Here is a 288,358-nt window from a genome sequence, read left to right on the forward strand (position 1 = left end):
ATACACACACACTAGAATGGGACAAGCTAAGTTCTACTAAAAAGTTTTAAATAAAATATATCACTTTCAAATAAATCAAAGCTAGTGGTGTTCTCCATAGCAGTTACCAGCAGGAGGCCACACATTCAATCTAAGGAATTGAAGTCCAGAACCCAGATCATACTCCAGCTGGGCTACCCTTGTACCTTCTCTCAGGCCAACCACCAACTGAAGCCAGGAATAACAGGCTTTAGCAACAGGAAATGCAGTCAGTGGGAACCAAAGCTACAGGGATGGGGAAAATAGAGCAGAGGAAAACATTGTTTTAGAAACGGATTATGCAAAGTAGAGGAAAAAACTAGAAAAGTAGCCAAAGATGTTACCTTTTTTTCTCCCTCAATGTCCTGAAGACGTTCCAGAAGAGTAGAGAGGGTGAACTCCTCAAAATTGCTTTGTTATTTACTATCTAAAAAACCTATTTACCATACTCAAACTGAATGTCTGGCTCCATTCTGACCAGCAAATCTAAATCCATATTATTCTCGGATAAATTTCCTCTCTTCTCTGGTCAGAGTTCTCTTGGATGTTCTCAAAACGTACACAAAAAGCTGCAGTATGGTAAAAACTTGGGTAAAAATGTGATGCATGTTGCTTTGTCTACAATGGAACCCCTCTAAACAAGTTTTATCCAGAAAAATCAACTTCACATGGGGTTCTAATTGTTATTGTCAGAGCCGTTTGAACAGAGCAACTCCATCTTGAACAGGGGCTGGGTAAGATGAGACTGAGACCTATGGACTGCATTCCCAGGAGGTTAGGCATTCTAAGTCACAGGATAAAACAGGAGGTCAGCACAAGACACACATCATAAAGACCTTGCTAATAAAACAGGTTGCAGTAAAGAAGCTGGCTAAAACCCACCAAAACCAAGATGGCGAGGAGAGTGAACTCTGGCCGTCCTCACGCCTCATTATACGATGGTTATAATACATTAGCATGCTAAAAGACACTCCCACCAACACCATGACAATATACATATACCATGGCAACATCAGGAAGTTATCCAATACAGTCTAAAAAGGGGATGAAGCCTCAGTTCTAGGAACTGCCCACCCCATTCCTGGCAAACTCAGGAATCATCCATCCCTTGTTTAGCATATAATCAGGAAATGACCATTAAAGGGGACCATGAAAGCCCCTTGGAGATGTTCTGCCTATAGAGTAGCTATTCTTTATTCCTTTACTTTCTTAATAAATTTGCTTTCACTTTACTCTATGGACTCACCCCATTCTTTTCCTGCATGGGACCCAGGACCCCTTTCCAGTAACATTTTCACACATGCTGTTCTAGATGTCTAAAATGGCCTCCTTTCTCACCTTTCACATCCAGCTTGTTTCACTTCCTTGATTCCTTCCTTAAATCCATCTACATTTACATGAATCTACCTTAATTAAAAGAAATACGGTTGATTTAGGCATGCGTTGAAGGCAGTCTGAAAGTTAACTGGCCAACAGTGTTACTGGAATAAACCCATGGCCCTCCCAGAAAATTGAAATACTTAGACTGGCCAGTCTACCATAAACCAAAAGAGAGGGTGTGGCAAGCGTAGTTGATCCTACCTGCAAATTCACCTACTCACTAAAATGTATTTGTAATCCCCAAATCAATACATGTAGTGCCTTTGTGGTCATTCATGGACACACACAGAGCGGCGAAAAACTTAAGTTGTCCAATGTGCGTGTTCCAGTTGAGGTCCCACACAGTGCCCTGCTTTCTGGTTTCAGCCCTTGTATTGTAAAGTGCCTTTCCAATGGTCTGTCTAGTGCCACACTTGTTGAATTCTTGTGCTTTTTGCTGGTGATTTCACTACTTAAAATGGTCACCAAGTGTAGTGCTTAAGTGTGGTCCCATGTTCCTAAGCACAAGAAGGCTTTACAGGGAAAATTCCTGCTAACTTCATTTAGGAATGAGTTACAGTATTCACTAAGTCAGTATTCAAAGTGACTTTACAGAACCTAACCAGGCTGAATAACCAGAATCAACTGTATATGCGTATACATAAAAGAATGCTTTCTGATACCTTGGATTTTAAGAGATGTGAGATTTGTTTTTGTGCTCAGAGAGCTTATATATACTCTGTGCCTTTACATATACCCTATCTGTTCAAAGGAGAAATTGAAGTTATCTCAGTTTAAACTATAGGACAATCCAACTTTGTTCTGTACTTATCTTCCTTTGATTTTTCATAGTAGGTAGCTGAAAAATGAGAAAATGGTCACAAGTATTTGGTTTACTTGGTAGTTTTATAGATCATCGTAAATTCACAAGTTGGCATTTAAATATTTATCATTCTTTGAGTTTGAAGAGAATATGCCAGAAGTTTGCCAAGTATCCCATAAACCTAGATGAGTCCAGCACCAAAGTCTTAGATTATAAAAGAGAAAAGGCAGTGGAACTAGGCAAGCAACAGAGGGATAATCACTGAGGCTCAGATGAAACAGTCTTCAGCAGTGCCCTTTCAAACCAAATACAAGAGGGAGGCTCCACAAAACTCTTCTCCAGATGGCTGGGAAATCTTTGCCCTAGGGTATAACAAACAGGCTGATTTCAGCAGCTTGTGATAAAATAAATACAATTCAAGCAAATATTTCTGCTAAGGGAGGTTAAGAAGGTGGTAGGGGGGAGCCGGGGCGGGAGCGTCTCTGCCAGACTTGGTCAGGAGGGTTGATTTCCTCCCAATTATGCAAGTAACAACATTAGACAGTCAAGGGGTTAAGAGATTTTTTAAAGCCTCTAAGCTAAGGAATCAATGGGATAGCCTGGGGGTAAGATGAGAGAGTTAATAAATTAAAAGCAAGAATGTTTGAATCTATTTGCATTACAAGTAGAATGGAATGTAGCTAAATGTTTCTCAAAAAGGTGGGAATTTGAACTGGCCTTGGATGGAGTAAGTGAAGCATAAAACTCCCTCTGGTTCTTTTTTTGGGAACTAGGATTAAAAAAAGCCTCTCCCACAAGTCTGTAGCTAGGCCCACTAAGAGGAAAGCAGCATTTAAATATTAGCAAGTTTAAGGCAGGGATTCTTTCATTTCTACCTCTGCCTAGTGACTACAACCATACTTAGGCCTTGCTTTTTGAATGACAGGTACAGAAGACAACTACATTTTTCCCTTTGAAAAACGGGTAGTCTTTGAAGAGCAGCATGATCCACAGATATTGCTCATGCTTAAACGAGCTGTTCTTTACAAATCTTTGGATATTCACTGAGTCTATAAAAGTTGAAGGTAGAAACCAATTTCTCAATAAGTAAGATCAAATACAGCTGAATATCTTACCTTGAGAACAAAGGCTGAAGCGGTGAATCAAAAAGGAGAGACTCAGACAATTTTAGAACAAAACAGGTATATTTCTATTAGACTACCTGATACAGAAGATAGTGTGGTACGGATGGACAGTATGAATGACAAATAATACAAATATATTTTATTTGAAATAAAAATGCATACACAGCTCAATGGGTCACTTAGAAACAAACTGTTACTTGACTATATTACTGAGCAAAAACAAAACTGAAGCACAAACACCTTTCTTTTTTGACATGTATCTGGAGATAGGTAGGAAGACACTACTTGATTTTTAAAAAAACTGACCTTCCCTTAAGGCCTGGTCATAGAAGTGTAAACAATGTAAATGAATCCACCATTACCAGTTGTCATATCATATCTATGTCACCTGTGTATTCTGAGATTACACACATGCCTGCCAATATACCTGGGAAAGGTTATTTTATCACAGTTACACTTGAGTTCTTGGCAGGCAGGACAGAGGAGGAGTAATTTGAATTAAGTTTTACATCCTATTTAGAAGAAATCACTAGTATTTCCTTAAATAACAGGTTACAATAGAAAGATACTGCCTGGAAGTTATCCTTTTCACTTTGGTTCATTTTTAGTTTTTGTTTGTGATTTACACAGCTGTTTAATTCATTTGCTTATAGTACAATCCTGCCATAAAGTATTAAAGCACAAGATACCTATTATTCCTTCAACATCTGCATTTTTCAAGTTTTATACTCTATATCCACAGTATGTCAGCAGTTCTTGAATGTTTAAAAAAAATAAATGGGTAAAACACTTCTAAAAATGCAGATGCCTATAACTACAATGGTACTAAAATGGGAAGGAGACAATGAGAGAAGGGATAAAAGCAAACACGTTCTGTGCAGGGAATGTGGTTCAAGTCTTTGGATTTAAAAACAAGTTCCCCAGAGAAGCTGGCACTTCCTTTGCCCTCCAGAAAGGACCTGAAAAGTCCCAATCCGAACTTTGGAAAATTACAGTTATGAGATGCAATAAATGATCATCAAAGCAGTCAGAGGGAGAAGGATGAATGTGTCTTCCATTTAGCTATAGATTGTAGCATAGTCTTTTTAGGTGTTGGTGGATCAGTAAAAACCACTGAAGTACCAGAAGTGCTTGGAGCTTGGAAGGATAGGGTAGAAAGTAATGACCATAATACCTTATCTAAATCAGTAGCAGGGCTTCATGGCTAGGAAACTTTTTTAAACAGTAAAATGTCTCTAGGATAGATCTTTCTCTCTCCAACATTAAATGTGGCAGAATTAACCAAAAAAACAAAAAAACAAAAAAACAAAAAAAACATTTACACGTAGATATAGCAATAACAGAAAATTACAAGGCAGAGAACACAAAAGAATCAAGACAATGCTATAGGTTCAACAGTATTCCATGAGGGTAGAAAACTGGTTAACTTTGAAAGCCCTAGCAAAATATCACTCTTGTTTATAAATCACGTATTTATCATATGACCACACGTTGAATCCTTGTCTTTCCACATACTGGAGAATTCTACATTCAGCCTTTAAGCATTCTGCATTTCTTTGCCAATCTTGTAGCTGAGTATCTTGTTCCAGTCGATTTTGGTGCGGGTAACTGGAAGCTGCCGGCGCAAGGCCTTGAATGTGGTATCTGACATTGTTTGATAGTTTTCACTAATTGCTGTCTGCAATAGATAATTGAAGATGAGTTGCTTGAACAGAAATGACGCTGGTTGTGAATAGGAAAGTAACGCTATAGTCAAAGGATATGCTTGAGTCCCCTATGAAGGATAGACAGGATATATTATTTTCAGTGAGCTCCTCTCCAACCTCTGAAGTAGGTCAAGAAGTTCACCTATATTATTTCTAAAACTAGAGCTACAGTCCCAAGCAATCCTGAAACCCTGATTGTAAGCAGAATGCCAAATTGGAAGGTCTGCAAAGTCTCCGCATTTAGTAAAACTGAAGAGCATGTATCTTTACATTAAAGGACACAGACAGGCCTAACAAAATATGTTAACAGCAAAATAATAAGATAGTAGATCTAGAAAAATTAGCTCCAAATCTTCTTACCTGATACTCGTTTTCTGCATTCTCTATGATTTTAATAAACTCCTTGGCAGTTTGGGCTTCATTCTAATGGAGGAAGGAAGAGGGGAAAAATCAGATTTTTAAAAATGTGTAAGCAGTAAGATCCTGAAAAGTAACTCCATCTTGACTAACATTTGTATAACAATTTCTAGTTTACCAAGTGTTTCCATGCCCACTACCTCCTTTGATTCTCACGACAACTCTATGGAAGAGACTACGTTATAATCATAACCTATTTTGCAGATGAGAAAACAGAACCGTCTGTTTTCTTCACCAGAATTACACAGTTTTTGAATGATAAAGATGCAATCTGAAATTAGGTCTTCACCAAAAAAACTCATGCTCTTTCTACTCTACCACAGTATACCCAAAAGACATCATCAAGTCTTGAAAAGTTGACGCCTTGAAAATATTTCTGGTTTAAAATGATATGAACACCAGGTGCGGTGGCTCAAGCCTGTAATCCCAGCACTTTGGGAGGCCGAGGCAGGTGGATCACGAGGTCAAGAGATCGAGACCATCCTGGTCAACATGGTGAAACCCCGTCTCTACTAAAAATACAAAAAATTAGCTGGGCATCGTGGTGCGTGCCTGTAATCCCAGCTACTCAGGAGGCTGAGGCAGGAGAATTGCCTGAACTCAGGATGCGGAGGTTGCAGTAAGCCGAGATCGTGCCATTGCACTCCAGCCTGGGTAACAAGAGCGAACGAAACTCCGTCTCAAAAAAAAAAGAAAAAAAAAAAATTATATGAACAATGAATGCCCTCAGACACATCAGTCATATACCATAAGCTTTTATCTCACATATGCCTTTGCCACTTAAGATGTTAAACTAGCCAATCCCATTTTGTATTACGTGGCTCAAGTATAAAATGAAATGAATCTCTCTCTTCCTGTTACCATTAAGTACAACATATTTTTTTTAAGTTTTTTTTTTTTTAATAAGATGGGGTTTCCCCATGTTGGTTAGGCTGGTCTTGAACTCCCAACCTCAGGTGATTTGCCTGCCTTGGCCTCCAAAGTGCTTGGATTACAGGCGTGAGCCACCACGTCTAGCCAGATTTTTTTTTTTTTAAGGGAAGAGGGTAGGATTTAATGTCTACAGCAGTGGTCCTAAGAGAGACTATGAGGTCAAAACTATTTTCTACTTTTTTTTTGAGACAGAGTCTAGCTCTGTCTCACAGGCTGGAGTGCAGTGGCACAATCTCGGCTCACTGCAATTCGCCTCCCCAACTCAAGCGATTCTCCTGCCTCAGCCTCCCAAGTAGCTGGGATTATAGGAGCCTGCGACCATGTGCAACTAATTTTTGAAATTTTAGTAGAAACAAGTTTCACTGTGTTGGCCAGGCTGGTCTCGAACTCCTGACTTCGTGATCCACCTGCCTTGGCCTCCCAAAGTACTGAGATGACAAGTGTGAGCCACCACACCTGGCCTTTACTTTCATAATAATACTAAGACAAGGTTATTTGACTGTTTTGCTCTCACTCTGTAATGTGTATATAATGTAATTTCCTAGAAACTACATGATGTATGATGACTTTATCACTTTGAGGGCTAATGAAATGTATGAAGCAGAGGCCAGGTGCAATGGCTCACATCTGCAATCCCAGCACTTTGGGAGGCTGAAGTGGGTGAGATCAGGAGTTTGCGACCAGCCTGGCCAACACAGTGAAACCCTGTCTCTACTAAAAATACAAAAATCAGCCAGACATGGTGGCACACGCCTGTATTCCCAGCTACTCGGGAAGTTGAGGTAGGAGAGTCACTTGAAACTGGGAGGTGGAGGTTGCAATAAGCTGAGATAGTGCCTGAGCAAGGGCAACAAGAATGAAACTTCATCTTAAAAAAACAAACAAACAAAAAACAACTAATATCACAATGTTGGTTGTTTTTTGTTTTTTGAGATGAAGTTTCAGCAACCTTTTAATATCAGCCATCTTTTAATAAGCCAGACATTACAAAATTTGTGAAGACACAGACTAATGTCATTCTTCTATTTTTTCCTTTGGATTTTGAAAATGTATTTACAAAGATGTTACTTATTAACATATATGCATTTATCATTATTTTTAATCAGTGAATATTTTTAACACTTCTTAGTTTTATTTATTTATTTGTTTTTGAGACAGGGTTTCACTCTGTCCCCCTGGCTGGAGTGCAGTAGCACGATCTTGGCTCACTGTAGCCTCAACCTTCCTAGGCTCAGGTGATCCTCCCACCACAGCCTCCCAAGTAGCTGGGACTACAGGCACTCAGCTGATTCTTCGATTTTTTTTTGTAGAGATGGGGTTTCACCATGTTTCTCAGGCTGGTCTTTAACTCCTGGGCTTAAGCTTTCACCTGCCTTGGGCTCCCAAAGTGCTGGGATTACAGGAGTGAGCCAACTACACCCGGTCAACACTTCTTAGCTTTAATTTTTCGTGAGGTAAATATTCATAGATATGATGCATAAACAAAAATTCTTTGGGGGTATTCAATAACTTCTAAGAACATAAAGAAGTAATGAGACTACAGAAGAAATATAAGAACAAATCATGTCTTGGGCCAGGTGTGGTGGCTCACGCCTGTAATCCCAGCACTCTGGGAGGCTGAGGTGGGTCAGGAGTTCAAGACGAGCCTGGCCAAGATGGTGAAACCCTGTCTCTACTAAAAAAAAAAAAAAAAGAAAGAAAGAAGAAAAAATTAGCCGGGTGTGGTGCCTGTAATCCCAGCTACTTGGGAGGTTGAGGCGGAAAAGTACTTAAACCTCGGAGGCGGAGGTTGCAGTCAGCCGAGATCGCATCACTGCACTCCAGCCTGGGTGACCGAGCGAGACTCCATCTAAACAAAAGAAAAAAAAAAAAAAAGAACAAATCATGTCTCTTCTTTCAAGGTACAGAACATAATATTGGCCAGGCATGGTGGCTCGCACCTGTGATCCCAGTACTTTGGGAGGCTGAGGCAGGAGGATCACTTCAGTCTAGGAGTTTGAGACCAGCCTGGGCAACACAGAGAGACCTCATCTCTCCCAAATATAAAAAAATGAGGTAGGCATGGAGGCATGTGCCTGTTGTCCCAGCTACTTGGGAGGCTGAGGTGGGAGGATCACTTGAGCCTGGAAGCTTGCAGCTGCAGTGAACTGTGATCATGTCCTTCCTTGCACTCCAGTCTGGGCACAGCGAGTCCCTGTCTCAAATAAAATGACAACAACAAACCATAAAACATTCTAATTGAATACTCCTAAAAATGTTGTTTCTCTAATGATATAAATGCAGCCCTATAGCATGCAATTTGGTAAACTTTCCTTGCTCTTGGTATTTATTGATTGAAGGTACTGCTTTCCTTGAGTAACTCTTACAATTGAGAGAGAGCGACTAAGAAAGACATTTGTCTAAAGCCATAATCAATATTTTGAGTCAAAAACTGTGAACTAATATATGCCAGGTGTTGGTAAGAGGTACTAACAGAAGTGGCCAAAATCAAATCATTAAAAGCAAACTGAATTTCTACTGGCAGAATCAGGATTGAGGATCAAAACCAATTTTTTAAAGAAAAATGAGACATTTGTAAGCCAGACACTATTCCATACTCACCGAAACAGTTAGCGAATCCTGTACATCTTTATGACTAACCAACTGAACATTGCCATCTTCATAATAGTGAACCTGTGTGAGACAATGTTTGAGCCTTTTTAGGGGAAGTTCATAGAGAAACCTGTTACTTAGGACAGAAATCCATGCTTTATCTTTAAGATGATGAGCCATTTTATCAATGCTGAACAAATAATTAATATAACTAACGGTAATTCACAATGATGGTTAATTAATCCACAGAATGCTTTTTCCTTAGCAGGGAACACTGATTATTAAGTTTGACAAACATTTGTTATGTGCTTTTCACATTCTAAGCACTGTGCTAGGCATTGCAAATACAAAGGTAAGTAAGATCCCACTCTTAGCAATATTAAAATAATTAAAGTCATTAAACATTAGCTTTTCTCTGTGAAAACCAAGGAGTTTTAATGGATCCTAATACCTAATATCTAGCACATTTCTCCATTTTGGTAAGCAGATCTGACTAGATAGGGGAAAAGTCTAATTGAGGGTTAAAGATGGACAGAAAACAAGTATTTTATTGGTAAAGCAGATATTTTTAAAAAGATAAAAGTAGTTCTGAATAAAGTGAAGAGCTATAATTATGAAAACAATTAGCAAAAAGGAGGAGACAGACTAACAAATCAATGACATTTTAGGTTCAGCAACTTAAAAGATAGGTTTAGTCACCTTGACAAGGCTACTAACCAGTCAGACAGAATAGGATAAGGCAGGCGTCCCCAAACTACGGCCCACAGGCCGCATGCGGCCCCCTGAGGCCATTTATCCGGCCCCCTGCCGCACTTCAGGAAGGGGCACCTCTTTCATTGGTGGTCAGTGAGAGGAGCACAGTATGTGGCGGCCCTCCAATGGTCTGAGGGACAGTGAACTGGCCCCCTGTGTAAAAAGTTTGGGGACGCCTGGGATAAGGGTACCCTTTTGTTCATTTGAATAGGATCTTGAAAGAAGCAGCTGTTACCTAAGTGGACAAGGTAGAGAAGGACATCTACCAAGGAGATTACAAAAAAACGTATAACAGAATGGAGTGTAATTGGTTTAGTTCAAAGAAGAACAAAGAACTCACTGCATATGAATACGTATAAAAAAGGAGTGTGGCAGGAGACACTGCTATGAAGTTGGACACATAGACTGTGAAGAACAAAACACTTTATAAACCATGTTAAGAATTCAGACTACACAGGAGGCTAGGATGGGAGGATCACTTGAGGCCAGAAGTTTAAGACCAGCCTGGGCAATATAGCAAGACCCCGATCTTAGGGAAAAAAAGAATTCAGATATCCTATTATAGGTGACACATAGGAAAAGGAATGTTTTAGAAAGATTACGCTTGTGCCATGAAGAAAATAAAATGGAAGTAGCTGATATTAGAGCCATAATGCTAGAACAATATTCCAGGTAATGCCATTTATCTAGTGCTATGATCTGAATGTTGGTGCCTTCCCAAAATTCTTATGTTGGAATCTAATACCCAATGTGACAGTATTAAGAGGAGGGGCCTTTGGGAAGTGATTAGGTCATGAGGGTGAAGCCTTCATGGGATTAGTGCCCTTCTAAAAGAGGTTCAGTCAAGCTCCCTTGCCACTCTTGTACCTCATGAGGACACAGTGTTTACCCCTTCTGTTATGTGAGAATGCATAAGGTGTCACCTATGAGAAACAGAACTCACCAGACACTGAATCTAACAGCACCTTGATCTTCAACTTCTTACTCTCCAGAAGTGTGAGAAATAAATTTCTGCTGTTTATAAATTACCCAGTCCAAGGTATTGTTATAATAGCTCAAACAAGGCCAGGCACAGTGGCTCATGCCTGTAATCATAGCCAAGGCAGATGGATCACTTGAGGTCAGGAATTCAAAAACAGTCTGGCCAACATGGTGAAACCCCATCTCTACTAAAAATACAAAAAAAAAATTAGCCAGGTGTAGTGGCAGGTGCTTGAAATCCCAGCTCCTCAGGAGGCTGAGGCAGGAGAACTGCTTGAACCTGGGAGGCAGAGGTTGCAGTGAGCTGAGATTGTGCCATGGCACTCCAGCCTGGGTAAGAGAGAGACTGTCTCAAAAAAAATTTAAGAGCCCAAACAAACTAAGACATCTGGTCTATGCTACCAGGAGATACCTGAACAAAACAGAATGTTTTGAGGGATAAAGCAGAAAAGGGAAAGAGAAGAACAGTAATCTTCACTTACTTCATTTCACTTACTTAGTAATCTTAGCTGTAGTAGCTATTAGTTATTAAGCCTTACTATGTGTTAGACACTGTGCAAACACTTCACCATTACTGATATTCCCTCATTTAATCATTACATAAACTATGAGATGAGGATTACTACTAACCCTATTTTACAGCTGAGGAAACAGACTTGCTTTGAGGCAGTTATTAAACAATAACTTATCCATGTTCACATACCGAGTAAGAGGAGGAGCCAGGATTTGAATTAGGTCAAATTCCAGAGCTATCCAACATGTGTAACACCTCCCAATGCTATGCTTTGTCAAAAAGTTAGGAATTCCTTGATCTGGGTAGAAATAAAGTGTCTCAACAGGGGCTAACTCGGTGGGTATCATTAGAAGGCCATAACAGCCAAGCTCCATCTACCTATTTGCAATAAAAAGACTTCCCTGGACAACATGAACCTCCTACATATCTTTAAAGGACAAAAATAAGTATCTTTTTTAATGGGGACAAACAGCTGGCTCTATCCAGATGGGCAGAAGAAGCTAGACTTTCCATACCCTCTCTAAACCTTCAAGTTTTACCTTTTGGCTTTTTAAGAGGTTAAAGAAGAAAAGGCAATATAAGAATCCACTGAGAACAGGCACAGTGGCTCACACCTTTAATCCCAGCTCTTTGGGAGGCCAAGGCGCACAGATCATTGAGGTCAGGAGTTCAAGACCAGCCTGACCAACATGGCAAAACCCCGTCTCTACTAAAAATACAAAAAAAATTAGGCGGGTGTGGTGGTAGGTGCCTGTAATCCCAGCTACTTGGAAGGCTGAGGCAGGAGAATCACCTGAACTCAGGAGATGAAGGTTGCAGTGAGATGAAATTGCGCCACTACATTCCAGCCTGGGCAACAGAGCGAGACCAGAATGCACTGGAGATGAAATGAAAATCCATTGGAAAAGAAGGGCGATAATAAGAACCACTAATACTTACATGTAAAATCAGAACAGCAAAGATGTGGGCAAAAAAGACTAGGCTAAATGATGATGACATAAAAAGGTTAAAATCCCAATAGATAAGAATATTTAAAATATAGGTAGGTCATACTCAAATATCAGCTTTGTTTGTTTTTTTTCATTAAAAAACTAGATCGTTCTTTCATTAAAAAGAACATTTGGTAGGAGAATGAGTACAAATAGGATGGGAGATATTTAAAAAAAAAAACTCAAGAGAGCTGGCTATAGAAGAAACAACATCTTCTGTATTTCTCAGAACTCATCTGAAGAGAGGAGGTAATGCAGAGCACATTCGTTTTGTTCAAAAATAAAGACTATGCAATTAGTTTGAACTTCTGTTATGTTTCTGAATTAGGACAAGGAAAAGAATATACAATAAGGTCAATAAGCCTCACTGTTTATGATCTCAATAAAAAATTCCAAAATCTATTAATTTCATTACCTAATACACTAATGATATTATGTTTAGAAATTAACCCAGCCTGGACAACCCAGTGAGACCCCGACTCTAAAAAAAATAAAAAAATAAAAAATAGCAAGGTACAGTGGTGTGTGTTTCTAGTACCAGGTACTTGGGAGGCTGAGGTGGGAGGACCATTCAGTTGAGGAGTTCGAGGTTGCAGTGAGCTATGAAAGCACCACAGCACTCCAGCCTAGGTGACAGAGTGAGACACATCATTTTAAGAAATATATTACGCTCAAATTATATGTGTTCTAAGACCTTTTCTAGGTCTCATCTGCTAATATGAAAATGGTTCAATTAACTAATACAAATTTCAACATGACTGCCATCAACATAAATCCTCAGAAATTGTTGCCTTCTCAGAATGTTTTTGCCTATAGACTAGCCTGAAAGGCTAAATATCTTAATGACTTCTGCAAGTAATTCTCACTCCAAAATTTAAAAGATATGTAAATAAATTAAGCCTTCCCCGAAAGTTGTGATCAATCTGTGCTTAAAAAAGGTTTAAATGTTGATCTGTACACTACTTACCAGAAATTATCACCCTTTGTGATGTGTGCTCATTTCACAGGTTTGCACTGGCTAAAATACAAATGGCTGTTTCTATCCAGAAACAAAATAAAACTTACTTACATAAAATTGACAGTAAGCTTCTTTACTATAATGCTGATACCACAGTTACAGGAAGTTAATGCTGATGCCATAGTTACAAAAGGTCCAGAGTGTTAGGCTACTAACATATTTGGTTAACAGAAACAGAACAATACGCTGTTTTATGTTGCACCTTCCCAGAAGCTGACCCTAAGACAAAGACTAGAGCAAAAGTAATTTATTCGGGAGCAAATCCCACAGAGCTAAAACAGGGACAGAAGAAGTGAAACACATAAGGGGAGGAAGCCTTACAGGTACATTTATGAGCAGGTTACAGTTGTGGGCATTAAGCTCTGGAAAACTAAATAGAACATGCTTCAGAGTTGTCCTACTTGAGGAAGCTGCCATATTTACCAACTCTTACATATCACTGAGAGCTGCTCCAAGAGCTATGAACTCAACACCAGCCTGTCTCACCTGAGTAGGGCATGCTCCTATGGCCAGGAGCTACTTGTTGCAGGAAGCTATAGGTATATATGAAAAGAGCAGATTTATTTTTACAGAATTTATTACCTATACACTTCATTAAATTAGAGCATTAAAAAAGACAACTTTTGGCAGGGTGCGATGGCTCACCTGAGGTCAGGAGTTCAAGATCAGCCTGGCCAACATGGTGAAATCCATGTTTACTAAAAATACAAAAATTAGCTGGGCATGGTGGTGCACACCTGTAACCCTAGCTACTTGGGAGGCTGAGGCAGGAGAACTGCTTGAACCCAGGGAGGCAGAGGTTGCAGTGAGCCAAGATCCCACCACTGCACTCCAACCTGGGAGATAGAGCGAGACTCTGCATTTAAAAAAAAAAAAAAAGACAACTCTTGGTAATTGTTGTTAAAGCACAGCTTAACACAATATAATACAGGTACAATTAGGTACTGATCTTCTCAGTTATCTGTATCTACTCTGACCTTAGAGCTACTGAGGCTTAAAAATTAAACCACCCTAAATTTAGAAAGTCAAACCTCTGCTAGCATATTAAATTTCAATCCACATACGCATCAAATGAGTTAAAAGTTATCTTATTCAGCTGCCTGTCTACCCTGACATCAGCATTAGAAATCTACTTCTGGGCTGGGCGCAGTGGCTCACACTTGTAATCTTAGCACTTTGGGAGGCTGAGGCAGGTGCATCACCTGAGGTCAAGAGTTCAAGAACAGCCTGACCAACACGGAGAAACCCCATCTCTCCTAAAATTACAAAATTAGCTGGGTGTGGTGCGCATGCCTGTAATCCCAGCAACTCGGGAGACTGAGATAGGAGAATCACTTGAATCCGAGAGGCGGAGGTTGCGGTGAGCTGAGATTGTGCCATTGCACTCCAGCTTGGGCAACAAGAACAAAACTCTAAGAAATCTACTTCTGCTTGGCTATTTATATTCCAAAACACCAACCATTCTCTCTCTGGGCTGGGAGGCAGAGGTTGCAGTTAGCTGAGATAATGTCACTGCACTTCAGTCTGGGATAGAGTGAGACTCTATCTCAAAAAATAATTATTATTATTATTTATTTTAATTCTTTCCTAAAACTGCTGTTTGATAATTCCTAGAAATATCTTATGTTACCTTTAAAGGAAAAATAACAGTAACTATGTTGCCATATACTCTCCATACTATCCTTTAACAACTCAGAATAGCTTTGTTTACCTCCCCAAGAAGGAAGCTTCTATTTCTATTCACTGTCAGCAATCTCCCTTTGCATCTACATATACTTGGTCCTTATTTAATACCAGAGCAACATGTACATGTTTTAAAGATGTGAAGTTTTAAGTCTATAAAAACATGTTGGAATCTCACCTGAATCTTAAGCACTCCAACCACCTGGGCTGTAGGTGGTGTGATGGTGAACTTCCACTCTGATCTCCAACGACCATTCCTATTAAAACACACATTTAACATTGCAGAATTAGCAATAAGCACAAGAAAGAGGTGATTCACCACTGAGGTACAGCAGTTGGGAAAGAGGGGTGCAAAAAAAGGAGAAAAAAAAAAAAAGCGTTATTTCCAGTTTGACAAAGCTCTGTCTACTCAAATATAAGTTTGGATCTAAGTGGCCTGACCATAAGCCTTTTCTAAGTGATTTTGACTTCCATTTTTCCTTTTTTCCCTTGAAATGGAAAACCATGCCTATTCTGCTCATGGGAGGCTCTTCCAAAATCAGATGAATAGGCTGCCGAGTTATACAATTAACTCAAGTAGCATTAACCCTCACCCAAGTAAAACTCAGATTTTCAACTGGGCATGTTACTAATCACTTGTTGTCACTCAAAATAAGAGTAACTTTTAAAGGAAAATATAATTATAAAACCTTAGAACTGTAAGAAATCTAAATAATGTCTAAATCTTTCATTTATACATGGGAAACTGAAGTCTGTGAGTTAAATAATTATTGCAAGCAAGCTAGATTAAAAACCAAGTCTCAATTGCTGGCTTCCTTCCTATATAAATGAGATACAAATATAAGAGAATATCTATTTCTTACCAGAAGTTTTTAGGCTGAAACTGGTGGCTTTCAATACATGCAATAATAGTCTGTTGCCCATCAATAGTTTTAGCATAAACCTATTGTTCAGAAAAAAAAAAGTTAAGACTTCAAACACATATTTAATTTAAACAACACGCACTGTACAAAAGCAGTGTGTTAAATCCTTGCGGGAGACAAAGAATCAGATAAAATGAGCTTACAACACAATAGTGTTCATGGGATATAAAAACAAAGCAGAACATACTAGGTTCTACCAGAGACAGTGATACAATGAAAACAGAGGGAAATACTACTCCTGGTTTGGGGTACAAGGCAGGTGCCATTTAGGCTGGGTCTTACAAGACAGATGAGATTCTGATAAGCAGAGACTGAGAATAAATGTGAGGCAGGAAACTGAGGGCTTGTTCAGAGAAATCGCTGATAATTCCATCAGGTTTAAAGGGTTTGTGGTGAAGTGGACTAATAAAAGACAAAACCGTGTAATAGTAGATGTAAAGTCATAAGTTTAAGACTTTATTCTACAGGCACTGGAGAGACAGCAAAACATGACTAGAACTAAGAAAAATCAATACTGGTATACAAGATAAAACAGAAGAAAAACTGAAGCTTGGTTAGGATGACACAGGATTAATCTGGGCAACAAGCCAGAGTTGTATTAATGGGAATGGAAAGGAAGAGCTGCATACAGAATGTAGAAATACAATCAAAGTCTAGCAGTACATGGCAAATGAAGGGCAAAGGAAAGAAGGAACTTAAAGGGTGACTAAAAAGATGGTAGTGTCATTAACAAACCGGGAACTACAGATGGAGATGTCTAGTTAGTAGTTAGAAACACTAACTCTTCCTTAGTGTGGGAGAGGTGAATGGAAATGCTATCACCAAGGGAAAGAAAAAAAAACAGTGCTTTATGGTCCACAAAATGTTTCTACATATATTTTCTTTCACCTACAATAAATCTGATAAAATATATTGTTATCAGCCGGGCGTGGTGGCTCAAGCCTGTAATCCCAGCACTTTGGGAGGCTGAGGTGGGCGGATCACGAGGTCAAGAGATCGAGATCATCCCGGTCATCATGGTGAAACCCCGTCTCTACTAAAAATACAAAAAATTAGCTGGGCATGGTGGCGCGTGCCTGTAATTCCAGCTACTCAGGAGGCTGAGGCAGGAGAATTGCCTGAACCCAGGAGGCGGAGGTTGCGGTGAGCCAAGATCACGCCCTGGGTAACAAGAGCGAAACTCCGTCTCTCAAAAAAAAAAAAAAAAAAAAAAAATATATATATATATAGTTATCATCTACAGATGAGAAAGTTAAGTTCACAAAGCTTTTTGCCTAAGGTCACTCAGAAAGTGGTAAAGGCAGAATCCAAACCCACTGTTTTTGTGACGCCGAAGTCTATGTTACTTTACCTGCATTCAATGACTAGGAACTTTGGGGAATGCCTATATTTACAAAGGTAGGCGGAAAAAAATGCAGTACAAACAGAGTAACAATAATTACGCCAGGCGCGGTGGCTCATGAGGTCAGGAGATGGAGTCCATCCCGGCCAATATGATGAAACCCTGTCTCTACTAAAACACAAAAAATTAGCCAGGTGTGGTGGTGGGCATCTGTAGTCCCAGCTACTTGGGAGACTGAGGCAGAAGAATTGCTTGAACTCGGGAGGTGGAGGTTGTGGTGAGCTGAGATTGTACCACTGCACTCCAGCCTGGCAAAAGGGTGAGACTCTGTCTCAAAAAAAAAAAAAAAAAAGAATAATTAGGGGCTGGGCACAGTGGCTCATGCCTGTAATCCCAGCACTTTGAGAGGTCACGGCAGGGGATCTTCTCAGGTCAGAGGTTCAAGACCAGCCTGGCCAACATGGTGAAACCTCATCTCTACTAAAAATACAAAAATTAGCCAGGTGTGGTAGTCGGTGCCTGTAATCCCAGCTACTCAGGAAGGCTGAGACAGGAAAATTGCTTGAACCTGGGAGACAGAGGTTGCAGTGAGCTGAGATTGTGCCACTGCACTCCAGCTCGGACAACAAGAGCAAAACTCCATCTCAAAAAATATATATAATAAAGAAAGAAAGAAAATAATAATAATTGGGGTTTGCTGATATAGCAGCCTAAGTAAAAGATAATTTCTAGAAGTAGCTGACTGGCTTCAGTGTGAAAGGCCATAGGGAGGGCAAGGATGAGGAAAAGGAAACCGAACCAGGTAACTCAGGAACCGTTAGTAATCTCAGAGAGCAGTTTCTGTAGAATGGGGACTAAAGTAAAAAATTCAGAAGTACACAGAGGAAACGGCACTAGCCAGGGAAGAATGGGCACTGATTTGGTGATGATGCAGAGAGAGACGAGAGAAGGGAAAAAGTGGAGAAGAGGAAGAAAGAGCAAGTAAAGAAGGAGAAATAGGCTGGGCATGGTGGCTCATGTCCTGTAGTCCCAGCACCTTCGGAGGTGGAGGCAGGTGGATCACTTGAGCCTAGGAGTCTGAGATCAGCCTGGGCAACATGGTGAAACCCCATCTACACACACACACACACACGCACACGCACACACACTCCACACACAGAGAGAAGGAGTGGGGGGGAGAGAGAGAGAGAGAGACAGAGAGACAGAGACAGAGAGAGAGAAATTAGCCAGGTGTGGTGGCGTGCACCTGTGTGGTCCTAGCTACTTGGGAGGCTGAGGTGGGAGGATCCCTTGAGCCCAGAGGTAGAGGCTGCAGGCTGCAGTGAGCCTGGGCAACACAGCAAGACCTGCCTCAAAAAAAAAAAAAAAGAGAGAGAAATAACTCACAGGAATTATGATTGAGGAAAGATTTTTATTCCCTTTAAGGACAGGAGAAATAAATATTTTCTTAGGTAAAGAGAAATATATCAGAAGATAAAACAAAGTCCCAAGAAGATGTCTTGAAGTACACAGGATAGTGTGAAATCAAGAATAAGGACCCTTCTTCCTCAGATTCGAGTAGGGAAGACTTCTGAATATGGACAAAAGAGATATAAAAAGATTTTCTGTCAGTGTCGATCCTTACAAAACATGGGAGATTAAATGCCTGCCAGAGGACAATGAGAAATGTTTGGAACTATGTAGAAAATGTGATAGGGAATAATGAGATGAAATTACAGACTACCGAGCAGGTCAGCTGAAGATATAGGACACTGATGTACAGCAGATACCATCAGAACAACTGCATAACTTTCTGTAGCTTATTTGATATCTAGTAAGGTTATCTGATGCTGGAGGTCTCCAAATTAAGAATGGGTATAGTCACAAACTTTGATTGGGTAACAATAAAATCAAAGTATATTTAGGATTAAAAAGTCAATTTCTAAATGGGAGTCTGTCATGTCTCCACTTTGCAATACTGGTTTCCAAACAGGAATTCTGTACTTGTCTAGTCCACCATAATGGGTATTCTCCATTATTTAAAAAACAAAAACAAAAACAAACAAACAAAAAAACATAATGACACCTAGCCTAACATTTATCTAACATTTATTAGAGCTTACTTTGTGCCAGGCATTGTTCCAGGCATATATTACATATATTATTAATTCACTAAATCTTCACAACAATCCTATGAGGTAAAAACAATTATTTCCATTTGACAGTCATAGAATTGAGGCACAGAGATGTTAAGTAATTTACCTAAGGTCATACAACTAATTAATTGGCAGGGCCAGAATTCAAACCAGTTAGTAAGCCTTCAAAGTAAGTGCTCCCAACTGTATTCTAGACTGCCATGTAACTCATCTTCATTGAATATTTAAAATATTCTAGTGAAAATTGCTGAGATATTTTCTTACAACAACAACAAAAAATCAGTATGTGTAGTAATCCATGTTATTAGCTCAATATAGCCATCCCGCAATGTATATGTGTTTCAAAACATCATGTTGTACATACCATATTTTTGTCAATTTAAAAATAAATGCAAAAATAAAAAACATATTAATGAATAATTTTATAAAGGAAAAATCATGATAAAGCCAAATTTATCTATTTTTATACTCAAGAGGTAGTAAAAGGAAATCAGGCTGGGCACAGTGGCTCACACCTGTAATCCCAGCACTTTGGGAAGCTGAGGCAGGTGGATCACCTGACGACAGGAGTTTGTGACCAGCCTGGCCAACATGGCGAAAACTCATCTCTACTAAAAATATAAAAATTAGCCAGGCGCCTATAATCCCAGCTATTTCGGAGGCTGAGGCAGGAGAATTGCTTGAACCTAGAAGACGGAAGTTGTGGTGAGCTGACACAGCACCTCTGCACTCCAGCCTGGGCGACAGAGTGAGACTCTGTCTCAAAAGAAAAGAAAATCAAACTACTCTTGATTAAAAAAGAAAAAAATTCTTTTTTTTTTTTTGAGATAGAGTCCCACTGTGTTGCCCAGGCTGTAGTGCAATGGTGTGGTCTCAGTTCACTGCAACCTTCACCTCCCTGGTTCAAGTGATTCTGTGCCTCAGCTTCCTGGGTAGTTCAGACTACAGTTGGATACCACCACATTTGGGTACTTTTTGTATTTTTTAAGTAGAGACAAGGTTTCATGCTGTTGACTAGGCTGGCCTCGAACTCCTGGCCTCAAGTGATCAGCCAACCTTGGCCTCCCAAAGTGCTGGGATTACAGGCATGAGACACCATGCCCAGCCAATTGTTTAGTTCTAATAGTTTTGATTACCTAATATAAACTTCTAAACTATATAGAAGTAGCTTTATGTAAAAAAATGCCTATATCAAAAACCCATTAAATATGAGCAATAGCTCGATCAACAATCTTAGTATACATCTTTTTCCTCGTGTCCAAACCAAAGACCTTTTAGATCTGGGTAAAAATACAAACAAAAAAAGAATTAGTTAAAAAGATTAATTTAAAGAAAGAAAGAAAAAAACCAAAGACCTTCTTCTGACAGGTGTAAGGCACTTCTCAAAAGTAAATTAAGTCATATGTGAAAACAGAATACACTGGGATCTAAAAAGACATTGTGCACTGGGATTTTAAAAAGACATTTTCCATATAAAAATTTCTATTTTTAGCTGGGCACAGTGGTTCACGCCTGTAATCCCAGCATTTTGAGAGGCCGAGGCAGGTGGACCACGAGGTCAAGAGATCGAAACCATCCTGGTCAACATGGTGAAACCCCGTCTGTACTAAAAATACAGAAAACTAGTTGGGCATGGTGGTGCATGCCTGTAATCCCAGCTACTCAGGAGGCTGAGGCAGGAGAATTGCCTGAACCCAGGAGGTGGAGGCTGCGGTGAGCCAAGAACACGCCATTGCACTCCAGCCTGGGTAACAAGAGAGAAACAACTCCGTCTCAAAAAAGAAAAAAACAAAAAAACAAAACAAAACAAAACAAAACCTCTATTTTTTTCTAAACCCTTAGAAAGAAGAAAATAAAAAAAAAACAAAAAAGAATTGCCATTTATTTATTCCCCTTTCCAAAATGATTTAGGGAATAAAATGCAGAGAAGAGAGCATAACTAAGAAGAAAGAAGTGATGTTTGGCAGGCCAAAGCCTCCAAAGGATAAGGTAAATATAAGAAAATATTCTCTGATAACAAAGCAGTCAGATACTTAACAGTACAGAAGCCGTTGGAATAATGGTCTTTCACATAGGCTCTTAAAGCACTGTCACAGGATTCTCTCCAAGACTTCAGACCTCCATCAACTTCTTCTGGCTGGGGGTCACTTGCTTCTTTCCGTAGGTGATCAAATTTAAATGAAATTTTGTTTCTTGGATCTAAAAATCTGCTATTACCCAGGTCACCATGCTCTGTAATTAAGACCTTCCAAAGAATAATTAAAAATATGAGTAACTTTGTAAAAAAGACAATTCTTATTGCTTTTTGTGAAACAAATCAATAAAAATTCTGAGGCAGTTAATTTATCATTTAGTCAGATTTCTCTTTCATATTAATTTTTCAACCAAGTCCCATGCTATTAAGAATACTGTATTTATGAATAAGTCAACTTATACTACAAAATATCCCAAATATTAATACTATACTTCATTTCTTGGTTTCGAATATCTATATATGTACTTTATACATAGCTGTATTAATTTTTATGTACACTTTTGTATGTTTTTTCACATATTTTCCCAGAGATATTATGAAACTTTAGGGTCATTACACTTAGCATTTAAAATAGGTAGTACATTCATATGCTTCAAAAATAAAAAAAATACATAAAGTGAAGTGTTTTCTCATCCCATCTCCCAACCACCAAAATCCTCAAGTAGTAAGTAGTCTAAATTAAGGAGGAATGCCTCTGTTTTTCCATTAAATATAATGTCTGCTGTTATTCTTATCAAGGAGAATTAAAGATAGCTGGAAAATCTGTAAGACTCAAATCCTTCCATTTTCACTTTTCTTGTTGCTCTCCTTTCTTGTCAAAGAAACCGATAGTATTATCAGAGAGAGGAAGAATATCCTAACATGTAGAATATTTACAAAACTATAAAAACTAAGATAGATTTATTCTGCACCTGGTTCAGACATCTGCTTTGGTTTCTATTAATAGGATCTCTACTATCTGCCAGGCATAGCCTATCTAAAAGGCAATTATTACCTGATCTTCATATCCTTCTATCTTCACAGGCGTGAACTGATCCATGTTATACTGGGCAAATGCACTGTTATTTAAAAAGTTTTTTTTAAAAAAAAAAAGGAGGAAGAGAGAAAAGAATTATGTGTATAAATAAACACAAAAGGTAGTTTACAGAATAGTGAAAAGAAATATGAAAATACTACCCAGTACTTTTCCCCATTCTCCCCAGACATCCAGTGTTAACATAATGCCTTCCAGCTTTCTGAAGGGACTCCTCTCCACAGGGATTTTAGAAGCTCCTCAAGCTCTGAAACTATCTTTTCCTCTCTGCTTTAAGCTCCAAAAGACCTTCTACTTTAACAACTCCAAGGTTGTTTTTTTTTGAGATAGGGTCTCACTAGGTTGCCAGGAGGCTGGCCTCAAACTCTTGGGCTCAAGAGATCTTCCCATCTCAGTTTCCTGGTAGCTGAGACTACAGGTTTGTACCACCACACTTGGCTAATTCCAAAGTTTGAAGCAATCTGATTATTGTGAACTGCCAATAATTTTAATCTTTTAGGCAGAAGCTTTCAGTAATTCAAAAGAATCTTCCACTGAAAAATGATTTTTTTTCCTCAGCTATCAGAGTCATGAGAAACTATAATTAAATGTCAGAAGGCATCTGACACTAGAAGAAGGTGAGGTAAAGTTGAGCATGAGTCAAGTATCAAAGCAGAGCCTCAGGGAGGTATGCATAAATAATCAAAGTACATGCCTAGTATTACTGTTTGTCCAAAGCTAGATTTATTACATTCTGCATTTTTAGTGGCTCTCTAATACACTTAACAAAGCTAAAGCAAAAGACAAGGTAAAAGAAAGAAGAGCTACACTTATATTCTTGAAAAGTATCAGTCTTCTCACAGAATTCCCAATTTTAACCTACTAAAATAGACTGCTAGGATTTTTTTCCCCCATGACAGACAGGTAATGTGCCAACATAACAAGGTCTGAGGAAGGCACATCTCACACATGCATGTGAAAACTCAAACATCACACTTATAAACTACAAAAGGATGGAGTTTTAAACAGTGTTAAACTTTCCCTAGGCTTTTCAAGACAAAGTAAAGTAACAAATATTTAAACTTCTTAAAACAGTTAAAGCCAATTTTCAATCTTACTTTGTTAAAGTTATTATTGTATTATTTGTTTTTTTTTTTGAAACGGAGTCTTGCTCTGTCGTCCAGGCTGGAGTGCAGTGGTGGATCTTGGCTCACTGCAACCTCTGCCTCCCGGATTCAAGCAATTCTCCTGCCTCAGCCTCCCAAATAGCTGGGATTACAGATGCGCGCCACCACATCCAGCTAATTTTTGTATTTTTAGTAGAGATGGGGTTTCCACATGTTGGCCAGGCTGGTCTCGAACTCCTGACCTTAGGTGATCCACCCACCTCAGCCTCGCAAAGTGCTAGGATTACAGGCATGAGCCACTGCACCCAGCCAAAAGTTATTACTGTGTTTTAAAATGAATCATCTCCTTAAAACACATCCCCATGTAGCAAAATTAATACTAAAAACACTGGCTCCGCAGAAAGGATATAAATTGTTCATAAAAAGTAGAATAGTTTAAAAAAATGAGTAGGAAATAAATAAATATCCTATTCTAGCATATGTTCTAAGACCATAGATTACAAACACCAACACCAAAATGTGCTTACCTTTAATTGCATCTCAAGTAAATAGGATCTCCATTCTACTAGCTGCCTAAGCCAAAAAACTTGGGGTGATATTTGATTTTTCTCTTTCTCTCACACTTCACATCCAATCCATCAGTAAATCTTACAGGCTCTACTTAAGTATATATTCAGAATCTGACTCCTTCCTACCACCCACACTGCTACCACTCTACTCCAACCATTAGCATCTATCCCTGAACTATTCTAATAGTCCTGCAATTACTTATTACTTCAGCTTTTGCCCCTCTACACAGCAGCTATTGATTATTCATATTAAAGTCTCATTATGTCATTCTCTGCTCAAAACAGTCTCACTTCCAATCTCTGTCAGAATGAAATTCACTCTTTAACATGACTTGTAATACTCTACTTATTCCAGAAGTACTGGAATTATCTGGGGATGGTCCTGGTGGTCAGAAATCCAAGAAAGATGGCAAATCGTAGCTATTTCAGGTCATTCATTTTATATAGACTGAAGGCAGTAATTATAATAATGATTATGAAAACATTAATTGAGCACTTACTATGAGGACTATGGCAAAGGGACTAAAATGCCTTTTTTTCCCCCCCAAGACAAAGTCTTGCTCTGTCACCCAGGCTGGAGTGCAATGGCATGATCTCAGTTCACTGCAACCTCCACCTCCTGGGTTCAAGTGATTCTATTGCCTCGGCCTCCCAAGTAGCTGGGATTACAGACACATGCCACCACACCTAGCTAATCTTTGTATTTTTAGTAGAGACGGGGTTTCACCAGGTTGGCCAGGCTGGTCTCGAAATCCTGATGTTGTGATCCACCTGCCTTGGCCTCCCAAAGTGCTGGGATTACAGGCATGAGCCACCATGCCTGGCCTGAAATGCTTTAATACAGAAATAAAACCGAATTTTTCTTCTCTATGGAAAATCAAATATTTGGGTCCAGGAAAATTCTCTTAACAAAAAGGTTCCCCAAGATCCTATAGTCTGTAAGAACCAGAATATTTATAAATACAAAGCTTTAGTGTCAGTGCAATTAAAGCAAATGAAATATCTGAACTACGTACCAACTTCTCTTGATCTTAGCCAAAAGCTGAGAAGCTACATACCAACATCTCTTTGGTTCTAATCGGAAACAGGACGACAGGCTTAGGTTGCAATCACACTTGGGTGATATTCAACACCCACCCCTTTCAGCTTCTCAAGTGATGTACAGAGCAGATTTATTGTGGGTAGCTCTCAAGGATAAAACTGGGACCAATATGGCAGGCAAATTGAAGAACTTGCCTTGTGAGACTGTGAATTCCTTATTACTAGAAGCATTCAGAGTAGATAACTGTCTGTTGACAGATGTTGACGAGATTCTTTCAGTAGAAAGGAGTTAAACTAGCAAATCATGAATGTCCTTTTCTATGGCAGATTCTATGAATCTAAGAGAAACCATCATTAGAGTGTATCTCTGATGTGAGCCTAGCTTCCTTAAAATAATGTATACTGTAATTAGGGTATCATTCATGTTAATTCCAGTGACTTAATGATAATTATTTGTTGCTCTGCATCAATTTGTCCTTGTCCTCTTTCCCTACCCCTACCCACCCTAGCCATTATTCAATTCTTTACAAAGAATTTGGTTAATAAGCATTATTCCACTCTTTACAAAGGAACTCTGGGCCAGCTGGGTAGACAGCAACTGAAACAGAACTTTTTCCTTTTTAGAGATGGGGTTTCACCACGTTGGTCAGGCTGGTCTTGAACTCCCGACCTCAGGTGATCTGCCCACCTTGGCCTCCAAAGTGCTTGGATTACAGGCGTGAGCCACTGCGCCCGGCCAAAACAGAACTTTGTGTTGAAGAGTATAGTAGTAATAAAGCCAGACAATAGGGAGCCTTGAAAGCTATAGCAAGTTTAAATTTTAATATAGAATATATATATATATATATATATATATATATATATATGTAAAGCACCATCATAATGTTTTTGAAGGCAAGGACAAAATGAAAATATTTTAGAAAGATTAATTAGCTTCAGAGTGATGAGTCAATCACTAGATAACCTAATCATGCTTTCATCCTATGGTTAATTCTATTAAGATACTTTACCAGTATCTGCTATTCTTTTTATTTTGAGACAGAGTTTCACTCTTGTTGCCCCAGCTGGAGTGCGATGGCACAATCTTGGTTCACTGCAACCTCTGCCTCCCAGGTTCAAGCAGTTCTCCTGCCTTAGCCTCTTGAGTAGCTGGGATTACAGGCGCCTGCCATCACGTCCTGCTAATTTTTTTGTATTTTTAGTAGAGATGGGCTTTCATCATGTTGGGCAGGTTGGTCTCGAACTCCTGACTTCAGGTGATCCACCTGCCTTGGCTTCCCAAAGTGCTAGGATTATAGGCATGAGCCACCTTGCCCAGCCAATATCTGCTATTCTTAAACATTATTGTTCCTCATTGGCAGATCATTCCTATCTATAACTAGCCATTTAAAAACATTCAATATGAAGTAGAACAAATATAAAGGAAAACCTAACAGCAACATTAAACTCTGCTTTAATGGGGCTAATGTTGGCAGAAATAAAAATAGGTTCATATATTACAATAAGCTTTGAGGAAGTAAACAACATTTAGGGGGAACATGTTTTCTCCAAGAAAGAAAAAAAAAAACTAAAATTGCTAAAACCACTTGCTTTATTTTGAAGTATTTTAAACTTCATTTTTAGGGTACTAGTTTACTGTCAACATAGTTTATCCAATGTCAGAATAACACTGTAAGTGGATTTGAAAAGGTACTTACTGTGCTGCCCCTTCCCTGAGGAGATTGTCATTATTAAGTAGTAGCCGAACATCTGAGGAGGAAAAAAATGTTATAATTTTCAGTGGAGGATAAATTTGAGAAATTTTAGCAGATTTCCAGGTTGAATTTTTAAAATTCAGGTTTTGTAACATTAGTCTTCAGGTGTACTATATGAGTAGAAATTCTAAACATGCAAATGAAAAGATGCTAATGTTAACAGATTTGTGTACAATTATCATGTGCTATATAGTCTCAAAGAACTTCACAGCAAATGAAAAACATGGTTTATAGAAAGCTACAGTTAAGTGTTAATTTTGTATCTAAATAAATCCTTTAATATGAGCATAGATCAGCAAAATTCTTAAACACATTTTTGGTTGGAGAATCTGATGTGGGGGGTCTACAACCTTTTTAAAAAGCTGTGTGTCAGATGTCTAGTCACTTTTCTTTCGGAAGGAGACAGTCTTTTGCTACTAGAAACTACCAAGTATTAACTACAAGAGGGAGGCTGATTACAAGGCAAAGGCCACTGACTTTCAGTGCTTCTGGAAGGCCTGGTAGTGGCCAATGTGTGCCAACAAAAACCAGCCCTCATGCCATGAGTAGCTTACCAGTTCCTAACTTAATGCTTTGGTATCAGTTATTTTCATGTTATTCCCGTCAAGTATATTTGGTTGTCAGAATAAAACAAGGGACTTTTAACTACAAAGGACATTAATTTTGTCAGCCAATTTTTTTTTTTTTTTGGGACAAAGTCTCACTCTGTCACCCAGGCTGGAGTACAGTGGCACAATCTTGGCTCACTGCAACCTCTGCCTCTTGAGTTCAAGTGATTCTCTTGCCTAAGACTCTCAAGTGGCTGGGATTACAGGCACATGCCAACACACCTGGCTAATTTTTGTATTTTTAGTAGAGATGAGGTTTTATTATGTTGACTAGGCTGGTCTCGAACTCTTGAGCTCAGGTGATCCACCTGCTTTAGCCTCCCGAAGTGCTGGGATTACAGGTATGAGCCACCATTCCCAGCCAGCTAGTCAAGAATTTATCTGAGCTAAAGTTCAAGAAGAATTGTCTATTGAAAACTGAAAATTTCTTTTTTTTTTTTTTTTTTTTTGAGACGGAGTTTTTGCTCTTGTTACCTAGGCTGGAGTACAATGACGCAATCTCGGCTCACCGCAGCCTCCGCCTCCTGGGTTCAGGCAATTCTCCTGCCTCAGCCTCCTGAGTAGCTGGGATTACAGGCACACACCACCATGCCCAGCTAATTTTTAGTATTTTTAGTAGAGACGGGGTTTCACCATGTTGACCAGGATGGTCTCGATCTCTCGACCTCGTGATCCGCCCGCCTCGGCCTCCCAAAGTGCTGGGATTACAAGCTTGAGCCACCGCGCCCGGCCGAAAACTGAAAATTTCAACAGAAAAAATTATTTTTCTAAATGTTACTAAGAATTTACATTTAGTCGCCGGGCGTGGTGGCTCAAGCCTGTAATCCCAGCACTTTGGGAGGCCGAGGTGGGGGGATCACGAGGTCGAGAGATCGAGACCATCCTGGTCAACATGGTGAAACCCCGTCTCTACTAAAAATACAAAAAATTAGCTGGGCATGGTGGCGCGTGCCTGTAATCCGAGCTACTCAGGAAGCTGAGGCAGGAGAATTGCCTGAACCCAGGAGGCGGAGGTTGCGGTGAGCCGAGATCGCGCCATTGCACTCCAGCCTGGGTAACAAGAGCGAAACTCCGTCTCAAAAAAAAAAAAAAAAAAAAAAGAATTTACATTTAGTCAATGTAAAAGAAAGACTAGAAAAAGGCTGCATTTGTTTCCTTTGCTGTTAGTGCTCAAAATCCATAAACAATTTTAAAAAAATATCTTGATTTATTTCTATTATATCCTATACCCCTTAAAGCAAATATTTATGTTTCTCCCAGTTACTTTTACCAATTTTATCGATAAAGGTTATTATTGACCGTTCTACCATCGGAGCTGGCTACAGAGGAGTATCATACAGTTCCTCTCAAGCAGCTAACTTTCTAATATAAAATTAGAATCTCAAAATTAATGTTTGCTAACTGAACCAAGATGCACAACAATCATTATTTTACTTAGGAAATCTTTAAGATGTATTTAATAACTTAAGATGGGATTATAATGATTCAATTCATCAAATTTAAGATGCTCCATCACATTTTTCAGTTTGTAAAATGTATTACGACAGCAGATAGTATGGAAAGTTGTAAATAATTGTGGTTCCCAAACCTGCTGCGATTCACAATCACCTGGTAAAGAACTTGATGAAGTACAGATTAATCAGTTCCATCTTAGACCTAATGAACGTGAATCTTGAGGGAAGATAAAGCTGAATCTGCGTATTTGAGAAGCTTCTAAGTTTGGCCCCACTCAAAGTGTTCCATATCATGTGACTTCCTAAGTGAAAACACTGAAGAAAATTAAACTATGACCTATAATGATAAAAATAAAACTATGAAAATAATTTAGTATTGCTTCTATATTTATTAATACGAATCCACCTTAAATCTTTTCTCACAAAGGACAGGCATACTAATTTATGGGTTAGGAGCTTTATTTTGACTCAGACCTGTGTTTGAATTCTTGCTTTGACATTTACTAACTGGGGGACCTTGGACAAGTTATTTTAATTTCTTTCAATCTTGATTTATTTAGTTATAGCTACAACAAGGCATAAGAATTAAAACAGATAGCAAGTACTCGATAAATAATGATGATTAAGGAGGGATTAAAATAACTAAATACTAATCTTTACTCACCATTAAATACTTCATTAAATTCCCCTGGGGGTGCATGAGTGATGAACTTAGCAGCTATGCGTACCTAAAGAGAAACAAAATTTACATTAAGATAATTACGAAGAGTAACATATAAAAGGAGAAACAATTAACAAATTACAAAATTTTCATCACATCCCTTGAAAAAAATGTCCTGTTTAAACCTTTACTGTTTAGGAGCCTTCAATTTTCTTTTCATAAAGCACCCCCAAAGCTGTTACTATCAGTATAGGTACATTCTGATTTGGGAATATATGTATTTTGATAATTCTGAATTTGTCTTTCAAAAATAGGATAACAGTTTTTGACCAAATATATTATATTCAAAAAAAGAGAAAGCTATGATCTTGATTCTGAACGTTTAAGCAAAACTAAATAAAATATTAGCAAATTACGGGGTATACCAGTACCAATCATCCCAATGCAAGGATGGTTCAATATAATAAGTTAATGTAACTTACAAATTAAAAAAGCAAAACCATGTGATCATCTCAATTCATGCTGAAAAAAAATAAAACTTAACACCTATTACAGTATCGTAAAAAAAAACTTTTAGTTTTTGGTAGATATAAAATAAACATCTTTAACTTAAAAAAGGGTTATCTACTAAATTCTATAGCAACCTTAATAATGAAGCACAAGCAATGTCACTAACTATATTAATCAATTTATTTATTTTGAGATAAGGTCTTAGCTGTTGTCTAGGCTGGAGTGCAGTGGTATGATCAAGGCTTACTGCAGCCTCAACCTCCTGGGCTCAAGCATCTTCTTGCCTCAGACTCCTGAGTAGCTGGGGCCACACGCACATGCCATCACACCTAATTCTGTAATTTTTATTTTTGTAGAAGCAGGTCTCACAATGCCCAAGCTGGTCTGAAACTCTAGGTTCAAGTGATCTGGCCTTGGCCTCTCAAAGTGTTGGTATTATAGGTGTCAGCCGCTGTTCCTGCCCTGACTCATCAACTTTTTTTTTTTTTTTTTTGGTCTAAAATAAATTCTTTTAATTGCACATTTGTGCCTTGGGTTAACTGTGGGGTGAGAAACCTCCTCCTCACTTGCAATCCCAGCTATCTGCATACAATCTAGTGCTGTGGTCTCGCTGTTGAAGAGGGGCAGAGGTAGATGCAGAGCTGGCTCCTGAGTGCACAACTTCAGGGCAGGGAGCTCAGTTCATGGCTGCACTTGCACTGCTTCAGGACCTCGCTGAAGCCCTCACACAGGGACAGGTCACTCTGAGTGGTGGAACAGTCTAGGAACTGCCTGATCTCCTAGGCCCAGGGCCCCATCTGCAGGGGCTGGGAGGCAGCATGGGTGGGGGCCTGCTGTGCGGCAGGCTGGGCCGGCTCTGAGCTCCCCCCCGCTGAAGGCTCCCGTCAGGGCGCTGCCCATGACATGTCCCACAGCCAACTCCAACTCCACCGCTACCCCTGCAGCTGTAGATGCCATCTGAGCCATGAGGCCCGGCTGGCCCGAAGGGGCAGGAGCCGGGGCTACTGTCGAGGGCGATGAGTGCGCGGGCGGGTGGGCAGAGGTCGTGGCGGGGCGGCTGACTGGCCGGGCGGCGGCGCTGCGGCTTCCCAGAGGCATGGTGACTGCGGTGGGACCCGGGAGATCTAGAGATGGCGGCGGCACGGTTCTGTCCCAGTCATCAACTTTAAAAGCAAGGCTAAGATGACTCCTATTGCCTCTGCTATTCAATACCATATTAGAGGTCGTAAAGAATGCTATGGAAAAACCTATTCTAGAGGTTATTAAACTTAACCTCTGCCCTTTGCCCCCTGTTGCCATTCTCCCTTTCTGGATATACTATTATAAATGGATGATAAAATGTTAGGTTCTAATCTGCTTATCTCATTGGTTTCCTCTATATTTTATCTTTTTTGTCATTTTATGCTTTGCTTGGAGAAAATTCTCAACTCCAATCCACTAATGTATTCTTCATCTGTGCCCATTTTCCTGATCACACAATTTTTTTTTAAGAGACAGGGTCTCGATATGTTGCCCAGGCTGGAGTACACTGATGTGATCACAGCTCACTGCAGCCTCCAACTCCCAGCGCCTCAGGAATCTGCCCACCTCAGCCTCCTGAGTAGCTGGACTTCAGGTTCTTGTCACCACGCCCAGTGTAACAATTATTTTGACTGTTCGATATTTAATTTCCAATATTTTTGGTAATTGCTTTTGTCCTTTTTTTTTTTTTTTTGCATTGGCAAGTACGTACAGCAAAGCATTCTTTTAGTGTGAATGTAATCATCTCTATTACTTAATTTTTTTAGTTGTTTATTCTTAGCGACAGTATCTCACTTCATCTTCCAGGCTAGAGTGCAGCAGTGTGATCATAGTTCATTATAATCTCAAACTCCTGGGCTCAAGTGATTCTCCTGCCCCAAGCTCTCAACTATAGGTGTGCCTTACCATGCCTGGCTAATTTTTAAAAAATTTTAATTTCCTGCAGAGAGAGGGTCTCACTTTGTTATCCAGGTTGGTCTTGATATCTTGGCCCCAAGTCATCCTCCCACCTCAGCTTCTTTTTTTTTTTTTTTTTTTTTGAGACAGAGTTTCGCTCTCGTTACCCAGGCTGGAGTGCAATGGCGCAATCTCGGCTCACCGCAACCTCTGCCTCCTGGGTTCAGGCAAGTCTCCTGCCTCAGCCTCCTGAGTAGCTTGGATTACAGGCATGTGCCACCATGCCCAGCTACTTTTTTGTATTTTTAGTAGAGATGGGGTTTCACCATGTTGACCAGGATGGTCTCGATCTCTCGACCTCGTGATCCACCCGCCTCGGCCTCCCAAAGTGCTGGGATTACAGGCTTGAGCCACCGCGCCCGGCCTATCCCATTTATAAATCAAAAAATAGGTTCAGGGAGTGTAAATGTCTTGCCTAAGATCACATGCTTATAATAAGTGGGTGGAGCTGGAATTATAACTTAGACATTCAACTATATCATGTAGTATTAAATGGAAGTAAAATTCTAGAAGATAACCTTTAGTGTGTCACGTGAATTTGGCTTGGTCCTTTTAGACTATTTTAACCAAGAATTGAGTCAAAGCTATGCTTATGAAAGATGTAGTTGTCACGAAGTTGGGAGCAATAGATAAAACGATAAATAATAAGTTTAAAAGTCAACATTTTATCCAACTTCAAAACTGAGTCAAAGCTAGGATGAAATTAATAGAGCAAAAGGGGAGACGGAAATGGCTAAGCAGTTAGTGATTGAAAAAACATTTTTGCTACAATACAGACGAGGGATGACATTTTTATTAATAGTGATTTAGTTAATCATTCTCAAGGGTGGGACAGGGAAAGAAAGGAGAAGGCAGGTATCTCCCATAAAGGGGAGGTATGCCAGCTCCCCTAACTTGAGAATCACTAATATGAAGGTTTTAGGTGAACAAAAACTAAATTGCTGCTGAAAAAAAAAAAAAAGCCTTTTAAAAAACTGTCCCTATGGCCGGGCGCGGTGGCTCAAGCCTGTAATCCCAGCACTTTGGGAGGTCGAGGCGGGTGGATCACAAGGTCAAAAGATCGAGACCATCCTGGTCAACATGGTGAAACCCCGTCTCTACTAAAAATACAAAAAATTAGCTGGGCATGGTGGCGCATGCCTGTAATCCCAGCTACTCAGGAGGCTGAGGCAGGAGAATTGCCTGAACCCAGGCGGCAGAGGTTGCGGTGAGCCGAGATCGCGCCATTGCACTCCAGCCTGGGTAACAAGAGCAAAAACTCCGTCTCAAAAAAAAAAAAAAAAAAAAAAAAAAAAAAAAAACTGTCCCTATTTCATAAAGTAACAGTTTCACTATACACTGTACATATCAGATAGTATCTACACTGAAGGGTGTAACTCCTTGAATATTTTAAAGGGAGAATATCAAGGCTTATACACAATCCCCTCTTTCATATATTTAAATATTACAATACTGTTACTAGTATAAAATTCACTATAATTTGTTTCTAACTCTAAAAAGGGGGGATTTAAAATATATAAATATAATCAACAAAAGGTAAGATTTCCTGTTAGGCATGGTGGCTCACGCCTGTAATCCCAGCACTTTGGGAGGCTGAGTTGGGCAGATCACCCGAGGTCAGGAGTTTGAGACCTGCCTAACATTGAGAAATCCTGTTTCTACTAAAAACACAAAAATTAGCCAGGTGTAGTGGTGCGTGCCTGTGATCCTAGCTACTTGAGTTGCTGAGGCGGAAGAATTGCTTGAACCCAGGAGGCAAAAGTTGCAGTGAGCTGAAGTCACGCAACTGTACTCCAGCCTGGGCAACAAGAGCAAGACTTCGTCTCAATAAATAAATAAATAAATAAAATAAAATAAATAAAAAGATGTCCTAAATTTCAGTTTCTTCCCATTCTTCTTATCCTGTTATCTCTAAAAAGGGGAATAATAATAAACCAATCCTTGCAAGATTCAAAATTTCACTTTCACATTACTAGTATCTGTACTGAAAGTTTAAAAAAGTCGTTTTACTGTCCCTAGAAATGGCTTAATTTTCTTAGATTTTCATATACCATATTTTAGCAAGAATCTTAAGAAAATATACTAAGGAATTTATAAAACTGTGGCTTATTAAATAATCTTTTAATAATAGACCCCATACATTTCATCAACACTGCACCTATTCATAACTAGCTTTTATTTTTTATTTTGAGACCGAGTCTTGCTCTGTCACCCAGGCTGAAGTGTGGTAGTATGATCTTGGCTCACTGCAACTTCTGCCTCCTGAGTTCAAGAAATTCTCCTGGCCTAGCCTCCTGAGTAGCTGGGATTACAGGCGTCTGTCATGTGCCTGGGTAATTTTTTTATTTTTAGTAGAGATGGGCAAAAAAAAAAAAAAAGAAAGAAAGAAAGAAAAGGGCCGGGCGCGGTGGCTCAAGCCTGTAATCCCAGCACTATGGGAGGCCGAGGCGGGTGGATCACAAGGTCAAGAGATCGAGACCATCCTGGTCAACATGGTGAAACCCCGTCTCTACTAAAAATACAAAAAATTAGCTGGGCATGGTGGCGTGTGCCTGTAATCCCAGCTACTCAGGAGGCTGGGGAAGGAGAATTGCCTGAACCCAGGAGGCGGAGGTTGCGGTGAGCCGAGATCGCGTCATTGCACTCCAGCCTGGGCAACAAGAGCGAAACTCCATCTCAAAAAAAAAAAAAAAAAAAAAGAGATGGGGTTTCACCATGTTGGCCAGGCTGGTCTCAAACTCCTGGCCTGCCTTGGCCTTCTAAACTGTTGGGATTACCGGCATGAGCCACCACATGGGCCCAGCCATTCAGTACTAACTGAAATTGGTACTAGTTTTTAAAATTATTTCCTTGGGCCAGGCACAGTGGCTCATGCCTGTAATCCTAGCACTTTGGGAGGCCAAGGTGGGTTAGGAGTTTGAGACCAGCCTGGCCAACATGGCAAAACCCTGTCTCTCCTAAAAATGCAAAAATTAGCTGGTTGTGGTAATCCCAGCCTCTCCATCTCAAAAGAAAAAAAAACATTTTTCCTTGACAATTGCATACAAAAGAACTTCAAGTTAAATATTTACCAAATGCAACTCTTTGTGACACTGGTGAATAATTCTAGACAGAAAAGGGAGAATTCTTTAGATAGATAACATCCACATTCCACTTAACAGTAAGGCCTGGTCAGTTTATACCACCCCAATTGTGTATACTTTAGGAGCCAAATCTCTGCCAGCATGTCTCCCTGGTGAAAATTGTGCCTTTCTCCCCATCTTTGCCTGTCTAAATCCTTCCCATCTTTTAAAGGTTGGGTTCTTCCAACCCAACCCAACCTTAAAAAGTGTTCAAAGTGTAGCTGAACACTTATCATATCATCTAAAATATAAATGCTATTGATAATTAGTTCTATAGATACTAGTCTGCCTCCAAAGACTCAAGTTTTTTTTGGGAGGGAAACTGCCTTGCTTTCCTTTTCTATACATTACAGGGTCTAGCAAATTAGACTACACATAGGAGGCAATGTGTAAATGTTTACAAAATCCCTTTTGAATGAAATGATGCAAAGGAAATGTTCTCAGCTTTAAGGATTATGAGGTACTATGGCAAAATGGAAAGATACAGGCTCTGGATTGGACAAACCCGGTTTTGAATTTCAGACACTTAAAAATCTCTTTGAACGATGTCCTCTCCCTGAAGTGGGACAGTATGTACTCCCTAAAAATTGTTGTGAAGTGTTAAAGCTCTTTTAGAATTTGTGTAGCAGGTTTTCTGGTTTTCAGCAGAAACCTTTTAAATTTTTAAAAATTGTTGTGAAAATTAAATAATAATATACAGTCAAGTCTTTGGCAGAACACTTATAATAGGAGAGGCTCAATAAATGTCAGCTACTATTAACTGGTCACAGCAAGATAACTGCTACTTTAAATTATAAACTGAGCAAACCCTTCAAATTACTATCAAATTACTACTTCAGAAAAAATAATTCTCTTTTTCTAGAAATCCTTTGGGTCCTAGCCACTTTATATTCTCTATCCTTATCATCATAATAACCCCCATCAATAACTACAAAGGGCAGCAACTTCTTACTGACCAAAAAAGCTTTATGAAATGTCTGTTCCAATTTCTCCTTAAAGTAGTAACACATATTTCAAAGTTTTTTCAAGTTTCCTAAACAGGGTATGCTTTAAGAAAGCACAATAGTAGTAAACTGTGCCTCTGTAAATATTTACTTATTTTTACTCTAAACCATTTCAAAAGTATTCAAGAATAAATAGTTGCATTTATTTTCCTAAAAGATGTTATATATACACAGGACGTTGTTCTTATCCTGGTAAGAAAGTAAGTTCTCTTCGCATAAAATTCAATGCTATTTTCTAAGGGAATTTTTCCCATTTGAAGATATTTTGGCTGTTGCATCAAACTAAAATACTTCTGTATGGCAAGGAGAAAATTAACAGAATGAGAAGACAACCCACTGACTGGGAGGAAATATTTGCAAACCATACATCTGATAAAGGGCTAATACCGAAAATATATAAGGAACTCAAACCAACTCAATAGCAAAAAAACAAATAACCCAATTTTAAAATGGGCAAAAGGTCTGAACACATTTATCAAAAGAGATACAAATGGGCAACAGATATATGAAAAAATCCTCAACATCTCTAATCAGGGAAATGCAAATTAAAACCACAGTGAGATATCAACTCATGCCTGTTAGAAGGGCTGTTACCAAAAAGACAAATGATAAACAAGTCTTGGGCCAGGATGAGGAGAAAAAGGAACACTTTTATTTTGTTGGTGGGAATGTAAATTAGTACAGCCATTTTGGAAAATATTAATAGCATGGAAGTTCCACAAAATACTAAAATTACCATATGACTCAGAAATTTACTTCTGGATAGATAGCCAAAGGAACTGAAATTGGTACGTCAGAGAGATATCTGCATTCCCATGTTCATTTCAGCAGTATTCACAATAACCTAGATATGAAAGTATCAACCAATTCAACAGATGAATGGATAAAGAAAATGTGTTAATATACAAACAATGGAATACTCATTAAAAAGAAGGAAATTCTGTCTTTTGCAACAGCAAGGTTGGACCTGAAAGATATTATGCTAAGTGAAATAAGCCTGACACAGAAAGATGAATACTGTATCACCTCACTTAAGATACGTGAAATCTAAAACCAATCTCAGAGAAACAGAATAGAATGGTGGTTATCAGAGGCTGGGGGTTCAGGGAAGGGATGGGGAAAGGAAAAACATCAAAGAGAGCAATCGGAAGGTACAAAGTTACAGTTAGATTGGAAGAATAAGTTCTAGTGCTCTACAGCACTGTGTGGTGATCACAGTTAATAATGTATTGTATACAGTACTGGTTTCACTAAATAAAAGTTACTGTTCTCTATGTTTTTAAAAATTCCAAATAAGCTAAATATTATTTTCCCAGTTTAGAACTGGAGACACCTATGTGTCTTAGAAATAAAATATGCACTTAGAAATAAAATTGTAGATGTAATGGTTTATTTTGATTTATCAACAGCAAGAGTAAGACTTGAAAAGCATAAAGATATGTCTTAAAAGGATCAACGTTATAAAAAAATAGATGGTGGTACTTCCAAATAATTTGCTTTACATTCACTCTTTCAAAAGCCATTTTAATAGTCTTTAGAAATTGTTTTCTCTATTAGTAGCCAATTATGAGTTTTATTAGACACAAGTAGGTAGGGAAGCCAGGCAAGTTAGTTGTTTTTTTTTTTTTGAGACGGAGTTTCGCTCTTGTTGCCCAGGCTGGAGTGCAATGGCGCGATCTCGGCTCACCGCAACCTCCGCCTCCTGGGTTCAGGCAATTCTCCTGCCTCAGCCTCCTGAGTAGCTGGGATTACAGGCACACACCACCATGCCCAGCTAATTTTTTTGTATTTTTAGCAGAGACGAGGTTTCACCATGTTGACCAGGATGGTCTCGATCTCTTGACCTCGTGATCCACCCGCCTCGGCCTCCCAAAGTGCTGGGATTACAGGCTTGAGCCACCGCGCCCGGCCGCAAGTTAGTTTTAAGTAGAACAATTTCACTTTAAAACATTCTACAAACTTAAGGGAATAACTGCTTTTTTGGTTATGTCTTAAAACACTTGACTATTTACTAAAGCAATTATGTACATCACAGACACACATGGAGTGGCATACTTCAGGCTTCTCTCTAAGGCCTCTTTTGAACTAGGATTTGACACCCCGCCCCACCTCCCTTACCCACATCCCTGTGTATCTGGCCTGCCTAGCCAGATTCTTTAGCAAGAATCTGCCCACCTTTGATATCTGATCAAGTTCTTCAACCCTACCTTTGACATGTAAGTCTTTGACCTGCCTTCAGCAAGAATCCCCCTACCCTCATGTCTCTTCTTAATAATTTTCTCCCCCACTCTGCTTACTGGCTATATGTAAATAGCCAGCTGTTTTTACTGTATTAGGAGTTGAGCCTGATTTTTTTTGCCTTATTGTAATAGTTTTTCTTTTTTTTAGATTAAGTCTTGCTCTGTCACCCAGGATGGAGTGCAGTGGTGTGATCTCAGCTCACTGCAACCTGCACCTCCTGGGTCCAAGCAATTCTCCCGCCTCAGCGTCCAAAGTAGCTGGGATTATTACAGGCATCCACCACCATGCCCTGCTCATTTTTGTATTTTTTAGTCGAGATGGGGTTTCACCATGTTGGCCAGACTGGTCTTGAGTTCCTGACCCCAGGTGATCCGTCTGCCTTGGCTTTCCGAAGTGCTGGGATTACAGACATAACATACCCAGCCGTAACAGTCTTCTTTACTGTTTTAATAAGCATTAGAATTATTTTTACTTGAACTAGGAGTCATTGTATTTCATACCACTTAGTATGGTAGTTTAAAAATTTTTTAAATGACATACTTGGCGTTTAAAATGTTTAAAAATGACATACTTGGTGGGGGGCGGGGGTTAAAAAAAAGAAAAAAAATGACATACTTAAGCAGAAAACTTACAACATACAAGAATGTCAGATAGCAGCTCCTATTTTCTAGTTATCCCTTTCAACCACTCCCTTTTAATTTACAACTTCTCTATATCTCATGTTAGAAATCATTCCTTAAGTTCTCATTCTGGTCTCTCCTAATATAAGGTATCCAGAATGTTGGTAAAAGATAGACAAGCATTCATCTTCTGTGTTTATTTAGAAGTTCAAAGTGATAAGCCACAGTCATCAACTATTAAACAAACTAAAAATTTTAAAAGTATTGGCTCAATCTCAGCGAAGATTAAAAAGTTAAGTCTTATCCTAAATGCAAAATAGCACTGATATACATACATATGAAGGAAAGGACCCTATTTAGTTTAATTTGCAGATCTGCCTACATGTCTAGATCAAGAACTACAGAAATATAAAAATCTGAGGTAAAACGCCCAGACTAGGAAAAGAAGATTAAAATGCATGAAAATATCCCATTAGCAACTTGTTTAGGAGCTTCGACGTGCTTAAAAAAATGCCCACAAGGTTAAAAAAATTAGGGAAAAGCCTCTTTGAATCTATTCTGGTCTGAGAGTTGCCTGAAAATAAAATAAATTAGGGAAAAATGACCAAGAACTTTGAGATTCACATATTAGCCAGCAATGATGCAGATGTCAAGTTTGAAACGGTAAAATTCCTCAGTGAGAACAGATGATAGATGGCAAAAGCAGGAGTGGGAAACAAGAACGATTCCGTCTTTAAGATCTGGTAGGTATCTGGCATGTTACGACGTTCTAACTTAGAGTATCTTTTTACCAATTTTTTTTCCTCAAAATCACTGAGAGTCAGATATGGTTTCACATGCCAGCTTTACCGCTCAATTGCTTGGGTATTAGTTTCTCCATTTGTGATTATAAAATCTACTCATATCTAAGAGTGCTTTAAGAACCCAATGAGGTACCATGAGACGGACTCCCATATACCAGATACTTAATTTTTTTTCCCTAAGCAAATGCCTAAATGTCACTAGATTCTGAGTTATGTTATCTTTTAAAAAAGTTCAGCTCTTAGGCCGGGCGCGGTGGCTCAAGCCTGTAATCCCAGCACTTTGGGAGGCCGAGGCGGGTGGATCACGAGGTCGAGAGATCGAGACCATCCTGGTCAACATGGTGAAACCCCGTCTCTACTAAAAATACAAAAAATTAGCTGGGCATGGTGGCGCGTGCCTGTAATCCCAGTTACTCAGGAGGCTGAGGCAGGAGAATGGCCTGAACCCAGGAGGCGGAGGTTGCGGTGAGCCGAGATCGCACCATTGCACTCCAGCCTGGGTAACGAGAGCAAAAACTCCAACTCAAAAAAAAAAAAAAAAAAAAAGATAGGAAAAAGTTCAGCTCTTTGTGTTTAACAATTTGTTCATTTAAACCACAAAACAATTCATTTAGTCTCAGGCATTGAGGTGAATACTAAAGATAAAGACAAAGAGTAGAATTGTCAAAAAAGTAAGCCAACAGATTATCTTTTGCCTTAAATCAGTGGTTCTGGACCTTGTCTACACATTAGAATAGTCTGGGAAGATTTAAATATACTAATATATGGGTTCCACCTGCAGAAATTCTGATGTAATAGATCTGGGGCAGGGCTTGGGCATCAGTTTAAAAGCTTCCTGAGCCGGGCGCGGTGGCTCACGCCTGTAATCCCACCACTTTGGGAGGCCGAGGCAGGTGGATCACAAGGTCAAGATATCGAAACCATCCTGGTCAACATGGTGAAATCCCATCTCTACTAAAAATACAAAAAATTAACTGGGCATGGTGGCGCGTGCCTGTAATCCCAGCTACTCAGGAGGCTGAAGCAGGAGAATTGCCTGAACCCAGGAGGCGGAGGTTGCGGTGAGCCGAGGTTGCGGTGAGCCGAGATCGCGCCACTGCACTCCAGCCTGGCTGCCAAAGTTGAGAGTCACTATCTTCAGCTAATATAAAGTGCAAATCATGCTGGTGGATACAAACAACATAGAGGAATATAACATATAGTAAGAACCTTAGCTTTCCAATCTTTGTATACTTTACCACTGTTAACAAAACAATTTGTACAAATAATAGCCCTCAGTAAAGATGTGCCAACATTTAAAACTAACTATAATTCAGGTTGGACATGGTAGGCTCATGCTTATAATCCCAGCACTTTGGGAGGCCAAGGCAGGCAGATTGCTTGAGCCCAGCCTGGGCATACAGTGATACCTCATCTCAAAATATAAAAAATAAAATAATCAGCCGGGGCTGGGTGTAGTGGCTCATGCCTGTAATCCCAGGAGTTTGAGACCAGTCTGGGCAATATAGTGACACTGCCTCTATAAAAAAATTTTTTTTTTTTTTTTTAAGATAGAGTTTCACCATGTTGGCCAGGCTGGTCTCGAACTCCTGACCTCTAGTGATCCACCCACCTTGGCATCCCAAAGTGCTGGGATTATAGGCGTGAGCCACCACACCTGGCCAAAAAAAAATTGTTTTAATTAGCTGCATGCCTTTAGTCCCAGCTGCTCAGTAGGTAGGCTGAGGTGGGAGGATGGCTTAAGCCCAGGAGACAGAGGTTGCAGTGAGCCAAGATCCCACCACTGAACTCCAGCGTGGGTGTCAGAGTGAGATCTTGTCTCAAAAATAAAATTAAAAACTACTATAATTCAAATCAGCAAAATTGCCAAAGTAGAAGTACAGATTACACAAGGCTCAGAACTTAAGAGCAAGGAGATGGATATTGAGCTGGGTTGGTGAAAGACAACTACAAAGAAAAGGAGAAGCTGGGCTCTGCCAAGTGCTTTAGATGGGGTGGAAGGGAGGGCACAATGAGTGAGGGAATAAGAACAAAAAAGGTAGTGGGAAAACACCCTTTCGTTTGGTAAAACAGAGGAAATAATAAAAGAGAAGGATGAAGTAAGTCAGATAGCAGTAATGATGCTAATATCAAATCTGGTTTTATTCTGTACATCATAGGCAATGGTCACTTGCTGAAGCCTTCTGAGGACAAAGCTCCATTAATACAAATCTAGGCCGGGCGAGGTGGCTCAAGCCTGTAATCCCAGCACTTTGGGAGATGGAGGCAGGCGAATTAGAAGGTCAGGAGTTCAAGACCAGCCTGGCCAACATAGTGAAACCCCATCTCTACTAAAAATACAAAAATTAGCCGGGCATGGTGGCACATGCCTGTAGTCCCAGCTACTCAAGAGGCTGAGGCAAGAGAATCGCTTGAACCCAGGAGGCGGAGGTTGCAGTGAGCCAAGACTGCATCATTGAACTCTAGCTTGGGCAACAGAGACTTTGTCAAAATGAATGAATGAATAAATAAATAAAATCTATCAGTAATACAGAAGTACTGGAGTCTTCAATACGGCCTCACAAAATTTGGAAATCAGACTGTCCTATGAGAGTTGACAACGAAATCAAGAAAGATGCTATCAAAGCAAGATTCATTCACTCAACAAATATCAGAAGACCCACTACGTTTTAGGCAATGGTGACTCACTAGCATACTGTCTTCATGGAGTTTACATTGCAGTAGGTAAAGAAAACAGAGAAGATTAAGTCAGTAAAATACTAGCTAGCAAGTGATAAATGCTAAGTAGAAAAAAGGCAAAGAAAGGGACATGAAACGTTCGAATTTGCAATTGGACAGAATAACCAGAGAAGGCTTCATTAAGGAGGTGACTTCTGGTTAAGTATCTGAATTGAGGAATACAGAAGGAAGAGAACTCCAGAAAAAGAACAAATGCAAAGATTCTTCAGTGAGAATATGTGATTGGAACAGAGAAGACTAGGAGAAGAACAAGTAGGAGATAAAGTAAGAGATCTTCTCCTTGCAGCTTTTGAGTGGGAGGGAAAAAAAAAAAGTAAGAGATAAGTGGCAAAGAGGTAACATCCCAGAACATAGGGACTTGTCAGAAGAAGATGAGAAGCCATGAGAGGGCTTTGAGCAGAAAAGTCACATGTTCTGACCTACATTTTAACCAGATCACTCTGGATGCTTCACTGAGGATAGACTGTTGGGAAGAAGCAACAGCAGAAGCAGGGAAATCAGAAAAAATAGTATGGTAATAATCTAGAGGTCATAGTGGTTTCTTCCAGAGTGGTTGGAATAAGGGTGTGGTAAGAAATAGTCAAATTCTGGGTTTAAAGACAAATCCTACAGGATTTGCCAGTGGACTATATGTGGATTGTGAGAGAAATAGTGAGAGAAATAGGAGTCAAAGATAATGCTAATGTTTTTGACCTGAGCAACTAAAGAACGGAAGTGTCATTAACTAAGGAGGACAGACTGAAGAAGCTGTAGCATGCCAATTTTTGACACATAACCAGCCCTCCAAAGCTCTCCTGCTAGTAACGTGACAACAAATGAACCTATTTATCTAGAGAAAAAAATGTCCACTGCTGTTATACAAAGACCTGACTTGGTTTTGGTGTTGGGTATATATGCCTATTATGAAAGAAAATGCCATCAATATTTTAGACTATCTAGTTAACTTCCTTTCTTCTCATTCCATGCTCTATTAAAACATTCTAACTTGATTTCCCATGTTCCTGACCTATCTGAAAAAAAGAATCTATTCCTTCTATATGTATTGTTATTCCACTTTTATACATTAGTTTCATAAGCCTAGCTAAAATGAGTTTATCCCCAAGAGACCTGTCTTTAGTATCCTGATCAATCAGGCTTCTGAGCTAAAGCAAAGGACTAAGATTTGAACCACAGCAAGTTCACTAAGATAATGGTTCACAAGTATCCCAATAATTATTGAGAGGCTTATTATAATTATCTTCTGATCACTGGTTCCAAAAAATTCTGATTCAGTACACATAGGATAGAACTCAGAAATCTGCTTTTGAAAAAGATTCTACTGTAGGCAAGGATGTTCTAAGATACTGTCATACTGTAAAGTTTCTCCCTGACCTTTTCACGGGGACTTTAATGATCTTTAAATTTCTAGAGCCATGTTTTTCAACGTGTGTTTAATAACACAGCATAAATACTAGAATTCTGCATGGCATACTTAAGCTCAAAAGGGCACTAAGCAACTTCCTTTTGTTTTTGAGACAGAGTCTAACATTGTCACCCAGGCCAGGCTGGAGTTCAATGGGGTGATCTCGGCTCACTGCAACTTCCTACTATCAGATTCAAGTGATACACCCAAGTAGCTGGGACTACAGGTGTGTGCCACTATGCCTGGCTAATTTTTGTATTTTTTGCAGAAGTGGGGTTTCACTACGTTGTTCAGGCTGTCTTGAACTCCCAGGCTCAAGCAATCTGCCTGCCTTGGCTTCCCAAAGTGCTGGGATTACAGCCATGAACCACGGCACTGGGCCATTCAGCAACAATTATAATGCAGTCAGGACCAAAGAACACCAATGTTTCAGTGTCTATAAAAGCATCCAGGTTACTACATCATTAACTAGGTTGCTGTTTAGGACTACGTCATTATTTCATCAACACTGCTTACTATCTTACTGTATACTCAAAGGAATCAAAATGGATAGGAGCATAGGCTCTGACAGCAGACAACAGCATTGTATCCACTCTGCCATTTACTAGTTCTGGACACTTGGTCATATATTTTAACCTGAAATGTGCCTGTGCCTTAGTTAACTCTACTGTAAAATGGGTATAAGTATCTGTCCTATTAAGGATGTTGTGAGATAAATGCATGGTTAATAAATAAAGTAGCTAGCACAAAATAAGCACTTAAATGTCATCCAAATATAAAACAAAGAATCCACAAGGCAAAGTTCTCTCACCATCTTCCTTTGGTGCAGTCTGGCATTACGCTGTTTTCTTGTTTATACGGTATGTTATACCATGACCTATACTCAACAGAACATTCCATCAGTGTTCCATTTCACCAACACTGCCTTAAAAATCTGTATGTGCAGTTGTAGCAAAGATAAATTTTACACACTGCTCAAAATTTCATAATACATTGTAACTGTGAAGAATTTATAATAAACCAGGAAGGATGCAGAGAAAAAGAAGAGGCTTGAGGCAGAGATAATTAAAAATGCTGTTAAAAATAATTGAAGCAAGGCAGGGTGCAGTGGCTCATGCCTGTAATCCCAGCACTTTGGGAGGCAGAGGCAGGTGGATCACTTGAGGTCAGAAGTTCAAGACCAGACTGGTGAACATGGAGAAACCCTGTCTCTACTAAAAATTCAAAAAAATTAGCAGGGCCTTGTGGTGGTTGCCTATAATCCCAGCTTGAACCCAGGAGTTGGAGATTGCAATGAGTCAAGATGGTACCACTGCACTCCAGCCTGGGTGACAGAATGAAATTCCGTCTCAAAAAAACAAAAACAAAAAACAAGAATTCAAACATTAAAAAAAGGTCATGAATGAAAATAATGGTAGAAGGAATGTGGACAGGTTAGAGGTATTATTAAGTGAAAAGTGTATTTGTTTGTATATGCATAGAATTAGAAAAGATACTGGCAATCAGAAAGGAATTGGTAATATTAGCTGCTTGTCAGGGAAACTGGGTGGATAGAAAACGGGCAGGAGGCCTTTTCAACCATTTTAACTTAATTTTTGGGGGGAGACGGGTAGAGACTGGGATCTTGCTGTGTTGCCCAGGCTAGTCTCAAACTTCTGGGCACAAGTGATTGTCCCGCCTCAGTCTCCCAAAATACCGGATTACAGGCTGGCAGCCACCTTGGCTAGGGTTGGGCTCTCATCTGTCAAGAAGGTTCAGGTTCAATTCTACCCCTTTGAGAAGTGGAGTTGATAAGGACCTTCCTCTAGGTATAATGAGAAGGTCCACTCCACCAATCTCAACTGCTCAGCTATTGTGGACATGAGGTGCACATGCAGCACAATGACTCGGAGCCCTGTGTGGAAATGCTGTTCAGTGATACTGTGCGGATATCACCTCATTAAGTGCTGCACCCATCTTACCACTCTGGAATTGCTCACTGCCTTTGCCTCCCACATTGAGGCCAGAGATGGGGCAAGGAGCAAGAGTGTGCTAGTACTGAGCAATGACAGTGCCAAAAAGACCAACAAGCTGATTGTAGCCTGGACCAGAACACTTATCTAAAAAGAGCTTGATTTAATTATTCAAATCACTATATGGAGGGCCACAGTGTATGGCCTTCCAAATGCTTAGCAAGACCAAGATATCATAATTAGGAAGCTAACTTATGGGAGTGGGAGGCTGAAAGCCCTGTGACCACAATGTTTCTGGGTCAAGGCAAGATTGGGGAGGTGTCTGGGTGAAACTGAATTTATTTCACTTTCTTTTTTTTTTCTTTTTTTTTTTTCGAGATGGAGTTTCGCTCTTGTTACCCAGGCTGGAGTGCAATGGCGCCATCTCGGCTCACCGCAACCTCCGCCTCCTGGGTTCAGGCAATTCTCCTGCCTCAGCCTCCTGAGTAGGTGGGATTACAGGCACGTGCCACCATGCCCAGCTAATTTTTTGTATTTTTAGTAGAGACGGGGTTTCACTATGTTGACCGGGATGGTCTCGATCTCTTGACCTCGTGATCCACCCGCCTCGGCCTCCCAAAGTGCTGGGATTACAGGCTTGAGCCACCGCACCCAGCCTATTTCACTTTCTTATGTCAATCACTGCTTACCCCTTTCAATATGTCGTCTCCCACTGCTCACTCGAGGTACCTCTTACCCTTATTTACCAAATCCAGTTGGAAAGAATACTGTCAGTGAGTGCTGTTTTCTCCATCCTCATCTTTCTATCTCAGTAGCATCTGGTACTCTTTTAATTCATGCCTAGGAAACTTTTTCCCTCTTGGGTCCCTTTCCTTTAAAACACACACTTATGGCTGGGCGCGGTGGCTCAAGCCTGTAATCCTAGCACTTTGGGAGGCTGAGGCGGGTGGATCACGAGGTCAAGAGATCGAGACCATCCTGGTCCACATGGTGAAACCCCGTCTCTACTAAAATACAAAACATTAGCTGGGCATGGTGGCGCACGCCTGTAATCCCAGCTACTCAGGAGACTGAGGCAGGAGAATTGCCTGAACCCAGGAGGAGGGTGCGGTGAGCCGAGATCGTGCCATTGCACTCTAGCCTGGGTAACAAGAGCAAAACTCCGTCTCAAAAAAAAAAAACAAAACAAAAACAAAAACACACACACTTATTTTAATCTGATCACTTAAAGGAGAGTACTTCCAGCAGGTGAAGGAAATACTTTCATTACGGGCTTTGCAAGGTTCCAAGTATATATACATCATCATTTTGGTAAGCATAAGGCTTTGCAGTTTATGACAACTATTAGGAAGATGCTCCCAGTGGGGTCAAATATTCTCAACAGTGGCATGGCAGAGCACCAATGACGGTAGCAGATGCTTAGATAGAAGGAATGCACAGAGACACCCAAACTGTGGACATACTCTTGGAACACAAGAACCCAAAGACTAACAGAAATAATTGTGAGGGACGGGGTGTTTTATAGGAGATGGAGTGTGAACTGGGGCGATATGAGAATTAATGAAGTTGTGTTTTCTTTCATACCATTAGGCTGTGCCTACACTGTGTGCTTGGCACTATGCCAGGCATTAGATTTAAAAAACATGTTTCAGTTACCAAGGAACTCACAGTCTTGTTATCACGACAAATATAGGAAAGCAGACAATAACTAGAACCTCCTGGAACATTTTAGTGTTTCAATTTTTAAAATAGAGATTTTTCGCCGGGCGCGGTGGTTCACGCCTGTAATCCCAGCACTTTGGGAGGCCGAGGCGGCTGGATCACGAGGTCAAGAGATCGAGACCATCCTGGTCAACATGGTGAAACCCCATCTCTACTAAAAATACAAAAAAGTAGCTGGGCATGGTGGTGTGTGCCTGTAATCCCAGCTACTCAGGAGGCTGAGGCAGGAGAATTGCCTGAACCCAGTGGGCAGAGGTTGCGGTGAGGCGAGATCGCGCCATTGTGCTCCAGCCTGGGTAACAAGAGCGAAACTCCGTCTCAAAAAAAAAAAAAACAAAAAAAAAAAAAACAGATTTTTTCATTAGAGTTTGAAAAAGTTAATTAAGAAGTTTTCTTCGGCTGGTTTGATCTGATTACCCAGCTACCTCCCTATTTTAGATGGAAATTGAGGCTCACCCATAGAGGTTAAGTAATATTTCCAAAATCAGTCACAGGTGACTAGAAGCATGAAAGGAAAAGGCCAAATCTAACACTCAAAATTACTCTTTGTCATTACATCATAATAGCTCATTTATAAGCCACTAAATGAATGCCTCTACTCTGGTTTTTCATGCATAGCTGTATGGAAAAGAACAGTGCAGTGAAAAAAGCATGGCTACATAATCAGAGCAACCTGGTATCTTTCTGACAAATTTACACTACTTTGTTTAGCATTAAGCCTGGTTGTAATAAAACAGCTAAGTGTTCTGGAAGAAATTATGATAAATCAATGCTACTAACAAAAGACTGGACATGTGAGTTTGCACCTGCTTATTAGGCTTTATCCCTGTCCCAGGATTTGTTAACAGATTATATCAGAATCTCTCAGCAAAGCTAACTGAAAAGTGAAGACGGAAGAATGACAGTAGTAATACTAATTGATGTCTTGTTAGAAAACAGCCATACCAAACAACCTTTAGGTCTTACTTTATCCTACAAATGTAACTAGTAAATTAAGGAGGTAATACAAAATCAAGGAAATCCAGTTTTAAAGTATAAATATTTTTCATGTGCTCTAACAGAGCCCTCACATTTCATCTATTCACAACATTTTCTACAGCTCTGCTAAATAATTTTGATAAACCTGTTTCTCAAAAATGCCTTAAAACTGCTACCACTGTCTAAATTGAAAGCATACAGTTTTTCTTAATACTGAAAACTTTGTCTTATTATTGAGAGCATTGTCTAAACTGAAAGCCTAACTTCTCAATTACCGTATTTTTGAAATTGCACACAAATATTATACTAGTTAGGCTGAAGGGAAAAAATATGCCAATCACACTTTTTACAGCCCTAAAATTCTCTTTGCTTTTGTTTTCCAAATGTTGAATCATGAAATAAAGGAAACAGACAATGAAAGACAATGAAAAGAACCCAAAGAAGGAGTTCCTCTCATATTTCAGGCTTCCTAATTATGGTATCTTGGTCTTGTTAAGCATGTAACTAAAAAGCTCAAGTTCACTTTCAGAAACTGTGAACTCAAACATAGAACTAAAACGTTTATTTCTAAAAGTTATTACACGTTCAACTTCCTGCTTTATTTAGACAGCTCATCATGACCATTTCAGGTAACAAAACCCAACTTCCTCTTTATAAAGTGATTTAAAAAAAAAACTTCAGCAGTTAGTTATGAGAATGGATGATTTTACAAAAATATTTATATGGAAATTAGAGTTCATTCCTTATCACGAAATTTTCTAAAAGTTTACTGCCTTTAAAAAATGTAATAAAGATAAAATGCCATATTGACATATATTTGGCAACAAAAGGAGTATGCTAGAAGAGGAAACTGGTCACAGACCTGCTATTATCAAACCAAGACTGGACCTGCACCGTAGCTCACGTCTGTAATCCCAGCACTTTGGGAGGCTGAGGCGGGAGGATCATGAGGGCAGGAGTTTGAGATCAGCCTGGCCAACACAGTGAAATCCCGTCTCTACTAAAAATACAAAAATTAGCTGGACATGGTGGCAGGCACCTGTAATCCCGGCTACTCTGGAGACTGCGACAGGAGAATCGTTTGAACCCAGGAGGCAGAGGTAGCAAGGAGCTGAGACCACACCACTGCACTCCAGCCCGGGTGACAGTATGAGACTCTGTCTCAAAACAAAAACAACCCAAAACTATTAATGTTATTAATTAAAACACTGTCAGTATCTAAAGGCATCTTAATTGGCACTTTAAAAAATATATTTTCCCAAGTTTAATTAAAGGCATTCTAACCTGGTATCAAAGACAAAAATTCAACAACACTGGTCAATGTGTACCACGTAGGCACAATAAACTGAAAAGTTTATTATTCAAATTATTTGTGAAATTTTGGCTGGGTGCGGTGGCTTAAGCCTGCAATCCCAGCACTTTAGGTGGGTGAGGCAGATGGATCGCTTGAGCTGAAGAGCTGGAGACCAGCCTGGGCAACAAGACAAAACCCAGTCTCTACAAGAAATACAAAAATTAAATGGGCATGGTGGCACAAGCCTGTAATTCCAGCTCCTCGGGAGGCTGAGGCAGGAGAATCGCTTGAACCTGGGAGGCGGATGTTGCAGCAAGCCAAGATTGTGCTACTGCACTCCAACCTGGGCGACAGAGCAACACTTTGTGTCAAACAAAACAAAAACAAAAAAAAACTGTGAAATTTTATTCTAACAGCATTTTTGCTTACTTTTATTTGAATCGTTAACTATTTCCTTTAGAACAATTTATTATAGATTAATTTCCAGCATAAGCTCATATATAAATGTCTTTGTTTTTCTCCTAAATCTTAAACATTTATGAAGATCAGTTTCCAAATAAGAGAAAATCTAATGCTGCTGTTGTTCGATGGCTTGTCAAGCATTTCAAAATGGCATGCTATATGTAGCTACATCAAGTTATTCTGTACAGAGGTCTTATGGATCTTAACAGTACCCTCCCCATTCCAATTTCTTATTAAAAAAGACCCAGGTAGATTTACAGAGTACTCAAGGGGGCACATTTTCTAACAGCCACAGTGGGAGACAAATGTCATAATTCTTGTGCAATAAGTTGTCTTGTGAAATCCACTCTAAGTTCTATGTGCCCTAAAATCATGTACTTACTGAAAAGCCTGACAAACGGTTATGAAACTGTGCAACTGTCAGAAGAAAAGTTAGTCCACCTAACTTAGAATGTGCTCTTGTATTTAAGACAATTTTCAAGAAATAAGTATACAAATTGCACACTGACAAATTCAACTAATCAAAGACTCCACAGCGGAGCATCAAAGAAGGCAGGATGCTTTGTCCAGACTTGAATGTGTTAACAGGAGGTTTATTACGTGTTAACAGAAATCCATCAGCTATTCTAGATTTGTTAACAAGAAACAAAATTTTCAAAAAATTATCGTTAAAAGGATGTGTCTATAGGGAAAGGCTGGTGTTCAAATTCCGAAGCAAAGGCCCTGAGGCTCACAGATTACAGCGAATCAGTCAGGCGACAGTATGTGAGAAAAAAGTAGTGGATGTGTAGTGAGGTGGACATTTGGGACCTCTCTCTGTCGAGGAGTCGTGACAGCAAAATCACTTCCTGAGGAAGGAGGAGCAAAAGGGAAGTTAAGAGGCCATCCTGATCAGGAAGTGACTCGCCCTAAACTAACCCCACTTATATCTACAAATGGGGGGATGGGATGAGCCCCAACTGCTAAAGGCGGTAAAACAACTGCTTTTTGGTATGTCGCAACATAACCTTCACCCACTCCCAAAATTACAGAAAAAAGTCCACAGTCACCATCCAGTAAAGGAAATGTCCGTTCCCCTTGCAGGGAGACCCCTGGGCTGTGCCGTAGGCCCGGGAGGAAAGGACAGTCGAGGAACGAGGAACTGGGGCCACCGTGAGGCAGAGGAAAGCCCGGTAAGAGGGAAGCGTCCCGACTGCGGAGAGCGTATGTCAGTATGAGCCAAGAAGTTTCTTTTTCCTGGAGACACTGCCAGGCTCCCAACGCAGCCCGGCCGGGCCCCTGTTCCCTGTCGGGGGAGGAGGTAAGAGAAAGAGGCGGACACCCCTTACCTTCTCCTCATCCGACACACGATCATCGAAGTCGGCCATCTTGGGCTGTTCTGGCCCAGCCCGGCTGCGGGCGCGAGGCAGGCCGGGAAGGAAGCCGAGTGATGGAATCACCGCGGGGGCCGTCGGAAGGACCCGCCCGGAAACGCCGACCGCGAGGGCGCCATGTCAGTGATGCGCGGGGGTGACGTCTCCTAGTGCCAGCGCCCTAGGGAGTCGGCTTTTGCCCTCGGTGATTTGAAGTCTCATATCTTTCTCATTTCTCATCCATCTAATGGGCGCTGGCAGCGTGTTTCGGTTTTTCTTGGCTCCTGGCCTCCATCCAAGTAGCTATTGCTATCCTATAAGTTTTTCTGGGACCCGTTTATCTTCATGACAGCCGAGTCCAAAGCTCTAAGAGCTGCTCGGCCGCTGGAACGATCCGTGGCTTTTCCAACCCTGGTGGGGGCCGGGGTGTGAAAGGTGACGCTCATCTCGCTTGGAAGCAGTGACACTTCCCTTTGGGGTCACAGCTCAGTCCAGTCCTCCAGAACAGGCACTGCTGTCCGCCCCTTCCCTGCCCCACGAAGGAATAGGTAGCCCCAATCTTGGGACACGCTCCTCCCCCTTCGAAATCTTCTCGTCCCGATTCCCCAGGACCCAGCCTGCACAGACACCAACTTAAGGTCCGCCACTATCCCAGGATTCCCGACTCCCGGTTTCCTGTCCCTCTCCCCTCCCAGCTCCCGGCGCCTGCGGTAGCGGCAAGATGGCGGACCGTGGCTGTTTGGCGGAACCCGAGGCTGCCGGAGCGTCTCTTGCGCTTGTACTCGGCCTAAACCCGATTCTGGGCTTCAGGGAGCGACTGCGGGCCGGATTGGCGGGGACTGGGGCCTCGTTGTGGTTCGTGGCGGGACCGGGACTGCTTTACGCTCTGATCCCTTTGAGGCTGTGTGAGAATTTGGCAGCGGGTGAGAGGACCAGACCTTCTGGGGCAGAGCTGGGGGCCAGGAAGCGGGGTGTGGGCAGGAGCCAAAGGGCAGAGATGTCGGTAGTTCTGACTCTGAGGAGTCGGTGATGCGTGACCAAGTGCATTCTTTTTTTCTTCTGGGCCGCGACCTTGCAGTTGACTGTCAAACCTGCTGCCGCTACCGGCTCCTCCCTAGAACTCTTAAGGTCCGCCCTCTCTCTCCTGTCCTCGTTTTTTTCCGTGGAAAAGCCACCTGACAAACTATAAGCTTCAGCTCTGTGGACAGAAGAGTGCATGCTCAGCTTAGGATACATAATTTATGTACACCCCCACCACTGGTAGGATCCCTTAAAAGTCACTACTTTGAGTCTCCCACCGCCCAGCTGAGAGAACTCATACCCAGACAAGGAAAATGAGCACAAATGAGCACACCGGCAGTTTAAAGATTTCAAAGAAAGAAAATGGCATGATTTTAATTGACCGTTCTCTTGTCTGAAGATAGTTTTGTTAAGAAATGGTTTTCGTGATATTTGTGTCTGTCCTTTTAGGCTTATCTTGACTAATAAAATAGTACAGGAAATGAGACAGCACCACAAACAGCAGCGGGGTTTGCTAGTTCTTTCAACATCTGTAGAGCACTTGCTATGTAGTCTTTGCTGAAAATACAAAGACATGTAAGAAGTGGTGATCCTGATGGATTCATATATACTGTACTATTCTTTAGCTGTAGATAGGACGAAGTGTTGAGGGCCCAGGCCCTCTTACCATGTGATTATATTTCACTCAAGGTCAGAGCAGCAACCTCGGAACAAGATGGAAGTATTTCTGTTACATGATTCAGTACAGTGGTTGATTTTTCTGTAGCCAAAGGCAGCAAATGGCCCCTTTCCTGTTCCTGAGATGACATGAAAGACTGTGAGGTAATGTTCGGAAATATTTTGGCTGTTTTAGGGGATAGGTATGATTAAGTTCAGATATAACTTGCACACTAAAATAAGCTAAAGTGAGGTCGGGCGCGGTGGCTCACGCCTGTAATCCAAGCACTTTGGAGGCCAAGGCGGGTGAATCACCTGAGGTCGGGAGTTGAAGACCAGCCTGACCAACATGGTGAAAAAAGCTAAGCTGAAGTGCTAATTTGGCATCTCTGTAACAGGTGAAGTACATAACAGTGGTTAATATGCGCAGTGTTACTGATTGATTTGTCATTTATTTTTCTACATGTTAACCATTACAACATTTAATAAGAATAGTTGATTATAGATTTTTTTTTCTTTTCTTTCTCTTTTTTTTTTTTTTTTTTTCGGTAAGACAGTCTTCCTCTGTTACCCAGGCTGGAGTTCAGTGGCAAGATCACTGCAGCCTTGAACTCTTTGCTCAAGCGATCCTCCTGCCTCAGCTTCCCAAGTAGCTAAGAGTACAGACATGCACCACCATGGCTGGCTGAGTTTTATATTTTGTGTAGAGATTGGGTCTCTTTTATTTTCCCAGGCTGGTCTTGAACTCTTGACTACAAGCGAGCCACCTACCTTAGCCTCCCAAAACTCTGAGATTATGGGAGTGAGCCATCCTAGCTGGCCAGATTTTTCTTTCTTTCTAAAACCCACAGTATTTATGAGAGAATTATTTGAAGTGAAAAATCTGCTCCAGGATTTCAGTAAGTCAGGGAGATTTCTGTTTGTTGTTTTTCTCTTTGAGCCATTTTGCCTCTCTAGCTGACATATATACACTGTCACTCTAATTTGAGACTGTGGTTTTGTATCTTACCAAAATAATTATGGAGTAGTTTTGAACCTCCTTTGTAAAAGCATGTTTGTTTAGCTCAGGCGTCCCCAAACTTTTTACACAGGGGGCCAGTTCACTGTCCCTCAGACCGTTGGAAGGCTGCCACATACTGTGTGTGCTCCTCTCACTGACCACCAGTGAAAGAGGTGCCCCTTCCTGAAGTGTGGTGGTGGTGCGGGGTGGTGTGCGGGGCCGGATAAACTATGGGTCTGGGCCGTAGTTTGGGGACTACGGCCTGGTTTAGCTTCTTATTTTTACAGACTTGCGAAACTTCTTGTCTTTTTTTTTTTTTTTTTTTTTTTTTGAGACGGAGTTTCACTCTTGTTACCCAGGCTGGAGTGCAATGGCACGATCTCGGCTCACCGCAACCTCTGCCTCCTGGGTTCAGGCAATTCTCCTGTCTCAGCCTCCTGAGTAGCTGGGATTACAGGCACGCACCACCATGCCCAGCTAATTTTTTGTATTTTTAGTAGAGACGGGGTTTCACCTTGTTGACCAAGATGGTCTCGATCTCTTGACCTTGTGATCCACCCGCCTCGGCCTCCCAAAGTGCTGGGATTACAGGCTTGAGCCACCGCGCCCGGCTCAAAACTTCTTGTCTTAATTATGACTTTTAAGTGCTTTAGTTTTAGTCTCTCTTTTTTTTTTTTTTTTGAAATGGAGTTTCACTGTTTTTGCCCAGGCTGGAGTACAATGGCTTGATCTTGGCTTACGGCAACCTCCACTTCCCAATTTCAAGCAATTCTCCTGCCTCAGCCTCCTGAGTAGCTTGGATTACAGGCATGTGCCACCATGCCCAGCTAAATTTTTTTTGTATTTTAGTAGAGACGGGGTTTCTCCATGTTGGTCAGGCTGGCCTCGAACTCTCAACCTCAGGTAATCCACCTGCTTTGGCCTCCCAAAGTGTTGGGATTACAGGGGTGAGCCACTGCGCCCGGTCAGTTTTATTCTCAAAAGCAAGTTAAATTACCTCATTTGATTTGTTGCAAATATTACTAATATGTATAAGCCATTATGTATAATATATACAAATTAAAACTTTTTCAAGTGAATTTCACACTAGATATTAATAGTACTTAAGTCCCACCACTCATAAAGATACTTGCACATTTGTAACCTAAGTACTTGACATTTGCATTTTTAAAAACTTTAATTCTTGTTCTTTTGACAGTGACTGTACTTTTAAATTCACTGACACCCAAATTCTATGTGGCACTTACAGGGACATCTTCATTGATATCAGGATTAATATTTGTAAGTACTTTCTATTTCCTTCCTTCATGTTTTGGTATTTATCTAATGATCCTTTATATGGTTAAAATAATTATAAATTGTAATTACCTATTGATCAGCATTTCCAAAATGTATTCAGCATTTGAAAAGAGTTACCTATTCTGGCTGGGCACAGTGGCTCACGCCTGTAATCCCAGCACTTTGGGAGGCCGAGACGGGTGGATCACTAGGTCAAGAGATCGAGACCATCCTGGCCAACATGGTGAAACCCCGTCTCTACTAAAAATACGAACATTAGCCGTGCATGGTGGCGCGTGTCTGTAGTCCCAGCTACTCAGGAGGCTGAGGCAGGAGAATTGCTTGAACCCAGGAGGCCGAGGTTGCGGTGAGACAAGATTGCGCCATTGCACTCCAGCTTGGGTAACAAGAGCAAAAACTCCGTCTCAAAAAAAAAAAAAAGAAAAGAAAAGAGTTACCTATTCAAACAAGTCTGGGGAACACTGCATCTCCCAATCCACTTTTAGAGTTTGACAGTATTTATTTACATATTAAAGGCTTATTGTAAACTCTAGTCAGGGAGGGCTTGGGGTGTGTTGGAAATAAATGCCTGCAGAGCCCAGGTTGGTAACAAAAATGAGTGAGATTGACAGAGTTTAAGAATTAAATTCTTGTTTCCTTAAGGACTGGGTAACCTGAACAGTGCATGCCCCTTCTAAAAGAGGCTAAAGCTAATCATTGCCATGTAAACTTGCATCTAGTATTACCAGTTCTTTCAATTTTTCAGATGATTTAAAGAGAACCGGATAGGCTGGGTGCTGTGGTTCATGCTTATAATCCCAGCACTTTGGGAGCCCGAAGTAGGCCAGGAGTTCAAGAACAGCCTGGCCAAGATGGTGAAACCCTGTCTACTAAAATACAAAAATTAATTGGGGTTGGTGGCGGGTGTGTGTAGTCTCAGCTACTCAGGAGACTGAGGCACAAGAATCGCTTGAACTCGGGAGGCAGAGGTTACAGTGAGCCAAGATCATGCCACTGCACTTCAGACTGGGCGTCAGAGAGAAACCCTTTCTCAAAAATGAATGAATGAATAAATCAATAAATAGAACCCGGATATATAGTTTTGATATAAAATTTGCTCATTAAAAAAAATTGAGATGGAGTCTCACTATGTTGTCTAGGCTGGAGTGCAGTAGCTAGTCACAGGCACCATTATAGCACACTGTAGCCTTAACTCCTGGGCTCAAGCCATCCTCTCATCTCAGCCTCCTCAGTAGCTGGGATTACAGGTGTGTGCCACCATGTCTGACCACAGTATTTTAATATTGGCAACATTGGGCAGACTAAAATTTATGTGTTATGTGTTCAACCGATAGTTTTTCCAAGCGCCAGTTTCCTCATCTGTTAACTGAGGCTAATAACAGCATGAACTTTATAGGATTATGAAGACTAAACCAGATGTTATAAAAGTTTATAACATGGGGCCGGGTGCGGTGGCTCAACCTGTAATCCCAGCAATTTGGGAGGCCAAGGCGGTGGATCACGAGGTCAAGAGATCGAGACCATCCTGGTCAACATAGTGAAACCCCATCTCTACTAAAAATACAAAAAATTAGCTGGGCATGGTGGCGCGTGCCTGTAATCCCAGCTACTCAGGAGGCTGAGGCAGGAGAATTGCCTGAACCCAGGAGGTGGAGGTTGCAGTGAGCCGAGGTCGTGCCATTGCACTCCAGCCTGGGTAACAAGAGTGAAACTCCGTCTTAAAAAAATAAAATAAAAAAGTTTATAACATGGTAGCTGGTTCAGAGTGTGCACTCAGTGAATATTGGCTGCTATTATTCTGAGAATTCTCACAATTAAGAAACTTGTTTGACCTGACAGACTGGTTCATCCCTATAATCCTAGAACTTTCGGAGACCGAGGCGGACTAATGACCCAAGCTTAGGAGTTTGAGACCAGCCTGGGGAACGTGGCAAAACCCTGTCTCTACAAAAAAAATACAAAAATTTGCTGGTGCATGGCATGTACCTATAGTCTTAGCTACTGGAGAGGCTGAGGTGGGAGGATCACTTGAACCCTGAAGGGAGAGGTTGCAGTGAGCCAAGATGGCGCCACTGCACTAAAGAGCAAGACTATCTCAAAACAACAACAACAACCAAAAAAAACCAAAACTGTTTAACTTTTATTCAACTTTTCCTCTAAGAAGATATTTTTAATTAAAAAAAATTAAAGACCAGGTGCGGTGGCTCATGCCTGTAATCCCAGCACTTTGGGAGCTTGAGGCAGTCAGATCACCGGAGGTCGAGAGAGTTCAAAACCAGCCTGACCAAGATGGAGAAACCTCGTCTCTACTAAAAATACAAAAAAATTAACCGGGTATGGTGGCGCATTCCTGTAATCCCAGCTACTCAGGAGGCTGAGGCAAGAGAATCACTTTGAGCCGGGAAGGCAAAGGTTGCAGTGAGCCAAGATTGTGCCACTGTACTCCAGCTTAGACAACAAGAGCAAAACGCCATCTCAAAAATAAATTAAATAAAACATTTTTTGCCGGGCGCGGTGGCTCAAGCCTGTAATCCCAGCACTTTGGGAGGCCGAGGCGGGTGGATCACGAGGTCGAGAGATCGAGACCATCCTGGTCAACATGGTGAAACCCCGTCTCTACTAAAAGTGCAAAAAATTAGCTGGGCATGGTGGCACGTGCCTGTAATCCCAGCTACTCAGGAGGCTGAGGCAGGAGAATTGCCTGAGCCCAGGAGGTGGAGGTTGCGGTGAGCCGAGATCACGCCATTGCACTCCAGCCTGGGTAACGAATGAAACTCCGTGTCAAAAAAAAAAAACAAAAACAAACATTTTTTATAATCCATATTAATATCCCTAGGATGTAATGTTTCCTAATGTATACTTTGGAACAATACTGCTGCAGATAAACATCTTAAGAAGTTTCATGCCATGCATAGCCAATGGGTTTTCCTTTTCTTTTTACATTTTTATTTGTTTTTTGTAAAGACAAAGTCACTATGTTGTTCAAACACCTGGGCACAAGCAATCCACCCTCTTCGCTCTCCCAAAGTGCTAAGGTTACAGGCTTGTACCAACACACTCAGCCTGTTCCTTTTTTTTTTAATCTCTAGGTGGTGCTCTCCAGCTATAACAGAAATAGCATTTGTATTGGATCTATTTTTTTTAGTGACGGCTAATACAGACCATTTTGTTAAGTGAAATACCAAACAAGAACAAGATTTTTCTCTTGGCTTAAAAAATAGAAGCTATTGAGGAATTCAGGATTAAAACTACATGTTAATATAAGCTTCGTAATTTAACATGAGCACATTTTAGCATATTTAGTCAATAGCATACAAAAGTCAATTAGTAAAGACAATAAACTACCTTTTAGCCAGGCACGATGGCTCACACCTATAATCTCAACACTTTGGGAGGTTGGGGTGGGAGAATCCCTTAATGACAGAAGTTTGAGATGAGCCTGGGCAACAGTGAGACCCTGTTTCTATGTAATATAGTTTATTATTTTTATTTTTTAAGAAACTATCATTAAACAGCTGATGTGGAAAAAGCACTCGTTTGGGAACCAAAAGATAACATTTTGAATCTTGATTCTGCCACTTAACACTTACTAGCTGATAACTTAGGGCAAGCTACATAAACTCTCTAAACCATAATTTTCTCATTTATAAGAGGGGGATAGCTGACTTATATAAATGATGTCTAAAACCTGTTAAAAAATGTTTTGTGGCCAGGCATGGTGTCTCGTGCCCATAATACCAACACTTTGGGAGGCTGACGCAGGACAATTGCTTGTGGCCAGGAGTTCAAGACCAGCCTGGACAAATGAGCAAGATCTGGTCTCTGTACAGAATTTAAAAATTAGCACATTGTGTCAGTGCACTCCTGTAGTCCCAGCTACTTCAGAGACTGAGGTGGCAGAATTGCTTGAGCCCAGAAAATCGAGGCTTCAGTGAGCTGTGATCATGCCACTGCACTCTAACCTGGGCAACAGAGTGGATCCTTTCTCAAAAAGAACAACAACAACAACAACAAAAACCCAACAAAACATTTTGTTGCACCTTATAAAGCAGCATTTTAAATATACAAAAGTGCCGGGCGCGGTGGCTCAAGCCTGTAATCCCAGCACTTTGGGAGGCCGAGGCGGGTGGATCACGAGGTCAAGAGATCGAGACCATCCTGGTCAACATGGTGAAACCCCGTCTCTACTAAAAATACAATAAAACTAGCTGGGCATGGTGGCGCGTGCCTGTAATCCCGGATACTTAGGAGGCTGAGGCAGGAGAATTGCCTGAGACCAGGAGGCGGAGGTTGCGGTGAGCCGAGATCGTGCCATTGCACTCCAGCCTGGGTAACAAGAGCGAAACTCCGTCTCAAAAAAAATAAATAAATAAATAAATAAATATACAAAAGTTAGGAAATTCAAGTAACATTTTAAAGGTTAAACTGTATCATTACCCTTGCAGTATTTATGGGTTTTTATTAGCAAAGAGTGTTGTGTTTATAATTTCTTTTACCACCTGGATTTAACAAACTTGTATAGACATACAATCACATATACATATACAGTGAGATATATTTGTGAATCAGTTTAGTGTAACAGTTGGAAGCTCTGAAGTCAGGCAAACCTCCTAAGAATCCTAGCTCTGCCAGTTACCAGTGATGTGAACTAAAGCTAGGTATTTACATTTGGAATGTGTGTCATCATCTCTAAAATCAGTTTTTGTGAAAATTAAATGACATAATGCATGACGCATAGAAAGCTTTTGATAAGTATTTGCAGTTATTATTATCATTGTTCATTTGTGTTAAAAAGTTGACTTAAAAGTTGAAAAAGCCACTAATTTCATACTCGTTTAAAAACCCACTGTTGAAAAATCCACTGCGCTTTTTATAGTAAAGGTAAGTGTGTTATTGTTACCCTTGACAGTATTTATCTTTTTTTTTTTTTTTGAGACAGGGTTTTACTCTGTCACCCAGGTTAGAGTACAGTGGTACAATTATAGCTCCCTGAAACCTCAACCTGCTTAGCTCAAGTGATCTTCCCACCTTAGCCCTAGCTGGGACTACAGACACATATCCTCACATTTGGTTCATTTTTTTATGTTTTGTAGAGATGGGGTCTCACTATGTTGTCCAGGATAATCTTGAACTACTGGCCTCATATGATCCTCCCACCTCGGCCTCTCAAAGTGTTGGGATTATAGGCGTGAGCCACCATGCCTGGCCCTATCCAATTTTCTTAACCAAGATTTCAATATGAACCTTGTCTTTTCTGTCACATGAACAATTTCTGCTTGTGTAAAGAAGTTTGATCTCAGCTCTTAGTAAAACATATGGTAGAAGTCAAATCATGGCCTCATTTGCTGATAATTACTTCTTGCTAACTTAGTAAGCATGAGCAGAAAGAAGCCATTTTATATTGAGCATAAAACATTGGTGACATGATAGAAAAAAAATGCTACACCTTGATTTTCTCACACTTTCCTATAAATGTTGTGGTGTTTAGTCAGTGGACCACAATATGACTATACTTTTGGTACCTATATAGCATAATTGTTCTTTATTTACTGAAGCAAAAAATGTTCCTACAGATTTGAAAAAACTGATTTTTTGTGATTTTTTTTGTGAAGTAAAATAGTTTTCAAAAATATCAAAATCTGGCTGGTTGTGGTAGCTCACACCTATACTCCTACCACTTTGTGAGGCCGAGGAGGGCAGAGCCCTTGAGCCCAGGAGTTTGAGACCAGCCTGGGTTACATGGTGAAACCTTGTCTTGACAAAAAATATAAAAATTACCTGAGTGTATGGTTGTAGTTCTAGCTGCTAGGGAGGCTGAGGTGGGACGATCACCTGAGCCCAGGGAGGTCAAGGCTGCAGTGAGCTGTGATCATGCCACTGCATTCCAGCCTGGCAACAGAGTGAGATCCTACCTCAAAAATATGTAAATAAGAAACAAAAAGATTAAAATCTCTTAGTTGTGGATATGCTTTGTTTATTCGTTACATACACTAATTCTTTACTACGTTTGTCAGAAGACTAGTCTATCAGTTGACTTTTTTTTTTTTTTTGAGATGGAGATTCGCTATTGTTGCCCAGGCTGGAGTGCAATGGCGTGATCTCAGCTCACCGCAACCTCCGCCTCCCAGGTTCAAGCAATTCTCCTGCCTCAGCCTCCTGAGTAGCTGGGATTACAGGCATGTGCCACCACACCTGGCTAATTTTTATAGTTTAAGTAGAGATTGGGTTTCACCATGTTGGTCAGGCTGGTCTTGAACTTCTGACCTTGTGATCTGCCTGTCTTGGCATCCCAAAGTGCTGGGATTACAAGCGTGAGCCACCGTGTCATGCCTGATTTTTTTCTTTTTTCCTTTTTTTTTTTTTTTTTTGAGACGGAGTTTCGCTCGTTACCCAGGCTGGAGTGCAATGGCGCAATCTCGGCTCATCGCAACCTCCGCCTCCTGGGTTCAGGCAATTCTCCTGCCTCAGCCTCCTGAGTAGCTGGGATTACAGGCACGTGCCACCATGCCCAGCTAATTTTTTGTATTTTTAGTAGAGATGGGGTTTCACCATGTTGACCAGGATGGTCTCGATCTCTTGACCTTGTGATCCACCCGCCTCGGCCTCCCAAAGTGCTGGGATTACAGGCGTGAGCCACCGCACCCGGCCCCTTTTTTTTCTTTTTTTAAGACAGATTCTCAACTCTATTGCCCAGGCTGGAGTACAGTGGTGCAGTCACAGCTCATTGCAGCCTGGACCTCCCAGGCTCCAAAGATCCTCCCACTTCAACCTCCTGAGTAGCTGAAACTACAGTCTTGTACTACCTCACCCAGCTAATATCTTATTTTTATATATATATTTTTTATAGAGACGAGTTCTCACTATGTTGTCTAGTCTGGTCTAGAATTCCTGGGCTGAAGTGATCCTTCTTGAGGATTTCTCTTTTGGGTCTTGTCAGCCTCCCAAAGTGCTGGAATTACAGATGTGAACAACCATGCCTGGCCTGGTTTCTCTTTTTATAACAGTGATAAACTATGGAAACAAAAAGAAATGAATATCCTGATTTTTCAGTGGTTCAATATGGGAATCAACCTGACTCTTAAGCTATATTAGTAATTTTACCAAATACTGGAGTAGTACTTTTTGCCTTAGAAAGGACTTTCTTATAATTCTTGTTAACCACATTTAGCTGAGGCTCTGCTTTGAGATGTTGAGGTTAAGTGACTTGCCCACAGCACACAGCTAATAAATGGCTGATTTGGGAGTCAAACATGGGCATACTTATCCTACTCTAGTCCGTTCATCTGCTATGCTTATTATCTGAAAACTGTTTATGCTGCAGATAGAGTAAAATGACAATGTAACTTAACAGGGTTAAATTACTTATAGATTAAATGCTTCTTACTGTTTTTAAATGCTTTATTACATATGCCTAGTTTTGCTTAAGCTTGTCTAAATTTTATGACAAAACTATAAAAAAGATAATTTAGGCCGGGCGCGGTGGCTCACGCCTGTAATCCCAGCACTTTGGGAGGCCGAGGCGGGTGGATCACGAGGTCAACAGATCGAGACCATCCTGGTCAACATGGTGAAACCCCGTCTCTACTAAAAATACAAAAAATCAGCTGGGCATGGTGGCACGTGCCTGTAATCCCAGCTACTCAGGAGGCTGAGGCAGGAGAATTGCCTGAACCCAGGAGGCGGAGGTTGCGGTGAGCCGAGATCGCGCCATTGCACTCCAGTCTGGGTAACAAGAGCGAAACTCCGTCTCAAAAAAAAAAAAAAAAAAAAAAAAGATAATTTTACATGATATATGTTATTGGTGAATCTTGTATTTGTGTGTGTGTGTTTTTTTTTCTTTTTGGAAGGAGAGTGCATTTAACATGCTGAATTAAAGAGGACATCTGAAGAGAATGTTTTAATTTGAGCTCATATATCTGCTGATCAGTTCTAAGTGGAGGATATTTTCTGTTTGTCATAGATATTTGAATGGTGATACTTCCATAAGCATGGCCGATTTTTTATTGAGCAAGTATCTGTAAGCCATTTGCGACTACTGATGGGAGGAACAGAACACAGCATTTCAGAACCAGGTTCTCCTTCCAGGAACAGAGAAGGTAAAACCAGCAGACAGAATTTGTCAGGTGACTGCTTTCCTAATGTGTCTTCTGAGCTGTATATTTAAGATTGAGTTTGGCTCTGGGAGATAGAAAACTCAAAACAGCAGGGTGCTGTGGTGTGCATGTTTGTGTTTCCCCCCAAATTCTAATCGCCAATGTGATGTTATGAGGTAGGGTCTTTGGGAGGTGATCGGGTCATGAGGGCAGTACCCTCTTGGATGTTATTAATGCCCTTTTGAAGAGACCCCAGAGAGCTGCTTGCCACTTCTACCATGTGAGGACACCACGAGAAGGTGCCATCTATGAACCAGAAAGCAGATCCTCACTAGACACCAGATCTGTTGGTACCTTGGTCATAATAGACTTCCTAGCCTCCAGAACTGTGAAAAATAAATTTATGCTGTTTATAGTCTACCTAGTTGATGATATTTTGTTATAGCAGTCCACATGGGCTAAGACACAGAGAGAAATTTGTTTTTCATGTTAATATAGGTAGTCCATGGCTAGTATGGAAAACAATAATCATCAGATACTCAGACCCCTTCTATTTTGTTAGCCTGCCATCCAAAAATGCAGTTTTTACCTTGTAGTTTAAGACAGTTGCTCTTGCTTCAGCCATCATATCCACATTCCAATCAGTAGGAAAGAAAGAAATCCAAGGTAAGGTCACTCCTTCCCTCTACTTCACCACACAGAAGCCAAGGACTATTCTCAGAGATGTTACATACTGTTTCACCTTACTTCCTACTGGTCAGATCTGTTTCATGTGGCCACTACTCTCTATAAGGAAGGCTAGACATTGTCATCATTTTCTCAGTGTATATATGCCTAGCAAATCAGGGAATCTTATGACCAATAATGGAGAGAAGAGAAATAATCAGCCATCTCTACCAAGAGAGGAAAGTAGGAAAAAAAATTATTTTTTCAGTATGCTTAAAAAGACATCAAAGTCTTAGCTCTTCATATATGAATATTCCATTGTCATAACTGTTCCTCTATTTGTATCAAGTAATAGCAAATTTTTTTTTTAGATAAAGTGTCGCTCTGTAGCCGAGGCTAGAGTGCAGTGGCACAATCTTGGCTCACTGCAACCTCTGGGTTCAAGTGATTCTCCTGCCTCAGACTCCCTAGTAGCTGGAAGTACAGGCACACGCCACTGCACCCAGCTAATTTTTTGTATCTTTTTTTAGTAGAGACGGGGTTTGACTATGTTGGCCAGGCTACTTTGGAACTCCCAACCTCAGGTAATCTGCCTGCCTCAGCCTCCCAAAGTGCTGGGATTACAGGTGTGAGCCACCATGCACAGCCAGCTAGAAAGCAAATATTTTTAATGATACGTAACTAGGCAAGCAAAATTTTCAAAGCCAAATAAATTTTTTTTTTTCTTTTTTAATAGAGATGAGGTCTCACTATGTTGCCCAGGCTGGTCTTGAACTCCTGGGCTCAAGTGATCCTCCCACCTCAGCTTCCCAAAGTGTTGGGGTTATAAGTGTGAGCTGCTGTGCCTCGCCAAAATGAATACTTTTGGATTTTTGTTCCTTTCATTTGCTACAGGTAATAATCGTGGTAATAATACAAATGAATTAATTCCATAATATTCCCAATGTCTCATTTGTTCAATAGCTTAACCACTAGAGTTACGATAGTTCAGCAGAAAAATACTACTTAGGCCAGGCATGGTGGCTCATGCCTGTAATCCTAGCACTTTGGGAGGCCGAAGTAGGCGGATCACGAGGTCAGGAGATCGAGACTATCCTGGCCAACATGGTGAAACCCCGTCTCTACAATAAAAGTACAAAAAAATTAGCTGGGCGTGGTGGCACACGCCTGTAGTCCCAGCTACTCGGGAGGCTGAGGCAGGAGAATTGCTTGAACTCAGGAGTTGGAGATTGCAGTGAACCGAGAAAAGTGCCACTGCACTACAGCCTGGGTGACAGTGCGAGACTCTGTCTCAGAAAAAAAACAAAAAAATAGAAATATACTACTTGAGTGCAATTGGTGGTACTTTTTAGATGTGGTCATACAAAGTTCCCGAGAAAGCATCATTTAATTGGAGTTCTGAAGCATGACTAGGAATAGTTGGGTGGGGTTGGCAGCCATTCATGAGTATAAGAAGGAATAATAGTCAATTTCCCCTCTTCTCATTTCTCCTCTTTCATAAAATAATTACAGCACTCCTAAGAGCAAGACATATTAAATTGAATATGATATAGATCTGTCCTCATGAAGCTCAGACTTCAATATGTAAATAATTATAACAATAGCACATGATGTGATTTTCTTTTCTGTTGTAAGACTGAGTATGCCATTAATAATGAGAGTCAAGATACCCTTAACATTCCATTTTGATAGAGGATACAGATATAAATAAGTTGGCAGCAAAAGAGTATAGTAAGCTGCTTTTATAGAGTATCTTATATGTGATACTCTATAAAGATACATGATATCTTATACAAGATACTATGGTGACAGAAAAGAAAGAGTGGTCAGTTTTTGGAGGGAGGGCTGCAAAATATTTCACAGAGGAAATACTTTGAATTGGACCTCAAAGTAAGTTAAAAGCTGGGCACAGTGGCCCAAACCTATAATCCCAGTACTTTGGGAGGCTGAGGTAAGAGGATCACTTGAGACCAGGAGTTTAAGACCAGCCTGGGGGCAACATAGCAAGACCCTTGTCTCTACAAAAAAGTCAGTTGAGCATAGAAATATGAACCTGTAGTTCCAGCTAATTGGGAGGCTGAGCCAGGAGGATCACTTGAGCCTGGGAGTTTGAGGCTGCAGTGAGCTATGACTATGCCACTGCACTCCAGTCGGGGTGACAGCAGGACCCTATCTCTAAGGGGGGGAAAAGTTTTTTTTAAGTGAATTAAAGCATCCTTTTGTTCAATTTTTTTCTCCCTGGATAACTTCATCTTATTCAATAATATTAGCTACCATAGACATACATGCTGGGAGGAACCAATTTTAAATTTCTACCCCCAGGCTCTCTTTTAAACTCTAGACCTACATTTCTTTGCTAGACTCTTGCACCTTTAATGTCCCTAACCACCCTGAACTCATTCTGTCCGAAATGAAACTAATTGTCTTCTTCCATACTTCTTCCTCTATAATTCTAAAATCTTTGATGGCATCCAATTCTCATTTTAGAAATCTTTGGGGTTTTTTTTTTAGTTTATATCATTTATATTACCCGTTTTTTCTCCAGTCAACCCAAAATTGTAACAATTCCCCCTTAAAAAATTGTCTTGACTCCATTCTACCTTCTTTTTTTTTTTTTTTTTTTTTTTTTGAGGTGGAGTTTCTTTCTTTCTTTTTTTTCTTTCTCTGCTGACAAGAATATGAAGGAAGAGTTTCATCCTTGTTGCCCAGGCTGGAGCACAATGGCGTGATCTTGGCTCACTGCAACCTCCACCTCCCAGGTTCAAGCTGTTCTCCTCCCTCAACCTACCAAGTAGCTGGGATTACAGGCATCTGCCACCATGCCAGTCTAATTTCTGTATTTTTAGTAGAGATGGGGTTTCACCATGTTGGCCAGGCTGGTCTTGAACCCCTGACCTCAGGTGATCTGCCTGCCTTGGCCTCCCAAAGTGCTGAGATACAAGTGTGAGCCACCCAGCCCAGCCCACTCTACCTTCTTTTCTTTCAACATTCATAGCCCCATATCTAGGCACTTAAACATCTCCTCCCTGTGCTATTGCTATAGTATCTTAAGTGGTTTCCCTTCCTCTTATACTTCACCTTCTGGTACATTCTCTTTCCTTACTATGTAAAAAGAAAAAGTGGTTTTCAAACTTTTTAGACTCAGGAATCCTTTTCATTCTTTTTTTTTTTTTTTTTTTTGAGACGGAGTTTCACTCTTGTTACCCAGGCTGGAGTGCAATGGCACGATCTCGGCTCACTGCAACCTCCGCCTCCTGGGTTCAGGCAATTCTCCTGCCTCAGCCTCCCGAGTAGCTGGGATTACAGGCACGTGCCACCATGCCCAGCTAATTTTTTGTATTTTTAGTAGAGACGGGGTTTCACCATGTTGACCAGGATGATCTCGATCTCTCGACCTCGTGATCCACCCACCTTGGCCTCCCAAAGTGCTGGGATTACAGGCGTGAGCCACCGCGCCCAGCCACGATCCTTTTCATTCTTAAAAAATTATCCAGGACCTCAAAGAGCTTTTGTCTAAATGTAGATTATGTCCATCAATATTTAGCATCTTAGAAATTAAAGCAGGAAATTTTAAAATATTTTTTAATAGCAGTAAATCCATTACATGTTAACATGTTGTAGACTGAAATGTGTCCCCTAAAATTCCTATGTTGAAACTCTAACCTCTAATATAACTGTATTAGGAGCTGGGATTTTTAGGAGGTCATCAAGGTTATATGAGGGGATTCTAATCTGTTAGTATTGCTGGCTTTGTAAGAAGAGGAAGAGGATTGCTGTCTCTCTGCTATGCAAAGACACAGTGAGAAGACTGCTCTCTGAAAGCCAGGAGAGAGCCCTCACCAGAGCCCAGCCATTTTGGTACCCTGCTCTTGGACTTCCAGCCTTCAGATTGTGAGAAAATAAACTTCTGTTGTTTAAGCCACTCAGCATATGATATTTTGTTATGGCAACCCTAGCTAACAGATTTTGGTACCAAGAAGTGGGGTGCCACTGTAATAAACACCTTAATATGTGGAAGCAGCTTTGGTGCTGGGTAATGAGCTGAAGCTGCAAGAGTTTTGAGGTACATGCTAGAAATATGGAGAAGGACAGTTTGGCGAGGTCTCAAGTGGAAATAAGGAATGTGTGTTTGGGAACTGGAGGACAGGTGATCCCTGTATAAGCTGGTAAAGAGCTGGCTGAACTGTATTCTAGCATTTTGGGGAAGGTAGAACTTGAGAGCAGTGAAATTGAATATTTAGCTGAAGAAATTTCTAAGCAAAGTGGCACAACTTGGTTTCTTTTGACTGCTTATAATGAAATGTGAAAGGAAAGAGATGAATAGAAGAACTTGTTAAGTAAAAAGGAACCACAATTTGAAGACTTGGAAATTCTCAGCCTATCCATTTTATGAATACATGAGAAAACTTGTTCTGAAGAGAACAGTAGGGGGGTGTGGTTGAACAACTATTTGATAACATGTGTGTACTTCATAGACTTAGTCATCTTAGTAGAAGCCAGGGATAGAGTTGAGTTTATACCAGCAAACACACTGCCAGTTTGAACCAAAAAGGACAGGGAAGGTGGGGCAGAATGGAGGAAGGGTGTTAGACTTTTTGGATTCTATGGGACCAGACCATAGAGATACTCAACTGTGAACATGTACTAACTTAAAAGAAAAGGAAGAATGACCAAACCCAGGACTGCCACTCCCAATACAGGCCCAGTGGGCAAGGCTGTTTCCTCCTTGGTTTCAAAAGAGGAGGCTGCCTTTCCAGTTTCTGGGGCCAGGCCACCCTCACAGAGAACTGCATGGCTGGAGCTGTACCACAGAGCCATGGGGGAGACATTGCCACCCCAGTGGGCCTGGAGGGCAGAGTATCAAGCCAAAAAGAATTCTCAAGCTTTTTCTCTTTCTTTTCTTTTCTTCTCTTTCCTTCTTTGTTTTGTTTTGTTTTGTTTTGTGACAGAGTCTTGCTCTGTTGCCCAGACTGGAGTGCAGTGGTAGGATCTCTGCTCATTACAACCTCTTCCTCCTAGGTTCAAGTGAGTCTTCTGCCTTAGCCTCCCAAGTAGCTGGGATTACAGGTGTGCATCACCATGCCTGGCTAATTTTGTGTTTTTAATAGCGATGGGGTTTCTCCATGTTAGTCAGGCTGGTTTCAAACTCCTGACCTCAGGTAGTCCACCCGCCTCAGCCTCCTGAAGTGCTGAGAATTACAGGGGTGAGCCACTGCACCAAGCCTCTTTTTTTTTTTTTTTTTTTTTAAATAGAGACGAGACAAGGCCTCACTGTGTTGTCCAGGCTTGGGGTCTTGAGCTCCTGGGCTCAAGTGATCCTCCTGCCTCAGCCTCCTGAGTAGCTGGGATTACAGACAGGTGCCACTGTGCCTGGCATTCAAGCTTTAAGATCTAATGGAATTTGCCTTGCTAGATTTTGGACTTGCTTGGTAACCATTACCCCTTCCTTCCTTTTGATTTTTTCCATTTGAGAATGGAAATGTCTATCCTATGTCTGCCTACCATTGTACAGTATATTGGAAGCACATAACTTGTCTGGTTCCATAGGTTCACATCTGGAGAGGAATTGAGTCTAAGAATGAATTATACCTTCAGCCTCACCTTGTCTGATTCAGATATTTATTTTTATTTTTACTTATTTTATTTTATTTTATTATTATTTTTTGAAACAGAGTCTCGCTTTGTCGCCCAGGCTGGAGTGCAGTGGCGCACTCCTGGCTCACTGCAGCCATTGCCTCCTGGGTTCAAGCTATTCTCCTGCCTCAGCTTCCTGAGTAGCTGGGACTACAAGTGCCTGTCACCACACCTGGCTAATTTTTGTGTTTTTAGTAGAGACGGGGTTTCACCATGTTGGTCAGGCTAGTGTCAAACTGCTGACCTCGTGATCCGCCTGCCTCAGCCTCCCAAAGCACTGGGATTATAGGCCTGAGCCACTGCTCCCGGCGATTCAGATAATATTCAGATGAAACTTTCGCCTTTAGATTTTAGAATTGATGCCAGGATGTCTTAAGACTTTGGGGGTAGAATTAATGTATTTTTATTTATTTATGTATTTATGTATGTATTTATTTGTTTTTGAGTTGGAGTCTCACTCTGTCACCCAGGCTGGAGTGCAGTGGCACCATTTCTGCTCACTGCAACCTCCATCTCCCAATTTCAAGCAATTCTTATGCCTTAGCCTCCCAGGTAGCTGGGATTACAAGCATGCGCCACTATACCTGTCTAATTTTTTTGTATTTTTAGTAGAGACTGGATTTCACCGTGTTGGCTAGGCTGGTCTCAAACTCCTGATCTCAGGGTGGCCTTCCAAAGTGCTGAGATTACAGGTGTGAGCCACCGTGCCTGGTGGAATTAACATACTGTATATGAAAGAAAGACATAAGTTTTGGGGGGGGGGCCAGGGCCAGAATGCTGTAGACTGAACTGTGTTCCCCAAAATTCATATTTTGAATCCCTAATTCCCCATATGACTATTGAAAATAGGGCTTCAGAAGGTTATTAAGATAAAATATGAGTGGAAGCCTGATCTGATAGAGAGGAATGCCTTTTAATAAGAAGGGATACCAGAGCTCTCTCTTCCATGTGAGAATACAGCAAAAACTCAGCCTCATCAGAACTCAGTTGTGCTGGTACCCCGCAGGTACCCTGATCTCAGACTTCTAGTCTCCAGAATTGTGAGAAAATAAATTTCTTTCTTTTTTCTTTTTTTTTTTTTTTTTTGAGACGGAGTTTCACTCTTGTTACCCAGGCTGGAGTGCGATGGCGCAATCTCGGCTCACCACAACCTCCGCCTCCTGGGTTCAGGCAATTCTCCTGCCTCAGCCTCCTGAGTAGCTGGGATTACAGGCACGTGCCACCATGCCCAGCTAATTTTTTGTATTTTTTTTAGTAGATACGGGGTTTCACCGTGTTGACCAGGATGGTCTCGATCTCTTGACCTCATGATCCACCCACCTTGGCCTCCCAAAGTGCTGGGATTACAGGCTTGAGCCACCGCACCCAGCCAAGAAAATAAATTTCTGTTAAGCCACACAGTCAGTGGTATTTTGTTACGGCAGCCTGAACTAATTTTACTTGTGGGAAATATAATTATTTCTCACATCGTGAAACTTGTCTGATTCCATAGGTTCACATTGTGAAAAATAATTATATTTCTCACAACAAGTAAAAGTTCAGTTAATAGAAGACAGCGTATTCTCTGTTGTCTGTTGTGAAATGGTGTTCAATTGAAGTATATCAAGAAAATTTGGTTTTACTCAGATGTATAATTGGAAAGGGGAGGAGTATTTTAATAGCCTTCTCAGAAAATTTGTGGATATCTTTTTTTTTGAAACTACACTAAAACTTGCTATGAGTACTTTCTGCAAGTTTAGTTGCAGTGTGGAATCTGAACTTTGAATGCTCTGTTATGTGAAAATCTATTGGTATATCTTACATTTTGAATGGATCTCTTATGTATAATTTTACAATATACATTGGTTGTTTGGAAAAATACTTGTTCACTGAGTTATGCATATCATAAATGTTGATTGATTTTATTGCATAATATAAAAAAACTCATTTGTTACTATCATCACCATTCTCATAGAAAAGTCTTTCTTGTAAAATTTGCCAGGCTCACAGTAGCTGACACAAATTTTAAAAAATTTTAATATGTACTTGAAAGCTAAAATTTTATCACTGGCAGCAATACTTTCATTTTCTTTCTTAATTTTGACAGACTCAGTTCATTTTTAAGAAAATATCTGCCAGGTACCCATCTAAATAACCGTAAGTTTGTGTGTGGCTCTTTCAAGCAAAAGGGATGTTCCCTGACAAAAAGGGCCAGTTCTGCTCACAAACAATTTGTTTACTAGAGAAAACCATCATACCTGCTATAATGTTTAAAACAAATTTGCTGGCTGGGTGCAGTGGCTCATGCCTGTAATCCCAGCACTTTGGGAGGCTTAGGTGAGCGGATCGCCTGAGCTCAGGAGTTCATGACCAGTCTGGGCAACACAGTGAAACCCCATCTCTACTGAAATACAAAAAATTAGCTGGTCATAGCGGCCTGTACCTATAGTCCCAGCTACTTGGGAGGCTGAGGCAGGAGAATTGCTTGAACCTAGGAGGTGGAGGTTGCAGTGAGCCAAGATTGTGCCACTGCAATCCAGCCTGGGCAACAAGGTGAGACTCCATCTCAAAAAAAAAAAAAAGGAAGAAATTTGTCTTATTTTTACTGCAAGGATGTGGAAGTGAAGAATACAATGACTGCTAGTACAGTTTGGTGTCATTGTCTTGACTCATGCTAATGTGCCAGCAGTTTTACCCATCATTGACTTTTCATCACTAGTTCAATTTTGCAGAACAAGTAAGGCAAGTGAGGTAGGTGCCTAGGGTACCAAATTTAAGGACACCCTTACGCTCAGGGTCATGCAACCGACTTCAAGTGAGCACATTTTAAAAGGCAAATAATGTCTTAGAATTTATTTTGAAGAGTTGTTACTTTGCATTCCATGAATCATACTTTGAAAACGCTGATGTAAACAAAGGTCTAATATTTATTATTTTTCTGCTTATAAACCTTTGATGACCAAGGGTAATACCTAAACTCTTTACTGTAGTACATACGCTCCTTCATCAATTTCTTCCAGTCTATTTTTTTGTTTGTTTTCTTTTTTTTGAGACGGAGTTTCTCTCGTCGCCCAGTTTTGCTCGTGCAATGATGCCATCTCAGCTCACTGCAACCTCTGCCTCCCAGGTTTAAATGATTCTCCCATCTCAGCCTCCTGATTAGCTGAGATTACAGGCACACCATGCCCAGCTGATTTTGTATTTTTAGTAGAGATGGAGTTTCACCGTATTGGCCAGGCTGGTCTTGAACTAACCTCAGGTTATCTGAGATTATCCATTCAAAATGTAAGATATACCGGCCGGGCGCGGTGGCTCAAGCCTGTAATCCCAGCACTTTGGGAGGCCGAGGCGGGCGGATCACAAGGTCAAGAGATCGAGACCATCCTGGTCAACATGGTGAAACCCCGTCTCTACTAAAAATACAAAAAATTAGCTGGGCATGGTGGCACATGCCTGTAATCCCAGCTACTCGGGAGGCTGAGGCAGGAGAATTGCCTGAACCCAGGGGGCGGAGGTTGCGGTGAGCCGAGATTGCGCCATTGCACTCCAGCCTGGGTAACAAGAGCGAAACACCGTCTCAAAAAATAAAAATAAAAATAAAAAAGTAAGATATACCAATAGATTTTCACCTCGACCTCCCAAAGTGCTGGGGTTACAGGCGTGAGCCACTGTGCCCAGACTCTTCCAGTCTATTTTCCAACCCCATTTACAGTTCTCCCTCCCACTCCTTACCCTGTACTCCAGCCTAACCATGCTGTATGGTTTTATGATACTTGCTCTGCTTTGGATGTTCTTCATTTTGCAACCTTATTCTCATTTTTTATAGTGATTCAATGTCAGTTAAAATGTCACCTCCTTTCTAAAGCCTTCCCTGATTTCCCCAGAACAAATTTAATCACTTCTTTTTTTTCTCTTAGAACAAAACGTATCTGTACTATGGCACTTATCACACAGTTCAGTCTATTTACGTGACTACTCTCATACTATATTTAATTCAGTTAAGCAAGTCAGTTCCAGATGCTGTGCTTGGTTCCAGGAATATATAAATGAGCAAAGTTTTAAGACTTCATATTTTAAAGGGGAAACAAAACCAAGCAGATAATCACATTGTAATATGGCAAGTGCTATAATTGGATTATGAACCAAATGCTGTGGAGACAGAAGGAAACGACTAGATTTATGATTTAATTCTGTTTCTTGAGAGCATATTTTATTCATCTTTGTACTGTCTGTGGCTAGCACTGTGCTTAGCCTACAGTGGATAGACAACAGATATTGGTTAAATGAAGATTTTAAAGTGTCTCTTTTTCCCCCTTGTTTTTCAGAATGTAAGGTGTGGAGAAACCCTCTAAATCTTTTCGGAGGAGCAGAATATAGCTTACTGGTGGCCCCTACTGCACCTGGCTAATTTTTGTACTTTCAGGAGAGACAGGGTTTCATTATATTGGCCAGGCTGGTCTTAAACTCTTGACCTCAAGTGATCCTCTTGCCTCGGCTTCCCAAAGTGTCAGGGATTACAGGTGGTGAGCCACCATGCCCAGCCTAAGAGAAATTTCTTAGTATCAGAAATTCTTATGCTGCTTTTGAATGATTATTTTCTCTTAATATAAAAGTATTACTTTTTGGTGTATATTTCATATGTTAGCTCCATTCTAGGCTCCATTTTGTGTACCAGTTCCCAATCCTTAAGTTTTTTTTAACTAAGCCTTTTTTTTTTTTAAAGTTAAAAAATAGAGACAAGATCTCACTATATTGCTCAGACTGGTCTTGAGCTCTTTGCCTCAAGTGATCCTTCAGTTTCAGCCTCCCTAGTAGCTGGGATTATAGGTGCAAGCTACTGCACCCAGCCCAATTCAATTTTCAAAATCAATTGTTTATTGAATATTATTTTTCTATTTGGTATTTGATGTTTTGTTACCATACTCTAAGTAGATTGTGAGGTTATGTTTTGTTTTACTGATTATAAGATTTTAAAACATCCAAATGTGTAGCAGTATATTTTTGAATTTAAGTAGTGTCTGTTATAGCAGATAGATGCTTTCTCATGTCCAATTTAAATATTTTGTTGTGTTTTGGTAAAGATACACTTGGGTGACTGGTAAAGAGCCACTTACATACTATGACATGAACTTGTCAGCTCAGGACCTTCAGACCTTTTTCACCTGTGACACAGATTTTTTACGTCCTTCAGATACAGGTATGTGTCATATCTGCTCATAGTATAAACTGATCATGAAATTTTAAAAAAATTTTAAAGTTACTTATTATACAGCAGTATTTGGCTTGGAGTTGTTTATATTATTGATAAAACTCAGATTAAATTAAATTATAATTGTAAGCTAGGCTGATACACTGCTTTTCCTTATTAAAGAATTTAAAATATTTCATACTTCTTTTATTACTTAAAAAACCTTTCAGATCTAATATGGCAACTACTTTTCCAGAAAACAGTGTACCCTGTTTCAGTCTGGGAAATTTAACACCTGCAATTATACATCAAATAAAAGACTAGGACAATGTATAAACATTGGAGAATGGCATGTGAAGAAAACTGGAGTATATTTTGTTTTAGTTGTGAGTTAGAGATGCATATAAAGTGGTAGAAGATCATAGACGTTTCTGTGTTTAGTTTTCTCTAAGTGCTTATCTATAGAAGAGAGTATTGAGACTCTTAATTGTCTGGCTTAATGACAGGGCTCATTGATTGATTGATTGATTGAGTGATGGTTTCACTCAGTTTCCAGGCTGGAGTGTAGTGGTGCAATCATAGCTCCCTCAAACTCATTACAAAACATTAGAATTATATCCATGAGCCACAGTTTTTCTTCTACTTTGAATGCACTCACCCTCTTTATTTATCTGATGAGTATTAATGAAGGGGTTTCACCACGATGGCTAGGCTGGTCTTGAACTCCTGACCTCAGGTGATCCACCCACCTTGGCTTCCCAAAGTGCTGGGATTACAAGCGTGAGCCACCGCGCCCAACCCTGATGAGTTGCTTTTATCCTTCATTATCCAAATTAAAAGCCACATTTTCTAGAAAGCCTTCTCTGGGATTCCTTGCCACAGAGTTCAATACTTTGTTTTCTGCAATTCTATACTACTTAGTCTAAACCTCTATGAAGTAACTTCAGCTATTCAACCACAAACATTTACATGTTAGTGTTATCACATTGCTTTAATGTTTGTCTTTATTACTAGGGTATGAACTTTTGGAGAGCAGGGACTACATTCTCTTCATCTTTGAATTCCTATTATCCAGCACATTAGCCTGGCATAATGTAGATATTGATATTTATTCTTTGATGAAAGTATAAATGAATGAATGGCCTAGGTGTCACAGATGTCTTAAGCAGTTTCACTAATAATAGCTAAGGCTTGTCTAGGCTTACTATGTGCCAGGCATTGTTTTTAATCTTCCCAGTCACTTTATGAGATAGGTACCACTATCAGCCCTGTTTTAACAGTAATGAAACCAAAGCAAAGGGGGATCAAGTAATATGCCTTGAGTCGCACAGCTAATAATGATAAAACTGTGTTTTAAACTCAAGATTGGCTGTTAATCACTACACTATTACTGCTGCTACCCACCGTAAACTCACTGAAGGGTCTGAAAAATAGCCAGTTTCCTGCATTAAAAAGAGTTCATAGTGATTTATCTTTGCTAGATTAAATGTGTTAAGAGTGGTTGACAGGAGGAAAACCAAGGATCTTTGATATGGTTACATAAAATGGTTTAATTGCAAATAAAGGAGTAAAAAGAATAGACTTATGTTTATATACTTTATATTTATGGCAAAATGATAGGTGCTGGGGAAATAACAGCAGTACAATATCAGTATTGTATGGTAACTTTAAGGGTTGAGTGACTCTGGAAGTTAGGCCTCACCACCCTTTCTCTCACAGCCCCTCTCACAGAGTAACACTGAATTGAAAACATCAGCAGGTGTTTAAAATAGCAATCATGACTGTCTACTAAAGGTGTGGTATTAAAATACCATATTTTTATTTGAATAACTCCTAAAAGAATTTTGGAAAAGAGTATGTCCCTTCACACATTTTAAGTTCACCATTATAAGGTTAAATAATCATAGATAATGTAATTTTTGACAAACTGCAAAATACATTTAAAAATAATAGTATACCCTATATTTCAATGTGTGTTATGAAATGAAATGATTTAATGCCCACCACATCCATTGAAAAAGACATGAATAGGCCAAGGGCAGTGCCTCATGCCTGTAATCCAAGCACTTTGGGAGGCCAAGGTGGGAGCATCCTGTGAGTCCAGGAGTTCAAGATCAGCCTGGGCAACATACTGAGACATGATTTATATCAGTAGTTTTATGTTCAGAAATACAAATGTGTGTATTTGTGATGTGGCAAATTTCTCTTGACTTATTGTCATCAAAACTAATTAGTAGATTTTGTTCTTATTCTATTAATTATCTAGGACAGAGAACAAACATCTCCACAAGGGCCCAGCAATGGTTTTTTTTTTGGATTTTTTTCTTCAACATTTAAAAATCAGGAGAATTTACATTAAAATCTAAAGTTACACCTTTTGAAGGTTGAAAAATAGGGCAAAATTGAACCTGCGTTTACACTTGGAACTGAGTTGTGGCTCTCCCCTTTAGACAGGGAATGTGCTTTCACTTTACTCATTTATGTTTAATGCCTGGAATTTGTAGCATTTACATTTATGACCCCTGGCCTTATGATAACTGCTGATCTGTTTTGTGCTTGTTAGCGTATTACAATATTATTTAACTTTAAAAATACATAAGTTTTGTCTGGGTGGCTCATGCCTGTAATCCCAGCACTTTGTAAGGCCGAAGCAGGCAGATCACCTGAGGTTGGGGGTTTGAGACCAGCCTGACCAACATGGAGAAACCTCGTCTCTACTAAAAATACAAAAAATTAGCTGGGTGTGGTGGCGGCTGCCTGTAATCTCAGCTACTTGGGAGGCTGAGATAGGAGAATTGCTTGAACCCGGGAGGCAGAGGTTGCAGTGAACCGAGATGGCACCACTGCACTCTAGCCTGGATGACAGAGTGGAACTCAGTCTCAAAAAAACAAAAACAAAAACACACAAAAATACATAAATTTGAGTGAATTGCTCATTGCTTCTGTTAATTATGTATTCAGCATATCAAGAGTTCTTAGAACAGTTGAATACCAAATCAGCATTTTGTTTTAAATTACTCCTAAGCCTTATTTTAGGAAAAAATACATATTTTTTCCTGTCAACTTTATTTCTTCTTTTCCCTTAGGCTTAGCACTGCTTTGGTTGTGAAGAGTATTCTTGAAAAGCCCATAGAGTATTTGAAAACAAAAGAATAAGATAATATATTTAAAGGTGAATTAGATGACCGCACTAGAAATTTTAAAAATCACAAATGAAAATGAGATAAGTTTCAGATGTTAAATTAGCAAAGATTGATTATATTGTGTTAAAGTGTTAAATTAGCAAAGAATGATCATACTGTGTTACCCTGGCTGAAAAGGTGTAAGTTAATACAGCCTTACTGCAAGGAGTTTGGGTAATATGTATCCATAATCTTTTTTTTTTCTCCTGTTTCCCCAAACTTGTTACATATCCAGAATCTTTTAAAAGATACATTTTTTTTAGCCAGCTGTTCTACTTTTAGAAGGGAAATATTTGATTAGATATGAAAAGATACCTAGAGAAAGATTGTTATTACAATGTTTTTATATTAGCAAAAAATTTAGTATAACTTAATTGAGCATCAAAAGGAAATTGGTTAAATAAATTATGGCATGTATTTAATATACTAGAGTACCAAATAACAGTTTAAAATGTTATTAAAAATTCAGTGTCAAAATTTGAGTTGTAAATATCATATAACTCATAGAAGATAGCCTGTAATCAAAAATTACAAGTCTAATATTATGCATTATTTTAATGTAATATTTAGTGTTGCAGCAGAATGATGTTCTTTACCTGGCCAGGATCAGATGGGTGCTGACTTGCATCTATTTGTCAAGTTCAGGAAGCATTAGGTGTCAGCTAGCTGGTGACATGTTTCATATGAGAAATGTATTTTTGTTACACAAGTGGAATACATTGTCTCCTTTTCTAAGCCAAGACTAATGTTTTGTTTCCAAAGGAAAATTCAAACATTTTTCACATTATTCTTCCTGGACAGTTGTAGGTTTTATTCCAAAAGCAACACTTACATGTTCTCTATTTTTCTTATCAAACTTGAAATGGGCCAGGTAATCTTCTGAGTCTGAGTCTACTTTATTTGTTTGTTGATTATTAATTAAAGAAAACTTTACTTACTGTGAAGTCTTCATTTTGGCACAGTAAATCATAGCAAAATTAATATTCCAAAGAACTCCTAACTTAGGCCTTTGTTGAATCCTGATAGAGGCTGACGTTTTCAAGACGTACTATATTCTAAATTAATTTCCCTTTTTTTTTTTTTGAGTCAAAGTCTTATTCTTGTCACCCAGGCTGGAGTGCGATGGTGTGATCTTGGCTCATCCAACTTCCCCCTCCCGGGTTGAAGCAATTCTCCTGCCTCAGCCTACTGAGTAGCTGGATTACAGGCGCCTGCCAGCATGCCTGGCTAATTTTTGTATTTTTAGTAGAGACAAGGCTTTTATGTTGGTCAGGCTGGTCTCGAACTCTCAACCTCAGGTGATCCGCCCACCTCAGCTTCCCAAAGGGCAAGGATTACAGGCATGAGCCACTGTGCCTGGCCTTTTTTGCCGTTTTTGCACAAAATGCAAGTCCATAAAGTCTTCCTAGAGTAAATCAATCATTAGGCAAAGACTTCGTTTTTAAATTTTTGTGTATTTTTGTTTTTAGCAGCTCCATAGAACCTTTTCAGAGTGATAAAAGTACAACTGTAAGCCGGGCGCGGTGGCTCAAGCCTGTAATCCCAGCACTTTGGGAGGCCGAGGCAGGTGGATCACGAGGTCGAGAGATCGAGACCATCCTGGTCAACATGGTGAAACCCCGTCTCTACTAAAAACACAAAAAATTAGCTGGGCATGGTGGCTCGTGCCTGTAATCCCAGCTGCTCAGGAGGCTGAGGCAAGAGAATTGCCTGAACCCAGGAGGCGGAGGTTGCGGTGAGCCGAGATCGCGCCATTGCACTCCAGCCTGGGTAACAAGAGCGAAACTCTGTCTCAAAAAAAAAAAAAAAAAAAAAAAAAAAAAAAAAGTACAACTGTAGAGCCGGGCGCGGTGGCTTATGCCTGTAATCCCAGCACTTTGGGAGGCTGAGGCGGGTGGATCACGAGGTCAAGACATCGAGACCATCCTGGTCAACATGGTGAAACCCCGTCTCTACTAAAAATACAAAAAATTAGCTGGGCATGGTGGTGCGTGCCGTAATCCCAGCTACTCAGGAGGCTGAGGCAGGAGAATTGCGTGAACCCAGGAGGCGGAGGTTGCGGTGAGCCGAGATCGCGCCATTGCACTCCAGCCTGGGTAACAAGAGTGAAACTCCGTCTCAAAAAAAAAAAAAAAAAAAAGTACAACTGTAATATTTTATATTGACTATAATGTGATGTTCACTTATACATGAACATTTAGATATATAAATGTTCATGTATAATAGTGATATAATTAACTTGTTTAAGTACCCTATATGTTGTTGAAAGAAATCTGAGAAAGAATATATTTGTTTATATTTTATGTGAAGCTTCCAAATTTAATGTAAATTTCTCATATGGCTAATGTGAGCTAATAACCCAGTTTCTTGTTTCGTATGTTTAAGAATATATTATTTAAAGCTCTGTTTACTCCATTAGCTTATTCTTCAAACATTTTGCAGATTATTTGTTTACCATCTCATCTACTTTTTGAAACATTTTTTCTACAGTTATGCAGAAGGCATGGAGGGAAAGAAATCCTCCAGCTTGAATCAAAGCAGCCTATCAAGCTTTAGAATTAAACAATGAGTAAGTTTGAAATACATGAAAAATAAATTTATTTTGAAGGAAACCAAGACAAATGATTTTTTTGAGACACAGTGTTGCTCTGTCGCCAGGCTGGAGTACAGTGGTGTTATCTTGGCTAACTGCAACCTCCGCCTCCTGGGTTCAAGTGATTCTCTTGCGTCAACCTCTTGAGTAGCTGGGACTACAGGCACACGTGCCACCACACCCAGCTAATGTTTGTCTTTTTAGTAGAGACAGGATTTCACCATGTTGGCCAGAATGGTCTTGATCTCCTGACCTCACGAGATCAGGAGATTGGCCTGATCTCAGCCTCCCAAAGTGCTGGGATTACAGGCGTGAGCCACTGCACCTGGCCAAGCAAATGATTTTTATGTCTCCTTTTGTCTGTTCCTACAACACTTGGAGTCATTAGTGGTCCCATTTCCCTTTTGCATGTTATATTTAATAAAATTGTTTATATTTAATAAAATTTTCAACATTTGCCAACATCTGTATTTTGCTTCTGAAATTGTAAACCTATATATGCTTTTGAATAGAAATTATGCTAGAAATACTTTTCAAAGTGGGGAATGCTCATGGAGAATGGTGATAATACTTTTTTTTTTTTTTTTTTTTTTTTTTTGTGTGAGATGGAGTTTCGCTCTTGTTACCCAGGCTGGAGTGCAATGGCACGATCTCGGCTCACCGCAACCTCCTCCACCTGGGTTCAGGCCATTCTCCTGCCTCAGCCTCCTGAGTAGCTGGGATTACAGGCACGCGCCACCATGCCCAGCTAATTTTTTGTATTTTTAGTAGAGACGGGGTTTCACCATGTTGACCAGAATGGTCTCGATCTCTTGACCTTGTGATCCGCCCACCTCAGCCTCCCGGTGATAATACTTTATAGTTAAAAGGGTACTAAAATACTAATGTACTTATGCCACCTGTTGTAATTTTTTCATTTAAGTCATTAAAGCATTCATTCAATCTTGAGTATTTTAGTTGTTAGTGGACTTGAAGGCATGAGAAGGGGATTAAAAATAAGTAAAACAAAGCTCTGTCAAGTTTATTTTTTTCCACATTAGCAGCATTTTTTATAGTTCTTTGTATGAACTTTATATTTTGAAAAGGCAGAATGTGAAATCATAAGGCAAGTTAATATTTACAAGGAACAGATCAATAAACACTAATCTAATGCAGACTGAATAAATGCCAAGAGTGAAAATATGGTTCCAGTTGGGATTTATCAAGGAATGCTTCCTGAATAATGTAAATTTAGAGTTGTTCCCTGAACCTTCTCTCCCTAGTATATATATTAACCTCATTTTTTGTTTGTTTGTTTGTTTTATTTTGTTTCAAGATGAAGTTTTGCTCTTGTTGCCCAGGCTGGAGTGCAGTGGCGCAATCTTGGCTCACTGTAGCCTCCGCCTCCCAGGTTCAAGCGATTCTCTTGCCTCAGCCTCCCAGATAGCTGGGATTACTGGCGTCTGCCACCACACCTGGCTAATTTTTTGTATTTTTAGTAGAGACAGGTTTTTATCATGTTGGCCAGGCTGGTCTTGAACTTCTGACCTCAAGTGATCCACCCACCTTGGCCTCCCAAAGTGCAGGGATTACATGTATGAGCCACCATACCTTGGCCTAGTATATATGTTATTCTTACTACGAATACTTTCCCAAGGTGGAGCAAAAATGTCAGAGTAAAGAACTCCGAAATAGTAAACTGGCAGAAACTGTCAGCATCAACTTTGTTAAAACTCTGGAAACTAATCAAAAGTTTTCAGTAACCTAGTAAATGCTTAATCAAGGGGGAAAACACCTGAAATCTCTCTAAGAAAGCTTTGTAGTATTTTATTTACCCTTGCCCCATTCCTCACTCCTTAGCTCAGTGACAGTCTTGAAGACAACAGTGTACATGCCAGGTATAGGTTTCTAGTACCAGAGGACCTGGAATGGACCTTATTTTCAAAGAACTGTGGTTGTTTGTTTTGCCCTGTCTGGTGGCTCCCTGAAGGACTAGCTCAAAGGGCTTGCTTTATTTCAACTTACTGAAAGAAGAGAGTTTTCAATTTCAAAACTCTTGCAAAACTGACATAACTACACTTGGGTCATTTGCTGAAAACATTGAAAGGCAAATACATCAGCTGTTACTGCCTGGGGCGAGGGATAACAGGAAGGACAAGCAACGGACAAACCAGAAAACTTGTGAGCAAAGGCTGGGGAATTAGACACTTTTAGAAATAAAGGCTTTGAAAAACTCCCACATATTTCTGGGAATCTAAAGACCCTACACACAGCCAAAGCTGGGCACATGTTCAGAAGAGACTTGAGAAAGTCCTAAACTCTCAAGTCTGGCTAACCTTCATGTTCTGCACAAGTAGGAGGTGAAGGCTAAGGCAGAGTTGTAAACTGTTAGGCTGAATATTGAAGCTATGCCCTAGCACCCACACAGAGCCCATTTGCAAATACTTTTACTGTTTGTGTTTTGTTTGGTTTTGATCTCAGGCATTTAAGGAAATCTCTATCTAATCATCAAATGACCACGAGGCTACAATAGCACAGATGTCACTGGTCACACATGACAAATAATACAGATTTTATAAAACTGGTTCAGAAAAGTCACTAAACAACTGCAGAAGTAGCAACAACAAACTCTAGGGAGTAGAGAATATTATATTTCTAGAGTTGCTAAAATAAAATATTTAGAATTTCCCATTTTCAACAAAAAATTACAAGGCATGCAAAGAAACAAGAAAACATGCCCCATACATAGGAAAGAAAAGAAATTAGGCTGAGTCTGGTGGCTTATACCTGTAGTCCCAACACTTTGGGAGGCCAGGGCAGAAGGATTGCTTGAGCTCAGGAGTTTGAGACCAGCCTGGGAAACATAAAGAGACCATGTCTCAAAAAAGTAAATAAAAAGACAAGAAATTAATAGAAAAGAGTACCCCTGTGAAGCCTAGACTTTGGACTTAATAAACAAAAAGTTTAAATCAACTTATGTTAAATGTGCTCAAGGAGGTAAAGGAAACCATGATAATGATATCTCACCATTAGAGAATATCAGTAAAGAGGAAGAAATAATAAAAAGGACCCAAATAGAAATTTCAGAATTAAAAAAGTTAACTAAAATGAAAAATATACCATAGGTGTTCAGCAGCAAGCAGGTTTGAGCAGACAGAAGCAAGAACCAGTGAATTTCATTTAAGTCAATTGAGATTACCCAATTCAAGGAGCAGGAAAAAATTAAGGAATAAAGAAATATGACCTAAGAGAACTGTAGGATGCTATCAAGCATACCAATCTATGCATTATAGGAGTTCCAAAAAAGAAAGAAAAGGGCAGAAAGAATATTTGAAGAAATAATAGCTGAAAACAAAATAATAGCGCACCAGTTACAGCACCGTATTAAAAAACGTTATACACCTTGAACAAGTAGCATTTATTCCTGGATGCAAGAATGGTTAAACATTTGAAAATCAGTCAATGTAGCACACTATATGAACAGAATGAAGCAAGAAACCACATGATTATCTCAACTGATGTAGAAAAAGCATTTGACAAAATTCCCAATCTTGATAAATAAATGGAAATCAATTAATGTAATACTCCACATTAATAGACCAAAGGACAAGAGCTACATGATCATCTCAATTGATGAAAAAAAGATCTGATAAATTCCAACACCATTTTATGATGAAAATATTTAAAAACTAGGAATGGAAGGAAATTTCACAAGAACATCTGAAAAATGCATTCTAAATACATACTTACTGATGAAAGACTGAAAGGTTTCCCTCCACAGTCAGGAAGAAGGCAGGACATCTGTAGTTGCACTTCTGTGTTACATGGTGTACTGGAGGTTCTAGTCAGTGCAGTTAGGCAAGACAAATTTTTACATGGCATTTAAATTGGAAAGGAAAAAGTAAAATTATCTTCAAACACAAATGGCATGATTTTATTTGTAGAAAACCTTAATCCACAAAAAAAGAAAAAAATCTAGAGCTAATGAAAGAGTTGACAAAATTGTAAGAAACAAAATCAACATGTGAAAATCAGTTGGATATCTATATCCTAGCTGTGAACAATGAAAAGGAAATTAAGAAAAAAATTCCATTTACAAAGGCACCAGAAAGATTTAAATACTTAGGAATACATTTAATCAAGGAGGTCTAAGATTTGGATGCTAAAAACTATAAAGCATAAGTTAAATAAATGAAAAGACACCTTATGTTCATGGATTGGAAGACATTGTTAGAATAGCAGTACTCCCTAAATTGATCTACAGATTCAGTGCAATTCCTATAAAAATTCTAATTACTATTTCTGCAGAAATGGCCAAGGTGACCCTATAATTCATATAGAACTGCAAGAGGCCCTTAGTACCAAAACAATCTTGAAATAGAAGCACAGCATTGGAAGACTTACACTACCTGATTTTAAAACTTACTGCTAAGCTACAGTAGTTAAATCATAAGGATAGACACCTAGATCAATGGATTTAAATTGAGATTCCAGAAATAAACCCATATATCTATGGTCAGTTGATTTTTTTTTTTTTTTTTTTTTTTTTTTTTTTTTTTTTTTTGAGATGGAGTTGTGCTCTTTTTGCCCAGGCTGAAGTGCAATGGCACAATCTTGGCTCACTGCAACCTCCACTTTCTTGGTTTAGGTGATTCTCCTGCCTCAGCCTCCTGAGTAGCTGGGATTACAGGCATGTGCCACCATGCTCGGCTATTTTGTATTTTTAGTTGAGACAGGGTTTCTCTATGTTGGTCAGGCTGATCTTGAACTCCTGACCTCAGGTGATCACCCACCTTGCCCTCCCAAAGTGCTGGGATTACAGGCATATGCCACCATGCCTGGCCATGATCTTTGACAAGGGTGTCAAAACCATTCAGTGGAGGAAAGAATAGTCTGTTTAACAATGACGGTGGAACAACTGGATAGCCACATATATAAAAGCATAAAGGTAGTCTCTTACCTCATACCATATGTCCCAATTAATTTAAAAATCAATCAAGGACTAAACGGAAGGGTTCAAACTACAGAACTCGTAGAAGAAAGCATAGGGACAAATCATCACCTTGAATTACAAAGTGGTCTCATAGATTATAACACCAAAAGTACAAGCAGCAAAAGAAAAATTAGATAAATGGACTTTATCAAAATTAAAATATTTTGTGCATCAAAGGACACTGTTAAGAGGTAGAAGTAGATTTGAGATTGCCAGAGTTTGAAGAGGCAAGGGAGATAGGGAGTGACTACTTTATAGGTATGGGGTTTCTTGTGGGGAGGATGAAAATGTTCTGGAATTACATTGTGGTGATACATAACTTTGTGAATATATTAAAAATTATTGAATTGTATACTTTAAAATGCTTTAAACTGTAACCCTTATGTGAATTTTACCTCAATTTACAAAACCAACATTCTTCAAAGTAAGATTAATTAGGTATTCACATAATTAATCTCCTGAATTAATATCCATATAAAATACTTTTGAACAAATGCAAGAAAACTTTAAGGGGGAAAAAATCTTTTTACCATACAGCCATACAATCATTTTTTAAAAGTATGTTTTTTTCCCCTCATTTCATCCTGTATTTTAAAATAAATGTTTTCTTCATATAGATTTTTTTCTCCCTTGGGGGAAAAAAAACAAAAACAAGATAATTCAAATACAGTAAAAACAATGAACAATAATTCAGGATATTAGGTTCCAGGCAGTTCAAAAACAGTGAAATGGTTCTTTTTTTCCACCAGAATACACAATGGCAGAACTTAAGAATTACGATACTAAAATGGAGGGATAGTCCCAGCAGCTGCCCCTGGCCGGCTGGAACACACAGCACTACCCAGGCAGAGTCAGTGGGCATCCTCATGCCAGCCTGCCTATCGCTCTATTCCAGCTAGCCTCCTGGCACAGGGCTGGGCCCACATCCTGGCCTCTGCATCTTGATCTGGGCTGGGGCCGGTTGGCCTGGACACTCTGGCCATTGCTCATGCTGGAAATCCGTCACAGGCTAAGTCACCTCCTTCAAAGCCAGGCCTCTCTCTCCCAGATGCCAGTGAGGGAAAACAGATGCCCAGTCCACAAATCAGGAGTGTTAGACTACAAAACATTCAAACGTTCACAGGGCAGAACACGTAGACGTAATCTCTCTAATCTCTGCCACCTAATGACACATATGTGACACAGCAGCCACATCTGCAATGCCTCTAGGGGCATCAAAAAAAGTGTTTTTTATTCCATTTCATTTGGTTTTTGGAATGGCAGTCAGGAACCCTAGTGTTTTTGTTTTTGTTTTTGTTTTTGTTTTTGTTTAGGGACAGGGTCTTGCTCTGTTGCCCAGGCTGGAGTGCAGTGGTAAAATGATAGCTTCATTGTAACCTCAAACTCCTAGGCTTAAGCAGTCCTCTTGCTTTAGCCTCTGAAGTAGCTAGGACTACAGGTGCACACCACTACACCCAGTTAATTTTTAAATCTTTATTTTTCTTTTTGTAGAGGCAGGGTCTCATTTTGTTGCCCAGGCTAGTCTCAAACTACTGGCCTCAAGTGATTGTCCTGCCTTGGCCTCCCAAAGTGCTAAGATTATAGGCATGAACCACTGCGCCTAGGCAGGAAGGCCAGTGTTTAAAGCAGTAGTATATCTAATGCTTCACAAGGATCTAGTGTAATGAAATGGAGAAATCTTTGTTGATTAGTGAAATCATTATGTACTATAGGGTCTTCCTATTTGAAGGATGATGAAATGGTATGATTTGCATTTTCCATATCTGAAGAACATTTTTTGTCTCCACTCAATGATTTCTACCTGCTATCACTTTTGTTTAATGCTTAGTTTTCTATGTTTATCAATAATTTCTCTCCTCTTGCTTTAATCATTAGATAAGCATTAATTATTAGAAATAACATTGCAAGCCACATATGTAACTTTACATTTTCTAGTGTCCACATTTAAAAAGTAAAAAGAAATAGGTGAAATTAATCTGTATGTTTTATTTAGCTGTATTCAAAATATTGAAATACTTGATTTTTTTATTTTTTATTTTTATTTTTTGAGATGGAGTCTCACTCTGTCACCAGGCTGGAGTGCAGTTGTGCGATTTCGAGTCACTGCAGTCTCCACCTTTTGGGTTCAAGGGATTCTCCTGCCTCAGCCTCCTGAGTAGCTGGGACTACAGGCGTGCTGCCACACCCAGCTAATTTTTGTATTTTTAGTAGAGATGGGGTTTCAGCGTGTTGGCCAGGATGGTCTTGATCTCCTGATCTCGTGGTCCACCCACCTGGGCCTCCCAAAGTGCTGGGATTACAGGCGTGAACCATCGCGCCCGGCCTAAAATATTTTAACATATAAGTCAATACTTTTCTAAAATCTATTAACGAGAAACTTTACATTCTTCTAAGTCTTCAAAATTCATTGTGTGTTTTTATACTTGCATCACATCTCAATTCCAACTTGTCATATTTCAAGTTCTCAATAACTATATGTGGCTAATGCCTAGAATACTGGACAGTGCAGGCTTAGATAATTACAACTAGGACATTGTCTCTAGAAGAGATGGGTTTGTTATTTCTGGGAGTGGAATAAGATTTTGTTTCTCTTTGTGGCCCCAAAACAAGAATTTGTTTTTTAGCCAGCTGTTAACTTAAAAGATACAAAGGGCTGAGCATGGTAGCTCATGCCTGTAATCTCAGGACTTTGGGAGGCCAGGGTGGGCAGATCATGTGGTCAGAAGTTCGAGACCAGCCTGACCAACATGGTGAAACCCTATCTCTACTAAAGAAATACAAAAATTAGCTGGGCGTGGTGACGTGTGCCTGTAAGCCTACCTACTCAGGAGGCTGAGGCAGGAGAATCACTTGAATCCAAGAGGTGAAGCTTGCATTGAGCTGAGATTGTGACATTGCACTCTAGTCTCGGCAACAGAGTGAGACTCCATCTCAAAAAAAAAGAAAAAGAAAAAAAAAAGATACAAAGAATAGCCTCTGTGTTTTAGTGGGGTGAAGAAAAGAAAACTTAGCATAAGCATTGTTGTGAGGAATGAATGAGAGTAGGAGTATGGGAGGAAGGACTTGAATTTAGAACAAGGGAAATTATACTGCATAATATTGTGGGTAAGTCCATGGGAGGATGGGACAGAATGCAGAGAGGCGTGCTCAGATTTGGGGAAAATGTCTAGTCCTGGAATATGTTTCTGAGTTAGATGTTAAACGTGCCTAGTTGGCCAAAGGACTGTCTTCCCAACCTTCACCCTCCCTATACCTGCCCCGTGAAATGGATATCATAAAGTATATAATGACTAAATCAGGTGTGACCAGCCGGGCACAGTGGCTCACTCCTGTAATTCCAGCACTTTGGAAGATTGAGGCAGGTGGATCAAGTGAGGTCAGAAGTTTCAGACCAGCCTGGCCGGCATGGTGAAACCCCATCTCTACTAAAAATACGAAAAGTAGCTGGTCATGGTGGCACATGGCTGTAATCCCAGCTACTCAGGAACTGAGGCAGGAGAATTGCTTGAACCCTGGGAGACAGAGGTTGCAGTGAGCCAAGATCGGGCCATTGCACTCCAGCCTAGGCGACAAGAGTGAAACCCAGTCCAAAAAAAAGGCAGATATGACCACTAGAGGGTATAGTCTTCTGAGTGACAATTCAGATAATTCTTTATATATCTTTTTTTCTCCCCCCTTTCACAAAAAGAAAATGCAGGACAATGGGTTAGAGAATGAAACAGAATTTTTTTTTTAAAAGGACAAGATAAAGAGCAGAAGGGAAAGATAAGAGAGCAGAAAAATTGTGGAATCAGACAAAGAATATACCAATATGTCCCTATTAAAGTAAAATATTGAATGAAGTTTTTTTTTTTTTCTTCAAAAGGTGGGAAAAGTATAGGAAAGGAAATATGACATAGAGCAAAGGGACATAACCAAGATAAAATATTTGCTATATTATTTTATTTAAAATTGCCTTCCTGCTTTCTTCATAGCTGTGCCACTGCATACATTCTACTGGCTGAGGCAGAAGCAACAACTATTGTAGATGCTGAAAGGTTATTTAAACAGGCACTCGAGGCAGGAGAAACAATTTATAGGCGGCCACAGCAATGCCAGCACCAAAGTCCTCAGCATGAAGCTCAACTGAGTAAGCAAGTTTGAACTGCTTATTGCTGTCTTTTAGCTCCTCAGATTTGCTTGTGTCTTAACACAAAACAACAGTAATAAAAAAACGTAATACTTACAGGTTAGTTAATTTTCACTGGAAATAACTAATCTATTCGTGATACCTACAAGCCAGCAAGACAGAAATGCGTATTAGCCAGAGAAAGCTTACGGAAGGGCATAGGTCTGCTCAGGTTATTGAGAGAAGATGTGCTGCTCTGAGACTTAACAGTAATTTATTTCATGTGAGAATTGGGCCATTCATTGAAAAAACATAACTCAAAAACATTCAGCATTCAGGAGAGGCTTCTAGTGATAATAAGCAGCTCTTAATCTTTATCCTCACCCTTACTCTAAGCAAGTGTAAAGGTACATTATTTGGTTTGCTCTTCAGACTGTGTATCTGCATATAGTGCTAGGGAGTGGCTCCTTTCACACCATCTGATTCTTAGCCCTAAATCCAGCCTCATACTTGGCACTGATTCTTTCTTTGGTTGGTTTTCTCCATGATGTGCTTGGGATCAGATGAATCATAGCAACAGAAGTCTTTTCGATTCTTAGATATGCTTTACCAATTATGATTGAGATTTTTTTTTACCAAAGATGTTACAATCATCAATGATGCTGCTTCCTGCTACTTTTATGGCCAGTGGGTTTTGGTTTCATGATTTTGGCAAATAGTGAAGTGGGAAATAAATTGAAATATGTTTATATAATGTATTATCTACTAGCAGTTAAGTTCTAAATATTTTTTTGTTTGTAAATTAAAATTCGGAGAATGTTTTTCTCCCTAAGCTAAATACTGATATGTATGGTATGTTTCATTGATGCACATTTTTATAACACACATTTGTGGGAATATATAATTTTGTAGCCTGAACTAATGAAACTACATCTGTAAAAAAGTCATGCCATTTGTCTTTGTATAATCTCAAATATGGTTATGAGATAGTTACAGAAATATTTGTTAGCTCTTTCTAGAAGTAGTTTTTTGTTTTTTGTTTTTTTTTTTTGAGACGGAGTTTTGCTCTTGTTACCCAGGCTGGAGTGCAATGGCGCGATCTCGGCTCACCGCAACCTCCGCCTCCTGGGTTCAAGCAATTCTCCTGCCTCAGCCTCCTGAGTAGCTGGGATTACAGGCACGCGCCACCATGCCCAGTTATTTTTTGTATTTTTAGTAGAGACGGGGTTTCACCATGTTGACCAGGATGGTCTCGATCTCTTGACCTCGTGATCCACCCGCCTCGGCCTCCCAAAGTGCTGGGATTACAGGCGTGAGCCCCCACGCCCGGCCTAGAAGTAGTTTTATAGTTTGTCAATTACTCACTGTTAAGAAAAGTTTACATTAGCCATGGAAACTTTATTTTGGACTTTTTTGTTTTTCAATTAAAACAATAGAGAATATCAGAATAATAGATCATTTACGCACAAACTTAAAATACTAGGTTAATGTTATATCTTTCTTTTAATGTATGTATGTATTTTCCTTTTATGTTGAAATAAACTTATCAATCATACACCAATTATATATGCTATACTTAGGTTACTATGAGAGGCAAAAATAATTAAATGTGTATTTTAAGTTTTAATACAGAAAACTTAAAACATGCACAAAAATAGAGAACATTCCTGTTCAATATTCATCATCCAAATGTAGCCATAATTAATTAGTATTCTTCCATTCTGACACAATTTAATTTTAATTGAATCTTCCAAGGGAAGCAAATAACATAAGTGGATATGTTAATGAAATAGCAGCCCACAATAGAAAGTGATAGTTGTATTTTTTTTATTCTAAATAGGGAGAGATACCAATGTACTGGTATATATTAAAAGAAGATTGGCAATGTGTGCAAGAAAATTAGGAAGAATAAGAGAAGCAGTAAAAATAATGAGAAATGTAAGTAAATTGATGGTGGGACTATTACATTTATCCTCCACAAACTAAACTATAGTTAAGTTGCTAGTTATTTTAATGCAGAGTCACTGTTTTTTAATTGGTAGTTTTTAGAACAAGGTGTTTATTTAATATATGTACCTTTCTTAAGGGTTAGGTCTTCATAGCTATGTTAAGAAACAAGAATTTCTACTTTAATGAATCTGGCTCAGCTCTATTGAGTTCCTTTGTTATGATTTTAATCTTTTTTTCCTTTTAATATACAGTTGATGAAAGAATTTCCTCCTCTTACCATGTTGAACATCCATGAAAATCTCTTAGAATCACTTTTAGAATTACAGGCCTATGCAGATGTTCAGGCAGTCCTAGCAAAATATGATGGTGAGTCGTATTCCCTTAGTTGATAGCATTGTTATTCTTTTCCGATGATGTAATTATAAATATGGTTATATTCTAGTATTTATCTAATTTTCTCTATTTTACCAGTCAATATTTAGCACACACTGAGTTTGCTGTTAAGTATCTTCTTTATCAGGACTTTTATTAGCAAAAGACTGCAAGGAAGAACTTTTCTTCTGTCAAGATTTACTTGTTTGTTGATGGAGTGCCTAATATCAGTGAGGCATTCAGAACATGATAGTGAACAAGACAACAATGGGAGGCTGGGAGTGATGACTCATACCTGTAATCCCAGCACTTTGGGAGGCTGAGGCGGGAGGATCACCTGAGCCCAGGAGTCGGAGACTGGCATGGGCAACATGGCAAGACTCTGTCTCTACAAAAAAAGTTAACTGGGCATAGTGTTGTGCACCTGTAGTTCCAGCCTCTTCGGAAGCTAAGGTGAGAGGATTACTTGAGCCTAGGAGGTTCAGGCTGTAGAGAGCTGTGATTGCACCACTATAGTCCAGCCTAGGCAACAGAGAGAGGAAGAAGACTGTCTCAAAAAAAAAAAAAAAAAGAAGAAGAAGGGAGGCCTCATAGGATTTACAGTTTAGTGGAACTGTAAACTGAGCTGTGATTGCACCACTGTAGACCAGCCTATGCAACAGAGGGAAGAGACTGTCTCAAAAAAAAGAAGAAGAAGAAGGGAAGCCCTCATAGGATTTATAGTTTAGTGGACAGTACAAACAAATGAGCAGCAATTACATTGAAGACTGAGTGTTTGGTGAGATAACTGGAAAAGTGTGGGTGTTATGCACATAGTGGGGGTACCTCATTTATTTTGGAGTGTCAAGCAAGGCTAACAGAGAAGTTGCTTAGTGGCATTTACTATAAGAGCAATTCAGAGTAACATTTTTACAATGCTTGTTAGTTACAAAATGCAATGATAATTTGATATTTATAATAGTCTTGTGATGTGGTAAGACAAGTATTTTTACTGTCTCCAATTACTAAATAAGGAAACTGGAGTTTAAGAAGGTTGAAGTATTGGGGTAAGTGCTCCCAGCCAGTAAAAGGCAAATCCAGGTGTTTAATTTCTTTGTTCACTTGTCTTCCCATGGTAACAATTCAATATATATTGGTTATTTTTGTTATTATGTTATAATAATAGCAGTTTACCACACATGAAGTTTGGAGAATTTTAAAGACAAAGCCTTTCTTCTTATCCTAAGAGAGGAATCGGCTTTTAATCTCGAGCTGAAAATTTGGCATTTCTATGCTTCTGGTCATATCTTTTTTTTTTTTTTTTTTTGACTTGGAGATTCACTCTTGTTGCCCAGGCTGAAGTACAGTGGCACAATTTTGGCTCACCACAACCTCCACCTCCTGAGTTCAAGCAATTCTCCTGCCTCAGCCTCCCGAGTAGCTGGGATTGTAGGCATGTACTACCACACCTGGCTAATTTTGTATTTTTAGTAGAGAGAGGGTTTCTGCATGTTGGTTGGGCTGGTCTCAAACTCCTGACCTCAGGTAATCTGCCCGCCTCGGCCCTCCCAAAGTGCTGGGATTACAGGCATAAGCCACTGCACCTGGCCTCTGGTCATATCTTTTACTTTAACAGAACCCATGTAAGTCACTTATTGGAGGCTGGGCACAGCAGCTCACACCTGTAATTCCAGCACTTTGGGAGGTCGAGGAGGGTGGATCTCTTGAGCTCAGAAGTTCAAGACTAGCTTGGGCAACACAGTGAAGCACCATTTCTACAAAAAATATTATTAAAAATTAGCTGGGCGTGGTGGCATGTACCTGTAGTCCCAGCTGCTCGGTAGGCTGAGGCAGAGGTTGCAGTGAGCCAAGATTACGCCACTGTACTCCAGCCTGGGTGATAGAGAGAGACCATATCTAAAAAAAAAAAAAAAAAAAAAAAAAAAAACACACGTCATTTATTCACATTTGTCCTGTTATAGGTTCCTACCCATTCGCTTGGGAATCCCCATGACTTGGGAAGTTTGAAATGTGTTATACTTGGAAAGAGAAGTTTATTTCTTTTAAACATCTGGAATTCTTAAGCAATGCTTCAGAATAGAGTAGGCTCATGGAGAAATTTGTGAGAAATTCTTTCCATATGTAATTTACTGGATACATGGCCTGCTTACAATACTTATGATGAACAAGCTTAGGGACTGAATACAAGAAATTAGAATAGAACCTGATTCATTAAAAATAAAATAAAATAAAACTAAAACTAATAAAGCATATCTAAGTTGATAGGTTTCTGTATTTTCATGAGTCCAGTTTTTACTATTCCAGAATCCTGAGGAAGTTGAAAGCAAATTTACTTTCTCAGTTCTCCATTTGCTAGTATGATTCTGGAATCAAAAATATCGAGAGAGTTCTTCAGTCTTACTCTTCTGAAAGTGTTATTTTGGACATTCTTTTAAAAATGATTTATATAATTAATTTACCTATAGTTCCAGATGAATTTTTTATTTTCTAAAAAATAGTAATTTAAGAAAATACAAAAATCTAGGAAGAAGAAAAAAAATCATCCTTGGTTGAATCAACCTGGATTTAACTACTGTTAAATATTTTAATTTTTTTTTCTAGTTTTTGTTTTTCTCTATGAATGGATGAAGGTTTTACATGTTTTAATTATACTATTCATTTTTCCCTGAACTTATTATAAGCAGGTTATTATAAACATTTGTTGAGCACATTTCACCCATTGTGCAGAGGGCTTTCATAGACATAATTTCATCTCAGTCAGAAAAGTATCATTATTTTGAGAAGAGAAAACTGAAGTCAAACAAGTTGCTAATAGCTCAAAGATGCTTAGCTAGTAAATATTAACATCAAGATTCAGACTCAGCTTTTTCAACTTCATATCTGGGTTTTTCCTACTGTAGTGTAAATATTTCAATTTAATGCCCAGGTTTTTCCTATATATCTATTGAAATTGCATTCTGAACTGTTCTTATTAAAAAATTATCTCAATACATTTTTTGTAATTCCTACCTATATTGAAAATTATCATTACAGATATAAGCCTTCCAAAGTCAGCAGCAATCTGTTACACAGCAGCACTGTTGAAGACAAGGACAGTTTCAGATAAGTAAGTGCTATAATACTACAATAATTTGGAAAGACTGCTAAACTCAATATTATGTTTGTCCTCTACTGACTTTAAACAATGCTGTTTTCCACTCTACTTCCTTCTGAATAGCCCTCCATCTTTTAGGGCTTATAGATTTCTTGTGGTGTGTAATGGAAAGAGCAAAGTTTTTAGAGCTAACCTGAGCTCAAATTCAAAGTCTACCACATACTAGCTGTAGAACTGCAGTCAGGTTGATCATTTTGAGTTTCTCCTCCATCCGTAAAATGAGAATAATACCACAGGAGGGTTGAGGAGGATTATGTGTGGTAAGTGCCAAAAGCAATATCTAGAAAGAAAGCACAGGCCGGGCGTGGTGGCTCAAGCCTGTAATCCCAGCACTTTGGGAGGCCGAGGCGGGTGGATCATGAGGTCAACAGATCGAGACCATTCTGGTCAACATGGTGAAACCCCGTCTCTACTAAAAATACAAAAAACTAGCTGGGTGTGGTGGCGCGTGCCTGTAATCCCAGCTACTTAGGAGGCTGAGGCAGGAGAATTGCCTGAACCCAGGAGGCGGAGGTTGCGGTGAGCCGAGATCGCGCCATTGCACTCCAGCCTGGGTAACAAGAACGAAACTCCGTCTCAAAAAAAATAATAATAAAAAATAAAAAATAAAAAATAAAACAAAAATAGAAAGCACATACAATAAATAGTAACTCTGAGGTTGATGATGAAGTATGTGGCAGGGAAATAGGCATATGTTATTTCTTCTTAGAGAATAATTCTGAGTTCTTCTGCTTTTCTTGTATTTTTGGCTACTTTTAATGAATTCTCTTTATTGTGCAGATAAGATACTCAGAAATCAACCAAATGGTGACTATTTTCTTTCACCTTAGATTTTTATGCTTTGAAATGAATTAGAATGGAATTTTCAGCTTGTTTCCTCTCAGATAAGAATTTGATAAGAATGTACTGCTATTTCGTGAGATTATTTGGATATCACTGTGTAGCATTTATTACTTGGCTACCTTTTCTAAAGTGTACCTTCAATGGACTTCTCCTGAAGGCCTTCTTTACCTAAGTTTGAAGATTTTCATTCCTTATGCTGCTTTGTTTTTTATATATTAAACCACAAGGCTTTATTTATTTATTTTGGTAGTCCTCTGGCTTTGTTTTTGGCCATCTCCAGAAACTCCTTTGATTCAAGGGGCTGTTTCAATTCAAGAGATTATTATCTAAATCCATACTTTCTCTCTTTTTTTTAAAGCATATTTATTTTTTCATTTTGTGGTTTTCTTGTAGATTCTCTCCAGAAACAGCCTCCAAAAGAGGGTTAAGCACAGCAGAAATTAATGCCGTGGAAGCAATTCATAGAGCTGTGGAATTTAATCCCCATGTTCCAAAAGTGAGATATTTTATTATGAAAATACTACCTTTGTTTAAGTTTATCAAATTGTTGACCATGTAGACCAAAGTCTGGGTCACCATTATTTGGTGTGGAATTGTTTTATTCTGCTGTATTTTGATGCTTATTATTCACCTTAAAGGGGATGTTGAAACATTTAGGCATTTAGAAAGGTGGAAAGGAGTAATAGCTATATGCTTTGTAATTACTGTCAAAATATAATTTGAACTGTGTTGCTTACTTAGCTGTTCTTTTAGTATAGTTACAGAGAAGAAATAACGGCTTGGTCTTAAAAGATTATTCATATTTCATATTACTAAATTAAATTTCCTGTTACTGTGAAAGCTTTTTCTACACAGATGCCTAGCTTTTGAACTAGAGTTGGGTAGACAAAAACTAAAGACAAACATTAAAATAATCAATGATAGGAAACAGATGTGGAAATTCCCAGACAAACTGGCTGATGCTTATTTAGTCCCAGATGAATCTATGTACTTGCTTTGTCTTTATATTGTATACCTTGCAGTCATACAAATTATTGCTTAATCTTTGTGTGTTATAACACAAAGTAAAATTTAGGATTTTGGGTGGACACAGTAGTTCATGCCTATAACCCCAAGACTTTGGAAGGCCAAGGTGGGAGGATTACCTGAGCCCAGGAGTTTGGGATTAGCCTGGGCAATGTGGTGAGACCTAATTTCTGCAAAAAACACAAAAATAGTCTGGGTGTGGTGATGCATCCTGTTGTCTCAGCTACTTGGGAGGCCAAGCGGGGAAGATCGCGTGAGTTCAGGAGGTCAAGACTGCAGTGAGCTGCAATCATGCCACTGTACTGAAGCCTAGATGACAGAGTCAAACCTCATCTCAAGAATTAAAAAAGAGGGCGATTTTACAAACAATGCCCCATGTTAGGAAGTATAGACTATTCAAGAATAGATGCCCTTACTACGAAATGTAATTATAGCTATTGATTCCAGTGTAAAGGGTGTTAATAGAGCTTGGAAGCTAGAATAAAGAGCTATAGTAAAGAGATTAATTGCTAAAAGATAATTTCCAAGAAAAGGATGTTGTAAGCTTGTTAGAGATATGGTTAAGAAAAGTACTTAAGTCCAAGAAAGAGAATGGTACAAATATTTATACCATTCTCTCATTAAGTGACACTGGTTCCATACATTTAAAGACGGAAGCTCACCCATATCCACAGTTTCACATTCCATGGTTTCAATTATCCATAATCAGCCTCTGTCTGAAGATATTAAATGGAATATTCCAGAAATAATTCATAAGTTTTAAGTTTCATGTTGTTCTGAGTAGCTTGATGAAATCGTACACCATCCTCCTCCATCCAACCTAGTACATGACTCATCCCCTTGTCCAGCATATCCACACTGTTTATGCTACCCACTCGTTAGTCACTCTTAGTAGCCAACTCAGTTGTCAGATTGACTGGCATGGTATCATAGTGCTTGTGTTCAAGTAACCTTTATTTTACTTAATAGTGACCCCCAAATGCAAGATTGGAATATTATTATAACTGTTGTATTTTATTATTGGTTGTTGGTTATTAGTCTCTTGCTGTGCCTAAATTATAAATTCTATCATGGGTATATATTTGGAGGAAAAATCATGGTGTATGTAGGGTTTTGTCCTGTTTGTGGTTTCAGATATCCACTGGGAGACTTTTTTTTTTTTTTTTTGAGACAGAGTCTCGCTGTCACCCAGGCTGGAGTGCAGTGGCACAGTCTCGGCTCACTGCAACCTCTGCCTCCCAAGTTCAAGCCATTCTCCTGCCTAATTCCTGAGTAGCTGGGATTACAGGTACAAGTCACCACGCCCGGCAAATTTTTGTATTTTTAGTAGAGACGGGGTTTCACTATGTTGATCAGACTGGTCTCAAACTCCTGACATTGTGATCCACCCGCCTTGGCCTCCCAAAATGCTGGGATTACAGGCATGAGCCACTGCATCCAGCCCCACTGGGAGTCTTAAATGTCCTAAGGATATGGGGCAAGTACTGTAAACTTTTTATTATGAATTCTTCTACACATACAAGAAGGTGTATAAAACAAAAATGTGCATCTTAATGATTTATTACCAAGTAAATGCTTGAAAACTAGAGGTCAAAAAACAGAACATTGTCAACTCATAGACACCTACCTGACTGCCCTTTCCCATTACAACCTCTTCCTTCTTATCTAAAGGTAACCACTATTCTTATTTATTAATTATGTTCATTTCTTCTCTCTCTTTATGTTTTTGATCTGTACCTTTCCTTTATTTCTGGATTTTTTTTCTTTTTAAGACAGAGTCTTCTGCTTTTCAGGAGGCTGGGGCAGGAGAATTGCTTGAATCCAGGAGGCAGAAGTTTCAGTGAGCTGAGATCAAGCTATTACACTCCAGCCGAGGCCACAGAGTGAGACTCTGTCTCATTAAAAAAAAAAAAAAAAAAAAAAGGCCGGGCGCGGTGGCTCAAGCCTGTAATCCTAGCACTTTGGGAGGCCGAGGCGGGTGGATCACGAGGTCGAGAGATCGAGACCATCCTGGTCAACATGGTGAAACCCCGTCTCTACTAAAAGTGCAAAAAATTAGCTGGGCATGGTGGCACGTGCCTGTAATCCCAGCTACTCAGGAGGCTGAGGCAGGAGAATTGCCTGAGCCCAGGAGGCGGAGGTTGCGGTGAGCCGAGATCGCGCCATTGCACTCCAGCCTGGGTAACAAGGGCGAAACTCCGTCCCAAAAAAAAAAAAAAAAAAAAAAAAAAAAAAAAAAGAAAAGAAAAAAACAAAGACAAGGTCTTTCTCTCATGCCCAGGCTGGAGTGCAATGGTTCGATCTTGGCCCGCTGCAGCCTCTGCCTCCTAGTCTCAAGTGATCTGTCTGCTTCAGCCTTCCAAAGTGCTGGGATTACAGATATAAGCAAACATGCGCCTTGCCCTGGATTTATAAATGAGTTAAAGAATGGTCCATGTTTATTTATTCTCTGGAATAATTTATATAAAATTAGAATTATTTCTGCCTTAAATTAGTAAAATTTGTTATTAAAGTCATATGATTCTTCAGTTTTCTTTGTGAGAAGACTTTGAGTTACAAATTTGTTTTCTTTAATAATTTAATTACAAATTCAGTTTTTCTTTCTTTTTTTAATTTTTTTTTTTAAAGACAGGGTTTCACCATGTTGGTCAGGCTGGTCTTGTACTCCTGACCCCAGGTGATCCGCCCGCCTTGGCCTCCAAAGTGCTTGGATTACAGGCGTGAGCCACCGTGCCTGGCCTACAAATTGTTTTTAAGTGTATTATAACTATTGAAATTTTTTGTTTCCTGACCAGGCGTGGTGGCTCACGCTTGTAATCCCAGCACTTTGGGAAGTTGAGGCAGGTGGATCATGAGGTCAGGAGATCGAGACCTTACTGGCTAACATGGTGAAATCCCATCTCTGCTAAAAATACAAAAAAAAAAAAAAGAAAGAAAGAAATTAACTGGGTGTGGTGGTACATGCCTGTATTCCCAGCTACTCTGGAGGTTGAGGCAGGAGAGTAGCTGGAACATGGGAGGCAAAGGTTGCAGTGGCCGAGATCTCACCACTGCACTCCAGCCTGGGCGACAGAGCAAGACTCCATCTCAAAAAAAGAAAACAAAGAAATTTTTTGTTTCTTCTTATGTTGGAAATTGGTAAGTTGTATTTTTTAAAAAATTTATATCATCAAAATTTTCAAATTTATTGACATAAAGTATTCATAAAATCCTTTTATTACCTCATTAATATTTGCAGAATTAATTGTAATATCCACTTTTTAATTCCTAACATTGGCTACTTTTTTTTTTTTCCTTGATCAAATTCCTTAGGGATTTGTCAATCTTACTAGTTTTTACCAAGAACTTAGCTCTGGCTTTGTTGATTTTTTTTTTTTCTACTATTTCTGATTCATTTCATTTCTGCTCTTTATTGCCTTCCTTTAACTTAATTTGAGTTTATTTTATTTTAATTTTCTGTGTCTTCTCGCATAGATGTAATTTTCATCTCTGTAATTTTCAGGCTTTCTTCTGATATACCCAGTTAAATCTAGAAACTTCTCTCAGCATCAGCACAATTTTAACTGCATACTATGGCCACATTTTTTTTATGTAATTTAGTTCAAAATATTTTCTTTCTTTTTTTTTTTTTTTTTTTGAGACAGAGTTTCGCCCTTGTTACCCAGGCTGGAGTGCAATGGCGCGATCTCGGCTCACCGCAACCTCCGCCTCCTGGGCTCAGGCAATTCTTCTGCCTCAGCCTCCTGAGTAGCTGGGATTACAGGCACGTGCCACCATGCCCAGCTAATTTTTTGCCCTTTTAGTAGAGACGGGGTTTCACCATGTTGACCAGGATGGTCTCGATCTCTCGACCTCGTGATCCACCCGCCTCGGCCGCCCAAAGTGCTGGGATTACAGGCTTGAGCCACGGCGCCCGGCAATATTTTCTTTAAAAAAAAAAAAATAGAGATAAGATTTCTACATGTTGCCCAGACTGGTCTTGAACTCCTGGCCTCAAGCATCCTCACTCCCTCCCAAAGTGCTGGGATTACAGGTGTGAGCCACCTCACTTGGCCCAAAATATTTTCTAATTTGTGATTTCCTCTTTGATTTAGAGTTGTATTTATTCCATTAAGGTAGATATACTAAACAACAGATTTTATTTACATTTTTTGTCTCTTTTTCTTTGTTCTGCTTTGCTCATGTTGAGACATAACAGCTTTCCAAAGTAGATCAAACAGCCTTCTATTAGAAGAAGATGCCAACTAGGATTTTCATAACTAGAGAGGAGAAGTTGTTACCTGGCTTCAGAGCTTCAAAAGACAAGCTGACTCTCTTCTTAGGGGTTAGTGCAGCTGGTGACTTTAAGTTGAAGCCAGTGCTTATTTACCATTCCAAAATCCTAGGGCCCTTAAGAATTATGCTAAATATTTTCTGCCTGTGCTCTATAAATGGGACAGCAAAGCCTGGATGACAACACGTCTGTTTATAGCATGGTTTACCACTATTTTAGGTTTACCACATGGTTTATCACTATTTTAGGCCCACTGTTGAGACCTACTGCTCAGACAAAGGATTCCTTTCAAAAGATTATTGCTCATTGACAATGTACCTAGTCACCCAAGAGTTCTGATGGAGATGTATAAGGAGATTAATGTTTTTCATGCCTGTTAACACAACAGTCATTCTGCAGCCCACAGATCAAGGAGCCATTTTGACTTTGAAGTCCTGTTATTTCAGAGATACATTTAGTAAGGCCATAGGTCCCATACATAATGATTCCTATGGTGGCTCTGGGCAAAGTAACTTTTGTATGCCATGGGAAACAGAAAAATTCATGTGACTTTCTTTATTTTGATATTTGCTTTATTGCAATGATCTGGAAGTGAACTTGCAGTTCGTCCAAGATATGTCTATAGTTACAAACATGAATTTTGGGATACATAAAATATGCCTCAGTAAAACTATATAGATATAGATAAACTTTAACACTTTAAAATTATTTTTATTTATAGGTAGAAATTTACCTATTTTCCCCTCAACTAAGTATCAAAGCAGTTGACAATTCAAAATATCCAGCTAAGTAGAGTGGTGCTATAAACTTACATTATTTTTTGTAGATAGACCCTTTAAGCCAAGTGTTATCAAACACAATAATTATTAAGGTTTCTTGGAGTTTTGTTTGTTTTTTTGAGATGGAGTCTTGCTCTGTCACCCAGGCTGGAATGCAGTGGGGTGATCTCTGCTCACTGCAACCTTTGCCTCCTGGATTCAAGCGATTCTTCTGCCTCAGCCTCCTGAATAGCTGGGTCTACAGACGTGCACCACCATGCCCAGCTAATTTTCATATTTTTAGTAGCGATGGGATTTCACCATATTGGCCAGGCTGGTCTCGAACTCTTGACCTCAAGTGATCCACCCACCTTGGCCTCCCAAAATGCTGGTATTGCAGATGTGAAGTACTGCACCCAGCCAGTTTTTTTGGAGAAATGTTAAGCTTCACCAACCTGAATAATATCCCACTTAAATAACATTGATGTTATATGAACTGGGAGAGCCCTGGAATTTGTGGCTGGCTATTTTTGCTAGGGTTTTACAAGTGATGAAGTATGTACAGACCCCTCTTTTTCTTCAGTTATGGTCTCTGTTCCTGACCGTCAGCTGGAAGCAAGCAAACATAAAGGGATTTAGGGGTTTTCTTCTCCAGACTGCAATTGTGGGTCATGATAACTTATTTAACCTAAGGAACAGTGACATTTCAAATATATGTATATCTATAAATCTTTTATTCTCACACATTTATTATGCAAGTGATTGTATGAATCTTAGTAGTAGAATGACAAAGGACAAAGCTGTTTTAGAAAGAAATTTTTTTGGCAACTTTCCACATAACTACAACAGAAATGGCTGTAGGTCTAGAGCTATTCAGTTTGTTAAAGCTGGAAACTATTAGGAGTGCAATAGAGAAAGATCATATAAATTTCTTCAGGCTATGAATTTAGGTATTTCATTAATATTGATAGCTTGTTTAGATTTTTTTTTTAATTCTACTAAATGAATTTCAGTGTATAGTCACTGACAGTACCACAGTAAAAAAATTAAAGCAGCGTGTGTGGTTGGTTTTTTACTCATTCATTATTTAGCTAAGGCTTTGGTTCAATGGACTTTATTTTTAGTTGTCAAACACAAAAAAGGTTGTGTATCTTTCAGCTACTATATGAATTGCCAGTTTTATTTTCAGTAGAAAATGTTTCATATATCCTAAATATTCCACACCATTCTGTTTCATTAATTCTGATATCTCACACTTTTCTTATCCAACCATCAAATAGTTTTATAGATACTGTCTTTTTTATTGAGATAATTTGCATACTATAATATTTACTTTTAAAGGATACAATTCAGTGGTTTTAGTATATTCACAAGGTTGTAAATTTATTACCACTATTTAATCCTGGAATCTTTTCCTGAAAGAAGTACCTGTTAGTAGTCCCTTACAACCACTAATCTACTTTCTGTCTCCATGCATTTACCTATTCTAGACTTTTCATCTAAATTGAATCATGTGATAGTGGCCTTTTGTGTCTGACTTCTTTCACTTAGCATACTGTAGCATGTTTCAGTTCTTCCTTCATTTTTTGGCTGCTTACTATTCCATTGTACCACATTTTGTTTATTCATTCATTAACTGATAGATGGGTTGGCTTCACTTTTTGACTAGCATGAATAATGCTTTTATGAACACTGATGTACAAGTTTTTGTGTGAACATAGATTTTTTACTTCTCTGGAGTATACACCTAAAAGTGGAACTGATAGATCGTAAGTAATTCTGTTTAATTGTTTTGAGAAACAGCCAAACTGTTTTGCAAAATAACTGCACTATTTTACATTCCCTCAGCAACGTGCGAGTTCTAGTTTCTCTATGTTTGTGCCAACAGTTATTATTATCTGTCTTTTTGATTACAGTTATCCTAATGGGTATGAAGTGATATTTTTTTACCATTTTGTTTTGTATTTCCCTAATGACTACTGATATTGAGCATCACTTTAATGTGTTTATTGGCTGTTTATATTTCTTCTTTGGATAGATATACATTCAAGTTGCACATTTTTAAACTTTTATTTATGTAGTCTTTTTTTTTTTTTTTTTTTTTTTTTTTTGAGACAGAGTCTTGCTCTGTTGCCAGGCTGGAGCGCAGTGACGCAATCTTGGCTCACTGCAACCTCTGCCTCCTGAGTTCAAGCCATTCTTCCACCTCAGCCTCCTGAATAGCTGGGACTACAGGCGCCCACCATCACGCCTGGCTAATTTTTTGTATTTTTAGTAGAGATGGGGTTTCACCATGTTGGCCAGGATGGCCTCAGTTTCTTGAGTTCGTGATCTGCCCACCTCAGTCTCCCAAAGTGCTAGGATTACAGGCGTGAGCCACCGTGCCTGGCCCTATATATGTATGTATGTATCTATGTATGTATTTATAAGAGACAGGGTCTCCCTATGTTGCCTCGGCTGGTCTTAAACTCCTGGGCTCAAGGAATCCTCCTGCCTCAGCCTCCCAAAGTGCTAGGATTACAGGCTTGAGTCACTGTATGGCCTAAATTTGTTTTCGTTTTAAATTAAAGGTATTCTATTTATCTGTTCATTAGAAGGTATTCTTTAACATTATTATTACAGTAGACCATTGACACTCTTGATTAGTGTGATCCAAAACCATTGTGAATGTCCATATTTGAAAATACCACTATTACATGTATTTTCACCTATGAAATGTAAACATGAGAATGGGTCACAAACCTTGCTGAGATATGGATGTTGAAGGGGCTGCTAGATGTATTTATTAGGTATATCATTCACATGCGTTCACAAGCCTCAAAGCACATTATTCAAATTTGTGCCTTAGCAAAATGATGGCTGCTATAAATCATGGCTATTTAGAGCTCCCACAAAGAATAGAAATTATAAATATTTGATCCATGAGTGTCAGTGATGTATTATAGATGTAACTATTCTTAGTATGACACTTCACACATCAGTTAGAATAATATTGTCCAACTTTAAGATCTAATAATAATTTGCTGTAATATTTTATTGAAGATTTTTTAAATAAGCATACTGTAGCCAAATTCTTCTAAATATTATTTTGTATTCATATTTTAAATGATTACCGTAAAAAACACAATAACAGAATGGAAAGTCCCAAAACATCCACATATATACTGTCAATTGATTTTTGACAAAAGCACCAATGCAATTCAATGGGGGAATGGAACTTCTTCAACAAATGATACTGGAACATCTGGATGTCTAAATGTGGTGGGGGAATCTTGAATTTTTTCACATAGTGTACACAAAAATTAATTTGAAATGTGTAATTGATCTAAATATAAAAACTAAAACTATACATCTAGACCAAAACATCTAAGACTATCTTTGAAAGTTGGGGGTAAAGAAAGATTTCCTAGGACATAAAAGGCAATTATAAGAGAAGACAATTAAAAATTGAACTTCATCAAAATTTTAAAAGTCTGCTCATCTTAGACAGTGTTAAGAAGACAAAAAGGGAAGCCATGGATAGGAAAAATATATTTGTAATATATTATCTGGCAAAGGGCTCATATCCAAAATATGTAAATATTTTTAAAAAACACTTTTAAAAAGTATCATGCCTTCTGATTAAACTAGATAATAATATATGTGAGGTGCTTAACATGGCCTCTGAGCATCAGGCAATATTATTGGTTATCATGGTGGTTGTCACTTTATTTCTGTTACCCTTCTTTTGCTTTTTTTGAGACAGGGTTTCGTTCTGTCATCCAGGCTGGAGTACAGTGGCATGATCATGACTCACTGCAGCCTTGACCTGGTGGGCTCAAGTGATCCTCCCACCTAAGCCTCCTGAGTAGCTGGGACTATAGGTGCATGACACCCAGCTAATTTTTGCATTTTTTGTAGAGATAGGGTTTTGCCATGTTGCCCAGGCTGGTCTTGCACTCCTAAGCTCAGGCAATCCGCCCACCTTGGCCTCCTAAAGTGCTGGGATTACAGGCATGAGCCACTGCGCCTGGCCCATCTTTGAGTTGTTCCAGTGTTTGTTTCTTTGTGTATGTTATTTTAGTGCTTACAGTGTTAGAATGTATACGGTTTGGAGATTCCTTTGTTGAGATGAGGTAACAGTGAAGATATTGAAATAGTTAGGAATTAACTAATTTGAATTAGCTAATAACATAATAATAGTTAAGTAATAACTAATTTGAATTAGTTAGAATACCCTGAAAACAGTTTATTTGTGTCTTACAGAAGAAGCCCTTAGGGCAAGAGTAAAGTAGAGCAGTAAGAAACAAAGCAATAACAAAAGTACATTTAGTAAATCTGTGTAACTGGAGTACATATTTAGGAATATGTTATCTGTAGCATTTAAAAGTTACTATTTCAGCTGGACAAGGTGGCTCACACCTGAAATCCCAGCACTTTGGAAGGCCAGATGGGTAGATCATCTGAGGTCAGGAGTTCAAAACCAGCTTGGACAACATGGTGAAACCCTGTCTCTACTAGAGGAGGAGGTTGCAGTGAGCCAAGACTGCACCGTTACACTCAAGCCTGGGCAATAAGAGTAAAACTGTCTCAAAAAAAATAAAATAGGCCGGACGCGGTGGCTCAAGCCTGCAATCCCAGCACTTTGGGAGGCCGAGGCGGGTGGATCACGAGGTCAAGAGATCGAGACCATCCTGGTCAACATGGTGAAACCCCGTCTCTACTAAAAATACAAAAAAAATTAGCTGGGCATGGTGGTGCGTGCCTGTAATCCCAGCTACTCAGGAGGCTGCGGCAGGAGAATTACCTGAACCCAGGAGGCGGAGGTTGCGGTGAGCCGAGATCACGCCATTGCACTCCAGCCTGGGCAACAAGAGCGAAACTCCGTCTCAAAAAAAAAATAAAATAAAATAAAATAAAATAAAATAAAATAAAGTAAATAAAAGTTACTATTTCTTATTTTACATACTATTTCTTATTTCTTAATAAAACTGTTTTCAGTGTTGTGCTGCCAAGAAAGTAGACTATACCTGGAAACTTTTAAGTGCAGGGGAAATTTTAAAAATAAATGATACATGGAAAGTAAAATTCGTTCTAGTTGATCAGAAATGGAAACCTGTAGAATGTTACAAGTCTTAACCACCCTAAAAGATAGTAGCTCTTTTTTAGTTTTTTTGAGATGGAGTTTGCTCTTGTTGCCTCTGCCTCCCAGGTTCAAGTGATTCTCCTGCCTCAGCCTCCCAAGTAGCTAGGATCACAGGCGCCTGTTATTATACCCGGCTAATTTTTGTATTTTTAGTAGAGGTGGGGTTTCACCATGTTGGCCAGGCTGGTCTTGCACTCCTAGGCTCAGGCAATCCGCCCACCTTGGCATCCCAAAGTGCTGGGATTACAGGCCTGAGCCACCACACCTGGCTAATAGTAGCTCTTTAGCAGTAGGCTTGTATTTCATTGGCTAAACTACTTATATCATGGCACCAGCATAGTTAAAAGATAAAAGGGAAATAGGTGCTCAGTTGAGATTCTGAGTGGCATAGCAGGAATAAAGAGAGGAAAGGAGGAGTGTTGTTTAATTCCGTGACCCAAACTTAGAGCACAATGAAACCTTTGCCTTTCCCTTGGGCCAACATCCCTTAGGCCATGTTGTACTGTGGCCTAAGTAGAAGAGTTGAGATGTGAAATGCTTATTATCTTGAGGTGTGGCTCTGTAGGATGATGTGGAAAGGAGTTTTCTTGTGGCAAATGCCCTCTCTTGCCTCCTTTCCTTTTTTCCTTCAGTATAAGTCACTTTCCTTTGCTCCTGAAACTGGTAGGTAGTATTGTTTTCTTTCAGTTTATTCACATGGCAGTTCTGTTTGTTTTCTATCTGGGAACTGTCTTTAGTCTCCCCCAATACATACCGATGTGGACTCTGCATTCGGCCTGCCTGTCCAATCTCATAGAATGTGCACTGAGAAAACTAATTGCAGAGATAAATTGGTTCTTTGTGTGCATGACTGATCAAGAGCAAAGTACCTTAATTTCAGATGCCTTCAGAGAGATTTTTCTTTAACCTCTGCTTTTAAGAGGAAGATTATAAAGCATTATCATTACTTCAGGTCAGAATTATATTGCTTTTGGTCAAAAGCCGTTGTAAGATTTACAAAGTAATAGAAAAAAGTAATCTAAAGATAAATTATAAAGATCAAAGCAGTTCAAAATTAAAGTAAATTTGAGTGTAAGCATAGATACGGCTTTAGAGTCATAAAAGAAACCACTAGACCATACATCATTATGTCTTTAACCATAGCTTCCAAAGGAGCCTTAATAATTATATTTTTAGTGAAAAGCAAGAGGCTAAACTCTCTTGCTTTACTCATTTGATATATTGTTCATAGTTGAATACTAGTTAAAATTGTCCCAAGCAATTTCTCATTACACACAACAGGCTAATTTAAAGGTAATATAGCACATATTAGGTTCTAGCTTTGGTTTGTGTCATCAGCTATATTTTATTTGCTGATAATTTCCAAATCTGTGTCTTTTAACTTGGGCTTCTTTCTTTGTCTGTAGACTTAGTGTTTCCATTTAGTTGTGGAAATCACATATGATAAGTACCTCAGATGCTTTAATGTGTCTCAAACTGAATTTTTAAAATTTGATAAGTCTTTTCTTCAAACTGCCAAACTCCCCCTCTCTTTTTTTATTTCTAGATTTTTATTTATGGCTTTATTATCCTCTTCATTAACCTTTACCTCTGCCATTTCCAAATTATACCAACTCATATTATAACGTTTGAAATGCTTTTTAGATCTAGCCATCTATCCCATCCTCACTGTCACTGACCATCGTTTGCCTTTATTACCCGTACTTTAAAAAATATATTATTATTATTATTAGAACAAAAGTAATAGGTACTTTTTTAAAAATTCAGACTCTTCAGAAGTTTACAAAGTAGAAATCTCCTGTTCTCTCCCTCCCAATTTTACTTCTCTGAAGTAACTACCTGTTGCTGTTCAGTGTATATATTGGCAGACATTATCTATGCATTTCTAAACATGTAGAGATAGATATAGAAAGAATTTGAAATACTTTACTATCTCTTGTGTGGACTATGAAAACAGATTCCTCACTGGTCTTTGTGTCGTCAGCCCTTCTCCATTCCAGCTATTCCCAGAGTCATCTACCTAAATAGCAAGTCTTACCCTGCTGAAAGACCTCTGCTTGTTCCCTATTGCCTACAGGATAAGGACCAACCTCTTATTATTACACATATAAAAGCGCTTCATATTCTGGGCCAGTGTCTGTTTCCAGCCTTACTCCTTGCCAGTTCTGCTTTGCTCATTATTTCCAGTGTCACTGTTCCCTGGATTGGTCGTGCCTTATCATAGCTCACTGCCATTGTCTTCTCCACCTGGCAAGTTTCAACTCATTCTTTAAGACCCTGCTCATCTGTTGTCTCCTTTATAAGGAGTTTTTTCTAGTTTTCCCAAGAAGAGATAACAGCTTTCTCTTCTCTGTTCCTTCAGTACTTCAGTCATATCTTTTTTTTTTAATTGGTCTGTTTGTGTATTTCTCCCTTAGTTCCCTGTAAACAAAAGCAGGAAGCTTGTCTTACCATTTTATGTCCAATACTCTGCCTAGCCTATATAGGCACTCAGTAAATACTGGGAAACAGACATGTCTGTAGTTTAGAACTACATTGCTTTAAGTCTATCTAAGTTTTAAGAAAGTAGGCTGGACACAGTGGCTCACCCCTTTAATCCCAGCAGTTTGGCCTAAAAGGCCAAGATGAGAGGATCACTTGAGCCCAGGAGTTAGAAATCAGCCTGGGCAACACAGTGAAACCCTTTCTCTACAAAAAAAATAAAAATAAAAGAGCCAAATGTGGTGATGTGCACCTATAGCCCAGCTACTAAGGAGGCTGAGATGAGAGGATTGCTTGAGCCCAGGAGGTCGACCCTGCAGTGAGCTATTATCGTCCCACTGCACTCCAGCCTGAGTGACAGAGTGAGTTACCTGTGTCAAAAAAGTAAAATTTTAACCACCATTTCTTGAAAAAAAATTTTTTTTTTTTTTTTGAGGCAGAGTCTTGCTCTGTTACCAGGCTGGAGTGCAGTGGTGCAATCTCAGCTCACTGTAACCTCCGCCTACCGGTTTTTCAAGCAATTCTCTTGCCTCAGCCTCCCAAGTAGCTGGGACTACAGGCACATACCACCATGCCCAGCTAACTTTTGTAGTTTTAGTAGAGACAGGGTTTTACCGTGTTGGCCAGAATAGTGATCTCTTGACCTCATGATCCCACCTGCCTTGACCTCCCCATTTCTTGACATTTTTAAGCCAGTTTACATAACTATTTTTACAAGTTTTGCTTAATAATACAGTTTTTTTACCTTTTAAGGATGACAGTGTGATTTCACCATGACCATATTTACTATGTTATGAAATAACTCAGCTTTAAATGTAATGCCACACAACAATTTAAAATGTTAGATCGACTAGGAGCTGTGGCTCACACCTGTAATCCTAGCATTTTGGGAGGCTGAAGCAGACACATTACCTGAGGTCAGGAGTTCAAGACCAGCCTGGCCAACATGGTGAAACCCCATCTCTACTAAAAATAAAAAATTAGCCAGGAGTAGTGGCGCATGCCTGTAATCCCAGCTACTGAGGAGGCTGAGGCAGGAGAATCCCTTGAAACCCGGGAGGCGGTGTTTGCAGTGAGCTGAGATCATGTCATTACACTCCAGTCTGGGTGACAAGAGCAAAACCGTCACAAAAAAAAAAAAAGATCTATGTAGAGACAGTAAGGAAGGTGCAAGATGTATTATGCATAAAAAAAAGAAATCCAGACAAACATAAATCAGATTGTCTTTTTTTTTTTTTTTTTTGCAGCAGGGACCTCAAACTCCTGAGGTTTAGCTGTCATCCTGCCTTAGCCTCCTAAGTAGCTGGGACTACAGGCATGTGCCACCATGCCCTGTCTTTACTTTCTTTATTTTTTTATTCTCCAAACATATTATTTTCTACTACTTAGCTCTGTTACATTTCTATTTTTGTACACTGAACATATACTTTACTAAACAGAAAAAAAAAAAGACCAGAAAAATCATCAGTCAGTTTAAAACCTTTTATATTCTTCTTAGAGAAGTAAAGTCGGGGTAGTAGAGTTTTTGTTTTTATATTCATTTGGTTTTAGTTTTCCCAGAGAGTTAAAATATATTTTTGGTAAAAACTAAAATATAAGTATGAATTTGAAGACATTTCAGCTGTATGTATCAGATTAACTCAGTTAAGTATTTTAATACTTGCTTTTAGTGTAATATGCTAGGCACCATAGTAGAATTTTTAGGATATGATTTTTATAGTGTAATAAGTAACAGCCTGTGCTGAGTAGCTGAAATTCCTGAGTAGCAGAATTGGGAAGGAGATAAATAATAATCTTTTTTTTTTTTTTTTTTGAGACGGAGTCTTTCACTGTAGCCCAAGCTATAGTGCAGTGGCATGATCTTGGCTCACTGCAATCTCTGCTTCCTGGGTTTAAGCAATTCTCCTGCCTCAGGCTCCTGAGTAGCTGGGACTACAGGTATGTGCCACCACACCCAGCTAATTTTTTTGCATTTTTAGTAGAGACAGGGTTTCACTACCGTCCAGGATGTTGTCCAGGATGGTCTCAATCTCCTGACCTCGTGATCTCCCTGCCTTGGCCTCCCAAAAAATAAATAATAATTTACTTAATATACATTTTCCTTAAATTGAAATTTTTGTCTTATATTTTGGGGATCACATTTCAGTGTCTAATCAGGAATTGAAAAATTGCTTTGTTTTAAAGTCAAATTGAAAAGGATATTTGCTCGTGGCTAGGACCACCAATAATAATCAATAATTATTTTCAATAAAAAAGAAGCTAGCATAAGGAATTTGGTTTTTTTTTTTTTGTTTTTTTTTTTAAGAGATGGAGTCTTGCTTTGTCACCCTGGCTGGAGTGCAGTGGTGCAATCTTAGCTCACTGCAACCTCTGCTTCCCAGGTTCAAGCAGTTCTCTGCTTCAGCCTCCTGAGTAACTGAGATTACAGGCACCCACCACCATGCCCAACTAAGTTTTATATTTTGAGTAGAGGCAGGGTTTCACCATCTTGGCCAGGCTGGTCTTGAACTCCTGACCTTGCGATCCACTTGCCTCGGCCTCCCAAAGTGCTGGGATTACAGGTGTGAGCCACCATGCCAGGCCATGGAAGATTTTTTTTTTTTTTTTTTTTTTGAGACGGAGTTTCGCTCTTGTTACCCAGGCTGGAGTGCAATGGTGCGATCTCGGCTCACCGCAACCTCCGCCTCCCGGGTTCGGGCAATTCTCCTGCCTCAGCCTCCTGAGTAGCTGGGATTACAGGCACGTGCCACCATGCCCAGCTAATTTTTGTATTTTTTAGTAGAGACGGGGTTTCACCATGTTGACCAGGATGGTCTCGATCGATCCATCCGCCTCGGCCTCCCAAAGTGCTGGGATTACAGGCTTGAGCCACCGTGCCCGGCTATGATTTTTAAAATGATTAAATAGCAAATAGTTTAAAATGTAAAATCTTGAAGTATAGTTTCCTAGTAAGTATGCCATGTGTGTTTATTTACCACCTGAATTATCACTTGCATTATTATTATTATTATTATTATTTTTGAGACAGAGTTTCGCTCTTGTTACCCAGGCTGGAATGCAATGGCACAATCTCGGCTCACCGCAACCTCCGCCTCCTGGGTTCAGGCAATTCTCCTGCCTCAGCCTCCTGAGTAGCTGGGATTACAGGCACATGCCACCATGCCTAGCTAATTTTTTGTATTTTTAGTAGAGACGAGGTTTCACCATGTTGACCAGGTTGGTCTCGATCTCTTGACCTCATGATCCACCTGCCTCGGCCTCCCAAAGTGCTGGGATTACAGGCTTGAGCCACCGCGCCCGGCCCACTTACATTATTAAACAGTAAAAATTTAGGTATATAGTTGCTGTTTTAAAAAGTATTTTCTTGACACATCAAATAGATATTTTTTCTAATGTAAGTTTTACTAATTGTTAACTAAGTATCTTTGCTTACATTTGCTAAATGGTTATGAATGTACTAAATACTTAGCATGTTGGGGTTTAAGGCTTCTGAGTTCTAAAATTCATTGAAAATGATTGGGATATTTTGTCTCTTATCTGTGAAATGAAACAGAATTGTAACAGAAAAAACCTGGTTTAAGTATTACACAGTTTTCTTCTGAAAACTCAATATTCTTTTTATGATGGCAATTGCACTGGGATTGCCATATTTTCTTTGCTTCCTATAGAAGAAGCTCTTATGCACTTGCAAAGAACATAAGGAGTCATGTCAGAGGTCAGCTATTTGAGTCCATTTTCCCACAGCCGCCTGGTGTGAGTGATCTTTTACTGTGTTTTAAAAAAATGGGCAAGGATTAGAGGGGATTAGAAAGAATATTACCCTCCTGAATATAGGCCCAAGGAACTAAGAGGAGAGAACCCAACCAGGCAGCAAATGGGCTTTGCTTGACCAGGACACAACCTCTGCTGCATTCCTTTAAGAAACTGAATGGGAAATGTTAAGTCCCCAAACTGGATTAGTAAATAATCTCATAGTTTGTGACATCTGCTAAAATAAATCGATGAGCAGACTACATTCCTACACTTTGAGAATAGAGCCAAAGGCATCAAGAATAAGAGTAATTAAAGATGGGCATTAAACTTAGTAAGTGTTGGAAAGGCACATTTTGAAAAATTATTTTAGATATGAGGAGTACATGTATATTGATTAAATAACTTAAGGCTCAAATTTTGAAACTACTACAGCTTTTTGTTTTTAAGAGTCTTCCTAGAGTCTTATGGCTTGTAGCAGTTTTACAAAGTGCTTCACAAATTCAGCTCTCCAATTTATGTTATCCCATTAGTTTGTATAATGACCTAAGGAACTAGAATTTGAAATGTGAGAATGTGTCTTTTGAGACACCACTGGAATTTTTTTTTTATATATTTTATGAGAGAAGTCAATATAGTTTGTATCTTTTGACACAATTTGATATTAAATTGTTTGGAACCAAAGAGATTATTTCAAACCTGTTCTAGAAGGGCAAGTGCATTCTGGTCTCAGTCTTTGGAGATAGTATTTAGCTAACTAAATATGTTTTTTAAGGTTTTGTTTTAAGTTGACTAATAGGAAAGATGATGTACAAATAGTTAATTTCATCTTTCCACATGTAATTAGTACATTTGGTTGGTATAGTAACTGTGATTGGAATGCTTTTGTTATAAATGATAATATTAGTACAAGTATTTTCATTAGGAGTTTAAGATAAAATTTATGTTCATATCTGAAGAAGAATTGATAAACTATAGCTTCTTTAACAGGAACATTAAATGCATCCTGCACTATGCTCTCTCGGTTGAATGCCTTTATTCAGGATGGCCCTGTGGTTTGTTTATGTCCTCCTGTTGTTCTCCTCACTCCCCAGTCTGTTCATCCACATTCTACCTGTCTTTAAATATCAGCTCAAATCCCATGAAGTGGTTTATTTCTAGACCCTAAATCATAATACTTCCTAAACATAGAGTTATCATATGACCCAGCAATTCTACTCCATGGTATTTACCCAAGAGAAATGAAAACAAATATTCACTCTGAAACTTACACGCTAGCATTCATAACAACATTATTCATAATAGCCAAAAGCTGAAAACAACCAAATATCTATCAGTTGATGAATGGATAAACAGAACATATATACCATACATACAATGCAATATTATTCAGCCATAAGAAGGAGTGAGGCACAAGTACCAGTGCATGCTACAAACTGGGTGAACCAGGAAAACATTATGCTAAGTGAAAGAAACCAGTCACAAAATGATTCCATTTGTATGAAATAATCCAGTATAGGCAAATCTATAGAGATATAAGATAGGTTAGTGGTTGCTTAAGGTGGGTGGGGGAATAGGAGAGAAGTGAGTTGTAACTAAAGGGTACAGGATTTTCTTTTGAAGTGATAAAAGTGTTCTAAAATTGACTGGTGATAGTTGCACATATTTCTGAATATATTAAAAATCCTTGAATTATATGCTTTAAATGGGTGAATTCTAAGGCATGTGAATTACATCTCAATAAAGCTGTTATTTAAAAACTAACTTTAAACAATTAATACCCTATCTGTATTCCTATATATTGTACATTGTTTATACCTCTAATAAAGCACTCAGCATAGTCTTGTTATAATTATTCACTTAAGAAATCTGTCTTTTCCATTGCATTATATAGCTCCAGAGAACAGGCAGGGTGTTCTTTGGTATCCCTAACAAGCATAGTGCTTGGAACTCAGTAAATATCAATTTAATTGAACTTTTCCACAATTAAGTTATTTTACCTATAAAATGTAGGAGAAAAAAGAATTGAATGTTGCCACAAATATTGTTCCAAATTTGGATATTGTAATTTTTTTTTTTTTTAGATGGAGTCTCACTGTCTCCTAGACTGGAGTACAGTGGTACAATCTCAGGTCACTGCAACCTTCGCCTCCTGGGTTCTAGCAATTCTCCTGCCTCATCCTCCTGGGATTACAAGTGTGCACCACCATGCCTGGCTAATTTTGTGTTTTTAGTAGAGACGAGGTTTTATCCTGTTGGTTAGGCTGGTCTTGAACTCCTGACCTCATGATCTGCCCACCTTGGCCTCCCAAAGTGCTGGGATTATAGGTGTGAGCCATTGTGCCTGGCCTGGATTTTATAATTTTTATATTTAATGCTTCCATTCAGTAGGAGATGGCTTACTTAAAAATTAAAAATAAATAAATTTTTTAAATATATGTAATTTTTACATTTAATTCCTCTTTGGAAAAATAAATACCTGCTCTCACATTATCTCCTCAGCTTGAGTTTCCATTTTGTATTTAGCCAGGCCACACATATCCACTTATCACCTTATTTTTACCTATAGAAATATTCTAGTTTTTATAATTTGCATATAGAAGCATTTTATGCACATGTTATCAATAGAATCTTCATGTCATTTTAATTAGTTTTTTAAAAATCAGTTTGACTTTATAACATTTTGAATCCGCATTTTTATGGGTGTTTGAATTTAACACAATTTAATTTTTCTCTTTTCTGTTGTGTGTATATGTGCGTATGTTACTCTTTCAGTATTTATTAGAGATGAAAAGTTTAATTTTACCTCCAGAATACATCCTGAAACGGGGTGATAGTGAAGCAATTGCTTATGCTTTCTCTCATCTTCAGCACTGGAAGCAAATAGAAGGTGCTCTTAATCTGTTACAGTGTACCTGGGAAGGCAGTAAGTATTCTTTTTCAAAAGTAACATTAATCTCTCTAACTATTCATTGCATTCACAGGCAGTCTTTTCAAATGAGATTGTCTGGTTTCCATAAAGATTTGTTGGTCAGATTGATTTTGAACGGAAATCAGTGGTGATATATTTGGTTTATTGGTAGAAATGCCTAATGTTATATTGATCCCACAAAAGCAGAATGAGAAACTGTTATGGTATTCTGCCATATATTCATTCAAGTTACATATTTGTAAGGAAAGAAAATGAAAACTTGGCCCTTTGACTTACAAGCTTTTTAATATGGTTGAACTATTCTAATATTTTAAAAATTGGTCTTTTTTTTGTTTTGTTTTGTTTTCAGATGTATATGACATGGAACTATTTTTTTCATAACTAATATCAAACTATTTTTTTATTTTATTGTAAAATATAATGTAAAATTGACAATTTTAACTTTTTTTTTTTTTTGAGACGGAGTTTCACTCTTGTTACCCAGGCTGGAGTGCAATGGCGCGATCTCGGCTCACCGCAACCTCTGCCTCCTGGGTTCAGGCAATTCTCCTGCCTCAGCCTCCTGAGTAGCTGGGACTACAGGCACACGCCACCATGCCCAGCTAATTTTTTTTTTTTTTTTTTTTTTTTTGCATTTTTAGTAGAGACGGGGTTTCACCATGTTGACCAGGATGTTCTCTCGATCTCTTGACCTCGTGATCCACCCGCCTCGGCCTCCCAAAGTGCTGGGATTACAGGCTTGAGCCACCGCGCCCGGCAGTTTTAACTATTTTAAGTGTACACTTCAGTGGCATTATGTACATTCACAGTGTTGTACAAACTTCACCATTATCCATGTGCAGAACTTTTTCATTATCCCCAACTGAAATTCTATACCCACTAAATAATAAATAATAACTCCCCAGTCTCACCTCCTTCTAGCCCTTGGCAGCCACCATTCTACTTTGTCTCTATGAGTTTGACTAGGTACCTTATGTAAGTGGAATTATATAATTTTTGTTCTATTTTTTCTGGCCTTTTTCACTTAGCATAATATCTTTGAGATTTATTCATACTGTGTCAGAATTTCATTTTTAAGTCTGAATAATTCATTGTATGTATATACCACATTCTGTTTATCTATTCATCTGTTAAGGAACAGATATCCATTAAACTTGAGTTGTTTTTACCTTTTGGCTATTGTGAATAATGCTGCTACAAATATTGGTGTACAAATATCTGTTTGATTTCCTGCTTTGAGTTCTTTTGGGTATATAGGCAGAAATGGAATTGCTGGATCATAAAATTCTATGTTTAATTTTTTAAGGAAGCTCAGTAGTATTTTTCTTCATAGCAGCTGCACCATTTTACATTCCCACCAGCAAGGCAGAAAAGTTCCAATTTCTTCACGTCCTTGTTAAACTCTTGTTATTTTCTGTTTTTTCTTTTTTTAAATAATAGCTATCCTAATGGATGTGAAGTGGAATCTCATTGTGGTGGTTTTCCATTTCCCTGATGATTAGTGATGTTGAACATCTTTTCATGTGTTTATTGGCCATTTATAAATCTTCTTTGGAGACTAAATTGGATTGTTTTAAACTAATTAATTACTGGATCTCTTAATTGTTGCTTCTTATAACCACCAAGAAAGAGAAGAAGCTTAATTAAAACGTTTTACCAGTTATCCAACTGGTAAAATTATGTGAAAAGTTATCCAACTTTTCACATAATTCTTTTGAAAAGTACACCACAACTATCAATAAAAATTCAAAAATAAAGTAAGTTCTTATTCACTAAAATTGATTAAACTCCCCTAATTCCCTAACTTTACTCTGAGGCACCTTGGATATTGCAGCAATTCACAAGGGTGCTGTAGAACATTTTAAATTTTCAGTGGAAACACAATACAATATTCAAGGCTAGGTACAGTGGCTCATGCCTGCAATTTCAGCACTTTGGGCAGCTGAGACCTCCCAAAAGGCTGAGGCTATACTGAGCCAAGATGGCACTACTATACTCCAGCTTGGGTGACAGAGTAAGAATTTGTCTCAAAAATAATGATAATAACAATTTGACATCTGTCATATATCACTTGAACTATTAGCTCCAGACAGTTCACAGTTTCAACATTAGATCAGTCTCTATTCCTTTCAGTATTATTATATCTTTGCCAAGCTGGAGTTTTGTTAGTTGCTGTGATTGAAACAAATGCCACACAAAAATCAATGTGAAATAGGAAATGAGGATGGTAGTGTACAATGATTCCAAGTTTTAGAAGTTGTGCAATGTCCAATAGGCTCATACCTGTATTTCATTAGTAAGAAAGTATGGTTATTTAAAAATGAAATAAGAAAATTGATTTATTGACTTTTTCTTTCAATTTATGTATACTATTTTCCAAATAGCTGCCTAAATTATTAGAACATAAATTTTTTAAGTTGTTTGGACTCACTATTAACAAGTGAAATTGTCTTCATGTATTCTTGAACCAATTTGGGAACCTCTGCATTAACCATTTGCTAAAGGCCAGACGCTCTGCTTGATAATGACAATAATAAAACTGATGAGCCAAGTGTGGTGACTCACACCTGTAGTTCCACTAGGGAGGCTGAAGCAGGAGGATCACTTGAGACCAGGAATTTGAGACCAACCTGGGCAACATACAAGACTCTCTCTCATATACATATATATATATATATATATATATATATATATACACACACACACACACACACACACACACACACACATACACACACATACACATATATATGTATTTGTTTTTAAAGAAAATATTACTAAAATTGGAATTATATACTTGAGAAACTGAACGTCTTTGAGTAATTCAGCTTACTTTTGCTTTTTCTCCAGTAGTGCATAAGCTTCTCAAAAGCAGATATTCTGTCTCATTCATTTTGTATGTGTCTTCACTGCCTGGCATTCTGCTTGGCAAATAGGTTTTCAATAAGTGCATGATTTTATTTTATTTTATTACTTTTTATGTAGAGATGGGATCTTGCTCTGTTGCCCAGGCTGGTCTTTGAACTCCTGGCCTAAAGCAGTCCTTCCACCTTGGCCTCCCAAAGGAGCAGGGATTAGAGGCATGAGCCATTGTGCCCAACCATATGATTTATACTGTATTTCATGAATCATGATCAATTATTTATTAGTGTTACCACTAAATTGCTCTGTGACTTTGGACAAATAACTGTGGTAAAATAAGGTCTAAATTATGACAAAAATTTATAGTGCCAAACACAAAAGGAAAAACAAAAACCTTATCACAATTTTGATGACTACAGCAGGCTCTCAAGTAATATCGTTTCATTCAACATTATTTCATTATAATGTTGATAAGAAAAAACAAAAACAAAAAAACAACCCAGATTCCCAGCCAGGGCCACTGTCTGTATAAGGTTTGCAAGGTATTCCCATGTCTGTGTGGGTTTCCTCTTACATCTCAAAGGTGTGCACATTAGGTTAACTGTTGTTTCTAAATTATCTCAGTATGAGTGAGTGTGGGGTGTGTGTGAGTGGTATACTGGAATGGTATCCTGTCCATTCCAGTGGGTTCCTCCCTTGCACTCTGGGCTGCCAGGATAGGCTCTGGGCATGCTTGACCCTGAACTAAAAGAATTGGGTAAATAATGATCCTGTTTTTATGAATCTTTCTTAAACGTATGTATAGCTCACATTTATTTCAGTGTTTTAAGAAGTGTTTTGGATCTTTATTTAGAAGTTTGGTGCTGTTTTGTGACCAAGGAACCTAACTCTTGTTTATATCAGTTAGCCTATGGTAAAATTGATTTTATTATATGACATTTCGCTTAAAGTCAGTTTCCAAGTAACTATCTAAAATGTTAAGGATTTATGTACTTAGCTAATGGAATAGATCAATAAGGATTTCTTCTTTAACAAATCTACAAGAGTTGGTGATAATCTAGATCAGGGGTGGGCAAACTTTTTCCGTAAAGCGCTAAATAGTAAATATTTTAGACTTTGTGGGGCAGTCTTTTTTTTTTTTTTTTTTTTTTTGAGAGGGATGCCAGGCATACAGTCTTTTACACAGCTATTCAATTCCTGTAACATGAAAGCAGCCTTAGGCAATATGTAAATGAGTGGCATAACTGTGTTCCAATAAAATTTTATTTACAAAAACAGATGGTGGGCCAGACCTGGCCAAAGGGCCATACTTTGGTGACCCGGATCTAGATTAAGATCTGCTCATAGAAAGCTTTGGTGAGGCTGGGCATGGTGGCTCATGCCTATAATCCCAGTACTTTGGGAGGCCAAGGTGGGCAGATCACCTGAGGTCAGGAGTTCAAGACCAGCTTGGCTAACATGGTGAAACTGAGTTTCTAATAAAAATACAAAAAATTGGCCAGGCGCGGTGGCTCAAGCCTGTAATCCCAGCACTTTGGGAGGCCGAGGCGGGTGGATCATGAGGTCGAAAGATCGAGACCATCCTGGTCAACATAGTGAAACCCCGTCTCTACTAAAAATACAAAAAACTAGCTGGGCGTGGTGGCGCGTGCCTGTAATCCCAGCTACTTAGGAGGCTGAGGCAGGAGAATTGCCTGAGCCCAGGAGGCGGAGGTTGCGGTGAGCCAAGATCGCGCCATTGCACTCCAGCCTGGGTAACAAGAGCGAAACTCTGTCTCAAAAAAAAAAAAAAAAAAAAAAAATTAGCTGGGCATGGTGGTACGCACCTGTAATCCCAGCTACTTGGGTGGCTAAGGAAAGAGAAACACTTGAACCTGGGAGGCAGAGGTTGCAGTGAGCCAAGATCACACCATTGCACTCCAGCTTGGGCAACAAGAGCACAACTCCATCTCAAAAAAAAAAAAAAAAAAAAAAAAAAAGCTTTGGTGAAACTCACATGTGAAGTTAGGAGTCATTGAAAACTATTTTAGGTTGTCAATAGTAATGGCCAGTTATACACATTGCAGTCATATGACAATTTCTGTAAGAAGCAGAATTAGTAATTCTGCTTTGGAATTATCAGTAGTGTTTGTAATGAGGAGACTGAAGCAAAGAAGGACCCAGCCAGTTTCATCTACTATTCCCTGTAGTTTTACTGTAGCCAGACTAGGCTATTCACTACTATCTAAATCTTATCCTTCCCTTTATTCATTATTTTGCTTACTTTGTTTCTCGTATCTAAGACGTCTCACTAAAAATAAAATAAAATAAAATAAAATGTGAAATTTTTATATAAATTTGTCTCCAAAATAGCTTTGATCTATAGTATAGGATGGCAAATAAGACAGAATTGAGTATCAACACTTGCTTTCTTTTCTCAGCTTTTAGAATGACTCCACACATCAGAGAAAGGACATCTATTTCACCCTTACCCTAGCTGCACAGAGACGACTGATAGAGAGCTATTACCTCGTAAGTAAATATTTTAGTTTTCCTAAACTTAAAAATAGTTTTAAGTTTAAATTGTTTATCATAGTGTTCTCCATTTTAAAAGTGCCTTTGGTTGAAATTCAAGACACTGTTTAAATACTATTTTAGCCACTTCTGGGACATAGTTGTATAATTTATTTTGTTGAGCAAAAGCGTGTGCTAGATGCAACAAAGGACATCAAGATTAAAGATACTAAAAAGAACTGTCGTCTTACAAACCTTGAGAAAAGAAATAATGCCAATCCTTCACAAACTTTATGGTACAAAAAAAAAAAAAAACACTAAAACAACAGCCCTTATGAATAGAGACGTAAACATCTTCAACAAAATATTAGCAAACTGTATCCAGCAACGTATAGAAAGGCTTATATACCATGACCAAATGGGATTTATCTCACTAATGCAAGTTTGATTTAATATCTGAAAATGTAATGTACCATGTTAATAGAATAAAGCACAACAGATCCAGGAAAAAGGCATTTGACAAAATCTGGCTCTCATTCAAGATAAAAAGAAAAACTCTCAACAAACTACAAATTGAAGGGGACTTTCTCAACCTGATTTAAAAAAAAAAAAAATCTCTGAAAAACCCACATTTAACATACTTAATGATGAAAGACTGAATGCTTTCCCCCTAAAATCAGGAATAAGGCAAGGATATCTGTTGTCACCACTTTTATTCAATATTACACTAGAGGTTCTAGCTGGTGTTACCAGGCAAGAAAATAAATAAGAGGCATTCATACTGACAAGGAAGAAGTAAAACTCTCCTTATTCACAGATGGCATGATCTTCTATGTAGGAAATCCATGAAAATACTCTTAGAACTAATAAATGAATTCAACAGCGTTGTAGAATATAAGATTAATATACTAAAATTAATTGTATGTCTATGTTCTAGCAGTGAACAATCTGAAAATGGAATTTGGAAAACAATACCAATCATAGTAGCAACAAAAAGAAAAACTACTTAGAAATAAATTTAACAAAAGAAATATAAGATGTGTACACTGAAAACTGTAAAATATTGCTGAGAGAAATTAAAAGCTAAATGGAGTGACACTTGATGGATTGGAAGACCCAATTTTTAAATTTATATATTTATTTATTTATTTATTTGAGACCGAGTCTCACTCTTGCCTAGACTGCAGTGCAGTGGCACAATTGCAGCTCACTGCAACTTCCACCTCTTGGATTCAGGCAATTCTTGTGCCTCAGCCTCCCGAGTAGCTGGAATTACAGGTACGTGTCACCATGCCCAGCTAATTTTTGTATTTTTGGTAGAGACAGGGTTTTGCTATGTTGTCCAGGCTGGTCACAAACTCCTGGGCTCAAGCAATCCACCTGCCTCAACCTCCCAAAGTGCTGCGCCTACAGGCATGAGCCATGGCTCCTGGCCCCAATATTATTTAGATGACAGTTCTCTCCAAATTGATCTATACAGTCAATACAGTCCATATCAAAATCCCAGGAGGGATTTTGCAAAAAAAAAAAGTTACAAGCTTATTCTAAAATGTATATAGAAAGGCAAAGGACCCAGACAATCTTTATGAAGAAGAACGATGTGAAAAAGAGCAGTCAAAGAACCAGAAGGAGAACCAGAAATATGTAACAGGATTATGATTGCTGATAGTGTTTCAGTCTAGTTCCTGCTTTTAGGAAGCCAGACTTCTCAAAAGAATGGTCTACACTTTGTGTCTCAGTTGCCTTATCATCTGTTCTTCTTTTCTGTAAACTAGTAAATTTCTGTTTTAACTTCTCTTTTTATGATTTAGCTGAGAAGCAATCATACCAAAGGTTATAAACCCTTGGACCATGTTTTCTTATATGATATAAGCCTGTGCTACAGTTTTTACAATACTGAGCCATTAGAACTTAAGTCTAGGAAGGAAAGTTGCAGGTTTACAGCCATCTAACTTAATTTGTTGAAAAGTTTAAACGGATAAATGAAAATTTAGAAGGAGAGATTATGGCAAATTTAGTATGCTGGTGTTTTTCTTTTAGTGTTTTTTAATTTTCCTTTATCTGCTAAGTGATCTCTTTCTTCTCTGAATTCTTTTGTCTTTTTTTTTTTTTTTTTTTTGAGGCGGAGTTTCGCTCTCGTTACCCAGGCTGCAGGCTGGAGTGCAATGGCGCGATCTCGGCTCACCGCACCCTCCGCCTCCTGGGTTCAGGCAATTCTCCTGCCTCAGCCTCCGGAGTAGCTGGGATTACAGGCACACGCCACCATGCCCAGCTGATTTTTTGTATTTTTAGTAGAGACGGGGTTTCACCATGTCGACCAGGATGGTCTCGAACTCTCGACCTCGTGATCCACCCGCCTCGGCCTCCCAAAGTGCTGGGATTACAGGCTTGAGCCACCGCGCCCGGCGCGTCTTTTTTTTTTTTGAGACAGAGTTTCGTTCTTGTCGCCCAGGCTGGAGTGCAGTGGCGCTCACCTCACTGCAACCTCTGCCTACTGGGTTCAAGCGATTCTCTTGCCTCAGCCTCCAGAGTAGCTGGGATTACAGGTTCGTGCCACCATGGCTAGCTAACTTTTGTATTTTTAGTAGAGATGAGGTTTCACCATGTTGGCCAGGATGCTCTCAATCTCCTGACCTTGTGATCTGCCCGTTTTGGCCTTCCAAAGTGTAGGGATTACAGGCATGAGCCACTATGCCTGGCTTTTTTTTTTTTTTTTTTTTTAAATATCCTTCTCTGAATTCTCAAAGTGTTTTGTGTATTTGTTTACTTCTTAATCTCCCCTTTTAGATTGTAAACTCCTTGAAGGCCAGGATTCTCTTTATTGTTCCTGGATGGAGTTTCTGCTCTTGTTGCCCAAGCTAGGGTGCAATCTCGACTCACTGCAATTTCCACCTTACGGGTTCAAGCAATTCTCCTGCCTCAACCTCCCGAGTAGCTGGGATTACGGGAACCCACCACAATGCCTGGCTAAATTTTTTGTATTTTTAGTAGAGATGGGGTTTCACCATGTTGGCCAGGCTGGTCTCAAACTCCTGGCCTCAAGTGATCTACCCGCCTTGGCTTTCCAAAGTGCTAGATTACAGGCATGAGCCACTGCACCTGGCCATTGTTCCTATATCTCTTATAATGGTTACCATAAAAATTGGTATTCAATATATATTGGTTGAATAAATCAAATTCATTAATTTATTCTTATAAACATGGCTGGCACATTGTAAGTACTTAACTAAAATGCCAAATATTAATAGCTTTTCCCTGTCATCCTATTCTGAACTCCTAAACTGCTAACAAAGTTGATAAAAAGATGACGGATGGTCAGGTGCAGTGGCTTACATCTCTAATCCCAGCACTTTGGGAGGCTGAGGCGGGTGGATTACCTAAGATCAAGAGTTTGAAACCAGCCGGGTCAACATGGTGAAACCCCGTTTCTACTAAAAATACAAAAATTAGCCAGGTGCGGTGACACATGCCTGTATGCCTGTAATCCCAACTACTCAGGAGGCTGAGGCAGGAGAATTGCTTGAGCCCAGGAGATGCAGGTTGCAGTGAGCCAAGATTATACAACTGCACTCCAGCCTGGCCAACAGAGCAAGACCATGTCTAAAAAAAAAAAAAAAAAAAAAAAAAAGCCTGGCACAGTGGCTCACACCTGTAATCCCAGCACTTTGGGAGGCTGAGGTGGGCTGATCACTTGAGGTCAGGAGATCGAGACCAGCCTGGGCAACATGGTGAAACCCCATCTCTACTAAAAAATAAAAAATTAGCCGGGTGTGGTAGCACATGCCTGTGATCCCAGCTACTCGGGAGGCTGAGGCAGGAGAATCCCTTGAACCCGGTAGGCAGAGGTTGCAGTTAACTGAGATCACGCCATTACACTCTAGCTTGGGCAGCAAGAGCAAAACTCTGTCTCGGGAAAAAAAAAAAAAAGGTGATGGACAGTCCAGGCTTGGTAGCTCACACTTGTAATCTTGTAATCCCAGCACTTTGGGAGGCTGACGAGGGGCAGATCACCTGAGGTCAGGAGTCTGAGACCAGCCTGGCCAACGTGGCAAAACCCCGTCTCTACTAAAAATAAAAAAATTAGCTGGGTGTGGTGGCGTGCCCCTATAATCCCAGCTACCCGGGAGGCTGAGGCAGGAGAATCAATTGAACCTGGGAGGCGGAAGTTTCAGTGAGCCAAGATCTGGCCACTGCATTCCAGCCTGGGCGACAGAGCAAGACTGTTTCAAAAAAAAAAGAGAGAGAAAGCTCTCGAAGGGAGGGCTTGGCTCTCTGGCTCTCTAGGAGGTCAAAAATGATTCTCAGTTCTCTGACTTGGATGACTTGGAGAATGGTCCATCTATCCTTTAGCAGTAGGAGGAGCTGGTTTGGGAATAGGGGTTGGAGAAATAAATAAATTGAAGCCTTGACTATGCTGCCTGTGTAACATCTCATCCATATATACATACATACCTGTATATGTGTATATATATGTACATATATAGAGATTTATATGCTTAAATATTTTCTTGTATAATCTACTTAACACATATACATAGAAGTCTATATTTTACATCTGTAATACATAAGATACATTTGTAAGTAATGTGTATATAATGTATATTATAAATTAAAATATTTATAATGAGTAAATGTTGTAAGCATACTTTGGGTATAAATAATAGGGAGCAACTTCAAACTAGTTTAAACATAAATGGGAATTTGTTGGAAGAACACTGGGTTATCAGAGAATTCAAAAGTAACAATTATATTTGGACTTTATAAGGGACTAGAACTAGGGACTAGAAAACCATTAGGATTTCCAGGAATCAGTTATCTGTATATCTCTGTCCCTGGCTGCTTTTTTTGGTTTTTCCTATTCTCACTTTCTTTTCCTCCCTCCCCAGCCCTATTTTCTCTTTCTGTGATCTGTCATTTCTGTTTCTCTCAGTGTAACCGCTTTATTCTTATATCTTTCTCTTTACAGTTTGGCTTTCCGTTCATAGACAACATGTGGCCAAATTTGAGGCCCCTATAGCCCTCTGTTTACATGTCGTCATTTCAGGCAAACAATACAGAATGATTAATATCTCAATCCCACTTTTTCTTTTCTTCTTCTTTTTTTTTTTTTTTTTTTTGAGGCAAGATTGCACTCTGTCATGTAGGCTGAAATGCAGTGGTGTGATTATGGCTCACTGTAGCTTCGCCTTCTAAGTCTCAAAAGATCCTCCCACCTCAGCCTCCTGAGTAGCTGGGACCACAGGCACGTGCCACCATGCCTGGCTAATTTTCCTATTTTTGGTAGAGATGAGGTTTCACCATGTTGCCCAGGCTGGTCTTGAACTCCTGAGTACAAGTAATCTGCCTGTCTCAACAAGTGTTGGGATTACAGGCATGAGCCACTGCCCCCAGACTTAATCACACTTCTGTAACTTCTGGGAGAGAGAATCAGATTTATCCAGGTGTTTATTCCTTGTCCAGTCAGCTGTGGGCTAAGGACAGGATTAGGTTGTGTAAATAAAATTGCCAGTGGTCTTAATATCTCTTTCTCTGTACATCTCACAAAACAGACTTGGGAGTAATCATTTTGTAGATAGCAAAAGAAATCCTAGGCATAAATCACGAAGGAAAACTGTATAGAGTGAGAACTGAACTGAGGGTGGAACCATGGATGCACAAAAATATCTAAGGAATGAGTGGCAGAAAGACAGCTGAAGATTCAGTGAAGAGGTTGTCAGAGAGACAGGACAAAAACTAGAACTAGATATCCTAGAACTAAAAGGAAGAAGAAATTTCTAAGTGAGGAGGAATATCTGAGGTAATAGATAAGGTAAACACTAAGAAGAATCCATTGACTTTAGCAATTAAGGTGTCATTAATGAGAGTAATTTTATTTTCCTTCCTAAAGTCGTGGTGGTGGTAGTTCTTGTTGTCTTTCCATTTTAACAAGAACAAGTATATTTAAGGCAAAAGAATGGACCTTAAATTATGGAACATCAATATACAAGAATGTATTATATTAAGGTAACACATTTAGCCTAAAATAATGCCCTCCTTTGTAAATTATTACAAAGGTTATCTATTAGGACAATTTTACATAGTAATATGAATAAAATCAGAGTTATTATCATGTTGCCAAAGTCATAAGCTATAAGACCAAACTGCTTTTTGGCAAGCCTTTATTAATTCTAACTCCATATAGGGTGTAAACTCCAGAAGATAGGAGAGGGGGAATATGCTGGGGGGTTTTGTTTGATTATATTTTATGTTCTTAGAATTTTTCTGTCTCTGACTGTGATAGAATGAACAAAATATTAATAATATGGAGTTTTAATACCCATGAGTACTTAACATTTTTTGTTTTTAATTTTTCTTCAACCTTGATATGACTTACCACATTCTGGAATTTGCTTATGGACCTCATAAGTTCAGAGTTGAACTATTCCCCTAGTTCACATAGCTGTTTAGTCGTCTTTTATGCCTCCTGATAAATTTTTCTCTATAAGCCAGTGATGAAATTTAAACTTTCATTCCAAGGGAGTGTTTCTGTACTAGTCAGTCATCCATTATTTTGATGTATTAGCCAAACATTGACTGACAAATGAATCTACAGAAAACAATCCAAGAAGAAATAATTAGGTCTCTCCTACAGGAGAAAAATCTCCTATTTTAGGAAATTTCCTTACTAAAGCTATGCAGTTTTCTACCTTGTAAAGGGAGAATAATACTACTATCGATTAGGGTTATTGAAAAGAATTAAATAAATGAGCTAATATAAATTAAAGTTATTTATAAAACATAAAGTGCTATATAGGTTAGCTAATATTACTAACTTTGCTGTCCTGTATTTCCCATCTTTTTGAATACCAGGGTTTGTTTCTCTTGATTTGAAGTTAGGAAGAAGAAATTGGCCTCTCATGGCAGAGGGACAGGGCAAAGGGGCCTGCTGACTGGTTCTTTGGGTGCTGAAAATACAATGTTTCTACAGTGGCTAATGTTTCTAACTTTTCAAAATTCAGTTTTGATGTGCTTTTACTTTAAACATGGCTCAAGGTTCTAGAAATTTTCTGGATGTTTAATGAGTTTATATTTTGGTATATACTTTCTGAATATAGTATAATAAAAATAAAAATATAGTTGTTGAAGGAAGCTTAGATGTAATCTCTGTGAATCATTATGTTTTAAAAGTGAAATTTATAGCTGACCTTGGTTCAGCACAAAATTAGTCATCCCTTACTAATGCAGGATATTACATCAGGAATTCCTGGGTTAGTATCCAGCCCTAAGCAGAGAACTTCCCGGCCTAATGAAGTCCCAGAATAGCTCTCAGTTTAGCAGACATTTATTGAGCACCTACTGCATGTTAGGTACTCTAATAGGCTCACCTCAGTATTGTTATTCAAGTATTTTCAAATTTCAAATAAAATAGAAATACTTGAGTATAACTGATAATAAAATATCCAATCACTAGAAAAATAATAACTGAGTAAATGTGTAAATATGGTAATATAAGAAAATTTACTGTCAGAATCCTAGGCCTTTGATATTCTAGTTTAGTTTTTTTGTTTCTGTTTTTTTGAGATGGAGTCTCGCTCTGTCAGCAGGATAGAGTGCAGTGGTGTGATCTTGGCTCACTGTAACCTCCACCACTTGGGTTCTAGCGATCCTCCTGCCTCAGCCACCCAAGTAGCTGTGACTACAGGTGTGCATCACCATGCTTGGCTAATCTTTCTATTTTTAGTAGAGATAGGGTTTCACTGTGTTGGCCAAGCTGGTCTCAAACTCCTGACCTAAAGTGATTCACCTGCCTCAGCCTCCCAAAGTGCAGGAATTACAGACATGAGCCACACCATGCCTGGCCTACCTACTTTAGTTTTTACAGTGCTTAATGAAATGCCACATATAAAAACACATTAATAACTGGGTAAAATTATTAATTATGGTTCTAGGAAATCTCCAGCAACATGTCTGCCTCTTTCTACTAGTCTTTGAGCTTCCAAAGAACAAGAATTAATAACAACTCAAGGTCAGGCACAGCGGCTCACACCTGTAATCCCAGCACTTTGGGAGGCCAAGGCAGACTGATCTCTTGAGGCCAAGAGTTCGAGACCAGCCTGGCCAACATGGCATAACCCATCTCTACTAAAAATACAAAAAATTATCTGGGTGTGGTGGCCTGTGCCTATAATATCAGCTACTTGGGAGACTAAGGCACAAGAATCACTTGAACCTGGGGGCAGAGGTTTCAGTGAGCCAAGATTACATCACTGCATTCCAGCCAGGCAAGAGAGTGAGACTCTGTCTCAAAAAAAAAAAAAAAAAATTACAGCAACTCAAATTTATTTATTTAGAGAAGCTCTGTCTCCCAGGCTGGAGTGCACTGGCATGATCATAGCTTACTGCAGCCTCAAACTCCTGGGTTCAAGCTATCTTCCCACCCAGCCTCCTGAGTAGCTGGGACTACATATAGGCACACGCCACCATGTTGGGCTAACTTTCGTAAATTTTTAAAGAGATGGGGGTCTCAATGTTTTGCTTAGGCTGGTCTCAAATGCCTGGCTTTAAGCCATCCTCCTGCTTTGGCCTCCCAAAGTGCTGGGATTACAGGCATGAGCCACCACCTATAGCTACAACTCACATTTATTAAGCACTTAAAATGTTCATCATTACAACTCTCTATAGCAACTTCTAGAGGGTTTAGCAGCTTATTCAAGATCACATAGCTAATAAGTGACAAAGCTTTTTTTCAGAATCACCTCAGCATGACTTTGTGATCAATGCCCTTTCCCATGATGCAATCCTGTTCCCACACCCAGCACAGTTGTCTGGCTATTTAGATATGCTGATGTTGCAGTAAACAATGGATGACCGTCTTCTACCTTGTTTAGCCAGAGACTTTTCTTTCAAAAATTTTTTTTTCTTTTTTACTTTTTAGTTTTTAAAAAAAGATTTGTAGGCCGGGCGCTGTGGCTCATGCCTGTAATCCTAGCACTTTGGGCGGCTGAAGTGGGTGGATCATCTGAGGTCAGGAGTTCAAGACCAGCCTGGCCATCATGGTGAAACCCCATCTTTTTTTTAAAAAAAAAAAAAGACTTGTTGCCGGGCGCGGTGGCAAGCCTGTAATCCCAGCACTTTGGGAGGCCGAGGCGGGTGGATCACGAGGTCAAGAGATCGAGACCATCCTGGTCAACATGGTGAAACCCCTTCTCTACTAAAAATACAAAAATTAGCTGGGCATGGTGGTGCATGCCTGTAGTTCCAGCTACTCGGGAGGCTGAGGCAGGAGAATTGCTTGAACCCAGGAGATGGAGGTTGCGGTGAGCCGAGATTGTGCCATTGCACTCCTGCCTAGATAACAAGAGTGAAACTCCGTCTCAAAAAAAAAAAAAAAAAAAAAAAAGACTTGTTTACATGTTATTCTGAAATAAAATTGATTCTTACCAATTCTCCATTGCAGCTTTTCATCATGTTTCTGTTTACCCAAAGAGGGAGCTTCCTTTGTTCATCCATTTCACAGCAGGATTTTGCTCTTCTACAGCAATGATAGCCATCCTCACACACCAGTTTCCTGAAATCATGGGTATTTTTGTTAAAGCTGTAAGTATGATCTCAAGGACTTGTGTAGATTATTTCTAAAACACACAAGAAACCATCTCTGATCTGCTTATGCTAACCCAGCTGAGCAGTGGAAGATATTTGTTGTAAATTAAAGGAATTGATATGTAAAGTTGCTGCCATAACTATGTCAAACATAAATTTTCGTGATTTGAACTACTTCTGCTGCTTAAAAGTTTAAAAAATACAATATAAGATTATAACAATATAACATTATAAAGTTTGCTCTTATAGATCACTTTGGTGATAAACAGCCTGTGTTACTATCTTTGGTATTTTTTTTAATTCCCTATTTTGTAAACAAACCCTTTGATGTTTTTCATTTAAATGAAATCATTAGTTCTCAGGATTTGCTGAACTTTAAAGTCAAGAGCACAAGGATAGATAATAAGTACCTGAGGCAGGGGACGGATGAGACATTTGTCCCTAGGAACAGAATGTGCCTATGTCTCAAAGGTTCTCCAAGTTATTGTGTGTGCTTGTTCTTACTAACCTTCCCCAGACATGGATTACAACCATGTATAGATCTTTATTTTCATTTTTACCCTTTAGTTTTGAACTGCTTCGCCATTTCCTGAATCAGTTAATACTTGAGGACTGACATTAGAGCGGGTATCCCATCACTATTTACTCTTTGTATTTTTGAGACAAGGTCTTGCTCTGTCACCCAGGCTAGAGTGTAGTGATGCGATCTCACTGCAGCCTCCACCTCCTGGGTTCAAGTGTCCTCCCACCTTAGCACCGCCCCCCCGAGTAGCTGAGACTATAGGCACATGCCACCATGCGCAGTTACTTTTTGTGTTTTTTTGTAGAGACAGGGTTTTGTCATGTTGCCCAGGCTGGTCTTGAACTCCTGGGCTCAAGTGAGCCATCATGCCCAATGACTATTTACTCTTCTGTATAAACTTACTAATTAATGTCACTGACTCAAAGTACAATTAGCAAAGATAATTGCCTTTAAGTCTCTAAAGTCTGTCTCAAAAAAATAAAATGCGCCGGGCGCGGTGGCTCAAGCCTGTAATCCCAGCACTTTGGGAGGCCGAGGCGGGTGGATCACAAGGTCAAGAGATCGAGACCAACCTTGGTCAACAAGGTGAAACCCCGTCTCTACTAAAAATACAAAAAATTAGCTGGGCATGGTGGTGCATGCCTGTAATCCCAGCTACTCAGGAGGCTGAGACAGGAGAATTGCCTGAACCCAGGAGGCGGAGGTTGCGGTGAGCCGAGATCGTGCCATTGCACTCCAGGCTGGGTAACAAGAGCGAAACTCCGTCTCAAAAAAAAAAAATAAAATAAAATAAAATGCATCTTTCTTGGCATTTCTACCAGGTAATAAGAGTTAAAACCCAAAAAGAAAATGCTGATTAATATATTCCCCAAAATAAAAACACTGAGAACCATGGGCAAACTAGACCTTACTTGGTAATGTATTTTCTGTATTTTTCTCTATATGCCTCCATTCTAACTTGTTTCCTCAGAGTTTCTTTTTCTGCCTTAAGAATAGTTTATTTTGTGCCTTAAAGATTAGTTGGCTTTTTTCTGGCACCAGTGGTAAGAGCAGTGGTTTCCCTTTTTCCCTGAAGGTCAACCATATAATGTGTTAAGTTGCCACTGGCTGTAGGCCTAGGAGTCTGAGTCTGCACTTGATTCTGGGTCAAACTTCCAGAAGAATGACTTCCCACTGTTGTTCAGGAAGGATAGCTATTTGGTTTGGAGACTGACTATTCTATTTCTTTTTAGTATAAAATGAACACTTAGTGATCATACTCATAACTGTTATTTGCAATAGTGCTAATAGTTGAGTGAGTGCATCTCAAACTGAAATGACCTTACTATGTAATCTGGCATGGAATAAAAATGGACTAGAAAGAGAATTCCATCCATTTAATAGTAGGAAAGAAAAAGTGCAACTGTGTATGTGAGATCACAGGCAAGCAATGGGAGAGATGATTCTTGGATTTGTCTTAGGCAAGTGGAATGGGAAGGAAGTGGAATAGAGCAAGGAGGGAGATCTAGAATCTGGAATAGATATATAGCAACTGTTAATAGTGTATTTCCATGGGGTACTAGCCACAATTAATGTTTATAGTGTCTGCCTTTACCTAGGCTGTCACTAATGGCACCAGCAGAACCTCTTTTTTTTATTTTAAAATTTTAAAATTTTATTTTTTTAATACTTTAAGTTCTGGGGTACATGTGCAGATTGTGCAAGTTTGTTACATAGGTGTACATGTGCCATGGTGGTGGTTTGCTGCATCGATCACCCCATCATCTACATTAGGTATTTCTCCTAATGCTATCCCTCCCCAATCCCACCACCTCCTGCTATTCCTCCCCTAGCTCCCCACCCCCCAGGCCCTGCTGTGTGATGTTCCCCTCCCTGTGTCCGTGTGTTCTCATTGTTCAGTACCCACTTATGAGTGAGAACATGTAGTGCTTGGTTTTCTGTTCTTGTGTCAGTTTGCCGAGAATGATGGTTTCTTGTTTCATCCATGTCTTTGCCAAGGACTTGAAGTCATCCTTCTTTATGGCTGCATAGTATTCCATGGTGTATATGTGCCACATTTTCTTTATCCAGTCTATCATTGATGGGTATTTGGGTTAGTTCCAAATCTTTGCTATTGTGAACAGTGCTGCAATAAACATATGTGGCACCAGAAGAACCTTTATAATTACATAGCCTAAGTTCCTTAGCACTCCTCTAGCAGAGACTGAGAATGAATAATTACATATTTTAAAGTGGAAGCTTCTTTTTCAGACCAACAGTTATTGATATACTTTGGATTTCCAAGGGCAGGTTCCATGTAAGAGTTAATGGGAAATGACTGTCGTATGGGCAGTTTCCAGCTTTTTTTTTTTTTTTTTTTTTTTTTGAGAGATGGTCTTAACTCTGTTGCCCAGGCTAGAGTGCAGTGGCGTGATCTTGGCTCACTGCAACCTCTGCCTCCTGGGTTCAAGCAATTCTCCTGCCTCAACCTCCTGAGTAGCTAGGACTACAGGCACATGCCATAACGCCTGGCTAATTTTTGTATCTGTAGTAGAGCTCGGGTTTTGCCATGTTAGGCTGATCTCGAACTCCTGACTTCAGGTGATAACTCACCTTGGCCTCCCAAAGAGCTGGGATTACAGGGGTGAGCCACTGCGCCCAGCCAGTTTCCAGCTTATAAACACAATGTGTAAATGCCTTTATAGACAGACAAACAGCAAGGAAACTAGAGGCCTAAATTACATTTCTTCACCACTTCACAGAGTGTGCTCTATGCAGATGCTTTAGAATTACCATCACCCAGGAGCTCATTAAAAATTCATAACCTCAGGCACCACTGCAGACCTTCTCACACACACACACACACACACACACACACACACACACACTCTTAAAGCTTCAGGAAACTTGCTGTACTCTAGTCCCAACATGGAGAATTTAGAACAGCAAGATAGTGCTGCCTTGTCAAGGAGGAGGCAGTATTGTAGAGTAGTTATGAAATAGACTGGGAGGGAGGCTGCTTTGCTTTGAATTCTAGCGTTGAAACATTGCCGTACGACCTCAGGTAAGTTACTTACCATTTTTTACCCTTAGTTGGAAAATGAGAATAATACTACCTCTGATGGGTTTTGGCGAGGGTTAAATGAGTTTGAAATACTCAAGTGTTAGGACTATGTCTACCCATAGTAAAAAGTAGGTCAGTGTTAGCTATTGTTGCTGCCTTCGTTGTCATCATCATCACGAAAATACAGCAGTAATGGGAAACCCTACCTCCATCTTATTTAATGGAGATATGTCCTGACAGTAAGCTCAAAATGCATTTTTTCCATAGACACTATAGTATAAATGGTGGTTGGGTATCATTTTGAAAACACTATTAGTAGTCCAGGTGCGATGGCTCTCATACCGGTAATCCCAACACTTTGGGAGGCCAAGGCAGGCAGATCACTTGAGCACACGAGTTCATGACCAGCCTAGGCAACATGGTAAAACCCTATCTCTACCATATATAAAAAAAATTAGCCAGGCGTGGTGATATATACCTGTGGTCCCAGCTACTCAGGAGGCTGGAATGGGAGGATTGCTTGAGCCTGGTGGGTGGAGGTTGCAGTGAGCCACATCTCACTATTGCACTCCAGCCTGGGCAACAGAGCAAGATCCTGTCTCAAAAATATGTGTGTGTGTGTGTGTGTGTGTGTGTGTGTGTCTGTGTCTGTGTCTGTGTGTTTTAGTACTGTGCCTCTGGTACATTATGTGTATGTGAAATATAGAAAGTAGAGAAATGCGGTGGCTCATGCCTGTAATCCTAGCATTTTGGGAGGCCGAGGCAGGCAGATCACTTGAGGTCAGGAGTTTGAGACCAGCCTGGCCAACATGGTGAAACCCCATCTCTACTAAAAATACAAAAATCAGCTGGGCATAGTGGCAGGTGCCTGTAATCACAGCTACTGAGGAAGCTGAGGCAGGGGAATCACTTGAACCCAGGAGGTGGAGGTTTCAGTGAGCCCCACATTGCACCAATGCACTCCAGCCTGGGTGACAGTGAGACTCCGTCTCAAAAAAAAAAAAGAAAGTGGAGAAATGTTTCACATTCTAGATATTGACAAACTACCTTGCAGAACAGAACCTGTTGGTAAGTTGCAAACTGTGTTAGGATTTCCAGTTAACTGAAATATTTTATAGCCAAATAAAGTAGAAATTGGTGAAGAGTCTTTTAGACATACTTGTTCTATTTCAGAAGACAGACTTTTTTCTTTTTCTTATTCTTTTTTTTTTTTCTTTTTCTTTTTTTTTTTTCTTTTTTTTTTGAGACGGAGTTTCGCTCTTACCCAGGCTGGAGTGCAATGGCGCGATCTCGGCTCACTGCAACCTCCGCCTCCTGGGTTCAGGCAATTCTCCTGCCTCAGCCTCCTGAGTAGCTGGGATTACAGGCACACGCCACCATGCCCAGCCAATTTTTTGTATTTTTAGTAGAGACGGGGTTTCACCGTGTTGACCAGGATGGTCTCGATCTCTTGACCTCGTGATCCACCCGCCTTGGCCTCCCAAAGTGCTGGGATTACAGGCTTGTGCCACTGCGCCCAGCCCAGAAGACAGACTTTTTAAAAAAATTCTAAATTTCTTTTTTATCATTATTTTTTTCTCATCTAATATCTTTTTGTAATAGTTCACATGCCAGAGCAAATTGAATTTGAATTTCTTAAAATGTATTTTTACAAACATTGCATTTTTGTGAGGCCAGGCACTGGGGACTGATTTTAAATTATTCTCACTGTACATTAGATTTAGAGAAATGAAAGGGAATGGACTAGACCAGCTAATGGTTTTAGTGCCTCTTCTTTTGCATGGTATCAGACTATGTGGAATAAGACTTCATTTCTAGCAAGTTAAGATTTTTTTCCCCTGATTTTTCTCCTGGCGGAGATGAAAACCTAGTCTGACATTAGACATAGAGCAATGAAAAAGTGTTGCATAAATCCCTGGAGATGTGGAATGTGCTTATATCAGAGCTGATATTCTCTAAGGCCAGAATTCCTGAAAAAGGAAAAATTGCTTTTAAGTGGTAGGTCATTTTCTCACCTGCTTTGAAGCCTGCTGGATTAAATATGAGAGTTCAAAGTAAGGGTAGCCAGCAAACCAACTGAACTGGAATCTGATTCTGCTTATCTGAAAGGAGCTTCTTTATTTAAGAACAGCACTGCCCTCTCTTTAGAGAACCAATCTTCTGCTCTGGCCCCTTTCATTTCTCTCTTGCAAGAAAAGTGTTCTTAGCAAGGCTTGGGGAGGGTGTTATCACAACAGTAAAAAGACTTAAAGATGATCTTGGAGGTTTCACTAACTTACTGATAAACTCAGGCTTGTGGTATGTGACTTTAGTGTTTTGAATTCAGAAGTGTGTTTAAATATAAGAGTCTCTAGTTGGGGCTGGGTGCTGTGGTTCACGGTTGTAATCTGAGCACTTTGGAAGGCCAAGGCCGGCAGATCACTTGAGTTCAGGAGTTCGAGACCAGCCTGGCCAACATGGTGAAACCCTGTCTCTACTAAAAATACCAAAAAATTAGCCAGGTTTGGTGGTGCTTGCCTATAATAATCCCAGCTACTTGGGAGGCTAAGGCAAGAGAATCCCTTGAACATACAACCCCGGAAAGCAGAGGTTGCAGTGAGCTGAGATTGTCCCACTGCACTCCAGCCTGAGTGACAGAACAAGATTCCGTCGTTAAAAAAAAAAAAAAAAAAAAAAAAATTCCTAGTTGGGTTTTCACTAGACAAGGTAGTCTGCAATTCTGGCAGAGAAGGATGTTACAGGTAAAGATAGAAATCAGAGATTCCCAAAGAAATTGTCCATTTTAGTATAGCAAAACTTTGTTGAAGTTTGTTTTATTGAACGCATATTGTAGCTGTGCTGGAGTGGGAATGGGCTTTGTTACCACATACTTCTTCTAATCTTTATGTGGGAAAATGTGGTTGGACATGCCAATGATGAATTTCTGAACAACTCATAATTGGCTGGCTCCACTGTAACTAGGGCCTTAAAATCTGCTTGATTAATTCTTTAAGGACTACATTAGCCAAGTTGCATGATTTCCAAAGATATAGAAGGTCAGATGTTACACTAACAAAGAACCTCTCTACAGAATGTCTCACTGGGGTTTCTTCAGCCCCTTCCCAAAAATAATTAAAATTTTTCTTCCCAAATTACATTTTTAAAATAAGAAGAAGATATAAATGCCAAGTGTCTTTCACTGAAAAGTGAACAAAACTTTTGGGAAGATTTGTCCACTATTCTTACTATTTTTTTTTTTTTCAGGGAAAAAGTTGATCTTCAGAACCAGGGGAGTTGAAAAACAATTATAAATATATATTAATGTACACCAATTGAAAAATATATGATTGTTTTTAAAGGTTCTTAGTTTTCTATTATTATAACCTGTGACATGATAGTTGTATACTTCCTTATTAAATACCTAGGGCCACATTCAGAAATTAAATTAACAATTAAAATAAATTTCTTCTCTTTATTTGAAAATATATTACTTTCAAAGCTATGAGTTTTTTTAGTTCATAGGAACTGAGATAATTTTTAAAACATTTTGAAATGTAACTAAACTTAGATCTGTAAAATATTCTATAGCCATGCTATTTCCACAGTTACAAACCTGAGTTGTTTCTCAGAAAGAATACAGGTAATAAAATAAGCCTATATGTGACAGGTCAAAATTTTTAAATGTTTACGTATTTGTTCCACTTTTGGTGCCTCTAAAGTCTTTATTTGGGCAGTCTTGCATATTCAATTTTAATTTTCTTTACTAACTGGGACTTTGGATCAAGAGAAAAGCTGTTCTCTACTTCTTAGAAGGCTATTTCTCATATTTCATCCTTGTTTTTCTCCTTCAAAAAGAACCAACTAAGAAATTTGTGAAATTGCTGGTATTATTATTCATCCAGATTTTCAAAGCACTCACTGAACTCTTCTAAGGGGGAAAGAAAATAATAAAAGTTAGGACAAGGTACTTTTTTTTTTTTTTTTTTTTTGAGATAGAGTCTCACTCTCTTGCCCAGGCGGGAGAGCAATAGTGCTATTTCAGCTCACTGCAACCTCCACTTCCCAGGCTCGAGTGATCCTCCCACCTCAGTCTCCCAAGAGGGTGGGACTACAAGTCTATGCCTGCATGCCAGACCCAATTTTTTTTTTTGTCTTGATAGAGTTATAACCAGACCAATTAAAAAAATTTTTTTTATAGAGATGGGGTCTCACTTTGCTGCCTGGGTCTCCACCTCCTGAGCTCAAGCAGTCTGCCCACCTCAGCCTACCAAAATGCTGTGATTATAGGCTTGAGCCAGAGATGGGGTCTCACTTTGCTGCCTGGGTCTCCACCGCCTGAGCTCAAGCAGTCTGCCCACCTCAGCCTACCAAAATGCTGTGATTATAGGCTTGAGCCAACGTGCCCAGCCATGTACTTTCTATTATTATGATTATTGTTTTTGAGACAGAGTCTGCCTCTGTTGCCCAGGATGGAGTGCAGTGGCATAATCTGGGCTTACTGCAATCCCCGCCTTCCCGGCTCAAACCATCTGCCCACCTCAGCCTCCCAAGTAGTTGGGACTACAGGCATGCACCACCATGCCTGGGTAATTTGTGTATTTTTTGTAGAGACAGGGTTTCACCATGTTGCCTAGGCTAGTCTTGAACTCCTGAACTCAAGCAATCCACCCGCCTTGGCCTCCCAAAGTGCTGGGATTACAAGTGTGAGCCACTGTGCCCAGCCAATAGTGTACTTTTTAATGCATGTGTATATCCTTTCCCCAGGGTTTAATTCAGTTTTAAAGTTTGTAGAAAGCATCCTTTTTTCCCCATTAACATGTGCCTGTCAAGTATGAAGTTCACAGAAGCTCTCCCAGAATTTGTTTCACATATGTTTAATCAACTTTTCCCCCTCAAAGTGAAAATTTCATTGCTAAAGTTTAGGACATCATGTCACTAACTGCTACTGATATATTTATTGCTTAATCATTAGCACTTGGGATACATGGAGTGCTTAGCAGTTTTTAAAAGAGCTATGCTTAGATATTGATGTAAATCACTTATTCCAAACCCACTCTCCTAGTGATACTGTAATTCACAATAGGAAACACTGATATTTGTTTTAGAAAACATCTCTATCTTGCAGACCCAGCATAGTCCTCTAAATTGGGAGAATCACGGGGTACAGAAGAAAATTATAATATTGAGGAATAGTTTTTAGCTTTTTTCTTGGTGGAGTTTGGCTTCCTTCCCCTACCAATCAAATTGCTAATGCTCAAAAGAACTAAATTACTAAGACTACATAATATATTACAATTCTAAACCAACAGTAACCCAGACTTCAGTTAGTTCTTCACTTTTATTAAAAGAGATTATACTTATATTCTCATGTATTCTTACTGGAGCCATTGAAACATTATAAATGGAAAGTTAGTGTGTCATCAAAGTTAAGTGATGTGCCTAAAATTACACAGTTGGTAAGTTAGCTTATTACTTTTATTCGTGATATATACTCGGTTTCAATAATATATCACCCTTCACAACTTACACTGCAACAAGTACAAAAGAATAAATTTCCTACCAGAGATAGTAATGCTGAAGGGATATAGAATGACAGAGTGGTGATATCCAGTGGCTTGCTAGAGAAATCTTCCTATAAGAGTTAAATTTGGAGAAGAGTTTTAAATGAAGATGCTGATGTGGATTGTCAGAAAAATAGAAAGGGTGCTTAAGTTGGAGAAATGTTTACCTCAAAGTCAAGGATATCACTGGGCAAATAAGCTGCCTGGGAGGCATCTTCACGGTTTAAGTCTGTTTGATGAACTCCAGTGCTTTAAAATGAAGAATGAAAGCTATGCATGGTGGCTGACACCTGTAATCCCAGTACTTTGGGAGGCTGAGGCGGGAGGATTGCTAGAGCCCAGGAGTTCAAGACCAGCCTGGGCAACATAGCAAGACCTCATAAAAATGAAAAGTAAAAATAAAAATAAATTAGCCCGGCATGGTGGCGTATCCCTGTAGTTCCAGCTACTTGGAAGGCTGAAGCAGGAGAATCGCCTGAGCCCAGGAGTTGGAGGTTATGGTGAGCCATGATAGCACCACCACATTCCAGCCTGGGGGACAGAGCAAGACCTTATCTTAAATAAATAGGTACATACATACATACCTACATCAATTACTTAAAAATAAAGCCACCGGGCACAGTGGCTCAGGCCTGTAATCCCAGCACTTTGGGAGGCTGAGGCGGGCAGATCACGAGGTCAAGAGATCAAGACCATCCTGGCCAACATGGTGAAACCCCATCTCTACTAAAAATACAAAAATTAGCTCTGCGTGGTGGCACATGCCTGTAGTCCCAGCTACTCGGGAGGCTGAGGCAGGAGAATTGCTTGAACTCAGGAAGCAGAGGTTGCAGTGAGTTGAGATCATGCCACTGCACTCCAGCTTGGCGACGATAGAGCAAGACTGTCTCAAAAAAAAAAAAAAAAAAAAAGAACGCACATTTGCTTTTCTGTCTTTCAAACTGGTTCATTCCAATGTCATTCCTCTTCTTGCTAGTTAGCTACTTAAGAAAGAATGCTGTTTGGTCATTTATACTACATGCTCACGTTACTGCATAATGGACTTCAGCCTAAGTGCTTAAAATGTACAGTAATACTAAAGAAAATACTAAAGTAAGCCCTGGTTTGTAATGATTCAGAAGGAATTTGACTCTCAAGTTACTTTTTTAAAGTTTTAATATTAAGTATAAATGTATACCTTATGTTTCAATATCAGTCTTCTTTCAGAATCAAAGGGCAAGTCTGTAAAGGACTATAGGGTGAAGTTAAACTGAACATAATCAACTTTTGGTATAAAATATAACCTATAAGTTTTTTTCCTAAACTAGGAATTTTAGGTAGCAGAGGTTACTTCTAGTAATTGTATCAATAGGTAGGAATTGGGTGTATTCCTTAATGTTCATGAGGCCTCAGTAAAATATTGGGTTTTATAACTGAATTTGAGGAAATCAGAAAATTATTTTTGTTGTATAGTAACATTAAGATTGCCTTAGGTCCATCTTGACAGTAGCCAGATTCAAGGTGAGAAATTATTTGGGATTCAATAATACATAACATAATTAAGAATAGGATATTCAGAGAATGCACATCACATAATCACCTTCTGACCTCACCCTGTAATTTCAAGCATTCTGGAAATAAAATGTGTATGTACTGTTCAAGAAAAGGGCTATGTTTCCTTTAAACACCCTTGCAGATGACCAATGTGACATATAGAGAAAGATGCATCTTAGGGGACAATTAGAGAAGGGAGCACATTCTCACACTCTTTTTTAGGAACATGCCAGCTCTTTTCTTCATTTATTCAATACGCTGGAGTCCTAGATTCTTTCTGAAGCCAGAGTTCATGTTTTTACTCCCAGGTAGCAGCTTTACAATTAAATTTTAATCCAACGATGTTGTTAGACTCCTATCAAGAGTACAGCCACAGCTGTTCTTGGCAGGCAAATACATTGCTAGTTTTCCTTTAGTCACAGTGAGATAGAAGAATGTTCTCTGGCTAGGGTGTGGACGAAGACACTTTGCTAATCTTATGCATAATTCATCCTTGGTTGCTGGGGCACTCAAAGTTGAAACTTTGCCCTCTGACAAAATTCAGCTGGATGTTTTTTACTTATTAGACTCTGATCCCTTTAGGGGTTTAGCCCTTACTGGAAGCCTAGGGATTATAATTCAGCTAACCCCCAGCTATGAAGACTTTTCTTACTAATTTGCTCTTGGTGAATTTCAGCTATTGTAATACCACCTTTAAAAAAATAAAACAAAATAAAAACTGCAGTAGAACATGCAGTTCAGAGAGTCCTAGATACCTGAGAAGAGTCTTCCTTGAATGTTGGCTTATTGAATGGAAGGACTCCAATAGAGCCTGTTTTGATTTGTTTTCAAAGTTTAGATTTTTAAAGAGACTCAGCATTTTTAAACATGGTTTTAATTGTTCTGTAACATGCTAAAATATAGTAATGATTATTCTGTAACATACAATAGGTCTTTGCATTTCAAATTCATTGGGTACCTATGAAGTATAAAATATAATCCCTGTTCATAAGTAACTCATAGTCTAGTGGTAGGGGGTTTGAGATGGGCATGAAGATGTATTAGTATAAGGTAGAAGCTATTGCCACAATCGATTAGTTCATCCTTGAATATTCATTTATTTCACTGGAAGTGACTGACTGGTATGCTATTTTCATATGCCTCCCATAAAATATAGTGACCCAAAAAGCCAATCTAGACTAACAGAGTATGCTTCCTTTCAGAAGAATTTATTTGGTTAGGTCAGGCAAGAACATATAGAATGAGACATCTTTATTCTTTTTCAAAAATGCAGCATGGAGTACTTTCATCTTTATACTCAGCAGCTGAAGTTCATCTTTTTGTTAGCAGTGATATTTATTGTCATATTTGTATGAATAGAATTTATCAAAAAATGGAGAGCTCTACAATTCAAAATTTAAGCAAGAAATGTCTCACCTCAGATTCACAGAGTAATTGCCATAAGACAAAAGTTTCTACACTTGTACATTTTATATTCCTCTTTTATATCCTCTCATTCCTAATAATGACAGATTAATAAGGACTACCCACCATCCTGGTTTTCAATATGAAACAGTGTGATTTCATGTGAAGCAGAATGGAATAGTAAGAGTTAGGACCAAAATTACTTGGTTCTTTGGGCATGTGAAAGAATAGGAAAGAGCTACCCAGAATTTTCCAGCACTTACTTGATAACGTCAGAGCTGCAGCTGGCAGTCACTGATTCTGAAAATAAAAAACTAAGGGCCGGGCGCGGTGGCTCAAGCCTGTAATCCCAGCACTTTGGGAGGCCGAGGCGGGTGGATCACGAGGTCAAGAGATCGAGACCGTCCTGGTCAACATGGTGAAACCCCGTCTCTACTAAAAATACAAAAAGTTAGCTGGGCATGGTGGTGCATGCCTGTAATCCCAGCTACTCAGGAGGCTGAGACAGGAGAATTGCCTGAACCCAGGAGGCGGAGGTTGCGGTGAGTCGAGATCGCGCCATTGCACTCCAGCCTGGGTAACAAGAGCGAAACTCCGTCTCAAAAAAAAAAAAAAAAAGAAAAGAGAAAACTAAATAAAAGGATATTGGGATAAGGCACTAAAATAAGGTTCCTTTTGCCCTTTCTCTGTGGCTGGGTTTTGCTGATCAATTCTGCATTTTTGACAATTCGCCTCTTTACAGGGAGAACCATCAAGATGATTTTCTCTCTAAGTAACTGAAAAATAATTTCTTATGTTTATTGAGCTGTCTTATTAAAGTAACATAGGCTTGCTGGATCATTGGGGATATGACTTTGGGATATATGTTTTAAAATAGCACCAGAGTGTTGGGATTACAGGCATGAGCCACTGCACCAGAGGCCAGGTGCAGTGGCTCACGCCTGTAATCCCAACACTTTGGGAGGCTGAGGTGGGTGGATCATCTGAGATCAGGAGTCCGAGACCAGCCTGGCCAACATGGTGAAACCCCATCTCTACTAAAAATACAAAAATTAGCCTGGTGTGGTCATGGGCGCCTGTAATCCCAGCTACTTGGGAGGCTGAGACAGGAAAATTGCTTGAACCTGGGAGGTGAAGGTTGCAGAAAGCCAAGATCGCGCCACTGCACTCCAGCCCGAGTGACAGAGCAAGATTCCATCTCAAAAAACAAACAAAAAGGCACAGACCCTGTCCTTGAGTTTATACAAATTAGACATGTAATCAGTAAATACGGTAAAATGATGAAAGTATATGCAGTAGAATGGACCCAAGGCTAAATTCTAAACTACTCATGTAAACATAGTATTACTAGAGTGTTGTAGAATATACTGACTTAACTTAGTGTTGCAGCAGAAGAAAGGAAGAAAAACTATTTGAACAGTGACTTGGAGGCAGAAAACTAGGGATCTGGCTTTGGAATTTACTTTATTGGTGACTATTACTTCTCTAGATTGTCACTCACTTCTCTGAGCTTGTTACACCTACTGGAATAAGCAGAAATTATTATTCTTTGCTTAGGTTAACAAAATATACATCTCCAGATAGTAAGTTGCATGATGGCATCTTCTAATTTGTAGCATACTGGTAAGGAGGCACGTTCGTATTTCTGAGTGGTAGGGAGCCCACCCTCATTCCTTCACCTGCGTTCCTATTCAAACTAGCAACTATGTCTGCTAACATTAGGTTCCCAGAAAAAAAGATGTAAGTAAACGCCAGTTCCATTGAGCTCTTGTGAAGGTACCAGTTACTACAATAGGACTTGGTTGAAGATAATGAGCATAGTTACCTTTTTTTTTTTTTTTTTTTTTTAAGCTTTTATCTTTCGGATGGCATTGAGAGTAACCATCTCTTTTTTTGGCCTCAAGTTCCGTATTTAATTTTTAAAAATTGCATTTTGAGCAATAACATTTCCCTGGTTGCTTGACCAGTTATACAAGTTGAGACTTCTGTCTCTATGCCTATTTTATAATAGTTTCTCTGGGAGGACAGATCAAAAATAAGCCAGTTAGATATTTTATGAGTATTGAAATCCTTTCCATTCAGAAATGTAAATAAAATAACCAGCATGAGCAATCAGCTTATGTCAGATTCCATGGGTTTATGTTACATAGGGAAATTATAGTGCAACCTGAAACACGCTTCTTAATGAATTCATAGTGCTGTCACAGTTGAATGTAAACCCTTGAGCTTTTCTTTCTGAAGCATTTCAGAAATCACCCTTTATAAACTACCTAGGGGAGGGAAGAGAACTAAGATGATACTAACAAATGCTATCACTGTTCTGTGGCTGCCTCCCTTCCACCATCAAATTTTGCCAGTTAAGTAAAGCATAAACCTAGAATATGGCATACCTTTTGGCTTATTCAATGTGCACACACACACACAGAGTCAGTGCCGCACTGACTGTGGGTGAGACCCACAGTTCAATACTCTGCTTCTGAAAGTGGCACCAGGGAACTGCTTTGGAAGGTAAAAAGTGCTTTGTTTTTATCCTAAGAAGTTAGAGAAGTTTGGTTGAGAAGTATGACAAAAGCCCCAAAAGTAACCATTTTTACCGTCAGCAAATGCAAGAAGCTGGACACCTAACTAGAGATCACGAAGTCAGAATTTGTCTCCTTCTTTGGCTGCTACTCCAGCACACAGTAGTAAACTAGAATAAAGCTCCTCATTTATTAGTGAGCTATTTTGCAGTCTCTAAAGCTCTTTTGCAGCTCTTCTATGCACTATGGCCTCAGATATGATAAATCTGCTAGCTGCAAAAATCCAGTATACCAAGTAGGATATATGGGACCAATCAAGTTTTAAATTTGGGAGTGAGGAAAAGAAGCATATATTTTCTATTTTAAATTATTTTCTTTTCACATTCTAATTTCTTAAGGGTTTGGCTTGATTTATGCCAGGTTCTGGGCCTATAAGTCTATATTAATGCATCACAGTACTAGATAGGATATTTGATATCTCGTAGCCCAGAATCTGAAATGATAAGGAGCTATATAATGATAGGTGGCACTTTGTTGAACTTTCAGGGTAGATCTTTTTAGTCCCTGTGTCTGTAACAAATGGACTTATCCTTGTGCTTTTCCATAGGTGCCCTGATGTTTACTGACATAAATCAAGATACTGTGTGGCTCTATAGGGGATGCTGAACCATTTGACGGTCGAGATGCACACAGTCACCTCATATTATTTAAGCCCTGATTTCAGCATTCTAATTTCTCTGTATTCCCCAGTGTATATAATGTGTACTTGCTTGAAATTCCTTATATATTGCTTGTACATTCCTGCTTCTAAGTTTCAGCACATACCAGTTCCTTCTATTTAGAATGCTTTCTTCCTACTGCCCTCAATCAGTTCATAAAACAGATGAAGCTATCTTTTAAAAATCTAACTCAAAAGTCACCTCCCGTGGAATGCCATCTCTGATTAATCTCATTAACATAATGCCTTTATTCTCAGGCTTCTGTTTCCTAGTCCATTAAACTGTTTCATTTCATTGTAATTGTTGCTTCTGAATATTGTCACTCAATAATTATTCTAGGAATGATCATCTTCCTCCATCCTCTTTTGTCTACTTATTACACACAAATATTTTGAAGGCCTATCGTGACCTTTTCAGTTTCCCCAGAGTTCCAGTTCACCTTCCTTACTGTTTCCTTTTACTTCATACTTAAATTCCTAGAGAAGCAGGGCATGTGTTCAGGGGTTGGCCTCCACCTCAGCATGTGTGTGGCAGCCTGCTGAATAGATCCCTGCAATTGGGAAGGAGTTAACCCTCTAGCTTGACGGTCTCTGCATTCTACTTAGACACCTTCAAGAAGTAGATGTGAGACCAGGAGTAGAACTAGAGATGGGAGTAGGTAAATTTCCACTGAAAGCCAGGTTAGCTTTTTCCTTCCTTTATACACAAGACCTATAAAGCTGCTGTCATCAGCAGCTCACTCAACACTCTCCTGCTCTGCCTCTTTTCCAGGAGTCAGGGTTAGTTTAAGAAAAAGCCTGTTGCTAGAAGCCATGACCTTGTACTTTTATCCCCTCCATCTGGTGTGTGGCCTCATGGGGCTGTGCTGCTATGCAGGAGGTGAGCAATGGAATTCTTTAGATGATGACTTCTGAGCCCACATGCAGAGGCAGTTGGGGGTGGGAAGCAGGGCAACAGTGAGAGCCAAGATCGATGGACCAAAAAGTAAAGTCTGCTTTGGGGAAGTCCTGACTTTAGGTAGACTGTTTTCATGAGGTGTTCTTCCCCTCGCTCAAGCAGGGGCCCAGGTCAGGGAGCTATAGCATCCCAGGTCTATGATTGATGAACATTGTGCAATTTTCTCTTCTGCCTTAACAGTTGGGGTGCAGGAGTGAGATAGGTAGCCTGTGCTATCTCTAACAGAAAACATTCCAGGGTTGAACAGAAGAGTTCCCCTTGCACACGTCATCTTTTTGGAGCTGCTTTTACTCACTGTCTTGCACCTAAACAGAGGTCCAAATTTTGAATGGGAGAACAAAGAGGGGTTGAGAGCAGCAAGTGTTTGATCAAGTGAAAAATCTGCTATCTGCCTCATCTCACAGGGGTTTCTCTGGAGGGTTGAGACCCCTTGCCTTGGTCTACACAAATTGCTTGCATCAGCTAGAGTTCCCAGGACCTTTACCAGGCCACAGATAGGCATCTATCTGGCTTGGGATGGGAGTTTCTTAGGACACTTATTCCCTGATCTTGCTTTCCTAACCCAGGAGTTGACAGCATTTTTAGAAGGAGTGAAATCTCAAAGGAAATTCTAATACATACTTTAAAAGCCCAAAGCTTTAATAATTTTCTGTCATGACTGCTTCTACTGTGTCTATACATTTAGCATAATTTCAAAAGGATTAGATAAAACAAAATTTTTAATGTTAATCTGAAGGGGGAATAAAGGAATAGAATTAGGAGCCAGAGTTGTTTAAATGTGGAATACTTTATATTGTGGTCACATGGTATTGGTGGTAATAGTGGCAGAAATGACAAAAGGGCCATTGTTTGATGAGGTTCAGGAGGGCCTGTAAACGGTGCTCAGATATACTCTCCTGGCAGTCCTGGGAATCCTATAGGGCTTGAACATTTTTTTTTTTTTGAGACGGAGTTTCGCTCTTGTTACCCAGGCTGGAGTGCAATGGCACAATCTCGGCTTACCGCAACCTCCGCCTCCTGGGTTCAGGCAATTCTCCTGCCTCAGCCTCCTAAGTAGCTGGGATTACAGGCACGCGCCACCACGCCCAGCTAGTTTTATTGTATTTTTAGTAGAGACGGGGTTTCACCATGTTGACCAGGATGGTCTCGATCTTTCGACCTCGTGATCCACCCACCTTGGCCTCCCAAAGTGCTGGGATTACAGGCTTGAGCCACCGCGCCCGGCAGGCTTGAACATTTTATATCAATTTCCGTTCCGAAGGTGTTGGGACTCTGGCGCCCCCCAACCCTGAGCATCCTCAGGCTTTGAGGAGAATACACGGGATTTGAAGTCAGAAGACCTAGGTTTGAGCTCTGACTGAGTCAGGCACAGTTCATGTGATCTTGGACAATCACCAAACGTTTCTGAACAGCATCTGTAAAATGACAGTAACCCCTACCTCACAGGGTTGTTGTGAGGATTACATATATGCTAAAGCATTTTGTGTATGAAAAAGCTTCTTACAAATATTACTGTTATTCCTGAGGAAACCCCACCTTGGAAGCTGTCAAAAAAGACAACTTTAGATGGAATTGTCTTCCTTTTTTCTTTATTCAGCTTAGCCTTGCTGTTTGGCCAGGGCTGCTTACAGGGGCTGGTGGGGTTGAAATAAAGTCACCACATTTTGGTTCCTTTGGTCAAAGAGAAAGAACTCCAGTGTCCAGCCACTCCATCCATAGACTCATAGAATGGCAGTGAGCAAAGGAAAATTTTAAGCCAGGATAGTTAAGGAGCCAATGAGAGAAGGCTTGCCTTGCATTCGCAAACCCAGAATGACTAAAACATCTTAAGTAAATAAGGAATAGCCACAAAGATGCTCAGAGATAATTTAAGCCATTAATGGGATGTAGGAAAATGAGTTTATAAACTCTCTTTTCTATCGCTTTACGTTTGAGGTCAGGAGCAGGCATATTACTGATACCCCATTGGCCATTGCCCTATACCTGCCAATCACCCAAAGAAAATAATAGCTTCTGAGAAAGCTCGATTCAGTGTCGCAACTGTGATATATTTACCCTAATAAAGCCTTGGTCTTTTCCAGTGCCTCTCTCTCTTACGGAGATCATCCCTGGAATCCAAAACTATCCTGTTTGCTAACCCAGTTAAGAGTTAAAAACAACCACAGGTCATGAGCAGTAGTCTTGGCAATTATACCTCATGAAGTCATAGGAGACTGCCCCATCATTCTCAGCATGTAGGGTGTACCTCTCACTATCTCTGGCATGAACCAGCCTTGCAAAGTTGTACAGTCTCAGCCACTCTGCTTTGGTGGTAATTCTTCACTGATCTCTCCTCTCCATGTCCTTTCTGCATCCTTCCCCCGACCACCCACCAAAGGAGTTCTGGTCCCCAGATCAAACAGTTGCCTGCAGGTTGGTAATGTAACTTTGTAGATATTCCTTGGTTAGAGCTAGACCCAATTGGTATGCTTTTTGAAATTATGGATCAAAATCTAATTGCTTTTTAAAAATTTGTTAGGGAGAGAAGGGTAAGCAGAATTCCTATGCAGCCTGAGAGTTCTGTATGTGTCCATATATGTACACCTTGTGTGTGTGTGTAACCTTATGGTTGTGCTCAGGCTGACAGGGAGGGCAAAAAGTGAAAAGGAAGCATGTCTTTCTTGTTTTCCAACATTGCTTCAAAGATGCCCAACCCCCGTAGTAGCAAGCAGTTCCCAAGTGGAGGGTCGGGGCAGAGGCCTCCACCAAGGCCATCAATAACCAGGTATGAGCTACAGGTCTCCGTGTAATGTGAAGCTCTCCCGTATTTCATTTCTGCACCCAGGGGGCGGCTCTGCAGGATTGCTTACGGAGAGCTCTGTGTCTGGCACCTCTCTCCACAAGGCCCAGGCGCCCAGGGTCCCACCGACCTGCCCAGAAATGCATCACATTGTTCTCTCGTGCTGTAATTTGGCTGCAGGAACTAAGCTGAATGCCTCTCAGGGCCGAGAAACATACTCTCCGAAACTCTCCCTGGTATCCTCCCTTCGCCCCAGCGAGCTTGAGCTTCTACCCTATGACCACTGAGAGCATATAAATAAAACCCTCAGACTGAGGAAAAAAATCCTAATTATCTCTCTTTTATTAAGCCACGTAGAGAGACTTGTGTCCTGAGTGGGTCTGAGAATTTGGCAAAGACTTAGTGGTTGGTGTTCTTGATAAGGGCAGTGAGAAAAAGGAGAAGAAATTACTCCCTGCAACAGGGAGGAATAGAAATGAAGCAGTGAGTGTTCAGAAGTTAGATCTATAAGAAGTTTTACAAACAGACCCTCAGGAACAGGCTATGTTTGTTTTTGTTTTCAATCTGAAGCCCATGATTTTATTTTTCCAGCATCACTCTAAGGAATAGTGTGGATTAGTGCCATTATTCAGGGCTGGTAATAATAAAAGTTAGCTTTTATCTCCAGGTCTAGGTTATGGATGGCATTTTTCTTTTACCTAAGAACAACTGTCTACAGGCTTTGCAGATGAGGTACTTCAGTCATGTGCCTTCTCTAAGGGATTCTCAGATCTTAAAATAGATAGTATCTTTTAAGTTGGTATCTAAGTAGCACTTACTGTAATGCGTTATACCTAAACATTTATTAAAAGTTAGAAGAAATGAGTACCAACAGAAGGAATGGAAGAGAGGAGAGGGGCTAAGACATTGCTGGTCTGAGGGACAGACCTCTATCCAGTAGAGGTGGCCTGGGAGAAGGGGTTATTAGAAGCAGAGTGAGGAAACTAAATGGAGCCCTGAGTGCACCAAATAAAGTTCTCATTTTGCTGATTGTTCCAAATAAATTAGCGTCTGTGAAGCGCAGAATGAACGCCAGTTGTCTAAAGCCAATCAGAGTGCAGAGGAAAGCTAAGAACTATGAGGAAGAATTAATTGCTTCACCATCGTTCCTTCTCAGGGCCACACAGCTTCTGTAGTGGGGCTCAATGGACATGATTTCTCTTGCATATTCACCTTGCTTTTCAAACTTCTGACTCTGGACAGCTTGCTCTTTTCTTAACCATTTATAGGAAATTGCAAAACTTGCATCTTTATGAGCTAGAATGTGGAGCCCAGGGAAAAGCACAGAGTAGCATGAGATGCCAGAAGAGGCCCATTTCTTTCCATAGGATGAGAACCAAAAACCAAATAGATCATAGGGCGCAGGTAGCTTTAAGTCAGGTTGACTTCCCATGGAAGTCCTGTGCCATTATTTACATGGTAATGTGCATGTTCTTGTGAGAACAGAGGCTGGCTAGGACCTGAGGCTTTCCCCAGCAGCCTGGCATATAATATAAGGCAGCCTCCTTTGGTAAGTCCATTCAGCCCTACTGTTACATTCAGACTGACCATGATCCCCTTACCTCTCCACTACCCCAAAGCTGTCCTCAAGATGTCAGCTCTTCTCTTCCCCTCCCATTTCCCCCTCCTTAATCCCACGATTGGCTCATCAGTTATCCAGTTAACTCCACTCCGAAGGAAGACATTCTCTCAGCCTGACTCATTCAGGCCCATTTCTCCACAGCCATCCCCTCACCGCAGACCACAAGGGCCCTGACTAGCTCATGTTTTGTGTTAATGGATGTGAAACCAGAGTAAATCCTCTCACCAAAAGAAAATCCACCCTAAACTCTCCCACACAGGTCTCAGCAGGTTACACAAATATTAGTCCTATCATCCAAATAAATCTGCCCCCGTAGCCCAGAGCTATGGCTCCCCCAACCTCCTGCTGCCTGTGCAGAGTGAAGCTGCTTCAAAAACATATTGATGACCCCAAGGAATGTTGGAGAGGAACTTGGGAAAGAAAGGGGCCTATAGCCAGAATTTTATGCAGGCTCCTGCATCTACAGACTTTGGCAATACCTTAGAGTCCTAATGAAGGACTGTTCCTACAGAAGTCATGATGGGCTAGATCAGCCAGGGGCTTTGGTGAAGAGTATCTGTGGGCTGGAATTCGGGGCATAATTAAAGCTCAGTGTCTGACAGCTGGGCACAGTGGCTTATGCTTGTATGCCCAGCACTTTGGAAGGTTGCAGTGGGAGGATTGCTTGAAACCAGGAATTCCAGACCAGCCGAGGCAACACAGCGAGCTCCATCTCTGAAAACTTAGTTTAAATTAGCCGGGTACGGGGGCATGTCCCTGTAGTCCCAAGTAGTGGGGAAGCTGAAGTGGAAGGATTGCCTGAGCCTGGGAATTTGAGGCTGCAGTGAGCCATGTTTGTGCCAGTGCACTCCAGCCTGGGCAACAGAGTGAGACCCTATCTCTAAAAAAAGGAAATAAATGAAAAAAAGAACAGGTATGTATCCTACTTTTGCAGATGAGAAAATCGAAGCTCAGAAAATTTAGCTACCTTGCTCAAAATATCAAAAGTAAGTGGCACAGCTGTGATGTTTAGCCCAGGTATGTCATAACTGCAAACTTCTGTACCACTCGACTGCTTTAAAATATCAACAGGCAAAAGATAGCCACTGTCCAAGCCACATAAAAACAGGACATCAAGGTTTGGGGGACTTCATGTCCTACCCTCCAGCTTACTAAGCCTGCTATCTCTGCAGATTCCACTACTGCAAACCTAGCTAGGTAACGGCTAACAGTGTAGAAGAAACCCTCCTCTATTTTAAGCCAAATGTGGAGTTAATAATAATCACCAGGACTTGGAGAGTCACTAAATAAAGATTTGTTGAGTAAATGGAGGAAGGCTGCCTTCTAAGCTGTGTATCACTTTGGCCTCAAGCCCCAGCACTCCTTCCCACTATAGCCACTAATTCCTGCTCCCAGCTTCCAAGGCTAGGATCCTCTCATAAAGAATTACCAAAGCCAGAGATCCCTACCTGCCTAGTATTCACTGATGCCTTATGTGGGTCCTTGAGATCAGACCTGCTTACCCCCTCTCCCACCATCCATGAGTTGCCTATATTTTACTCCGTGTTTCCCCAAACCTGGCTAACCTCCAGAATAATGCATGGAAAGAAAAAAACCAAAACCAAAACCCAAGGCCTAGCCAGACTTAACTCTCTCTATCCTAGGAGTATTCTAGGGTATTCTAATCTGTTAGGCATGGGAACCACTGCATTCCACCTCAGTTTGAACGGGCAGCAAATGAGCAAAAGAGGCAGTGCCGTCCAGTACAAGTTGAGAATGGTAGAGAGAAAAAAGAGAGAATGAATGTGTGTTTGTATAGTTATGATTTTTTTTCTTCTACAAAACACAGCAGTTTATAAACATACGAGCATGTGAACAGAACCTTGTATACTATGGCTGACATCTCAAGCTCTCAAGAATAGAATGTGGTAGCCTAAGGTATTCTTTTGGGGTACCAGGTAGACTGCTCAAACTGACTTCAAGAAGCGACATGCTGTTTCATCTTTGTCCTATCTAACTTTGGCCAGGTAGAAACAAAAAGAAGCTCTCTATAAGTACCCTTCCTCTTGCACACCAAGGAAGTATCAGGAAGCTGGTACAAAGAAAAGAAAAAAGGAGCCTCAACTACATACTTCAGTGCAACTCATTTCACTCTAAAGACTCCCAGTCTTTTCTACTCTCCCTTCACATCTCCAGAGGGGGAAATCAGGGAGCTTGCTCAGTTTTTTGTATGCCCTGTCAACTCCTTCCCAGGGCTGAGGAACCAGCCAGGACACCATGGTCCCTATGGATTACTCTCTATGTCCTTAAACAGAAGCTGCAGCAGCCCAGGGTGAGGATGGAGGAAGGCGTGCATGCAAGGATCTTGTGCTTTTGAGTTGAGAGGCTCGAATTGGAGGGATGAGTGAGGTATCAGTGTGTTCAGGTCTGGTCCTGCCACTCTGCCTTCTTGGGGGCCTTGCAAGTATGGACGTCCACAATGTCTCTGCATTCCTTGCACCGCACAGCACAGCACCAGTGGAATTTGCACTCACACTGGGTAACACGGGTGACTCGAGTTGTGTCGTACCCTCGGCCACAGCACATGATTTCACAACCATCTGTTCCTTTTGATGTCTTGCTGCAGACACGGCCTGCAGTGCCTAGGGAACCTGGGTTGGGGGAGAGAAGGAGTGAGAACCAAGTTATCTCTTCAGCTGCCCCAGATACCCTTACCCACATTCTCAGAAGGAAAACATAAAGAATCCCTTGTTTGGGCTGGGCACAGTGGCTCAGTGTCTCACTCATGCCTGTAATCTCAGCACTTCGGGAGGCCAAGGCAGGATTGCTTGAGTCCAAGAGTTCAAGACCAGCCTGGGAAACATAGCAAGCCCTGTCTCTATAAAAACCTAAAAAATTATCCCGGTGCCATGGGCATGAGCCTGTAGTCCCAGCTCCTCAGGAGGCTTAGGTGGGAAGATCACTTGAGGCTGGGAGGTCGAGGCTGCAGTGAACCAAGATTGCACCACTGCACTCTAGCCTGGGTGAAGGTGAAACTCTGTCTCAAAAAAAAAAAAAAAAAAAGAAGCATGGGCTCTGACATCAGATTATCTGGATTCAAATTCCAGTTCTACCACTCTTAGCTGTGTGATTTAGTCGAAATGAAACATTAACTTAGTTTCTCATATGAAAATGAGCACACTAATAAATAGATCATTAGCTATAATCTTTGTTCATCTGAAGAGATGAACTCATTAGCATGACTGGCTGGAGGCATATTCCTAAGGAATTCCTAAGCAATATCCCTTGCATTGTTATTATTATCCCTAAACATTATCCCTTCCCCTTTTAGTGGAAACTCTTGAAAGATAGGGATCATGTTTTTCCCCCATGCGTAGGGAATGCTTAGAATCTCATTCTGACGGATCCTGCCAACATCATAAAATCAATAGACTTTTGGATGGGTTGGGCCCATGAGAGTATCTACTCCAACCTTTTCTATGGTTAATAAGGATCCAGAGATGGGAAAATAGCCTAGGTTCAAAAAGGAAAATAAATTAACTGATTTCTACAGCACTAGTCTCCACATACCACTGGGATACGGAAGGAAAATGCTAGAACTGATATGTTTTTGTATGTCATCAATTTAAAATACCTTTTTTGTATGCATGTTTTATAATTACACATTCATGTAGTGGAACACAGATATAACTTATAAATAAATACACATGTAATAGAGATATATGCTCAAATCGTTTTACTGATGGGAGTAAAGGATCCAGAATGTTAGGAGACCACTGCTCTGGAATGTGCGTTGACTAGGTCTACTGAATATCTACTGAATATGTTAGTCTCCTAACTCCAAGGGCTGGCTCTTAAGTCCTCTTGGGCGCCAAAAACCCCTTCTACATTCTGGAGCTGTGCTGTCCAGGGCCACTAGTCACATAGGGTCTTTTACATCTAAATTAATGAAAAGTAAACAAAAACATTTAGCTCCTCAGTCACACTAGCTATATTCCAAGTACTCAGTAATCACATGTGGCTAGTTGCTACTGTATTGGAGAGCACAGATATGAAAACATTTCTATCGTCACAGAAAGTTCAGTTGGACTCTACTGCTTTGGAGGGATTTCCTGGCTCCATGTTCTTTCTGGGATGACTTATATTCTTTGAATTCCAGGCCCCGCTTTGGGTTTTAGGAGACCTAATCTTATGCCTATGAGAAAAACCAACATACATTTGACATATCTGCTCTTCTAACTCCAAAGTTCCTCCCCTAAAGGTGCATTTTCAGTATGGTAGTGTAGCCTTATACCTTGGACATTATGAAATTATTTCTAGGTATGCAGAGAGTAACCCTCTGAATTAGACCATGTGGGAAGAAAGCCTACTTAGTGGCAGGAAATCACTAGGAAAATCAGAAGGGCCCCAACTGTTTTTCTTCTAACACCCTACGAAGTATACAGACTACTTCCTTTGTTACTTGGGTAGAGCCCCACCCTGTTTCTGTGCCCAGTTTTACTCCAAGCCACTTGACTCTTCCAGGAATGACAGTGATGGGTGAAAACAAACAGTACCAAAGATAGCTGAGGTTTTTTGGCTCCCCTTCACCCAGGTCCTGACTGTTGAGCCTGTAGAAAAGAGCCTGGGAGCCCCATGACAACAACCAGAGGAGAAGAGTTCTGCTGCATTGCATGTTCCTGGTCTAACCTATCTGAACCAGAAATATGAGCCAGGATGGCAAATTTCCTTCTCTTGGAGAAAAACTGTATTGTCTTCCAGCATCTCCAAGAATCCCACCACAAATACGTCAAACAGACTGAAAAATGACCATTTGCTGCTTTACTTGCCTTTGGTAGGGATCTCTTCTTTCATTTCTTTCTCAGCTCTGTTTCAGAATCTTTAATCGCAGCACACTGGATAAAGCCTTTCAAGGACATCTTTCTAGCTTTTATCTCCCTTACGGGGAACCTTTACCCAGCAGATTGCTCTCTTCTCTGTCCCTGGAACAGGTCACGTAGTTTCCCACCTACTACTCTCGGATAAGAAATTGCCCACTCTTCTCTCAAGCTATCCAGATACTCCCCACACTTCAAGGAGCAGCTTAAATTATACATTTTCTTTCTTCTTCTTCTTCTTCTTCTTCTTCTTCTTTTTTTTTTGAGACAGAGTCTCTCTCTGACTTCAGGCTGGAGTACAGTGGTGCGATCTCAGCTCACTGCAACCTCTGACTCCCTGGTTCAAGGGATTCTCCTGCTTCAGCCTCCTGAGTAGCTGGAACTACAGGTGCACACCACCGTGCCTAGCTAATTTTTGTATTTTTAGTAGAGACGGAGTTTCGCCAAGTTAGCCAGGATGGTCTCGATCTCCTGGCCTTGTGATCCACCTTCCTTGGCCTCCCAAAGTTCTGGGATTACAGGCATGAGCCACTGTGCCTGGCCAAATTCTACATATTCAAATAAACTTTTATTGAATTCTCCAGTCATCTCTGTTTGCATTTGTCTACCCATTATATCTCATTTCTTTAAGTAGATTGCAAAGAGCCAAAGGCTTAGGGCTGCATCTTATGTTTCTGTGTAGCCCACACATTGCTTAAAACTGAAAACAGGTAACTAAATTAAACATTCCCTGGATGATGCCTACTGTATCCCTGATACTAGAGATACAAAGGAGCGATGCATGACCTCAGGCCTCAAGGAGCTGAGTGACTTCCTCTCTCCTTGGCAGCACTGGGCCTGGTGGACTGAGGCATAAGTCAACAACCTCATGACCAGGTGTTCATGTGGGGAGGAAACTGCCTCCTCCCACAGCACCTCCTTCCCTAACTCCTGAGACTGAACAGACCATGATTAACCAGGGGTGCCTGCACTAAGAACTGGGACTCCATGTCCCCACCTGCCTTCCTTACCTGCAGCCTTGTCCAAGACACAGTAATCTGGGGAGTTGTCAAAGTAGACAAGATCAGTCCGAGTGGCACGGCGATAGCCTTGGCGGGCTGCAGTGAAGTTGGCACCATCCTGGGTGGCCATCACCTGCACAGCCCCATCATAGCGCCGCCGCAGGTAATCACCTGTGCGGCGGAAATCTGAGAGTGCACGCCAGCAGGTGCGCAGAGTACAGGAACCACTCACGCCATGGCACTTACACTCCAGCTTCAGAAATCGCCGCACAGCCTAGGGGAGGGGGAAGGCAGGTAAGGGCGAGATAGCTAGTCAGGGCACATTTTCGTCATCCCTAGGGCCAAAAGGATGAGTGCTCTGAGTTAGGCTGGCCCTGGCCCTGGCTGGCTGACTGAGCTCTTGGTTGTTCTCTCCCACATCAGATCCCACCCATTCTTCCGGAGCAAGCTCAGGAAACTCTTCTTCCAGGAAATCTTCCTGGACCAACAGTGCTTTCCTTTTCATAACAGCCCACAGAACTTTAGAGCCACGGGATTCTGTTCATGATTACATGTGCTTGCACCTCCTCTAGTTTTCACGTTTTAGAGTGCCAGGTCCCATGCCTTCTACTTTAGTAGTGCGCCATTTTCCCGCATAGTACCATGCACATATAATGTGTTCAAATACCAGGGAACTGACTAGAACAACCTCTTATCCTCTCAGTCTTTATGAAAGCAGTTCTTTTCCTTCTTAAAATGTTACTTCTTTTCTCCACTTTTTCCTACTGGCCTCCTTGATGAAGACTCTTCACACACCTGGTTAAATCTAGGCATTCCCAAGCTCCCTTGCATTTAGTGCTCCTGTCCCAGGATGATGGGGCTTTTGGAAGCGATCCAGAAGCCTTCAGCTCTTCCACCTTCACATTTATTTAGTCCATGGTCACACATACTGGTCCCCCCCAGCAAATATGAGTGTACATACACAGACATGAGAGTACTGACCGTGCGACCACAGCGGTTATTATGTAAGTTCATGAGGGCCCGGGCATCCTTAAGCCTCTTCTCCTTGGCATCTACGAAGGCCTTCGCAAAACGGACACCATAGTGGATGTTGTCACTGCAGCCACCCCAGTCAAAGTCCCCACGCTGGTCATGGTGTCGGCCACGGGTGTAGGGGTCACAGCTGCACACACTTAGTTCACCCTGGCTACAGGCACGAGTAATGGCGTGGACTACTCCTGCTGATGAGATGGCATATACAAAAGCTGCCTCTCGGCTACCTAGAGAGAGAATTGTAGAGGTGTGTTTCAGGAAGGAGGCCCATGTCTCTCCCCTTCTTCAGCCCATACAACCTCTGACTCTGAAACCTCTTCCCTTCTTTTCTTTCCCAGAGTCACCCCTACACCCCCTTTATTCAAGGTGCCTTTCATTTCCAAGAGCATTCCCCAGAGTATCTGACCTCTTTCCCCTCAGCCCTCACTACTCTCTATCCACTTCTTTATACATCTGACCTTTTGAGCTGACCTATACTCTTGTTTCCTGCCAAATTCCCCGTGTCCATCTATTGAAAAGTCCCCTGGTGAATCATCCCCTCCCACTGAGCGCCAGCACTGGCTCAGCTAAGCCTGCCTTAGTCCACATTCCAGGCCTTTTCAGGCCCACTCTGCTGGACAGTTCCCCCACAATGGAGACCCCAGCCCAGGGGTCAGCCGTTTAGAGATCCATGCTACCTTCCCTTGCCTGCTTTCTCTCCCTCCCTGTTCTTAGAGACTGATGAATTCTTGCCCCTGTATGCCTGACACCTTCAGATTCTCATCTTGTTCCCTTTCTCCTAGTTCACTGTCTAGCTCTCTTTAGCTTTTTTTGCTGAGCTGAAGCCAAGCCACTGACTCTTCAAATATTTACATATCACCTTTCTGTTTATCTCTTGTTCCCATTACTGTAGTGTTGGGAGGACTGGGTGACGATAATGATGGTGGTGTTAAGAGCAGAGGGCCTATCGTAGACCTCAGCCTTCCCTTACAGTACATGGTAGCCTCCCAAGCTGGGAATTGGGAAGGACGAAGAAAATGAGTGAGAAAGATGGAAGTTCTAGGGAATGCTTTACCTTGGTCTTGTCCCAGAGCACAAGGATTTAGAGGAGCCCCTGTCTACAAATCTAAGGTGCTAAGAGTCTGTTTCCGACTATATCCTGGGCTCTGCCCACAATTCTTCCTCTGATTATGCAACAGTGTAGGGGAGAGGAGAGGGGGGATCCTGCCTACACTTCCCATTCACCACCCCAGCACAGAAAAGGAAGTAGCTGTCACAGGATGGAAGAGGCCCCTACTTCTGAGCATGACACGGCCAAAGACGGTGTGGTCCCGGTCCACGGTGGTACAGTTCCAGCGGTGGTGGCGGAATTGGTGCTGACACTCTCGGATCCATTCTCGGGCACCCTCGCCCACTGAACGCATGATGTCTGGGTAACGCTGGCACAGCTGCCGCTGCCGGCTCACCAAACCAGGGATATTGTCACAGATCACTCGAGCCCCTAGTGCCCCAATGTACCTGCAAGGTGGAGATGGCCCTGTCAGAACATCCCAGCCTTTTTTCTGCATTGGGAAGGAATAAGGAGGGGGTATCTAGACCTTGAAGACATTGAAGAGATTCTGTCCCCTCTCCCTAACCCACATTCCATAAAACTGATGAGTAGAAAACCATTTCCCACAGTTGCGAAGAAGTATGAATAGTTACACAGTTGCAAAGAGAGTAATTGAGTGGCCTCCCACCATCACCAGTTCCCCAGCCAAAGACCAAAGTGACACACACTCCCAGAACACAAACTAGGCATGTGTCACATACACAGAAGCTGTGGGTATGTCACACAGACTCACTGTTTATTTAACAAACATTAAGAGCTTCATGGAAAAATAAACTAACAAAATAAGGGTCTGAGACAACATTCTTTTTTTTTTTTTTTTTTGAGATGGAGTCTCGCTCTGTCACCAGGCTGGAGTGCAGTGGCGCAATCTCAGCTCACTGCAACCTCTGCCTCCTGGGTTCAAGCGATTACCCTGCCTCAGCTTCCCGAGTAGCTGAGACTACAGGCGTAACCCACCACACCCAGCTAATTTTTGTATTTTTAGTAGAAATGGGGTTTCACCATGTTGGTTAGGATGGTCTTGATCTCTTGCCCTTGTTATCCGCCCACCTCGGCCTCCCAAAGTGCTGGGATTACAGGCATTAGCCACCACACCCCACTGAGAGACAATACTCTTACACTCTCATTAAGATGGATGATGACCTGTGTGGTTGGTCCATGAAGCTATGGTTTGACAGCAGGGGAATGGTGACAGAAAGAGGCTAATGGGAAGAGATATAGTGAGCAATTCAAGTAATGTTTACAGCTCTAGTCAGACCCGTGTAACTAAAAAAATCCTCATTCCCAATCGAGAGGTCTGGGGAGGAAGATCCCACCCTCCACTCTCCTCTTCAAACCCTTTATTTCCAGGCCCTAGGGACTTTCTTAACAAATGAACCTATAAAACCATCTTCCACAACCTGGAGAGACATGCACTGGCTGTCTTCAGTGGGAAGCCAAAGGCCAAGACAAGTAAGAGGGTGACTCTCCCCAAACTCTAGTCCCCAGTCTGCCCAATATGAACAATTAAAAGAAGGTCAATTGAGATGGGATACTAAAGAATAGGTGGGTTGCCAGAGTCATTATTGTTTCTCAAGGCAATATTTTCTCTTAAATAGTTTTAACCCTGGATCCCACCACAAGCCTCAGGAAGAATATTTCAGAGAGAAAACAGGAGTGTATCACCCTTTCCTCCCAAGAGGCCACCAAACGAGATCTGACCCATTCACCCACTTCCTCCAGCTCAACAGCCAGCTCCGTTTCTCGTTTCTCATCCCCTTTCTCTCTCTCCAACCCTATAGCACCTTTCTTGATTTGCGAGGAACTTTCTATTCTCCTGTCCGGAGCACCTCAAAGGGCTGCCCTCCCTCCCCTTTTTTGAACAGGTGGGGGTCATGGAGAGCAACTGCTACTGCAGACAGAAAAGATTTGGTTTGAGCTGTGAATGAGCCTGTGGTTTGGGAACGGCCCCAAAATGGGCCTAGAAGTGGGTGAGGAGAAGGGACGGCTGCTGGTAGGGGGAGGGGAAAAGCCAGACTGCCCTGGGCTCTGTCCCCCCCTGCCACCCCTCCGCATTCCCACAGCCGGCCCTCACCCACAGACTGGATCACCACTGGTGACACCAACTCAAACAAACACAAGGAGGGCTGATGCTTGCCTCTTCGGGAACTCAGCAGGGCTGATGGGGCCCATCTGTCCCGGGGAAGGGGTGAGAGGGTTGGCCCTCCCCTAACAAATCCCATGGAATCAGCGTCCCCAGCACTGTCCATCAGGGCAACAGCTTCCAGGAACAAACAAAATAAACACCCCAGACAGGGCCAGGCCGGAAAGGGCTGCCTGACGCACAGCCCAGAGTTACACCCACCGCTGCGGTGCTTTGTTTGGAGAATCAAGACGGTTGGAGTTGGAGCTTGTCCCTGTCTCACCACCGTTCGGCTTCCCTAGTTCAGCCCAAGTACTGCTCTAGGCAATGGGTGTTTCTTGTTGTTGTTGTTTTTTTTCACTGGGGCTTGGGTGAGGAAGGTTGGATGGGAATGAGAGACCAATAACCCAGCCCTCATGAGACAGTCTGGAGTAGGGCAGGCCAAACTCGGGCAAAAAGTCCTTCTTGTGGTCTCACTTAAATCCATTCTGCTGCAGCCCACATAGGTCCTTTTTATTACATCCTCACTGAGTGTGGGAACATCTGTTCAGTATCTAAGATGGGAAGATAATTAAATGTTTCTATTACCACCCTTACCCCACTAACTTACAAGTTCAAGACTCCACAGAATGGTGCTGGCTTGCTCTTCAGTATCAGTCCCTTGAAGTTAGTGTAGGAGATCCCCAATAAAACTGAGCCTGAGACTAACCCCGTCTTCCTATCAGTTCAACCCATGCCTGCAAAATGCCTACCATGTGCTAAGCACTGAGCTTAGATGTTAAGGACACAAAGATATTGAAGGCATCTCCCACCTCATGCTCTGGTACAGTGTTAGATGCCCTGACTCTCTAGCTTTGTTTTTTCTTCTGCAAGTTCTTCACTTCCTTCCCAGCTTCCTGCCCCACAATGCTGCTCTTCACCTACTTTTGGCCAGTTCACATCCCTTCATTTGACACAGTGAGGTATACACTACTCTAGCCCCTTGCTACTCAAAGTGTGGTCCCCAGGACAGCAGTATCTGTATCATCTAGGGATTCATTAGAAATGCAGGTACTCAGGCCCCACCCAAGGCCTAATGCATCAGAATCTACATTTCACCAAGATCCCCCACATGGTTTGGATGCACTGCTCCACGAAAGCAGGGATTTTTGTTGGTTTCATTCAATATCCCCAGTACTAAGAACAGTGCCTAGCACATAGTAGGTATGCAGTCACTATTGGTTGAATAAACACCTAACTGTTCTGATTTATCCCCCTAGCCAGCCATAAACTTCATTTCCAACCTGAAGATGTTTTTTATGTTTGTATATTAAAAATACAAATGGGCCAGGGATCTGCTTTTTTTCTTTCCTTCTTTCGTGTACAGCCCCTAGTGTACATAGTTCAGCCCAGCACATACAGGACTTTGAACATGGATAAAACTATTAGCCTCCATGAATTATTTTAGATTGACCAAGATGATGCTCATAAGGTGCTTGGCCATCATGCCTGAAGCTTAGTAAGGGCTCATTAAAAACAACTACTGTTGGTAACAGTAATGTTAACAACATGATACCGCTTTGTGCTTCTCTCCCTTGGTGAGCCTGTGAACACAGTCCTGGCTCTTGTGATTCCCTACATCCAACCCCCTATAGAATGCAAAATGGAACAGGAAAGCACATGCCAGTAGCCCCTTATTTCTTGGTCTGTTTAGGATAGATGGAGGGCAGTGGTTAGAGAGTAAGGGGAAGAATCTCAAGCCATAAGAAAAATCCAACTGTTCACTGGTGGAAATGATGGCCTTCTGCTTCAGTGTGGAACACAGATGCACCAGAGTAACAGGCATTTCTCTTCCACAGGTTCTACAGAACAGCAATCTTGCTGGTTTTTTCCTAAGAGAAAGGCTTAGGGGCTTAGCCTGCCTTTAGAAGGTAGCTTTTCACCTTATACCACAAGTAGCGATCACTGAGATGGGCGTTTGGGCCTGTAGCCATGGCAGGTGTGAAGCAAGGAGGCTGAAACACACTTCCCAGCCTGGCCCTGTTGCAGCCTTCCTCCTTTTCACAGGTGCCACTGAGTCACTCTGTGTTACCTCCCTCCCTCCCTAGCTCTTTCACCCAGGATTTTTTCCAAATCCTTAATATGAACCACATCAGGCGAGGGTAGTAGAGGGAGAAAGGAAAAGGGAGAAGGAGTAGTCAAGGGTACAAAATGGGGTATAGGAAGACCCCCACTTGAGTCTTTAGTAACCACTGCCGGGATGCTGAAGTTACCAGAGTGACACTTTCTCACCCAAACACCAGTTGATCCCCAAGACTACATCCCAAACTGGTAGCCATCAACAGTCCCAAAAAGCAAACTGCCATCTGGGTCAGATGAAGATGGACAGCGGTCACTTCATGCTGTCTCAACAGAGACCCTGCAGATGCCAAGTCCCCAGCTAAACCAAGCTCAGGAAGGCAAAAGGTGGCTTTGATCTCACACAGAACTTTGTTGAAAAGTTTTTCTACTTATTCTCCTTCTTCCCTTTCCCTTTATAAAAGAATGTTTCAAGCCAGATGTAAGATACAGGCCTCTCTGTTCCCCCATCCAGAACCCCCCCCCCTCCTCACCTTCCCTAACACTGCAGAGATTCAAAAACAAAAACAAAAACAAAATCCAAAAGAGATTTTTCTGAAACATGAAAACGGGGTGGGGGTTGGGATGAGGAGAGACGCATCTTGAAATGATAGGAATCTGCAGCCCAAGCTGGTGGGCCCCTCGGCCAGCTACCCCTCACCCTTCAGCCAAGATTCCAAGTCAAGAGGAGAAAAGCCACAGGGTGCAAAGGGAGAAAAGACCACACTTGGGGAGGGGGGGCTTGCAGGGGAAGAAGAACGGAGTAAGGAAAGGAAGGGGGGCACTACATGGTGGAGGGGGCAATAGCCTAGTCCAAGAGGCCAGTTTGATTTCGGGGTGAAAAGGAAAGAAGGAGCCTTTTCTAGGTTCAACTCTTCCGGCGTTGCCCTCTCCCCGGGGTGGGGAAGAAGGGAAAGCAGCTCCTTCTCCTGCTGAAAGGTGATGAGTGCCATCCAAGGAGTCGGGGGCAGGGAGGATTCTAAAAAGAACAGACAGCAGACATCCAGTGGATCTGTAATGCCTTTTTGCCTCGTCTGCCCTCTTGTGAAGTGCCTGGTGCCTAGGGCCTGCAAGATCTGGGGAGGGGGTCTCGTAGTACCTCGGGACTCCGGAGCCCTCTGGCTCTTGGAGGTGAGAAACGAGAGATGGGAAAGAATAGGAAGAAGGGAGGGAGACATAAAGTTTCCAAGTGGCATCCTCAAAACCGTGGCTGAAGACGAACGCCTAGATAATGCAAACCCATGCGTTTTGTTGAATTGTGGGAGTTAATGGGGTAAATTTCGCCCCGATTCCATTTCTAAGCCTCGGCTGGGTGCTGCTGCCTCACCAAATCTTTCCTGTGGTGCGGGTGGACTAGAGTAGCAAGACGCTCGGCTGACCTCGCCAGCTGTCCCTTTCTCCACCTCTCAGAGGGCGACCTTAGGCGATTGGGGCCCTGGCGAAGCTATTGCGGGTCCCGGAAGGTTATTGGTTCCTTGAACTCACCCTGAGGGAAAGTCGGAAGGTAGCTTCTGCCCTAGGGAGCCTTAGCTGAAATAGAAGGGGTACAGCACATGGTGGCCTGGGGAGCCGCGACCGTGGGCGTCCTATCTCCTAATGCCCAGCGCCTTTCTTACCAGGCGTGTAAGATGTGGAGCCTCACACTCCCGTCACCCCACAACTTTCGACCTCAGTGACAGTCTGCCCGAATCTTCTCCAGCTCCGTCGAAGCAACAGCTTGGTCCCCTGAGCAGCCCGTCCCTTCAGCCGCCTCCGGCCTCTCCTCCCAAGCGCCTCACCCGCCCAGCCTGAGAGCCACACTTACCACCAGGACGTGTCTACGCGGGCCGGCAGCGTCAGCAGCAGCAGGAGCAGAAGGCAGGCAAGACCTAGGCGGGCCGAAGCCCGGGAGCCGTCGGGGGCCGCGGGTCTGGGCGAGGGTACTGGGACCGGGGCGCGGGCGCGCCGAGTGTAGAGCTGCGCAGCTTCCTCCGCACCACCCGGTCTCAGCATAGCTCCCCGAAGACTCCCGCCCCGCAGCCCGGAGGGGCGTGGACGGGGCACCTTCTGAGGTTACTCAGGCCGCTCCTACCTCACCCCCCCGGGGGCCCATGGGGTTCACCGGCGGCTGGGGACCTAGGGTCACCTGGCGTCCAAAGCCTGGGAGCAAGGTCCCGGAGAGGGGCGCAAGTTGCGGTGTCCGCAAGCCGACGACCGCGCGCCAAACCCGGGGTAAAGGGACGCGCTGCCCGAGCACCCGGTGCGGTGTCAGGGGGTCGGCAGCGCGGAAGGGAGCTGCGGGCCTAGTATGCGGACAGCCCCTTCGGCCGCGGGCTCTCATTGGACGGGGCGGGGCGGGGCCGAGGCCGGGGACACGCGCTGCCCTTAAGGCGGCTCCGCCCGCGCCAAGCCCGGGGCGCTCCTCGGCGCCCTAGGTGTAGTGGCCGCCTCCTCCCCTCGGCGCTCCCGCGCGCCCACGCGCAGCTCCCCCACCTGCTCCCGTGCGCCGCGACGGGGCGCCGAGGCTCCCTCCACCGCCCCGAGCGCCCAGTCGTTGCTGACACCGCGCCACCGGGTCCTAGCGCCCTTCACTCTGCAGCCCCAACTTCTGCAGGGGCCCTAACGGCGGGCGGAGCGCCAAGGGGCTGCAGGCACTTCCCTCCTGTCCCCAGCCTACAATGACACTGGCGCTGAGCACGGAGGATGAACTCATTTCCTCCATCCTTGCGCATCTGTGAAATGGGTAGAATCCCTGCCACAGGGAGTTCGGGGAGTCCTATCTTTTCAACGCTGCCTACAGGGGCGCCGTGGGCAGTCGGCTTCGGGCAGAGAATGCTTTCACCTAGAGCTCATCGCCCCTCCTTCTTCCGACCCACTGCACCCCCGACCCCAAAGCATCACGTTTAGACCTGGCTCCTGCCTGCCCGGCTTGCCACGCCCGGGTGCTTTTCTTTACGGACTGGGAAGCGACGGCCGACGCGAAGGGGGCACCTGCGGACTCCCCGCCCCTTACTCCAGGGCTCAGCGGAGCTCAGTCTCTCCCTGCTCTCTCTCTGTGCCTCGGTCCTCCACCCTCTCGGGCGGGGCTGAGAGTATGAAAGAATCAGAAACAGCTGGGAGGTTTTCCCGCACCAGAGGCCAGGGTGGGGGTCCTGCCGAGAGGGTGGAAGCCCTGGAGCTTTTTCCCTCCTTCGCCTTCCCACCCTGCCTCCTCCCACCTCCCCCCGCACAGCGCCTGGGGGCGTGGTAAATCGGGAAGGGGTGGGGAGGTGCAGTCTGCCGAAAGTGACCCTGTTCTCCCATCACCCCAACCCTCACCTTCCCTGGGTTGCAGGTACAGCCCCTGCGGGCACAGGGGCCCTTAGTCAGAAGTAAAATTCTTTTTAAAATCCTGGTCCTTCTAACTTCGAGAGTTCAGAGTTCACCTGGCATCTGGCTCCGGGCCCTTCTTCAGCCTCAGTTTTTCCCACCTCGCAGGCGTCTTTCCTGCCTCCTGTTATTTATTTGAAGTCCTGGTGTAAACAACTCACTAGTAACTGCAGATGCCCTCAGCCCCAAATTCACTGTCATTCCTTGGTTGGGGGTGGGGATGGTGGTGGCGTTAGAGGTGCCTCCCCAGTGTGAGCAGATGGGGTGCAGCTGGCTACAGACATCTCAGAGACAGAGCTAGGGGAGAAGGTTTCAGAGGAACCTTTATCCTCTCTCCCCACCTCTCACTCCTTTACCCTCGCTTTCTGTGGTAAGGTGCTGAGTGCATTCATTAATTCAACAAATACTTATTTCCTACCACATGCTAGGACTGTGCTAGGCACTGGGGACACGTCGGTAAATAATTCATCCTCTTACGGAGTTTGCATTCTATTGGGGGAAGACAGACAATAAACAATAAACATCAGAAGCAAAACAGTATGTTAGAAGGTGGTAAGTGCAGTGGTAAAGAGAGCACAGTCAAGGGGACGGTTACAGTTGCAACTAGGATGATCAGGGTAGGCTTTATTAAGGTGGCATTCAAGCAGAGATTTGAAGGAGGTGAGGAAAAGAGCCAAGCAGCTTCCTGGCAGAGAGCATCCCAAGCCGAGTGAAGAGCTGGTACAGGGACCCAAAGGCAGGAGTGGGCTGGTGTCCCAGGGGCTGTCGAGAAGCCCACCCAGCTGGAGTGGAGCGCACATGGAGGAGAATTCCGATGAGGCCCTGAGGTGCTCCGAGTCATGAAGGGAGGCAGTGCTCCCGGCTTAGGTGGAAGATGGGGGCTGGGCGGGATTGGATGGGAGCGGGAGAGGACTGAAAACGGGGAGACCTCGAAGGACCGACTTCCTGGCACAGAAACTAGGACTGTATCATTTGTAGCCAACCAGCTAACTTCTTTTCTTCCCCTTCACTCCCTTTCTTTTGGTGGAGTGGGCTCCAGTTGGCCCTGCTATTTCCTTAGAAAATCGCAGACTCTGTGCTTAGTTTTCCTGAGAGGGGCAGGTGAGAGAGGAGTGAGCCCCGGCCCATTCTTGGCTGGGCCCCTTTCCTTGGACCACTCTTTTATTTTACCTCCTCCCAGCCCCGCCCCATCCCTACACAGGGCAGTCTTGGAGTTCCAGCAGCCTCTCCCAGACTCCCCTGTGTGTTTAGACCTGGGTGTGACTCTGGCCCTGTGTTTATTTCGACATATGGGCCTGGGGTTGGTGGGAAGCGCAGGGAGCGGGAAAGTTGGCTGAAGATGATCCATCAGCCCTAACCTAGAGTGGACTCGACCACATGGGCCCCCACATCACTTCTGAGGCCGTTTCTCTGGCCTGAGCTGTCTTTATAATCAAGTGGGACTGTGTCTTGGCACAACATAGATGCTCAAGTATTAAAAGCATGTTTTTGAGGCCCAGGCTTGGTGACTTATGCCTGTAATCCCAGCACATTGGGAGGCTGAGGTGGGAGGATTGCTTGAGCATAGGAGTTAGAGACTAGCCTGGGCAATACGATGAGACCCTGTCTCTACAAAAAAAAAAAAAAAAAAAAAATTAGCCAGGTGTAATCACGCACACCTATGGTCCCAGCTACTTGAGAGGCTGAGCCAAGAGGATTGTTTATGCCCACGAAGTCGAGGCTGCAGAGAGGCATGCACCACTCCACTCCAGCCTGGGCAACAGAGTAAGACCCCATTTTAAAATAAATAAATACTAATTAAAAAAAATTTTTAAAGCATGTCTTTGAGCTGAAGGGGGCCCCAGAAACCTCAGCAACTCCAAGATGGAAGGAAGTAGGTGAGGGGACAAGATTTCTCTCTTGGCTGGGTGCGGTGGCTCAAGCCTGTATTCCCAGCACTTTGGGAGGCCGAGGTGGGCGGATCACGAGGTCAAGAGATCGAGACTATCCTGGCCAACATGGTGAAACCCCGTCTCTACTAAAAATACAAAAATTAGCTGGGCGTGGTAGCGCGTGCCTGTAGTCCCAGCTACTCGGGAGGCTGAGGCAGGAGAATTGCCTGAACCCAGGAGGCGGAGGTTGCAGTGAGCCGAGATTGTGCCACTGCACTGCAGCCTAGCGCCTGGTGACAGAGCGAGACTCTGTCTCAAAAAAAAAAAAAAAAAGAAAAAAAAAGAAAAAAATTTCTCTCTTAAGGATTATAAGTCATCTCTGCCCCCAGAGTGACAACCCAGAATGGGGCTTGGCTCCTTTTGCTGCTTCTTCCCCTCTCCTGAGTCCCCAGCTCCCCAGAAAGAATCCCAGGCTGCAGCAGCCAGCTGACTGCAAGAGCTGCACTCAACCACTTAACTAGAGAACAAATATGGAGCCAGAGAAGAGGTTTTCTGGGATCTGCCTCTTTGGAGCTTCAAATCTCAAAATAAACTTCCAGTCTCAAGGTCCTAGACACCACTGGAGAGCTCAGCTCCTCACGCAAAGGCCTGTTGTGGGGCTTCCAGGCAGCGGGTCAAGGCCAGAGGCTCAAGCTAGCTCATGACCTGCTCCTTCATTTTATTTCCACACTCTCACTCTCAGTTCTGGAAGCCAGAGGGAGGAGTCACTGATTTGAGCGTTAAGTTCTGGTCTGTAGAACCCTGCAGAGTCAAGTCAGCACTTACTGAGCACCTGCTGTGTGCCCAACACTGGCCAGGGTATCCTAAATAACAAGGGGCAAAAGGGTCTTACTCCCAAGGCATTTTCATGCAAATACAATAAAGCTGTCTTCAGGTGGCACACTAGCTTCTGCTGAGGTTCAAGGATGCATGCTGTGGACATGGTGAACAGTATCAGTAGAGACCTGAAGAAGAATCCCAGGTTCCCTGGAGGCTGCCAGATTACCTGGGGCCGCCAGCAGGACAGCTTCCACCCAGCCAGCAGGGTCTGGTCCTGCCTCTTCCTCACAGTGCCACTAGAACCTCCTGTCCTCTCAAAAGTGGACGCTCAAAGAAGAGTCTGCTCTCACCCTTGATATCACCTTATGCTCTGCTGTCTGGTGGAGCAGAGTGAAGATTTCTCTTCACTCTGCTCTCAGCTATTTGTGGCTGAATGATTTTGAATTTTTGCTGGCCCTGGGATGGGAGGGGAGATGAGCTAAGGGGAGCTGGGGTGTGGGTAAACAGCTCTTACCCCGCCCTGCTCTAGCCTCCAGAAGGCTCCCCTTCCCTGGGCCCCTTTGGCGATGACCTTCTCTTTTTCCCTGTGGGTGGGAGGTGGTGTGGATGGTAATGAGCAGAGAGAAAGGCCAAGAAGGGGCTGGGGGGAGGTTTGGATGGGAGTCAAGGAATTCCTGAGCCTGCTGCTTGCAGAAGGGGCCCTGAGACGCCTTTCCTGAGATTTCTTTGCAAATCGAGGCAGGTCTCACTTGAAATGGGGCCAGGTTCACACAGGTAACTAATGCCTCACCTCTTGCCCTGCCACCCCATGCAGGTGGCTGGGGAAGTGAAGGAAGCTTGGAAAGAACCCAGGAGCTGTTAAGTGGGGGAGAGAGTGGGGATCCACACTTTGTACACAGCCTGGCAGGCCTCTCCTTGGTATTTATGAGCTCTTAGGCGAGGCGTGGAACGTGTCTCAAAGAGGCCAGACCAAGAGGGCTGTGGAGGGAAGAAGCATCAGCCCCAAACCAGGAAAGGGAGCTTGCTGGAGGAGGAGCCCTTTCCTCCCAACCTAGTGGCTAAACAGGGGTGCAAACTGCTCCCCAGAGGACGAGGAAGAAAGGAAGAGAGGGATCTAAAGGAGAAGGGGAAGGAGAGGCGGCTTGGAGAGGTGAAATGATGGGGGCAGGGAGTGGGGGTGTCTGGAGCCTTTTGGCACTCTGGCTGTAATCAGACTGGAGCCAGGCGGTGGGCGGGCTGACAGCCATGCTGGGCGGGTGGCCCAGGTTCCGTGTGAGGCCAGTGGGTGTGCTGCTGGGATCCTGGGTGGCCACTGACCGCCTCTTCCCGAGGGAGGGTTCCCAGTCTGCCTGATCACACAGGCTATGCACTGAGCCTTCTGTCTCCCCTACCACCTGTTCTGGGCCCTAGAATGATCTGGAAGTGAGAATTGTTTCCAGTGGACAAGTATCTGCAGAGGGCACGGCCTGCCTCCCTGCCTCCCTCCCACTCTGCCTTCCTCAATTCACTCCACCTCTTGTTCTCATGCTCTCCCCATGTCTCTTCTCTGAGTCTCCTCCATCTCCTTGGGTCTCTCTCTGGCTCGTGTTTCTGTCATTCTGTGTCTATTTTCATCTGTCTGTTGTGTTAATCTCCCTGTCTTCATTTGTCTCTCTGCGTGTCTGAGTTGGCCTGCCTCCGGCTCTCTCTCTGAATGTCTCTGTCCTTCTCTTTCTCAGTCTGTCTCTCGCCTATCTCCCTTTCAGTCTGCATAACTCCCTGTCTCTCGTGTGTATCTCTCTGTGTGAATCTGCATGACCGTTTGTCTTGCTCTTCCTTCACTCTCTACCCATCTCTCCACGTCATTTCTGACTCTGTGGCTCTCTCTCTCTCTCTCTCTGTGCATGTGTGTCTGCACACCTCTGTTTTCCTAGGTGTGTATCTTTGCTTCTTTGTCTCTATCTCTCTCCCTCTGTCTCATACCTCCCCCTTGTAGCTCCTGTAACACAGTGCAGGGAGCGCTGGACCAGAAAAATAATCAGAAAACCTGAGGGTGTTTTCCCCCAACTCAGCCATGCACTACTGGCATAACTCTGTAAATCACTTTCCTACTTCAGGCCTCAGTTTCCCCACTGGTGAAACAAGTAGAGTAGAGATCCAGTTCCTTCTGTGGGAGCCTCTTTCTTCTTCCCAAATCTGACCCTGAAGTTGGGACTCCAGCATCCTAGGGACTCCAGTGGAGTGGGGTCTCTGGTACTGTCAGCCAGCAGGCCCCCAAAGAAAGACTCCTCACTCCTTCACATCCTTACATATCAGGGTGGACAAGGTCCCTTTCTGGGGCCATGTCTGGGATACAAACCAGATTAGCTCATCTCTCTAATCCTCTTTGTGCTGGGGCCTCTGCCAGGCAGGGACACCCACAGCGCAGAGCAAGGGTGTGTGTGTGAGTGTGTGTGTGCAGATTCTTGGAGAAGGCAGGACACTCAAAGTTCTCCTCCCTTTGTTACCCCCTCCTGCCTGAAAAGCTCAAATCAGCAGCCCTCACTGTGTAAGAAACATCATCCGACTTGAGCCAAGTCAGGTTTTTCATAATCCCTGTCTGCAATCCCCTCTCCTCTAGTTTCTTTCTCCATAGACTGGATCAATCATTCCAGCCGTCCTCCTGGGCCTGAAAAACCCAGAACCCACCCCCTCCTCCTCTCATAACCCATGTGTCTGTGTGTGTATTCTCCTCCAGTCATCACAGGAGAAGGGTCTTTCCATGAAAAGCAGGAGGGCAAGGCTGGGGATCGTGGACACGCGGGGCGGGGGGGGGACAGGGAAAGCAGGCTGTCCTTGGGCTTCACCCCCCCAAGTCCGAGGCCTCCAGCCCTGCCCTGAGGTTTCCTTTGGAGAGGTCTCTCTTGCCTGGTAAGATCAAAGCATTCCCTCTGCCAAATCATTACCTTATTTTCGAGGCAATTAGAGAACTTATTATATCAATTAGCCGGGTCTTCAGCTTCAGCGGTTTATCGCTGCTGGTCTCTGTCTCGCAGAGGAAAGGGTCTGCCCGGCACAGCCCTCCGGCCAGAGAGGGGAGGGCGGGGTGCAGGGCCGGGCTCTGGAGGGCCCCAGGGCCGCCGCCCGGGGAGCTGTCCGGAAGCTTTCAGCTGGGATGGGCAGCTGGAGGGCACGTGGACGCGCTCCCGAGGTGAGAGCCGGGCGGTTCCTCCCGGCGCCCGCCACGGCCGCCGGATCGCCGGCACCTGCGCGCCGGAGTAGCCCGGGAGAGAGAGCCGCAGAGGGAGGGGAGACCGCTCCGGCCAGGCGCGGCCGGGGCCCCGGCCCGGAGGAGAACGCTGAGCTTTCGCCAAGATGCCGGGCCCCTTCCCGACTCGCGGGTGGGCGACTCCCCCTGTGAGCCGGGCGCCGCGCCGTGGCGTTCGCGGGAAAGGCACGGCAGCCTGAGCTTGGTCTTCTGGGGGACCCCCGCGTTTCAGACCCAGAGAAAACCTCAGAAGCGGCGTGGCACGGAGAAGCGGGAGTTCCCCGGGGCCGGCGATTGTGGCCGGCTTCGCTTCCGCTCCGACCGCAACTGCTGCCTGCAGCCGAAGCGCAGCCAGCGCGGATTCGAGTAAGCCGGGGGACCCCTAGGGCCGCGGTTCTCAAGCATTTTGGTTGGTGTCAGCACCTCTTTACACTCTTACAAATTATCAAGGACCCCAGAGAGCTTTTGTTTATATGGGTAATAACTATCCATATTAAAAATTAACATAAACACAGGAGCCAACCGAAAAGTTCCCAGTGGCCAAAGCTGGACAATTTGCGCGCCAAAATAAAATCGTTTTCTATTGTAACCCAGAGCATAAAATTCAATATCCATGAGTCCATGCTCATACAAATAAATGACTGAATGAATAAATAAATAGAGGAGAAGAGACAAATTTCCCAAGCAGAATTCCACATAATTTATGTGGATATTCTGCCCTGAAGGAGGGGAAATACAACTCCCTACTACTTCCGTGTGGGCTATGCATTGTGACCTCTTTCCCAGAGCAAAGTACAGATAGGGAGTGTGGAGGGGAAGAGCAACTTCACAGTGGAGAAAGTTGACAAACGCAAGCTCACTGGGTGATCAAGGTCAGCATACCAGTGTCAGGTTGCTAGTAGGTACCCGTGATATGATGTGATAAAACAGCACTTTCCCTCTGTGGTCCTCCTCCCCATAACCTCAGTCTAGTCATGAGAAAAAACACCTGGTAAATTCCACTAGGGGAACATTCTACAAAATACCTGACTAATACTCCTCAGAACGGTCAAGGTCATCGAAATCAAGGGAAGTCTGAGAAACTGTCACAGCCAAGAGGCGCCTAAGGAGACGTGACAAGAAAATGTAATATTATATCTTGGATAGCATCCTGGAAAAGGAAAAGCGCATTGGGGAAAAACTGAGGAGTTCTGAACAAAGTATGGACTTTAGTTAATCATAATGTATTAGCATTGGTCCAGTATTGTGACAACTCTACCATCCATTTGTAGTGTAAGGAAGATGTTTACAATCAGGAAAACTGGGATTATATGAGCGCTTTGTACTATCTTCGCAATTTTTCTGTAAATCTAAAAACTGCTCTAAAATATAAGATTTTATTTTATTTTTATTTTTTGAGACAGGGCCTTGCTCTCTCGCCCAAGCTGGAGTGTGGTGGCGTAATCATGGCTTACCCTGAATTCTTGGCCTCAAGCCATCCTCCTTCCTCAGCCTCCTGATTTCTGGGAGTACAGGCACACACCACCATACCTAATTAAATTTTAAAAAATTTTTTTAGAGACAGGGTCTCACTATGTTACCCAGGCTGGTCTTGAATTCCTGGGCTAAAGCAATTCTCCTGCCTCAACCTCCCAAAGTTCTGGGATTATAGGCATGAGCCACTGCACCTAGCCTAAAATGTATCTCATAAGATCACAATGAAAACATTTAAACAGATTTCTTTTCATTTTTTATAACCCCAATACTTAATACCATATTTTTATGGGAAAATACCTATAATTGCCAAAACAAAAAGAGTGAGAAGAATGGCATTATTTAACATTTTTGCAAATACTGTATCTTTAATGTCTGTCTTAATAGCAGGATTCTCATATGTGCTTCTCATTGTCTGGTGTGATATTACTTGTCATGTAGCCTCTGGAAAACTCCACTGTACGCTCATGAGAGAATGAGGGAAACGAACAAATAACAGCATAGTGTTACCATGAACCTCTTTGAGAACCGCTACCTTAGCAATCTTATCCATTCCTGTGATTTGAGATCCTCAATTCAAAGTTCCTAACTCTGCCATCTCTTCTGAGTGTGCTGATTATGCCTGTCATCATACCCTCACCTTTTCTCCAACCATCTACCCTTTTAAGACTTCCTGGTATATGTCAACATGACCATTATCCCTCTGCTCATAGCAGCTTTGTGGAATTAACGGTCAAGACACTGCACTCTCCGCTGTGCACAATTATTTAGTAATGAGATAGTTCTGCCTCTCCTTTTTCTTAAACATATTGAGAAGTGTTGCAACTCCTAGAATAGTGAATGCTTCATAAATGATTGTTGGATGATTAGAAATGATTCTGGAGTCAGAGTTATTTTTCTTTCTGATGAAGTATCTTCACTCCTGCATAGCAACCTGAGTCTCCACCATGCAATAACACTCTGCCCGTTAGTAAGTTTGACATTAAATATGTTAGCTGTAGGGTTTTTGACCATGTTCTTTATCAAGTTGAGGAAGTTTACCTCTATTCCTAGTTGATGAGAGTGTCATGAGTGGGTGGTGGGTTTTGTTGAATGGTTTTTCTGCATTTATTGATATGATATGTGAGTTTTCCTTTTTAGACTGTTAATATGATGGGTTATATTAATTGATTTTCAAATGTTGAATCAGCCTCACATATCTGGGATAAATCCCAGTTGGTGCGTAATTCTTTTTATACATTATTGGACTTGATTTGCTAACATTTTGTGGATTTTTGCATCTATGTTCATAAGAGACATTGATCTGTAGCTTTCTTATAATGTCTTTGTCTGGTTTTGGTATTAGACTAATCCTGGACTCACAGAATAAGTTAGGAAGTATTCCCTCTGCCTCTGTCTTCTGGAAGAGATTGTGGAGAGTTGCATTGTTTTGGTCTTAGTGGAAGCAGCTTTTTTTTTTTTTTTTTTTTGAGGTGGAATCTCACTCTGTCACCCAGGCTGGAGTGCAGTGGTGCAATCTCAGCTCACAGCAACCTCTGCCTCCTTTGTAGCTATTCTATTCTCCTGCCTCAGCCTCCTGAGTAGCTGGGATTACAGGCATGTGCCACCATGCCAGGCTAATTTTTGTATTTTTAGTAGAGATGGGGTTTCGCCATGTTGGTCAGGCTGCTCTCAAACTCCTGACCTTGTGATCCGGCCCCTTCAGCCTCTCAAAGTGCTGAGATTACAGGTGTGAGCCACTGCGCCTAGCCGAAGCGGCTTTGAAACTGGGTAAATGGATAGAGGCTGAAACAGTTTTGAAGTGAATGATGGAAAAACTTATATTGGTGTGAATGGAGTATTAAGGGTGATTCTACAACACTAAGGGCTCAGAAAAGAACTATTGGGAAAGCTTCTCTCTTAATGATTACCTGAATGATCATGACCAGAATGCTGGTAAAAATATGGACAGTGAAAACTATTCTGATGAGGTCTCAGATGGAAATGAGAGACAATTTCCAATTGGAAACTGGAGGAAAGGCCATCCTTGCTATAAAGCATCAAAGAACTTGGCTGAGTTATGTTCATGTCTTAGAACTTAGGGGAAGGGAAGATTTAAGAGTGGGGAACTAGTACAGCCATAAAAAAGAATGGGATAGGCCAGGCACAGCGGCTCATGCATGTTATCCCAGCACTTCGGGAGGCCGAGGTGGGCAGATCAACTGAGCTCAGGAGTTTGCGACCAGCCTGGCCAACATGGTGAAACCCCATCTTTACAGAAAATACAAAAATTAGCTGGGTGCGGTGGTGCATGCCTGTAATCCCAGCTTCTCGAAAGGCTGAGGCAGGAGAATCGCTTGAACCGAGGAGGCGGAGGTTGCAGTGAGCCGAGATCACACCATTGTACTCCAGCCTGGGCAACAGAGTGAGACTCTGCTTCAAACAACAACAACAGCAACAATAATGAGTTCGTGTCCTTTGCAGGGACATGGGTAAAGCCAGAAGCCATCATTCTCAGCAAACTAACAGAGGAACAGAAAACCAAACACTGCATGTTCTCACTCATAAGTCAGAGTTGAACAATGAGAACACATGGACACAGGAAGGGGAAAAACAGACACTGGGGGCCTGTCAGGGGGTGGACAAGGGGAGGGAGAGTATTAGGACAAATACCTAATGCATTCAGGGCTTCAAATCTAGATGATGGGTTGATAGGTGTTGCAAACCACCATGGCACATTTATACCTATGTAACAAACATGCACATTCTGCACATGTATCCCAGAACTTAAAATAAAAAGAGTGATGAACTAGGATATTTGGTGGAAGAACTCTCTAAGCAGCGAAGTGCTCAGGGTGCTACTCTTATCTGCTTATAGTAAAATGCAAACAGAGAAACTATTTTAAGATGGAATTTCTTTTTTTTTTTTTTTTTCAGACGGAGTTTCGCTCTTGTTACCCAGGCTGGAGTGCAATGGTGCTATCTCGGCTCACTGCAACCTCCGTCTCCTGGGTTCAAGCAATTCTCCTGCTTCAGCCTCCGGAGTAGCTGGGATTACAGGCACGCGCCACCATGCCCAGCTAATTTTTGTATTTTTAGTAGAGACGGGGTTTCACCATGTTGACCAGGATGGTCTCGATTTCTTGACCTCATGATCCACCCATCTCGGCCTCCCAAAGTGCTGGGATTACAGGCGAGAGCCACCGCGCCTGGCAAGATGGAATTCTTAATAAAAATGAGAAGCAAAATGTAGAGATTTGGAAAATTCTCAGCTTCACCATGTGAAGGATAAAAAAACATGCTTAGAGAGAAAACCAAAGGTGTGGGCAAGTGACTGTTTGATAAGGAGCTTAATAGGGATAGGAAGGAAGTCAGGTGGTATTCATCAAGACAATGACAGAATGACCCCAAAGGCATTCTGGAGGTCTTTGTGGCTACTGTGCCCAACACGTGCTTAGAGTACTAGGGCCTTAGAAGCAGAATGGTATTGGAGGAGGGCCCAGGACACCTGTGGGACCTCAAGATTTCCTGCCCAGGGGCGTTTAAAATCTTTGCTATGCAGGCCTCAGTGCAGTTGGGGCTGCTGCCCCAGAAGGTATGAGCCATAAACCTTGGCAGTGCCCATGTGGCGCTAACTCTGCAGGGATGCACAGTGCAAGAGCATGAAGGCGTGGCTACCTCCATTTAGATTTGAAAGCATCCCTCAATCAACCTCAAGGCCCAGGCAAAGACTTGCTGCAGGAACAATGCTGCCACAGAGATCCGGCACAAGGTCAATACCTAGTAGAGTTGTGAGTTCAGGACCACCCCTGAGACTTCAGACCTGCAGAGTCATGAACTTGTAATGCCAGCCATAGGAAAGCTGTGTTGGCTGGGCCCGGCAAAACTGTAGGAATGGGGCTGCTTAGGGACTTGGCGACCCAATTCCTATGGGAAGTGTGTCTGGAAGAGAAGACATGGAGTCAAAGAAGATTATTCTCCAGTCTTAGGATTTAATGTTGTTTGCTTTGGGTTTTAGACTACTTGGGACCTGTTACTCCTTCTTTCTTATTGCTCCAGTTTGGAATATAAATGTCTGTCCTATACCTGTTCCACTATTGTATTTTGGAAGCCTGTGAATTGTTTGGTTTCATAGGCTCACGGCTGGAGGGAAATTAGCCTCAGGATGCATTGAGTCTCACTCATATGTGATTTAGATAAGACCATGGACCTTAGACTTTTGAGTTGATGCTGGAATGAGTTAAGACTTCGGGGGGCTGTTGGGATGGAATGAGTGTTTTGCATGTGGGAAGGACAGGACTTTGTGGGGGCCAGAATGTTATGGTTTGAACGTGTCCCTTCTAAAATTCATGTTGAAGCTTAGTGCTGGCAAATGCGTATAGTCCTAGCTACTTGGGAGGCTAAAGCAGGATGATGCCTTGGGCCCAGGAGGTGGAGGCTGCAGTGAGCTATGATTACACTACTGCATTCTAGCCTGGACAACAGAGGGGGACCCTGTCTCTAAAAAACAAAAACAACCCCCACCACACACACACATGGAATTCGTGTTGAAACTTAACGGCACTATTAATGTGACACTATTAAAAGGTGGGGTCTTCAGGAAGTAATTAAGTTATGAGGGTGGAGCCCTCATTAATGGGATTAGATGCCCTTATATAAGGGCTTGACAGAGAGTTTATCCTTTTTCCCTCTGCCTTCTGCCGTGTGAGGATGCAGCAGTCCTCCACTCTGGAGGACTCAGCATTCAAGGCACCGGACGCTCCCCGGACAAGGAACCTGCACCTCAGTCTTGGACTTCCCAGCCTGCAGAACTGTGAGACACAAATTTCTGTTCTTTATAGACTACCCGATCTGTGCTATTTGATTACAGCAGCAAAATAGATCAAGATAATGTTTTTACTTACATTTGATGTCTTATGGACAACAGATATTGCTGGGTCTTGATCATTCTGACAGTCTCTATCATTAAATTGGTGTATTCCGAGACCATTGTGATTTAAAGTAATTATTGGTATAGCTGGGTTTATATCTACCATATTTGAAACTGTTTTCTGCTGTCGCTTTGTTCTTTGTTCCTATTTTTGTCTTCTGCTCTTTTATCTGCCTTTTGTGGTTTTAAATAAACATTTCATATGATTCAAATTTCTCTCCTTTCGTAGCATATTAGTTGTACTTATATTTTTACATTTCTTAGTGATCAGAATAGACATGTATAACTAATCCAAATCCACCTTCAAATAATGCTGTACTGCTTCGTCAGTAGGATGGGTACCTCATAATAACAAAATAATACTAGTTTCTCCCTCTAATCCCTTGTATTTCTGTCATTTATTTCATTTGTACATAAGCATATGAATATATATATATATATATATATATATATATATATATATAGGCATACATTGTTATTTCTTTTCTTTCTTTTTTTTTTGTTTGAGATGGAGTCTCACTCTGTCTCCCAGGCTGGAGTGCAGTGGCGTGATCTCGGCTCATTGCAACCTCCACCTCCCAGGTTCAAGTGATTCTCTTGCCTCAGCCTCCTGAGTAGCTGAGATTACAGGCACCTGCCACCATGCTCGGCTAATTTTTGTATTTTTAGTAGAGAACAGGGTTTCACCAGGTTGGCCAGGTTGGTCTCAAACTCCTGTCCTCAGGTGATCCTCCCACCTCTGCCTCCGAAAGTGCTGGGATTGCAGGCGTGCGCACTGCACCTGGCTCTACTGTTGCTGTTTTTATTTTGAACAAACTGTTATCGGTTAGAACAATTAAGAATATGAAATGAAAAGTTTTTGTTTTACCTTCACTTATTCCTTCTCTGATGTTCTTTCTTCCTTTAAGTAGATCCAAGTTTTTGACCTATCATTTTGCTTTTCTCTAAAGAATTTCTTTTAACATTTCTGGCAAGGCCAGTCCAATGGCAACAAATTCTCTTATTTTTTTGTTTGCCCAAGACAGTCTTTACTTCACCTTCATTTTTTTTTTTTTCTTTTTTTGAGACGGAGTTTCGCTCCTGTTACCCAGGCTGGAGTGCAGTGGCGCGATCTCGACTCATTGCAACCTCCACCTCCCAGGTTGAAGCAATTCTCCTGCCTCAGCCTCCCAAGTAGCTGGGACTACAGGTGTGCATCATCATGCCCAGCTAATTTTTGTGTTTTTTTTTTTTCAGTAGAGACGGGGTTACTTCACCTTAATTTTTAAAGGATAATTTCACATGGTACAGATTTCTAAGACAGTGGGTTTTATCTCTCAACACTTTAAATATTTTACTCCCACGTGGGCTCTTCTCTACAAAAGAGAGACCCTGTCTCTGCAAAAATAAGATAAAATAATTAGCCAGGTGTGGTGGTGTGTGCCTGTGGTTCTAGCTTCAGGAGGCTGAGACAGGATGATTGCTTGAGCCCAGGACATGAGCCATGATTATGCTACTGTATTCCGGCCTGGGTGTTACAAGACCCTGCCTCAAAACAAAAAACAAAAAACCAAACATATACATATACATATGTGAAACCAAACATATATATATGTGTGAAACCAAACAAGAGTGAAACCAAACAAAAACATATATATATATATATTCCACTATCTTCTTGCTTGCATGGCTCCTGAGAAGAAAGTGAATGTAATTTTTATCTTTGCTTCTATATAGGTAAGGGTTTTTTCCTCATCTCTGGCTTCTTTCAATCTTTTTTTTTTTTTTTTTTTTTTTTTTTGAGACGGAGTTTTGCTTTTGTTGCCCAGGCTGGGGTGCAATGGCAGGATCATGGCTCACTGCAACCTCCGCCTCCTGGGTTCAAGAGATTCTTCTGTCTCAGCCTCCTGAGTAGCTAAGATTACAGGCATCAGCCACCATGCTTGGCTAATTTTGTATTTTTTACTAGAGACAGGGTTTCTCCACGTTGGTCAGGCTGTTCTACTTCAAGTGATCCGCCCACCTTGGCCTCCCAAAATGCTGGGATTACAGGCATGAGCCACCGCACCCAGCTGTAATTTTTTCTTGATAGCCAGGCATGATGTATTGGACAAAAAGAAATGCTGTAAATAGGCGTTTAGTAATGTGTTAAGGTGTTAAGAAGTGAGGAAGCATTCTATAGTTCTGTGCTTAGGTCTCCGTCACTTAGTGAGCCTCTGCCTCTGGACTGTGCCCTTCAAAAAAAAGCTTCTCAACCCTTCCACCCCTTACTTAGGATAGGATGGTTAGAGTGGGCTGGAATTTAGTATTCGCTGTAGTGTGAAGGCTACAGGGGGCTGGAATTGGATATTTTCCTACTCCTAGTTTGGATAGGCTTTGAGGAAAAAACTCCAAAGCTTAAGTTCTAGCAAAAATAGTTTCTCTTGAGAGAACAGAACTTGTTCTCTGCTTAGGTGTATGTAGAAATAGTTACTTTTCCTTTCCCCAGCCAGAAGCACAAGGGGAGAATTTTCTGATATTTACTGTTAGAAACTGGTGAGCTCTAGGAGGTAAAACTCTCAAAATATGGGCTGGCTTCCCCCTGGAGTTTTAATTCTCAGAGTTGTCCATACCTCCGCCTCCCGGGTTCAGGCAACTCTCCTGCCTCAGCCTCCTGAATAGCTGGGGTTACAGGCGCACGCCACCATGCCCAGCTAATTTTTTGTATTTTTAGTAGAGACGGGGTTTCACCATGTTGACCAGGATGGTCTCGATCTCTTGACCTCGTGATCTACCCGCCTCGGCCTCCCAAAGTGCTGGGATTACAGGCATGAGCCACTGCGCCCGGCCTTACAGCTCAGGTTTCTGTACCTTGGTACTGGTTCCTGCTCGTGGGTTTCTGCTTTGGTAAGTTGTGATTCCCTGCATTTGCCTGTCTGTCTCTGCAATTTAGGAGACAGCGCGGTTTGCCCTGTGGCCTCACTACTCTGGTGGATGTAAGAAGAGTGTTGATTTTTCAGTTTGCTCAGGTTTTTTTTTTTTTTTTTTTTTTTTTTTGAGACAGTCTCGCTCTGTCACCAGGTGCCAGGCTGGGGTGAACTGGCTCAATCTCAGCTCACTGCAACCTCCACCTCCCAGGTTCAAGCAATTCTCCTGCCTCAGCCTCCCAAATAGCTGGGACTACAGACGCGCGCCACCATGCCCAGCTAATTTTTATATTTTAGTAGAGATGGGGTTTCACTGTGTTGGCCAGGATGGTCTTGATCTCTTGACGTTGTGATCCACCCGCCTTGGCCTCCCAAAGTGCTGGGATTACAGGCCTGAGCCACCACGCCCGGCCTCAGGTTTTTACTTATTATTAGGATAAAGCAATGACTTCCAAGCTTTTTATATGCCAGATGGGAAATTGTTAAGTCTTGAGTATCTTTTTTATATTGATTTGTAATAGTAGAAATATTTCTTTACATATTGTGGAAAATAAGTCCTTTCTACAAATTCTGAAAATGTCTTTTCCTATTCTTTCACTTTTTCTTTTTCTTTTTCTTTTTTTTTTGGTGTTGGAGTCTTGCTCTGCCGCCCAGGCTGGAGTGCAGTGGTGCAATCTCAACTCACTGCAACCTCTGCCTCCTGAGTTCAAGCCAGTCTTCTGCCTCAGCCTCCTGAGTAGCTGGAATTACAGGCATGCACCACCATGCCTGGCTAACTTCTGTATTTTTAGTAGAGACAGGGTTTCACTATGTTGGTCAGGCTGGTCTTGAACTCCTGACCTAGTGATCCACCCACTTCAGCATCCCAAAGTGCTGGGATTAGAAGTGTGAGCCACTACACCCGGCCTACTTTTTTTCTTAATTTTATTTACATGACTTGTCTTACATACATGTATGTTTATGGCTTCTGGGTTACTATTTTAGGAAGTTGTTCTCACCCTCATGATTATGAAACTCATATCTAAATTTTCCCTATTATATTTATGAACATAATAAATAAAATTATTTTATTAGAAAAAATGTTTGAGATAGGGTCATGCTCTGTCACTCGGGCTGGAGTACAGTGGCACAATCATGGCTCACTGCAGCCTCAAATTCCCAGGCTCAAGTGATCTGCCAGCCTTGGCCTCCCAAAGTGCTGGGATTACAGGTGAGAGCCACTGCGCCCGGCCCTCCCTCCAATCCTTCCAACTCTTTATGTTTACTTACCATGTTCCCTTTGCCTGAAATGCTCTTCCTTTCTCTAATTAGCTGATTCCTGCCCTTCTTTCAAGGCCCTATTCCATGTAGTCTTTCCTCAACAGCTCAACATGTTCTTTCTTTTTTGAGATGGAGTTTGGCTCTTGTTACCCAGGCTGGTGTGCAATGGCGCGATCTCGGCTCACCGCAACCTCCGCCTCCTGGGTTCAGGCAATTCTCCTGCCTCAGCCTCCTGAGTAGCTGGGATTACAGGCACGCGCCACCATGCTCAGCTACTTTTTCGTATTTTTAGTAGAGACGGGGTTTCACCATGTTGACCAGGATGGTCTCGATCTCTTGACCTCGTGATCCACCCGCCTCGGCCTCCCAAAGTGCTGGGATTACAGGCTTGAGCCACCGCTCCCGGCCTGTTCTTTTTTTTTTCTTTTTTCTTTTTCTTTTTGAGACGGAGTTTCGGTCTTGTTACCCAGGCTGGAGTGCAATGGCGCGATCTCGGCTCACCACAACCTCCCCCTCCTGGGTTCAGGCAATTCTCCTGCTTCAGCCTCCTGAGTAGCTCGGATTACAGGCACGAGCCACCATGCCCAGCTAATTTTCTGTATTTTCAGTAGAGACAGGGTTTCACCATGTTGACCAGGATGGTCTCGATCTCTCGACCTCGTGATCCATCCGCCTTGGCCTCCCAAAGTGCTGGGATTACAGGCTTGAGCCACCGCGCTCGGCCCCTGTTCTTTTTTTTTTTTTTTTTTTAACAGCTCAACATGTCCTTAGCCTCTTCTGAAATTCTATCCGATCTGTTATTTGACTCATTAATTCCTTTTCGGTAATTGGTTGTCTGACATTTAAGTTATCATGTACCTTTGCGAACACTTGTTGAACATCTGAACATCGACTATGCATAGGGATGCGTCCTCAAGGATCCTTCAGTCTGTTGGAAAAGAAAACAAAGGCGCAACTTAACATAATTAATGGTTTGGATTTTCAGCAGAAAGAGGAGTGATTTGCAGATTGATTTAGGGGAGAGCTATTGGGAATCCAGGGGAGATCTCTCTGGATGAGGTAGATTTTGGCCTAGACTTTCAGATAAGAGTAGGATTTGAAATACAAAAATGGGCATTTTAGTCTTTTCATTAAGTATATGAGTTCAAAGGCCACACTTGGTTGTTCACACCTATAATCCCAGTTTGGGAGGCAGAGGTGGGTGGATCACGAGTCAGGAATTCGAGACCAGCCTGGCCAATATGGTGAAACCCCGTCTCTACTAAAAATACAAAATTACCCAGGCATGGTGGGGCATGCCATAATCCCAGTTACTCAGGAGGCTGAGGCAGGAGAATAGCTTGAACTGGGGAGGCGGAGGTTGCAGTGAGCCGAAATCACGCCATTGCACACCAGTCTGGGCAGCAAGAGTGAAACTTTGTTTCAATTAAAAAAAAAAAAAAAAAAAGAGGGCCTGGCGGGGTGGCTCATGGCTATAATCCCAGCACTTTGGGAGGCTGAGGCGGGTGGATCACTAGGTCAACAGATCAAGACCATCCTGGTCAACATGGTGAAACCCCGTCTCTACTAAAAATACAAAACGTTAGCTGGGCATGGTGGCGCATGCCTGTAATCCCAGCTACTCAGGAGGCTGAGGCAGGAGAATTGCCTGAACCCAGGAGGCGGAGGTTGCGGTGAGCCGAGATCGCGCCATTGCACTCCAGCCTGGGTAACAAGAGCGAAACTCCGCCTCAAAAAAAAAAAAAAAAAAAGAGTTCAAAAAAAAAAAAAAATGAAAAAAATAACAACAATGAAGAATATGAGTTCTTTGAGAAAAAAGTAATTGATTGTTCTTTTAGGTCTCTCTCTCTTTGAGCCCCTTTCTCACTCACACTTGGAAGAACACCTTGGGTACAGGTTACACCGAAAACAGAATCCTTTACAAGCCCTTCTCTCACCTTCTCTCTCCGTACAAGGAGATTTTCTCTACCTGGATCGTGAATTCCCTCCTCTTCCAAGTCCCCCAGGACCTTCCTCCAACAGTTACTTGTCACTCCAGAGGTTTTTGTTGTCTTTGGACATCACATGCAGGGAGTTCAGTTAATGCTACCCCTTAGTTCTTAACACACGATCATCATCAACCTGTGCGAGGTGTTGCTTGTTAATTTCCTGTATCCCATTTCCCACTCTCATTCCTTCCCCTGTGAGTAGGCATTCGCTCTAATGTAGCTGAAATAAGCCCTTGGATATATATGTTTTTTATTTTTGAGCGGGAGTTTTGCTCTCATTGCCCAGACTGTAGTGCAATGATGCAATCTTGGCTCACTGCAACCTACGCCTCCCGACTTCAAGTGATGGGGTTTCTCCATGTTGGCCAGGCTGTTCTCAAACTCCTGATCTCAGGTGATCCACCCACCTCAGCCTCCCAAAGTGCTGGGATTACAGGCGTGAGCCACTGTGCCCGGCCTATATGTATTCTTTTATGTTGTTTGCATGTGTATTTCTCATTTTTGATTTTTATAAATGATATTCTGATATAAAATTTGTATTAAATTTGCAGCAGTAAGGAAAAATTGTAAAATATAAAATCCTAAAAATCAGTAATTGTGGTTGGAGACTGAAGTTCTCTTCCTCCATCTTCTCTCTTTAGGACCTGGGCTGAAGGAGCATACTCGTGAGGGACATGCTATTTTTTCTTGCAAAAGAAATAGTAAAAAAAACGGCAGAATTTGTGATGCTGCTTAAAACTTCAGTTTGAATTGGCATGTGTCACATCTGCTCCTAAAATGATATCTAAACCCAACAATGGGATGAGGAAGTATACTCATTGGGAGTATTGGCGTTGTAAGTTTTATGGCAACAGATAGAAAGGAGTGAACTTAGGCTAATGTGTTCTGGGCACATTTAAGGTAGGCTACACTAAGCAATGAGATTCAGCAGATTAGGTGTCTTAAATGCATTTTTGACATGATATTTAAAATTTATGTTAGGTTTATTAGGCAGTAACCCTATCATATTGAGAAGCATCTGTATATATTTCTTTTTTCTTTTTCTTTTTTTTTTTTTCTTGAGATGGAGTTTTGCTCTTGTTGCCCAGGCTGGAGTGCAATGGCACAATCTTGGCTCACTGCAACCTCTGCCTCCTGGGTTCAAGTGATTCTCCTGCCTCAGCCTCCTGAGTAGCTGGGATTACAGGCATGCACCACCACACCTAGCTAATTTTGTATTTTTAGTAGAAATGGGGTTTCTCTATGTTGGTCAGGCTGGTCTCGAACTCTCAAACTCAGGTGATCTGCTCACCTCTGTCTCCCAAAGTGATGGGATTACGGGCATGAGCCACTGTGCCTGGGCTTATATTTCTTATTAGCTCACACCTTTGCAATTCTTTTTCTACTTCTCTTTGCTCCCTCCCCCAATCCCCAGGCAACCACAAATCTTTTATTTACTGTATCTTATCTTGTAATTACAGAATTTTAAATAAAGAGAATGTGTATTGATTTTAAATGTCTTCTTTCACTAGCATAATTATTTTGAGATTCATTCATGTAGCTGCATTCTTTTTATTATTGAATAGTATTCCATTGTATGGATATATCAGTTTACTTACCTATTCACTTGTTGGTGGCTATTTGGGTAATTGCACATTTTTGGCTATGACAGGTAAAACTGTTATGAACATTATTTTACAACCTTTGTATAGAATATACTTTTATTTCTTTTGAGTAAATACCTAGGCATGGGATAACTGAATCATGTGGCAGGTTAATGTATATTTTCTAAAGAAACTATCAGCCAGGCGTGGTGGGTCATGCCAGTAGCACTTTGGGAAGCTGAGAGGGGTAGATCACCTGAGGTTGGGAGCTCAAGACCAGCCTGATCAACGTGGAGAAACCCTGTCTTTACTAAAAAGACAAAATTAGCTGGGCGTGGTGGTGAATGCCTGTAATCCCAGCTACTTGGGAGGCTGAGGCGGGAGAATCACTTGAACCTGGGTGGTGGAGGTTGCTGTGAGCCGAGATGGTGCCATTGCACTCCAGCCTGGGCAACGAGAGTAAAGTTCTGTCTCAAAAAACAAAAGAAACTACCAATTTATGTTCCAAAGTTGTTGTATCATTTATACTCCCATTTGCAGTTCTAGTTGCTCTACATTCTCATCAACGCATAGTACGTAAAGTTCTTTTAATTTTAGATATTCTAGTAGGTATGTATTGCTATGTCATTGTGGTTTTGATTTGCATTTCTTTAATGACTAATGATCTCTTTATTTGCCTATTTGCCTCCGTTATGTCTTCTTTGAAGTTTCTAGTAAAACATTTTCCCCATCTTGATTGGGTTGTTTTTTTCTTATTAACTTTAGAAAGTTCTTTATATATTCTGGGTATAAGTATTTTTTTTTTTTTTTTGAGACGGAGTTTCGGTCTTGTTACCCAGGCTGGAGTGCAATGGCACGATCTCGGCTCACCACAACCTCCGCCTCCTGGGTTCAGGCAATTCTCCTGCCTCAGCCTCCTGAGTAGCTGGGATTACAGGCACGTGCCACCATGCTCAGCTAATTTTTTGTATTTTTAGTAGAGACGGGGTTTCACCATGTTGACCAGGATGGTCTTGATCTCTTGACCTCGTGATCCACCCGCCTCGGCCTCCCAAGGTGCTGGGATTACAGGCTTGAGCCACCGCGCCCGGCCATAAGTCTTTTATTAAGCATGTGATTTGAAAATGTATTTTCCTAGTTAATGGCTTGTCTTTTCAGGCTTTTAATAGTGTTTTTATTGAAGAGCAGAAGTTTTATTTATTTATTTATTTATTTATTTATTTATTTCTGCCCCACCCCCCCAACCAAGAGCAGAAGTTTTAAATTTTGATAAAGTCCAGTTAATCAATTGGTTCTTTGTGGGTAGTGCTTTTGGTTTTTTTGTTTGTTTGTTTGAGATGAAGTGTTGTTCTGTCGCCCAGGCTGGAGTGCAATGGCGTGATCAGCTCACTGCAACCTCTGCCTCCCGGATTCAAGGAAGTCTCCTGTCTAAGCCTCCTGAGTTGCTGGGACTACAGGCACCCACCACCATGTCCAGTGAATTTTTGTATTTTTAGTAGAGACAGGATTTCATCATACTGGTCAGGCTGCTCTTGAACTCCTGACCTCAGGTGATCTGTCCACCTTGGCTTCCCAAAGTGCTGGAATTATAGGCATAAGCCACCATGCCTGGCTGTTTTTTGTTTTTGTTTTTGAGACAGGGTCTGGCTGTGTTGCCCAGGCTGGAATGTAGCAGCGTGACTTTGGCTCATTGCAACCCCTGCCTTTGGAGCTCAAGCCAACCTCCCACATCAGCCTCCTGAATAACTGGGACTATGGGCACTTACCACCATGCCCAACTAATTAAAATTTTCTTTTGTAGAGATGGGGTCTCGCTATGTTGCCCAGGCTGGTCTCCAACTCCTGAGCTCAAGAGATCCACCTGCCTCAGTCTCCCAAAGTGCTAGTATCACAGGCATGAGCTACAGTGCCCAGCCTTGTATATCATTTTATCGCCCAGGATGGTCTTGAACTCCTGGACTCAAGCAATTCTCCCAGCCTCCCAGTAGGCTGGGATTTTATCAAATGAAACCCAACAATGTATAAAAAAGATAATACATCAATTACCAACTAGGTTTATGGCAGGAATGCACAATTGGTTTAATATTTGAAAATCCATCAATATATTTCACCATATTAACAAGTCAAACAATCCCATATCATAATGTAAACAAATTAGAAAAAGTAGCTGAGATTACAGGCACAAGCCACTGGGCCTGGCTGCTTTTGGTATATTAAGAGAAATCTTGACCTAACCCAAGGTTATAAAGATTTTCTGTTAGGTTTTCTTCTAGAATTTTTATAGGTTTTTTAGGTTTTACATTAAGGTCAAAAATACATCTTTAATTAATTTTTGTACATGGTGTGATTATGGATCAAAGCTTAGCTTTCACATATGGACATCCAGTTGTTTCAGCACCATTTATTGAAGAGACTATGCTTTCTCCATTGAATTGCTTTTGTACCTTTGTCAAAAATAAACTGATGTCATATTTGAGAGATTGTTTCTGGACTCTCCATTCTGTTTGATTGATATAGTTGTTTATGTCTATGCTAAAAATATGCAGTCTTGATGACTATAACTTTTTCCTTTCTTTAGACAGAGTCTCACTTTGTTGCCCAGGCTGGAGTGCAGTAGCACCATCTAGGCTCACTGCAACCTCCGCCTCCTGGCTTCAAGCAATTCTTGTGCCTCAGCTTCCTGAATACCTGGGATTACAGGCTCCTGTCACCATGTCTGGATAATTTTTGTATTTTTAGTAGACATGGGGTTTTGCCATATTGGCCAGGCTGGTCTCGAACTCCTGACCTCAGGTGATCGGCCAACCTTGGCCTCCCAAAGTGCTGAGATTACAGGCATGAGCCACTGCACCCCCCGGCCTAATGACTATAACTTTATAAGAAGTTTTGAAGTTAGACAGTGACATTTTCTAATTTGCTTTTATTATTCAAAGTTGTTTTGGTTATGTTAGGTTCTTTGTATTTCTGTACAAATTTTAGAGTTAACTTGTCAATTTCTACAAAAAACCTGTTGGAATTTACACTGGGATAGCATTAAATCTATATATGGGCTGGGCGCGGTGGCTCAAGCCTGTAATCCCAGCACTTTGGGAGGCCGAGGCGAGTGGATCACGAGGTCAAGAGATCGAGACCATCTTGGTCAACATGGTGAAACCCCGTCTCTACTAAAAATACAAAAAAGTAGCTGGGCATGGTGGCACATGCCTGTAATCCCAGCTACTCAGGAGGCTGAGGCAGGAGAATTGCCTGAACCCAGGAGGCGGAGGTTGCGGTGAGCTGAGATCGCGCCATTGCACTCCAGCCTGGGTAACGAGCAAAACTCCGTCTCAAAAAAAAAAACAAAAAACTATATATGATTAATTTGGAGAGACCTGACATCATAGCCGTATTTTCTTCTGATCTATAAACAGTATATCTCTTTATTTATTTAGATCTTCAATTTGTCTTAGCAATGACTTGTAGTTTTTGTGTGTAACTCTTGTACATCTTTTGTCAGATATCTTTACATTTAGTATTTTTTATGCTATTATAAATAGTATTGTTTATTAATTTCTACTTCCATTGCTAATATAAATAAATAAATAATTTTTTTTTTAGATGGAGTCTTGCTCTGTCACCCAGGCTGGAGTGTAGTGGTGTGATCTCTACTCACTGCAACCTCTGCCTCCCAGGTTTAAGCAATTCTCCTGCCTCAGCCTCCTGAGTAGCTGGGATTACAGTTGGGCGCCACCACACCTGGCTAATTTTTGTATTTTTAGTAGAGATGGGGTTTCACCATGTTCAGGAGTTCAGTCTGGTCTTGAACTCCTGACCTTGTGATCCACCCACCTCAGCCTCCCAAAGTGGTGGGATTACAGGCGTGAGCCACCGGTCCTGGCCTATGTATGATCTTTTTATATTGTTGAGTCTGATTTAATAAAATTATGTTAAGGTTTTTTGTATGATGGATTTCGGTTTGTGGATTTCTTGTTGAGGTTTTATTGCTTGGACTCATTGAATGAGTTTGAAAGTGTTCCAACTTCTTCAATATTCTGGAATAATTTTTGCAGATTTGTTTTTAAATGTGGGGGCCAGATGCAGTGGTTCATGCCTATAATCCCAGCACTTTGGAAGACCAATGTGGGAAGATCATTTGAGATCAGGAGTTTGAGGCCAGCCTGGCCAACATGGTGAAACCCCATCTCTACTAAAAATACAAAAATTAGCTGGGTGTGGTGGCATGCAGCAGTAATTCCAGATATTTGGGAGACTGAGGCAGGAGAATTGCTTGAACCTGGAAGGTGGAGGTTGGAGCAAGCTGAGATCGTGCCACTGCACTCCAGCTTAGGCAATAGAGAGAGACTCCATCTTGTAGGAAATAACAAATAAAAGGTTCCTCTTCAAAGCTTTCCTCTTAGTTCATTACAAATAAATAATAGTTTCTTCAAAGGTTAATTTACTTTAAAGCTTTTGCTAATAATCTTAAAGTAGCTGTTAGTCGTAATAAAGAAATAAGTGCATCCTGTGTCCTTAGTTCTTACACTTTAGCCTAGATATTTGCCCTGACATGCCTGGACAAGCCCAGGCAAGTCTTTTTTTTTTGAGACGGAGTTTCACTCTTGTTACCCAGGCTGGAGTGCAATGGCGTGATCTCGGCCCACCGCAACCTCTGCCTCCTGGGTTCAAATAATTCTCCTGCCTCAGCCTCCTGAGTAGCAGGGATTACAGGCACGCGCCACCATGCCCAGCTAATTTTTTGTATTTTTAGTAGAGACGGGGTTTCACCATGTTGACCAGGATGGTCTTGATCTCTTGACCTAGTGATCCACCTGCCTCGGCCTCTCGAAGTGCTGGGATTACAGGCGGGAGCCACCACGCCCGGCTGGGATTATGGGCATGAGCCACTGTGCCTGGCTTGATTAATTTTTGTGTTGATTTTTATACCCTGCAACTTTACTGAATTCATTTATTGTTCTAACAGTTTTTTCACTGAGTCTTTGTGTTTTCTATGTCTATGATCACACCACCTGCAAACAAGCGTAAGTTTACTTCTTTTTTTGATGTTTGGATGGGTTTTTCTTGACTCATTGCTCTGGCTAGGATTTCTAGTACTATGTTGAAAAGAAGTGGTAAAAGTGGGCATCCTTACCTTGTACCAGCTCTTAGAAGGAAAGCTTGTAGCTTTTCCCCATTGGTTATGATATTAGCTGTGGACTTTTCATAATGGCCTTTATTATTTTAGGGTAAGTTTCTTCTGTACCTCTTTTTTTGAGAGTTTTAGTCATGAATAGATACTGAACTTTGCCAAATGCTTTTTCTGAGTCTATTCAGATAATCACATTTTTTTCTTTAGCTAATATGTTGTATCACCTTGATTGACTGTCATACATTGAACCATACTTGCATTCCAGGGATTATAAAACAAATGAACAAATAAACCAGCAAATCCCACTTGCTCATGGTGTATAATCTTTGTAATGTGCTGTTGAATTAGGTTTGCTAGTATTTTATTGAGGGTTTTTACATCTAAGTTCATCAGGGGTACTGGCCTGAGATTTTCTTTTCTTGAAGTATCTTTGTCTGGTTTTGGTATCAGGGTAATTTTGGCCCACAAAGTAACTTCTGAAGTGTTGCCGTTTCTTCTATTTTTCAGAAGAGTTTAAAAAGGATTGGTATTCACTCTTTTTAAAATGCCTGGTAGAATTCACCTATGAAGCCACCTGGTTCTGGGCTTTCTTTGTTGGGAGATTTTTTTTCCTTTCCTTTTTTTTTTTTTTTTTTGAGATGGAGTCTCGCTCTGTTGCCCAGGCTGGAGTGCAGTGGCAGTGGCACAATATTGGCTCACTGCAACCTCCACCTCCTGGGTTCAAGCAATTCTCCTGCCTCAGCCTCCTAAGTAGCTGGGATTACAGGCACCCACCACCATGCCCAGCTAATTTTTGTATAAAAAATTATAAAAAAATTTAGTAGATACTAAAATACTAGTAGAGACAGCGTTTTGCCATGTTGGCCAGGCTGGTCTCAATCTCCTGACCTCACAATCTTCTTTTTTGGGAGATTTTTGAGCACTGATTCAATTGCCTTATTTGTTATTGGTCTGTTCAGGCTTTCTATTTTTTTACTTCAGTTTTGATAGGTTTATGTTTGTAGAAATTTATCCATTTTGGCCGGGCACGGTGGCTCAAGCCTGTAATCCCAGCACTTTGGGAGGCCGAGGCAGGGTGGATCACGAGGTCCAGAGATCGAGACCATCCCGGTCAACATAGTGAAACCCCGTCTCTACTAAAAAATACAAAAAATTAGCTGGGCATGGTGGCGCGTGCCTGTAGTCCCAGCTACTCAGGAGGCTGAGGCAGGAGAATTGCCTGAACCCAGGAGGCGGAGGTTGCGGTGAGCCGAGATCGCGCCATTGCACTCCAGCCTGGGTAACAAGAGCGAAACTCTGTCTCAAAAAAAAAAAAAAAAAAAAAGAAATTTATCCATTTCTTCTAGGTTATACTGTTTGTTCCTGTTTGTTGGCAGATAATTGTTTGTAATAGTCCCTTATAAATCTTTTTGTTTCTGTGGTATCAGTTGTACTGTCTTCTCTGTCTCTCTCTTTTTATTTTTATTTTTTCGAGACAGGGTCTCTGTCTGTCAACCAGGCTGGAGTGCAGTGGCACAATCATCATTTACTGAAGGCTTGACTTTCCATGCTCAGGGAGTCCTCCTTTCTCAACCTTCTGTGTAGCTGGTACCACAGGCATGTGCTACCATGCCAAGTTAATTTTTAAATTTTATGTAGAGATGGAGTCTCCTTATGTTGCCCAAGCTGGTCTCGAACTCCTAGGCTCAAGTGATCCTCCCACCTTGGCCTCCCAAAACGTTGGGATTACAGGCATAAGCCACTGTAGTTCACTCTGATTTTATTTATATGTCTTCTATCTTTTCTTCTCAGTTTAACTAAGGGTTTATCAATTTTGTTTATCTTTTTTAAAACCAACAATTAGTTTTGTTGGTTTTTTTCCTCTTTTTTTTTTTTTGAGACGGAGTTTCGCTCTTGCTACCCAGGCTGGAGTGCAATGGCGCGATCTCGGCTCACCGCAACCTCCGCCTCCTGGGTTCAGGCAATTCTCCTGCCTCAGGCCCGCAAGCAGCTGGGATTACAGGCACGCGCCACCATGCCCAGCTAATTTTTTGTGTTTTTAGTAGAGACGGGGTTTCACCATGTGGACCAGGATGGTCTCGATCTGCTGACCTCGTGATCCACCCACCTTGGCCTCCCAAAGTGCTGGGATTACAGGCGTGACTCACCGCGCCTGGCCTTTTTCCTATTTTTATTCTCTATTTATTTCTGCTCTAATATTTTTTGCTTCCTTCCCTGTGCTAACTTTGGACTTAGTTTGTTCTTCTTTTTCTTTTTCCTTGGGGTATAAACTTAGGTTTCTTATTTGGTATCTTTCTTCTTTCTCAATGCAGGCATTCATCACTATAAATTTCCATCTTATTTCTGCTTTTGCTGCATCCCATAGGTTTTCATATGTCGTGTTTTTATTCATCTTAAGACACTTTTAAAATTATCTTTCAATTTCCTCTTTGACCCAGTGGTTGTTCAAGAGTGTGTTGTTTAGTTTCCACATATTTGTGAAATTTCTGGTTTTCCTGTTACCGATTTCTAGTTTCATTCCATTGTGACTGGAAAAGATACTTGAAATGATTTTATTTTTAAATTTGTTAAGACTTCTTGGCTGGGCATGGTGGCTCACGCCTGTAATCCCAGCACTTTGGGAGGCCGAGGTGGGTGGATCACGAGATCAGGAGATCAAGACCATCCTGGCCAACATGGTGAAACCCTGTCTCTACTAAAATACAAAAAAATTAGCCAGGCATGGTGGCGCGTGCCTGTAGTCCCAGCTAGTTGGGAGGCTGAGGCAGGAGAATTGCTTGAACCCAGGAGGTGGAGGTTGCAGTGAGCTGAGATTGTGCCACTGCACTCCAGCCTGACAACAGACCAAGACTCTGTCTCAAAAAAAAAAAAAAAAAAAAGACTTCTTTTGTGATCTTACATGTGATCTATCCTGGAGAATATTCCATGTGCACTTGAAAAGAATAAATTTTTTTCTGCTGTTGGGTGAAAAGATCTATAGAACTTTCCAGCGTCTGTTAGGTCCATTTTGTCTAGTGTTCAAGTCAGCTATTTCTTTACTAATTTTGTGTTTGGATTTTTATTCATTATTATAAGTGGAGTGTTGAAGTCCCCTACTATTATTGTATTGCTGTTAATTTCTGCGTTCAGACCTATCAATATTTGCTTTACATATATATGTACTCTGGTGTTGGATACACGTACATTTATATGTACTATATCTTCCTGTTGAATTGACCTTTTATAACTATGCAATGACCTTTGTCTCTAGAGACAGTTTTACACTTAAAATCTATTTTTTTTCCCTGATATAAGTATAACCACTCTTGCTTTCTTTTGGTTACCACTTACATGGAATATCTTTTATCATCCTTTCACTTTTGGCATATGTGTCTTTAAACATAAAATGATTATCTTCTAGATAGCATATCACTGGATTTTTAAAAAACTCCATTAAGCCACTCTATGCCTTTTGATTGGTGAATTTAGTCCATTTACATTTAAGGTAATTATTATTATTATTATTATTATTATTATTATTATTATTTTGAGAAGGAGTTTCGCTCTTGTTACCCAGGCTGGAGTGCAATGGCGCGATCTCGGCTCACCACAACCTCCGCCTCCTGGGTTCAAGCAATTCTCCTGCCTCAGCCTCCCTAGTAGCTGGGACTACAGGCATGTGCCACCATGCCCAGCTAATTTTTGTATTTTTAGTAGAGACAGGGTTTCACCATGTTGACCAGGATGGTCTCGATCTCTTGACCTCGTGATCCACCCGCCTCGGCCTCCCAAAGTGCTGGGATTACAGGCTTGAGCCACCGTGCCCGGCCTTATTAGTATTATTTTTTTTAAAGACGGGGTTTCCCCGCATTGGTCAGGCTGGTCTTGAACTCCTGACCTCACACCTCAATTGATCTGCCTATCTCAGCCTCCTAAAGTACTGGGGTTATAGGCATGCATCACTGCACCTGGCCATAGATCTTTTCTTTGTGGTTATCTTGGAGTTATAACTTATTTTAGTTGATAACAACTTAACTGTGATTGCTTACAAAAACACTGGACTTTGACTCTCCACCCCTGCACACTTTGTGATCTTGTTGCCTTCTGGCTTGTTTTTATATTGTATACTATCAGCAAGTTTTCATCTTATGTTTTATTTTATTTGTAGTTTTAGTTTTATTTTTTATTTTTTGAGACAGAGTTTCACTCTTGTTACCCAGGCTGGAGTGCAATGGTGCAATCTCGGCTCACTTCAACCTCTGTCTCCTCAGTTCAAGCAATTCTTCTGCCTCAGCCTCTTGAGTAGCTGGGATTCCAGGCATGTACTACCATACCCAGCTAATTTTTGTATTTTTAGTAGAGATGGGGTTTCACCATCTTGGTCTGGCTGGTCTCAAACTCCTGACCTGAGATGATCCACCTGCCTCAGCCTCCCAAAGTTCTGGGATTACAGGCATAAGCCACTGTGCCCAGCTTTGTAGTTTTATTTTTAGAGATAAAGTCTTGCTCTGTTGCCCAGGCTAGACTGCTGTGGTGTGATCATGCCACTTCAAACACCTGTGCTCAAGCAGTCCTCCTGCCTCGGCTTCCCTAGTATCTGGGACTACAGGAGTGTGCCACCACACTAAGTGTGGCTAAGTTTTTAATTTTTTTGTTTGCCATGTTGCCCAGGCTGGCCTCAAGCTCCTAGGCTTATGTGATCCTTCCACCTTAGCCTCCCAAAGTGCAGGGATTACAGGTATGAGTCACCATGCCAAGCCTCTCCTTCATTTTTAAAGGAAAATTTTTCTAGGAATAGTATTCTTAAATGTCACTGTTTTTTTCTTTTAGTACCTGGCTTATATCATCCCACTCTCTCCTGGTCAGCAAGTTTTCCGTTTTCTTCTGAGAAATCTAATAGTCCCATGAAGTCTCCCTTATATGTAATCAGTTAGTTTTCTCTTGCGGCTTTCAAAATTCTCTTTGTTTTCAACTTTTGCTAATTTTATTATCATATGCCTTGGTATAGTCTTCTTTGGGTTGATTCTGTTTGCGGAATATTTGGATTCATGAATCTGGATGTCTGTATCTCTCTCAAGATTTGGGAAGTCTTCAGCCTTTATTTTTTTTTAAATACGCTTTCTGCCCTCTCTCTGTCTCATTTTTTCTTTTCTTTTCTTTTCTCTCTCTCTCTTTTTAAGACAGCATCTTTCTTTGTTGCCCAGGCTGGAGGGCAGTGGTACAATCACAGCTCACTTCAGCCTCCTGAGTTGTGGGGACCACAGGCATGCACCATCATACCCAGCTAATTTTTACTTTTTTTTTGTAGAGACCAGGTCTCATTATGTTGCCCAGGGTGGTCTTGAACTATTGGGCTCAAGTGATCTTCCTGCCCTGCCTCCCAAAGTGCTAGGGTTACAAGCATGAGCTACAGTGTTCAGCCACTCTTCTGCTTTTGGAACTTTCAAATATATATATTGATTTCAGTGATGGTATTCCATGAATCTCATAGGCTTTTTTTTTTTTTTACTGTTTTTTCATTCTTTTTTCTCTTTCGTCTTTTGACTGGATAATTTCAAATGATGTGTCTTCAGTTTCACAGATTTTTTATTTTTACTTCCTCTATCAAGTCTGCTGTTGTTCTCTACTGCATTTTTAATTCCATTAATTGTGTTCTTCAGCTCCAGAATTTGTTTGGTTTTTATTTTTTATTTATTTTATTTTATTTTAAGATGGGGTTTCACCATAATGGCCAGGTTGGTCTTGAACTCCTGACCTCAGATGATCCACCCACCTCAGCCTCCCAAAGTGCTAGGATTACAGGCATGAGCCACCACGCCCAGCCATTTGTTTGTTTTTTTAAATGATTTCTGTCTCTTTCTTGAACTTTTATTCTGTTTTTGTATTGTTTTCTGGTTTCATGGAATTGCCAGTGTTTTCTTGTAGCCACCGAGTTTCCCTAAACAATTATTTTGAATTATTATTTAGGTAATTCATAGATCTCTATTTCTTCTTTCTTTCTTTCTTTTCTTTTCTTTTTTTTTTTTATTAAGATGGGGTTTCACCTTGATGGCCAGGCTGGTCTTGAACTTCTGACCTCAGGTGATCCTCGGCCTCCCAGAGTGCTAGGATTACAGGCGTGAGCCACTGCGCCAGGCCTAGATCTCTATTTCTTTGGGGTCAGTTACTAAAAAATTGTTGTGTTGCTTGGGCAGTGTAATGTTTCCTTGATTTTTTTTGTGTTTCTTTATCCTAGCAGTGACGTCTGCGTGTTTGAAGTAACAGTCACCTCCTCCAGACTTTATGGACTCACTTCAATAGGGAAAGACCTTCATTTTTAAGTGGGCATGAAGATGCTGAGTTGGGTGTGGTGGTTCTAGCTCTGGGAAGCCACAGCATGAGCTCCAGCTCCATGGTGGGTACAGCAGCATAGTTTCTGTAAAGCTCCATCAGCTGAGGTCAGCATGGCCAATGACTCTGGAGACTTCAGCAGCCAAGGCTGTGGGTATACACAGCAGCAGAAAAAGTTGCTTCGGTACTTGGTGGCAAAGGCTGCTGGCATCTTCCTGTTCTCTTATTTGTGCTTGGGGGCACTTCATGGCTGATGGGATCTCTTTTTGTGCCAGACCCACAATGTAGGTTAACTCATGTTGGTAGTGGTGCTGGTATTAGACGCTTGGGTGTCTACAGAACAGCCATGGCTCTGGAATCTGGGGTACAGGTGTGCCCGTGGCGGTGGTGATGCCAGCATCAGAAGTGTCCATCATACATGTAGCAGTCTTGGCTCTGGGGTCTAGGACATACATGTAATTGTGAGAGGGTGAGTTGGCAATCTTAGCCATTGGGGGCATAGCAGCTCCTTCTCCAGGGGGGACACAGCAGTGTAGATCCTGGAAAGCTCTGTCAGTTGAGATCATCACTGGTAGAAACTATAGGGGTCCTCAGTGGTAAAATCAGTATTTGCATTAGTGGCAAGGGATGCTGGGGTCTTCCTGTTTTCCTTTTCTCACACAGGTCGGGGTTGCAGGTTGCGTCAAGGAGATCCTTCTTGGTGCACAGCTGTGCTGGACTGGGGGATGGGGTGGAGTAGGTTACATGCTTTCTGTATTTTTTAATGTGGCTGTCTTGGTTTGTGTGCGCCTCTGGATTGCTGGAAGTTTTTCATTGTACTCTAGAGCTCTACCAGAGCTATTCTGGTTGGTATGGAGTTGTTTATCTTTTGTTTTTCTCAGTGGGGCATGAGCATTGAGACCTTCTCATCCACCATTTTGGTGTTGTCATTTGTACTTCTATTTTCTTAACTGATTTTGTATCTTTCTTCTTCTTCTTTTGAGATGGATCTTGCTCTGTTGCTCAGGCTGGAGTGCAGTGGCACAATCTTGGCTCACTGCAACCTCGGCCTCCCAAGTTCAAGTGATTCTCGGTCCTTAGCCTCCTGAGTATCAGGGATTATAGGTGTGTACCAACACACCCAGCTAATTTCTGTAATTTTAGTAGAGATGGGGTTTCAACTCCTTGAACTCCTGACCTCATGATCTGGCCACCTTGGCGTTCCAAAGTGCTGGGATTACAGGCACGAGCCACCACACCTGGCCATCTTTCTTTTTATTATTATTATTATTATTATTATTATTATTATTATTATTATTTTTGAGACAGAATCTTGCCCTGTCACCAGGCGCCAGGCTGGAGTGCAGTGGCTCGATCTCAGCTCACTGCAACCTCCGCCTCCTAAGTTCAAGCAATTCTCCTGCCTCAGCCTCCCAAGTAGTTGGGACTACAGGCACCACCATGCCCAGCTAACTTTTTTGTATTTTTAGTAGAGACAGGGTTTCACCATGTTGGCCAGGATGGTCTCAATCTCCTGACCTTGTGATCCACCCACCTAGGCCTTCCAAGTGCTGGGATTACAGGCATGAGCCACCATGCCCAGCCTCTTCTTTTTTAATATAAGCATTTAGTGTTACACCTTTCTATTTAAGTACTCAAGCTGTGTCCCATAAATATTGGTGTGTTGTATTTTCCTTTCATTCAGTTCAAATTATTTTCTAATTTCTCCTTTAATTTCCTTTGACCTATGGGTTATTTGGAAGTGTGTTATTTTCCAGATATTCAGGGATATTCTAGAGACCTGCATTTTATTTAGTCTAATTGAATTCCATGTACTTGGAATGGCTAGAGAACATAGTTTGCATGATTTAGATCTTTTAAAATTTACTGTGACTTTTCAGTAGCCAAAAATATTATCTATCATTGTAAATGTTCTCTGTGTGCATTAAAAAATATGTATTCTGTTGCATTTGGGTGGGGTAGTCAGTAACAATTTACCCTATTATGTCTTTATATTTAGAGTGGATTTCTTGTGGGCAGCATATATTTCGGTGTTTGTCTTTAAAATAAAATCTGACAATTTCTGCCTTTAATTCAGTTGTTTAGGCCATTTAAATTGTAATTGTTCATGTAGTTAGCTTTAAATCAATAATCTTATTTTTCTATCATCTGTTCATTGCTCTTCTTTCCCTCTTTTTTATAGATTATATTTATGATTCTAATTTTATCTTCTTTGTTGGCTTATTAGTTTTGTTTTGCCTTTTTAATGGTTGCTTTTTGGCTTCTTGTGTACATCTTTGACATATGTGGTCCCGCTTCGTGTGATATTTTACTAATTCACTTGCAGAATAAGAATCTTACTACAGTATATTTCCATTTCTTGTCCCTCAGACTTTGTGCTATTGTTGTCATACATTTTATGTCTTCATATGTGAAAAATTCCACAATACACTGTGATAACACTTTAAATAGATTTAAAGATTTAAAGAAAAGTTCTTGTTCTTTAAATCTCTTTAAAATGGGTAAGTCGTTCATATTTACTTATATGGCCACCATTTTTTGATGCCCGTCATTCCTTTGTACAGATGCAGATTTCTGTTATTATTTTTCTTTTACCTGAACTATTTCCTTTAGTATTTCTTGTACTGCAGTTCTGCTGCTGATGAATTCTTTCATCATGTGCACGTTTGAGAAAAATCTTTCTTCTGCTTTTTGTATGTGTGGGCAAATCTCACTTTAATCGCAAATTATTTCATTTACAGCACACTCAGTCATGAACCAACAGGAGGGTTGATGACTCTTACACATCAAGGAAAGCAATCTGTACTAGTCCATTCTCGCATTGCTACACAGAAGTACCTGTGACTGAGTAATTTATAAAGAAAAGAGGTTTGGCCGGGCGCGGTGGCTCAAGCCTGTAATCCCAGCACTTTGGGAGGCCGAGGCGGGTGGATCACGAGGTCGAGAGATCGAGACCATCCTGGTCAACATGGTGAAACCCCGTCTCTACTAAAAATACAAAAAATTAGCTGGGCGTGGTGGCGCGTGCCTGTAATCCCAGCTACTCAGGAGGCTGAGGCAGGAGAATTGCCTGAACCCAGGAGGCGGAGGTTGCGGTGAGCCGAGATCGTGCCATTGCACTCCAGCCTGGGTAACAAGAGCGAAACTCCGTCTCAAAAAAAAAAAAAAAAAAAAAAAAAAAAAAAAAAAAAAGAAAACAGGTTTAATCGTCTCATGGTTCTGTTGGCTATATAGGAAGCGTGATGCTGGCATCTGTTTCATTTCTAGGGAGGCCTCAGGAAACTTATGATTGTGGTGTAGAGTAAAAGGATAGCAGGCACATCAAATGGCCAAAACAGGAGCAAGAGAGAGAGCTGGGGTTGTCTGTGGGGTATTGCTACACACTTTTAAACAACTAGATCTCTCAAGAACTTACTCATTATCACGAGAGCAGCACCAAGGGTGCTAAACTATTCACGAAGGATCCATGCTGAAGATCCAATCACCTTCCACCAGACCCCACCTCCAACAGTGGGGATCATAATTCTACATAAATATTGATGTGTTATATTTTCCTTTTCATTCAGTTCAAATATTTAGGTGGGGATACAGAGATTTAGGTGGGGATACAGATTCAAACCATGTCATAATCCTAATTTTTCTGAAAAGTGTTCCACATTTAAAAGGTGACTATTGCCATTGTTTTTGAAAGGTATTTTCACTGGGTTTAGAATTCTGGGTTGACAGTTTTTTCCTCCGTAGTCTAACACTACTGATCCATTGTCTTCAGGATTGTGTCATTACTAATGAGAAATCTCCTGTGTTTTTTTTTTAATCTTTGTTCATCTGTATGCAATAATTTTTTTTCCTTGGGTTGTTTTAAAAGTGTTCTCTATATCATGCATTTTAGGGCTATATGATGTTTCTTCTTGCAGTTTCCTTCATGTTTCTTGTGCTTATATTTATTGGCTTTTTTTTTTTTGTATCTGTGAATTTATTGTTTTCATCAAGTTTGGAAAATCTTGGCTGTGGTTTGTTCAAATATTTTTCTTTGAGGATGCCAATTAAATTATATTAGGTCACTTGAATGTGACCCAAAGCTCACTGATGCTTTGTTCATTATAAAAATATTTTATTATGTTCTGTGTTTTATTATGGATTGCTTTTATTAATATTTCTTCAAATTTAATAATCATTTCTTCCACAATGTGTAATCTGTTGCTAATCCCATCTAATGTTGTTATTGTTTTAATCTCAGGTGCTGTGATTTTCATCTCTAGAAGTTTGGTTGTAGTCTTTTCTGCATCTCTCATGTCTCCAGTTAACAAACTCAATCCTTCCCCTATCTCCTGAAATATACAGTACAGTTATAATAGCTGTTTTAATGTAATTGCTATTTCTATCATTGTGTTATTTTTGCCAGTCTGCCTTCCCGCTCTCTCTCCCCCCTCCCTTCTCCTCCCCTCCCCTCCCCGCTCCCTTCCTTCCTCTCTCCCTTCCACCTGCCCTTCCATCCTCCCTCTTTCTCTTTCTTTGCTTTTCTTTCTTTACTTCTCTCTCCTTCTTTCTTTTGTTTTTCTTTCCCACCCTCCCTCCTTTCCTTCTCTTGCTTTTCTTTCTTTCATTCTTTTTCTTTCTTTCCTCTCTCCTTTCCTCCTTCCCCCCTCTCTATGTCTCTCTCCCCCTTCCCTCCTCTCTCTCTCTTTCTCTCTTTTCTTTCTTAGTATTGCTTTGTTGCTGAGGCTAGAGTGCAGTGGCGTGATCACAGCTCACTGCAGCCACAATCTTCCAAGCTCAAGTGATCCTCCCACCTCAGCCTCCTGAGTAGCTGGGACTACTGGCATATACCACCACGCCCAGCTAAATTTTGTATTTTTTGTAGAGACAAGGTTTCTCTGTGTTGCCCAGGCTGGAGTAATATTCAATGATTGAGTTTTCTTCTAATTATTTGCCATATTTTTCTACTTCTTTGTATGCTTTGTAATTTTCTATTGGATGCCAGACATTGTGAATTTTGTCTTTTGACTCTGGATATTTTTGTTTTCCTATCCATATTCTTGAGCTTTTCTGAGATGTAGTTATTTACAGTTTTAACCTTTTGAGTCTTTTATTTTTCAGGAGTTGGGGGTGGTGGGAACATTTAGTCTAGGGCTGATTTTGGCCCCCTATAGAGACAAAACTGTCAGGACTCTATAAGTGTGCTGTGAATTATGAGATTTTTCATTCTTGCTAACGAGAACAGAAACTACTCCCAGTCCCATGAGATCTCTGAGTAGTTTCTTCTAATCCTTTTGGGTGGTTCTCTCATTGGCCTTGGGTAGTTTCCTCAGACATTTGCTGATTAGCACTTAGTTGAAGACTCCGGAGGAGGCCTCTGACATCCTCTGGTGATCTCTCTCATTGAAGCTGTCTTACCTCCAACACTCTTCCCTCCCAAGACTCCCAGCTTTACCTCCTCAACTTAAGGAGATCATGAGGTTATGCCTGGATTTCTCCTTCCTGCTGGGGGCAATTATAAGACTCACTTTGTTTCCCATCTTTTCCTTCATTGTCTGATAGTCAATGTTTTTAATATATTTGGTTTAATGTTCAGATTTTTTTTTAGGTGTGAGAATAAATCCAGTTCCTGTTACTCTATTTTGGTCAGAAATAGAATTCTTGAAAATTATATATATGTTTCATATATATATATATATATATATATATATATATATATATATATTTGGTGCCACATACTAAGGAGGCACCCCCTGGGACACACAAATACATACATATATATATATATATATATATATATTTGAGACTTAGCTTCGCTCTTGTTGCCCAGGCTGGAGTCCAGTGGCACAATCTTGGCTTACCGCAGCCTCTGCCTCCTGGGTTCAAGCAATTCTCTGCCTCAGCCTTCCGAGTAGCTGGGATTACAGGCACCTGCCACCATGCCTGGCTAATTTTTGTATTTTCAGTAGAGATGGGGTTTCATCATCTTGGCCAGGCTGGTCTTGAACTCCTGACCTTGTGATCTAGCCACCTTGGCCTCCCAAAATGCTAGGATAACCGGTGTGAGCCACCGTGCCTGACCTAAAAAAAATTATATAAATATATATATATATATATATATATGTATATATATTTTGACTTCATACTCCTTGATTATATCTTCATATGTGTGATGCATTTATAATTGTATACACTGCATCACTGAACTGTTTTCAGTGAAAAATTACAGTCCAGAAGAGAGAAAGAGGCATGATTATTTATTATTTATTTATTTATTTATTTATTTTTTGAGACGGAGTTTCGCTCTTGTTACCCAGGCTGGAGTGCAATGGCGCGATCTCGGCTCACTGCAACCTCCGCCTCCTGGGTTCAGGCAATTCTCCTGCCTCAGCCTCCTGAGTAGCTGGGATTACAGGCACGCGCCACCATGCCCAGCTAATTTTTTGTATTTTTAGTAGAGACGGGGTTTCACCATGTTGACCAGGATGGTCTCGATCTCTCGACCTCGTGATCCACCCGCCTCGGCCTCCCAAAGTGCTGGGATTACAGGCTTGAGCCACCGCGCCCGGCCTATTATTTATTTTGAGACACAGTCTTACTCTGTCATGCAGGCTGGAGTGCAGTGGCATGATCTTGGCTGACTGTAACCTCCACCTCCTAGGCTCAACTGATCCTCCCACATCAGCCTCCTGAATAGCTGGGACTACAGGCATGCACCACCATACCTGGCTAATTTTTATATCTTCAGCAAAGATGGGGTTTCACCATATTGGCCAGGCTGGTCTCAAACTGCCGTCCTCAGGTGATCCACCTGCCTCAAACTCCCGAAGTGCTGGAATTACAGGTGTGAGCCACTGAGCCCTGCTGTTAGTGGCATGATATATTTAAAGTGCTGCAGGAAAAAAAACTTTTACACTAAAATATTATATCTGGTGAAAATATGCTTTAAACATGAAGGAGAAGTAAAGGCTTTCCCAGAAAAACAGAAGCTGAGGGATTGCATCAACACCAGACCTGTCCTACAAGAAATGCTAAAAAGAGTTCTTCAATCAGAAAGAAAAGGTCATTAATGAGCAATCAAAAATTATCTAAAGGTACAAAACTTACTGGTAATAGGAAGTACACAAAAAAACCACAGAATATTTTAACACTGTAATTGTGGTGTGTAAACTACTAATATCTTGAGTAGAAAGACTAAAAGATGAACTAGTCAGAAAAAATAATCACAACAATTTTTGAAAACATACTACAAGAAGATATAAATAGGCCAGGCACGTTGACTCCCGCCTATAATCCCAGTACTTTGGGAGGCTGAGGTAGGTGGATCACCCGAGGATGGGAGTTCAAGACCACCCTGGCTAACATGGTGAAACCCCGTTTCTACTCAAAATACAAACATTAGCCAGGCGTGGTGGTGCATGCCTGTAATCCCAGCTACTTGGGAAGCTGAGGCAGGAGAATCACTTGAACCTGGATGATGGAGGTTGCAGTGAGCTGCGATCACACCACTGCACTCCAGCCTGGGTGACAGAGCTCTGTCTTAAAACAAAAACAAAAATATCTAGGAATAAATTTAACCAAGTAGGTGAAAGATCTCTACAAAGTATACTATAAAACACTGATGAACAAGGTTCGGGATGACACAAACAAATGAAAAGGCATTCCATTGTCATGGGCTGAAATAATTAGTATTGACCATACTGCTTGCAGCAATCTACAGGTTCAGTGCGATCTTCATCAAAATACCAATGTCGTTTTCCACAGAATAGAAAAAAAAAAATCCTAAAATTTGTATGGAACCAAAAAGGAGCCAGGATAGCCACTGTAATCCTGAGCAAAAAAGAACAAAGCTGGAGACATCACACTATCCAACTTCAAAATGGATTACATGGCTTTAGTTACCAAAACAGCATGGTACTGCTATAAAAGCAGACACATAGATCGGTGGAACAGAATTGAAAACTCAGAAATAAATCCACGTACTTACAGCCAACTCGTCTTCAACAAATCACCAAGGACATACAATGGGGAAAGAACACCCTCTTCAATAAATGGTGCTGGGGAAACTGAATAACCATATGCAGAAGAATGCAAGTGGATGCCTGTCTTTCACCATATGCAGAAGACAACTCAAGATGGATTAAAAGCTAATGTAAAATGCAAAACTATAAAACCACTAGAAGAAAATACAAAGGAAGACTCTTCAGGGTATTGGTCTAGGCAAAGATTTTATGGCCAAGACTTCAAAAGCACAAGCAACAAAACAAAAAATAGACAAATTGAACAATTAAATGAAAAAACTTCTACGTAGCAGAAGAAACAATCAACAGAGTAAAGAGACAACCTCTTGAATGGGAGAAAATATCTGCTAACTATTCATGCAATAGGCGACTAATTCCAGAATACACGAGGCATTCAAACAACTACACAGTAAATAATAATAATAATCCCATTAAAAATGGGAAAAGGACATGAATAGACATTTCGCAAAAGAAGACTGACAAATGGCCAATCGATACATGATTAAATGCTCAATAGCATGAATCACTAGGGAAGTGCAAAACAAAACCACAATGATATATCTTCTTATCCTAATTAGAATGGCTATAATAAGCCTGGTACAGTGGCTCATGCCTGTAATCCCAGCACTGTGGGAGGCCGAGGAGGGTGGATCGCAAGGTCAGGAGTTCAAGACCAGCCTGGCCAACATGGTGAAACTCTGTCTCTACTCAAAATACAAAAGTTAGCTGGGTGTGGTGGCACGTTCTTTTAATCCCAGCTACCTGGGAGGCTGAGGCAGGAGAATGGCGTGAACCCAGGAGGTGAAGATTGTGGTGAGCTGAGATTGCACCGCTACACTCTAGCCTGGGCTATAGACTGAGACTCCATCTCAAAAAAAAAAAAAAAAAAGGCTATTATAAAGAAAAAAAAAAAAGGCCGGGTGCGGTGGCTCAAGCCTGTAAACCCAGCACTTTGGGAGTCCTAGGCGGGTGAATCATGAGGTCAAGAGATCGAGACCATCCTGGTCAACATGGTGAAACCCCATCTCTACTAAAAATACAAAACATTAGCTGGGCATGGTGGTGCGTGCCTGTAATCCCAGCTACTCAGGAGGCTGAGGCAGGAGAATTGCCTGAACCCAGGAGGCGGAGGTTGTGGTGAGCCAAGATCACACCATTGCACTCCAGCCTGGGTAACAAGAGAGAAACTCCGTCTCAAAGAAAAAAAAAATAACAGAGGCTGATGAGGATGCAGAGAAAAGGGAACTCTTATGCACTGTTGGTGGGAATGTAAATTAGTACAACCACTATGAAAAACAATATGGAGATTTGTTAAAAACTAAAAATAGGGCTCATGTAATCCAGCACTTTGAGAGGCAGGTGGACCACGAGGTCAGGAGATTGAGACCATCGTGGCAAAGATGGTGAAACCCCTGTCTCTACTAAAAATACAAAAAATTAGCCTGTAGTCTCAGCTACTTGGGAGGCTGAGGCAGGAGAATCGCTTGAACCCAGGAGGCAGAGGCTGCGCCGCTGCACTCCAGTCTGGACGACAGAGTAAGACTCGGTCTCCAAAAAAAACAAAACAACAAAAAAAAACCACCTAAAAATAGAACTACTATATGATCCAGGAATCTCACTACAGGGTATCTAGCCAAAGGAAAATAGATAGTGTATCAAAGGGATACCTGCAGTCAGATGTGTATTGCAGCACAATTCACAATAGCGAAGATATGGAGTCAACCTAAGTTGACATCCATCAATGGATGAATGAATAGAGAAAACTTGGTGTGCATACACAAGGGAGTATTATTGGTCATAAAAAGGAAGGAAGTAAACTCATTTGCAGCCGCAAGGATGGTGCTGGAAGTCATTATGTTAAGTGAAATTAGCCAGGCAGAGAAAAACAAATACTGCATGTTCTTTCTCATATGTGGGAGGTAAAAAACTTGACCTCATGGCCACAGAGAATAGAATTATAGATACGAGAGTCTGGGAAGGGTGGTTGGTGGGAGGGGGAAAGAAGAGAAGTTGGTTAATGAGTACAAACATACAGTTAGATAGAAGAAAGTTCTAATATTTGATAGCAGAATAGGGTGACTATACTTGGCAACAATACTTTGTATGTTTCAAAGTAACTAGTAGAGAGGACTTGAAATGGTACCAGCACATAGAAATGATACTCAAGGTGATGGATACCCAGAATATCCTGATTTGATCATTTTACACACTATGTATGTAACACTCATATATACCCCACAAATACGTAAAACATTATGTATCAAGAAAAAAAGGGGAACAATTAAGTACAAGTATTAAACAAAGCAGTGCTCCATTCAACTTAGTTTTAAATTCCAAAAGTGCTTATTGCTACCACGCCAAGGCTACCCAACATAAGGGAAAGTGTGGTACAGGAGAAAGAGTGAAAAGAGACAGCAGTGTTAACCGATTGCTGTTAAGATTTATCTTATTCTGCAGATTTTACAACCACACTGCCTGGGCTCTTTAGGGTCTGGAAGGGGCCATGCCAGTGATGGGCCTCGAAGCTTAACCCTCATGAGTTTCATGGTAAATGTGCCTGTGCTCATACTGCTTTTCAGTTCAGGCTTTCAGTGGCCCACTAAATAAGAGTCCAAATTCTTCGGGCAAACCACTCCCTTCCCTGTCAAGTTCCTTCTTCTGGTCTAGACTTCCAGCCCAGGCTTCTCACCAAAACATCGTGCCTTCTGGCAACTTAGTCCATTGTATGTGCTATCCTCATGCCTCGGCATGCCCTTTGTTCCCTTCTTCACCTGGGAGCATCTACCTCTCCTTCAAGACCAAGACAAGTGTCCCTTCCTCCGTGAGACCTTTCCTGACTCCACTGGGGGTTAACTGTGCAGCCACAGCTTGTTCCTGTCTTTATTATAATTCACTTAACACTGCATTTCATGTTTGTCTCTCCTACCAGCATTTAAAATCCCTAAAGGCCTGTAACTTACTTCTCTATCCTAGTGCCTACCCCAGGGCCTGCCACCTAGTAGGAACTGTGGCATGGCTATTTCAACGAAGAAAATCTCTTTGTTTTCCTCCTAGAGTACTGGCTCTTGCTTACTTACTTGGCTTATTATGGGTTTTGTACTTTACAGCATTGACAATATAAAAAGAACAAGACATTTCTGAAGCATAATTAAATGGATGAATGCATACATAATTTTTTTTTTTTTTTTTGAGATGGAGTTTCACTCTGTTGCCCAGGCTGGAGTGTAGTGGGACGATCTCGACCCACTGCAACCTCTGCCTCCCAGGTTCAAGTGATCCTCCTGCCTCAGCAGTCCCTCTAGTAGCTGAGATTACAGGCATGAGCCACCATGCACGGCTAATTTTTTTTTTTTTTTCTTTTTTTGAGACAGAATCTCCCTCTGTTGCCCAGGCTGAAGTGTAGTGGTACAATCTCAGCTCACTGCAAACCTCCACCTCCCAGGTTCAAGCGATCCTCCTGCCTCAGCCTCCAGAGTAGCTCGGATTACAAGCGCCCGCCACCACGCCCGGCTGATTTTTGTATTTTTAGTAGAGACAGCGTTTCACCATGTTGGCCAGGCTGGTCTCGAACTTCTGACCTCAGGTGATCCACCCGCCTCAGCCTCCCAAAGTGCTGGGATTACAGGCGTGAACCATTGCGCCCAGCCTAAATAAATATTGATAGAGTCCTTCTGCCCCCCCCCCCCCTTTTTTTTAAACAATTACGGGCATCTACTCTATGTCAGCCACTGTTCTAGGAGCTACATAATACTAATAGTCATCACTTTTTGAATGCTTTGTCAGTGACCGGTTTTAAGTCTTAAATGGGCTCATTTAAGGCTCACAACAATCCTGTGAGGTGGTTTCTGTTCCCCGTTTTACGCAGTCTAGGTTTCGTTCCGCTTTTCAGGCAGGGTAAGCTGCTGTGCTCAGAACTTAGACACCAGGAAGGCCGCTCTTCCTGGCCATCCTGTCCTTTCCCAGGGAGGCGGCGCGCAACCAGACCTCGGTCCAGAGGTTCACAGCGTGTGAAACACCAGGGGGCGCGAGTGAGTCAGCTTTCGGAAGAAGGGTGGCGCTGCTCAGCCCGGAGTAGCCCATCCGGCCTGTTGCAGCCCCGCTTCGCGTCAGAACCACGTGGCTTCCAATCTAGACAAGCCACGTCTGTCGCCGCCCCTTCACCCACAGCGCCGTTCCACAAAGGAGACAGCAAACCCACGGAGTTCTTACTATATGCTAGGCACGGGTCTGCTTTATCTCACGGAATTCTCACAAAACCCTGAGAGGGAGGTTCGCACCTTGATTTTACCGATGGCAGAGATGAAGGCTGGTGGAGGTGCCCTCACTTGTCCAGGGTTGCGCACAGAGCGACAGAGCTCCTGTTCTGAACAGCTTTCCTTGCTCAGGCTGCTTGTAGTTAGTGTACCCAGCACCCTATCAGTGCAAACCGATCTCCTTCTCCCTTTTAAAGCAGGTGCTTCTTAAGTCTGTAGACACACGGGCTTCCAGCCTCCTGAATCTTAGGGGCCCCATCCCTCATTTGGAGCACTTGTTGTGATATCCTGCCCTGCACAACTCTGGGAGTCACCTAAAACATGCTCCTCCACTAGAGTGTAGATGCCAGCCCTTAGCATGATGCTTACTTGACAGAGTCAGTACTTGGTAACTATATGCTGAATAGATGAAGGGCAGGCACAGCGAGTGTGAGGTGTGAGTGTGTGTGTGTGTCCTTCTCAACCTGGCTGAGGCCTGCACAGAGCCAGCAGCAAAAAAACTGGTTGGATTTGTGGATAAGGACTTATTAGTGTAGTATTTCTATTTTGTTCTACCTCCTATATGTTTGTATGCAGCTGGGCTGCAAACTCTCAAAAGGCAAGGATGAGCAGTGTGTGTGTGTGTGTGTGTGTGTGTGTGTGTGTGTGTGTTGTCGGGGGTTGCTGGGGGAAAGTGAGGTGGCACAGGGCAGAGAGCAGAGCTTTCCCATGGTGAGAATAAGGCCCACATAGAGAATGAAGGAGTGAGAGATGCCAAGATCTGAGCAGAGGGGAAGGAAAACGAGCCCTGAATAGGAGCCTTGTGTGTGGCCCTGTGGCTCTGACTCACCAAGACTCAGAAGGAAAACACGCTAGGGATGAAGGGGCCTGTGTGCGCTTTGGTCGCCACCCCTAAACTGCCCCACCACCCCAAATCCCTTTGGATCAGGGTCTTCCTGAGGACACCCTGTCTGCTCTGAGGCACAAACTGTTCTAGAAGGCTTTAATTTGGTTTGGGTGGACTGAGGGAGAGGGGGAGTGGGAGGGTGGGCACTTCAGAGGAGGGAGATGGATAAGTCCTTTGAAAGTGCAAAAGGCCCTTCTCAGCAGAGCTGTAGGTTTGGATTCAGGTGCAGAAGGCCTCCAGAGGAGGAGGAAGAGCGGGAGGAGTCGTCCCCCTCAAGCATTCAGTTGTTCCCTCCTACACAGGCAGGTGTGGCAAGTCAGATTCCTGAGCAGGGAGGGGATAGATGTGCAGGACTTTGGTGGCATCTTGTCCACGCCTGACCCGAGGAGCAAGACATGCCTGATGAGTAAGTGCTTTCCAGAGCTGGTGCCAGACAGATGGAGGCACGGCCTGGGAGAAGCCCCACCCTGCTCCCCGCTCCTACCCTCACCCCAGCCGTCAAACCTGTTCAGAGACAGGAGGACAGGATTTTTGTGGCAAGTGTGGCGGACAGCCCTAGGCAGAGGGCAAGGCCTGGAATATGGGGCAGCCTAGGTGAACAAGATCAAAGCCAGACACAGTAGAGCAGGTGAGAAGGAGTGCCCCAGGGAGCAGCCAGGGTGGGGCTAGATGCTGCTGGTTTCAGGTCAGCTCAGGGAGGAGCAGTCAGCTGAGGCAGAATGAGGGAGCCAGACTTTACAGTCTGGGCCTTGCCGTGAACCAGACATGCACAATGGGGCCTGTCCTCTGGCCTTTCTAGGGCTCATTTTCCTCATCTGGATTATGAGGGAGCTAGAATCAAGGCTAAGATTCCCTGTAGCTCTAATGTCTGATGACTCCATGTGTGTAGGCAAATCATCCTTTTCCTTTCTCTGCACAAAAAACCAACTCCTTCAGTACCTTGTTTCTAGCTGAAGGTCTCAAAAGAAAGCTAGCTGATCAGTGGAGCCATACTTGGGCATTCGACTGTCAATAAGCTAAAATTCGAAACTCCCCAAATGTATTATTACTGTTTTGATACTGTGGTGTGGCCAGTTGAAAGAGAATGGACTTGAAAGCCAAGCAGCGTTTCAACGGTTTGAATCCCAGCTGACACTGAATCTCAGGTCTGCTTTGCTGTCGGACCTTGGGCAATTTACTGTGTCTCAGTAGGAGTTAATTATCACATCTATCAAGTAGGGATTGTCTGCCTCTTTTAGTAGTTGTGGAGTAAATGAAGTAACATGTAAAATACCTGATTGAGAGCTTGGCACTATATAAATACTCAGAAAATGTGTCCTCCCTTCTTTAGAGGACTTAATCATGACCAAAGGAACAGAGTAGACTGAGATGGAGATTATTACGGTGGAGGCGGCTTACTTGGGAATGCCTTTGGGATCCACACCTAGGGAACGGAAGCAGGATTGGGCAGAGGGAAAAGGTGATCTGCAATATAGTCTCTATGGAGATCTCAGGTAGCTCTACAGGGAGTTTTGAAGCTGGGATAAACCTTTGGAGTTCTACTAATTTGGGACAAGAGTGTCAGTATAAACATCAATCAGTCTTTGTATTTTTTTGTTTTGAGACGGAGTCTTGCTTTCTTGCCTAGGCTGGAGTGCAGTGGTGCAATGTTGGCTCACTGCAACCTCCACCTCCTGGGTTCATGTGATCCTCCTGCTTCAGCCTCCTAAGTAGCTAGGATTATAGGTGTGTGTCACGATACCCAGGTGTTTTGGTATTTTTAGTAGAGATGGGGTTTTACCATGTTGGCTAGGCTGGTCTTAAACTCCTGACCTCAGGTGACCTGCCTGCCTCAGCCTCTCAAAGTGCTGGGATTACAGGTGTGAGCCACCATACCCAGTCTTTGTATTAATATATGAGCTGTCCATGGAAGGAGGTGTGAACTTGGTCAAGCTGATTTTTCTCAGTGAAAGCAATTCCTGTAAGGGGTTATATCTGAGGGCCTCTCACCATCAGCATTCCCTGAACCCAGGGAATTAAATTTCACTTCTGAAAGGGAACCTCCGTGGCACATCCTACTTTCTAATGCATTGAGTTAATGAGTAGGATTCTTGTCAGGTTAAACAGGTGACTCACCAGAGATAAGGCCAATCTTGTTTTAACGTTTCCCAGTAATTTATCAGAGCCAATTTCACAAGGTGGACAGAGCCACATGCTGCATGCTTCTTGCTTGCGCTCCTCCAGCCTAACAGTGAAACAAACACTGCCACTATTGGGAGAAGAGCAGATGCTGCTGTCACATCCTTCAGAAGAAATAAGTCCCTTGCAAGTGTCCCAGAGGGACTCATTAGATTCTGTTCAAAGCTTAGTTTGCATTTCCCTCGTTTGCTTATAAAGATTTAGAGGGTGTGAAAGAGGGTAATGGGTAGGAGAGGACACTGATGGGTAATAGTGTTCTGGCAAGCAGCTCCTTTTTCAACATGCCTTTTGCATGTTCCTAGATCTTCCCTACAAGTTATCGGACAATGTATGGCAGAACGCTGTGGCCTGGAGCTCATTCTTAGCCCCAGCCTTTGCAGAAACCACTCACTGGTGCCTGTTGGTCTCCCTGAAACAGGACTCAGCTCTTGGGGATGTCTTCTGCCTGCATCTCTGACCACATCCTAGAATCAGGACAAGTCAACTAGAACAAAAGGCAAACACAAGGACATATTACAGAATTCTCGGCAAATAATGCCCTGGAGAGAGAAGACACCATTCCCTTTCTGGTTAACATTTTCCTGCCCACAAAGAGCTGTTACCTCTCAGCTACCAGAGTACTTCCACCAGGACCAACCTTCAGTAACTGTATGGTTTTAAAAGTTCGCCTGCATTATTTATCAAACTGTTGTCTCTGAACTCACTATGTATCATTTTGTTAACGTTTTCCTTCTGTAGCTAGATTGTGAGTACCGTAAGGGCAGGGAACAGGATTAAACTTGTGTCTTCCTTAATAACTACTATGCTTCCTGATTCATCTTAGATACTTAAAAAACATGTTGTTTGAAGCGAATGAATAATGTTTTGTTTTTTTTTTTTCTATTTATCTGATGAAGGTCTCCTGGCATTGGTTAGGTCTGAAGATCCATTTCTAGAGTGTCCCGCAGGATTTTCTAAACTTTTCTATCTTAAGAATCACCAAGGCATTTATCTAGAGCTCCCCCTTGGCCGACTGAAATCAGAATCCGCAGGGGGGAAGCCTGGGAATCTGCACGTTTAACAATAGCCCTAGCAGACTGACATTTGGGAAATACCGGTAGTCAAAGAACAAAGCACTAGGGTTTAAATCCTGGCTGTCATATGCCAAAGGCCCTTGTACAAATCTCAGGCCCTCAACTACTTCATCACTACCTGAGGATAGCAATACCTCACGGCACCTGTGTAAGGATTAGGAAGGTAATATGTATGTGAAATCATTAGTGTGGTGCTTGGTACTCAAATAAGCACTCTTGACTCTGAATATCACTGACATTCTGGCAAACCAATGTCAGGAGCTTAAGACACTTTTTTAGGTCAGGGGCAAATAGCAAGTTGTTGCGAAAGGACAGGCAAGGGCTACAAAGGACTGTTTCTCAAAACATGGTCCTCAGACGAGTGGATGCAGCAAGTCCGAGGATCCAATCTCTAGAAATGTTTATTTTAGCGGGCTTCCCAGGTTATACTTACGCACAGTAAAGTTTGAGAACCGCTACCCCAGTCTCCTTTCTCCTCCTTTATTTTTACTAATGAATTGGTCATTGATATACAAATAGTGGGTGGACAGGGTCTCATTTCTTAACTAGTTTTATAGCAATTAAATAAATTATTTCTGTGGAACAATGCTCATTGCCCACCTCTGATTTGCTAGGAAAACACGTCCTATTTTGAAGCCGGCATTTCAGAAGACATTTGAAGCTCTGTTTCAAGTACTAAGTAGCCGAAGCACTCTTTATGAATTCACACACACAGGCACACACAGACACACATGTGTGCACACAAATTGACAAGGCAGCACTGCTGACAGGCCATTAAGGGACCCGGATATAGCTAGTATTTGTTGAAATGATCATTAATTGGCTTAAACGCTGGAAACTTCAGATATGTAAACATCCACACTGTTTGAACATTTTTTGCACATCAGAGGATTTTCAAGTGCTTCTGTCTGGCTTGCATTTGCTAACATTGCAGCAGCAACAGCACTGGAGTGGGAGGAAAGGGATGCTTTAGTCGTTTGTAAAATGAGAGGGCAGACCAAGATTATGCTTTCTTAAGCAGGAATACATGAGCCATGGATGGCTTCAGGGACTCTGGAGCCTGTGAAGCCATCAAACAAGTTTTGCACACAGCCATATTCATTTTTCTGGGGATAAACTCTATGGCTTTTCTAAGATTCTCAAAAAAATCCAGAACCACCACATGGTTTAAAAAAAAAAAAAAATCACAGACTGGATTATTGTAAAGGCTTTTTCCAGCTTTAAGACTCTAAAGAAAAGCAATGTCTTAGTTCCTTATGAGGTCTAATCTGGATGGGTCATTGATTTCATCTGGTTTGTCAAAGCCACAATCAAGTGCTCCCTCTACGCCACCCCCTTTCCAAAAAAAAAAAATGCCCAAATTGTGCAACATTTTTCTGTTTGTACAAACAAGACTATTTTCCCCCCCAACAGTATGATTTAACTTGTTTTAATGTAGTCTGCTATAAAAATGAAGACTTCTGCATGGTATATTTTGCTTTACAAATGTTAATGCCTAGTTAATGCTTGTATTATATGGTACACATCATTACAGTCTGTTGACCAGTAACAGCTTTTGCAACATGGGTTAATACTAAAATTGTGAATCATGGAACTTTTACTTAGCACACACACACAACCTACAGCAAACTTAAATACTAATCTATCATAACTAACTGGGTTATTGGATCCATTGCAAGATTGTGCTTATTTATCTCAGAAGATAGGCAACTAGCAAAAATACACTTTTCTTTTGCATATCCCCACCCCCATATTACACTGTAAAAGAAATACATTATTCAGTGCACTTCCTAAGAAATAAACTTCCTTATAGTATCTCTCTCTAGATATATCTATCCCCAAACAAAGGAAGAGCACAATGCAACTTTTAAGATTACCATGTAAAGCAAAAGAGACAATCACCCTCTGGCACTGTAGCCTCCTCTCCAGTTTAGAAAGTTTAGCTCTTTTATCAACACTATTCATTTTGGCTCTGCATAGGAATAAAGTTCAATTCATGATTGCTTTGGACAGTTTAAGATACCCCCTACATCATTTTGGTAGACATCTTGGGGCATTAGTAGCATTTGCATTTTTCATGTATTTGCCTTTATCAAACTACAAGCTGTGGAGTCGCCAATATACTCCATTGTGGTTTATACATTGATTTCCATCACCTGCCTTTTTCCTATCAACCCTTATTAGATTAAAAGGAAATAGACTTAAATTATAGCAGGAGGTCAGGGCTGCTGGATAGATGTTGGCTAGGAGCATGCATGTGAGGATACCAAGGCCTCTCCTGTATGGACACAAAATCATAGAACCACTCACTGTGTCTGAGCTGGGTTATGGACAGCCTTGTTGGGCAGAGGGGGATAGTCATTATATTCTATGAACTTTGTCAGCTGTACTGGCCTACACAGCTGGAAAGTTTGGAGGTTTTCGTCCACAAAGACTTGCTATGATGAAAATGACAGAAGTTTCTAGAATGAGAGGTTGGAACTTGGCAGCTTGTAAGCTAAATCCAGCTGCACAAGTGTCTGTTTAGCCAGCACTATTTACATATTTTAAAATCAGTTCTTGATATTTAAAAATGAGAATTTTTCTCATGAAAATTTGGATTTTAACAAATGTGAAGAACTGGTAATCCTGGTCTAGCATTCTTGCATGGCAGCAAGCAGATGGAGCTGAACAGATGCCCTTTTAAAGTGGGGCTTGGGCACTTCAGTTTGCCACAGTTCCCACTACTCACAGCTGTTTTATACCACTTGAGAGGCCCGTTTCACTCATTTCCATGACCAGTTGAGTTTTGTCCCACTGGAGTTTGTTTAGCTCTATTTAATACAGATGGGGTCTCACTATGTTGATGAGGCTGATCTTGAATGCCTAGTCTCAAGCGATCCTCCCATTTCAGCCTCCCAAAGTGCTAGGAGTACAGGCATGAGCCACTGTGCCTGGCTGGCGCTGCCTTTTTATGATACTGAAGATCTGGGATTCATCTGCAATTTCCCCACCTTCCTGTAAACAAAATTCTTCCTTTGATTGCACCCCAGCCATATCTAGTTGCTTTGGTAGGTAATCTTAATGTGCAATTCTACTTGTCCTTTATGCTATATTGCAAACTCCAAAGATATAATCACACTAATATTTGTGTTTAAGTGTGTGTATGTTAAACATGTAAAGGGGTAATGTATCTATACAGATATATGTATACTTCACATTTAGGCAAAAGTTAATTTGGTTTTACAGATACAGACACCAGGTTCTGGCAGCTTGGAGAATAAGTGTAACAATTTGGTAAAATTTGTATAATTCTGACTTAAAATATTACAAAGAATGAATTTCAAGTTATTGCTTTTTGATTACAGAATAAAAATTTCATTCTGTTGCAAAACTTTTATACAGAATGAGTAACCATTTCCTATTCAAGTAACAGCAGTCAGAATCAGAAGTTCCTTACACAACAGTAGATGCTTCAGACATTTTTTGAATGGAGATGTGATTTCATTCTGTTCAAGAATTTATGTAGGAAACTAGGAGTGAGTTAATTTTTCAAAAGTACAAGAAAATCAGCACCCTAACTGCTTAGTGCTCAGGAGGGTTTTTCAAGGGCTCTATAAAGCTCAGCTTTGTGGTGAGTTCACACCCACCTTTAGAAGGATTCCCGTTCTCCTTATGCAGCCTTGTTTCAGAACACAAAGCTTGTATTAAAACAGTAAAAGAGGATTAAAAGCAGTGTTGGTTTTTAACATTCAGAATTCGCAGAGGATCTCATTTCCTGCAATTAAATGGTCCATTTTGTGTTTTTTTGCTGCAGAATCACATTCATATGGCAGTCATATTTCAGGCACTTTTAAAACATGTTCATCTGGAATAAAAATCTGCATGAACCACTTCTGCATAATTCAAAATGAGTGTTGAGTGATTCTAGTTCCAAAATAGACAGCAAATCACCACCTGGTACTCAATTCGCTTTCTTCATCACAACATGACGGTGACTGCTGAGCTTGAGACATCTTTGAGGTGCCTTTCTAGCTTCAGTAAAAAGATGTGAGCCATATAAATCCAAACTACTCAGTTTCTACTTAAAAAAAATACAAAACGGTGAAATATACTAAATGTATTATACAGATGGTTTTAGCTACTATCAAAATAAATAACATAATCTGACTCAAAAGTCTGAGCTCTTGGACGAAATCTGACGGAATGTCAAACGTGGAGATTCCCTCCTAGGGACTAGCTGCTGGTAGGCAAAAGTAACTCAACATCCTTACCATTTGCTACAACGGTACTGGAAGAGCAGCTGCTGGCCAGGTCTTCTGTGGTGGTCAAAGAGGATGCCTGGGAATGAGTTTTGGTCAAAGGAGTGGTAGCAGATGAAGAAGGGGTGAGGCCAGGTTTTTTGGGTGGGATGGGTGGGGGGTTTCCTCTCTCAGCTCTAGGGATGGTTGGGGACTTGATTCCTGGAGATAGGGGGCTCAGGGGACTGGACACTTTCCCTGGAGTAGGTGAATGGCTTGTGTCACCTCTTGGATTGGCAGTGTTGGCCAGATTTCGATAGTCTGTGCCAAAAGGAGAGCTGTTGGGAGAGACTGGCTTGATTGGCCCTTGTTGGCTAGTGAATCTGGAGAGCACCTGAGTGACTGTGTTTCGGGCCAGCTGCTTGGCGGCAGAGTTGTCTATGAGGGTGGGGGATAAATCCCTGGACGGAGGGCTTTGTAGGCCACTGGCTTGTTGGTCCTGATCTGCTTGGGACTGAAATTTGTGCCGAGCTGCATGGAACCGCTGGTTGATGCCTACTTGGTAGGATGACTGGTAGCCAGGGCTGCTAGCTGATGACCCCAATAAACGCTTAGTGAGTACTGGTGAAGAACAAGGAGAGGAGGTTAAAGAGGAGGAGGCAGTGCTGCTGGGAGACAGTGAGCTCCCACTGGAAGGGAGGGGGCTGGGCACTGGGGCTGGCATCTCAATCCCCACAGGACACCCACCATTCTCCACTGGTTTCTCTTGGCCCAATGCCACAGATTTTTCCTGTGGAGGCCCTTGGTTTTCTACATTGTTGCCTGCAGTCAGCTCCCTGGTAGTTTGTGTCTCTGGGTCAAAATGGCCATTGGTTTTTGCATATGAGAAGGCAGGAGAGGTAGGACCAGGCAGCCCAGTGTTTGTCGTCTTGGCTATGCTGCTTCCATGGGTTCTTTCTGCTGGAAAACTCTCTGTTTGGCAAAACACAGACATTAGCACGAGAGGCTCAGTTGCTGTGCCTTTGGACATGGTTACTGGTTTCTTCAATTGCTCATTAGGGCTACTGTGCTGGTGGGTGGCCTCTAGGTCCTTCACGATCTTCTTCAAACTTTCCATTTCTTCTTTCAGAGTTTTGGTCCGGTTCTCTTCTCGGTTCAGTTTTGCTCTCAGCTGTTCCCTTTCAATGTCAAACTCTGACAACTGCTTCTCTACCTGGGCCTCAGTCTGCAAGCCTCGCTTTCTCTCAGCTGCCAACTCCTCTTCCAGTTTACTCACTCGGCTCTTCTCCTTCTCCAGTTTCAGGCTCAGCTCTCCTGCCTTCTGCCCTTCCTCGGCTGCCTTGTTGGTGGCCTTCTTGCACTCAAGCACAAGCATGGATGACAGCTGCTTGTGGCGGGAGCGCTCCTCTTCCAGCTGACTAGAGAGCTTCTTCTGTTCTTTTTCAAACTTTTTCACTTGGGACTTTTCAAATTCCAGCTAGAAAAAAAATGCCACCACATATATTGATTAGAGTAAGAAAAGAGAGATATACTCAAAAAGTATGATCAAATAGAGTGTCTCTGTTAGCTGTTCTCTGGTATATAGGATTAATGTGCACGTCACAGTGCTTAGATCGAGTATTTCTGAAGTTTTGGAACACCTAGCACAAAAAAAGGACACACTATGATTTAATCTTTCTCTGATTATTTGTGAGGCTCTTCTGGTTCCTGTAGTGTCTTGCAGTGATTAGTGGGACTATGATTTATTTTTGTGTTTCATGTATGTGGAGCGTACACAGCATCAGAACCAATCAAAACAAGGTAACAGAAAGCCATATCAACCAGATTTTGTGATGAATGTTGCTGCTGAAAACAAACCTTTTAAAGTTTTGTCAATAATTTTCTCAGGTCTTAAAAACAAACACAAATAGTTGCATTTGAATCACACTTTTTATACAAATACCGTCTTTTAATTGTCTTCCCAACCCTTTTTGAGTCAGAGACTGCGTGAAAGGGAAAGAGTTGAAGAAACTCAGTGTTTTTCAAACTCTGAGATCCATTAATGGATGGGGAAACAAATTAAGTGAGCCATGACTAGAATTAAAAAAAAAATAGGCTGGGCACGGTGGCTCATGCCTGTAATCCCAGCACTTTGGGAGGCCGAGGTGGGTGGATCACGAGGTCAACAGATCGAGACCATCCTGGTCAACGTGGTGAAACCCCGTCTCTACTAAAAACACAAAAAATTAGCTGGGTGTGGTGGCGTGTGCCTGTAATCCCAGCTACTCAGGTGGCTGAGGCAGGAGAATTGCCTGAACCCAGGAGGCGGAGGTTGCGGTAAGCCGAGATCATGCCATTGCACTCCAGCCTGGGTAACAAGAGCGAAACTCCGTCTCAAAAAAAAAAAAAAAAAAAAAAAAGAAACCATCAATATGTAGACAGTAGGGGTTATATATGATTTCATGAGATTTTTGTTTTTGTTTTAGGCATAACTGTGTGTGTTTATACTGGACTGTGACATAAAATGTCATTTCTTACGGGGGTTCTAAATCAAGAAAAGTTTTGAGAGCTACAAACTTTTACCATTCCCCATCCCTTGTGTGTCCTACGAACAATAGTCCCACAGTGAGGGATCAATATCAATAAAAGATTTTATAAAACCACAGATTTGCTAAACACAGAACCCCTATTTTGTTCTTGAAGACTCACAATGTGCTTCTGCATACTAAAGATCCTAATAAATTTAAAGTTAGAATCCTGTTTAACTTTGTTTAACCCAGTAGTTCCCAAACTTATTTGACCACAAAGCCCCTTTCTGAACAATAGCAATTGTTTTCCTGCAGAGTAATTTTTTGGAAACACTGTTCTAGGCAAATGCCACTGTGAATCCCTCTACCTTAATTACCTGTTGAGTCAGCCTCTCTCTTTCCTTCTCTAGCATGTAGGTGACATCATCTCCTTCAGCCGTATCCTGTGCATGCCTCTGCCTTTCTTCCTCAAGGTCTAGGATCACCTTTAAAGAATTTTTAAAAATTCATTTCCAAATATCAAAGAGTTGCATTTATTAATACAGCTAATACTAAGTGCCAAACCAGGCACTTAACTATAGTTCCAGAGATCAAACAAGTAAATAAATGAAACCCAGCAAGGGCTACCAAGGAGCACACTGCCTTATAGTGACAGCCATGAAACCTCTGTGTTAGAAAACAGTAAGATATTTACTTTACTTGAAGTATGTAAAGAACTATAACAGAAGAGAGCAACTAATAGCTAGAGGGGTTGAGGCAGTTTCGAGAATTAACAGAAATTCCAAGACACTGCAGGCAGTTTGATGTTACTACAGGTCAGGTGTAGGTGACCACAGAAACCTGAAAGCTGAGGTTTTCCTCTCAATGCTGAAATCACTGGAGGCACCAAAGGAGGAGCCCGAAATTCATTTCAAAAAGGTGCATTCTAAGTGTGCTTTGTTTCACTAATAATATAAGTTTTTATATAGTTAGATAACAGGTGAAAACTCTCTTGACTTCATCCTGCATGTGAAAAGGTTCAATTATACAGATCTTAAATGGAGATTTTTCACAAGGTCTTATATTTAACCTGCCTACCCATATTCCACTTCTCCTGGTGCCAAAGGATTAAGCCCAATTTTAAGGAGAAGACATATTTATTTATTTATTTATTTATTTATTTGAGACGGAGTTTCGCTCTTGTTACCCAGGCTGGAGTGCAATGGCGCAATCTCGGCTCACCGCAACCTCCGCCTCCTGGGTTCAGACAATTCTCCTGCCTCAGCCTCCTGAGTAGCTGGGATTACAGGCGTGCGCCACCATGCCCAGCTAATTTTTTTGTATTTTTGTAGAGACGGGGCTTCACCATGTTGACCAGGATGGTCTCAATCTCTTGACCTCGTGATCCACCCACCTCGGCCTCCCAAAGTGCTGGGATTACAGGCTTAAGCCACCGCACCCGGCCTTATTTATTTATTTTTTGAGACAGGGTCTTGCTCTGTCGCCCAGGCCAGAATGCAGTTGTGCAATCATGGCTCACTGCTGCTTCAACCTCCCTAACTCAAGTGATTCTCCCACCTCTCAGCCTCCTGAGTAGTTGGGACTCTAGGTGTGTGCCACCATGCCCAGCTAATTTTAGTATTTTTTGTACAGATGGGGTTTTGTCATCTTGCCCAGGCTAGTGTCGAATTCCTGGGTTCAAGTGATCCACCCACCTCAGCCTCCCAAAATGCTGGGAGTACAGGTGTGAGCCATCACACATGGCTGAGAACACAAATTAAAGGGACTTTTTTTTTTTTCACATAATCCCATCTACAACTGTAAATATTCTGATTGGCAATGGAATTCTTAATAGTTTCTGCTCATGCTTCAGACGTGCCTTAGCCCAGACTTCCGGGGTAGGGCAATGTTGTCCCAAAGGCCATTTCTTAGTCTTCTCACTAAAATTTTTATGAATGAAGACAGAAAATTTTCTGGGACATGAAACCTCCCTATAAAAATAAAAATGAGCTCAAGCCGACAATCCCAGCACTTCTGGGAGGCAGAGGCAGGAATATTGCTTGAGCCCAGGAGTTTGAGACCAGCCATTACTCACTTTCTTTTCCTCCTTCTTCCCTCCCTTTTCTGGGGAGACAGGGTCTTACTCTGTCACCTAAGCTGAAGTGCAGTGGCATCATCTCAGCTCACTGCCATCTTTGCCTCCTAGGCTCACGTGATCCTCCCACCTAAGCCTCATGAGCAGCTGGGACTACAGACACACATCACTATGCCCTGCTGATTTTTTGCAGAGATTGGGTTTTGCCATGTTGTTCAGGCTAGTCTCAATCACCTGGACTCAAGCGATCCTTCTGTCTCAGCTTCCCAAAGTGATGGGATTACAGGTATGACCGACTGTGCCCAACTCAAAACCCCATTTCTACCAAAAAAACACAAAAATTAGCCAGGCTTGGTGAGATGTGCCTGTAGTCCCAGGTACTCAAGAGGCTGAGGTGGGAGGATCACCTCAGCCCAGGGAGGTCGAGGTTGCAGTGAGCCATGATTATGCCATTGCATTCCAGCCTGGGTGCAGAGTGAGACCCTGTCTCAAAAACAAACAAAAAAGACTGGTGCTGTGGTGTGTGCCTGTGGTCCCAGATAGCTGGGAGGCTGAGGTGGGTCACTTGAGCCCAAGAGTTCCAGGCTATAGGGTGCTATGATCGCACCTGTCAACAGCCACTGTACTCCAGGCCCAGGCAACGTAGCAAGACCCTGTCTCTCAAAATGAAAGAAAGGAAAATAAACTGGTGGATTGGCTTTTTTTTTTTTTTTTTTTTTTTAAATCTAATCTTTCAATTTAATGAAAGACATGCTTTTGGCCAAAAGTGGTTAAGTCGTATCTTCTTCCTTTCGGGAGTCCTCTAAAATTACAGAAATGGAATAAAAAGACTAAAATCCCACAAAGACAAAGGAGAGAGCCTCCAGCAGAGAAGAAATTTTAATCATATTTTGAAGAAGAAAAGAGGCTGAAGGAGTGGTAACTACTTTAGTATGAAGGAGGGAAGCTGTTTTGCCCTGCAGAGCTCCAAAGAGATGGAACCTGCAGGTGGTAGGTACTGGAGAGGAGAGGTGAAATGTAGAATAGAAAACAGGAGAGCTGGCTCAAAGCCTGTTTTTTTTTTTTTTTTTGAGACAGACTCTTGCTCTGTCACCCAAGCAGGAATACAGTGGCATGATTTCAGCTCACTGCAACCTCCACCTCCTGGGCTCAAGCGATTTCTCCTGCCCTAGCCTCCCGAGTAGCTGGGATTACAGGCGCGCCACCACGGTCGGCTAATTTTTGTATTTTTAGCAGAGACAGGGTTTTACCATGTTGGCTGGCCTGGTCTTGAACTCCTGGCCTCAAGTGATCCACTTGTGTCGGCTTCCCAAAGTGCTGGGATTACAGGGGTGAGGCACTGTGCCCGACCTTCAAAGCCTGTTATTTTCAGAATTATTTGTCCCCTCACCCTGATTCCTGCACACAGACCATCAGCATCTGGCACCTGTCACATCTAGTATTCCCAAATCCTGAGCCTGTCACAAGAAAGAGTATAGCAGGCTCAGGATATGGTAATACTAAATGTGACAGGAAATGGTGGCAGGAAAACAGGATTAAATTTGTTCTGGGTAAGGGTTAAGGACAGGAAAAGGGAGGTGGGGTGTAAGATAACTAAATCTGTACCTATATAAAGAATGTAATATAGATGTCTAAAATTGATAAAGCAAGAGAGAACAGTGCAGTATTTAGAAATATGGAGGTTAGCTACCAAAGTGAATGGCTAAAAGAAAAAAGTGGATGCCTGTGAATACTGAGGAGGATGGGAAATGAGATGTAGAATAGGAAACTCTTGTTTTTCATTGTAAGCATAATGACCATGTAACTTACTATTCAAACCAGAACATTTCTAATAGCCAAAGGGAATATGGTTAATAACTAAGCCAAGGTGACAGGCATAAGCTGAGACTATCAACACCATAATTATAAGCTTCTAGGTACTGTCTGATCTCTAACAAAGTCAGTGTTCTACTTTGACAAACCACTTAAGCTTGAACCCGGGAGGTGGTAGTTGCAATGAGCTGAGATTGCACCACTGCACTCCAGCCTGGGTGACAGAGTGAGACTCCATCTCAAAAAAAGGAAAAAGAATAGACAGGTACTTGGTTTCAAAAATTTAATATTCCCTTAAAACATTTAGCATTGCAATACAGTTTTAAGAAATTTTGGGCCGGGTGCGGTGGCTCACGCCTGTAATCTCAGCACTTTGGGAGGCCAAGGCGGGTGGATCACGAGGTCAAGAGATCGAGACCATCCTGGTCAACATGGTGAAACCCCGTCTCTACTAAAAATACAAAAAATTAGCTGGGCATGGTGGCACGTGCCTGTAATCCCAGCTACTCAGGAGACTGAGGCAGGAGAATTGCCTGAACCTGGGAGGCGGAGGTTGTGGTGAGCCGAGATTGTGCCATTGCACTCCAGCCTGGGTAACAAGAGCGAAAACTCCGTCTCAAAACAAAAAAACAAACAAACAAAAAAGAAATTTTGAATTTTTTTAACTTCTTCCTTTCTACAATCACCTAGAGCCACAAACTGTCCCTAGCAGGCGTCCCCAAACTTTTTACACAGGGGGCCAGTTCACTGTCCCTCAGACCATTGGAGGGCTGCCACATACTGTGCTCCTCTCACTGACCACCAATGAAAGAGGTGCCCCTTCCTGAAGTGCGGCAGGGGGCCGGATAAATGGCCTCAGGGGGCCACAGGCCCATGAGCCGTAGTTTGGGGACGCCTGGTCCCTAGTATACCTTCCATGACATGAAAGCTAGCCAACCTCCCTTCAGCATAACTCAGTCACCTCATGGATGAAATGGAAATAAAGCCTGCCTATTAAACAAAAAAATGCTGTGGGTATTTTCTTAGAAGATTATGTAAAAGCTCCCCCAATTTAGGCAACTAACTTTTACCCATTGATACCTTTTAAACTGGAGTGTAAATGTTTTCAGATTACTTCATTCTAACAAGAGGTTAAATTTTTTTGGGGACTGGGCACAGTGGCTCATGCCTGTAATCCCAGCACTTCGGGAGGCTGAGGCAGGCAGATCACAAGGTCAAGAGATCAAGACCATCTTGGCCAACACGGTGGAACCCCGTCTCTACTAAAAATACAAAAATTAGCTGGGTGTGCTGGTGTGTGTCTGTAGTCCCAGCTACTTGGGAGGCTGAGGCTGGAGAATTGCTTGAACCTGGGAGGTGGAGGTTGCAGTGAGCTGAGATTGCGCCACTGCACTCCAGCCTGGTGACAGAGTGAGACTCCGTCTCAAAACAAACCAAACACACACACACAAACTAAAAAACTTTTTTGGGTCTTGGGTAACTTGGAGAATCTGATGATTAAAGCTATGGAAAAAATACATTTCCTACAAAAATGCATAAACTCTGGACATTCTATATATTTTCTGGGGGATTGTGGAACATCTGAGGCCTATCCATGGTTAAGAAGTTCCACTCTGGCCTTTCATTTGGCTTCTGTGAAGGGAAAGAAAAGATCATGGGCAAGACCCAGAGCTTAGGAAATTTATCAGATGCAATTTAAGCAGATGGCTCTAATGCTGGTAACCATAAAAGTAAGGTCCACCAAATTTTGCAGCTGCTAACGCAATTTTCCAGATGAGAATGTTTCCTATCAAATGCACTAATAACTATCTTGTTGGCATAAATCTGAACTGAAGTTTTTTAAAAATGAAGATTCTAGCCAAGCATCTTTTATAGGCCAAATTTGAGCAGTAAATGACAAAATGACAAGTTGGTGAATAAATTCACAAGCACTATAATTCCAGTAAGATGCAGCAGAGGAAAGGACAGGTATGCCTTCTTAGGGCTTGTTAGACATGGAACCACACACACACACACACACACACACACACACACACTTTACTCATAGAGCAGAATAGCTTTAAGGTAAATAAACCTAGGGACTGTTTATGGTTTCATGAGCAATAAAACGCAATGAAACTCAAAACTAGGAATAACAGGAATAAATGAAAATAATCTATTGGCTTATGTATTTATCCTCAGGTAAATTCCCTTTCTCTCCCTTGGACACAGCATGCCTCAAATACCTGTTCATCTTCCTATTTATCACTTAAGTAAGCAAATAGAGAACACTCCCTTCAGCTACAAGCTTGGCCAAACCGGTTTGTAGCCAAAGTTTGAATGATCAAGAGCTGAAAAAACATACAAAGTGTTTTGGAGTAACATATCAAGAAGGAATGCCATCTTAAATAATGTGTCTGGCACATTCTCTAAACTTAACATTTGGAGTAAGCTGTTTTTTCTTTTCTATCTCCTGGCTCTTACATAAGCTAAAGGGCTTTTTGATACCTGTGAGATGTCCCAATTACTGTGAAAAACCAACAGCTGACAAGAAAGCATCAGGCATAATTTACAAAGATTTACACATCGACTGAGGTGAGCCTACCTTTCGGTGCCTGCTCTCAGCAGCCGCCAGCTGGGACAGCATGCGCTCCTGCATGTTCTTGCACTGTTTCATCACCACCTTTAGAATAGAGAGTGGGTTTGTGCAGACGGGCTGCTTTTCGCCATCATTTTTCTCTTTCAGTGTTTCAAAATCTCTTTGTAGAGCCATTAAAGGATCACTAATATTATATTTTCCATAGCGTTCTTCAATAAAAGTATCTCTGTGTTGGGCCTGGAAAAGAAGGGGAAAAAAATAAGCATCTTGCTTTTTAAAACTCCTGGGGAAGGGGGGTCTACTACCCAGTGGTTATACATTAAAGGTTGTGGTATTAGTATAAATGTAACCTGCTAATTACAATTCAGATTGAGCCATTTAAATGCAGAAACAGCACCAGAAAGGTGACATGGTATATTAACAAGAACAAATACTTATAAAGTGCTAGCTATGTATTAGACATTGTTGTAAATATTTATAGTCATATTAACTTGTTTAAAATTGACAACGTTGTAAGGTAGTGCTATCATCTCAATTTTGCTGATGAGAAAACTATTCCTGGTTACTCATCTAGCAAGCTGTCAGAATTGGGATTTAATCCCAGCCGGCCTGGCTTCAGAGTCTGTGTCCTTAACTTCTGTGCTTATTGTCTCTGATGAATGTTTACATTACCAGCAGGTACATCTTCCTTTTTTTCTGTTATGGCATTAGCATTGCTAGTATGGTAAGCATGATAATTTTACGAGTATATTTAGAGACCTAACAAAATGCCAGCAGATATATGAAGGGTTCAAAATACAAGTAGAATCACATTACAATCTAGGACTACTTGTGATCTATGCATATGAACCTTTACTTAGTTGTTGATGGGTCAAGAGGATGGAAGCACCTTATGACCAGAAATGCAGACAAAATCTTTTCCACCTGCTGCCAAATTCTACCTCCTCTTGTCTCTGTTTGGTTGTTACCTTCCATTATCTTTTCTGCCTCTTTCCAAGCTTGATGAGCCTTGGGGATGAGCATGTAAGAAGGGGATGCAAGCTGGTGCTTGTTGTCTGGACAAGGGCTTTAGCCCTCAGTACCAAGTTGGGAGTATAAAGAGCAGGAGGTGGGTGGAAAGATAGTCCTAGGCTTCCATCTTTCCTCATCTCTGTAGGAAGAGCTTGAAGAACTCCTTATGAGCATCATACATTACATGAACATTACTTTTTACTTATTACACAGATATTTAAGTTTCTTGAGATATTTTACAATGAAAAATGAAGCATTAACACAGAGTTGAAGAAACTAAAAAATCACAGCAAAGTACTATATAATTCAGGCTTTCAAATGAAATCTAGTTATGAAAACACTGTTATTTATCATTTTTTAAAAACGATTTAGTCAGTAGTTATGTTTCTTAGCACTGCCATCCACAAATAGGAGCCTGTTTAAAAAGAAAGGGAAATCCACAATTTAATGGCTATGCTTTAATTTAAAGGAACCTTTAAGAAAATAAAGCAAACATGGGGCTTCTTTAACACAGAAGTGTTTCAGTGCTGGAAATTGGCTGCCTTCTTCTTCACTGACTATCCAATTTAAGCCCCAGGAATCACTTCGCCTTATGGCAAAATTTTGTGTTGTTATCAGCTGGCAAGTGTTCAAAGTAGTTGGAAGTTCTGGGTTTTACTTCTGGCTTGACTATGGCCATCTTATGTTATGACATTACTGGAGTATTTGGATACTGGACATTTGAAGAGAGAAATCCATTTCTTTAAGTTACTAATAACCATCTTTCCAGCCTTATTTTGTGTGTGTGTGTGTGTGTGTGTGTGTATGTGTATTAAAGTGGGGGAGGTCTACAACACAGAGTCTAAGACAAAACCCTACTTTTTTCAGCTCCAAGTTAAAAAGGAAATTCTCAGTAAAATTTCAAAATAACCTCTAGTCCATTTAGAATGGAGAAAGAAAAGATCAACTCCTGAACCAGTCATTCTTATTTTAAAACATGGTGAATGGCCAGGCGCAGTGGCTCACATCTGTAATCCCAGCACTTTCGGAGGCAGAGGTAGCACAATCACTTGAGCCCAGGCGTTTAATAAGACCAAGCTGGGCAAAATAGGGAGACTCTGTCTCTACAAAAAATTAAAAAAATTAGCTGGGCATGATGGCATGTGCCTGGAGCCCTAACTACTTGGGAGGCTGAGGCTGGAGGATTACTTGAGCCCCATCTAGGCTGCTATGAGCTCTGATTACACCACTGCATTCCAGCCTGGTCAACAGGAGAACCTGTTTTAATAAATAAATAAATAAATAAATAAATAAATAAATAAATAAATTAAAAAAACATAGTGAAAGTAAAACCAAAAAGCTAGTTATATTTTAAAAGCAACAGTGCCAAACAACATGGGACTCATCAATGTTTCCCTTTTACCATATTTCTTTAAATTCAGCTATAAAAATCTAAAACTGATTACCTATAACTCAATTTATTATTATTATTATTATGTTTTGAGACAGGGTCTGACTCTGTCAACCAGGCTGCAGTGCAGTGATGTGATCCCAGCTCACTGCAGCCTCGACCTCCTGGGCTCAAGTGATCCTTCTACCTCAGCGTCCTGAGTAGCTGGGACTACAGGCACATAACACCTTACTCAATATGGTTTTTTTTTTTCCCCACTTTTTTTTGGTAGTGACATGTTTCATTATATTGCCCAGGCTGGTCTCCAAAACTTCTGGGCTCAAACAATCCTTCTCCCTTGGCCTGCCAAGGTGCTGGGATTGCAAGTGTGAGCTGGGGCCCAGTCTGTAGCTACTAATGTCCTAAGTCATTTTTAGGCCATTTTTAGAAAAATAAAAGAGCTTAGACAAAGAAACAAAAGAAAAAAAATTTCTTTATACAGCTGAAATACTACTTTTCTAATGGTCACATTTCTTATTCATGATAGCCATTTCAGTATGGTTAGTAACAGTAAAGGAATAATTATTGGAACTGTTGACTTAGTAGGGCAAAAAGGATAGAAAAAATAAACCCGAATATTTTTAACAACCTTCTCCTTTTTACAGTACCATGGAGAAAGTGGGATGGAAGAACAGGAGCTGGGACTACAATTCATGACCTTGACATCAGATCTGCTGAGAAGCTGTCTCTCTGGTTTGAGTACTATATAGTTAACTAATCCCAAAAATATGACTTTTAAAACCCACACTGTGATTACCCTGTGTAATTAATAAGCACCACAGAGTTATGAGTAATAGACAAAGAGCTTCTTTGGTGAGGTCTCAGTCTGAGAACAGTTGTTTGGCTGTCTGTTTTCTCTTGTAGTACTTCATAGTAATTTCATAATTACTTGCATAGTAATTGCAAGTTGTATATTATAGATGGCTTTGCCTGTAAAGGAAAAGGATCTGTGGAGTAATCTGAAGAAGGCTCCTTGTCAGAGAGCAATTCTCTTAAGTACATTCTAACATGGGGTCAAATATAGAAAAGGTGAATTCAAAGTCTGTATTTATTATATCAAACACTGGATTCAAAAATGGAAGACAGAACATAGTATTTATCAATTAAGTTAATGATTTAGTCAGGTGAAGTATAGGGATTACAGGTTTAACAGTATAAATAGTAACAAAACTCCAAAACAGATATTAAGATTTGAAGAATGAAGAGATTTAATGGGGGTGTGTAATGATTATCTATTCCTGCATACCAATCACCCACAAAGTTAGCAGCCTAAATAATAAACATTAAAAAAAAATTTTCACAGTTTGGAGGATCAGGAGTCTGGGAGGGGCTTAGCTGGGTGGTTCTGGCTCAGGGTGTCATGAGGTTGCAGTCTAACTGTTGGTCAGGGCTGTATCCATCTGAAGCCGTGACTGCGACTGATAGACCCACTTCCATGCTTACTTACTCACATGACTGTTAGCATAGGCCTTGGCTCCTTACAAGTGCCAGCTTCCAACAGAGCAAGTAACCCCCAGACCCCTAAAAGAGACAGAGACCAAGATGGAAGTCCCAATGTCTTTTATAACCTAATCTTGGAAGTGACACATCATCATTTCTGATGTATTCTATCGGTCACACAGACCAACCCTGGTAAATGTGGGGGCAGACTACCCAAGGGTGTGACTATCAGGAGGTAGGGATCATTGGGGCCATCTTGGAGGCTGGCTACAAGGTGAATGGCTAGATGTGCTACCACTATCATTTATATCTCAGGTCAAAAAAACGGTTTTTCCCCCTCAGGTCAAAATTTAAAGGCCAAGAACCTATATTCAAAACTATCAAAGCTGAGTTTTAATATTTTAATGATACTTCAGTTATTTTATAAGAAATTTTAAATGATCTTAGATTTGAGTTTAGGGGGATTTTAGTAATAAAGCTAAAGTAAATTCAATTTTATTATTTTTACTTCAATGACAATGTGTACTTTAAACAGAAATTCCTACATTGTTAGAAAACATCATGGTCTTTAATTGCAGAAAACAGAAAAATAACTGGTTGGTTAGACAGATTCAGTAATAGAGGGTATTATCATTATCACAGCAGCCAGAACACACCAGTCATCTATTACTCATTTATTTTTACTGTCACAGGCTGAATGAAACACACCACTACTGAAAGCCTAAAATCAAATCACATAATATTCTTAGAGTCTGCCATACTTGCTCTCCAAAAGTTTCAGCTGTGTTATTCCTAACTTCAAAAGGAAATATGAAGTAGTCATCTCTTACCCACTTCCCAGTATAGTGTGTGTGTATATTCCAATCTTAAAGTAGGAAATCAGTTTCTTTTTATTCTTTGGCACCAACATGAACAATGGTTCACAATCTAATGATGAAGAATTAAGACCCATTTAATTGGAAGTTTATATTCAACTATAAGGTTTTATTTTCAAGACTCAGTCTGGTACCATAACTGGATTAGGATGTATTTTTGCCATTAATGAGACAATTCTGAAGTGATATTTTAAAAAGTAATCAGCAATATGAACACTATTGAAATGTTCTGAATACCTCATGCCAGGGACCAGAAAAAGAATATGATTTCAAGCATTTGGTTAATGCTACCAAAAACATGTTAAAAGGAATCACTTTCACATGCACATTGAATCCATTTATTGTCAAATAATTCACACTATAGATAAACTATTTACAGCTTATAGCAACCTGAGAAACTGGAAATAAAGCAAACATTCTGGATAAAGATGTTAACAATAGGCTGGGCATGGTGGCTCACGCCTGTAATCCCAGCATTTTTTGAGGCTGAGGTGGGCGGATCACGAGGTCAGGAGTTTGAGGCCAGCCTGGCTAATATGGTGAAAACCCGTCTCTACTAAAAACAGAAAAGTTAGCCAGGTGTGGTGGCAGGTGCCTGTAGTCCCAGCTACCCATGAGGCTGAGGCAGGAGAACTGCTTGAACCCAAGAGGCGGAGGTTGCAGTGAGCCGAGATCGAACCATTGCATTCCAGCCTGGGCAACAGAGTGAGACTCTGTCGCAAAAAAAAAAAAAAAAAAAAAAAAAAAAAGATTGTTCTGGAAATTCCTTCACCTAGAATTGGGTGAATTGCTGACTGACAACTAGAATGAGATTAGCAAGTTTCTTTTTTATTATTATTTCATGTATACTGGATTTTTAAAAAAATACATGATCTAATGAGAAACTATCAAAAACATCCATTTCACATGTCAGTCTTGGCTCTTTGAGTTTTAAGAATTAACTGGCTTCCTATATTTTGGCTTGATTTATATGTATTCGAAGAGTTTTTACCAGCCGGGTATGGTGGCTCACCCCTGTAATTCCAGCACTTTGGGAGGCTAAAGATGATAATAATATTATAAGAAAACACTTGTTCTAGAAATTCCTTTACAATTGCTGAATGAGAACTAGATTTTAATGTTTTATACTAATAAAAAAAGCTGATTTAACCTCATTTAAACTTTAATTTTTGGAAAACAGTACAAAATTTAACATGACAGTAAAGAGAGATGATTTTCATTATTTAAAAATATTTCAGTCCAGGTGTGGTGGCTCACACCTATAATACGAGCACTTCGGGAGGCCAAGGCAGGCGGAAGATCACTTGAGGTCAGGAGTTCAAGACCAGCCTGGCTAACATGGTGAAACTCTGTGCCTACTAAAAATACAAAAATTAGCTGGGTGTGGTGGTACACCCCTGTAATCCCAGCTACTTGAGACACTGAGGCACAAGAATTGCTTAAACCTGGGAGGGGAAGGTTGCAGTGATCCAAGATGGCACCACTGCACTCCAGCCTGGATAATGGAGTGAGACAAAATATTTTAACTGCCTGTGAAGTGGAATGAACTTCAAATATTGCCTTTGGAGTCAACTTGCAACCATAAATATTTATAAAAGCAATTATTTACATAAGAACAGATGAACATTTATTATTATTTGACTAATGTGTACTAAATTCTATTCAAGACTAAAAATGGTTTAGTGTAAATAGATACAAGTGTGGCACTTCTAGCCCATAGACTGCTTGTTGATAGCATAAGAATATGAATAAACAGGCGGGCATGGTGGCTCATGCCTGTAATCCCAGCACTTTGGGAGGTCAAGGCGGGTGAATCACCTGAGGTCAGAAGTTCGAGAGCAGCCTGGCCAACATGGTGAAACCCCATCTCTACTAACAATACAAAAATTAGCAGGGTGTGGTGGTAGGTGCCTGTAATCCCAGCTACTCGGGAGGCTGAGGCAGGAGAATCGCTTGAACCTGCGATGCAGAGGTTGCAGTGAGCTGAGATTGCGCGACTGCACTCCAGTCTGGGTGACAGAGCAAGAATCTATCTCAAATATATACATATATGATATATATTGTAAGTAAACAGCATAATGTAGCTGCTTCAACATTCCAATTCCAGGGTCCTGTGAAACGTTCTATTGAAACTGAAATGAAATATGTTGAGATTTTTTTCTTTTTGTTCTCAGTTGTTAAGTGTAGGTAGGTGGCTGAAATAAACTACATGTACATTCTGGACTGAGTCCATAAGAGTAACTTTTTGAGGTGGGGAAGAAAATGTGTTTAGGAATTCAACAAGTACTGAACAAATTACTGAACTGATAAAGGGAGAATGTTCTGAATATAAATGAAGAATTTTCAAGTATAATTTTAAAATACTTTATTTTTGGCCAAGGAGGGTAGATCACCTGAGGTCAAGAGTCTGAGACCAGTCTGGCCAACATGGTGAAACCCTGTCTCTACTAAAAATACAAAAATTAACCAGGCATGGTGGTGCATGCCTATAGTCCCAGCTTGTGAGGCTGAGGCAGGAGAATTGCTTGAATCCGGGAGCCAGAAGTTGCAGTGAGCCAAGATCGCACCACACTCCAGCTTGGGTGATAGAGCGAGACTCTGTCTCAAAACAAAAAAACAAAAAAACTTTATTTTTTAGAGCAGTCTGAGGTTCACTGCCTAACGCAGAAGGTACAGAGATCTCCCACGTATCTCCTGCCCCACACAGGTAGAGCCTCCCTATTATCAACATCATCACCAGAGCGGTACATTTGTTCCAACTGAAAAAAGTGTTATTTTAAATGATACATTAGATCCTAATCCCTTTTTTTTTTTAGACCTTACATTTCTCAAAGTACAATGAGAAGATGCATACCTTATATGATATACAAAAATAGAGACGCATCACAGTCCTGAAGAGAAAATCACAACAGGTGAAAGCCTATGAAAAAGTGCTTAAGTCATTAAGGATCAGGGAGGTGTTAAGTTAAAAAAATAAGAAAATACCACTATACAGCCACTACTAGAATGGCTAAAATTACAGACTGACAACATCAAATGTTGGAAAGAATGTAGAGTAACTAGAACACTCATACACTGCTAGTGAGAATACAAAATAGCACAACTACTTTGGAAACTGATCTGGAAATTTCTCATATAGTTACATAAATCTTAATTGTAAATATTAAATATTAATCAAAAAGATATGAAAACACATTTCTATAAGACTTTTATATAATTATCTATAGCAGCTTTATTCACAATAGCCCCAAACTAGAAATAATTAGATGTCAATCAACAGGAGAATAAACAAAATGTGGTGCATTTATACAATGGAATACTATACAGCAATAAAAAGGAACAAAATGCTGACATATAACACTGATGAACCTGAACATCATACTCAGCAACAAAAAGAAGCCAGGCATAAGAGTATGTTCTGTGTGACTTTGTTTAGATGAAGTCGTGGAATAAACAAAACTGAACTATGGTGAACAAAAAATCAGAACAGTGTTTTCCTCTGGGGACAGGGGGATGATTGACTGGGAAGGAGCACAGATCCTGGTGTGATAAGAATGTTCTGTGTCTTGATAGTGGTGTGGGTTATGTGGATGTGTGCATCTGTAAAAACACATTGAATTGAAATATTTAAGATCTGTGCATTTCACTATAACCAAATTATACCTCCAGTTAAACAACATAAAATGTAAATATATTTAATAAAAGTTACAAGAAAAGTTAAGTTACACATAATATATGTTTTACATACAATATTTCTAAAACAGGAGGGTCAAATCAAAGTAATTTTAACAAAAACGACAGCAGAAACAACAGAGATGTTCACACTCTATCTTTTATTGCCTGCTAAATGGTGTGCTGAGTATTTTACATATCTAATCTATTCCTAACAACATTCCATATGAAGCAAACAGCACTATTATCTTCATTTTATAGAAAAACTGAATATTAAACACATGACTTTCCCAAGGTCACAAAGCTAATTAGGTAGTGAAGAATAGTAAGTGATATATACAGTTAAGTACTGACTATGTTAGCTGATTGAATAATACAGAAATATAGCCCCAGGACTTTGTAGGAATGAATTTCAATTTAGTAGGTCTTGATCAGCAACTTAAAAATGAAACACAACAGAATAGAAAACACTGCACAACACTGAATGTTACAAAATGCATTTTGAGAAACTCTTCTTCTAAAATAAGAACGTAAGTGTGTACCCTGGGTCACAATACAAAGCCTACTTTTCAATATGCATTACTGACCAAAAAGTTTGAGAAACACTAGAATGGAATGAAGAATGCAAGAAATCTGAATCCTGAATCTATCATTTAAAACAATTTAAGCTATAATAAACATGTAAATACTAATAGAAATGATAAACAATCAGTATTATTGTTTTACTTAAACTAACAAATGTTATAAAATCTATAAACCAGGAGAGGTTTGGCTTAACGTCAAATATACATAATGTAACAAAAAACAAATAACGCAACACATCTCTGTGTTATCAGGGTTAAACAACCAAAATCTCACTGGAGAAGTCTGGGAAAGTTTTCTGGACTTGTGCATGATTTGCAGAGCCCATGCTTTGAATGGTTTGATTGAATACTTAATGTTTGCTGGGTACTGTGTATTATAAGTGACTTGAGTAATGATATCAGAATAGAGATGTGACTATGTACGACGTAGTCCACTGCCCTCAGGGAGCTTAAAATTTGCCAGACAAGTATAAGGCCTAACAGCAGCAATGAACAAACAGCCTCTCTGTTTAAATGTTTTCTAAATAATATCATTAATGTTTAGAGGAACACCAAGTACAATTTATTTGAGATTGGAATTTTCTAAGACTTAGACTTTACATTCACAAGGAATAGGAAGGAAAAGGCCAACCCTGGAAGTGGGTGGGTTCTGACACACAAATGGAGCAATCGGCAATTTAATGAATTACAGGAAACACCACAAGGTTGGCAGGGTTCAGGTAGAGGGCCCACACAAACCAAAAGTGTCTCTGAAGTATTACACAAGGAAACCCAGCCTATAGACTAGAGCTGTGTGTGATACTTTAAGTTAATCCTATGAACTTGAAAAACTTTTTTAGAGATGTGCTGGGCTCTTTCACTCACTATTAACAGACAGTGCAGAAAACTTCAAGGTTAATGTATTTTAAAAGAGCTCAGCAAACAAGATGTGAAAGGATATCTTCATTTCCTCTAGTTAAGGTACTCTATGGGAGAGAGATCTGAAGCTATATAATTGTGGGCTGGGTCTTAATTCTAAAATTTTATTTGAAGCAAGTTTCTTAAATTATAAACAGACTGATATTTTAAAGAAACATGCCAAGAAACAAGCTGCTCATAAGTAAGGTCCTGGGAAGAGGGCCTAATCTTGGTTGAGAAGTAGAAAGTATTCATATTTAGAAGTTATCAAGTAACAGGAATAAGAAGTTTGTTGGGGAAGTGGAGGTGGGGTGTGAAAAGAGACACGGCAGAATGAAAAAGGGGACAGTAATACTTTAAGACCCACACCATGGTGAGAGCAGGATGCCAGGGTAGGCAAACAGAAGCAAGGACAGTGTAATCATACATCCTAATGACAGAAGGTGGAATGGAATATCTAAGTAACATATTAAGAGAAAGAACAGGCTCCATGTCACAAGTTGGCAGATGGAAAGATGGTAATTTCTGCTGTCTCTGTAGCCTTATGTAGAGAGAAGTAGCTAGAGCTAGCTATTTGGTTCCAACCAGCAGTCAGACAGATTGGGACTCAAATTCTTCTCTAGAGAACAAAATGAGAAAAGAGTAAAAAGGGCAAGACTAAAAGTAAAAGGTGGCTATCACTGCATTGTGGGGTGTTTAGTGAGAATTTTAAATATAATCTGGCAATGGTCATCGCAATAAGGCACAAATACATGGTGAAATCGTGCACGCTAAAGTTGACCACTGCCATCTATTAAGTCCAAGTAATCCCAACTTAAGCCTGCCTTTATCTTCAGAACAGAAGTATACAACAAACTCACGGCCAACATCATACTGAATGTGCAAAAGCTGGAAGCATTCCCCTTGAACACTGGCAAAAGACAAGGATGCCCTCTCTTACCACTCCTATTGGAAGTCCTGGCCAGGGCAATCAGTCAAGAGAACTAAATAAAAGGCATCCAAAGAAGAGAGGAAGTCAAACTATTCCTCTTTGCAGAGGACATGATTCTGTATCTAGAATAGATATAGAAATATAGACTACGGAAAACCCCATGGTCTCAGCCCAAAAACTCCTTCAGCTGATAAACAACTTTAGCAAAGTCCAGGGTACAAAATCAACATACAAAAATCACTAGCATTCTTATACACCAATAACAGCCAGGCTGAGAGCCAAATCAGGAATGTAATCCCATTCACAAATGCCACAAATAGAATAAAATAGCTAGGAAAACAACTAATCAGGGAGGTGAAAGATCTCTACAATGAGAATTACAAAACACTGCTCAAAAACATCAGAGATGACACAAACAAATGGAAAAACATTCCATGGTCATGAACTGGTAGAATCAATACCATTAAAATGGCTATACTGCCTAAAGCAATTTACAAGTTCAATGCTATTCCCATCAAACTACCAATGACATTCTTCAGAGAACTAGAATAAACTATTTAAAAATTTCATATGGTAACAGAAGAGAGCCTGAATAGCCAGGGCAATCCTAAGCAGAAGAATAAAGCTGGAGGCATCATACTACCCAACTTTGAACTATACTACAGGGCTACAGTACCCAGAACAGCATAGTACTGGTACAAAAACAAACACATGGACCAATGGAACAGAATAGAGAGCCCAGAAATAAAGCAACACATCTACAACCAACTGATCTTCAAGAAAGCTGACAAAAACAAACAGTGGGGGAAAGGACTCCTTATTCAATAAACGTTGCTGGGATAACTGGCTAACCATATGCAGAAAATTAAAACTGGATCCTTTCCTTACACCATATACAAAAATTAACTCAAGATGGATTACAGAGTTAAATGTAAAACCCAAAACTATAAAAACCCTGGAAGACAACCTAGACAATACCATTCTGGACACAGGAACAGGCAAAGATTTCATGACAAAGACACCATATGCAATTGCAACAAAGGCAAAAATTGATAAATGGGATCTAATTACTTAAGAGCTTCTACACAGCAAAAGAAACTATCAACAGAGTAAACAGACTACCTACAGAAGAGGAGAAAATATTTGCACACTATGCAACTGACAAAGGTCTAATATCCAGCATCTATAAGGAAGGAACTCAATTTTACAAGAAAAAAACCAATTCTACTAAAAAGTAGGCAAAGGACATGAATAGACACTTTTCAAAAGAAGACATACATATGACCAGCAAACATTTAAAAAAGCTCAGTATCACTGATCATTAGAGAAATGCAAATCAGAACCACAATGAGATATCATCTCATACTAGTCAGAATGGCTATTGTAAAAGTCAAAAAATAACAAATGCTGGCAAGGTTGCTGAGAAAAGGGAACACTTATACACTAATGGTTCAACCATTGTGGAAAGCAGTACAGCAATTCCTCAAAGACCTAAAAACAGAACTACCAGCAATCCCACTACTCAGTATATATCCCAAGGAATATAAATCATTCTACCATAAAGACACATGCACATGAATGTTTACCACAACACTATGCACAACAGCAAAGGCCCAGAATCAACCTAAGTGCCCATTGTGGTAGACTGGATAAAGAATATGTGGTATATATACACAATGGAATACGACACAGCCATAAAAAAGAATGAGATCATGTCCTCTGCAGAAACACGGATGGAGCTAGAAGCCATCATCCTTACTAAATTAATACACAAATACCATGTGTTCTCACTTATAAGTGGGAGTGAAATGATGAGAACATATGGACACTAAGAGGGGAACAATAGACACTGGGGCCTATTTGGAGGTAGAGGGTGGGATAAGGGAGACGGCCAGAAAAAATAACTATTGGGTTCTAGAGGTGATGAAATGATCTGTACAACAACCCCCCGTGACATTAGTTTACCTATATAATAAACCTGCATATGTATCCCTGAACTTAAAATGAAAGTTAAAAAAAAAGTATACTTAAAAAAAAGTTACAGATGCAGTGGCTCATGTCTATAATTCCAGCTACTTGGCAGACTGAAGGAGGAAGATCACCTAAGGTCAGGAATTTGAGACCAGCCTGAGCAACACAGTAAGACCCATCTCTAAGAAAAAAAAGAAGTGTGCTAAAGAGGATTGGGATACGCATGGATAAGAACAGAGTAATCTTTGGCGACATGGGCTCTTCCTTCTTATTCTGAAGGGTGGCAACACCATATGGAAACTTTAAATCTCACCAGATAAGAATAGAATAACCAAGACCCCCTTTTCCATTTTAATCCCATAAGGAACAGGAAAACTGGCTCTATTCTAGGCCTCTAAGACTCTGTTTGGCACCTTCTTCCTTTAACAATTTCTAGGTCTGGTGTGAAGATGTCATTTGTCCTATGACAAATACAGAAAAAGATGGACAAGAGTCTGAATGAGACATTTTAAAGGTTAAAGAACTCAGAGTTATCAATTTGGAGAGCAAACAGACAAAAGGGGATGATAAAGATTCTGTGAAAGCCAAAAAAAAAAAAAAAAAAAAAAAACCAAGCAAAAAAAGAACAAATAAAACCACCAACAATAAAGCAGGACAAAAAATAAAAAAGCAAATCTAAAAAAAAAAAAAAAATCACAGGAGAAATGGGGGATCAGTCAATACATTCTGAAAGATATAGAACCTGTGTAATTTAGACAGATGATCACAGAGGTTCTTACCTGAAAAGTATGGGAAATAATATTTTTGTATATATCCAGATGAAGAAAGACAAACAATATTGTACTATTTTTTTCACCAATCTGATACTCAAAGTTCCCATTACAAACCAGTCAGGGAATGCAGATGATCACATCCCAATTTGATAGGAAAGGACACCAAGATTAAATGTCAGTTGAAAATTAACAAATAATAGAAAATAATTTCCAAACGATTTTTTCTTTAGATGAATACAAAATAGTGAGCAAAGGGACATACTCCAATTATGTGGTATCCTTCACTACAAAGAAAGAAAAAACACCAAGCAACGATTTCCTGTCCGAAGAACAAACTGTTCCTTCTTAATACAGGGTATGATGTAAATAATGTCACTGAATGGAAATTATCAATAACAGTAAAAGTTATGCAACTATATTACTATAGTTAAGCATCTTTTCTGAGAAATATAAATTAATAAATAGCAATCTATTTTGAGCCTTATAGGACCTGAACTCATTCTCTTATAGGACAAATACTTCTGAAGTACTTACTTGGTTCTAGATACCTAGGATACAGTGGTGAATAAGATTAAGGACCTGTCCCCCTGAGGAGCTTACATTTAGTGAGAAAAAATAAATAGTAAACATAAAGAATATAGACAAATCCCCATAATCTGTGATGCTTATCATCACAAATATATAAATTTTCCTATTATCACTAATCTAGTGTAGACAAAAGAAAAAGAGAAATCATGTTATGCATAATTCAATTCTATGAACATGTATTGGGTACACTTCTTTTTTTTTTTTGAGATGGAGTCTTGCTCTTGTTGCCCAGGCTGGAGTGCAATGGCGTAATCTCGGCTCACTGCAACTTCCACCTCCCGGGTTCAAGCGATTCTCCTGCCTCAGCCTCCGAGTAGCTGGGATTACAGGTGAGTGCCACTACACACGGCTAATTTTTGTATTTTTAGTAGAGACGGGGTTTCACCATGTTGGCAAGGCTGGTCTCAAACTCCTGACCTCAGATGATCTACCTGCCTCGGCGTGAGCCACTGCGCCCAGCCTGGGTACATTTCTTATGTGAAGGGTTCTGTGTGTGAAGAAGGAAAGTAAAGCAGTATTCCAAACAAGGGAACAGCTCAAAGAAGGTTATGGGAGAATGAAAACGTGTAATTTGGCTACAGAGGTTAGGTTTACAGCTAGTAGACTGGAAGGAAATGAGACTAGGTTCTAGCCAGTCTATAAATGTCTTGAATGAAATGTCTTTAACCTTAATCTTCTAGGCAACAAAGAGTCACGAGAAGTTTTTAAAGAGAAAAACAAGACCAAATAGATACTAATGATGGTCAGGCTACAAATCTAGGATATAAGATGAGTAGCAGAGTATCAGGTAGGAAGCTAGATCCAGAGACCATTTGGATCTAAAGTCAAAATATAAGAGGGAGACAGAGACCAAATTTCAGGTATACTGGAGGAAGAACCAACAGGTTTTGGCACCTGATTAGATACGAAGAGGGAAGACACACAGATACTCTGAAGCATTTAGCTTGGGTGAGTGGATGGTTGGTGATGCCATCAACCAAAACAAAGAACAAAGGCAGAACAAACAGGCTTTTAGGGAAGGATGCTGAGATTGCGATATAGGATATTTAGGTATGTATGTCAAAAAGGCACTTGGATTTATGAGTAGAGGTATAAAAGAATAGCAAATCTGGGTGTTAACCACCCACAGAAACCGATAAAATTGATGAAATCACCCACTGAAGAAAAGAGTAAATCTAAGAAGAAAGTCTCAGGAAATATCTGTTGATTCATTCAGCTAACATATTCTATGTACCACAGTGCTATGTTAGGTGTAGACACGATGTCAAATAGGAGGTCAGGCGCAGTGGCTCACGCCTGTAACACCATCACTTTGAGAGGCTGAGGCGGGAGGACTGCCTGAGCCCAGGAGTTTGAGACCATCCTGGGCAACATGGCAAGACCCTATCTTGCCATGTTAAAAAAAAAAAAGCCACATATGAGACTCAGTAAAATAAATGTATACTATGGAGTATGACACAGCAGACAGAAGCAACAAATCATGTGTAGACATGGTAACATGAGGGACCACAATGGCACAGTAATTATAAAAGGCAAGAAACAGAACAAGCTATATGATACAATACCATGTATGCAAATTGATGCACACAAGGCAATACATTTTACAAGAATATATGCAAATAAAAATGTGTAAGAATAGTTGCTTCTGGAGACCAAGAAGTGAATGGGAGTAGAAGCTGAGGATACAGGGAATTTTATTATTATTATTATTATTTTTTCACTCTTTTTTTTTTTTTTTTTTCCAGGCTGGAGTGCAATGACACAAACTCCGCTCACTGCAACCTCTGCCTTCTGGGTTCAAGTGATTCTCCTGCCTGAGCTTCCCGAATAGCTGGGATTACAGGGATATGCCACCACGCCTGGCTAATTTTGTATTTTTAGTAGTGACAGGGTTTTTCCATGTTGGTCAGGCTGGTCTTGAGTTCCTCAGGTGATCTGCCCACCTTGGCCTCACAAAGTGCTGCGATCATAGGTATGAGCCAATGCGTCCAGCTACAGGGAATTTTAAAACAAAACACACACACACAAAACCAAACAAAAATGAGTAACATTTTGGCCCCTACCCTTTAGGATCTTAAAAGTCTATAGGGCAAGAGACAATGGTATTTCAATACAGTTATGAAAAGTGCTATAGCAGATTTTGAACAGTATGTAATTCGAACTACGGGAAAGGACATTTTATCTAGTCACAGAAGGTATTAAATTTAAGAGGAATATGGAAGAAAAAAACATAAAGGAGTCTCAGAAAGACCAAGACAAGAATATCACAGAAGCCAAGGGAAGAAGTTTAACGAGGGTGGTCAACACCGTCCAATGCTGAGTTAGGTAATCTAATTAAAAGAGGACGTTAGAGGTTACTTGTAACTTGAAAACGTAAAATTTCATTAGAGTTGTAGAAACAAAAGGCAAATGAGTGAGAGATGAGAAACTAGAAGCAGGAGTACAAATGTCATTTAAATATTTCAGTGTTAAAAGAGAAAGAGAAATAAGGTCGTAGCTCAAAAGGATGGCAAGATTGAGATTTTTGTTTTGTTTTGTTTTATAAATATAGAATGGAAAGTTTCAAACAGACTTTGGCCAAAGACAAGAAGTAGTATTAAAAGAAGAAACTGGGGCACTAAGAGAGAAGGCACGGTGTAATTGATGGAGTAAGGCCATGAGGAAACAGGGCAAAGGTACAGGTGGCATTACTCTTAGAATAGGGTGGCATAAGAAAAGAAGAATATCTTATTAAATGGATAAAAAAAGTCTTTAGATATTTCCAATCAGTAAGAACAGAGACTTAATTTAATAATAATACAATCATATGCTCATTTTTACCAATGAATTCAGTCTCCTTGACATCCCATTGTGTATAATTCTTATAAAATTTTTAATTTTAATTCCATCATCAGTAAATACTTTCTCATAAAAATTTTAACTATATAGAGCTGAACTTCTTTCTGACCGTAATCCCCTTTCACTTTCCTCCCTAAAAGTTCTCAGTATGGGGGCTGGGCACAGTCGCTCACACTTGTAATCTTGGCATTTTGGGAGGCCAAGGCAGGCGGATCACCTGAGGTCGGGAGTTTTGAGACTAGCCTGACCAATATGGAGAAACCCTGTCTCTACTAAAAATACAAAAAATTAGCTAGGTGTGGTGGCGCATGCCTGTAATCCCAGCTACTTGGGAGGCCGACGTGGCAGAATTGTTAGAACCTGGGAGGTGGAGGTTGCAGCGAGCCCAGATTGTGTCATTGCACTACAGCCTGGGCAACAAGAGTGAAATTCTGTCTCAGAAAAAAAAAAAAATTCTGCCGGGCGCGGTGGCTCAAGCCTGTAATCCCAGCACTTTGGGAGGCCGAGGCGGGTGGAACATGAGGTCGAGAGATCGAGACCATCCTGGTCAACATGGTGAAACCCTGTCTCTACTAAAAATACAAAAAATTAGCTAGGCATGGTGGCACGTGCCTGTAATCCCAGCTACTCAGGAGGCTGAGGCAGGAGAATTGCCTGAACTCAGGAGGCGGAGGTTGTGGTGAGCCGAGATCGCGCCATTGCACTCCAGCCTGGGTAACAAGAACGAAACTCCGTCTCAAAAAAAAAAAAAAAAAAAAATTCTTAGTGTATTAGGTATCCTCCCAGACAACTTCTTTTTCTGATTTAAGGTTTTTAATTTTATTTTTTGTAGAGACAGGGTTTTGCTTTGTTTCCCAGGCTGGTCTCAAACTTCTGGCCTCAAGTGACCTTCTCTGCCCAGTCTCCACTTCAAGAATATATATACGTGTGTGTATGTGTGTCTGTGTGTGTGTATAAAACCTAATTACGTAGATGTTATTGTGCAAAACTGTTCTGCAACTTGTTTTCACTTACTGTCTGAAAGATCTAAGTCAGTAGTTTTCTTTCTCATTAAAAAAGTTATATAATATTCCATAGTAAGGTTGTACCAGTTTATGCAGCCATTGATGGAACTTAGTAATGGACATTTGTGTCATTTACAGTTTCCAATACTGTATTAAACAATGCTGCAATAAGCAAACCCGTACATATGTGAGAGAACTGTTTTGGAGAATAGCTATATTATCATGTTTTTCTAACAAAACAACTTCCCATAATAAACTCCCAATTCATTCTATAAATGCCTCTTTTCCATAAAGATTTTCAGCACACACACAAGATGGTTTTCTCCTGTCTTCCAAATCATTCCTACAACTGGCTAAACTGGAATAAATGACAGACCATGGGTTTTAGTTTTAGAAGCAACCTCTTTGTCTTCCTTTGCTTCTCATCTCTATGGGGACAACTAGACATAACCCCCGATTAATCTGAAATCACAAGGCTAACACATGCAACGAAGACACAATAAGAGGAAGTCAAAATAGGAATAAGCTATTTCCCTTTTTTATTTGTTTTAGTTACAGGCTGAATAAATGCAATGAAATTCCTCACTGCTGTAATCTTTTCTGAAGCCCCTCCCCAACTGCTGGAAAACTGTGTGTTCTCTGAACAGGTACTGTTTTATAAACTGAATTCCCCCTTTCTTTATTCAAAAGTATTAAAACAACAAACAAACAAACAAACAAACAAACACAGATCCCACAGGAAGACATCAGTTAAATGAGAAATTTGCTTATTTCTTCTGGCATCTTCATTCTTGATCCCCTAAATGTCACAACTTGTAATATGAATGATAACATGACAAAAAGTTATACAGCAAATAGCTGATGCCAGACAATAATTTTTAAGAGCTAGCTATGGCCTGGTGTGGTGGTACACGCTTATCCCAGCACTTTGGGAGGCCAAAGCGGGTGGATCACTTGAGGCCAGGAGTTCAAGCCCAGCCTGGGCAACATGGCTAAACCCCATCTCTGTGAAGTACAGCAACAACAAAAATTAGCCAGGCAGGCGTGGTGGTGCCTGCCTATAGTCCCAGCTACTTAAGAGGCTGAGGTGGGAGGATCACTTGAGCCCAGGAGGTGGAGATTGCAGTGAGCCGAGATCATGCCACTGCACTCCAGACTCAGCGACACAGTGAGACCCTGTCTCAAAATAAAAAGGAAAGAAAAGAGCTAGCTGTTATATATGGGGTTCAATGCTTTTCTGAATGGAGCAAAGACATTTAATCACTTAAGAATGCAGTCTTTTTTAAATAAATAGCTAACTTATGAAGAACCAACACATATGAATAGCCTGTCCTGTACCTTTTGGCTCTTTTCTGTTACAGACTGAACCTGGCACTTCCCTCTTACTAATTTCATGCTCTTCCTAGAACAGATCATTAGAGGAGTTCCTACTATTCTCAAGAGAACCAAGCTAAAAGGAAGGAAGGAAGAGGCTTTGTGAGATGTATTTCTGGCTTCACCAGTGGCAAGTTAATACTTTTTTTTTTTTAAATTAAATACACTGTTCTGTGACTTTCTTTCACTTCACTATATATCTTGGAGAATATACTATATTATATATAAAGATCTTTCATTTTCTTTAATAGTTTCCCAGTATTTTATTCTACAATAATACCATAATTTACTTGACCAGAAGCCTAATAAGAGGACACTAAATTGTTTCTGGCATTTTTTTTCTAAGAATTATGCTGCAATGGATATCTTCACGCATATACTTTATCATGCAAAGATTAGGTCTAAGAACATCTGTATTGTATAGGCCTAAAAACCATATGTAGCAGAAATTCCTAGAAGTGAAATTTCTTCTAGGTACATGCATGTTTTAAAAAAGGAGTGGGGTATTGCTATGTTGCCCAGGCTAGCGTATAATAGTTATTTACAGGCAAACTCATTTTGCTCTACAGCCTCAAGTGATCCTCTTGCCTCAGCCTCCCTAGTAGTTGAAACTACAGGCAAGTGCCACCATGCCTGGCTCTGCATTTTTAAATTTGATAGATATAGCCAAACTCTCTTTAACCAGTTGAAGGCAAAATATAGGAGACTGCCAGTTTCTCCTCTCCTTTACAGGTACAGTTTGTAATGAAATGTATTTTATTGCTTATGGTCAGATCCTATAGTTCTGGCAAGATGAAACAAAGTGAAATCTCGCCACTATAAAACAAATTAAGGAATTTTTTTAGGGCTTTAGACTAATGCTTTTCAAACTTTGGATCACAGCCCATTAGTGGATCATAAAACTAGTTTAGTGGGGTTGTAATCAGCATCTAAAGAAAAATGAAGTATAATAGAAAATATTACAGTATATTATAAATATTATAGTAAAAGAGTTAATTCTAGTGAAATTTTAGTTTTAGTTTATATATATATATATAAATATGGGTGTATATATGTATCCTGGATTGTGGTGAAATGTGAAATTTATTTCAAAAATGTTTAAAAGACACCTCTTTAGACTCTGGTACCATAAAAAGGTATCTTTATTCAAGTCTTCTTTTTTCTTCCCCCAAACTCTGCAATCTTTTTACTGGAGAGGTTGGGAATTTAGGTTGGCTTTTTAGGAAGAGACAGTTGAGTTATTTCAGGTGGGTTGGAAAGAACTAATATTAACCTAGTATCAGGAACAATAACAACAACAACAAAAAGAATTTAACTACAGGTCTTATTAGCTCTAATGTATTGTCCTACAGAGTGAATAACAGAAGGCTAAAGTATCTTCTTTGGGCAAGAATATAATAAACAGAGACTTGAGGAAAAAAAATGTGTTATACAAGATTATTGCTACTTAAAAAATCAACATTTCTGAAATAAAAGTAATTAACATACAAAGCAGACGCTCTGAAGAAAAAATTAAAATATGCATATGATTCTAGTACCCAGGGCCAACCACTATTAACACTCAAACTACAATTTCAATGTATTTGCTTGAGTCTTTTATGTGGGTATATATATGTGTATGTATACACACACACACACACACACACATATATATATATATATATAATGCTTATAATCGAGATTAAAGGATATGTTTAATTTTGTCCTAGGAACATTACTATGTCATTAAAAGTTCTTCATATGCATCTTATTTTAAAACGGCTTCGTGTTTCACCATGTGGATATACCAACCAATTCATGTAGCTATTAACGAAGGATTTAGTTTTTCTGAAGACTTAATTGCTAGATCAATATAACTATGTTATCATGGGTTGTCTGAGGAGTAACTGGAAGTAACTTATATAAAATGTTTTGTAAATGGATTTTTACATAAAATCATGTCAACTACAGCAACTGTCCTCTCAGGATAATAGGTGTCCTGAGATTAGTAAATTCAGTAAAAGAAACCAACGCTGAATGTTTTACCCAAAAGTAGAACACAGAAGCAATACTATGTTTACTTATACTGTAACAACTGACTCTGGAGCAGCATTCAGACATAGGGGATGTCACCTATAAACACAATCCCCTTAAAAATGAATCTTCCTGTGTTTCCAGATTAACAATGAGAAAAAATGCTTTCTGGGAAATACTAAAGGAATGTCATATTCTGATGTCTATTTCCTAAGTGATCCACTAAAAATCAATTTAAATGGTTTACCATAAAAGGAACCTTTAGGATTGTTTCAAGTAGATCATTTCTGTTATTCCTGGGAAAGGAGCAATAATATTCTACCAGGTATAAAAATTCACACTTTGTATTTTTGTCTTCGGAAAAATGATCATAAGAAGCCAATAAAATATTAAAACTAATAAAAGACAAAGGAACACTGCTTTAAAGGAGAGGAGTTCGTAACAGCAGAGGTAATCTTTGTTTCTTTTCTTGAAATGTTTATGATTTTAAAATGACTATTAAGTTTTGCCATTGGGAGGCTGGGTGTGGATCCCAACGTAAACCCAGAACTTTGGGAAGCTGAGATGGATGGATCACTTGAGGTCAGGAGTTCAAGACCAGTCTGGCCAATATGGTGAGACCCCATCTCTAGCAAAAATACAAAATTAGTTGGGTGTGGTGGTGGGCACCTGTAATCCCAGTTACTCAGGAGGCTGAAGCAGCAGAATTGCTTGAACCCAGGAGGCAGAGGTAGCAGTGAGCCAAGATCATGCCATTGCACTCCAACCTGGGTAAAGAGCAAGACTCCATCTCAAAAAAAAAAAAAAAAAGTTTCGCCATAGGGAAAATGATTTAATTACTGGACAATACTCAATAAAACTTTACTTTTCTTTTTTCTTTTTTTTTTTAGAGATTGGGTCATGCTATGTTGCCCAGGCTGGTCTTCAACTCCTGGGTTCAAGTGATCCTCCTGCCTTGACCTCCTAAAGTTCTGGGATTACACGTATGAGCCAGTGTGCACAGCACAACAAATTTTTTTTTTTTTTTTTTTTTTTTTTTTTGAGACAGAGTTTCACTCTTGTTACCCAGGCTGGAGTGCAATGGCACGATCTCGGCTCACTGCAACCTCCGCCTCCTGAGTTCAGGCAATTCTCCTGCCTCAGCCTCCTGAGTAGCTGGGATTACAGGCACGCGCCACCATGCCCAGCTAATTATTTTGTATTTTTAGTAGAGACGGGGTTTCACCATGTTGACCAGGATGGTCTTGATCTCTTGACCTCGTGATCCACCCGCCTCGGCCTCCCAAAGTGCTAGGATTACAGGCTTGAGCCACCGTGCCCGGCCCAAAATTTTAAAAATTAAATTACAGAATTTAGTTTCTAAAAAGCAGCAAAATAAATCTGAAAAAGCCACTCCGCGTCACTTTATTTGATCTCAGACAAGGTCAATAAAAAAGGGGATGAAGCTCTCTTTCAAACAATATTTCAGACACACAAGGACGTGAGAATTTTTATGCTTTAAATAGGTACAGAAAAAGCATGACAAAATCCAGCATTCACTTCTGATAAAAATTCCATGCAACCTAAAAACAGAAATTTCCTCAATCTGATACAGAGCATTTGTGAAAAACCTACAGCTAACAACTTGACAGACTGAACGCTTTCTGGGAAGAAGACAGAGATATCCCCATCATTTCTACTTGACATTGTACTGAAGGTTCTAGTCAACGTAATGATACACACACACAGACACACACACACACACACACACACACAGACACACACACACACAGACACACAGACACACACACATACACACACACGGCATCCAGATTAGAAAGAAATAAGTAAAACTGTCCTTATTTGCAGACAATTGTCAGTAGGAAATCCAGTGAAACTGACTGAGTCCAGAGTCTCACTCTGTCTCCTGAGCTGGAGTGCAGTGGTGCAATTACAGCTCATTGCAGCCTCAACATCACTGGCTCAATCAATTCTTCTACGTCAGCCTCCCTAGTAGCTGGGACTACAGATGCACACTACCACACCTAGCTAATACTTTTTTTTTTTGAGGTGGAGTTTCGCTCTTGTTACCCAGGCTGGAGTGCAATGGCGCGATCTCGGCTCACTGCAACCTCTGCCTCCTGGGTTCAGGCAATTCTCCTGCCTCAGCCTCCTGAGTAGCTGGGATTACAGGCGTGCGCCACCATGCCCAGCTAATTTTCTGTATTTTTAGTAGAGACGGGGTTTCACCATGTTGACCAGGATGGTCTTGATCTCTTGACCTCGTGATCCACCTGCCTCGGCCTCCCAAAGTGCTGGGATTACAGGCGTAAGCCACCGCGCCCGGCCCCCCGCCTTTTTTTTTTAAAAAAAAAAAAAAAGAGAAAGGGTTTCACCATGTTGCTTAGATTGGTCTTGAACTCCTGGACTCGAATGATCCACCCACCCCAGCCTCCCAAAATACTGGGATAGGTGTCAGCCACTATGCCAGGCCCCAAAGGAATTTGTTTTAAAAGCTACCAGAATTAATAAGTGAGTTTATTAGCAAGGTTGCAGGATATAAAATCAATGTATACAAAAATCAATTTTATTTCTTTTTGTTTTGAGACTGAGTCTTGCTTGCTCTGTTGCCCAGTCTGGAGTACAGTAGCGCAATCTCAGCACACTGCAACCTCTGCTTCCCAGGTTCAAGTGATTCTCCTCCCTCAGCTTCCCAAGTGGCTGAGACTGCAGGTGTGTGCCACCTCACCCAACTGATTTTTGTATTTTTAGTAGAATTACTAAAAATAGGGTTTCACCATGTTAACCAGGCTAGTCTTGAACTCCTGACCTCAGGTGATCTGCCTGCCTCAGCCTCCCAAAGTGCTGGGATTACAGGCGTGAACCACCACGCCTGGCCAATTTTATTTCTGTACAACAGCAATAAACAATCAGAAATTAACATTTTAAAAACAATACTGGCTGGGTGCAGTGGCTCATGTTTGTAATTCCGAGGTGGGAAGATCACTTGGGTCCAGGAGTTTGAGACCAACCTGGGCAACATAGTGAGATCCTGTCTCTACAAAAAAAAAAAAAAAAAAAAAATTTAGCTGGGCATGGTGTGTGCCTGCAGTCCCAGCTACTTGGGAGGCTAAGGCAGGAGGATCACTTGAGCCTGGGGGGGTTGAGGCTGCAGTGAACCATGAGCATCCCACTACACTCAGCCTGGGTGACAGAGTGAGACCCTATCTCAAAAAAACAAACCAAACCAAAACAATAACAACAATAGAACCCAATACCATTTATAGTTATCAAAAGTGTGAAATACTTAGGGGCAAATCTGATAAAAAAAAAAAATGTGAAAAACGATACACTGAAAGCTACAAAGCACTGCTGAGAGAAACTTAACGATAACCTCAATAAATGATGAGATATGCCACATGCATGGATTGAAAAACACAATGTTGTTAAGACATGAATTCTCCCCAAATTGATCTCTAGATTCAGTGCAGTCCCAATCAAAATCCCAACAGCATTTGTAGAGAAATTGGCAAGCTGATTCTATACATATGGAAATGCAAAGGACCATAAGTAAGTCAAACAAGTTTCAAAAAGAATACAAGTTGGAGGACTAACACTAATTGATTTTAAGTTACCATAAGGCCGCAATAATCAAAACAGTGTGGTATTGGGATCAAGGTAGGCAAACAGATCAAAAGAACAGAACAGAGGGTCTGGAAATAAACACATGAATATATGGATAACTGACTGTGACAAAGGTGCAAAGACCATTCTAAAGAGGAAGGATAATCTCAGCAAATGGTGCTAGAACAACTGGACACCCATATGCAAAAAAAAAAAATCCATGCGTTGTACCATGTAACAACATTAACTGAAGATATATCACAGACCTAAGTGTAAAACTAAAAACTATGAGACTTAAACGAGAAAAAAAAAAAATAGGAGAATATCTTTTTGACATTGTTTAAGGCAAAGATTTCTTAGCTTAACATTAAAAACAAAACCCATAAAAGAAAAATTGATAAGCCAGTCATGGTGGCTCACACCTGTAACCCCAGCACTTTGAAAGGCCAAGGTGGGTGGATCACTTGAGGTCAGGAGTTCAAAACCAGCCCGACCAACAGGGTAAAACCCTGTCTCTACTAAATATAAAAATTAGCTGGGCATGGTGGCAGATGCCTGTAGTTCCAGCTACTCAGGAGGCTGAGGCAGGAGTTACCACCTGAACCTAGGAGGCAGGGGTTGCAGTGAGCCGAGATCACATCATGGCACTCCAGCCTGGGTGACACAGCGAGACTCTCAAAAAGAAAAACTGATAAACCGAACTTCATGGAAATGAAACACTTTTGTTCAAAAGATACAGTTAAGTATCTTTTCTTTTTTCCTGTCTACAAAAAATGAACTTTTTTTTTCCTGGTCTAGATTATGGCTGGGTTTTTACTTATTTAAAATTTATTTTTAATTGATAAAAACTGTAAATATTTATACTGTACAATATGTTTTGAAATATGTATACACTGTGGAATGGCAAAATTGAGCTAATTAACATATGTATTATCTTACATACTATCATTTTTGTGCAGTGAGAACACTTAAAATCTACCAGTGATTTTCAAGTATACAGTAATTGTTATTAACTATAACAGTTAAGTATCTTAACTATAAAAAAAATACAGTTAAGAGAATGAAATAAGTTACAGACTGGAAGAAAATATTTGCAAGGCATATATTTGATAAAGGACTTGCATCCAAATATGGAAGAAACTCTCAAAACTAAATAATGAGAAAAGAAATAACTCAAAAAAAAAGAAAGGGCAAAAGATTTTAACAGATATTGAACCAAAGAAAATAACACAGGCTGGGTTTGTGGCTATACCTATAATCCCAGCACGTTGAGAGGCCAAGGTGGGAAGATCACTTGGGTTGAGGAGTTTGATACCAGCCTGAACATGGCTGAGATCTCATTTACTACCACAAATTAAAAAATTTAGCCAGGCATGGTGGTATGAGCCTGTAGTTCCAGCTACTGGGGAGGCTGAGGCTGGAGGATCGCTGGAGCCCAGGAGACTGAGACTACAGTGAGCCATGACTGTACCACTGCACTTCAGCTTGGGTAACAAGGTGAGATCCCATCTCTAATATAAAATAAAACTAAACAAAATAAAATAAAATAACCAATACAGACAGCAGATTAGCAAATAAGCACATGAAAAGATATTCAACATCAGCCAGCGATTATGGAAATTGTAACTATAATGAGATAATACACATCTATAAGGATGGCTAAAATGAAAAAGACTGGCTATACCAAGTGTTGGTGAGGATGTGCAGCAACTGGATATATCTGTGGAATATAAAATGGTATAATCACTTTGAAAAACACTTGGGCAGATTTTAAAAAATTAAACATACATCTACCATATAATATAGCCATTATATTTCTAGCTATTTATTCAAAACAAATAAAAGCATATATCCACACAAAGCCTTGTATATGTATGTTCACAGCAACTTTATAAAGTCCCAAATTAGAAACAATACAAATTTTTATCAACAGATAAGTGGACAAAACAAACTGTGGTATATACACATAATGGAACATTACTAAGTAACAAAGAAGAAATGAGCTGTCATATACACAATAACACGGATAAATCTCAAAGTAATTATGCTGAGTGACCAAAATGGAGTATATTCTGTATAATTCCACTTAAATAAAATTTCAGAAAATGTAAACTACTTTCTAATGACAGAAAGCAGATGAGTGATTTGGAAGCAGGGGCAGGGAGTAGTGAGGAAAGTTGGGTAGGAGAGGTCACAAAGGGGCATAAACATTTTGGGGAGCAATGGATATATTTGTTATCTTGATTGTGGATAACGGTTTCATGGGGAAATACATCAAAACATCAATTTGTACATATCAAATACATACAGTTTATCATATGTCAATTATACCTCAATAAAGCTGTTTAAAAAAGCCAAAATATAATATGCTGAATCAAACAATGGAAGAATAAACAAATCAATGAAAAAAAATCTGCTACAAAGGCTTCTGCATTATCCCTGTATTTCCTGTTTTCATTACAAAGAAAAGGACTATTAACATCTGTTCCATGACCCAGAGTACACTCTTAACCTTTGCTGTTTCGAAATACATGCTTTTGGGTGTATAGATACGAATGGGTCAACTCAAAACTGTCAATTCTCATACAAAAAACAAGATAATGTACAAGCACCACTAATAACCAAGATTTGAGACGAACTGCCATTTTCTTTACGAAGGATAGCATATTTATTATCAGTCTTTTTTTTTTTTTTCTCCCAGAAATGGGGGTCTCATTATGTTGCCAAGGCTAGACTCAAACTCCTAGCACTCAAGTGCTCCAGGTTCCTTCTCTTTATAATGAACTTAAGTGCTAGGAGTTTGAGCCTAGCCTTGGCAACATAATGCTTCCTGCTGTGGCCTCCCAAAGTGCTGGGATTCCAGGTATGAGCCACAGTGACTGGCCTTATTAGTATTTCTTGCTTTATGGAATATACCTTTGTTCCTAAATGGATAGATGGATGGACTTTGAACCTATGTTCTAGTAATAGTAACTAAAAGTAAATGAGCACTGAGCACTTCAATTAGCATTTGCTCTCTCACTGTAAAATCGTACCATTTTACAGGTAAAGCTTACAAAGTAAAATAACTTGTCTAAGATCACATGCAATTGAGTGGCAGAGCTCAAATCCTAAGTCTGTCTCACTTGAAAGCTCACATTCCTAACAGCTACACTTAATTGAATGTTCTGGTTGATCGTTTTGAAGAGTGCCTAGTAATTATCTTTATGTTTCTTTTTTGAAAAACCAGGAATTCATGTATAAACTTCACTCAGAGCAGGAATAGGCTGGCACGGTGGCTCATGCCTGTAATCCCAGCACTTTGGGAGGCCGGGACAGGAGAATTGCTTGAGTAGGAGTTCGAGACCAGCCTGGGTAACATGACAAAACCCTGTCTCTACAAAAAATGCAAAAATTATCCAGGTATAGTGGTGTGCCCCTGCAGTCCCAGTTACTCAGGAGGCTGAGGTGGGAGGATCACTGAAGCCCAGGAGGTTGAGGCTGCAGTGAGGTGCACACTCCAGCCACTACATTGTAGTCTAGGCAACAGAGTAAGACTGTTGCTAGAAAAAGAAAGGGAGAGAGCATAGGAATAAAAATAGCCACTCGAGGCCAGGCGCAGTGGCTCACACCTGTAATCCCAGCAATTTGGGAGGCCAAAGCTGGTAGATTACTTAAGGTCCAAAGTTCAAGACCAACCTGGCCAACATGGTGAAACCCCTGTCTCTACAAAAATGTAAAAATATTAGCTGGGCGTAGTGGCACACACCTGTAATCCCAGCTACTGGGGTGGGGGAGGGAGGGGCTAAGATAGGAGAATCACTTGAACCTGGGAAGGAGGTGGAAGTTAGAGTGAACTGGGATCATGCAGTTGCACTCTAGCCTGGGTGACAGAGTGAAACTTCACCTCAAAAAAAAAAAAAAAGAATAGTTACTCCAACTCTAAAAAACATTAAAATGTGGCCACAAATGGCCACTGATTAATTCATTAATATGTTTCATAATTAATATGTTTCACAGCCGGGCGCAGTGGCTCAAGCCTGTAATCCCAGCACTTTGGGAGGCCGAGGCGAGTGGATCACGAGGTCGAGAGATCGAGACCATCCTGGTCAACATGGTGAAACCCCGTCTCTACTAAAAGTACAAAAAATTAGCTGGGCATGGTGGCACGTGCCTGTAATCCCAGCTACTCAGGACGCTGAGGCAGGAGAACTGCCTGAACCCAGGAGGCGGAGGTTGCGGTGAGCCCAGATCGCGCCATTGCACTCCAGCCTGGGTAACAAGAGCAAAACTCCGTCTCAAAAAAAAAAAAAAAAAAAAACTAAAAATTAATATGTTTCACAATAAAGATTATGAATGTAAATATAAAAACCTTATAACCAGTAACCTAAATAAAGTTCTGCTTTCATCCTAATATCCCAGGTATCTAGACAGAAATTGGACTTGTCAGTTATAGCTTATGTTCATGTGATCTTTAATAATGATCTAAACCACCCATCCCAATCTTAAAAGCTCTTCCTAAAAACTATTAAAATGGGATCATTTTTGGCCAAATAATTGTTAGGTACAGGCTTACGGGTTCCAAAGAATGTTTCAACTTGAGTCCATTTAACACTTTCAAAGATCTGTTGTCAAACAAGCTAGTATTTGATCTTTTAAAAAACGGAAACTCTCTTCACAGGCTTATTAGTACAGAACAATGTACAGTGATTGCTAAGTTCAATTTTACCTGTCTCATTTCAGACCAATCTGCTTCCATAATAAGTACAAGGCAATGACCAAATGCAGATGTTAGACTATGGAATTACAGTGAACTTGCAAAGTTATTTATTTTATTTTATTTTGAGACGGAGTTTTGCTCGTTACCCAGGCTGGAGTGCAATGGCGCGATCTCGGCTCACAGCAACCTCCACCTCCTGGGTTCAGGCAATTCTCCTGCCTCAGCCTCCTGAGTAGCTGGGATTACAGGTACGCGCCACCACGCCCAGCTAATTTTTTTGTATTTTTTAGTAGAGACGGGGTTTCACCATGTCGACCAGGATGGTCTCGATCTCTTGACCTCATGATTCACCCGCCTCGGCCTCCCAAAGTGCTGGGATTACAGGCTTGAGCCACTGCGCCCGGCGCAATGTTATTTTTTAAAATTTTTGGTGCCATGACTTGGATATGAACTGAGTTTGCTGCAGACACAACATAGAGTACTAACCACTATATGACCATAGCTGTGATGTTCTTAAGCCACAGCACCTTCCATGGTAACTTTTATTTTGCTTTCTGTATTTGGCACTATCATAAGATCCTTATGATTATTTTTTCCAGAATATTTACAGTGAAAAGTTAATTGTTTCAACACTGACATAACACTTAGATTTTTTCATTTTAACCCTTTGTTGCTGAAAAAACTCACAACAGTTAAACTTACAGAATGATGTATTACATAATCTCATACTCTAAATATATTTCTATCTTTGTCATGTCTATAACATTTTTGCCTGTAAATCTTCTTGCTTGGGGAATTTTGCAGTGGCCTTTGGCCAAATACAACAAAGTTCTATTCTCAGTTTTAAAAAGAGTTATACCTGTTTTATAATCAAGGCATCAGTGGAAAGGAATTCAAGACTCCTAAATTCTACATGAAAGCCGTAATACTTCACCATTTATCATTGTATAGACAATTTAAAGAATAATTTAAAATAAAGTGATACCAATAAAGGCAAGGTAGATTCTTTTTTTTTGAGATGGAGTTTCACTCTTGTTACCCAGGCTGGAGTGCAATGGCACGATCTCGGCTCACCACAACCTCCGCCTCCTGGGTTCAGGCAATTCTCCTGCCTCAGCCTCCTGAGTAGCTGGGATTACAGGCACACGCCACCATGCCCAGCTAATGTTTTGTATTTTTAGTGGAGACGGGGTTTCACCATGTTGATCAGAATGGTCTCGATATCTTGACTTTGTGATCCACCTGCCTCGGCCTCCCAAAGTGCTGGGATTACAGGCTTGAGCCACTGCGCCCGGCCACAAGGCAAGGTAGATTCTATTTAGTCACAGAAGCCATTTAGCATGGCTTTGCATCAGATCTAAGATGTGCAGATGTAATATACCCAATGTAGAAGACTTAGAAACAAATTATTTAATCTAAATTTTATTAGCAGTCAAAACTATTTTTTCTATTTTTTAAATGGCCATTGATTAACCTTCCTTTATTCTCCTCTGAAGCAATCACAGACAACGGTAGGAAGCCATTTACTGGATTTGCTTGGAATTAATGAACTGAGGCTTTCTTGCTGAACTGTGTAGTTCCACTCTCGGCTTCCCATAGACAGTTCATGAGCAATGTAATTTGCTTTCATTGTAGATGGTATTCCTTTAGTGTTCTTATTCATGAAATGAAAGTAATGAAAGACTTTCATAAAGGTTTTTTTTTTTTTTTCCTGACATGATTCCTTCTAAAACAGAAAGCCACTTTAAATAAAATCTAATTAGGACCAAATATAGTATAGATGGCCTCTGTCACAATTAGATTTGAAATATACAAGACACTGAAAAATGTGTTACATTATTTTCTATTGGTTTTCCCTGGTTCTATGCCAAACATGTCTTGGCTGCAATAGAGAGTGAGTGAGGAGGCTTCTAGGGAGAAAAATAACATAATTATGGGGCTCTAGAAGAGTATAGCTGCAATCTGGCACTTTGCAGAAATTCTGGAATAGGAATGTAGCTCTTTTACAATTCTAACTCTATAGGTTAGGTCAACTTACAGCCTATGGGAACTTTACAACATATCCCTAAAGAAACTCAAGCCTTGCCAGAGAAGTGACAGTAAGCCATATGGTTTTGTTTAGAGATATACAGTTAAAGAACAGATTTTATGTTCACACAAAAATCTATTTTGAAGCTAGGGAGAAAATAAAAAGATAAGCTTTTTTTACTGGAAGCAAAACAGAAAGGAAAAACAAATCGCAGCTATTTAGAACAAAGACCAAAATCTTTTCAACCCATTAAGCATGAATTAAGAACCAATAATAAAAGGAAGAAAATTAGTTGCCATATTAGTTCATAAAGTCCCACAGGTGTTTATTGTTAAGCAAAAGCTATAAAAATAATGCAGTAAAATCCTGATACATTGTAGAATCAAAACAAACAACAACAACCCACCCCCAACCAAAACTCCATAAATAAAATACTTCAGTTTAAAGAATGCTATGGCAGTTGCTTTTCTCAAAAGATTGAAACAATTTTAACTCCAGCTGCCCCCTATTTTATCTAACAATAGATTGTTTAAAGATGTGTCACTTCTGGCGAAGCTGTTCATTTCACCTAAACAGGATAGAGTTAAGCCTCAGAATCACCTACAGACCATATGCAGACTAAATACAACACTTGTGCCTGATTCTGAATGGTATCTTGTATCAAAATGCTCCTTTAATTTTAGCTCATGCTTCTCAAGCTTCTCTTTCAACTTATCAGAAGCTGCCTATAGTAACCAAAATTGGATCCATGCAGGAAAAAAATATATTTTAGGAAAATGTGCAAAAAGCATCCGTTAACATTAAAACCAGAAGGCAGTGTATGCTGCAGAGCACACATAAGAAAAGGCTTTAAAATTTAGTAATTCACAACATCCCATTTGAAGCATTACAGTGATATTTTTAAGTAACACACCACAATGGTACAATCATTTCATTTGTTCAACAAATGTTTACTGAACATCTATATGCCTGGCACTGTGCTGGGTGCTGAGGATACCGTGATTAGTAAATAGACACATAAAGTACTACAGGTTTGTACAGTTTCTAAGGCCGAAAAGTAAAAAGTTTTTATTGGTAAAACTATAAAAGAGAAAACAGGGTCATCCTTTGATTTTTCCATTAGAGGCAGCTGTCACCCCCACTCCTACCCTTATTATGGAGGGATTGAGACAGATGATAAATGGGGGAAAGAAGTGAGAATAACAATAGGCAATTAGCAGTGAGAATTAAGAATGGGGTAAAACTACTACCAAAAGTAAAAATTCTTAATCTTGGGTCCATGGAATCCACAGATATTTTCATAGGACCCTTATCTCCCAGATATTATATTTTGAATTCTGATATATGGATGTATATACATTTATTAGGAAGTTGGTCTTATCAAGTCTCAAAGGGGTCAGCATTTAAAAACAGCTAAGGGCCACTAAACTAAAAGAATGAAGTTCAGCCAGGTGCGGTGGCTCATACCTGTAACACCAGCACTTTGGGAAGCCAGGGTCGGTGGATCACAAGGTCAAGAGATCGAGAACATCCTGGCCAACATGGTGAAACCCCATCTCTACTAGAAATACAAAAATCAGCTGGGCATGGTGGCGCACGCCTGTAGTCCCAGCTACTCGGGAGGCTGAGGCAGGAGAATTGCCTGAACCAGGGAGGTGGAGGATACAGTGAGCCGAGATCTCACCACTGCATTCCAGCCTGGCAACAGCAAGACCTTGACTCAGGAAAGAAAAAAACAAAAAAAGAATGAAGTTCAAGGTCTAGACATCAGATCAAGAAACTAAGGGAATTCTTTCGAAAACAGAAAGGTTTCACCAGTGTCCCATATATCACCCCATATAGGTGGCTACCTACAGCAAGTATCAGTATGTCCTCCATTCAACTTCAATGGACACTACAAAAATACCCTAGTTAAATAAATTACAACCAATGAATCACTTTCAAAATGTATGATGACCTCTCTCTCTCTTTTTTTCTTTTAACATACCTTTAAGGCTTCTATAACAAGGTCCCTTGCTTCAAGCTCTCCTTCAAGAATACTAAATAGCGTAAGGAGTTCAGGCTTGCTGAGTTTTTCCAGATTCATCTTGAAAGCCTAAAACAAAGGTAATAATCAGACAATCTCCAAAAACATAGTTCATTTGATATAATTAAAGAAAAAATAAAGTGATTAAAGTGAGAGATAAGAGTAATTATTGTATCAAATGCTTTATTAAAGGAAATAGTTTCGATTAAATAGAAATATAAGTTTTCTGATGTTAATCACAAACCGAGTATCAACAGAAAATAAAATTCTCTTTAATTATTGATTTCACTACCACTCACAAAGAACAATTTTTCATTATGTTTCCTCCAGACATATTTACAAACAAATATCCCAGAAAATCTCAGAAAGAATTAGCCACTGATTTTTCAGGTAAAATTGTGTTACAATGAATACTATTTCTTTGAAAAATTGTTAGACCACGAAAAGATTTCCCAGTTTTAGATAACCAATTTCCAAAACTGTATATAAAATATTCTGATATCCCTCTTCAATTGGTCAAAATAAAATTGGGCAAAGATAATATTTGGTGGGAGTATGGGAGAAACTTTTCTTTTAAATTGTCCAATTCCACAGACAATAGCTATCACCATAATTATATTTTATATAATAAGATAGACTTACACAACTATACGTAAATCTACTTTAAATGAATGCTTAAGGAATACTGTTTACACTTTTTCTTTCTTTTTTTTTAAGACACAGTCTTGCTCTGTCACTCAGGCTGGAGTGTAGTGGTGCAAACATAGCTCACTGCAGCCTCAACCTTCTGGGCTCAAGTGATTCTCCTGCCTCAGCCTCCCAAGCAGCTAGGATCACTGAAACATGCCACCATGCCTGGTTACTTTTTCTTGTTTGTAGAAATAGGGTCTCCCTTTGTTACCCAAGCTGGACACAAACTCCTGGGCTCAAGCAATCCTCCCTCCTTAGCCTCCCAAAGTTTACAGGTATGAGCCACTGTGCCAGGCCTGTTTAAAAATCTTGACTGGCTAGGCTACTACAAACTGAATTTATCTGACTTCATAAGCTCACATTTCTCTGAGAATCTGCATGTTCCAAAGTATATTAAATGTCAAACTGCATGGCACAAACTCAATCCCTTCTACAGGACTAATTCTCACAAAACACATAAAGATAGAAGTTAGACTGCTGTACAGTCTTGGAAGGGCCTTCTGACCAGTGTGTATGGTAAGATATATTTTATAATTTCCAAAGTATAACAGTATTATTTCTCTCTCCATTTCTTACTTCCAGATTGCCACTCTTAGAGTATTCTTTAAAGTGAATCATAATATGACTAGTTCACATACCCTTCAGTAATTTATCATTCTTATTAAATTGTAGGGGGCACATAAAAGAACTGATTCCTTCCAGAGCTACTGCTTTTAAGTGCACATGTATAAAATGTATACTTCTTTTTGTTGTTAGATTGTGTTCCAGGACATGCTGTGTAAGTTTTTTTAAAGTACAGTAAAACATCTTCAATGCAACCTCAGCTCTAACTGCTAATATTTTCTTTCTTTCTTTTTTTTTTTGAGACGGAATCTTACTCAGTTGCCCAGGCCGGGGTGCAGTGGCATGATCTCAGCTCACTGAAACCAACGTCTCCTGGGTTCGAGTGATTCTCCTGTCTCAACCTTCTGAGTAGCTGAGATTACAGGCACCCGCCATCATACCTGGCTAATTTTTGTATTTTAGTAGAGACAAGATTTCACCATGTTGGCCAGGCTGGTCTTGAACTCCTGACTTCAGGTGATCTGCCCGCCTCCACCTCCCAAAGTGCTAGGATTACAGGTGTTAGCCACTGCACCTGGCATTTTTTTTCTTTTTCTTTTTTTTTTTTTTTTTTTTGAGATGAAGTTTCACTGCTGTTGCCCAGGCTGGAGTGCAATGGGGCAGTGTTGGCTCACTGTAACCTCCGCCTCCCAGGTTCAAGCAATTTTCCTGCCTCAGCCTCCCAAGTAGGTGGGATTGCAGGCATGTGCCACCATGCCCAGCTAATTTTTGTATTTTTAGTAGAGACAGGGTTTTACCATGTTGGCCAAGCTGGTCTTAAACTCCTGACCTTAGGTGATCTGCTTGCCTCGGCCTCCCGAAGTGCTGGGATTATAGGCGTGAGCCACCATGCCTGGCCTCTAATTTTCTAACAAATGAATTTTAGCAACTAGTAAATGACATTCACTTTAGTATCAGAGATATGTCTAATAACATCTCTTTTAAAAATAAAAATGAAAACAAAACTAAACAAAAAAATTCTAACAAACCTAGTAAAGCTACACTTTACAAGAGGTTATATTGGAAAGTACAAGTAGCTTGGTAGTCAGATGGTACACCTGCATTTTCCTAGTTGCGTAACTGGGCAAGTTTTCTGACTCTGTTTTCTAATCTGTGAAAGGGGATGATGATATTTAACTCAGAGGGCTGCTATGAAGATTAAATTAATAAATGTAGAAAATCGTACCACATTGCTGATACCTGGTTTCATTATTAATGGTTTCATTATTAATAACTATTATCCTGTCTCACTTTTCAAAAGAATTTAAGAAAGGCACTATCAAAAATTGTAGGCAGCCAAGATCGATGACCTGAAAATAACTTCAGCTGCCCTTTTGCAATTGGGAAGTCCTTCTTCGTTCCATTTTAAGCTTTTAAGTAAAAATAAAGTATTATTTGTTAGAGAGTCTAATTAAATAAAAATAAGAGGTACATATATAAAGAACTAAATTACATTGTACCTAAAGTCTTGGATATGTAAAATTAAAAAAAAAAAAGTCTTTGATCTGTTATGATAAATATACATCCTTATAAAAGTGTAAAATGACAACAATCTTCAGAGTCACTTTAATTACAAAACAGTCCAGCTTAGGCAAGAAAAAGTTCTATTCCTTGTCAATGACAAAGAAGAATTCTCTTATTTATTTTCTCTGTGTTTATAAGTCACTTCTACACACAAATGTTAATAACTGCAACATTTCACTAACATGTCCCAACTTAGCTGGGTGTGGTGACTCACGCCTGTAATTCCAGCACTTTGGGAGGTGGAGGTGGGCTGATCACTTGAGGTCAGGAGTTTGAGACCCAGCCTGGCCAACATGGTGAAATCCTATCCACACTTAATACACAAAAAATTAGCCGGGCGTGGTGGTACTTGCCTGTAGTCCCAGCTACTTGGGAGGCTGAGGTAGGAGAATCACTTGAGCCTGGGAGGTGGAGATGGCAGTGAGCTGAAATCACGCCACTGCACTCCAGCCTGGTTGACAGACTGAGACTCTATCTAAAAAAAAAAGGGACCAACTCAGCTTAGTGTCTACATGAATACAATATAACTATTACACAGGAGGAAAGAAAGGCCACTGCTGTGTAACATAAGAACCAACAGATCTGTTTTTGCATATTCCAATAACCACACTTTATAAGTATTAAAATTTAACAATTCCTTCTGTTCTATGCATTTGAATGTAATCTCAATATATAGGACACTGCAATAAATTTTTGTCTGAAATACAAAAGAATAACAGTTTTAACTGCATTACATTTTAGGATAGCAGTGATATTCTTGGAGGTGAGGGTAGAGGTAGGGTAGATACTGACCTGATAATTGGCAGAGTCACACTTCAGTCCTCAAGTACAAACTGTTAAAAAGTTTTCTTCAGTAAAGAATTGGGAAATTGACAAATATGCTTAAAATGCCATTAGCATAGTGGAAATGTGTCCAATGCTGCAAAATAAGGAGAAATCTATTGTTCATGTGACTATACTATAAAGTTTGGTAAATCCCATTAATGTCAACTGTCATCGCTGATGAGGCCTGACAGCTATAGATTGATAATAACCAAAGAAGAAAATAGCCAGTTCTTCAAGTTGAAGTTGAATAATATATGAAAAATACCAGGAATCTGACTTCTCTTTTGCAACTAAAATAAGGGAAGGTAGAGGCTTCTGAGATCTTTTCAAGCTGTCCACCGCCATTTTAACTACTGACTTTTCTCTTCCTGAAATGACAAAAACCTATTTGCTTGAATCACCATGACTTAAGGACAATGCACGTAGACAGAAAAATATCATAATTACAACTGAAATTTTTAAACTGCCAAATTCATATAAGGAAAATTCTCATCTCTTCACCTTCCAACAACCCATAAACCAACAAATCAGCCTCTTAGCATCTTGACTGTCTATAAGGCTGATTACACATCCCCAGCTTCCACTTTTTCACATGTATGATCAGATGTTACATGTTAAATTATATGTAATTTTTTTGTTTATAATTTTCTAACAATGTATTTGGCCCAGCAAATTTTATTTAAATGATATGCCTAGGCCTGGTGCAGTGGCTCACGCCTGTAATCCCAGGACTTTGGAGTCCGAGGCAGGTGGATTATGAGGTGAAGAGTTCGAGACCAGCCTGACCAACATAGTGAAACCCCACCTCTAATAAAAATACAAAATTAGCTGGGTGTGGTGGCACATGCCTATAATCCCAGCTACTCAGGAGGCTGAGGCAGGAGAATCGTTTGAACCTAGGAGGTGGAGGTTGCAGTGAGCTGAGATGGTGCCATTGCATTCCAGCCTGGGTGACAGAGTGAGACTCTGCCTTGAGGGAAAAAAAAAGATAAATTTTATTTGATAAAATGTGATTTTCATCTTGTATTTTAAGGCACGAAATCTGAAAGCCCATCTGAGTTGCTGAAAACTAACAGTCAAATGGGGACAGTGTCAAAGGAAGAAATAATGCCACAGTAAGTCCTTGGTTGTTTCATTAAAACAAGAATCAGTTATTAAACTAATTATGAATCTCTCAGTTTAGGAGAGGAAGTATGAGTTTGTTATATAGTCAAGAATACAGACCCAACAACATATACACAAACCACTGAATAAGCTATTCCAGCAATTTCTGCCCAATATATGGGCAGAATTATGTGGCCCAGGATATTCAGAAAAAGGGTATTTGTAGCCTCATATTCATTATCAGAAAGATGATTGGCAGATTTTTGGTATGCCACATTGTAGTCTATAGATTCATTCCCTACTTACCTTCTAAGCTGTCTCTTGTCATTTTCATCATCAGTAACTCTCAAGGACAAGATCATTTCAACTAGATGCTCAGCTCATTCCTTCCAAGACCCAACTCTAATCCTTAGATTTTAGACACAGATATTTCTTTTTTTTTTTTTTTTTTTGAGACGGAGTTTCACTCTTGCTGCCCAGGCTGGAGTGCAATGGCACGATCTCGGCTCACCGCAACCTCCGCCTCCTAGGTTCAGGCAATTCTCCTGCCTCAGCCTCCTGAGTAGCTGGGATTACAGGCACACGCCACCATGCCCAGCTAATTTTTAGTATTTTTAGTAGAGACGGGGTTTCACCATGTTGACCAGGATGGTCTCGATCTCTTGACCTCGTGATCCACCCGCCTCGGCCTCCCAAAGTGCTGGGATTACAGGCTTGAGCCACCGCACCCGGCTAGACACAGATATTTCTTTTTTTTTTTTTTTTTTTGAGACGGAGTTTCGTTCTTGTTACCCAGGCTGGAGTGCAATGGCGCGATCTCGGCTCACTGCAACCTCCGCCTCCTGGGTTCAAGCAATTCTCCTGCCTCAGCCTCCCGAGTAGCTGGGACTACAGGCATGCACCGCCATGCCCAGCTAATTTTTGTATTTTTAGTAGAGATGGGGTTTCACCTTGTTGACCAGGATGGTCTCGATCTCTTGACCTCATGATCCACCTGCCTCGGCCTCCCAAAGTGCTGGGACTACAGGCGTAAGCCACCACGGCTGGCCCTAGACACAGATATTTCTAAGGAATGCTACAATCTCTAAATCTGAAATAAAAACCACTTGTAGACAAATTGTCTGGATACATTATCATACTCTGTGGTATAGTCAGCTGTAGCTATATTAAGCTTTTATTTTTTTATTGTTTTCTCAATAAAAATACATATAAATATATATCATAAAAAGATAAAGATATTTCTCTTTAAAAAAGATAATTTAATAGCCTGGAAAAATAAGCTCATTTAAGGGCTAAGTATAACACTTATTTTTATGTTATCAATAAGTGATTTCAAATGAGCCAGTCCAGTATACCATTTGGTCTATTTACAGGTTTCATCTCACCATGAAATTTTAGGCCAACAGCCAGGACAACATGAGTCTTTTTTTTTTTTTTTTTGGAGAGAAGTTTTGCTCTTGTTGCCCAGGCTGGAGTGCAATGGTGTGATCTCAGCTCACTGCAATCTCCGCCTCCCAGATTCAAGCAATTCTCCTACCTTAACCTCTCGAATAGCTGGGATTATAGATGTGTGCCACCAAAAATACACTAATTTTGTATTTTTAGTAGAGATGGGATTTCACCAAATTGGTCAGGCTGGTCTCCAACTCCTGACCTCAGATGATCTACCTGCCTTGGCCTTCCAAAGTGCTGGGATTACAGGCATGAGCCACCGTGCCCTGCTAGCATGAATCTTTTCTAGATGAACTTTCTTGTACCAATAGTCAGAAGTTATGGGTATCAAAAACTGCATACCCCGCACCAACCTCCTGTGCCTTCTTAACTGTAGTACTGATTTTGCCTAGAAGGATGTTGGTGCGGCTTGGGCTCTGATCTTTTCCCCTCTCTCGATAATACACAAGCTCCACTCATTCTGGTTTTGGTTGTGCTTCTTCCTTCTTGAAGAAGTCCCAGTTTCTGCTCTGGAATTCTGACTTAATTCCATAAGATAACAAGCATTGCTGCTCTTTTACCATATAGAGACTGAATGGCAAAAAAAGAAAGACCCTAAACAGCTTCTGCAGCTATGCAAGCAATAGAGCAGGACAGGGCAGGGCAGGGCAGGGTGGAGTACAAGCAAGATGTTTGTCTGTTATCTAGGGGTGAGCATATCTACTAGAACTGAAGGCTTGCTTTCTTTCCAGGTGGTAGGTGATAGGTTTTGCTACATAAGGTAGGAAAACAACATTTTCAGATGAGGCTTAGATAGTTCCTGACATAGAAACTCCTCAAAAAAATCTATATAGATTTTAATAAATCACTGGGCTAATTTTTTTAAAATCAGTAATTTTACCTAGGAGATCATTCTTGCAAAACTGGGTAAAAATCACTTTTTAATTATATACTCAGATATTCTTACAAGAAATTTATACTCAGCTATCAAATTTGAGAAATTTATATTTGGACTACAAATGACTCAGATTAAGGCCATTCAGTAAGTTTTTAGCATTGGTGATCAAAGTGATTAGTGATTAGCGAGCAAAGATGTAAAGGAAATTTACTCCAATTACGTAAAGGCTTTTTTTTTTTTTTTTTTTTTTTCCAGATAGTCTTGCTTGGTCGCCCAGGCTGGAGTGCAGTGGCTCAATCTTGGCTCCCTGCAACCTCTGCCTCCGCGGTTTAAGTGATTCTCCTGCCTCAGCCTCCCGAGTAGCTGGGCCTACAGGCGCCTGCTACCACGCCTGGTTAATTTTTGTATTTTTAATAGAAACGGAGTTTCACCATGTTGGCCAGGCTGGTCTAGAACTCCTGACCTTAAGTGATTCGTCCGCCTCAGCCTCCCAAAGTGCTGGGATTATAGGTGTGAGCCAGGGTGCCCTTTCAATCCATATAAGCCAAGCCAAAATATAGGAGGCCAGTTAGTTCTTAAAATTCAAAGAACCAAGACTGATATGTGAAATGGGTGTTTTTGATAGTTTCCCACAAAATCATGTACTTTCTTAAAAATACATGAAATGTTAATGAAAAAGAAACTTGCCACATTTACAAATACTAAATATGAATACAAACAAAATGCACTGCTATTTTAAAAAATGCATTGAAAGCTTCAGTTAACGAGTTGCTCCTTAAAAAAAATTAAAATGTATTCAAAGCAACCTCATATCAGGGGGTAGAAGGTGTTGACATCCTACCTTGACTATCTTGAAAGATTTAAGATTCTAATTTTTTAGACGGATTCTTTATTCATTTGGGATAAAAGAGTGACAACATTCTAAATAGTTCCTTTCATTCTTCTTTGGCATTTAAGGATTAGTCTAGGAACTAAATCATGTCAACCTGCTACTAGAAAATATTTTACTGGCTGGGTACAGTGGCTCATGCCTGTAATCTGAGCATTTTGGGAGGCCAAAGGAGGAGGATCAATTGAGGCCAGGAGTTCAAGACCAGCCTGGGCAACAGCAAGGACTTATCTCTACAAAAAATAAATAAATAAATAAATAATAAGAAAAGAAAGCTGATTTTGAAGGCCATGGCTCACACCTATAATCTCAGCACTTTGGGAGGCTGAGACTGGTGGATCACCTGAGCTCAGAAGTTGAAGACCAGCCTGGACAACATGGCAAAATCCTGTCCCTACAAAAAATGCAAAAATTAGCCAGGCTGGCCATGCGTGGTGGCTCACACCTATAATCCCAGCACTTTGGGAGGCCAAGACGGGTGGATCACCTGAGGTCAGGAGTTCGAGACCAGCCAGACCAACATGGAGAAACTCCATCTCTACTAAAAGTACAATATTAGCCGGGCATGGTGGTACATGCCTGTAGTCCCAGCTACTTGGGAGGCTGAGGCAGGAGAATCACTGGAACCCGAAGGCAAAGGTTGTGGTGAGCCAAGATCTTGCCATTGCACTCCAGCCTCGGTAACAAGAGCAAAACTCCATCTCAAAAAAAAAATTAGCCAGGGGTAGTGGTGTGTGCCTATAGTCCTAGCGATTTGGAAGGTTGAGACAGGAGAACTGCTTGAGCCTGGGCAGTGGAGGTGGCAGCGAGGCAAGATTACACCACTGTACTCCAGCCTGGGCAATGGAGCAAGACCCTGTCTCAAAACAAAACAAAACAAAAAAAAAAGAAAAGAAAGCTGTTTTTGTTACTATTTACAAAAGTTCTAAAATCAAGGTACAATAACTAATCTCATTTTATCCAATCCAATATTAAACAGTATAAGATTTATATCTCAAATCAAGCTTCTCTCAGTTAAAGGTAAAAAATATTACTGGGAATATTTGGATAACTATAACACATGCATTAAATATATATAACACAGGCTGAGTTGTACTTCCTCAAAATCTCTATGTTAAAGTCCTAAGCCCCAGTACCTCAAAATGTGACTGAATTTGTAGACAGGATCTCTAATGAGATAATTAAGTTAAAATGAGGTCATTAGGGTGGGATTTAATCCAATATGACTGGTATCTTATAAGAAGAGGAAATAGAGATATAGATGGGTCAAAGGTAAGACAATGTGAAAACAGCCATTTTTATTTATAAGCCAAGGAGAGATGCCTCAGAAGAAAGCAATCTTCTCCACACACTGATATCAGACTTCTAGGCTCCAGAATCATGAAAAAATAAATTTTTATTTTTTAAGCCACCCCATCTGTGGTACTTTGTTATGGCAGCCCTAGCAAACTCACACAACATGTTAACCACTTACTACATTGACAGACTATTAGAACAACTAGATCGAACCTAACTGTAGGTAAGGGGATCTAAGCCGTTTTCTTACCATGACAGCATTGTAACATACTATTTTTCAGAATGCCTTGCTTATCAGTCTTTTTTTCCAGCCACACTACAGACAGCATTATATAAAACAGAATGGTTTGGGAGCATTTTTAGAAAAATTCAATTTCAGGATCCCACGAGGATGTTTTGAGTTATCCTGAAATATAATATGAACAGAACACTTACAAAGAAATTACAATGGTGCCAAGGGATCAAGATGCTTGTTTATTCAATACTGCCAACATAGACTTTGAAGTAGGTCTCAAGACACCAGCTCTATAATTAAGCTAATACTCTTTAGGGTCAACATTTATAATACTGTAGTATTCTATTCAAATATACAGAGCTCTATTCACATTCAAAGCCGATTTCAGGTTACCAGATTATCTGGATCTATGTTTAGTACAGAAACTAATTATGATATATGATCAGCAATAATCATCACCAGCTCAGAGTTCTATAGCATAGTTTTCTAAGAAGAATTTAAACAATAGTAGTAATAATGAAAAAAGACAAACATTTATTGGGCTAAACATTAACGTATGCCAGACAGTGTTCTAAATACTTGACATGTACAGGTATTAATGAATTCAGTCTTCACAACCACCTTTGGTGGATGATGAATCCCCAACAAATTCATCACCATTATCATCCTCCTCCTCATTTAACAGACGAGAAAGCTGAGGCATGGAGGCTAAATAACTTGCTCAAAGCCTCACAGCTAGTATGTGGTAGAAATGGGCTGTGAACCCAGGTAAATTGACTCCAGAGACTCCCTTGGGAACCACTGCTTACATCTGATCTTCTCATTTTATCAGCCTTAGGAACTGTATGGTGGGAAAACTTCAGCTAAAGAAAGATTCTCAAAGCTGGAAGGAGCCTCAGCAACAATCTAATTCAGCATTCTAATTTTACAGATGAGTACTGAGGCCAGAGTTGTTATGTGAATACAATTAAACAGAACTAGGTCTAGCACACAAGTGTTTTTAAGATCCAGTCTAATTCACTTTCTGGGATAAAAGGTATCAGGTTTTGTTTTGTTTAGTTCTAAGACTCATGCAACTCTGCTGTATCTCTCTGTGAGTATAAGAGTAAGAATATGTGAGTATGTGTGTACGCATCTGTCTTTCTCTTACTGTCTCTCTTATATGGTGCCAGCAAGATTTATATGTATATTGAAGAAAAGAAGGAAGTAGCCTTACCACAAACAAACATTCAAATATCTTTTCCCTCAAATGAAACATTAGTGCAAAGCTATTAAAAACAGGTCTGGGCCGGGCGTGGTGACTCACGCCTATAATTCCAGCACTTTGGGACACCGAGGCAGGCAGATCACCTGAGGTCAGGAGTTCAAGACCAGCCTGGCCAACATGGTGAAACCCCATCTCTACTAAAAATGCAAATACTAGCCAGGTGTGGTGGTGCGCACCTGTGATCCCTGCTACTCAGGTAGCTGAGGCAGGAGAATCGCTTGAACTCGGGAGGTGGAGGTTGCAGTGAGCCAAGATCGAACCACTGCACTCCAGCCTGGATATCCGTTCATACCGTTTCAAGTATTCTCATCTGAGACAAGACCAAACTAGAAGAACTACATTAGTTAAACTACTGAAATGGATGTTAAAGAAAATGAATAATGACTTTTATATTAATAAATTTTTTATCATTGAACATTTTATGAAAGATCTGTCTTTTATCATCAGAATATTACCAGAAGACTGAATCATTTCAATATTATTTGTTAGATGGCTTTACTTCATTTAAATTAAATTATAACATGATTTCAATCAAATATGTATCTGTCTCTAGTGTCTATCTGGCCATCAGAGTCTAACTACTCTGTCTATTCTGAAATAATGCCACCATAACTTGTAAAATACCACAAGGAAACAATACCATGTAGATTGAGTATTTTCAGTAAAATGATTCATGGGCCACAATTCTAGAGGCAGCCTGGAATGCAAACCCTTCAAATGCTAATGTAGGATGAAGTTGTTGACTCCACTAGGATACCACACTGGGGAGAAACTCTGGAGTATGGTGCCAAGGATTAATCATAAAACAGTTAAGGTATCTGTATTTTAGCTATGCCCATAACCTGAGTTTCTCTAAGATGCAAAAAAACTTCAAATAATCCTCTAACAGAAATATAACTGGTGATGTTGTTTTGCCTTGTAAGTCAGGTAACTGACTTAAAAAAACCTCTTTGAATCATTTAATCTTTTTTTTTTTTTTGAGACGTAGTTTCACTCTTGTTGCCCAGGCTGGAGTGCAATGGCACGACCTCGGCTCACCGCAACCTCTGCCTCCTGGGTTCAGGCAATTCTCCTGCCTCAGCCTCCTGAGTAGCTGGGATTACAGGCACGCACCACCATGCCCAGCTAATTTTTTTTGTATTTTTTAGTAGAGACGGGGTTTCACCATGTTGACCAGGATGGTCTTGATCTCTTGACTTCATGATCCACCCGCCTCGGCCTCCCAAAGTGCTGGGATTACAGGCTTGGGCCACCGCGCCCAGCCCTGAATCATATAATCTTTGAAGTTCAGTTCTTTATCTAAATGGACATAACAAACACACTGTAATGGCTGCATTGTTTAAATGAGTCAGTGACTGGTCAGTTCCCTCATTTCTCATCCTTAAAGACCATACCGCCGGGTGTGGTGGCTCAAGCCTGTAATCCCAGCACTTTGGGAGGCCGAGGCGGGTGGATCACGAGGTCAAGAGATCGAGACCATCCTGGTCAACATGGTGAAACCCCGTCTCTACTAAAAATACAAAAAATTAGCTGGGCATGGTGGCACGTGCCTGTAATCCCAGCTACTCAGGAAGCTGAGGCAGGAGAATTGCCTGAACCCAGGAGGCGGAGGTTGCGATGAGCCGAGATCGTGCCATTGCACTCCGGCCTGGGTAACAAGAGTGAAACTCTGTCTCAAAAAAAAAAAAAAAAAGACCATACCATCTACAAGGATAATGAAGTTTTCCTTTTCCAATAGGACATCACTGTTTATCATTCATGTGTCTACTTTACAAATCAAAAAGAAGTTTACTTCTGACTTTTGGCAGACTGATTTGCTCCAAACAGAAAGAGATGGCCTGGCCAGTTCCCGGGAAAGTCAGTTTAGGGACATGTTCAACAAATGTCCAGGCCAACTGTATCTGCACAATATTTGGGAAAAGTCTACTCTTCTGCCTAGATTTTTTGTGCCTTTAACATACAGGTAAACCCATGCTTTCACTGAATTTTAACAACTCTTATTAGGTCACAACTTTAACTTGTGGTTACTGAGAAATGAGTTTTCTAAAACAATCACAGCAATTTTTACATTAAATTAAATGCATAATGTATCTACATTTGTAATCAACAGCAGCTATCACATTCTATTACGTTAATTCATCTGTTTACATATCTGTCTTCTGTCTCACAAGAGTCTGAACTCATCTGAACAACTACTCTGTTCAACTTGATCAAACTTGGCACTAGGAGCCTCTGGTTCAAAGAGAAACTTAGAAAATGCTGGCTGGAAAGAAATGTACAGCACCTTCAATCTCAGCCAACACAACTGGACTTAACCTTTTAGAAAACAGGAAGCCACTAAACACTTTTAACCTGGTGAAAATCATAACAAAAGCATAGTTTTAGGAAGGTTAATGCTTACAGTACAAAGCTGACTTGACTGAAGAAAAAATGGAAACAGAAAAAGTAGGTGAGAGAAAAATTTAACAGCATAGGTATGAGGCAAAAATGTATGAACTAGGACGGTAGCAGTAAGAATGGAAGAGACTGACAAAAGAGACATTAAAAACAATTTACTTAGTTACTTAAGAATTTACTTACAGTAAATGACTGATTTTCATTTAGGGAGGTAAGAGGGGAAACAATTCCAGATCAGCTGAGGTTTTGAGACTGGGTAACTAGAACGATGATGCCATGATGCCGTTAGCAAAAACAGGGATGTTAGAAACGGAACTGGGTTTACTGGGGAAATGATGACTGTGATATGAGACATGCCGAATGAGAAGTAATTCGACCCCCAAGAGGAACGTGTTAAGAGTCTGTTAATGTGGTGAGGGCTAAGGGTTTAGAAGTGAAGAAGCTTTTGAGGACAGGGCCTTCTGAGGAAATTTATTCTGTGCCCTCAATTTAAGGACAAGAGGCAACAGGATGAAACTGATCTACAGGGCTAGACCAGGTCATTGCTATACCCTCAAATATTAAGTCGGTTAAGAACTAGATTGGTTCTGTTGTTACTTCTGTAGCACCTGCTGTTAACAGAAAGGACTATTTAGCAGAAACCAAGTAATGAGGGCCTCCCCCAGTCCCCACTCTTCAACAACAACAACAAAAAAAACCAGTTTGTGTTCCTTTCTTTTTCCTGTAACTTACCTGTTAGTTATCCTTCATCCTTCTCTCCCTTGTAACTTATAATTCTTATCTCATGTTAAAACAATTCATCTCTGCTTCTCCCTTCTCTTCTTCCCTGGCTCTCACTTATTTACGGCAGGAGACCCAGAGCACACTTCAGCTTCAGCCTAGCCTTTCCCAGCAGCTTTCCGCAAAGAATCTACACAGATGGCTCCCGAAGCTCAGGGTCAGGAGTCTTGTCTATATAGACCCCTTAATCCTGTGCTCTCCTATTTTCCTTTTTAGTTTCTATTAAACTCAGCAACAATTAAGGGTTGCATTCTTTAAATTCAGTAACAATTTAGAACTATATTCTTTGTGGCTCCAGAATTCAGAAAGGATAAATTAAACTGCAAATGACACATTTAGATTGGAAGTTCTGGCTCTGTACCTGAAATGTGGAGTTTGGAAATAATTGGCAAAGAGGAACCATATTACTGTATTGCATTACATAGTTCAATGCCTCCTTGTAGTCTTGTTTTCTTGAACACACAGACTCCCGCCCTTCACCTTCCCCCACCTCTACTCAACTCCCCTATCCATGTTTTCTTCTCAATCCAGTTTTGGTTGTTCCTATCATAGCTCCTTACTTTGGGGACAGTGGGAGAGGCTGTCTTTAAAAGTAAGGTAAAAACCACTTTTAGTCAAAATTATCGTTAAAAGTCGCTTAAATTTCACAGAAGGTACAATTCTGCACAGTAATCACAGTATCCACAAAACCGTTTATATGACACTCAGGATGGTGCTGCTAAATGAGTAGAGCTTGGAGTAGAGCAACTGACAATTCAGAAAGAAGACATCAGCAGGCTGAATCCCTTGCCCTTCTTTTTCCTTGGGCCAAAAAACTCAAGAAAGATAATTTGCATGACAAAATTATTAAACACACACACTCCAAGATAGATACACACTCTCCTAAAAATCCTTGACTCAGATGCTTGAGATCACAACATATACAAGCAAGCTTTGTTTCCCTCTCCTTAGGACTTAGACATAAGTTGAAAAATTTAAAACAAAACCAGTCAATAACTGAAATCCAGCACTAATTCTTCACCTTTGCTAACATGCTGAAGGGATAAAAGAATGTTTAGGGCCGGGCGCGGTGGCTCACGTCTATAATCCCAGCACTTTGGGAGGCCGAGACGGGTGGATCACGAGGTCGAGAGATCGAGACCATCCTGGTCAACATGGTGAAACCCCGTCTCCACTAAAATTACAAAAAATTAGCTGGGCATGGTGGCGCGTGCCTGTAATCCCAGCTACTCAGGAGGCTGAGGCAGGAGAATCGCCTGAACCCAGGAGGCGGAGGTTGCAGTGAGCCGGGATCGCGCCATTGCACTCCAGCCTGGGTAACAAGAGCGAAACTCCGTCTCAAAAAAAAAAAAAAAACAAAACAAAACAAAACAAAACAAAAAAAGAATGTTTAATATTTAATAATTTAACTCACATGCCAAGTGCTAATAATTATATCTATCAATTACTAAGTGCTTTTTATATTCTGGGCACCTTGCTTTGTGATATACCTATGTGTATATTCGTGTAATCCTATCCTTTTTTTTTTTTTGAGACAGAGTCTCACTCTGTCACCCAGGCTGGAATGCAGTGACACAATCGCAGTTCACTGCAACCTTCGCCTCTAGGGTTCAAGCAATTCTCGTGCCTCAACTTCCTGAGTAGCTGGTACTACAGGCACACACCACCATGCCTGGCTAATTTTTGTATTTTTAGTAGAGACAGGGTTTTGCATATTGGCCAGGCTGGTCTCAAGCTCCTGGCTTCCAGTGATCCACCCGCTTTGGCCTCCAAAAGTGCTGTGATTACAGATGTAAGCATCCGCGCCTGGCCTATTCGTGTAATCCTTAAGGAAATCTCTCCAAGTTATTTCTACGTCACAGTTGAGGAAACTGAGACTGAGCTATGGTGAAGACAGAAAATTATTTTCTTGCCCTGGATCACATAGTGATCCCACACAGAGTTGGAATTTGAACCTAGGTTTGCCTTTAAAGTCTGTGCTGTAAGTACATTTTCCAGGCTCATGATAAGTAAGCCATTTTCTCATTAAAATGCTTTAAACTGAAGTTTGGAAGATTTAATTTTTAGTCATTAGCAGCAAATCTCAGAAATTTAAATTTTGTTAATTTTTAATTTTTTTTTTTTTGAGACGGAGTTTTCGCTCTTGTTACCCAGGCTGGAGTGCAATGGCGCAATCTCGGCTCACTGCAACCTCTGCCTCCTGGGTTCAAACAATTCTCCTGCCTCAGCCTCCTGAGTAGCTGGGATTACAGGCACGCGCCACCATGCCCAGCTAATTTTTTGTATTTTTAGGAGAGACGGGGTTTCACCATGTTGATCAGGGTGGTCTCGATCTCTCGACCTCCTGATCCACCCGCCTCGGCCTCCCAAAGTGCTGGGATTACAGGCTTGAGCCACCGCGCCCGGCTAATTTTTAATTTTTTGAGATGAAGTTTTTCTCTTGTTGCCCAGGCTTGAGTGCAATAGGACAATCTCAGCTCACTGCAACCTCCACCTCCTGAGTTCAAGCGATTCTCCTGCCTCAGCCTCCCAAACAGCCAGGATTACAAGAATGAGCCACCACACTCTGCCTTGCAGATATTTCTTTATAGGAAATTCAATATTTTAGTCACTTAAGACATTGCAATTTCATAAGACAGCAGATGGGAAAAATCAAGTTAAAAGAAGACAACAAGTAGGCTGTTTATACTAACAAGTTGTATCACATCTTATCAGTGCATTACCTGTCAGTCTACCATAAGGTGACAGCCTCAAACTAAATTAAACACTCATTAAGTCATTCTAGGAACTGTGAAAGATACAAAGATGAAAAACAAAAAATACCACTATCTGCCTTCAAAGAATTTATAATTCGAGGAGAGACAGCAGACATATATCCTCGCATACTATGCTTTTCTTCATCTAGCATGACGAAACAGATGTTGAAAAGGTTAAAAGTTAAGATTTTCAAGACCCAAAAGTGTAACAAACAGATCTTGCTTACTGTGCTAAATAATAAAAGAACATTGTTTGCTTTTCCTCTCTATTAAAGCCTGGCAATCGCCACAACTTTTGTTTCCTTAAACTCTTACCTTAGTTTATTTTCTGTTCTCTGCTGACATAATACGACTTATCTTTTTGGGATTTTCTGTTCTGCTTTTAGTTTTTTCTGCTGTAATTGCTGGGGGACAATGTCTTACTCTTCTATTGCAGCACACATTGTGTTTGCTAGAGACACCTCCAGTTTCTTCTTTGTACTTTCTTATTGGAGATTTGGAAACAATCGCTGAAAAGAACTGTGAGCACCCAGTGGCTCTGAAACTTTGAAACCTAACTATTTAAAAATAATTACCTTCAGGAAGTCTACCTTCAGGAAGTCTAATCAAGCAGGTAAAAGACAACAGTCATTACAATCACCCTTTGTCATTCCAACTCCTTGCATTTTATTGCTATCAGCTTTTGCAATAGCTGACAGTGGGGAGGTGGACTTGAGGTTGAAAGCAAAAGAAACTACGCTAAAAATACGGCAATTTTTACGGCAAATTTTAATATATAAAAATGCTAGCGATAGATGATTATTGGAGAGTCAATGACATTAACATGAGATCAAGATCAACACTTTGCACCTGCTGAAATGAAGGCCAACTTGACAAAGCCTTTAGAAACACACTAGAGAGACACTTTTTGGTAAATGTGAATTGCTAAAATTTCTATCTTGCCTTTATTTACTCTTATCTCTGAAATTTAAAAATTGTTCTTTTCATCCTCTCAATTTTGGTAGATGATTGGAAAACCAATCAAAATATATATGTGTTTCCCTGGGGCGGGGGGAGGGAGGCACTATAAAAAAGGGGTTGGAGAGTAACCACAGGCCACAGGACTAGATTAATCATAAACCTAGATAACTGAACCTGAATTTTCTTCAAATACTTCCTGCCTTTTATTTCAACCTGCCGTATACCTTCAAGGGTAACTGCAGTCTCCCTGAGCAATGGACCAGCCCACCCTAGACTGGGATATACTCATTCCTAATCAACTGCTATTTACTTTTGTATACTGTTTCATTTGAAAACACGATGTTATTCATTGGCTGTCAAGCCACATACACTGCATTCCTGCCCACACAAAGCCAACTCCGCAGATATTCAACACACCCACCTCACTGTGAAATGTAAGATGGCTTTTCAGCAAGTTCTCAGGGAAGAAATAGGGTGGAAAAGGAAAAAATGAAACGCAGTTCAAACCTAAGAAACCCTGAGAGGCTGGACTATCCCAGAAGGAACAAAGTAGAGGGAAGGTACACAGGGTAAAGGAGAGGAGGTCCTATTTCTCCCTCTTTCAGAGTCCAAAGAAGTCCCGAAGCAGGAGAGCCCTTGACTCCTCAGAAGGCCAGAGGATGCCAGGGACGGCGGGAGGAAGACTGAGTATCAGAATGGGGGATGGGAAGAACTTAAGTCGGGGAAGCTGCTTCCTCGGTAAAGCTGGCTCTCTAGGTCGCGTCTTTGATTTTTGCTTCGCCCCATCCTTCCTTTTCGGAAAACACTAATTTTACCTTACGGAGGAAAGCAGCTCCAGTCCCAGCCTGGCGAGCTGCGGCAGGTGTAGGGAGGGATGTATGGCCTTCCGGGGGTACAAAACGGGGTTGGGGGCGGCAGCCTAGAGAATCGGTACCTGTGAGTCCTCTCTGCCAAGGCCGAGGTGAGGGCTGGGAGAAGCCTTTAAATGAAGGGTGTCAGAGGGAACCCCCTTCTGAGGAGCTGGGAATCGACGAGGGACAAAAAGTAGCCGTGAGGACCCTCGAAGGATGAGGAGCCGCCTCCTCGGGGAATACCGGGAGGTGGAGGAGACGGCCCCGCCCCCTCAGGGGATGGGCCCAGCAGCCGTTGGGACGGCGGCGGGAGGCTATCGGTGCACCTACCCTCTCTTTACTCTCTAGAACCCGGCCTCCCAGTCATCACCAAGCCCCAGGGCCAGCGGCTCCTACCTTTCCGCGACGCTCCGGGAACCACTCTCCTCCGCCTCCACTCCCCATCCACAGCGGCTGAGGCTCCGCCCCCTCAGCCGCCCGGCGGGGGCATTGGCATTCACCATCGCCAATCGTCTCCTTGCTTCTCCAGCCTCGGCTCCAATCCGCGCCGGCTGGAGGCGGGGCTTCTCCAATGTCATTCAAGCTCCTCCCGGGGCCCCAAGATCCCTTTTGTTTGGGAAGAGCAAGGCTGGGATTGAGCTCGCGTCACTTCCGGGAGGAAGTGCCCGCCTCGGTCCCGGGCTTCAGGGTGGGCTCGTGTCCGCACCCCTCCCGGCCCGGCGTCTGCAACTTTCCACCTTCTGCGTGGTTTCTGGGCAGCACCGTGGCTAGTGCTTCGTGCTTTTCCCTGATTGTATGGGGAGTTTAGGAAGGGAGGGCTCTGGTAGCCTGAGCGATTGGGATTTTATCCAGAATGTTAATAAATGAAGTGGGCTTTGGTATCTGCCTTAGAATGAATTCGCTGTTGAAAACGTGGCTTCCTTGCTCCCGCCACCTTTTTTTTTCTTTTTTCTGTGGGCGTGGTGCTGGAAGCAAGATTGCAAAGATGAAACACCTGGAGATCACCCTTCTCCCAACCACATTTTGTACGGAGGAGGATACTTAATTTTGTTAGACGTAAACCCAGCCGACCTTTCTTCCAGGCGGAAGTCGAATAATTGCAAATTTGTGTGGCAGGTTTTTTCTCTCTATGCTTGCCAACTGAGGCGACTTTTTTCTGTCCTTGGCCTCATTATATTGTGGGGAATGGTTTGCAGTGAAGCTGAAACAGTGGAGAGTACAGAGGATGCAAGGAATGTCTGCCTCGTGAACACAGGAATGCAGATCTTAGAGGCAGCAAGTCCTAGGCAGGACCAAATAACAGAGAGGAGTGGATGTTTAACTAGCTGTATCCCTACCTGAGGTCAAAGTTTTTGAATTCCGTTTCCATCGAATGGCTGTCAGCTCACAGATTGATTCAACTGGTTACATTTACAATAACCACATTATTTTAAATATAAGTATTTATGAGACAAATATAACGCATAATTATTAATTAATAATTAATACATTATCCCTAAGCTTAGCAATTACAGTTCGCAAGACAGCATTAGGGACCTAGTACTTGCCTAGTCAGACAGTCCTCAAGGCAGATGCAGCCTGCCTCATGCGGTTTACAGTCTGACCGAGGGACGTAATCAGTCTGTGCCATTAAGTCCGAATGAAGTAAAGAAGTATTTATGTTATCATTGTGCCATGTACTTTCATTTAATGGTATTTTATGTCATCTTCAGTACTATGTGAGAAATCTATCCTACAGTGTAGGATAGATATCATTGTGTCCAATTTACGGATGAGAAGACAGAGATTCAGAGAAATCAAATAAAAGCTAGTAAATGGTAAAGAACTTCCACTAAGGATGTGTAACTCCAAACTTATGCCGTATTCTGCTCACTTCATGTTGGCTCTCACAGGGTGGACTGAGAATGGGCGTGGATGATTGTAAAGCAAACATTAGAGCCAGAAGGACAGCTCCATGCCTCCTCCTGTTGATTTTAGGCTTGGGAGGGTCATCTCTATATATGAAGGATAGCAAGACTATGTGTGGAGGTGCTCAATGGCAGCATAAGTGAATCTGGAGTAATGACATAGGATATACCAAACTTCAGAAAGGCATCATGCCTTGTGTTCTGAAGACTGACAATCTGGAAGGTAAATGAAGGACCAGGCACATAGTAGGTACTCAATAAATACTGACTTGAAACAAAATGTCTGATATGGTTGCAAATACAGTGTGTTAGGTGCTGGAACAGGCAAAAAAAAAAAAAAAACTTGAAAAATCCCATTTCCTCCTCCTCCCCTTTGCTCTGCTTATGAGGAAGTGGTGGGAGAACAGGCTATTTTCTGCTGGCTCTGAGTCACTCTAAGAGTTGTTCTAGTGAATCAGCTCCTCCCATTTTTTTTTTTTTTTTTTTAGATTATATCATTGCGCTCCAGCCTGGGAGACTGGAGTGCAATGACACAATCGGCTCACTACAACCTCCACCTCCCGGGTTCAAGATATCCTCCTGCCTCAGCCCCCCTAGTGGCTGGAATTACAGGCACCTGCCACCACGCCTGGCTAATTTTTGTATTTTTAGTAGAGACTGGGTTTCTCCGTGTTAGCCAGGCTGGTCTCGAACTCCTGACCTCAGGTGAACCACCTGCCTCGGGCTCCCAAAGTGCTGGAATTACAGCCACGAGCCACCATGCCCGGCAGCTCTTCCCTTCTTTCTCTCCTTCCCTTTGTATCGGTTAACCCACCACCACCCATTCTTTTCTCCAGCTGACTGGGTGGGAGCAGTGCTCTATGACCTACTTCTTTTAGAGCAATGGGCAGCACCCCTGATTTCCTGGCTTCCCTTCTGCCTATTCCTGAGTGTAGAAGGATTCAGCAAAAGTGAGAACATCCCTGCCTTGTAGGATTCAGAGTCCCTGAGGGTGTTCAGATTGCTTTCCTTTTAATTTTTCACTCCTGGAAGTAGTGAACAGGCAGGGCTTGTGAACCTCGTGTATCTTTCAGACTGCAGAAGTGAGAGAGTTATGGAGCTTTGTGATTCTTCAATGTATAAACCTTGTAAATAAATGTAGAGTCTGGTGCAGAGGTGTACACAGAGGTTAAAAAATGATTCGTAACAATATCTTAGATTTGTATAACAAAATATAACATTTTAATGTCTATTATTTTATCAAATGGACAGTAAAATATTTATTAAATGCTTATTGTGTATCAGGCAACAACTTAAAGTGCTTAAAAATTATAGATTGTGTCAATTGTTTTCCAAATAGGTAAACTTTCTAAGTAGGGGTTCCATAAATGTTTATTGCTGGTTTTGGGAGGCAGAGGTGGAGTAAAAGAGGCCTAGACTAGAGGTCAAAAAATCTGGAGTCTAGTTCTGGCTTAAAACAACAGAAGTATGTTCTCTCTCAGCTCTTGAGGCTAGAGGTATAAAATCAGGGCGTTGACAAGACTGGTCCCTTCTGGGGACTCTGAGAGATGCTCCATCCCAGGCCTCTCCCCTTGCTTCTGGTGGCTCCCAGTGATCACTGGCTTGTAACTACATCATCCCAACCCCTGCCTCCGTCTTCACAGCCTTCTTCCCTCTGGACCTCAGCCCTTTCTGTATGTCTGTGTGGTTTTTTTTTGAGACGGAGTCTTGCTCTGTTGCCAGGCTGGAGTGGAGTGGTGCAATTTTACCTCACTGCAACCACTGCTTCCCGGGTTCCGGTGAGTCTCCTGCCTCAGCCTCCTGAGTAGCTGGGACTGCAGGCATGCACTACCACGCCCAGCTAATTTTTTGTGTTTTTAGTAGAGACCGGGTTTCACCATGTTGGCTAGGATGGTCTTGATCTCTTGACTTTGTGATCTGCCCACCTTGGCCTCCCAACCTCTTCTCTTCTTCTAAAGGCTCCACTCATATGGGACTTAGAGCCCACTCTAATCCACCACGATCTCATCTGAACCCATTATATCTGCAAAGATCTCATTTCCAAATAAATTCACAGTCTGAGATAGGTGCACATGAATTTTGGGGCCACACCATTCAACCCAATGCATAAACCTACTTGGCAAAGTAACCTTATTACTTAACTCCATTTAAGTCCATTGATAAAAGGCATGAAAGTTGTGGACTAATTCCTAAGATCATCTCAGCCTATGATTTAATATAATGATATATGCTAGATGCATTAATCAAACTATTAAATTATGTGCTAAGCATTATGTAATTTTTTTATATGACATCTCATTTCACCCTTAAAATAATACCATGAGATAGATGCTAATAGTCCCCTTTTGCAGGTGAGGAAATTGAGGTACAGAGGTCCAATGTCATGGACTTCAGAAGTGATGAAGACAGAATATTTACTTAGATCTGATTGCAACTCATACCCTCAGAATTACTGTGCTCTATCATCTCTCCATCATGCTAAGTGGGTTAGGAAGATGGGGAATGCTACACATATTTTCAGATTTGATTTATGGAATATTTGGAGCTGAGTAGCAATTTTCTGGAGTTACGTGTATAGTTTGGACAATTTTATTTTATTTAATTAAAATATGTATTGAGACAGGGCCTCACTCTCGCCCAGACTGTAGTGCAGTGGCCCGATCTCCCGGAGTGCAGTGGTCCAATCTCCGTTGACGGCAATCTCTGCCTCCCAGGCTCAAGCTGTTCTCCGGCCTCAGCCTCACAAGTAGCTGGGATTACAGGCGAGCGCCATTACCGTTGGGCTAATTTTTGTATTTTTAGTAGACACGGGGTTTCACCATGTTGGCCAGGCTGGTCTCGAACTCCTGACCTCAAACGATCCACCTGCCTCGGCCTCCCAAAGTGTTGAGATTACAGGCGTGAGACACCGCGCTCAGCCTGGACTGATTTTAAAACAAGGGAAACTGAGAGAAGCGGGAATAGTGGGTGGTAATAAGACTTAGTAGATAGGAGGAGAGCTATGGGCATTTACCTGAACTTGTTTCTTCATTTGTTAACTGAGTTAATAGTCTCTGTCTACAAGACCAGGTGGTTGTTAGTACCCAAGCGATCTGATGTACATGAAAGTATAAAGTACCTGGGAGACCTTGCTCAAGCTCTTCCTCTTCTCTGAGTCCCAGACTCCAGCTAAACATCTGGGGCTCCAAAAGTCTTCTAGATGTGACCCACTGAACTGGGACTTACCAAGATGCTGAATGCGGAGTGAGCTAGGTGTGTAAGTTGAAGTGAACGGGAAAAGTGATGAAAACTAATGCTTTATTTCTTCTGGCTTGTCTTCACTATCTCCTTTTCCTCACTCTTTCCCCCCCAACCCCCCACCGCCCCTTCTCCCCGGGGGCTGATGAGGAGGTCAAAGTCAAAGAGGACTCTCCAGCCTGCGACCAGGCTGAAGCCGAAGGGAAGGTACGCCCTCCACTGCCCCTTTGATCCTCTGCATTTACTCCCATCACGTGTTCCCACAAAGGCTTTTCTGGGCAGTCCTTAAACGTTCTCTTTTTGCTGCTTCTCTCTCTGCTCTAACTGGGGAGACTCAGGAACCGGGAAACGAGATTTCTGGGTGTGGCTTTAACGTGTTCCCGAGCTTATTGCTCCCCCTAGTGCCGAGCAGTGAATCCTGCAGCCGTCGTCGTCTTTTCTGACCACCCTTCTGAGGCCTCCCCCGCCTAACACAGTTTTTCGTTTTATGAGTGTGGGCTGACAGTACAGCAGGTGGGGACTCAAAGGACTGGGAGCTCAACAATCCACCTCGGGGGACAGGCAGATTCTTTGTGTTTTGGCAAAATGTAGGAGCCAACTTGTCCATGATGGAAGCTTTAAACTCTCTCTCTCTTCTCTCTCTCTTTTTTTTTTTTTTTTTGAGACAGAGTCTTGCTCTGTTGCCCAGGCTTGGAGTGCAGTGGCTCGGTCTAGGCTCACTGCAACCTCCGCCTCCCAGGTTCAAGAGATTCTCCTGCCTCAGCCTCCCGAGTAGCTGGGATTACAGGCGCCTGTATTTTTAGTAGAGATGGGGGTTTCACCATGTTGGCCAGGCTGGCCTCAAACCCCTGACTTCATGATCTGCCCATCTTGGCCTCCCAAAGCGCTGGGATTAGAGGCATGAGCCACTGTTCCCGGCCAGAAGCTTTAAACTCTTATCCTAGATTGCATTTGGGGAAGTCCAGAAGTGAGAGGGAAAGAAATCTAATGTTTGGTGCCTACCAGGTACATAAGTGACATAAATAATCCTTGTAACCTTTACATATATAATTATTGCAACAATCTTGAGAGGTAATGTTTGCTACTTCTAGTTTGTCAGACGAGAAAGCAAGTTAGGAGAGGTTAAGTGTCTTCCCCAAGGTCACATAATAACACTAACAGTGATAGCAACATTAGCCAATTATTTAGTGCCTGCTCCATACCAGGCATGTGATTTCTTTTAATCCTCATGGGAGCAGTTTAAAGTGGTGGTTATAATCTTCATTTTACTGATCGGTAACTGAGATTTGGACAGTTGAAGAAAGGAATAACTGAGAAGCTGCCTGAGGTCACACAGCGAGGTCCTCCTGTTTCCAGTCCCAGAGTTTCCATTCCACCATGGCCTCATGGAGCTGGTGGGTGGTAGAGGTGGGACTTGAACCCAGGCCTGACTTAATGTTCTTTCCATTACTGGTGCTGCTCAGCAGTTCTTCCTGAGCACCGGGAAACCAGGGTCATGTGGTCCTTTGGAGTTCCCGACCTGAGATGATGGCAATGAAAAGCCAAGGCAGAAGCCCAAAGGATCCTGGGGACAGTTTGCTCATGGAAGCACGTGACCAGAGCTGCACAACAGTATTGCTGTCAGGGACCCCGGGGAGGACCCTCAGAGGAACTGAGTTCTGTCTCCCTCCAGTAATTCTGTGTGGAACTCACATGTTCCCCTGAAGCTGGTGGGCCGGGATGGGGAATGCAAAGCTCAAACGGACCTAAAAGGAAAGGTAGATGAAAAATTCCTGGAAGTAGATGGGAGAGAAAATTCCAGATAGAAAATTACCAGAAATAAGCAGGGCACGGTGGTGTGCATTTGTAGTCCCAGCTGCCTGAGAGGCTGGGGTGGAAGGATTGCTTGAGTCCAGGACTCCAAGACCAGTCTGGGCAAAATAGTGAGATACCTTCTTAAAAAAAAAAAAAAAGAAGAAAAGAAAAAGAAAAATTACTGGAAATACATGAGATATACCATGGAG

The 288,358-nt window shown here is 41.0% G+C and overlaps 4 protein-coding genes, 3 non-coding genes and 1 pseudogene across 10 annotated transcripts; 2 read left to right on the plus strand and 6 right to left on the minus strand.

The window, feature by feature from the left end:
* Positions 1–3,446: 3,446 nt before the first annotated feature.
* Positions 3,447–51,848, minus strand: CAPZA1 (capping actin protein of muscle Z-line subunit alpha 1). The gene is made up of 10 exons (XM_003933471.4): positions 51,726–51,848; positions 29,575–29,638; positions 26,792–26,843; positions 22,340–22,403; positions 21,349–21,555; positions 15,774–15,853; positions 15,089–15,167; positions 8,982–9,053; positions 5,391–5,453; positions 3,447–5,002 (listed from the first exon to the last, which is right to left on the minus strand). Exons 1-10 carry the CDS (start codon positions 51,762–51,764, stop codon positions 4,862–4,864), a joined length of 861 nt encoding a protein of 286 aa, XP_003933520.1. The 5' UTR covers positions 51,765–51,848; the 3' UTR covers positions 3,447–4,861.
* LOC120360582 (small nucleolar RNA U13) lies at positions 23,272–23,372 on the minus strand. The gene has a single exon (XR_005577045.1). It is a non-coding gene; the product is annotated as a small nucleolar RNA U13 (small nucleolar RNA).
* LOC141580320 (uncharacterized) lies at positions 29,645–51,719 on the minus strand (annotated as a pseudogene).
* Positions 35,776–35,836, plus strand: LOC120360568 (U7 small nuclear RNA). Its single transcript, XR_005577032.1, has one exon. It is a non-coding gene; the product is annotated as a U7 small nuclear RNA (small nuclear RNA).
* A 62-nt stretch (positions 51,849–51,910) lies between the features above and the next one.
* Positions 51,911–155,421, plus strand: ST7L (suppression of tumorigenicity 7 like). Its single transcript, XM_074381248.1, is given in 17 exon segments — positions 51,911–52,672; positions 55,625–55,707; positions 63,686–63,848; positions 74,423–74,474; positions 75,176–75,294; positions 80,958–81,036; positions 90,007–90,161; positions 91,981–92,078; positions 92,342–92,456; positions 95,496–95,568; positions 96,853–96,955; positions 116,648–116,798; positions 122,087–122,105; positions 122,107–122,177; positions 131,596–131,735; positions 149,238–149,252; positions 149,254–155,421. Coding segments are annotated over 17 exon segments (1,722 nt in total). The 5' UTR covers positions 51,911–52,470; the 3' UTR covers positions 149,338–155,421.
* Positions 87,122–87,248, minus strand: LOC120360576 (small nucleolar RNA SNORA17). Its single transcript, XR_005577039.1, has one exon. It is a non-coding gene; the product is annotated as a small nucleolar RNA SNORA17 (small nucleolar RNA).
* WNT2B (Wnt family member 2B) lies at positions 154,777–166,866 on the minus strand. Its single transcript, XM_003933467.4, has 5 exons — positions 166,379–166,866; positions 160,542–160,762; positions 159,215–159,492; positions 158,243–158,507; positions 154,777–155,006 (listed from the first exon to the last, which is right to left on the minus strand). Exons 1-5 carry the CDS (start codon positions 166,564–166,566, stop codon positions 154,777–154,779), a joined length of 1,182 nt encoding a protein of 393 aa, XP_003933516.1. The 5' UTR covers positions 166,567–166,866.
* A 49,357-nt stretch (positions 166,867–216,223) lies between these two features.
* On the minus strand, positions 216,224–281,680 carry CTTNBP2NL (CTTNBP2 N-terminal like). Of its 4 annotated transcripts, none has more exons than XM_039460921.2 (6): positions 281,608–281,680; positions 266,315–266,441; positions 262,667–262,774; positions 228,955–229,185; positions 222,862–222,969; positions 216,224–221,454 (listed from the first exon to the last, which is right to left on the minus strand). In XM_039460921.2, exons 3-6 carry the CDS (start codon positions 262,763–262,765, stop codon positions 219,973–219,975), a joined length of 1,920 nt encoding a protein of 639 aa, XP_039316855.2. In that variant the 5' UTR covers positions 262,766–262,774; positions 266,315–266,441; positions 281,608–281,680; the 3' UTR covers positions 216,224–219,972. The 4 variants fall into 4 exon arrangements, with proteins under 4 accessions (XP_039316855.2, XP_074237347.1, XP_074237346.1 ...); XM_074381246.1 differs by lacking the exon at positions 281,608–281,680 and adding an exon at positions 281,295–281,579 and having other exon boundaries at positions 218,957–221,454; XM_074381245.1 differs by lacking the exon at positions 281,608–281,680 and having other exon boundaries at positions 218,957–221,454; positions 266,315–274,702.
* Positions 281,681–288,358: the final 6,678 nt, after the last annotated feature.

Source organism: Saimiri boliviensis, chromosome 11 (assembly GCF_048565385.1).
Source record: "Saimiri boliviensis isolate mSaiBol1 chromosome 11, mSaiBol1.pri, whole genome shotgun sequence".
Taxonomy (NCBI): domain Eukaryota; kingdom Metazoa; phylum Chordata; class Mammalia; order Primates; family Cebidae; genus Saimiri; species Saimiri boliviensis.

Excerpts from the sequence above, each read along its gene's own strand:
- WNT2B (XM_003933467.4), bottom strand. The coding sequence starts at position 166,566 with ATGCTGAGACCGGGTGGTGCGGAGGAAGCTGCGCAGCTCTACACTCGG. Across the intron at positions 159,493-160,541 it reads TGGCCGTGTCATGCTCAGAA|GTAGCCGAGAGGCAGCTTTT; the intron begins GTAGGGGCCTCT and ends TTCTCTCTCTAG. Across the intron at positions 158,508-159,214 it reads ATAACCGCTGTGGTCGCACG|GCTGTGCGGCGATTTCTGAA; the intron begins GTCAGTACTCTC and ends CCCCTCCCCTAG.
- CAPZA1 (XM_003933471.4), bottom strand. The coding sequence starts at position 51,764 with ATGGCCGACTTCGATGATCGTGTGTCGGATGAGGAGAAG. Across the intron at positions 9,054-15,088 it reads TTGGAGTGCTTAAGATTCAG|GTTCACTATTATGAAGATGG; the intron begins GTGAGATTCCAA and ends TGTCTCACACAG. Across the intron at positions 5,003-5,390 it reads ATGCAGAAAACGAGTATCAG|ACAGCAATTAGTGAAAACTA; the intron begins GTAAGAAGATTT and ends TATCTATTGCAG.
- CTTNBP2NL (XM_039460921.2), bottom strand. The coding sequence starts at position 262,765 with ATGAATCTGGAAAAACTCAGCAAGCCTGAACTCCTTACGCTATTTAGT. Across the intron at positions 222,970-228,954 it reads CTGAGAGCAGGCACCGAAAG|GTGATCCTAGACCTTGAGGA; the intron begins GTAGGCTCACCT and ends AATTCTTTAAAG. Across the intron at positions 221,455-222,861 it reads GAGAGAGGCTGACTCAACAG|CTGGAATTTGAAAAGTCCCA; the intron begins GTAATTAAGGTA and ends TTTTTTTTCTAG.